This window comes from Coregonus clupeaformis, chromosome 24 (genome assembly GCF_020615455.1).
Source record: "Coregonus clupeaformis isolate EN_2021a chromosome 24, ASM2061545v1, whole genome shotgun sequence".
Classification (NCBI taxonomy): Eukaryota; Metazoa; Chordata; class Actinopteri; order Salmoniformes; family Salmonidae; genus Coregonus; species Coregonus clupeaformis.
The window spans coordinates 19,002,659-19,287,354 of record NC_059215.1 but is presented as its reverse complement, the minus strand read 5'-3'; the positions used below and the strand labels follow the sequence as shown (position 1 = coordinate 19,287,354).

General features: G+C 43.2%; 9 protein-coding genes and 1 pseudogene across 12 annotated transcripts; 5 read left to right on the top strand and 5 right to left on the bottom strand.

Moving 5' to 3' along the window:
- Positions 1-14,525: 14,525 nt before the first annotated feature.
- LOC121537960 (F-actin-monooxygenase mical1) lies at positions 14,526-62,775 on the top strand. Of its 3 annotated transcripts, none has more exons than XM_041845638.2 (26): positions 14,526-14,628; positions 15,046-15,116; positions 36,018-36,328; positions 36,594-36,801; positions 37,060-37,167; positions 37,353-37,448; positions 37,677-37,832; positions 38,645-38,745; positions 40,198-40,455; positions 44,555-44,670; positions 44,982-45,108; positions 45,808-45,895; positions 47,981-48,128; positions 48,405-48,601; positions 49,823-49,923; positions 50,342-50,395; positions 50,698-50,932; positions 52,201-52,271; positions 52,507-53,167; positions 54,829-55,038; positions 55,165-55,268; positions 55,479-55,592; positions 55,951-56,044; positions 60,712-60,805; positions 61,143-61,213; positions 62,410-62,775. In XM_041845638.2, exons 3-26 carry the CDS (start codon positions 36,071-36,073, stop codon positions 62,616-62,618), a joined length of 3,879 nt encoding a protein of 1,292 aa, XP_041701572.2. In that variant the 5' UTR covers positions 14,526-14,628; positions 15,046-15,116; positions 36,018-36,070; the 3' UTR covers positions 62,619-62,775. The 3 variants fall into 3 exon arrangements, with proteins under 3 accessions (XP_041701572.2, XP_041701570.2, XP_041701571.2); XM_041845636.2 differs by having other exon boundaries at positions 54,823-55,038; XM_041845637.2 differs by having other exon boundaries at positions 15,026-15,116; positions 54,823-55,038.
- Positions 62,776-85,373: 22,598 nt separating this feature from the next.
- LOC121537414 lies at positions 85,374-98,169 on the top strand (annotated as a pseudogene).
- A 16,521-nt stretch (positions 98,170-114,690) lies between these two features.
- LOC121537413 (G0/G1 switch protein 2) lies at positions 114,691-115,689 on the top strand. Its single transcript, XM_041845050.1, has 2 exons — positions 114,691-114,756; positions 114,995-115,689. Exon 2 carries the CDS (start codon positions 115,010-115,012, stop codon positions 115,346-115,348), a length of 339 nt encoding a protein of 112 aa, XP_041700984.1. The 5' UTR covers positions 114,691-114,756; positions 114,995-115,009; the 3' UTR covers positions 115,349-115,689.
- A 1,673-nt stretch (positions 115,690-117,362) lies between these two features.
- On the top strand, positions 117,363-125,201 carry LOC121537959 (transcription initiation factor TFIID subunit 8). Its single transcript, XM_041845635.1, has 8 exons — positions 117,363-117,570; positions 117,873-118,032; positions 118,220-118,318; positions 118,419-118,481; positions 123,118-123,242; positions 123,334-123,481; positions 123,671-123,813; positions 124,578-125,201. Exons 1-8 carry the CDS (start codon positions 117,523-117,525, stop codon positions 124,716-124,718), a joined length of 927 nt encoding a protein of 308 aa, XP_041701569.1. The 5' UTR covers positions 117,363-117,522; the 3' UTR covers positions 124,719-125,201.
- A 5,298-nt stretch (positions 125,202-130,499) lies between these two features.
- Positions 130,500-139,768, bottom strand: LOC121537958 (V-type proton ATPase subunit S1). The gene is made up of 10 exons (XM_041845633.2): positions 139,487-139,768; positions 139,075-139,201; positions 136,682-136,756; positions 136,286-136,479; positions 136,127-136,164; positions 133,445-133,530; positions 133,008-133,252; positions 132,357-132,410; positions 131,913-132,144; positions 130,500-131,702 (listed from the first exon to the last, which is right to left on the bottom strand). The coding sequence occupies exons 1-10, from the start codon at positions 139,609-139,611 to the stop codon at positions 131,487-131,489; spliced, it is 1,392 nt and encodes a 463-aa protein (XP_041701567.1). The 5' UTR covers positions 139,612-139,768; the 3' UTR covers positions 130,500-131,486.
- Positions 139,769-141,223: 1,455 nt separating this feature from the next.
- Positions 141,224-152,026, top strand: LOC121537957 (rab GDP dissociation inhibitor alpha). Its single transcript, XM_041845632.2, has 11 exons — positions 141,224-141,519; positions 142,384-142,491; positions 142,732-142,831; positions 143,172-143,306; positions 143,468-143,666; positions 143,860-143,991; positions 144,220-144,319; positions 144,657-144,828; positions 145,155-145,299; positions 148,634-148,688; positions 148,808-152,026. The coding sequence occupies exons 1-11, from the start codon at positions 141,475-141,477 to the stop codon at positions 148,958-148,960; spliced, it is 1,344 nt and encodes a 447-aa protein (XP_041701566.2). The 5' UTR covers positions 141,224-141,474; the 3' UTR covers positions 148,961-152,026.
- Positions 151,767-183,363, bottom strand: LOC121537954 (inter-alpha-trypsin inhibitor heavy chain H6-like). Its single transcript, XM_041845628.1, has 18 exons — positions 182,581-183,363; positions 178,913-178,948; positions 170,244-170,398; positions 168,128-168,238; positions 166,967-167,214; positions 164,585-164,754; positions 164,337-164,453; positions 163,754-163,925; positions 162,970-163,439; positions 161,561-162,821; positions 157,560-157,592; positions 157,084-157,101; positions 156,859-156,900; positions 155,139-155,162; positions 154,940-154,990; positions 154,573-154,686; positions 153,360-153,764; positions 151,767-153,200 (listed from the first exon to the last, which is right to left on the bottom strand). Exons 1-18 carry the CDS (start codon positions 182,701-182,703, stop codon positions 152,941-152,943), a joined length of 3,810 nt encoding a protein of 1,269 aa, XP_041701562.1. The 5' UTR covers positions 182,704-183,363; the 3' UTR covers positions 151,767-152,940.
- A 260-nt stretch (positions 183,364-183,623) lies between these two features.
- On the bottom strand, positions 183,624-198,397 carry LOC121537955 (6-phosphofructo-2-kinase/fructose-2,6-bisphosphatase). Of its 2 annotated transcripts, XM_045207085.1 has the most exons (15): positions 198,142-198,394; positions 196,816-196,941; positions 196,580-196,676; positions 196,212-196,278; positions 192,468-192,542; positions 192,233-192,289; positions 191,996-192,117; positions 191,480-191,687; positions 189,351-189,497; positions 188,487-188,591; positions 186,743-186,872; positions 186,523-186,585; positions 186,370-186,434; positions 186,196-186,262; positions 183,624-184,130 (listed from the first exon to the last, which is right to left on the bottom strand). In XM_045207085.1, the coding sequence occupies exons 1-14, from the start codon at positions 198,281-198,283 to the stop codon at positions 186,203-186,205; spliced, it is 1,464 nt and encodes a 487-aa protein (XP_045063020.1). In that variant the 5' UTR covers positions 198,284-198,394; the 3' UTR covers positions 183,624-184,130; positions 186,196-186,202. The 2 variants fall into 2 exon arrangements, with proteins under 2 accessions (XP_045063020.1, XP_041701565.1); XM_041845631.2 differs by lacking the exons at positions 183,624-184,130; positions 186,196-186,262; positions 186,370-186,434; positions 186,523-186,585 and having other exon boundaries at positions 186,781-186,872; positions 188,492-188,591; positions 198,142-198,397.
- Positions 198,398-222,282: 23,885 nt separating this feature from the next.
- si:dkey-78k11.9 (P2Y purinoceptor 1) lies at positions 222,283-223,731 on the bottom strand. Its single transcript, XM_041845049.1, has one exon. The coding sequence runs from the start codon at positions 223,552-223,554 to the stop codon at positions 222,568-222,570; it is 987 nt and encodes a 328-aa protein (XP_041700983.1). The 5' UTR covers positions 223,555-223,731; the 3' UTR covers positions 222,283-222,567.
- A 505-nt stretch (positions 223,732-224,236) lies between these two features.
- LOC121537411 (CCN family member 2-like) lies at positions 224,237-243,195 on the bottom strand. The gene is made up of 5 exons (XM_041845048.1): positions 243,030-243,195; positions 241,031-241,247; positions 239,592-239,837; positions 236,952-237,175; positions 224,237-225,940 (listed from the first exon to the last, which is right to left on the bottom strand). Exons 1-5 carry the CDS (start codon positions 243,099-243,101, stop codon positions 225,623-225,625), a joined length of 1,077 nt encoding a protein of 358 aa, XP_041700982.1. The 5' UTR covers positions 243,102-243,195; the 3' UTR covers positions 224,237-225,622.
- Positions 243,196-284,696: the final 41,501 nt, after the last annotated feature.

The window sequence follows — 284,696 nt, the reverse complement described above, 5'->3', positions numbered from 1 at the left end:
TGCTGCTGAAAAGTGGGCCAAAGTGCCAGTAGAAAGGTGCAGCAAGCTCATTGATGGCTACAAGATGCGTTTGTCTGCAGTTAGTGGCTTGCGAAAGTATTCACCCCCCTTCACATTTTTCCTATTTTGTTGCCTTACAACCTGGAATTCAAATTGATTTTTTGTGGGTTTCTATCATTTGATTTAACAACATGCCTACCACTTTGAAGATGCAAAATATTTTTCTTGTGAAACAAACAAGAAATAAGACAACAAAACAGAACTTGAGCATGCATAACTATTCACCCCCCCAAAGTCAATACTTTGTAGAGCCACGTTTTGCAGCAATTACAGCAGCAAGTCTCTTGGGGTATGTCTCTATAAGCTTGGCACATCTAGCCATTGGGATTTTTTCCCATTCTTCAAGGCAAAACTGCTCCAGCTCCTTCAAGTTGGATGGGTTCCGCTGGTGTACAGCAATCTTTAAATCATACCACAGATTCTCAATTGGATTGAGGTCTGGGCTTTGACTAGGCCATTCCAAGACATTTAAATGTTTCCACTTAAACCACTCAAATGTTGCTTTAGCAGTATGCTTAGGGTCATTGTCCTGCTGGAAGGTGAACATCTGTCCCAGTCTCAAATCTCTGGAAGACTGAAACAGGTTTCCCTCAAGAATTTCCCTGTATTTAGCGCCATCCATCATTCCTTCAATTCTGACCAGTTTCCCAGTCCCTGCCGATGAAATACATCCCCACAGCATGATGCCGCCACGACCATGCTTCACTGTGGGGATTGTGTTCTCGGGGTGATGAGAGGTGTTGGGTTTGCGCCAGACATAGCGTTTTCCTTGATGGCCAAAAAGCTCAATTTTAGTCTCATCTGACCAGAGTACCTTCTTCCATATGTTTGGGGAGTCTCCCACATGCCTTTTGGCGAACACCAAACGGGTTTGCTTATTTTTTTCTTTAAGCAATTGCTTTTTTCTGGCCACTCTTCTGTAAAGCCCAGCTCTGTGGAGTGTACGGGTTAAAGTGGTCCTATGGACAGATACTCCAATCTCCACTGTGGAGCTTTGCAGCTCCTTCAGGGTTATCTTTGGTCTCTTTGTTGCCTCTCTGATTAATACCCTCCTTGCCAGGTCCGTGAGTTTTGGTGGGCGGCCCTCTCTTGGCAGGTTTGTTGTGGTGCCATATTCTTTCCATTTTTTAATAATGGATTTAATGGTGCTCACTGGGATGTTCAAAGTTTCTGATATTTTTTTATAACCCAACCCTGATCTGTACGTCTCCACAACTTTGTCCCTGACCTGTTTGGAGAGCTCCTTGGTCTTCATGGTGCCGCTTGCTTGGTGTTTCCCCTTGCTTAGTGTGGTGTTGCAGACTCTGGGGCCTTTCAGAACAGGTGTATATATATACTGAGATCATGTGACAGATCATGTGACACTTAGATTGCACACAGGTGGACTTCATTTAACTAATTATGTGACTTCTGAAGGTAATTGGTTGCACCAGATCTTATTTAGGGGCTTCATAGCAAAGGGGGTGAATACATACGCATGCACCACTTCTCCGTTATTTAAAAAAAAAAAATCACTTCACCAATTTGGACTATTTTGAGTATGCCCATGTTACGGATACAGGTATCCTGTATGTGTATTTGTGTTTTTCCTCTCCTTCTGCCCTAATCACAGGTGTTCTTTGTGTTCCTGATTGGAGTCGTTAGTGTGTCCCACCTGTCAGTCATCAGTTCATCAGCTGATTGCTGAGGTGGACCAATCAGTGGCCAGTTCTCCTGATTGCACCACCTGTTTCTGGTTTTCATTACCCAATCACATCACACATCCTCTTGTTTGAAAAGCCAGTCAGTTGTGTTTTCTGACAGAGACTATTTTTGTGAGTGAGGATGGATACCGTGGTGTTGTGGGAAATTATTCTCTTATATTTTAGATGTGCTGTTAGCTTAATAAGAAAGCATTAATTATTAAACATAAAAGGTTTGTACTGTACTGATATAAATTGGCCAACATAACAAGCTGTGATTAATGTGAGGAGCTGTTAGGGAGTAGGGTGAGATAAGGCTTGTGACTCACACTGCCTCTTTGTTGAACTGTCCAAGGACATATGTACAAAGAGTACAGTTAGAGTGGGAAAGTACAGGAAAACTGTGTCTATGGGTGCTGACTCTCTGGACAAGTTGCAAAACAACTGATGCCTGGCAACAGTGAAGCGCCAAGGGTCTGGGACCAGCCTGTGCGCCAACGATAGGCTGAGTAAGTCTAAACCACGCTCAGTCTCTACTCTGATAGGCCAGCAGGGAGCAGGAACTATCTCTGTCAGAGTATTTAAAGAAGAACTTATAACAATGGACCAGTTCTCTGAGTGCCCTGCGTGGTATTTCAGTGGACCCGTAAATACGAACATCATATTTACCATTGAAGTGTTTTGCATTAATTAAAATACTAGTTTATTTTAGAAGATGTGTATTGACCTCTTTTTGTTCCAATACCAGATGATAACAGTGTCTTTTTTTTGTGTACTCACTCATTTGCTATTTACTCCATATGGTAACTATGTTTGTTTGTTCCTGGGAAAAGGTGATTTTTAGCAAGTCGCCCTTGGGCATACACTACCCGTAGGAAAACTTTGTCTAAAAACACTAGTTAGACCTGACCGGACCACCCACTGTATTTTTGTGTAGTTAGTAGTAAGCTTAGCGGTTCTTGAGGCAGGCAAGATCAATTTAGGTTTTTTTTACATTATTGTTTCATTCCTTGGGTCCTGCTTAGCCCCTTTTCCCCAAACCTTTACCGTGTGTTTTATAATAAACATTTTTGTGTTTGACGGTAACTTTTTGGTTGTCAGCATATTTTGTTCTCACTGTTCGTTGGCAATATTCTAATTAGCATGAGTTATGTTACGGTTCTCTTTTCCATCCACCCTAGACTTTTAAAGCCACGGGGTTCGTAACATAACGTGGGGGCTCGTCTGGGATCTCTCAATGATACCCATGCCACTCATGCAAATTGGTTTAGTGTCTGGTTCACTGTTGAGCTTGGCAGCTGTGACTAGCTTGTCAGTGTTGCCAACTTAGTGACTTTGTCGCTACATTTAGCGAGTATTCAGACCCCTCTAGAGACACATTTTCAAAAAAGTGACTAGTGACAAATGTAGCGATTTTTTCTGGTGTTATTGGAGACTGAAAGAACGTATCATTCTTACTCTTCTCAACGAGCAGCGGGTACTGCCGTGGGGGCCCCACCCCCGTCCCAAAGCACTCACAGGCGGCCCAGTCCTCGAGTAGCTTTTTACTAACTTTTTGTCTCTCCCACAACGTTATTCCTCTCCTACATCGTCCATCACAATTACATGCACATGGCAAATTATGCAAATTAGGTGATGTCATTTAGCGACTTCTAGCGACTTTTAGGACAGCCAATAGCTACTTTCCTTACTGAGGAGTTGGCAACACTGTAGCTTGTTTCGTGTGCAGTATTCGTCGGCTCGTGTTGCTAGCTTAAGATGGCTACTTTTGATTTGGATGCCTTTTTGGATAACCCTACGTTGGAGGTTTTTGATAATTGCTGTAGAGTGGATCTACAGGCTGTTAGAAATTGCGTAATTCAAATCTGGTATTGGAATAATAGAAAACATAATCAAGAGATATTCAATCCAAGCTAAATGTATTATATGCTAAATGTATGTATGATAAGTATGATGGTTCGTATACGGGCTCACTGAAATACCACGTTATGTGAAACAATTCATATCAGTACAGTACAAACCTTTTATGCTTTAATCATTAATGCATTCCTTCTAAGCTATTCATCCCTCCAGTTATTAGAAAATAGATCCCCACAAGGGTTTGGCTGACCACTTTCCTATACCCATAGCGAGGGTTTTAGTGAAAGAGGAAGTTAGGAAAGTGGTGTTAGAGGTATTATTGAACGAACGAGTGCTTGAGTTACCGCCGCCTGAGCCTGCTGCTCCAGTAGGGAATGTGGCTGCTGCTCCTATAAGCCCGTTGGTGTCTGAGGATGAGGGCGAGGCTAAGGCTCCAGCCACATTGCCCCGTTTTGACCCACTCTCCCCACTGTCAGACAGTGATGCCAGGATGGATGTCCGCTTGAGACGGCTCCAAATGGAGGCGTCAGAGAGGGCACAAATTAGGCGAGAAAAGTTGGAGATGCATAAGATGGAACTGGAAACGCATAGACTTGATCAAGAACTGGAGATGCGTAAGATGGAACTGGAGGCAGAGACAGCGAGGTTAGTCTGCTCATGCTATGCCTGCTAGAGAGCTGTCCTCACCAGCTGTGTCTTCTGCTACTTTTGACATTAGTAGACAGCGCACCTTAGTACCTGTGTTTAGGGAGTCAGAGGTTGACTCCTATTTTAGTGTTTTTGAGCGTATAGTGGTAGCATTGAAATGGCCCGAAGAGGTATGGTGCCTATTACCTCAGTGTAAATTAACAGGTAAAGCCCAAGAGGTTCTGTCAGCGCTACCTCTTGAAGACAGCTTGAATTATGACGTGGTCAAAGCTACTGTTCTTCGTGCCTATGAGCTTGTTCCTGAGGCATATTGACAGAGATTTAGGTCTCATAAAAAAAGTATTCTACTCAGACTTATGTGGCGTTTGCTAGAGACAAAGGAAATCTGTTTGACAAATGGCACACTGCTAGTAAGGTAACTGATTTTAACTCTCTATGGGAGTTAATCTTGTTAGAAGAGTTTAAAAATTGCTTACCCGAATGCATTGTAGTTTACCTAGACGAACAGAAAGTATCCTCACTGTCGGAAGCGTCTGTACTGGCAGACGAGTTTGTGTTGACGCACAAGAGCGTGTTTTCGGCTCGTACGGAGAGCAGGGCCGCGGAGTTGCTAACTCTTAGCCGTAGTCGACCAGCAGTACATCCAGCACGCCCGAAAGATGTGCGTCACTGTTTCTATTGTCATAAGGTGGGACAAATGGTTAATGATTGCTTTCTGCTAAAACACAAACGGGATGGTTCTGCAAGCCAGGCCGCCAACGAGTGTTGGGCTGATTCGTACGGTTGTAAGGCCGGAATCAAAACAGATGCCTTATAGTAAATGTAGTTTGAAAGTCCCAGTCCAGATCGCAGTTATGAACCGTTCATTTTTGAGGGGTTTGTTTCCATATCAGATGACGAAGTGTCTCAACGTCCGGTTAGAATCCTTAGAGATACTGGTGCGGGCGGCGCAGTCGTTCATACTATCTGATGTGTTGCCCTTGTTCGATAATACATATTGTGGTTCCAGTGTGTTAGTACAGGGAATTGAAATGGGATTTGTGCCATTGCACTTTGTGAACGTACACTCTGAGTTAGTCAGTGGATTGTTCAGAGTTGGAGTACGTCCTATGTTGCCAGCAAAAGGTGTGACATTTATAATGGGCAACGATATTGCCGGAGGAAAGGTTATACCCGTATTGGAGGTATTTGATGAAAGTTACCAGTCTCTCTCCGAGGAGCTGGCACAGAGTTATCCACATGTGTTCCCCGCTTGTGCTGTCACACGTGCTCAAGCACAACAAGTGGGTGACGTGATAGATTTGTAGAGGACGATTCTATTCAGAGAGTGTGAGCCAGAGGATAGCTTGTGTGCTACCTCTGGTAAGGTCTGACCAACAGCCCAGGGAAGGGAAGAAGTATGTGGAACTTGTTGCTTACAGTCACCAGTCACTCATGAGCAGCTGATTGCTAACCAAAAGGTTGACATTAGCCTGGCTAAATGTTTCTCTAGTGTTGTCTCAGAGGAGGAGCTAAAGAAGAAAAACATGGCATACTTCTTTGATGGTAATCTCCTCATGCGTAAATGGACATCCCATGGTGAGGCTGGCGGAGATTGGAATGCTGTTTACAAAATAGTGATACGGACTCCCGATAGAAAACGCCAATCTCGTGTGTGCCACATTAACATGTTGAAGACATACCACACCAGACCCATCACCCAGATAGACAGTCCAGAGAAACTGGCCGAGACGGCTGTCTCTATTGCTGCTGCGGCTGTAGTGGGAGGTCATGTTAATGATGTGGACAGAGATGGTTTGGAGTTGCGCAATACTCAGCAGCAGTGTGCTAGATTGCCCATTTCAGAGATGCTGCTGTCTCTCCCGTCAAGCCTGATTCATTTAACGGACGGACAGACAGACAGATGATATTGTGAGGCTATTACACAGCTTTCCATGTCTTTTTAATGATGTTCCTACACGCACAAACGTGTTAGAACATGACATTAAAAAGAATTCCAGGATGGCGTAGCAGTGCGGTCGTGTATTCTGTTGTGTCCTCGTGTAAATAACCTGTTTTTTTGTTGTCTTTTTTCGTATTTCTTTATCTCACTTTACATCCTTTAACTAAATATACTTTCCTGCAACCCGCCTCACCCAATGTGGAACAGATTCTATTATTTCTTTATACCTTTAATCAAGAACCTACGGCTGAAACTAGCCAGCTAGCCAGCTAACTAGCTACTTGCTATTAGCCACCTTTAGTGGTCTTCAACGCTGTCCGTGGCCTGCACTACCTACCAGCCAGCTCTAGCCTGGACAATTATTGGCCAGTCTGCACAGCGTGCTATCGACCCAGAGCATATCAGATTTTCTGCTGGAATCACTGAATCGCTGGACCTTAACACCGGATCATCGCAACTAGCTAGCTGCAACCGAATGGCTGTTGTTGGCTAATCACCACTGTCCCGACGCACCAGTTAACCTTGAGCTAGCCTCGAGCCAGGCCCATCTCCCGGCTATCTACCTCTCTGTCAACCGGACGGGACCTCCTAGTGTCGACACGGAGCCCCGCCGATCCATCACGACTGGTCTGCCGACGTAGTCATCTGATGTGGTTTCAACAGGTTTCCCGTTGCTATGACCACGAAGATCCATCTGCTAGCCCCGGCCCGCTAGCACGCGCAATCAACAGCCGTGCCTCCTGCTCGCCTGTGCTGTAGCAGCCTACGAACTGCTCCTGGACTCACCTATTGCTGTTCACTGGACCTTATGATCACTCAGCTACACAGCTGATGCCTGCTGGACTGTTCCTTTACACGGTACCCCATTCTGTTTAGCCTCAGCCCAAACTTTTGTCGCCATTACCAGTTGTTGTCTTAGCCCTCTCGAATAACACCTGTGATTGCGTTATGCCTCTCTCCCATGTCAATATGCCTAGCCTATTGCTGTTTGGGTTAGTTCTTATTGTACTATTTCACTGTAGAGCCCCCAGTCCCACTCAACCTGCCTCAGATAGCTCCTTTGTCCCACCCCCCATACACGTGGAGACCGGCTCAATCGGTGCCTCCAGTGATGCTATCTCTTTCATCGTTACCCAATGCTTAGGTGTACCTCCACTGTACTCATATCCTTCCATATCCTTGTCTGTACATAATGCCCTGAATCTATTCTACAATGCCCGGAAATCTGCCCCTTTTATTCTCTGTACCCAACGCACTAGAAAACCAGTTCTTAAAGCCTTTAGCAGTATCCTTATTATATTCCTCCGGTGATGTAGAGGTTAACCCAGGCCCAGTATTACATTTACATTTTAGTCATTTAGTAGACGCTCTTATCCAGAGCGACTTACAGTTAGATACCCTCAATCTCACACAAATTATCAAGGAACCTACCAGGTACAACCCTAAATCCGTAAACATGGGCACCCTCATAGATAGAATCCTGACTAATTTATCTGGCCTCCAACTGCTCTTAAACTCTAGTAAAACTAAATGCATGCTCTTCAATCGAACGCTGCTTGCACCCGCCCGCCCGACTAGAATCACTACTCTCGGCGGGTCTGACTTAGAATATGTGGACAACTACAAATACCTAGGTGTCTGGTTAGACCGTAAACTCTCCTTCCAGACTCACATTAAGCATCTCCAATCCAAAGTTAAATCTAGAATCGGCTTCCTATTTCGCAACAAAGCCTCCTTCACTCATGCTGCTAAACATGCCCTCGTAAAACTGACTATCCTACCGATCCTTGACTTTGGCGATGTCATTTACAAAATAGCCTCCAACACTCTACTCAGCAAATTGGATGTAGTCTATCACAGTGCCATCCGTTTAGTCACCAAAGCCCCATATACTACCCACCATTGTGACCTGTTCGCTCTCGTTGGCTGGCCCTCACTACATATTCGTCGCCAAACCCACTGGCTCCAGGTCATCTATAAATCACTTCTAGGCAAATCCCTGCCTTATCTTAGCTCATTGGTCACCATAGCAACACCCACCCGTATTATGCATTCCAGCAGGTACAGTATATCTCACTAGTCATCCCCAAAGCCAACACCTCCTTTGGCCGCCATTCCTTCCAGTTCTCTGCTGCAAATGACTGGAACGAACTGCAAAAATCTCTGAAGCTGGAGACTCTTATCTCCCTCACTAACTTTAAGCATCAGTTGTCAGAGCAGCTTACCGATCACTGCACCTCTACACAGCCCATCTGTAATTAGCCCACCCAATTACCTCATCCCCATATTGTTATTTACATTGTTATTTATTTTGCTCATTTGCACCCCAGTATCTCTATTTGCACATCATCTTCTGCACATCTACAGTGAGGGAAAAAAGTATTTGATCCCCTGCTGATTTTGTACGTTTGCCCACTGACAAAGAAATGATCAGTCTATAATTTTAATGGTAGGTTTATTTGAACAGTGAGAGACAGAATAACAACAAAAATATCCAGGAAAATGCATGTCAAACATGTTATAAATTTATTTGCATTTTAATGAGGGAAATAAGTATTTGACCCCCTCTCAATCAGAAAGATTTCTGGCTCCCAGGTGTCTTTTATACTGGTAACGAGCTGAGATTAGGAGCACACTCTTAAAGGGAGTGCTCCTAATCTCAGCTTGTTACCTGTATAAAAGACACCTGTCCACAGAAGCAATCAATCAATCAGATTCCAAACTCTCCACCATGGCCAAGACCAAGATTGTAGACCTACACAAGGCTGGAATGGGCTACAAGACCATCGCCAAGCAGCTTGGTGAGACGGTGACAACAGTTGTTGCGATTATTCGCAAATGGAAGAAACACAAAGAACTGTCAATCTCCCTCGGCCTGGGGCTCCATGCAAGATCTCACCTCGTGGAGTTGCAATGATCATGAGAATGGTGAGGAATCAGCCCAGAACTACACGGGAGGATCTTGTCAATGATCTCAAGGCAGCTGGGACCATAGTCACCAATAAAACAATTGGTAACACACTACGCCGTGAAGGACTGAAATCCTGCAGCGCCCGCAAGGTCCCCCTGCTCAAGAAAGCACATATACAGGCCCGTCTGAAGTTTGCCAATGAACATCTGAATGATTCAGAGGAGAACTGGGTGAAACTGTTGTGGTCAGATGAGACCAAAATCGAGCTCTTTGGCATCAACTCAACTCGCCGTGTTTGGAGGAGGAGGAATGCTGCCTATGACCCCAAGAACACCATCCCCACCGTCAAACATGGAGGTGGAAACATTATGCTTTGGGGGTGTTTTTCTGCTAAGGGGACAGGACAACTTCACCGCATCAAAGGGACGATGGACGGGGCCATGTACCGTCAAATATTGGGTGAGAACCTCCTTCCCTCAGCCAGGGCATTGAAAATGGGTCGTGGATGGGATTTCCAGCATGACAATGACCCAAAACACACGGCCAAGGCAACAAAGGAGTGGCTCAAGAAGACACATTAAGGTCCTGGAGTGGCCTAGCTAGTCTCCAGACCTTAATCCCATAGAAAATCTGTGGAGGGAGCTGAAGGTCGAGTTGCCAAACGTCAGCCTCGAAACCTTAATGACTTGGAGAAGATCTGAAAGAGGAGTGGAACAAAATCCCTCCTGAGATGTGTGCAAACCTGGTGGCCAACTACAAGAAACGTCTGACCTCTGTGATTGCCAACAAGGGTTTTGCCACCAAGTACTAAATCATGTTTTGCAGAGGGGTCAAATACTTATTTCCCTCATTAAAATGCAAATCAATTGATAACATTTTTGACATGCGTTTGTCTGGATGTTTTTATTGTTATTCTGTCTCTCACTGTTCAAATAAACCTACCATTACAATTATAGACTGATCATGTCTTTGACAGTGGGCAAACGTACAAAATCAGCAGGGGATCAAATACTTTTTTTCCCTCACTTTCACTCCAGTGTTAATAATAAATTGTAATTATTTTGCACTATGGCCTATTTATTGCCTTACCTCCATAACTTACTTCATTTGCACACACTGTATATAGATTTTCTACTGTGTTATTGACTGTACGTTTTCTTTATTCCATATGTAACTGTGTTGTTTTTATCGCACTGCTTTGCTTTATCTTGGCCAGGTCGCAGTTGTAAATGAGAACTTGTTCTCAACTGGCTTACCTGCTTAAATAAAAATAAATAAAACAAATAAATGTTGGAAACGCTGCACCTATCAAGCAACATGCTTATCGTGTCAACGTCTCTAAAAGAAAGATAATGAGGGATGAGGTCGGTTATTTGCTGGAGAATAACCTGGCTATGCCAAGTTTAAGTCCTTGGAGTTCTCCGTGCATTCTGGTTCCCAAACCTGATGGGACATCCAGGTTATGTACGGACTATCGAAAGGTAAATTCTGTCACAGTGCCCGACTCGTTCATGTTACCCAGACTGGATGACTGTATTGACACTGTGGGTGCTGCTACTTATGTAACCAAACTAGATCTTCTAAAAGGTTAACCTCACGTGCCTCCGACATCTCTGCCTTTGTGACCCCAGACCACTTCCTACAATATGCTGTCATGGCATTTGGTATGCGGAACGCACCAGCCACTTTCCAACGCCTGGTTAACGCAGTATTGGCTGGAGTTCCTAACTGTAGTGCCTACCTTGATGATCTGGTAATTTATTCAACTGAGTGGTCAGATCATATTAACACTCTAAGGGTAGTGTGTGAATGGCTAGCAGCCGCTTCTCTAACCCTGAACTTAGCAAAGTGCGAGTTTGGAAAGGCCACTGTTAATTATCTCGGCAAACAGGTCGGCCATTGTCAGGTGCACCCTGTTGATGCCAAGGTCTCGGCTATAACTGCATTTCCAGCACCTACCACCAGAAGAGGGCTACGCCGCTTTTTAGGGATGGTTAGTTACTACCGTAGTTTCTGTAAAAATGTCTCTGCGGTAGTTGCTCCATTAACGGATTTGCTCAGTCCGGCGAGAAAATGTGTATGGTCTGCTGATTGTCACACTGCTTTCAACACTGCTAAAGCACTCTTATGTAGTACCCCTGTTCTTGCTGCTCCAGATTTTGAACGGCCGTTTAAACATGAGGAAGATGCTAGTGCCAGAGGTGCTGGTGCTGTTCTACTGCAGCCGGACCAGAGTGGAGTGGACCATCCTGTCTGTTATTTTTCGCGGAAATTTAACAAATGTCAAACTAACTATTCAACAATTGAACAAGAAGCTCTAGCTTTGTTGATGGCTCTGCAGTACTTCGAAGTCTATGTTGGTTCCAGTGCACTACCGGTGATAGTGTATACTGACCATAACCCCTTGGTTTTTCTCCACCGTACGTACAACCAGAACCAACGCCTTATGCGTTGGGCACTTGTAGTGCAACATTATAATTTGGAGATCCACCATAAAAAGGGTTCGGATAATGTGATGGCAGATGCTTTGTCTCGTGTTTAGAGATACAGGATTTATTTTTTATCCCGTGAGGATGTTTTTGCTCTTTGAATTTGTTTTGTGTGTTGTGATAGTACTAGAGTCGCTCTTTTAAGGGTGGGAGTGTTACGGTGTATTTGTGTTTTTCCTCTCAGGTGTTCTTTGTGTTCCTGATTGGAGGTCGTTGGTGTCCCCCCTGTCAGTCATCAGTTCATCTGCTGATTGCTGAGGTGGACAAATCAGTGGCCACTTCTCCTGATTGCACCACCTGTTTCTGGATTTCATTACCCAATCACATCACACATCCCCTTGTTTTAAAAGCCAGTCAGTTGTGTTTTCTGACAGAGACTCCTTGTTTGTGAGTATGGATACTGTGGTGTGTTGTTTTTTTGTGTACGCACTTATTTGCTGTTTAATCCATATGGTAACTATGTTGTTTGTTCCTGGGAAAAGGGGATTTTTATCAAGTCGCCCTTGGGCATACACTACCCGTAGGAAAACTTTGTCTAAAAACACTAGTTAGACCTGACCGGACCACCCACTGTATTTTTGTGTAGTAAGCTTAGCGGTTCTTGACGCAGGCAAGATCAGTTTAGGGGTTTTTGACATGATTGTTTCATTCCTTGGGTCCTGCTTAGCCCCTTTTCCCCAAACCTTTACCGTGTGTTTTTTATAATAAACATTTTTGTGTTTGACGGTAAGTTTTTGGTTGTCGGCGTATTTTTGTTCTCACTGTTCGTTGGCAATATTCTAATTAGCATGAGTTATGTTACGGGTCTCTTTTCCATCCACCCTAGACTTTTAAAGCCACGGGGTTCGTAACAGTCCATTGCATGAAATCTAAATAAAAATAAATTTAAAGTACAGGTTGTAACGCAACAAAATAGGAAAAACGCCAAGGGGGATGAATACTTCTGCAAGACACTGTATCTTGGCCAAAGGCTGTGCAACCAAGTACTAGCTATGGGTGACAATTTTGTCCATGCCATTTGTCTTTTATTTTCTAATTAAATTGGTTCTTCAATGTTGAGTTAGTGGTTACTAAACGTTCTGTTTATGTATTTCAACTTATTTGAGAATAAATAGCGAATTATTTAAGAGCAGTGCAAGGGTGCCACTATATTTGCCACAACTGTACATTTACATGTCAATGTCTCCTATTACTATGTACATTGATGGGAGGCTGGTTTGCGAACTGTTCCTCTGTTATTGTTACAATTAATGTTAGTGTTTTTATAGAAGACAGCTGATTTATATGTAACTGTGGATAGAAGACGTGCATCATAAATACAACTTTTTTTTATTTAGGTAAGACCAACTTCTGGAGACTGCCAAGATTTCATAAACCACTAAACGCATACACTGTTTTCTTCAGACATTATTAATCTTCTATAAGACTGCAATTATTAATTTGACTTGTTATTTTCTGTCCTGTGAACATATGGAGCAGCAGATTGACTTGTCTGTTGTCTTAATCCTAATGTAATCCCTATTGTTCATATTGAAAAACCAATGTCATGTCTCCTTTGGGTCTTTCTCCTCAGCCTATGCAGTTTTTGGATCTGTGATATTCCTATGTAAAATCTTTTTTACTGCATTCAGTTGACATTTTTTGAATTTCAGGCAATGTTTTTGCTGTTGTCTAAATACTACTGTATATTGTTTAAAATTCAAATGACAGTTGAAATAAAATTTGTAAATTGCCGACTAATCTGTCACTTTGTGATTTGTTGAAAACGCAGTAAATTATGTTTCTTATGTTGACTGTACTTCATCAAAATTGGTTGAGCAACCAGACAGTGAGTCAGTTGATGCTTTCCAATTTCCAGTAAATGGTGTCTAGCTACACATATAGAGAGAAATAGTAATGGCGTCTTTTTGTAGGCACTAACTCCGCCATGGTTCGTTGGACAAAGCCTATGGGGAACATTTATGTTTTTTTTGGATAGACTCCGAAAATAAGGTCTGTGGTAAACACAAGCTTGGGAGATCTTACACGTTTTGTTCTATGAGATCATGTTAATTAGCTATCTGCACTTTTTGTGAATTTTAAAGCATTTATGTAATAGAAAAAACAAAGCACATAAAAGGCTTCATAATTCCTTAAGGTCGTGTTAACCAACTGATATTATCTCATAGAACAAAACATATGATCTCCTAAGCATGTGTTAACCTCAGACCTTATTTTCGGCATTTATCCCAAAACCCTATTTTCCGCATAGGAATGGCTGAACCAGAGGTAACTCATTTCCAGTTTTTAGGACTACAAGCTGGCGAGCTCTATTCTCCTGATCCGTAACAGACCTGATGCCAAATTGAACTTCAGGCCTACAACTGGAGCCCATTAGGCTTTCGTATCATTCTGAAGTGATGGCATCCTTTCAGTGAGTTTATACAGGGTGGAGGTAAAGGTGCAGTGACTCACTGTCATTTTATCCAAAAGCATCCTGGAGTTCAACGGACTTTGAGCTAGATTGGTCTAATTGCAAATCTTTGAGATACTAAACGGATATCATTTTTAGAGGTGTTGTAAACATACCATTCCTGATGTCATTTTTAGAGGTGTTGTAAACATTTTAAACAAATATGTCAAATACATATTTTATGTTATTGAGTAGCCTAGGCTAGATATTATATTAGGCTACTGTAGTCCTGTTTGTCACATCTTCATTCAATATACGATATGATAGAGAACATGATAGAGAACAACATAAAAACATTGACATGAACATTTTAGTGTTATATTACTTTAAGTGAAGTGATATCCTGACATTGCATAATTGGCAGAAACTCAAGGAAGAGTTATCCTAATGCCTGGTGAGCGCGCGTACAGCGCAAGTGAGCAAATAAACGATTTCGGTTTTTCACTTCCTGATTTGAATGGAATAACCAATGAACGGACGATACACTGACCGATTTCTTTCGGGAATTCGCTTTCACTTAACAAAGACAGACCGAACAGTTCTAACTTCATGATTACGCTCTATTTATAACTTTACTCGACAAGGTAATGTATGAATTTATTTTGTAAATGTTGTCAACATGTTATGTTGTTGCCTTGTTGTGCTGATGCATTTTATTCGGAAATTTACTGACTGAATTCAGGGATAGACACAACCGAGTCCAGTAATATTCCAGATACTAGGCTACTTTGAAATATAAATCAGAATGTTCTGTTGGCAAGGATTGGCACACACCATATTATTCAGCAACACCTTTTCCTGTTATTTTCATTTATTATTGTATGAAGCAACCTTGGTAGTGTTTTTTTCTCGCTACCTCCCTCCCTCACTCTACCTCCCCACTTTCCCCTCCCTCCCTTCCTCCCTCTCTCTTTTGCTTTCTCTCTTTATATTGTGGCTACTGTTCCACTGTCCCTGCCCCTTTACTGGTCCCAACTTTAGGCTGCTCTGTCATGTTACAGAGGCATCCAGCATCCTGACAATATACACAGCATTGGCAGACCCTTTGTTCTCAGCCAACGCATGTGATAGGGTAAGTCAACAAACATTTTCCACTGTTGTTCTCCTCAGAAGTATTGAAATAACTTGTTGATCATTGCTCAAGCACTTCATAAGGAAAGGTTCTTCCTCACTCTTCATGTTTTTTTTCTTCTCTTGGCTATGTCCATATTTGTTATGCCAAGATTCTCTATGTTTACATTTTAGTTGACGCTCTTATCCAGAGCGATTTACAGTTAGTGAGTGCATACATTTTCATACTGGACCCCCGTGGGAATCGAACCCACAACCCTGGTGTTGCAAACGCCATGCTCTACCAACTGAGCTACACGGGACCAACATATGTTCTCTGTGAGTGTAGCATTCTTAACCACATCACCACAAGAATTAAGAACAGGTAAGACCTGTCTACTTCTTATCTTCCACCACAGTAGCCAACGCTGCTCTTTCGACAGTATGAGCAAGTATACTACTGTTGTCTCTCTTAAATTATATACTCAGGATATTGAGTATGAAGAAGAATGAAACAGCTTTATCAAATCAAAACCAAGTCAAATTGTATTGGTCGCATACACACACTGTATCTAGCAGATGTTATTGCGGGTGTAGCAAAATACTTGTGTCCCTAGTGCCAACAGTGCAGTAATGTCTGTTAGAAGTCTGCTGCATGACCAATAAGAAGTACCAAAATATGACATCCAAAATTAGGCTGAGCAAACAGTCATAGGAGTGTGACGGACACATGACTGAGAGAAGATGAGATGACGATGAAAAGCTGGGGACAGTAGGATGGTAGGACATTCAAGTTGCACACCACCATAACTGGCTATGAGACTATTGCAGCTCTGTGGGTGTAACATTTACTGACAATTTTGATACCTTCTGGAAACAAAGCTCGTATTATAAGGAGGATGGGATCCACCCAAATCATTTGGGTTCCTGGATCCTTTCACAGCATTATAAGGCTGCGTTGAGACAATGACTTGTCAATGACCCAAGTCCAGCTCATTTAATCCCTACCATTGTGTCATTGAGTTGTCATAATGCTTCATCAAATGTACATTATCCTAGGGGCGTTGGGAGACACAATGTAAATAACCTAATTTATGTCCCTCTTACCTCCCGGAATGCCTCTGCTGATCCTACAGCTATTGTATGCAGTAATCAAATGCCTGTGAACCAGAGTAGAACCAGAGTAAAACTGTTAGCACTGAGGTGGTGTGCCCTAGTAGGAAGTCCACTGTGTGCAGCTCACCCTGCACTAATAAAAACAACACAAGTATGTCTTAACTATGCTAAGCTTACAGTAAAGCAAGAAAAATAATCAAGCATCCCAGAAAAGTGTTAAAAATAGCCCACGTTAACATATGTAGCTTAAGAAACAAGGTTCATGAAATCAATAATTTGCTAGTAACAGATGACATTCATATTCTGACAATCTCTGAAACTCACTTAGATAATACCTTTGATGATACAGTGGTAGCAATACAAGGTTATGACATTTACAGAAAATACAGAATTGCCAACGGGGTGGTGTTGCGGTCTATATTCAGAACCACATTCCTGTAAAGCTTAGAGAGGATCTCATGTTAAATACTGTTGAAGTAATATGGCTACAGGTTCAACTACCTCACCTAAAGCTCATTCTGGCGGGAAACTGCTACAGACCACCAAGTGCTAACAGTCAGTATCTGGATAACATGTGAAATGCTTGATAATATATGTGAAATCAATAGAGAGGTATACTTTCTGGGTGATTTAAATATTGACTGGCTTTCATCAGGCTGCCCACTCAAGAGAAAGCTTCAAACTGTAACTAGTGCCTGCAACCTGGTTCAGATTATCAATCAACCTACCAGGGTAGTTACGAACAGTACAGGAATGAAATCATCAACATGTATTGATCATATATTTACTAATGCTGCAGAAATTTGTTTGAAAGCAGTATCCAAATCCATCGGATTTAGTGATCACAAAATAGTAGCCATATCTAGGAAAACCAAAGTTCCAGAGGCTGGGCCTAATATTGTGTATAAGAGGTCATATAAGAAGTTTTGTAGTGATTCCTATGTTGTTGATGTGAAGAATATTTGTTGGTCCGTGGTGTGTAATGACGAGCAACCAGACGCTGCACTTGACACATTTTATGAAATTGCTTATCCCAGTTACTAATAAGAATGCACCCATGAAGAAAATGACTGTAAAACTGTTAATTTCCCGTGGATTGATGAGGAATTGAAAAATGGTATGGTTGAGAGGGATGAGGCAAAAGAGATGGCAGATAGGTCTGGCTGTACAACCGATTGGCAAACATACTGCAAATTGAGAAATCATGTGACCAAATGGAATAAAAAGAAGAAGAAACTACACTATGAAACAAAGACAAATGGACATAAGGAATGATAGTAAAAAGCTTTGGAGCACCTTAAATGAAATTTTGGGCAAAAAGGCAAACTCCGCTCCATAATTAATTGAATCAGATGGCTCATTCATCACAAATCCCACTGATATTGCTAACTACTTTAATGATCTCTTCATTGGCAAGATTAGCAAACTTAGGCATGACATGCCAGCAACAAACGCTGACACAACATCCAAGTATATCTGACCAAATTATGAAATACAAGCATTGTAATAGTTTTCCGTAAAGTAAGTGTTTAAGAGGTGAAAAAAGCCACCGGGGTCTGACAACTTGGATGGAAAATTACTGAGGATAGTAGCGGATGATATTGCCACTCTATTTGCCATATCTTCAATTAAACCCTACTAGAAAGTGTGTGCCCTCAGCCATGGAGGGAAGCAAAAGTTATTCCCCTACCTAAGAATAGTGAAAGCCCCCTTAACTGGCTCAAATAGCCGACCAATCAGCCTGTTACCAACCCTTAGTAAACTTTTGGAAAAAATTGTGTTTGCTATTTTACAGTAAACAAATTGACAACAGACTTTCAGCATGCTTATAGGAAGGACATTCAACAAGCACAACACTTACACAAATGACTGATGATTGGCTGAGAGAAATTGATGATAAAAAGATTGGGGGGGCTGTTTTGTTAGACTTCAGTGTGGCTTTTGACATTTTCGATCATAGTCTGTTGCTGGAAAAACGTTTGTGTTATGGCTTTACACCCCCTGCTATATAGTGGATAAAGAGTTACCTGTCTAACAGAAAACAGGGTGTTCCTCTCCAACAAAATCCAGGTAGAATCAGGAATTCTCAAGGGCAGCTGCCTAGGCCCCTTACTTTTTTTCAGTCTTTACTAACGACATGCCACTGGCTTTGAGTAAAGCCAGTGAGTCTATGTATGCGGATGACTCAACACAATACAAGTCAGCTACCACAGCGACTGAAATGACAGCAACACTTAATAAAGAGCTGCAGTTCGTTTCAGAATGGGTGGAAAGGAATAAGTTAGTCCTAAATATAAAAAAAACCTACAAGCATTGTATTTGGGACAAATCATTCACTAAACCCTAAACCTCAACTAAATCTTGTAATGAATAATGTGGAAATTGAGCAAGTTGATGAGACTCCATTTCTTGGTGTAACGCTGGATTGTAAACTGTCATGGTCAAAACATATTGATACAACAGTAGCTAGGATGGGGAGAAGTCTGTCTATAATAAAGCGCTGCTCTGCATTCTTAACAGTGCTATCAACAAGGTAGGTCCTACAGGCCCTAGTTTTGTCGCACCTGGACTGCTGTTCAGTCGTGTGGTCAGGTGCCACAAAGACGGACTTAGGAAAATTGTAATTGGCTCAGAACAGGGCAGCACAGCGATTGACATGCATATTATTAATGTTAGCTTTCTGTGTACATCCAAGGGCCCCCTGGCTCAAAGTGGAGGAGAGATTGACTTCATCACTATTTGTGAGAGGTATTGACATGTTGAATGCACCGAGTTGTCTGTTTGAACTACTGGCACACAGCTCGGACACCCATGCATACCCCACAAGACATGCCACCAGAGGTCTCTTCACAGTCCCCAAGTCAAGAACAGACTATGGGAGGCGCACAGTACTACATAGAGCCATGACTACTTGGAACTCTATTCCACGTCAAGTAACTCATGCCAGCAGCAAAATTAGATTTAAAAAACAGATAAAAATACACCTTATGGAACAGCGGGGACTGTGAAGCAACACAAACATAGCCACATGCATACAAACACACAATAACATACGCACTATACACACATGTATACGTGGATTTTGTGTTATAGATGTGTGGTAGTAGAGTAGAGGCCTGAGGGCACACACTTAATATGTTGTGAAATCTGTTATGAATGTATTGTAATGTTTTTAAAATGTATAGCTGCCTTAATTTTGCTGGACCCCAGGAAGAGTAGCTGCTGCCTTGGAAGCAGCTAATGGGGATCCATAATAAATACAAATTTACCGTTACTGTATTTGACACACTTTTTTTATTTGTTTCCCTAAGTAGGTCTATTGAGAGAGGGACTTTAACCTTGACTTTTGTGCCCACATGCAAGCTGGTATTTTCTTTGATAAGGAAGGATTAATCATTGTCTGAACACGAACACTTGCATTTGTAGCTTCTCTGGTAGTACCAGCTGTATGGCATGTACAGTGAGGGAAAAAAGTATTTGATCCCCTGCTGGTTTTGTACGTTTGCCCACTGACAAAGAAATGATCAGTCTATAATTTTAATGGTAGGTTTATTTGAACAGTGAGAGACAGAATAACAACAAAAAAGTCCAGAAAAACGCATGTCAAAAATGTTATAAATTGATTTACATTTTAATTAGGGAAATAAATATTTGACCCCTCTCAATCAGAAAGATTTCTGGCTCCCAGGTGTCTTTTATACAGGTAAAGAGCTGAGATTAGGAGCACACTCTTAAAGGGAGTGCTCCTAATCTCAGTTTGTTACCTGTATAAAAGACACCTGTCCACAGAAGCAAGCAATCAATCAATCAGATTCCAAACTCTCCACCATGGCCAAGACCAAAGAGCTCTCCAAGGAGGTCAGGGACAAGATTGTAGACCTACACAAGGCTGGAATGGGCTACAAGACCATCGCCAAGCAGCTTGGTGAGAAGGTGACAATGATGTGTATTTTTTATGGATTATCAGATGAAATTGAGTTAATCATGAACATATAGTTAACATTATTTGTGGCTAACTGAATTGGGCCGTTTGTTTTTGTCTCTCTCTTCAAACACAGTGAAGGGAGCGGCACCAGGGTTGAATAGAGTTTGGGCTAGACCTTTGTCTCCTTGGTATCTTCTTGATTTATTACAGCTTGAGGGGGTGAGGTTTGTGTGATTTAGGGCCTGTCATGTTTAAGCTAAACATGAGTGTGTGTGCAAGACAGGGGAGCGGGTGACTGGTTGGAGTAATAGTTCAGCCGTCCTCAGGGACAAAGGAAGTGGGCGGAGCAATAAAAGAGCGGGAAAACTGAAGAGGACTATATAAGATGGAGGGAGACCTTAAGAATGGGTGAAACAAGGATGTTCACTATGGGCATATCTATTTATTGTGGCCATCGAGATGTTAGCTATTAAAATCAGATCCAATAATAATATCAGAGGATAAGAAATACAGGGCTTAAAAACAAAGGTGTCATTGTACGCTGATGATTCATGTTTTCTTTTAAATCCACAACTAGAATCCCTCCACAGCCTCATAGAGGATGTAGATACATTTTCTAACCTCTCTGGATTACAACCAAATTATGACAAATGTACTATATTACGTATTGGATCACTAAAAAATAAAAAATTTATATTACCATGTAGTTTACCAATAAAATGGTCTGATGGTGATGTGGATATACTCGGAATACATATCCCAAAGGAAATAAATGATCTCACTTCAATAAATTTTAATAGAAAGTTAGCAAAAATAGATAAGATCTTACTACCATGGAAAGGAAAATACCTGTCAATTTGTGGAAAAATCACCCTGATTAACTCTTTAGTATTATCCCAGTCTTGCCTACGCCTAGCGAACAGTCTTTTAAATTATATGAGAAAAAAATATTCAATTTTATTTGGAACGGCAAGCCAGACAAAATTAAAAGAGCATATTTATATAATGAATATGAATTCGGAGGACAGAAATTATTAAATATTAAAGCATTAGACCTATCACTAAAAGCTTCAGTCATACAAAAGTTATACTTAAATCCGAACTGGTTCTCAAGCAAATTAGTAAGATTGTCTCACCCAATGTTCAAGAAAGGCCTTTTCCCCTTTATTCAGATTACAACCTCTCACTTTCAGTTATTTGAAAAGGAAATCATCTCCCAAATGTCACTATTTCTAAAACAAGCCATAGAAAGTTGGTTGCAATTTCAATTTAATCCTCCAGAAACGACAGAACAAATAATGCAACAAATATTGTGGTTAAATTCAAATATACTAATTGACAAAAAACCTTTATTTTTTGACAGAATGTTTAAAAAAGGTATGATCTTCGTAAATGATATCATCGGTAGGACTGGTGGAGTTATGTCGCACATGCAGCTAACAAAAACATATGGAAATGTCTGCTCTACCCAAAATTACAACCAAATAATTGCAGCCTTACCGCAAAAATGGAAGAGGAAAGTGGAAGGGGGAGAAAGTAAGGAACTTGTCTGTCGGCCTTGCATTAAAGAACATAATTGGTTAAGGAAAACTGTGATAAATAAAAAAGTATATCAGTTTCACTTAAGGACCAAAGGATTGACAGCCGTCCCATATAGATTGCAAAATAGTTGGGAAGAGATCTTTGACGTACCGATCCCATGGCATAGTGTTTATGAACTGACACGCAAAACGACACCGGATTCAAAAATTAGAATCTTTCAATTTAAATTATGATATAAAATTCTTGCTACCAATAGAATGTTATTTATATGGGGGATACAATCTTCCCAGCTCTGCAGGTTTTGCTGTGAAGAGACAGAATCATTAGATCATTTGTTTTGGTTCTGTCCATTTGTAGCTTGTTTTTTGGACACAGGTCCAGGAATGGCTAAAGGATTGCAATATTTACCTGGAACTAACCTTGCAGATAGCATTACTGGGTGATCTGAAAAGTCATAGTCAATCAATCAATAATATAATAATACTTTTAGCAAAAATGTTTATTTTTAATTCACAATCTGTAGAAGCAATGAGAATAGAGAGGTTCAGAATTTTTGTGAAACATCACAGTACGGTTGAAATATATATGACAAATAGAAATCCTATATGGATGGTGTTAAGAGATAGATGGGAGGTATTGAATAGAGTTGAAGGATGGGACTAATAACAAATAACAACAAATAATAACAAAGATAGCTAATAATGTAAGCATACTGTGTCCATAATAAGTATATAGGTTGTATGTTGGGAGCTTTTGGGAAGGAGCACAGTTAGAAAGATATGGCATATAGAAGCAAACCGGATGGACACCATGAAAATGATCGGAGAGGTTGAGAGTAGAAGAAGTTCAGGAGCAAAAAAAAATATATATATATATATATATATACAGTGGGGAGAACAAGTATTTGATACACTGCCGATTTTGCAGGTTTTCCTACTTGCAAAGCATGTAGAGGTCTGTCATTTTTATCATAGGTACACTTCAACTGTGAGAGACGGAATCTAAAACAAAAATCAAGAAAATGACATTGTATGATTTTTAAGTAATTCATTTGCATTTTATTGCATGACATAAGTATTTGATCACCTACCAACCAGTAAGAATTCCGGCTCTCACAGACCTGTTAGTTTTTCTTTAAGAAGCCCTCCTGTTCTCCACTCATTACCTGTATTAACTGCACCTGTTTGAACTCATTACCTGTATAAAAGACACCTGTCCACACACTCAATCAAACAGACTCCAACCTCTCCACAATGGCCAAGACCAGAGAGCTGTGTAAGGACATCAGGGATACATTTGTAGACCTGCACAAGGCTGGGATGGGCTACAGGACAATAGGCAAGCAGCTTGGTGAGAAGGCAACAACTGTTGGTGCAATTATTAGAAAATGGAAGAAGTTCAAGATGACGGTCAATCACCCTCGGTCTGGGGCTCCATGCAAGATCTCACCTCGTGGGGCATCAATGATCATGAGGAAGGTGAGGGATCAGCCCAGAACTACACGGCAGGACCTGGTCAATGACCTGAAGAGAGCTGGGACCACAGTCTAAAAGAAAACCATTAGTAACACACTACGCCGTCATGGATTAAAATCCTGCAGCACACGCAAGGTCCCCCTGCTCAAGCCAGCGCATGTCCAGGCCCGTCTGAAGTTTGCCAATGACCATCTGGATGATCCAGAGGAGGAATGGGAGAAGGTCATGTGGTCTGATGAGACAAAAATAGAGCTTTTTGGTCTAAACTCCACTCGCCGTGTTTGGAGGAAGAAGAAGGATGAGTACAACCCCAAGAACACCATCCCAACCGTGAAGCATGGAGGTGGAAACATCATTCTTTGGGGATGCTTTTCTGCAAAGGGGACAGGACGACTGCACCGTATTGAGGGGAAGATGGATGGGGCTATGTATCGCGAGATCTTGGCCAACAACCTCCTTCCCTCAGTAAGAGCATTGAAGATGGGTCGTGGCTGGGTCTTCCAGCATGACAACGACCCAAAACGCATAGCCATGGCAACTAAGGAGTGGCTCCGTAAGAAGCATCTCAAGGTCCTGGAGTGGCCTAGCCAGTGTCCAGACCTGAACCCAATAGAACATCTTTGGAGGGAGCTGAAAGTCCGTATTGCCCAGCGACAGCCCCGAAACCTGAAGGATCTGGAGAAGGTCTGTATGGAGGAGTGGGCCAAAATCCCTGCTGCAGTGTGTGCAAACCTGGTCAAGACCTACAGGAAACATATGATCTCTGTAGTTGCAAACAAAGGTTTCTGTTCCAAATATTAAGTTCTGCTTTTCTGATGTATCAAATACTTATGTCATGCAATAAAATGCAAATTAATTACTTAAAAATCATACAATGTGATTTTCTGGATTTTTGTTTTAGATTCCGTCTCTCACAGTTGAAGTGTACCTATGATAAAAATTACAGACCTCGACATGCTTTGTAAGTAGGAAAACCTGCAAAATCGGCAGTGTATCATATACTTGTTCTCCCCACTGTATATAATATAATTATTGTAAAATTAACTCTGTCCATAAGGTGTAGATAGTAAGTATAGACCGGAAGTAGAGGCCTGGGCATTGTTGTTCACTAATTTACTCCAAGTAGGGAAAGGATGGTGGGGTTGAAAAGTAATAAAGGGGAGTATATATATAAAAAATAATTGGAAGTGGGATTGGAAGTGATGCAGACAATTACATTGATAGAAGATACAATCTATCTGCAATATTAAGCTGATCCATTCCCCCAAAAAAAAAAAAAAAATGGGTGCCCCTCTACAGACGGGTATCGGCTTTGTTGAAAACTTTAATAAAGTCATTTCTTGATGCAACAAAAACTGTGTCAGACCTTATTTGTAATAAAGTATAGTGGTTATTTTCCACAACAACAACAGTTGGTGCGATTATTCGCAAATGGAAGAAACACAAAATAACTGTCAATCTCCCTCGGCCTGGGACTCAATGCAAGATCTCACCTCGTGGAGTTGCAATGATCATGAGAACGGTGAGGAATCAGCCCAGAACTACACAGGAGGATCTTGTCAATGATCTCAAGGCAGCTGGGACCATAGTCACCAAGAAAACAATTGGTAACACACTATGCCGTGAAGGACTGAAATCCTGCAGCGCCCGCAAGGTCCCCCTGCTCAAGAAAGCGCATATACAGGCCCGTCTGAAGTTTGCCAATGAACATCTGAATGATTCAGAGGAGAACTGGGTGAAAGTGTTGTGGTCAGATGAGACCAAAATGGAGCTCTTTGGCATCAACTCAACTCGCCGTGTTTGGAGGAGGAGGAATGCTGCCTATGACCCCAAGAACACCATCCCCACGTCAAACATGGAGGTGGAAACATTATGTTTTGGGGGTGTTTTTCTGCTAAGGGGACAGGACAACTTCACCGCATCAAAGGGACGATGGACGGGGCCATGTACCGTCAAATATTGGGTGAGAACTTCCTTCCCTCAGCCAGGGCATTGAAAATGGGTTGTGGATGGGTATTCCAGCATGACAATGATCCAAAACACACGGCCAAGGCAACAAAGGAGTGGCTCAAGAAGAAGCACATTAAGGTCCTGGAGTGGCCTAGCCAGTCTCCAGACCTTAATCCCATAGAAAATCTGTGGAGGGAGCTGAAGGTTCGAGTTGCCAAACGTCAGCCTCAACCTTAATGACTTGGAGAAGATCTGCAAAGAGGAGTGGGACAAAATCCCTCCTGAGATGTGTGCAAACCTGGTGGCCAACTACAAGAAACGTCTGACCTCTGTGATTGCCAACAAGGGTTTTGCCACCAAGTACTAAGTCATGTTTTGCAGAAGGGTCAAATACTTATTTCCCTCATTAAAATGCAAATCAATTTATAACATTTTTGACATGCGTTTTTCTGGATTTTTTTGTTGTTATTCTGTCTCTCACTGTTCAAATAAACCTACCATAAAAATTATAGACTGATCATGTCTTTGTCAGAGGGCAAACGTACAAAATCAGCAGGGGATCAAATACTTTTTTCCCTCACTGTACAAGTCACTACTGTTTTAATGGATGACTCATCGAAGAGCTTTGTGGTTATGAATTGAATGATGACTGGGTAATGATGTTGGTCATGATTTTGATCGTGTTTAGTCATCTCCAGTGAAGCAAGTTCCTGAGTAATTTGATAGATGGCATTTCTTTCTGTGTGACTCTTGGTAACAAAATTGAAGATGTGGATCTGACAGCTATAGGGTTGCAACTGTACATTCTGCACAGTCATTGCAGTGGAACTATTCTGCCCTACAAAGGCAAAATGCAGTAACTACGTAATTATTTTTACTGCAAAATCTGACTTCAAAGTCTTCTGTCTCGACAGACCGCAATTTCTGAATCTCCATTATATACTCTGATCAATTGGCTTGTTCTCAAATTAAATCAAATCAAATTTTATTTTCCACATGCGCCGAATACAACAGGTGAAATGCTTACTTACAAGCTCTTAACCAACAATGCATTTTTTAAAGATATATATATTTTTTAAGTGTTAAGTAAAATAAATAAAAGCAAATAACTAAAGAGCAGCAGTAAAATAAAATAACAGTACGGAGACTATATACAGGGGGGTACCGGTGCAGAATCAATGTGCGGGGGCACCGGCTAGTCGAGGTAATTGAGGTAATATGTACATGTGGGTAGAGTTAAAGTGACTATGCATAAATAATAGACAGAGTTGCAGCAGCGTAAAAGAGGGGGGTGGGGGTGGGGGGGCAGTGCAAATAGTCCGGGTAGCAATGATTAGCTGTTCAGGAGTCGTATGGCTTGGGGGTAGAAGCTGTTGAGAAGCCTTTTGGACCTAGACTTGGCGCTCCGGTACCGCTTGCCGTGCGGTAGCAGAGAGAACAGTCTATGACTAGGGTGGCTGGAGTCTTTGACAATTTTGAGGGCCTTCCTCTGACACCGGCTGGTATAGAGGTCCTGGATGGCAGGAAGCTTGGCCCCAGTGATGTACTGGGCCGTACGCACTACCCTCTGTAGTGCCTTGCGGTCGGAGGCCGAGCAGTTGCCATACCAGGCGGTGATGCAACCAGTCAGGATGCTCTCGATGGTGCAGCTGTATAACCTTTTGAGGATCTGAGGACCCATGCCAAATCTTTTCAGTCTCCTGAGGGGGAATAGGCTTTGTCGTGCCCTCTTCACAACTGTCTTGGTGTGTTTGGACCATGATAGTTAGTTGGTGATGTGGACACCAAGGAACTTGAAGCTCTCAACCTGTTCCACTACAGCCTCGTCGATGAGAATGGGGGCGTGCTCAGTCCTCTTTTTTTTCCTGTAGTCCACAATCATCTCCTTTGTCTTGGTCACGTTGAGGGAGAGGTTGTTGTTCTTGTGTCAGGAAACTAAATATCACATTAATCAGATAATATACCTGGCCATTACAACCAATCAAATATTTCTGACCAAATTCATAGTTACTGCATTTTGCCTTTTGTAGGGCAGTTAATTCACACCATGTTAGATCAATGGATAACATCAAGCTGTCAACTAGCTTTTCTTTAGGTTTCAAACATGACATACAGCTACACAGCCAGACCAGTTACACATAGGTTGGAGTGGGACTGCTGTAGGATATATTGGCCAGTCAATCGTGAGTCATCTAAGCTGTGAACAGCAGTAATGATTTGATGGTGTAAGATGAGGCAGGGTTGAGGACAGGCCATGGTAGTAAGATTTAGCTTCATCAGCTCCATGACAGCACAACTATATGAGGGCCAAAGAGAAGTCAGGAAAGACATGGTTGCCCTGTTTCTAGGAGCTCCTAGCCAACTTTGCAGTATATTTTGTTGTCATTTCCTACATTATTTGCTCAGACCATTTCTTGCGTTATTACCTACAGCCGAAAATAACTTTGGGATATTAGATCGGCGGTCACTAGCATTTCTACCAGAAATTAGACTTCCCTGAATTGGTGTTTGAACTCCCCGAGGAAGTTCCATTCATCCCGGGGGCTGCACTAAAACGCTGATTCTGGAGAAGAGGAAGGAGGAGTGGGCTCCTAGTAAGACTCGGGAGGCGTGCATACAATCCACCTCTTCCGAGTATATTACTCTCTAACGTTCAGTACACAAGCTCAAGGAGAGAATCTCCTTCCAAAGAGACATCAGGGACTGTAACACTCTGTTTTACTGAATCATCCCCGTCCATTCAGCCAGTGGGGTTCTCCGTCCATTGTGCGGACAGGAAGAAAGAACTCTCCTGGAAAAAGAAAGGTGGAGGTGCATGTTTTATAATTAACTACTCATGTTGTGATTGTGGTAACGTACAGGATCTCAAATCCTTTTGTTCTCCCGATCTGGAATACCTCACCATCAAATGCAGACCGCTTTACCTCCCGAGATAATTTTCTTCGGTCATCGTCACTGCCGTGTATATTCCCGGGGTCTGCAGGGGTGTGTACTATGCCACTGCTTATAATTATAAGTTAAGTATAACTATAAGAAATGTAAGATGTGTCAAATAAATTATATCCAGCTCAGGGCTCCAGCTATGCATTTGGTTTGCTAGCTAAGTGGCTAGATGTCAAGATCATGCTTCTTGGTTACAGCAGAGACATTCAATCCCCTCCTGGAACAAGGTAACTGTTGCCTAAATTGTTTTGTGCGCCCCCCCCAAAACAAAAAAAAAAAAAAACTTCTGGTAATACCGTATACGGTACAGAAATGGTATGACATGACAGTATAAAATAAATCTGGATGCCGCCCAACCCTAAACTACACTGGACTTTGTGCAAACTGGAAACCGCATATCCTGAGGCTGCATTTATTGTAGCTGGGGACTTTAATAAAGTAAATCTGAGAAAAATGCTACCGAAATTCTAGCAACACATCTCCTGTACTCCTCGCACATTGAACACTCATTGCTACTCCCCCTTCCGGGGCGGCTAAAAGGCCCACCCCTCCCTTCGGCAAATCAGATCACGCCTCCATTTTGCTCCTCCCCTCCTAAAGGCAGAAACCTAAACAGGAAGTACCTGTGGCATGGACTGTTCAACGTTGGTCTGACCAATCGGAATCTACACTTCAAGATTGTTTTGATCACGAGGACTGGGAAATGTTCCAGGTTGGCATTGAAAATAGTATCGATGTACACTATATATACAAAAGTATGTGGACACCCCTTCATATTAGTGGATTTGGCTATTTCAGCCACACCAGTTGCTGACAGGTGTATAAAATCGAGAAGCCGCACACAAGCCTAAGATCACCATGCGCAATGCCAAGCGTCAGCTGGAGTGGTGTAAAGCTCACCGCCATTGGACTGTGGAGCAGTGGAAACACGTCCTCTGGAGTGATGAAACACACTTCACCATCTGACAGTCCGACGGACGAATCTGGGTTTGGCGAATGCCAGCAGAACTCTACCTGCCCGAATGCATAGTGCCAGCTGGAAAGTTTGGTGGAGGATGAATAATGGTCTGGGGATGTTTTTAATGGTTCGGGCTAGGCCCCTTAGTTCCAGTGAAGGGACATCTTAAAGCTTGACTGGTACTGTATATTACAAACACAGTGCATGTCAGAGCAAAAACCATGCCATGAGGTCGAAGGAATTGTCTGTAGAGCTCCAAGAAAGGATTGTGTCGAGGCACAGATCTGGGGAAGGGTACCAAAACATTTCTGCAGCATTGAAGGTCCCCAAGAACACAGTGGCCTCAATCGTTCTTAAATGGAAGAAGTTTGGAACCACCAAGACTCTTTCTAGAGCTGGTCGCCCAGTCAAACTGAGCAATCGGGGGAGAAGGGCCTTGGTCTGGGAGGTGACCAAGAACCTGATGGTCACTCTGACAGAGCTCCAGAGATCCTCTGTGGAGATGGGAGAACCTTCCAGAAGGACAACCATCTCTGCAGTACTCCACCAATCAGGCCTTTATGGTAGAGCGGCCAGACGGAAACCACACCTCTGTAAAAGTCACATGACAGCCCGCTTGGAGTTTGCCAAAAGGCACCTAAAGACTCTCAGACCATGAGAAACAAGATTCTCTGGTCTGATGAAGCCAAGATTGAACTCTTTGGCCTGATTGCTAAGCGTCACATTATTTTTTTAAAATCTTTATTTTAACAGGGAAAAACAGACTGAGACCTGGATCTCTTTTACGGCTGTGCCCTGTGTAAACATGTTGACGTACAGTTTTAGACATACAGACAAGAACATTTCAAACATACAAAACATAAAACACAATTCAACAGAAACAATCACAAGACAACATCATATTGATCCTCCATAACATTTTAAAAATGGGTAAGGAACACCAGAGTGTCTAACTTAAGTTGGATCTGCAGTTTGTTCCATAAATAAGGTGCAAAGGAACTGAAGGCAGTCCTACCCAACTCTGTGGAGACCACAGAAGTCTCTAATGTAATCCACATCTGTGATCTGGTTTTAAAATTAGTATATCTAGTGGAAATTAATGATGATATATATGGAGGTAGTTTTAAAAGAAGTGCTTTATAAATAAACAAGAGAGCATGTTGCTCTCGCCTCACAGATAGAGAGGCCCAACCCACATGTTGATATAGGATACAGTGATGAGTTTTGTAACTATCACCCGTGATAAACCTGAGTGCACAATGGTAAATAGCATCCAGTGGTTTTAATGTGTTTGCCGATGCATGCATATAGATAATATCACCATAATCTAGAACGGACATAAAAGTAGCCTGCACAATTTGTTTTCTATTTACGGAGGACAGACAAGCCCTGTTTCTGTAAAGGAACCCTATCTTGAATTTGAGCTTTTTTCCCAATTCAGTAACATGTTTTTTAAAAGAAAGCCTATCATCTAACCATACCCCTAACTATTTATATGCAGAGACCTGTTTGATTTGAGTACCATCCAAGCTAGTGATTACAAAAGTGTTTCTAATTGAGAGTTTAGACCTAGAAAAAAACATGACATTTGTTTTCTTAGCGTTTTAAAACAAGTTTAAGCTGTAAAAGAGACCCCTGTAGTATCCTAAAATCAGACTCCAACTGCATTAAAGCTTGGTCCGCTGTTGGAGCAATAGAGTACATCACTGTGTCATCTGCATATAAATGGAATTTACAATATCTGACATCATCACCAATGTTGTTTATATAAAGTGAGAACAATAGTGGGTCAATTATTGAACCCTGAGGGACCCCTTTAAGTAACTGTAAGGGGTCAGACTTGACTCTGTCGACCATGACGGCCTGAGTTCTAACTTTAAAATAGTCATAAAACCATCGACAGGCATCAGTGCCCAGTCCTATAGATGACAGCTTACTCAAAAGGATAGCATGGTCTACAGTGTCAAAAGCTTTTGACAAATCTACAAACGACGCAGCACAGTGCTTTCTATCATCTAAGGCATTTGCAATATAATTTACAACAAGCATAGTGGCCGATGTGGTACTGTGTTTAGATCTAAAACCAGATTGATTGGGGCTAAAAAATACTGTTAACAGAAAGAAAAGATTGTAACTGTTTGTTGACTATAGATTCTAGGATCTTTGCCAGACAAGGGAGCCTAGAGATGGGTCGATAGTTATCCAAATCACTACCGTCACCTCCCTTATGTAATGGCAGAACAAAAGCTGCTTTCCACACCTTAGGGATATTTCCTGTGCTTAATGTTAGATTAAAAATGTGTGTCACTGGACCAGCAATGATAGGTGCAGCACACTTAAGTAAGTATGGGTCTAAATTGTCAGCGCCTAAGGATTTCTTAGTATCAATGGCACACAGGGCAGCTAGAACCTCTGCTTCAGTTATTTTCTGGAAACTAAAAACAGGGTTACCATTTTTCAGAGTAACAGTTGAAAAGCAAGACGAAAAATCAACTAACTGGCCAGTACCACAATGGCCACTTTTCTTTTCAAATAAAAAACCAGCAGAGATGAAATGCTTATTAAAAGCATCACAAATATCTTTTTTTTTCACTTAGAATACAGGAGTCTGAGATAATTTGCTTTGGAAGAGAAACAGCAGAATTCCCCCGTTTCAGTGAATTAACGGTTTTCCAGAATCTGTCATAGCATTAAGGAAGTAATTTGATTTTGCCTTTTTGACAGCTGCAGTACATTTATTTCTCAATTTCCTAAAAAACAGCCAATCAGCTGGAGTACCTGTTTTCCTCTCCAAGGCCCAGGCCCGATTCTTTTGCAGAAAAATACCTGACAATTCAGGAGAGAACCAAGAACTGGTTCGGTTTCTTACTCTGTGCTTCTTAAGCGGGGCATGTTTATCAGACATAGAGGTAACAATAGAAGAGAAAAAAGCAAGGGCTAAAACCGGGTCCAGAAAGCAGCAAGTGGATAAAAGCTCAGAGTGATATAAGTCAAGGATAAAAGCTTGCTGTGAGAAATGTTTATAATTTCTCTTAGAGATTATACAGGGATCAGAGTGTTTCAGCCTGGTATCTCTAATACAAGCAATAGAGCAGTGGTCACTGATATCATTTGAAAAAAACAAATATCTGGAGGAAACCAGGCACCATCCCTACGGTGAAGCATGGTGGTGGCAGCATCATGCTGTGGGGATGTTTTTCAGCGGCAGGGACTGGGAGACTAGTCAGGATCGAGGGAAAGATGAACGGATCAAAGTACAGAGAGATCCTTGATGAAAACCTGCTCCAGAGCGCTCAGGACCTCAGACTGGCGCAAAGGTTCACCTTCCAACAGGACAACAACCCTAAGCACACAGCCAAGACAACGCAGGAGTGGCTTCGGGACAAGTCTCTGAATGTCCTTGAGTGGCCCAGCCAGAGCCTGGACTTGAATCCGATTGAACATCTCTGGAGAGACTTGAAAATAGCTGTGCAGCGATGCTCCCCAACCAACTTGACAGAGCTTGAGAGGATCTGCAGAGAAGAATGGGAGAACTCCCCAAATACAGGTGTGCCAAGCTGGTAGCGTCATACCCAAGAAGACTCAAGGCTGTAATCGCTGCCAAAGGTGCTTCAACAAAGTACTGAGTAAAGGGTCTGAATACTTATGTAAATGTGATATTTCATTATTATTATTTTTTATACATTTGCAAAAATGTCTTAACCTGTTTTTGCTTCGTCATTATGGGGTATTGTGTGTAGATTGAATCAGGAAAAACAGAACAATTTAATCCATTTTAGAATAAGGCCGTAACGTTACAAAATGCAGAAAAAGTCAAATGGGCTGAATACTTTCCGAATGCACTGTATATTCCAGACTCTGACTGCTCATTCTGATATTTCTTTCTTTAGATTTTTGGGATTTGTGTTTATTGTTTTGTATTACTGCACTGTTGAAGATAGAAAGATAAGCATTTCGCTGCACCTGCAACATCTGCAAATATGTGTATGCGACCAATACAGTTTGATTTGAAAAAGGCTAAAGTACAGAGTTACTGTACTGAGAGGATGAGGATTTTCCACACATAGGCACAGTAGAGTAGAGCCTGTGATATTACCTATTCTGTACTTCCACAGAATAAACATGGACTCTCCGTCCATTGTATGAGGAGCTCTTGGTTTATGTTTGGTTATACTGTACAGAAGCCTATATTTCTCTCACAAGCACATATCTTTTTACAGCTCTCTGTGGTTTTAAAAAGCCCCTCACCCACTCTGACCAATAGGGTTTGTCTATCTGTCTCAGGTGTCTAGGAGATGATGCTGATTGTCTTGTCACAACCAGGAAGTTATAGTATGTGTAAATGTTATCTCATCGACATGTTAATGTTTTTCCAGTATGTTGTTTTTCAAGTATGTGATACTAAGAGCTTTTCAGATCTCTTGACATCACCCTGCCCAGAGCACATGTTGACTAAGTGATTTAATTCTAACCAGTTGTTTAAGTAGAGCGTATAGCTTCTGTATAATGTGTCTGGCCAGTGAGGCTGAGTTTATCACACATCTGATCAGGGTGATGTGGCTAACCACTTTTGTCTCTGTTCCCTCTGGCAGAGACACTGGACCACAGATACAGTGCCTTGCAAAAGTATTCATCCCCCTAGGCATTTTTCCTATTTTGTTGCATTACAACCTGTAATTTAAATTGATTTTTATTTGGATTTCATGTAATGGACATACACAAAATAGTCCAAATTGGTGAAGTGAAATGAAAAAAATAACTTGTTTAGAAGAATTCAAAAAAATTAATAACAGAAAAGTGGTGCGTGCATATGTATTCTCCCCCTTTGCTATGAAGCCCCTAAAATAAGATCTGGTGCAACCAATTACCTTCAGAAGTCACATAATTAGTTAGATTGCACACAGGTGGACTTTTATTTAAGTGTCACATGATCTCAGTGTATATACACCTGTTCTGAAAGGCCCCAGAGTCTGCAACACCACACTAAGCAAGGGGCACCACCAAGCAAGCGGCACCATGAAGACCAAGGAGCTCTCCAAACAGGTCAGGGACAAATTTGTGGAGAAGTACATATCAGGGTTGGGTTATAAAAAAATATCAGAAACTTTGAACATCCCAGTGAGCACCATTAAATCCATTATTAAAAAATGGAAAGAATATGGCACCATAACAAACCTGCCAAGAGAGGGCCGCCCACCAAAACTCACGGACCAAGCAAGGAGGGTATTAATCAGAGAGGCAACAAAGAGACCAAAGATAACCCTGAAGGAGCTGCAAAGCTCCACAGCGGAGATTGGAGAATCTATCCATAGGACCACTTTAACCCGTAAACTCCACAGAGCTGGGCTTTACAGAAGAGTGGCCAGAAAAAAAGCAATTGCTTAAAGAAAAAAATAAGCAAACATGTTTGGTGTTCGCCAAAAGGCATGTGGGAGACTCCCCAACCATATGGAAGAAGGTACTCTGGTCAGATGAGACTAAAATTGAGCTTTTTGGCCATCAAGGAAAACGCTATGTTTGGCGCAAACCCAACACCTATCATCACCCCGAGAACACAATCCCCACAGTGAAGCATGGTGGTGGCAGCATCAAGCTGTGGGGATGTTTTTCATCAGCAGGGACTGGGAAACTGGTCAGAATTGAAGGAATGATGGATGGCGCTAAATACAGGGAAATTCTTGAGGGAAACCTGTTTGTCTTCCAGAGATTTGAGACTGGGACGGCGGTTCACCTTCCAGCAGGACAATGACCCTAAGCATACTGCTAAAGCAACACTTGAGTGGTTTAAGTGGAAACATTTAAATGTCTTGGATGGCCTAGTCAAAGCCCAGACCTCAATCCAATTGAGAATCTGTGGTATGACTTAAAGATTGCTGTACACCAGCGGAACCCATCCAACTTGAAGGAGCTGGAGCAGTTTTACCTTGAAGAATGGGAAAAAATCCCAGTGGCTAGATGTGCCAAGCTTATATACCCCAAGAGACTTGCAGCTGTAATTGCTGCAAAAGGTGGCTCTACAAAGTATTGACTTTGGGGGGGTGAATAGTTATGCACGCTCAAGTGTTCTGTTTTTTTGTCTTATTTCTTGTTTGTTTCACAATAAAAAATATTTTGCATCTTCAAAGTGGTAGGCATGTTGTGTAAATCAAATCATTCAAACCCCCAAAAAATCCATTTTAATTCCAGGTTGTAAGGCAACAAAATAGGAAAAATGCCAAGGGGGTTGAATACTTTCGCAAGCCACTGTACAGGAAGTGTTTATTTTAGAGTAGTATCCTCACAATTGAGAGCGAACACTTGGCCTTAGGCTGATTGGCATATGTCCTCCATTGTACTGTCTATCTGTCCTCAAAGTGAATGTTGTGTTTTGTTCGTCCAGTGAAGAGGTCATGCATAACATCTACAGTTTCTACTTGTGAGGTTCAATCCTGAGCAAACATGTTTTATGCAACAACAACAAAAAAAGATTGGGTTCATGTTATATGGATAAAGGGACACATTTGACTTCAAATGTCTTAGTTGTGTGTAATATATATCGTCACTAAGGTCAAACACCCGTCATGGTATCATTCAACAACATTAGGGAGCTGTCATAAAGACAGAACACATGGTTGGGGAAGTTAGCGATGACGTGGACTCAGGTGACTTTGAAAACATCTAATTTCAGTGTTGTATTTTCAGACAGAGGGAATTCTCACCAGTCGTTGTGTCTGTTAGTCAGACCTCAGGACCACCTCCATAAATAACTCCAAACCCCAACGGCAATATTGCATCACTTTGTTAGCTAATCTTTGATTATATTAAGTGCTATAGCTGAGCTCAGTTATTTTTGGCAAGTTTTTCCAATTGTGATTGTTTTTTTTTGCCCAACTCTATCCCCTATTTTCAGAGGACAACTTTATTACTATAATGAATATATTTTTTTATCATATATTTGTATTCCCAGAAAATGGAAGATGAAACATTATATATATTGTAGGTTTCTCATGGTGTTGGTATTTGTTTTCTCCACAGTAAACTCCAGAGATTCTGAGCCAAGGCACCGGTACGCCACACCATCCACTACCATGGCGAACCAGGGCCCTACCAACCCGTCCCATGCCTTGTTTGACCAGTTCGTCCAAGCCCAGACCTGTAAGGAGGTGCAGCGTACCTTCTCAGAGCTCTGCCACCACATACAGGTGGACCCCAGTGACTACCAGAGCTTCTACACCAAGCTCAAGGAGAGGCTCAACTACTGGAAGGCGAAGGCCCTCTGGGTCAAGCTGGACAAGCGGGCCCAACACCAAGACTACCAGCAAGGCGAAGTCTGTGCCAAAAACAAGGTGTGTATTTATTTATTCTCATTTAAGAGAAGAAGAGGAATACTCAAGAAGTTCTCTGAAGTAAAATACATTTGTACAAAGATGGTGGCTATGTAGCGTGGTTAAGGTTTCTACATCAGTGTTGTGTATCTACAGTGGCAGAGTACTGTCTGCTTTTAATATTATCAAGGTGCATTCAGCAACTGCAGAGCTTATTCTCTCTTTCCTCATTTCTTCCTTCCTCTTTTTTATTTCTCTTCTCTCTCTTTCCCCTCTCTCTCCTCAGTGCCTGGTGCTGGGTGCAGGGCCGTGCGGGCTGAGGACAGCCATAGAGCTGGCTCTGCTGGGGGCTCAGGTGGTGGTACTGGAGAAGAGAGACTCTTTCTCCCGGAATAACGTGCTGCACCTGTGGCCCTACACCATCTACGACCTGCGTGGGCTGGCTGCCAAGAAGTTCTACGGCAAATTTTGCACGGGGGCTCTGGATCACATCAGTATGTCCACCACTGCCATACTAGATCAACCTGATTTCCTGGTGTAATAATACCAATCATATTTATTTATTTATTACGCATGACTAAATCAAACCTGTCTCTTATCAGTTTGCTATGATGCTATTAAGGTTATTGAACATAGTGTATGAGTATGTGTCTGTATTATCAGGCATCAGTCAACTGTTTAAATTTAAGAGGATCGTTTTAATTCCCTGTGTGACAATATCATACATATTTGTACGTGTCTGTATCCTTCAGGTATCCGTCAGCTCCAGCTGATACTGCTAAAGGTGTCTCTTCTCCTGGGGGTGGAGGTTCACACAGGGGTGGAATTCAAAGGCTTTGTGGAGCCCTCAGGTGCCACAGGTACATCTAGACCCTCCCCCCGTTCCCTCCGTGTATTAGAGGAATAAAATACTAAATATTTACGTGGCAGTAAAAGCTTGTAGGGCAGTTGAAATAATTTGTCTGAAGTGTCCAGTATGAGTGGAAATAGACCTTAACTCTGCTCTTCATGTGGCTCTCCCTCTGTTGTTGTCTGTCTCCATCAGGCTGGATGGCCAAGATGTTTCCTGACAATCACCCTGCTGGGAAGTTCCAGTTTGATGTCTTCATATCTGCAGGAGGAGGAAGCTTCGTCCCGAATGGTGAGGAGAGAGGACACACTCACACTGTCATCCTACTGAACAGACTGTACACATTGTAGACCAGTATATTATCATATGACTTCATCCCTGATGGTGAGGAGAGAGGACACACTCTGCTGTAGCTCCTATACAATGGATTTATTCAACTGAAACACTCAATTATATGCACCTGAATTCAGGCTGCATGCGCTTCTCCTCAATATGCACGTCTTTATCCCCACTCCCCAGGCTTCAGGAGGAAGGAGCTGCGAGGGAAGCTGGCCATCGGCATCACGTGTAACTTCATCAACCGTCACACAGCAGCCGAGGGCCAGGTGGAAGAGATCAGCGGTGTGGCCCGCATCTACAACCAGAAGTTCTTCCAGGACCTGCTCACAGAGACAGGTAGGATTCTATTCTATTCTACGACCTGAGTTTGGGTCTACTGAGCGCCAACATTTACATTTACATTTAAGTCATTTAGCAGACGCTCTTATCCAGAGCGACTTACAAATTGGTGCATTCACCTTAGGATAGCCAGTGGGACAAACACCCTTTTTTTCTTTGTCTTTTTTTTTATGGGGGGGGTGGGGAAGGGGGGGGGGGTAGAAGGATTACTGTTATACTATTCCAGGTATTCCTTAAAGAGGTAGGGTTTCAAGTGTCTCCGGAAGGTGGTCATTGACTCCGCTGTCCTGGCGTCAGAGCAGTGAATAGCTTTGACTGGGCTGAGCGGGAACTGTGCTTCCGTAGAGGTAGGGGGCTAGCAGGCCAGAGGTGGATGAACGTAGTGCCCTCATTTGGGTGTAGGGTCTGATCAGAGCCTGAAGGTAAGGAGGTGCCGTTCCCTTCACAGCTCCGTAGGCAAGCACCATTGGTTTGTAGTAGAGTACTTCTACTGGTGGTTCCTGTGTAATGATGCTATTATCTTTGATGCACCCTGTCTTCTGTGCTCCGGTGCTGTTTCACTTGTCCTGTCATTGTCTTGTAACTAGTTTATTTCACTCATTCATTCCCTCTTTATCCCCCTTCTCTTGGTCGCTCTCTCTCTGTGTCTCTCTCTCTGTGTCTCTCTCTCTGTGTCTCTCTCTCTCTCTCTCTCTCTCTCTCTCTCTCTCTCTCTCTCTCTCTCTCTCTCTCTGTGTGTGTGTGTGTCTCCCTCTCTCTCTCTGTGTTTCTCTCTCACTCTTTGTGTCTCTCTCTCTCTCTCCCTCCAGGTATTGATCTGGAGAACATAGTCTACTATAAAGACGACACCCACTACTTTGTCATGACTGCCAAGAAGAAGAGCCTGTTAAAGATGGGGGTCATTAAACAGGTGAGGAAAACACATCCATTACTACCAGCAGCAGCAGGTCCATACTAGGCCTCTAGAGGTCAGATAGCTAGCAACAATGACAAGAAGCTGCCATGTGTGGAATCGTAGGTGGCTCGTTTCAGCTCGTATCTTGTTATTGATACCGTGTCTTGTTTTGAGGTGTTTTGACTGATGTCACGTCGATGCTAATATGGCTAAAATTAGCTAGCTAGCTAACCAACAACTGTTATGATGTATTTGAGAGACAAGAAGTACTCATTGTGCAAATGTATTTATCCATCTCTGGCTCCTCTGACCTCTGACATCTGCATCCCAATATAGTCCTCCCCACAGGCTGGGGGGCTTTCCTGCTCTAAGGGAATAGACGCTAATAAACCCTTTTAATGGAATTGATGTCTGTATAGCACTGGGCCTCCCCAGCCATGCTACTGTATACCTGTTCACTCACTCTTCTCACACTACAAGTCTGGAGGGACTAAGCTAGATAATCTTGTTTTGTCTTCAATGATTAGAACTCACACTGACTGTAAAAAAAAATAAAAATAAAATGCTTTCCTCTGTGTCCTCTTATAGTTCAGTTGCCAACATGGGAGATGTTCTGCTCAATAACTGTTTAGTAATCATTCTATATACAGTATTTGTGCATGATTATGGGGGTTGTTTTTTTTGTAGTTCTTGTCACTGTTCCATTTTGTTTAAAGAGGCTGACTCACTGTGTGTGCTTTATGTGGAGCATATAATGCTTGGCTAGGAGGATTGTACCCAATGTTTTCACATAAAGCAGCATCTAGATTCTAGTCAGTGATGGACATCTCTCAGATGTATGCCACCACCACCCCAGTGCTTGAATTAGGCCTATCTGCTTCCGTTGTACAGAGTACCAGCTCCTTCAATTTTCTTCTGCTTGAGTATGGCTAATAAGAACACCAGTACTGTAAACATTTAAATGAGTACCAGCCCCTAAGGCAGTGGTCTAAGGCACTGCATCGCAGTGCTAGCTGTGCCACTAGAGATCCTGGTTCGAATCCAGGCTCTGCTGTAGCCGGCCGCAACCGGGAGACCAATGGGGCGGCGCACAATTGGCCCAGCGTCGTCCAGGGTAGGGGAGGGAATGGCCGGCAGGGAGGTAGCTCAGTTGGTAGAGCATGGCGTTTGCAACGCCAGGGTTGTGGGTTCGATTCCCACGGGGGGCCAGTATGAAAATAAAAAAAGAATAATGTATGCACTAACTGTAAGTCGCTCTGGATAAGAGCGTCTGCTAAATGACGTAAATGTAAATGTTATTCATTCCACTTCAAGCACTGACCACCCCCAATGTGTCCCCCATAGAGATGCATTAATTTAAAATGTTTGTTCTATTTAATGATATGTTGTTCCCTCTGTGACCATCATAGATATAAGTGTTTTATATCTCTATGGTGACCACCTACAATATGTTCCCTCTGTCTCCAGGACTTTAGCGATGCCGACAAGCTCCTGGCCCAGGTCAACGTGGACCAGGAGGCCTTGTTCCGTTACGCCTACGACGCTGCCCAGTTCTCCACGGGCCACTGCCTGCCCGACATGCAGTTTGCCCAGAACCACGCGGGCCAGCCTGATGTGGCCATGTTCGACTTCACCTGTATGCACCGAGCTGAGAACGCCTCGCTGGTCAGGGAGAGAAAGGGAAAGAAACTACTCATGGGCCTGGTGGGAGACTGCCTGGTAGAGGTGAGAGGTCCTGCCAGTGTGCTGGATGTCTAGATTCACTCATGCGTAAACATGCTCCTGCACAGACGTGTGTGCGTGTGTGCGGTGTGTGTGTGTGTGTGTGTGTGTGTGTGTGTGTGTGTGTGTACATACACTGAGTGTACAAAACATTCAGAACACCTGCTCGTTTCATGGCATAGACTGACCAGGTGAGTCCAGGTGAAAGCTACAGTGGGGGAAAAAAGTATTTAGTCAGCCACCAATTGTGCAAGTTCTCCCACTTAAAAAGATGAGAGAGGCCTGTAATTTTCATCATAGGTACACGTCAACTATGACAGACAAATTTTTCTCCAGAAAATCACATTGTAGGATTTTTAATGAATTTATTTGCAAATTGTGGTGGAAAATAAGTATTTGGTCACCTACAAACAAGCAAGATTTTACAGACCTGTAACTTCTTCTTTAAGAGGCTCGTCTGTCCTCCACTCGTTACCTGTATTAATGTTACCTGTTTGAACTTGTTATCAGTATAAAAGACACCTGTCCACAACCTCAAACAGTCACACTCCAAACTCCACTATGGCCAAGACCAAAGAGCTGTCAAAGGACACCAGAAACAAAATTGTAGACCTGCACCAGGCTGGGAAGACTGAATCTGCAATAGGTAAGCAGCTTGGTTTGAAGAAATCAACTGTGGGAGCAATTATTAGGAAATGGAAGACATACAAGACCACTGATAATCTCCCTCGATCTGGGGCTCCACGCAAGATCTCACCCCGTGGGGTCAAAATGATCACAAGAACGGTGAGCAAAAATCCCAGAACCACACGGGGGGACCTAGTGAATGACCTGCAGAGAGCTGGGACCAAAGTAACAAAGCCTACCATCAGTAACACACTACGCCGCCAGGGACTCAAATCCTGCAGTGCAAGACGTGTCCCCCTGCTTAAGCCAGTACATGTCCAGGCCCGTCTGAAGTTTGCTAGAGTGCATTTGGATGATCCAGAAGAGGATTGGGAGAATGTCATATGGTCAGATGAAACCAAAATAGAACTTTTTGGTAAAAACTCAACTCGTCGTGTTTGGAGGACAAAGAATGCTGAGTTGCATCCAAAGAACACCATACCTACTGTGAAGTAGGGGGGTGGAAACATCATGCTTTGGGGCTGTTTTTCTGCAAAGGGATCAGGACGACTGATCCGTGTAAAGGAAAGAATGAATGGGGCCATGTATCGTGAGATTTTGAGTGAAAACCTCCTTCCATCAGCAAGGGCATTGAAGATGAAACGTGGCTGGGTCTTTCAGCATGACAATGATCCCAAACACACCGCCCGGGCAACGAAGGAGTGGCTTCGTAAGAAGCATTTCAAGGTCCTGGAGTGGCCTAGCCAGTCTCCAGATCTCAACCCCATAGAAAATCTTTGGAGGGAGTTGAAAGTCCGTGTTGCCCAGCGACAGCCCCAAAACATCACTGCTCTAGAGGAGATCTGCATGGAGGAATGGGCCAAAATACCAGCAACAGTGTGTGAAAACCTTGTGAAGACTTACAGAAAACGTTTGACCTGTGTCATTGCCAACAAAGGGTATATAACAAAGTATTGAGAAACTTTTGTTATTGACCAAATACTTATTTTCCACCATAATTTGCAAATAAATTCATTAAAAATCCTACAATGTGATTTTCTGGATTTCTTTTTCTCATTTTGTCTGTCATAGTTGACGTGTACCTATGATGAAAATTACAGGCCTCTCTCATCTTTTTAAGTGGGAGAACTTGCACAATTGGTGGCTGACTAAGTCCTTTTTTCCCCACTGTATGTTATCTTGATGTCACTTGTTAAATCCACTTCAGTGTAGATGAAGGGGAGGAGACTGGTTAAAGAAGGACTTTTAAGCCTTGAGACACGGATTGTGTATGTGTGCCATTCAGAGGGTGAATGGGCAAGACAAAATATTTAATTGCCTTTGAACGGGGTATGGTAGTAGGTGCTAGGTGCACCGGTTTGAGTGTGTCAAGAACTACAACACTCCTGGGTTTTTCACGCTCAACAATTTCCTGGGTGCATCAAGAATGGTCCACCACCCAAAGGACATCCAGCCAACATGACACAACTGTGGAAGGCATTGGATTCAACATGGGCCAGCATCCCTGTGCAATGCATTTGACACCTTGTAGAGTCCATGCTCCAACGAATTGAGGCTGTTCTGAGGGCAAAAGGGGGTGCAACTCAATATTAGGAAGGTGTTCCTAATGTTTTGTACACTCAGTGTGTATACAGTATGTGTATGTATATAAACAGTGCATTCGGAAAGTATTCAGACCTCTTGACTTTTTCCACATTTTGTTACGTTACAGCTTTATTCTAAAATTGATTAAATAAGTAAAAACTCATCAACCTACACACAATACCCCATAATGACAAAGCAAAAACAGTTTTTTAGAAACATTTGCTAATTTATATTTAAAAACAGATACCTTATTTACATAAGTATTTAGACCCAATGCTGTGAGACTCGAAATTGAACTCCGGTGCATCCTGTTTCCGTTGATCATCCTTGATGTTTCTACAACTTGATTGGAGTCCACCTGTGGTAAATTCAATTGATTGGACATGATTTGGAAATGCATACACCTGTCTATAAAAGGTCCCACAGTTGATAGTGCATATCAGAGCAAAAACCGAGCCATGAGGTCGAAGGAATTGTCCGTAGAGCTCAGAGACAGGATTGTGTCGTAGGCACAGATCTGGGGAAGGGTACCAAAAAATGTCTGCAGCATTGAAGGTCCCCAAGAACAAAGTGGCCTCCATCATTCTTAAATGGAAGAAGTTTGGAACCACCAAGACTCTAGAAAGAGCTGGCCGCCCAGTCAAACTGAGCAATCGGGGGAGAAGGGCCTTCGTCAGGGAGGTGACCAAGAACCCAATGGTCACTCTGACAGAGCTCCAGAGTTCCTCTGTGGAGATGGGAGAACCTTCCAGAAGGACAACCATCTCTGCAGCACTCCACCAATCAGGCCTTTATGGTAGAGCGGCCAAACGGAAACCACACCTCCGTAAAAGTCACATGACAGCCTGCTTGGAGTTTGCCAAAAGGCACCTAAAGGATTCTCAGACCATGAGAAACAAGATTCTCTGGTCTGACGAAACCAAGATTGAACTCTTTGGCCTGAATGCCAAGCATCACGTCTGGAGGAAACCAGGCACTGCTCATCACCTGGCCAATACCATCCCTATGGTGAAGCATGGTGGTAGTAGCATCATGCTGTGGGGATGTTTTTTAGCAGCAGGGACTGGGAGACTAGTCAGGGTCGAGGAAAAGATGAACGGATCAAAGTACAGAGAGATCCTTGATGAAAACCTGCTCCAGAGCGCTCAGGACCTCAGACTGGGGCGACGGTTCACCTTCCAACAGGACTACGACCCTAAGCACACATCCAAGACAACACAGGAGTGGCTTAGGGACAAGTCGCTGAATGTCCTTGAATGGCCCAGCCAGAGCCCGGACTTGAACCCGATCGAACATCTCTGGAGATACCTGAAAATAGCTGTGCAGCAACGCTCCCCATCCAACCTGACAGAGCTTGAGAGTATCTGCAGAGAAGAATGGGAGAAACTCCCCAAATACAGGTGTGCCAAGCTTGTAGCGTCATACACAAGAAGACTTGAGGCTGTAATCGCTGCCAAAGGTGCTTCAACAAAGTACTGAGTTAAAGGGTCTGAATACTTATGTAAATGTCATATTTTTGTATTGTTTTTTTATACGTTTGCAAAAATTTCTAAAAACCTGTTTTTGCTTTGTCATTATGGGGTATTGTGTATAGATTGATGAGGGGAAAAAACTATTCAATCCATTTTAGAATAGGTGGAATACAATAGGTCCAATACAAAATGTGGAAAAAGTCAAGGGGTCTGAATACTTTCCGAATGCACTGTATATATTATACACACAGAGCTCTGTTAAGAAATGAGGCATTCAATCAGCTTAATGCATCAGCTTGTGGGTGTTAAATCAGCACAGAGAATCATACCTTTATTTCCTTACTTTTAAATCTGATAAGTTGCCATGTCAATACACAGGAAAATTAAGAATTCTAAAGGATGTGTGTGTGTGTCCACAGCCGTTCTGGCCTCTGGGAACAGGTATTGCCCGTGGGTTCCTAGCTGCCTTCGACACAGCGTGGATGGTTAGGAGCTGGGGCAAGGAAAGACCCCACCTGGAAGTCCTTGCTGAACGGTAAATAAGCTTTTTCTATATGATCAATAACACCACCTTTAAAAGCATGTGACCATCCCTCTTCGCTGTATAGAAGGGATGACCCTGGCTGGGCTTCTCAGAGAGAACTCTTCAACTGGTAATGCCGCTCTAGTCTTGTAACTGTATATCTTTGAACATCCATTACTTCACAAGCAACTGCTTGTAAAAATCTTACTGTACATACCCATCAGAATCTTCTGTTCCTTAGTCGGAGCGTCTTCTTCAGGTCCATAGTGAGTTTCTGAGGTAGAGCTATCTCTTAAAATATGTCTTTCCCTCTGACTGAATAGAGAGAGTATCTACCAGCTCCTGTCCCAGACCACGCCAGAGAACATCAGTAAGAACTATAGCGCCTTCAGCATAGACCCGGCTACACGCTACCAGCACGTCAACCTCAACTCCGTCAAGGCCAACCAGGTCAGAAACAGAAATATCATCCATTCTAGTCCTTCTATTTCTATAGTCAGCGCCGACACAAACCTATACTCATGCCTGATTCACATTATTGGGCTGACCAGAACTGCACAGTGCTGGCTTGGATATTTTCTTTTTTCAGCACGGTTCCAGCAACTATAGGGGATGCGTAACCAGGTCAGCTCAGTAATGTTCGGGTTGGTACGATAGTGGGAAAGGGTGTGACTGCTTCTCTGTATCAACGCTAGCAAAGTGAACTGTATATTGTTCTGTGTAACATTGTAAACAAGTTTTGAATTGAATCAGTGCTGCTCTGCCATTTTGCCTGATATTTCCTATAGTATACATGCATAGTCAGGAAACCGCTGTGTGTGTGTGTATATCGTGGTGAGCCGGCTGGGAAAGGGTATTGATCTGAAAGGCTTTAGAGAGTTTTCACAAACTACAAGATCAATTACACTGCATTAAACCAAACCCCAGCTTCTGCCTTTATGATCCCTGCTGTGTTCTTAGCCTGGTCCCAGGTCTGTTTGTGTTGTATAGCCAACTCATATGCTTGTTGCTTGACAATGACCATAGGAGTTGGCAAGACAGCACAAACGTATGTGTTACCAGGCTACTATGTTCTGGCTTTAGTGTGAAGTTGATCTCAACTGTTGTGTCCTATTGTTTATTGTGATTCCCTCTCTTTGCATTACGAAGGTGAAACACCTCTATGACGTGGAAGAACACCTTATTTCTGGCAGACCCACCAAGAAGGACAAAGGCAAGTGGTCTCACTTGCGACAAGGTCAGTCTGGCTTCACTTTACTAGAGCAATAATGCATGAGGGGCAGGGGTGTGATTCATTTAGGTTTTGGCACGGCTGTGCTGTGCTGAGATCATGGGCACGAAGAGACTACAACCCATTAAATACATGTAAAATAATAATGTTTCCTGATCTTTCTTATATATCTCAGATAGATATAGGTCAGACACTTCAGAACAAACTGCCCTTAGTCCCCCCCCAAAAAAATCTATCTGTTGTTCTATGTAGTGAATCTGTTATTCAATGCGTTTGTATGGGCTAATAGCAGTAAGGCCACAAAAAAAAAAAAAAACGTATTTGATGCTTCAAGGGGTCTTAAAATTCAAAATCAATCTTGGTATGACCTTCTTAAAACAATTCCATATACAGTGGGGAGAACAAGTATTTGATACACTGATTTTGCAGGTTTTCCTACTTACAAAGCATGTACAGGTCTGTAATTTTTATCATAGGTACACTTCAACTGTGAGAGACGGAATCTAAAACAAAAATCCAGAAAATCCCATTGTATGATTTTTAAGTAATTAATTAGCATTTTATTGCATGACATAAGTATTTGATCACCTACCAACCAGTAAGAATTCCGGCTCTCACAGACCTGTTTGTTTTTCTTTAAGAAGCCCTCCTGTTCTCCACTCATTACCTGTATTAACTGCACCTGTTTGAACTCGTTACCTGTATAAAAGACACCTGTCCACACACTCAATCAAACAGACTCCAACCTCTCCACAATGGCCAAGACCAGAGAGCTGTGTAAGGACATCAGGGATAAAATTGTAGACCTGCACAAGGCTGGGATGGGCTACAGGATAAAAGGCAAGCAGCTTGGTGAGAAGGCAACAACTGTTGGCGCAATTATTAGAAAATGGAAGAAGTTCAAGATGACGGTCAATCACCCTCGGTCTGGGGCTCCATGCAAGATCTCACCTCGTGGGGCATCAATGATCATGAGGAAGGTGAGGGATCAGCCCAGAACTACACGGCAGGACCTGGTCAATGACCTGAAGAGAGCTGGGAACACAGTCTCAAAGAAAACCATTAGTAACACACTATGCCGTCATGGATTAAAATCCTGCAGCGCACGCAAGGTCCCCCTGCTCAAGCCAGCGCATGTCCATGCCCGTCTGAAGTTTGCCAATGACCATCTGGATGATCCAGAGGAGGAATGGAAGAAGGTCATGTGGTCTGATGAGACAAAAATAGAGCTTTTTGGTCTAAACTCCACTCGCTGTGTTTGGAGGAAGAAGAAGGATGAGTACAACCCCAAGAACACCATCCCAACCGTGAAGCATGGAGGTGGAAACATCATTCTTTGGGGATGCTTTTCTGCAAAGGGGACAGGACGACTGCACAGTATTGAGGGGAGGATGGGTGGGGCCATGTATCACGAGATCTTGGCCAACAACCTCCTTCCCTCAGTAAGAGCATTGAAGATGGGTCGTGGCTGGGTCTTCCAGCATGACAACGACCCGAAACACACAGCCAGGGCAACTAAGGAGTGGCTCCGTAAGAAGCATCTCTAGGTCCTGGAGTGGCCTAGCCAGTCTCCAGACCTGAACCCAATAGAACATCTTTGGAGGGAGCTGAAAGTCCGTATTGCCCAGCGACAGCCCAGAAACCTGAAGGATCTGGAGAAGGTCTGTATGGAGGAGTGGGCCAAAATCCCTGCTGCAGTGTGTGCAAACCTGGTCAAGACCTACAGGAAACATATGATCTCTGTAATTACAAACAAAGGTTTCTGTACCAAATATTAAGTTCTGTTTTTCTGATGTATCAAATACTTATGTCATGCAATAAAATGCAAATTAATTACTTAAAAATTATACAATGTGATTTTCTGGATTCCATCTTTCACAGTTGATGTGTACCTATGATAAAAATTACAGACCTCTACATGCTTTGTAAGTAGGAAAACCTGCAAAATCGGCAGTGTCTCAAATACTTGTTCTCCCCACTGTAGCTTAGGAGAATGTATTAATCAAAGCATTATTTCAACGCCTGCCTTGATGCAATGTCGCTATGTTTCATCGTCCTAATGCAGTGTTCATATGTGTGTTCATGGCCCAGATTCGATTGGAGCGTTTGAGGTGCTTTTGAAGTGGTGCCAGCAGCACACTGCAGGGTACGACAGGGTGAAGGTGAAAGATCTGAACCAGTCCTGGAGGTCTGGCCTGGCCCTGTGTGCCCTCATCCACACATTCAGACCCCATGTCATGTGAGTCTCTTGGCTTTACAAGGGGGGCAAGTCAACATATCCACCACCAATGTAGCAAATGCACAAGTAGTACTACAGAAGGAAAAACTTACCCATAAGCCTACAGTCAAATTTCATTGATCTGAGGTGCTTTTCCTGTTCAAGTTATTCATGGTACTAACTGTCCAATAAGAAAACAAACTTCTGTGTTCTGTTACAAATAGTTTTGCTATAGTGTGCCCTACTGAACATGCCCGTGGCCAACATAGTAACTATCCCTCACCTCTCCCTCCACAGTGACATGTCCTCTCTGGAGGAGTCTAATGCGGTCTACAATAACCAGCTGGCCTTCAACTTCCTGGAGAGAGAGCTGGGCATCCCTCCCATAATGTCAGCCAGTGACATGTCTTCCAAGGGACAGATAGACAAGCTCTCCATGGTGCACTACCTCACACAGATCCATGATGCCTTCAACGAAAGGACTCCTACTAAAGGTATGCATTAGGGCAATGATTGTCATACGTAATTATCACCATGATTGTTTGTTTGATTACTTGTAGCCTTGACTCCAGCTATCTGGAACAAGAATGTTGTGTTGGTCTATTTTCACGAGACTACATGATGTATATTTATATAATTTTCTGTTACTGTGACATTGTTATCTTGTCATTGAGCATAGTTATATTCATTACATAAAGATGTTTTGGCCATATTTCTAGTAGGCATTTCTTAAAACGCTGGACCAAGATTAACCGTATCAATAGCCTATTATTAGTGAAAGGAATTGAATCTGGCCCCAAGTCGGTTGTTTAGACAGTACACAGCTTATGTAACCCCGTTTGTACAAAGGCTCAGGTGTTTTTCCCTCTGAAATGTGTTTGATGTTGATAAAAGGGAGAGGGCTGTCATTGTCCCTTTAAAAGCATTACCCAGCATACCTCTGGTTAGAGTAGCTGGGGCTGAGCTCATAACCAGCCCTGATTGGCTGCCGGGGTTATGCCGCTCTCCTGCACTCAGTGGGTAAGCCAGGCAGCAGCCAAAGCAAACAGCATCAGCCTCTGAGGAAATGGCTTATCAGGCTTGGGTGGGACTAGCCTCACCTAAAAGAGATCTAGCTACTATTCCTGCTGTGAGGAGTACAGATTTTCCTGGGCTGTTTTTGCTGCCAAAGGTATTTCTGGTAAATACTAGCAGAGTGTGTAGGAGGGATATTTTCAGTGGGATCCATCATTTGGAAGCAGGCTTGGAGAGCGGTTGTGACATGCTCCGCTTGGCTTTGTCTTGTCTCTGTGATGCTGTAGGTAGCGTGCCACTCTGTAAGGGGATCGGCTGGCTGGCTGACACACAGATGAGCATGCAGGAGGGACCTGGCCTGTCTGTCACGGGGGCGCTTGCTGTAACCTTATCTGAGCGCCAGAGGGAGAGTGGGGAGTGAAGTCTCATGGCACAGAGTTCTCTTAGGGGGATTGACAAGTTGAATTAAATTACATCTCCTACAAAGCCTGGTTTTCAACAGCAGTGTAGAGAAGCTCTGTGTGTACTATAAGATGACTGACAGCATTTTTACATAAGAGAGATTGGTAATTAAAAGGCAGAACACCCTGTTTATATACAAGAAGCTGTGTTAGTTTGGTGGCTGTGAAACATGTTTGTTGTTCCGCCAGAACAGAGCAGGAGGATACTAAAGCGTGTGTGTTTGTCTCTCTCTGCTGCAGAACCTCAGAGCCTTCCCCTGAAGCCGTCTAAAACCCTGTCTTTTCGGTCTGCTGTGTTCTTCCTCAACAACCTCAAGCACAACTCTCTGCAGCGACGCAAGGTAAGGCTCAGGCAAGCAGCTGCATGTTGTCACTGAAACCACTGTAGTTGGCAGTTTAGTGTTTATTTAATATCAGGGATTGAGTGGATAAGAACATTTGTGCAAAAGCAATTGTCTGTTGGGTTAAAAGGGGAGTAGGCCAACCTCAAGTTCATATGGACGTCATTATTTTTCATGCAACTCCCTGCAGAGCCGCTAGGTGAGCTAAGACAAGCAGCTGCATGTTGTCATACTGCATGAGGTTTACAATTTATTTTGGCCTTTGTTGGCCTTTTCCAAAATCAACTGTAATGGCAAAGATACTTTTCAAACATGCAAGATATTATCTAAAGCATTGTTCATTTTGAGGTAATCCGTTATTCAGTTACATAATTGAATCCATAAACGTGGTCACATGACTGTTTTGTCTTTTACACAGGAGAGACTGGCAACCAAGAAAGAAAAAAAAGGGATGATGGGAGAGGAAGAAGATGTGAGTAGTTCAGGACTACTCCAACTGCTATACTATAACATGTTTCTGTGCTTTGTTATTGAACTACTAATATCACTGGCTGTTGTTCCTCTATTTGATTACTACTGGGATACAGCACCCAGAGACATGTACAGAGTGAAGACCTTTGTAAGAGTTGTTGAGCCCACCAGATTTGTCATTTCGTATTGTCTTTATTTGGCCTTCAGGACTACTCCCTAATGTTAAACCATAAGCACATGTTTTTATGCTATGTTATTGAACTACTGTAGAAATATTACTGTTGCTCTCAATCCCCCCCACAGCCTGTAGCTCCTCTCTCAGCCCCTGAGGTGACCCCTGACCCTGTGAACCCTGACCCTGAGCTGAGCCTGACGTCAGGCATCAGCAGCAATGAGGAGTGTTACTTCTGTGGCCAGCGGGTCTATGTTCTGGAGAGGATCAGTACTGAGGGAAAGTTCTTCCACCGTAGCTGCTTCACCTGCCATCAGTGCGGCACCACCCTTAGACTGGGCGGGTATACCTTCAGCCAGCACACTGGTGAGTAGTGAGCACCGCTTGAACCACAGCCTATACTCGGGTACTATTTTTCAGGGCAATAGGCTAGTGGGCAATCTGCAATTTATTACTAAGATCCCAATGAGCCTTTTTAATATATATATATATTTTTTTTACAAGATTCTATAATTGAACATAATGTTACTGTACAATAGAACAATATAACATATTGTTACTGTACAATAGTACAATAGAACATCATGTTACTTTACAATAGAACATCATGTTACTGTTAACTAGAACAATAGAACATATTGTTACTGTACAATATAACGTCATGTTACTTTACCATAGAACAATAGAACATCATGTTACTGTACAATAGAACATCATGTTACTGTACAATAGAACATGTTACTGTACAATAGAACATCATATTACTGTACAATAGAACATCATATTACTGTACAATAGAACATCATGTTACTGTACAATAGAACATCGTGTTACTGTACAATAGAACATCATATTACTGTACAATAGAACATTGTGTTACTGTACAATAGAACATCGTGTTACTGTACAATAGAACATCATATTACTGTACAATAGAACATCGTGTTACTGTACAATAGAACATCATATTACTGTACAATAGAACATCATGTTACTGTACAATAGAACATCATGTTACTGTACAATAGAACATCATATTACTGTACAATAGAACATCGTATTACTGTACAATAGAACATCATATTACTGTACAATAGAACATCATATTACTGTACAATAGAACATCATATTACTGTACAATAGAACATGTTAATGTACAATATAACATTGTGTTACTGTACAATAGAACAATAGAACATCATGTTACTGTACAATAGATCATGTTACTGTATAGTAGAACATGTTACTGTACAATATAACATCATGTTACTGTACAATAGAATAGTCATTATTTACTCAAGCATGGAAAATATTCTGTGTGAAATGTTTTGTAAAATTGTATCCGTATCAAATTACTCCCTCTTTTATCAATACAGAAACAGAATATAGCTATGTCTAGTCCAAAAGCTGCCGTACCTGTAGTAAGTTAAAACTTACATTTCCGGATGATAAATACAGCACAGTTAACTTGATTTATGCACCATATGAAAAATTCATGGAAGATACCCTTTTACATGTTTTATGGTTCATGTGAAAAGGGGAACAGGAGAAAAGGTTGTCAAATAGGGTCTCTCTCTAACGTGCCAGATCCAGACTCTCTGAAAGCTGTTGTTTACCTTCTCATGTGCCCTCAGGGAAGTTCTACTGTGAGCTGCACTCTGAACAGCTAGAGATGGAGAACGGGAAACAATGCCCATCCCTTCAGGTGTGTTTCTGTTCTAAGTTTGAGCAGATGGTAAATTAAACTGTTCTGTTGCATACCATGTTGCCAGCTTGTGGCTTACCTGTCTATGTCTGTACAATAAGCACAGCTAGTGGGTATAAGTAGTACATTGGTGTTGAGTCACAAGACTGGTTCATTTCACAGGGCATGTTTAATCACATGATACAATGCCTATGCTACAGTGCTTCTTCAATTCGTTCAAATTTTTTCCTTCCAGGAAACCATAGAAGATCACAATGAGAAGAAGAGAGGTGTGAATGGGATCTCCAGTGAAGGGCACTCCCCTTGTCCCTCTGAAGATGATGATGAAGAGTACTCTCTAGACTTGGGTCCTCCTAAACCAATGGATCCTCAGGGTCAGGAACACCCCAGCAGCAAACAATCTAATCCTGTAGAGGAGCCCAATGTCCCACCAAATCCACCCATAGACGTTTTCCCGACAAAAGGGTTTAAGGCCTGTGAGGTGGAGGAAGAGGAGGAGGGGAAGGAGAGGGTCGAGGATCCCCCCTCATACCCCCTGACCCCTGTCCCAAAACCTCGCCTCTCTTGCTTGGACATCCCCAGCCCTCAGGCCTCCCCTCCTGTACCCAAACCACGCACCATCCTCCCCACCCCAAAAAGGGACATGTCACCGGCCCATGTAGAGGAGAAGGGGTCCCTCAGAGCAGCAGGAGAGAAAGGGACCCCCAAGGCAGCCACAGCCCCTGACTCTGGGGCGAAGCAGTCCCTGCGGAAGCTGCAGCTCACCGATGAGGAGAAGAACCAGCTAGTCAACCTGAGCTTCAGCCTGGACTCTGACTTGGAGACACCAGAGACACCTGGTTCTTCCTCTTGCTCCTCAGCCACAGCAGGGGGTCCCAGCCCACCCAAACCTCCAGGTATTCCTCTTCTCTTTTATGATTGCTTTTGTTTGTTTTGATCTCTTCTACTGTGTTTTAACTGTAAAATTGTTGCAATTTTAAACGGGAATGATTGAATATACAGTGCATTCGGAAAGTGTTCAGACCCCTTCACTTATTACACATGTTGTTATGTTACAGCCTTATTCTAAAATGGATTAAATTGTTTTTTTCATCAATCTACACACAATGCCCTGTAATGACAAATCAAAACCTAGGTTTTTAGAAATGTTAGCAAATTTATTAAAAGAAAAAAACGGAAATATGACATTTACATAAGTATTCAGACCGTTTACTCAGTACTTTGTTGAAGCACCTTTGGCAGCGATTACAGCCTCACGTTTTCTTGGGTATGACGCTACAAGCTTGGCACACCTGTATTTGGAGTTTCTCCCATTCTTCTCTGCAGATCCTCTCAAGCTCTGTTGGGTTGGATGGGGAGCGTCGCTGCACAGCTATTTTCAGGTCTCTCCAGAGATGTTCGATCGGGTTCAAGTACGGGCTCTGGCTGGGCCACTCAAGGACATTCAGCGACTTGTCCCGAAGCCACTCCTGTGTTGTCTTGGCTGTGTGCTTAGGGTCGTAGTCCTGTTGGAAGGTGAACCTTCGCCCCAGTCTGAGGTCCTAAGCGCTCTGGAGCAGGTTTTCATCAAGGATCTCGCTGTACTTTGCTCCGTTCATCTTTCCCTCGACCCTGACTAGTCTCCCAGTCCCTGCTGCTAAAAAACATCCCCACAGCATGATGCTACTACCACCATGCTTCACCGTAGGGATGGTATTGGCCAGGTGATGAGCAGTGCCTGGTTTCCTCCAGACGTGACGCTTGGCATTCAGGCCAAAGAGTTCAATCTTGGTTTCGTCAGACCAGAGAATCTTGTTTCTCATGGTCTGAGAATCCTTTAGGTGCCTTTTGGCAAACTCCAAGCAGGCTGTCATTTGCCTTTTACAGAGGAGTGGCTTCCGTCTGGCCACTCTACCATAAAGACCTTATTGGTGGAGTGCTGCAGAGATGGTTGTCCTTCTGGAAGCGCCTCCCATCTCCACAGAGGAACTCTGAAGCTCTGTCAGTGACCATCGGGTTGGTTCTTGGTTTCGCCGGGTGGCCAGCTCTAGGAAGAGTCTTGGTGGTTCCAAACTTCTTCCATTTAAGAATGGAGGCCACTGTGTTCTTGGGGACCTTCAATGCTGCAGAAATGTTTTGTACCCTTCCCCAGATCCGTGCCTCGACATAATTCTGTCTCGGAGCTCTATGGACAATTCCTTCGACCTCATGGCTTGGTTTTTGCTCTGACATGCACTGTCAACTGTGGGACCTTATATAGACAGGTGTGTGCCTTTCCAAATCATGTCCAATCAATTGAATTTACCACAGGTTGACTCCAATCAAGTTGTAGAAACATCTCAAGGAGGATCAATGGAAACAGGATGCACCTGAGCACAATTTCAAAGATTGATGAGGAAAAACATTTATTTAATAAATTTTAGAATAAGGCTGTAACGTAACAAAAGGTGGAAAAGTGAAGGGGTCTGAATACTTTCCGAATGCACGAAGCTTCCTTTTGAGGGATGATAAAAAATTATGTTCAAAATGACCACAGTCGGTAGCTTGAGAGTTAAATCGAGTTTGATTTGAGGTGCAGATTGCCAGGAGGAGGGCTACTGGAGTGGGGGCCCGAGGGTGGCTGGACGCATCCGGGATCACAGGAACCGCCGTTGCTTTAGGAAGAAAGAGGAGCCTGCGGAGGGCCAGGGTCAACACCGCAGGGTCCGCTCCAAGTTCTCCCCCTGGAACCTCTCCTCCCCTCGGCCGAGGAGGGACTACGGCTTCAGCGTCCTCAACAGCCACCCAGGTAAAGCTCCCGGTAAAGACTGTGGTGTTACCTGATCTAGACCCCCAAAGAGCAACCAGCAGTTGTTCATACGCATGTTCTTCATATCTGTCCTGAATGAATTATTTTATTTCTCTAACTTCACAGAAGTACACTATGGCCACAGTGTATCCGAAGAAGATGGTGCTGAAGATGATGAAGATGAGTTGGATATGTTTGGAGTAGATGGCATGGATTTATATGATGATAAGGTAAGGACTGGGACTTGTTTAGCTGGCATTTTTATTCCATATATGGAATTTCATATATTTATTATTATTATTATTATTATTATTACTATTATTATTATTATTATTATTATTATTATTATTAGCTACACACACACACACACACATACACATACACATACACACACACAGACACACACACACACACACACACCCTTACTCTGCTGTCTCTAGTTCCAGACCGTCCCTTCAGACCCTGTGGAGGCTGAAAAGCTAGAGCTGCTGAAGATGAGGACTTTGGAGCGTCGGGCCAAGACGTGTGAGATACAGCGCTTCCACAAAGCCCAGGTCAGTTCACAGTTCACCAAGTTATCTGATCTGCTTTGGAATAGTTAAAGGGATACTGCGCGATTCAGGCAATGAAGCCGTTTTTCTACTTACCCAGAGTCATGAACTCTTGGTGGATACAATTTTTATGTCTCTGCGTGCAGACATTACGCTAACTCTAGTTAGTATTGGCTCGCGAAACTACCTCTAACTTCCTTCATACTGCACGCAGAGACATATAAATGGTATCCACGAGTTCATCTGACTCTGGGTAAGTAAACATTTTTCCCAGACTCTCGCAGTATCCCTTTAACACTGGATGCAGTATTGACGATTGCTGCTTATCCAATGTTACCCATCTTTTGCTTGTACTCTCCAGTCTATCCAGAGGCGACTGGAGGAGATCGAGGTGACGTATAAAGAGCTGGAGGATAAAGGTGTGGTGCTGGAGCAGGTACTCAGAGGAGAGGAAGGTGGGAACTCCGACAGATCATTTGCTCTAGCTAACACAATGACCACTAACAATAACTAGGAAAATGTTGACCTTAGCTTGCCCTGAACAAGAGATTTGACTTTTCATATTTGATCCTTTGATGTTCTGATGGAGGTAATTATACCGAAACATTGGTATTAGGCTGACTTTAGTAAGCCAGCAATGTACAGCTGGACTTTTTAGTCTTTCGCCCTTTACCAATCACATACAGTGCCTTCGGAAAGTATTCAGACCCCTTGACTTTTTCCACATTTTGTTTTACGTTACAGCCTGAATTTAAAATGGATAAAATTTAGATGTTGTGTCACTGGCCTACACACAATACCCCATAATGTCAAAGTGGAATTATGTTTACAAATTAATTAAAAATGAAACGCTGAAATGTCTTGAGTCAATAAGTATTAAACCCCTTTGTTATGGCAAACCTAAATAAGTTCAGGAGTAAAAATGTGCTTAACAAGTCACATAAGTTGCATGGACTCACTCTGTGTGCAATAATAGTGTTTAACATGATTTGTGAATGACTACCTCATCTCTGTACCCCACACATACAATTATCTGTAAGGTCCCTCTGTCGAGCAGTGAATTTCAAACACAGATTCAACCACAAAGACCAGAGAGGTTTTCCAATGCCTCGCAAAGAAGGGCACCTATTGGTAGGTGGGTACAAAATATGTTTAAAAAAATAACAGCATTACCCTTTGAACATGGTAAAGTGACAGTGCATTCGGAAAGTATTCAGACCCCTCGACATTTAACATTTTGTTACGTTACAGCTTTAATCTAAAATTGAATAAATATCAATCTACACACAATACCCCATAATGACCAAGCAAAAACAGTTTTGCAAATTTATTAAAAACACTTACATTAGTATTCAGACCTCTTACTCAGTACTTTGTTGAAGCGCCGTTGGCAGCGATTACAGCCTAGAGTTTTCTTGGGTATGATGCTACAAGCTTGGCACACCTGTATTTGGGGAGTTTCTCCCATTCTTCTCTGCAGATCCTCTCAAGCTCTGTCAGGTTGGATGGGGAGCGTCGCTGCACAGCTATTTTCAGGTCTCTCCAAAGATGTTAGATTGGGTTCAAGTCCGGGTTCTGGCTGGGCCACTCAAGGACATTCAGAGACTTGTCCCGAAACCACTCCTGTGTTGTCTTGGCTGTGTGCTTAGGGTCGTTGTCCTGTTGGAAGGTGAACCTTCGCCCCAGTCTGAGGTCCTGAGCGCTCTGGAGCAGGTTTTCATCAAGGATCTCTCTGTACTTTTCTCCGTTCATCTTTCCCTCGATCCTGACTAGTCTCCCTGCCGCTGAAAAACATCCCACAGCATGATGCTGCCACCACCGTGCTTCACCGGAGGGATAGTGCCAGGTGTCCTCCAGACGTGAGCCTTGGCTTTCAGGCCAAAGAGTTCAATCTTGGTTTCATCAGACCAGAGAATCTTGTTTCTCATGGTCTGAGAGTCCTTTAGGTGCCTTTTGGCAAACTCCAAGCAGGCTGTCATGTGCCTTTTACTGAGGAGTGGCTTCCATCGGGCCACTCTACCATAACGACCTGATTGGTGGAGTGCTGCAGAGATGGTTGTCCTTCTGGAAGCTCCTCCCATCTCCACAGAGGAACTCTGGAGCTCTGTCAGTGACCATCGGATTCTTGTTCACCTCCCTGACCAAGGCCCTTCTCCCCCGATTGCTCAGTTTGGCCGGGCGGCCAGATCTAGGAAGAGTCTTGGTGGTTCCAAACTTCTTCCATTTAAGAATGATGGAGGCCACTGTGTTCTTGGGGACCTTCAATGCTGCAGAAATGTTTTGGTACCCTTCCCCAGATCTGTGCCTCGAGACAATCCAGTCACGGAGCTCTACAGACAATTCCTTCGGCCTCATGGCTTGGTCTTTGCTCTGACATGCACTGTCAACTGTGGGGACTTATATAGACAGGTGTGTGCCTTTCCAAATCATGTCCAATCGATTGAATTTACCACAGGTGGACTCCATTCAAGTTGTAGAAACACCTCAAGGATGATCAATAGAAACAGGATGCACCTGAGCTTAATTTGGAGTCTCATAGTAAAGGGTCTGAATACTTATGTAAATGTGAGTCATTTCAGGAAACTAGGCTTATGTCGCGCGTCACTACTTCAAAGGAGTGCCATTTTTTATCAAAATACGTTTTTTGGCAGAAATGCCTTTTTGAACATGTGAACTTTCATTTGCCTTAATAATAAACTTGTATGCTATCTGTAAATACGAATACAATTGTTAAATTATGAGCCTAGTTGGTTTAGCCACGGAAAAAGACAGCAACCTTCCCGCTAGCCATGATTGGCTGAGATAATGAGTGGGCTGGACATGCCGAGAAATTAGTTTGGATTGATCTGCCATGTAGCACGCTTCTGTCTATAATATGAGCTGGTCAGTATGTGTAGGTAATCCTTTCTAACGTGCCTTTTCTGAAAGATATCACATAGTAGAACTGTATAAGTGTTGCTCTCCACTTTCTGGAGGACAGAGTTTTTTGAAATCAGTTGAGTATGATAGCTAAGGAGATGGAGAAAATTCAGGCGTTTAATTACACATATGCAGACTGAGTCGAAAAGAGAACACACAGAATGCTGTTGTATAAAACACCTGTCTCCGGATTATTTCTTCAAACTAAGGGCAACTATGGCATCCGTGACAGAGTGGGATAAGCGTCCATCCCTGTATACGGGTAAGAGAGTCTAGCTAGCTACATTTTCAGATATTACACGTTTCTAATTTTGTCAGAAAGTCATTTTCATTTTAAGTTAAAGTGAACTGTTCGCTAGCTAGCTAACGTTAGCTGGCTGGCTAACTAGCTAACATTACGTGTATGATCTGTGTAGTAATATTCTTTGTATCTCAGAACCATTTGCATTGCTAGTTATAGCGTAATGTTAGCTAGCTACCATTGAACCTGGTTGGTTAGCTACCTGCAGATTCAGGCAGGGTAGTAAGGTTATGAGTTGGGATTATGGTTCATTGTTTAGCTAGCTAGCTACATGTGTAAAAGACTCCACTATGCAAGTAACTATTTCAATAGAATGTTTATGATGTCACTGCGACAGCTGTCGATATATACGTAGCTAGTAAATTCGCTCTGGCTATCTACTCCGATTTCAGAGCACTCTCGTCTGAGGTTACACGTTTATCAACTTTCAAAGCAGAATTACTTTCCCATTGTTCCTGAATTGTAGTGTATGATATACCATTTTCTAGCTCTGAGTCTCTACTTTTATCCAATGTAAAAAACACAATTTCAAATTTTGCTACATAAGACCGAATCGAGCAGATCGGTCATAAATAAGTTATTTCAGCATTGTATTTTTATAAATGTGCACGATTTTCTAAAAACGTGTTTTTGCTTTGTCATTATGGGGTATTGTGTGTAGATTGATGAGGATTTCTTTTAAAAAATCAATTTTAGAGTAAGGCTGTAACATAACAAAATGTGGAAAAACGGAAGGGGTCTGAATACTTTCCAAATGCACTGTATTAATTACACTTTGGATGGTGTATCAATACACCCAGTCACTACAAAGATACAGGCGTCCTTCCTAACTCAGTTGACGGAGAGGAAGGAAACCACTCAGGGATTTCACCATGAGGCCAATGGTGTCTTTAAAACAGTTACAGAGTTTAATGGCTGTGATAGGTGAAAACTGTGGATGGATCAATAACATTTTAGTTACTCCATAATACTAACCTTAGTGACAGAGTGAAAAGAAGGAAGCCTGTACAGAATAAACATATTCCAAAACATGCATCCTGTTTGCAATAAGGCACTAAAGTAAAACTGCAAAAAATGTGGCAAAGAAATGAACTTTATGTCCTGAATACAAAGTGTTGTTTAGGGCAAATCCAACACATCACTGAATACCACTCTTCATATTTTCAAGCATGGTGGTGGCTGCATCATGTTATGGGTATACTTTTAATCGGCAAAGACTAGGGAGGTTTTTAGGATAAAAAGAAACAGAATAGAGCTAAGCAAAGGCAAAATCCTAGAGGAAAACCAGCTTCAGTCTGCTTTCCAACAGACACTGGGAGAGAAATTCACCTTTCAGCAGGACAATAACATAAAACACAAGACCAAATATACACAGGAGTTGCTTAGCAAGACGACATTGAACGTTCCAGAGTGGCCTAGTTACAGTTTGACTTAAATCAACTTGAACATGGCTGTCTAGCAATGATCAACAACCAACTTGACAGAGCTTTAATAATTTTTTTAAGAATAATGTACAACTATTGTACAATCCAGGTGTGCAAAGCTCTTAGAGACTTACCCAGAAAGACTCACAGCTGTAATTGCTGCCAAAGGTGATTCTAACAGGTATTGGCTCAGGGGTGTGAATACTTATGTAAATTAGATATTTCATTTTCAATACATTAGCAGAAATGTCTAAACATGTTTTTTCACTGTCATTATGGGGTATTGTGTGTGTAGATGTGTATAAATAAATAAATAATAACATTTAATCCATTTTTGATTCAGGCTGTAACACAACAAATGTGTGGAATAAGTCAAGGGGTAGGAATACTTTCTGAAGGCACTGTAATCCCCTTCCTTATTTTCACCAACGAATGGTGGAAAATACTTTTGACATTCACCCTCTGTTTCCTCCCCCAGGCAGCTGTGGTTCTCCTGAGATGATCGACCAGTGGGTCCATCTGGTCCACCAAAAGAACGCTCTGGTCTCTGAGGAGTCAGACCTTATGGTGGCGTGAGTATATAGCCCCGTTTTTATTTTATTGAAATTTTTATTCATCACATTTCAATACTTATTGAGTAAAGCTTTGTTTTCTGTGTAGCGCATAAGTTCCCAAGCCAGTGGGGACACAGCAGCAGACGTCCCTCTCTCCACACTGTCACTATTGTATGATCTGACCCTTATTCAACAGTTACTTCCTTGTTTTGTTGCCTCATGAGCTTTTGTCAGTGTGGGGGTTTGCTCACAGTTTACTATAAGGCTCCATTGACTGAAAACAGCCAGAAGCAGTCTTCTAGGTTGAGTCCCCCTGTTCTTATCAAGCTGGTGTTTCCTTCTCTTGGCCGCTCAGGTCTCGACAGCTAGAGCTGGAGGACAAACAGAGCACGCTAGAGATGGAGCTCAGACAATACGAGCTGGATGGTAAGTTACCCTACACAAACAGTTTCTTGTCTATATGATGTTCACTGTATTTCAATGTGAGACAAAGACCGAAACGTTGCATTTGTGTCACTAACCACGTTTCCATCCACAGTTTTTATGCGAGTAAAGTCATACAATATTTTTTAAAAATCATGACAGCTGTGATGGAAACAGGAAGTTTCGGTACAACTTTATAAATGCAGACAGATCATTTGTTGGTTTGACATGGTGTGATCTTTTTGTGTAAAATAAATTATGTGAAAAATGGCAGTGTAAACACCTTTATGCGCAAATATTTATATAATATCCATTATATCGAAGTAAACTTGGAGTCACACGATGACATGGTGTGTGGTCCTCCCACTATGACTCTGAAAACCATGCAGTTTAAATTAGGCTATAGATTAAATAAGTTATGATGAACTTCACAGGGTGGTGAAAGTGCACGGTATGAGCTTGATGCTTCTTTCCAATAAATGTTGAGGGTCTTATTCTGGTGACATGATGATCGATGCTTGACTGCCGTTTCGACAAATAAAAACATTCTCTCTCTTATCCATTATCTCATCATGTAGACTAGCCTACCCACAGAGCAGTGGAGGCTGGTGGGACAGGCTCATTGTAATGGCTGGAATGGAATCAAATGGCACGGAGTCAAACGTGGTTTCCATATGTTTGATGTGTTTGATACCATTCCATTAATTCCATTCCAGCCATTACAATGAGCCCGTCCTCCTATAGCTCCTCCCACCAGCTTCCACTGCCGCAGAGCCTACCCTCACTGTCTGTAAGCTGTTGGCTAGAGCGCATGTGCCATGACCAGAGTAGTATTTGCTATTTAACGCACTGGTAGAGTTGAAAATGTGATAGAAACACATTGAACATTTCGATTTTTATCCGGTACATGAAAACTTATGTGAAAAAGTACATTTTGTGTGCACTACATCATCACACACTGTGTTTTATTCCTAACAAGTCCGTTTTGTTGGAAACACACCACTGGTGGGAATATTTTCTTTATGTGGATTTGAGAATATTTGCATGAAAGTCTGTCGCCAATTGGATGGAAACCTAGCTACTGATAGTATTGTTGAGAGATCACTTATTGGGAGCAGCAAATAGTGTGCGGATAGACTTCTTTCTGTTCAGCTCCTGTTCAAAGTTTGTCATTTTCATTGTGTCCGTGTCCACCCCAGACTCTGAGAAGACGGCGGAGCAGCAGGCAGAAGAGGACCGTGTGCTGCAGGATATGCTGGAGGTGGTGGACATGAGGAACTCTCTGGTGGCCTTCCTGGACGAGAAGAGACTCAAAGAGATGGAGAGTGATGAGCAGCAGGCCACCTCGCTGCTAGAGGTCAAGAGATACCCTACAGCCACAGCAGGGGCACAGGTGTACTGGGCGTGAGGGCGACTTGGGACGTAATATACACCGGCTGTACAAAACTTTAGGAACACCTCAGAACAAACTCAATTTGTCGGTGCATGGACACTACAAGGTGTCGAAAGCGTTCCACAGGGATGCTGGCCCAAGTTGACTCCAATGCTTTCCACAGTTGTGTCAAGTTGGCTGGATATCCTTTGGGTGGTGGACCTTTCTTGATACACACGGGAAACTGTTGAGCGTGAAAAACCGGTGCGTCTGGCACCTTCTACCATACCCCGTTCAAAGGCACTTAAATATTTTGTCTTGCCCATTCACCCTCTGAATGGCACACATACACAATCTTTAACCGGTCTCCTCCCCTTCATCTACACTGATTTGAAGTGGATTTAACAAGTGACATCAATAAGGGATCATAGCTTTCACCTGGTCAGTCTGTCATGGAAAGAGCAGGTGTTCCTAATGTTTTGTACACTCAGTGTATATGCACACACACACATACAAACAGTAACACACATACACGTACAGGTACACCCACTGCCACAAACACACACACACACATAAAAACATGTGCAGTTACATACACACTTAAATATATTAAGAGAGACTTGCTGCTTACAGACACACACACATATTCTTGCATTTGCAAAGCCAAAGATGTATTTCTCCACAAGTGTTGTGCTCAGTGTTGAGCCACAGTGTACTGACCGAATCCAGAGGCAACGACACAGACCCTGGCCTGGAGAACTGGCTGTCCTTCCTGGCCTGTCCCCACGGGCAGTCCATCCGCAGTCAAGGCAGTCCTGCTCCAGCAACCGCCCTAGGACAGAGGGACCACCACAGCCAGCTGAACTCACACCAACCTCACTGAGGACCTGCTGACAATACAAAGCTAAGGACCCAAAGTCGCAGGTTCTTAACACAGGGTGGACTATGGAGATATTATATTCTGTGGGTTGGACAGTATTGTTTAAATGGATTCATGCTCATTTATTTGTGCAACCCTGAATGAGCGAGTTCTGCTAAGCACAAAGGTAATGAGCTTATTGCAATTCTACTTTTGTATATTAGATGCAGTATAATACAACAAAATTAGTAGTTTGAGATTGGTCCATAAAAATTAGTTTATAAAATATATATTAAAGGGTCAGTGCCGTTAACGTGATTTTCCAGTTTTCTTAATGATATTTCCACACTGAGGTCAAAATAACACTCTGAAATTGTGAAAATTATAATGCCCTTTTTGTGTAAGAGCTGTTTGAAAAAAATTGCTGGAATTTCAGCCTGTTCAGGGAAGGGGAGGTGGACTTTTTGGCTCAGATCATGACATCACAATCTGATCAGATTATTCTGACCAATGACCTGTCATCTTATATTTGCGTATGTATCCTCCTACTTTGAAGGGGTAAGAGGGGTAGGCCATAGAATGAGGAATTCTAATATAATTTAATAGGATCTCTATGGTGTAGGTTCTCTCGTGTCTAGACCAGGGCTCTAACTTGATTCAGTTTATCAACCAGCTATATTAGAATCGGGTGTGCTAGATTAGGGTTGGAGCGAAAACCTACAGGATGGTAGCTCTCCAGGAACAGGGTTGGAGAGCCCTGGTCTAGATGATGCTATCTACCAATCAGGGCTGTGTATGTAAATACATTAACATTTGTATAAACACGATCAGACTGAGCATTTCAGTGGAAAAGGAGGCTCAGGGAAATAAATGATAAAAAATATAATTGTAATGAAATAAAAACACTGATTTTATTAGACGTACAGTGATGATTTAAAAAAATAACACTAAGACTGCATGGGGGCTTTAAATGGATGAGATTAATATTGCTATTACTTATTATTATTTTTTATTATTTTTAATTTTGTTAGCACTTTTCAGTGACTCACGTGGATTGCTTTGCATGTTACATTGATAGTTAATGTTATTCTCAGGGGTTAACGGGGCTCTCTAGGAATCAGTGTTGGATATGTCACAAAATGACCTTTTTATATATTGATCACTTCATGGATATGTGTGGTACTAAGACTAAATTCTGGTAGTTTTCCACTAATTGGTCTTTTGACCAATCACATCCGATCTTTCACATCAGATCGTTTTCAGAGCTGATCTGATTGGTCAAAAGATCAGAATTTGGCTGCCTGTCTAAACGCAGCCTATGATGGTGTATGGGTGAAATGCATTCGGAAGTATTTTTTGTTGTTGTTGACTATAGCCATTAGCCATCATTTGTCATTTGCAAATCTCTGTAAATAAATATGTTAACAGTATGGCCAAGTTTAATATAGGGAAAACTGTTGTGCGTGAGACCCAGCCTTAGGCCTATGTATCTTCCAGTTCAAGGCTGCCATATTGTGCTGCCAGGACAGTACTTTGCAGAATATCAAATAAAGAATGCACTTTCAGCTCCTTTTACTAAGGGCTCTATTTAATCTGTATTGCTGAAGCGGTACAGATTGCGCAGTAGAAATGTAAAGGTAATTTCCGATTGAGCGGACATATGCAGCGTTTACTGCGAATGCAGTCTCCGCTAACGCAGGAAACTTGCCTTTAAATTTCAATCATGCTGCAATGCTGAACTTCCGTGATACATATTGAATAGACAAGAACCCTTACAGTGTATTCGGAAAGTATTCAGACCCCTTTACTTTTTCCACATTTTGTTACATTACAGCCTTATTCTAAAATGGATTGGGGCCTCTTGAGTGGTGCAGCGGTCTAAGGCACTGCATCGCAGTGCTTGTGGCGTCACTACAGACCCGGGTTCGATCCCAGGCTGTGTCACAGCCGGCCGTGACCGGGAGACCAATGAGGCGGCGCACAATTGGCCCAGCATCGTCCGGGTTAGGGGAGGGTTTGGCCGGCCGGGATGTCCCTGTCCCATCGCGCTCTAGCGACTCCTTGTGGCGGGCCGGGCGCCTGCAAACTGACTTCGGTCGCCAGTTGTACAGTGTTTCCTCCGACACATTGGTGCAGCTGGCTTCCGGGTTAAGCGAGCAGTGCGGCTTGGCAGGGTCGTGTTTTGGAGGATGCATGGCTCTCGACCTTCGCCTCTCCCAAGTCCATACGGGAGTTGCAGTGATGGGACAAGACTGTAACTACCAATTGGATATCACGGAAAAGGGGTAAAAAGTAACAAACAAAAACATTTGATTACATAGTTTTTTTCCCTCAATCTACATGTAATACCCTATGATGACAAAGCAAAAACAGGTTTTTAGAAATTTTTGCAAATGTATTAAAAATAAAATACGGAAATATTACATTTACATAAGTATCCAGAACCTTTACTCAGTACTTTGTTGAAGCACCTTTGTCAGCAATTACAGCCTTGACTGTTCTTAGGTATGATGCTACAAGCTTGGCACACCTGTATTTGGGAAATTTCTCCCATTCTTCTCTGCAGATACTCTCAAGCTCTGTCAGGTTGTATGGGGAGTGTCACGGCACAGCTATTTTCAGGTCTCTCCAGAGATGTTCGATCGGGTTCAAGTCCGGGCTCTGGCTGGGCCACTCAAGGACATTCAGAGACTTGTCCCGAAGCCACTCCTGCGTTGTCTTGGCTGTGTGGTTAGGGTCACTGTCCTGTTGGAAGGAGAACCTTCGCCCCAGTCTGAGGTTCTGAGCGCTCTGGAGCAGGTTTTCATCAAGGATCTCTCTGTACTTTTCTCTGTTCATCTTTCCCTCAATCCTGACTAGTCTCCAGTCCCTGCCGCTGAAAAACATCCCCACAGCATGATGCTGCCACCACCATGCTTCACCGTAGGGATGGTGCCAGGTTTCCTCCAGACGTGACGCTTGGCATTCAGGCCAAAGAGTTCAATCTTGGTTTCATCAGAACAGAGAATCTTGTTTCTCATGGTCTGAGAGTCTTTAGGTGCCTTTTGTCAAACTCCAAGCGGGCTGTCATGTGCCTTTTACTGAGGAGTGGCTTCCGTCTGGACACCACAATGGCCTGATTGGTGGAGTGCTGCATAGATGGTTGTCCTTCTGGAAGGTTCTCCCATCTCCACAGAGGAACTCTGGAACTCTGTCAGTGATTATCGTGTTCTTGGTCACCTCCCTGACCAAGGCCCTTCTCCCCTGATTGCTCAGTTTGGCCGGGCGGCCAGCTCTAGGAAGAGTCTTGGTGGTTCCAAACTTCTTCCATTTAAGAATGATGGAGGCCACTGTGTACTTGGGGACCTTCAAAGCTGCAGAAATGTTTTGTACCCTTCTTCAGATCTGTGCCTCGACACAATCCTGTCTCGGAGCTCTACGGACAATTCCTTCGACCTCATGGCTTGGTTTTTGCTCTGACATGCACTGTCAACTGTGGGACCTTATATAGACAGGTGTGTGCCTTTCCAAATCAAATCTTATTTGTCACATGCGCCGAATACAACAGGTGTAGACCTTAGTGAAATGCTTACTTACAAGCCCTTAACCAACAATGCAGTTTTAAGAAAAATAAGTGTTAAGTAAAAAATAGAAAAGTAAAAAATAAAAAGAGCAGCAGTAAATAACAGTAGCAAGGCTATATACAGTGGGTACCGGTACAGAGTCAATGTGCAGGGGCACAGGTTAGTCGAGGTAATTTAGGTAATATATACATGTAGGTAATCATGTCCAATTAATTGAATTTACCACAGGTGGACTCCAATCAAGTTGTAGAAACATCTCAAGGATGATCAATGGAAACCGGATGCACTTGAGCTCAATTTCAAGTCTCATAGCAAAGGGTCTGAATACCTATGTAAATAAGGTATTTTTGTCATACGTTTTTTATAATTTTTCTAACATTTCTAAAAACCTGTTTTCGCTTTGTCATTATGGGGTATTGTGTGTAGATAGATGAGGGGGGGGGGGAATAGGCTGTAACTTAACAAAATGTTGGAAAAGGGAAGGGGTCTGAATACTTTCCGAATGCACTGTAGTCATTAGATCATCATACAGTGGGGAAAAAAAGTATTTAGTCAGCCACCAATTGTGCAAGTTCTCCACTTAAAAAGATGAGAGAGGCCTGTAATTTTCATCATAGGTACACGTCAACTATGACAGACAAATTGAGAGAAAAAAACTCTGAAAATCACATTGTAGGATTTTTAATGAATTTATTTGCAAATTATGGTGGAAAATAAGTATTTGGTCACCTACAAACAAGCAAGATTTCTGGCTCTCACAGACCTGTAACTTCTTCTTTAAGAGGCTCCTCTGTCCTCCACTCGTTACCGGTATTAATGGCACCTGTTTGAACTTGTTATCAGTATAAAAGACACCTGTCCACAACCTCAAACAGTCACACTCCAAACTCCACTATGGCCAAGACCAAAGAGCTGTCAAAGGACACCAGAAAAAAAAATGTAGACCTGCACCAGGCTGGGAAGACTGAATCTGCAATAGGTAAGCAGCTTGGTTTGAAGAAATCAACTGTGGGAGCAATTATTAGGAAATGGAAGACATACAAGACCACTGATAATCTCCCTTGATCTGTGGCTCCACGCAAGATCTCACCCCGTGGGGTCAAAATGATCACAAGAACGGTGAGCAAAAATCCCAGAACCACACGGGGGGACATAGTGAATGACCTGCAGAGAGCTGGGACCAAAGTAACAAAGCCTACCATCAGTAACACACTACGCCGCCAGGGACTCAAATCCTGCAGTGCCAGACATGTCCCCCTGCTTAAGCCAGTACATGTCCAGGCCCGTCTGAAGTTTGCTAGAGTGCATTTGGATGATCCAGAAGAGGATTGGGAGAATGTCATATGGTCAGATGAAACCAAAATAGAACTTTTTGGTAAAAACTCAACTCGTCGTGTTTGGACGACAAAGAATGCTGAGTTGCATCCAAAGAACACCATACCTACTGTGAAGCATGGGGGTGGAAACATCATGCTTTGGGGCTGTTTTTCTGCAAAGGGACCAGGACGACTGATCCGTGTAAAGGAAAGAATGAATGGGGCCATGTATCGTGAGATTTTGAGTGAAAACCTCCTTCCATCAGCAAGGGCATTGAAGATGAAACGTGGCTGGGTCTTTCAGCATGACAATGATCCCAAACACACCGCCTGGGCAACGAAGGAGTGGCTTCGTAAGAAGCATTTCAAGGTCCTGGAGTGGCCTAGCCAGTCTCCAGATCTCAACCCCATAGAAAATCTTTGGAGGGAGTTGAAAGTCCGTGTTGCCCAGCGACAGCCCCAAAACATCACTGCTCTAGAGGAGATCTGCATGGAGGAATGGGCCAAAATACCAGCAACAGTGTGTGAAAACCTTGTGAAGACTTACAGAAAACGTTTGACCTGTGTCATTGCCAACAAAGGGTATATAACAAAGTATTGAGAAACTTTTGTTATTGACCAAATACTTATTTTCCACCATAATTTGCAAATAAATTCATTAAAAATCCTACAATGTGATTTTCTGGATTTATTTTTCTCATTTTGTCTGTCATAGTTGACGTGTACCTATGATGAAAATTACAGGCCTCTCTCATCTTTTTAAGTGGGAGAACTTGCACAATTGGTGGCTGACTAAATACTTTTTTCCCCCACTGTACGTACAGTATTGGAGTTGTTTGCTTTATAAGACCTGTGTTGACTGTTTTTACATCATGTTTCCATGTTGTTTTGATGCTGGTCCTAATGATTACCACTAGAGAGCATACCTACCTTGTTTGACAGAGTTTGTAGAGACGTGACTTCACAAATTGCCCATGAACTCCTATAAATTCAGCGAGTGTTGGATGTAGTCTACAGTTTATTCTGATGGCACTGGCATTGAATTGACTTTCAAGACATATCTAGTATAAAGAAGTATTGTATTTTGTTTCACAGCAAATTGAACTTGCTCAGTGATGCCTGCTAGCAGTGCAAAACAACTATATCCAGCCTTGGACTGTGTATAAAAACCTGAATATAATACTGGAAGTAATAAAATACATACTATTTTATTAATTAAATCAGTGATGTGTTCTTCACAGGTGTTTGCAATTGTATTTGCTGAAGCACTGTTATGTGATGTCCAATGCACCATTCTGCAACTAGGCAGCAGTTGCTCAATACCTGCAGGTGGAGGTCTTCCAGGTCATCCAGTAGATATCGATTGGCTTTGATCCTGTAAATCAGGATGGCCCAGCATCTCTATGTGGTCAACAGCGTGCAGCTCACTGTCATTAGATCTAAGTGCAGATGTGCTATTAGCAGGCCGCTGTTATTAAGCCTATAGCTGCTTTTACCGCATCCATGGCATGAGGGTTGGCACATGAGGTTATGCCACCTACTGAAGAGGTTATGTCACCTACTGAAGGAGCTGGTGCTCTGAGGTGCAGAGGTGAGCTCAAAGTGGACCAACTCACTCAGCCACACAACACGAACAACCTGCAGAGAAATTGGCCTCTTGTTGAAGTGTTATGCAAATGTCTCCACTCTCTGCTACCAAACGTAATGAACCGACTTGCAGCCTTAATGAGTTAGATGTTCAATTATTGTATGATCATGTGCCAGATTCACTAAGGCTGCGTTTACACAGGCAGCTCAATTCTGATCTTTTCTCCAATTATTGGCTAAATGTTGATCTGATTGATCAAAAGACAAATTAGTGGAAAAATATCAAAATTGGGTTGCCTGTGTAAACGCAGCCTAATTGATGCCAAACAAAGCCCCATTTGCAGGCCCAACAAAGAGGGCAGGTGAAGCATTATACTGCAAATGTTTCTTTATTATTCAAACCTTTTATTGCTAATTGTCTCTCCTTGCAAAAGCATGTACATTTACCGAGGTGAATAGCCTACCTGTCCCTATTTTTTTAAATCTCATGCAGGTTTTATGAGTATAAATATGAACCCTCATCCTCCGTATTTATTATTCAGCAAATGGAGAAGAGGTAATGAGATTAATTTGATGTTAAGAATAGACTACCTGCCTCTGAACACTACTTTGGATGTTTTGCCATTGGTTATAATTAGATATGTGCGCATTTATGTATATGCATTTTGTATGGCACTCATTTCTTAGGTGTTTTACATAATGTTATCAAGCTTTCATGATTTTGCACATTCATGCGTAACTGAATCAGGGTTGCATGTTGTGTGCATGAATTAAGCATGCTACACCATCATCATGCTGCACTGTGGCGTCATCATATAGCAACTCAACTTTTATCAAGGGAGTTATTATCTTTCGATTTCAGGTGAATTGTTTCGCTCAAAAGGTTTTGACTACCATCATGATATACGCAATCGCACAACACTCCTAATGCCAATTGTCCTTATTTCTTGTGCCTAAGACGCCTCCCTAGCATACCGCCAGTTATATAAGATATTGACATTGGGCCTACAGGTCATCCTGAGTTTATGAGTAATCCTGCTTTACCATTGACATGGGTCGGTTGGCTCACCATTGTTGTCAGATTGAGTTGTTGATTGGAACAATGCAACTACTAGAGTGCTATGTAACATGTTAATACAATGTAGTTACTGAGGAATTACATTTTTACTACACAGGTACGGCCACTACTTTATGTTTGAAGAAAAGCCTTGTGTTGATTTCTGTGGGGATGTAGATTGTGAATGACATCACTAGGGCAATCATATCAGGGAGAGGGGTTAGATTATAGAGAACCTTGTAACCTCTGTTGTTTTATAGGGTTAGAATCTGGATTATGAAGGGAAGATCATTATAAGAGGAGTTCGATGACCTCATTGACACGTCTCACCAATCCCAGTGTACCCATTTATCTTCTTATTCCTGAGGAGTCAACATAACGCATACCCGTTCAAACCGTTTGGGGGCGTTTTCACTATTCTAGAATTATAGGTCGTGTTTTCTCTATTCTAGAATGATAGGTCAAGTGTTTTTTTCAATTCAAGAATTATACACTACATGACCAAAAGTATGTGGACACCTGCTCGTCGAACATCTCCTTCCAAGATCATGGGCATTAATATGGAGTTGGTCTCCCCTTTGCTGCTATAACAGCCTCCACTCTTCTGGGAAGGCTTTCCACTAGATGTTGGAACATTGTGGCGGGGACTTGCTTCCATTCAGCCACAAGAGCATTAGTGAGGTCAGGCACTGATGTTGGGCGATTAGGTCTGGCTCGCAGTCGGCGTTACAGTTCATCCCAAAGGTGTTCGATGGGGTTGAGGTCAGGGCTCTGTGCAGGCCAGTCAAGTTCTTCCACACCGATCTCGACAAACAATTTCTGATGGACCTCGCTTTGTGCACGGGGTTATTGTCATGCTGAAACAGGAAAGGGCCTTCCCCAAATCGTTGCCACAAAAATGGAAGCACAGAATCGTTTAGAATGTAATTGTATGCTGTAGCGTTAAGATTTGCCTTCACTGGAACTAAGGGGCCTAGCCCGAACCATGAAAAACAGCCCCAGACTATTATTCCTCCTCTACCAAACTTTACAGTTGGCACTATGCATTGGGGCAGGTAGCATTCTCCTGGCATTCGCCAAACCCAGATTAGTCCGTCGGACAGCCAGATGGTGAGGTGTGATTCATCACTCCAGAGAACGCGTTTCTACTGCTCCAGAGTCCAATGGCGGCGAGCTTTACACCACTCCAGCCGACGCTTGGCATTGCGCATTGTGATCTTAGGCTTGTATGCAGCTGCTCAGCCATGGAAACCCATTTCATAAAGCTCCCGACGAACAGTTCTTGTGCTGACGTTGCTTCTAGAGGCAGTTTGGAACTCGGTAGTGAGTGGTGCAACCGAGGACAGACGATTTTAACGCGCTTCAGCACTCGTCAGTCCCATTGTGTGAGCTTGTGTGGCCTACCACTTAGCGGCTGAGCCGTTGTTGCTCCTAGAAGTTTCCACTTCACAATAACAGCACTTACAGTTGACCGGGGCAGCTCTAGCAGGGCAGAAATTTGACGAACTGACTTGTTGGAAGGGTGGCATCCTATGACGATGCCATGTTGAAAGTCACTGAGCACTTCAGTAAGGCCATTCTATTGCCAATGTTTGTCTATGGAGATTGCATGGCTATGTTCTCGATTTTATACACCTGTCAGCAATGGGTATGGCTGAAATAGCTAGGGGTAAAGTGACTGCATAGTCAATAAACCTGACATCCTGGATACTACTCTTATTCTTCCTGTCATAACTATGCACTCTTCCCATTGATTTCACAGTTATAAAATTGACTTAATGTAGTCTATGTACAGTCTAACATTTCATTATCAAGATCAGACAGTGTCTGTGTTTCAGTAACACAGACACTGTCATGCATTTCAAACAGCTAATTTTGCTGAAAGTATTCAAGATGACAATTGTTCTTATCGTTCTAGGAACCCTTGATTACAGTGCTTGCATACAACACTTCCGATATACATTTCATGGCCAAAGCTACAAAGGGTCATCCAAATTATTAACCTTGGGCTCTAAGTCTGAATGGGTGAGTATGGCAAGCTGGGCAAGTGCGAATGATGCCATCTTGGAAATCTGGGCAAGGGAGGATGCAAAACATACCCAAAAAATTATGATATTTTCACAATATGAGGTCGAAATAACACTCTGAAAATGCCTGTAATTTCAGCCTGTTGAGGTGGGATGGAGTTCTTGGCCCAGATCATGACGTCCCAATCTATTCTGATTATAATAGACCAATGACTTTTCATCTGGGTAAAGGGTTGGGCTTTAGACAATTCTATCAGCCAATCAGCACGGTGTATGTAAATATCTTCACATTTGTTTCCTAATACCCACACGATAAGACTGAGCATTTGAATGGCCAAAAGAGGCTCAGGGAAATAAATTACAAAAAATATATGTTGGAGTTATTTTCATTAAATAAACACACACAATGATTTTATTAGGCATACAGTGATGATTTAAAAATACAATTAAGAGACTGCATGGGGGCTTTAAGCATCGTTTGCCAGTACACAAGTGATGGTCATTTTTGAGTTAGTGTTATTAGGCACAGATGAGCTCTAGAATGGACCTTTGGTTTGATTGTCAATGAGGTTGTGCAACAGATTTATTTTAGGGTGGACTGCTTTGCCAGGTCTTGGGTAACTTGGCATGGCTTGAGTGTGAGTTCAGTACAGGATAATACTGTACCCTCATCATCGTTATCATGCAACAGCTCTTCAGTACTCATCTCTGCAACCAAGGTTAAACCTCTATTCAACCAAGTATCCATATTACTTAGATAACATGTTGCTGCTATACCTGTGTAATAACACTAATTACCATAGTAACAACGTTGTACACTTATTACACAGGTATAAGGGCTACTTAATGTAAAGTTCTGCTTTCCAGGTTTTGAAAAGTGCATGCCATACATGCTCTGCCAAATGTAATGGTATGTTCACATAGCATTGCTATTTTTCATTCTTGGTGATGTTTGATATTGGAGCTACTGCATCAGAATCGTCCATGATGTCCTCAAGGTTGAAGATAACGAGTTTCTTTAACCTAGGATGTCCTATGCTCCCAACAGTCCCCCAATGACAATCATCTCCTGGTGAAATGAAATGTTTCAATGATCATGTCCATGATAACAACATAATAATATAATAATAATATGCCATTTAGCAGACGCTTTTATCCAAAGCGACTTACAGTCATGCGTGCATACATTTTTGTGTATGGGTGGTCCCGGGGATCGAACCCACTACCTTGGCGTTACAAGCGCCGTGCTCTACCAGCTGAGCTACAGAGGACCACATGAACTAAACCTGTAAACCAGCAAATGAAAGCTCTCCAACACGAGCGAAGTGGATGTTCTGTATTTACTTGCAGCTGTCAGTTAATGCTCTCTTGCTTTTGTAAACCAATATACTGACAGATTAGATGACAAGCTCAGGTGCACATGGATTACAAGTCTGTTTAATATGTTAACCCTAAACGCGCCAACAGGGGTACATTTAGACTCCAAGGGGTCAAAAATGTTTTTTATCCTTCTGAAATTGTAGGACTTTGTCAAGCAACTAGTTACCGAATTTTTAATTTTTTTTGTATACTAGTGGTGCGCGGCTAAACTGAAAATGTGGGCTCAATAGTAAACTTTGTGATAAATGCACCAAATCTGGCACAGAGGTAGATGTATGCAACAACCTAGGCAATAGTTACAGGGGAGAATAATGAGCCAATTGGAAGCTGGGGATGATTAGGTGGTCATGATGGTATGAGGGCCAGATTGGGAATTTAGCCAGGACACTGGGGTTAACACAACCTACTCTTACGATAAGTGCCATGGGATCTTTAGTGATACCCGTTTACCGTCTCATCAGAAAGACGGCACCCTACACAGGGCAATGTCCCCAATCACTGCCCTGGGGCATTGGGATATTTTTTGGGGACCAGAGGAAAGAGTGCCTCCTACTGGCCCACCAACACCACTTCCAGCAGCATCTGGTCTCCAATCAATGGACCAACCCTGCTTAGCTTCAGAGGCAAGCCAGCGGTGGGATGCAGGTGGTATGCTGCTGGCAAATACATATTTAGCTACCAATGTCTCTATACCAAGTTGAGAGTCTCATCTTTCAGATGCAATTGGAACTGAGTTGATAGCCCATAGCATTCCAAAGTGTCTCTTTGCAATCATTACAAATTTGGGGTAAAAAATTACCCCCGTTGTTGAACAGGATCATTAAAGAACCAATGGTTAATGTGTTATAATCATTGCATAGAAATGTAATTGTATTGTAAGGTCTGATCTCATTATTACTGAAACAAGATACAAGTGGAAAATATAAAGATCCAGTCCATTTACAAAATTGGAGGCCCCTTACACTTCAGTGTTGTGATGCAAAAATCCTAGCAAAATGTATAGCGCATAGAATTAAAAAGGTATTGTCGGATATTATTCATTCTAATCAGACAGGTTTTTTACATGGAAGATACATTGGAGATAATATAAGGCAAGTATTGGAAACACTATGGAAAATATGGGAAACCAGGCCTGCTATTCATAGCAGACTTCGAAAAGGCATTTGATAAAGTTCGACTGGGGTTTATATATAAATGCCTGGAGCATTTCAATTTTGGAGAATCTCTTATAAAATGGGTCAAAATCATGTATAGTAACCCTAGGTGTAAAATAGTAAATAATGGCTATTTCTCAGAAAGTTTAAAACTGTCGAGGAGTGAAACAAGGTTGTCCACTATCGGCATATCTATTTATTGTGGCCATCGAGATGTTAGCTATTAAAATCAGATCCAATAATAATATCAGAGGATTAGAAATACAGGGCTTAAAAACAAAGGTGTCATTGTACGCTGATGATTCATGTTTTATTTTAAATCCACAACTAGAATCCCTCCACAGCCTCATAGATGATCTAGATACATTTTCTAACCTCTGGATTACAACCAAATTATGACAAATGTACTATATTACGTATTGGAACACTAAAAAATACAATTTTTACATTACCATGTAGTTTACCAATAAAATGGTCTGATGGTGATGTGGATATACTCGGAATACATATCCCAAAGGAAATAAATGATCTCACTTCAATAAATTTTAATAGAAAGTTAGCAAAAATAGATAAGATCTTACTACCATGGAAAGGAAAATACCTGTCAATTTGTGAAAAAATCACCCTGATTAACTCTTTAGTATTATCCCAGTTTACCTATTTGCTTATGGTCTTGCCTACGCCTAGCGAACAGTTTTTTAAATTATATGAGAAAAATATTCAATTTTATTTGGAACGGCAAGCCAGACAAAATTAAAAGGGCATATTTATATAATGAATATGAATTTGGAGGACAGAAATTATTAAATATTAAAGCATTAGACCTATCACTAAAAGCTTCAGTCATACAAAAGTTATACTTAAATCCGAACTGGTTCTCAAGCAAATTAGTAAGATTGTCTCACCCAATGTTCAAGAAAGGCCTTTTTCCATTTATTCAGATTACAACCTCTCACTTTCAGTTATTTGAAAAGGAAATAATCTCCCAAATATCACTATTTCTAAAACAAGCCATAGAAAGTTGGTTGCAATTTCAATTTAATCCTCCAGAAACGACAGAACAAATAATGCAACAAATATTGTGGTTAAATTCAAATATACTAATTGACAAAAAAACTTTATTTTTTGACAGAATGTTTAAAAAAGGTATAATCTTCGTAAATGATATCATCGGTAGGACTGGTGGAGTTATGTCGCACATGCAGCTAACAAAAACATATGGAAATGTCTGCTCTACCCAAAATTACAACCAAATAATTGCAGCCTTACCGCAAAAGTGGAAGAGGAAAGTGGAAGGGGGAGGAACTTGTCTGTCGGCCTTGCATTAAAGAACATAATTGGTTAAGGAAAACTGTGATAAATAAAAAAGTATATCAGTTTCACTTAAGGACCAAAGGATTGACAGCCGTCCCATATAGATTGCAAAATAGATGGGAAGAGATCTTTGACGTACCGATCCCATGGCATAGTGTTTATGAACTGACACGCAAAACGACACAGGATTCAAAAATTAGAATCTTTCTATTTAAATTATTATATAAAATTCTTGCTACCAATAGAATGTTATTTATATGGGGGATACAATCTTCCCAGCTCTACAGATTTTGCTGTGAAGAGACAGAATCATTGTTTTGGTTCTGTCCATTTGTAGCTTGTTTTTGGACACAGGTCCAGGAATGGCTAAAGGATTGCAATATTTACCTGGAGCTAACCTTGCAGATAGCATTACTGGGTGATCGGAAAAGTCATAGTCAATCAATCAATAATATAATAATACTTTTAGCAAAAATGTTTATTTTTAATTCACAATCTGTAGAAGCAATGAGAATAGAAAGGTTCAGAACTTTTGTAAAACATCACAGTACGGTTGAAATATATATGGCAAATAGAAATTCTATATGGATGGTGTTAAGAGATAGATGGGAGGTATTGAATAGAGTTGAAGGATGGGACTAATAACAAATAACAACAAATAATAACAAAGATAGCTAATAATGTAAGCATACTGTGTCCATAATAAGTATATAGGTTGTATGTTGGGAGCTTTTGGGAAAGAGCACAGTTAGAAAGATATGGCATATAGAAGCAAACCGGATGGACATCATGAAAATGATTGGAGAGGTTGAGAGTAGAAGAAGTTCAGGAGCAAAAAAAAATATATATATATATATAATAGAATTATTGTAAAATTAACTCTGTCCATAAGGTGTAGATAGTAAGTATAGACCGGAAGTAGAGGCCTGGGCATTGTTGTTCACTAATTTACTCCAAGTAGGGAAAGGATGGTGGGGTTGAAAAGTAATAAAGGGGAGTATATATACAGTGGGGAGAACAAGTATTTGATACACTGCCAATTTTGCAGGTTTTCCTACTTACAAAGCATGTAGAGGTTTGTAATTTTTATCATAGGTACACTTCAAATGTGAGAGACGGAATCTAAAACAAAAATCCAGAAAATCACATTGTATGATTTTTAAGTAATTAATTTGCATTTTGTTGCATGACATAAGTATTTGATCACCTACCAAACAGTAAGAATTCCGGCTCTCACAGACCTGTTAGTTTTTCTTTAAGAAGCCCTCCTGTTCTCCACTCATTACCTGTATTAACTGCACCTGTTTGAACTCGTTACTTGTATAAAAGACACCTGTCCACACACTCAATCAAACAGACTCCAACCTCTCCACAATAGCCAAGACCAGAGAGCTGTGTAAGGACATCAGGGATAAAATTGTAGACCTGCACAAGGCTGGGATGGGCTACAGGACAATAGGCAAGCAGCTTGGTGAGAAGGCAACAACTGTTGGCGCAATTATTAGAAAATGGAAGAAGTTCAAGATGACGGTCAATCACCCTCGGTCTGGGGCTCCATGCAAGATCTCACCTTGTGGGGCATCAATGATCATGAGGAAGGTGAGGGATCCGCCCAGAACTACACGGCAGGACCTGGTCAATGACCTGAAGAGAGCTGGGACCACAGTCTCAAAGAAAACCATTAGTAACACACTACGCCGTCATGGATTCAAATCCTGCAGCGTACGCAAGGTCCCCCTGCTCAAGCCAGCGCATGTCCAGGCCCGTCTGAAGTTTGCCAATGACCATCTGGATGATCCAGAGGAGGAATGGGAGAAGGTAATGTGATCTGATGAGACAAAAATATAGCTTTTTGGTCTAAACTCCACTCGCCGTGTTTGGAGGAAGAAGAAGGATGAGTACAACCCCAAGAACACCATCCCAACCGTGAAGCATGGAGGTGGAAACATCATTCTTTGGGGATGCTTTTCTGCAAAGGGGACAGGACGACTGCACCGTATTGAGGGGAGGATGGATGGGGCCATGTATCGCGAGATCTTGGCCAACAACCTCCTTCCCTCAGTAAGAGCATTGAAGATGGGTCGTGGCTGGGTCTTCCAGCATGACAACGACCCGAAACACACAGCCAGGGCAACTAAGGAGTGGCTCCGTAAGAAGCATCTCAAGGTCCTGGAGTGGCCTAGCCAGTCTCCAGACCTGAACCCAATAGAAAATCTTTGGAGGGAGCTGAAAGTCCGTATTGCCCAGCGACAGCCCCGAAACCTGAAGGTCTGTATGGAGGAGTGGGCCAAAATCCCTGCTGCAGTGTGTGCAAACCTGGTCAAGACCTACAGGAAATGTATGATCTCTGTAATTGCAAACAAAGGTTTCTGTACCAGATATTAAGTTCTGCTTTTCTGATGTATCAAATACTTATGTCATGCAATAACATGCAAATTAATTACTTACAAATAATACAATGTGATTTTCTGGATTTTTGTTTTAGATTCTGTCTCTCACAGTTGAAGTGTACCTATGATAAAAATTACAGACCTCTACATGCTTTGTAAGTAGGAAAACCTGCAAAATCGGCAGTGTATCAAATACTTGTTCTCCCCACTGTATATAAAAAAAACATGGGGGTTTGGAAGTGATGCAGACAATTACATTGATAGAAGATACAATCTATCTGCAATATTAAGCTGATCCATTCCCCCGGGATGCATTGTATGCATTGTTTTCCTTACAGGACTAATTGTTGTTGTGTTTGACATTGCTTCTCCTTTGTCATTGCATAGTGCTATGACCGGTTATCAAATTATCAGTACCTGATAAGCCTATGAGAGATGAATGTACAGTATAAGCTTGTGAAGGGTCAATGGCATGTATAAGACTAATGTCCTTCACATCTGCAATATGCTGTTATAATCCAGTGTGGTCATTAACAATTTGCATCCTGTTTCTTGCGAGTGCTTGCATTGTGATGTTGTGTGAGCACATAGGCTATGGCTAGCTGTAAAGCTTGTTATATCATTTATATTTATCAAATAATAATTACTGATATTCGATGTCTGACAGTAATATTGTTTGCCAAATCAACATGCATTGAGAGCATGCATAAACCCATTGCAATTAGGCTATGCAGTGCCATTTTCAGTATTCTGCATGTGTATGAACAGTATACAGTCGTGGTCAAAAGTTTTGAGAATTACACAAATATTAATTTTCACAAAGTCTGATGCCTCTGTTTTTATGATGGCAATTTGCATGTACTCCAGAATGTTATGAAGAGTGATCAGATTAATTGAAAAGTCCCTCTTTGCCATGAAAATGAACTTAATCCCCCAAAAACATTTCCACTGCATTTCAGCCCTGCCACAAAAGGACCAGCTGACATCATGTCAGTGATTCTCTCATTAACACAGGTGAGAGTGTTGACGAGGACAAGGCTGGAGATCACTCTGTCATGCTGATTGAGTTAGAATAACAGACTGGAAGCTTTAAAAGGAGGGTGGTGCTTGAAATCATTGTTCTTCCTCTGTTAACCATGGTTACCTGCAAGGAAACACGTGCCGTCATCATTGCTTTGCACAAAAAGGACTTCACAGGCATGGATATTGCTGATTGTAAGATTGCACCTAAATCAACCATTTATCGGATCATCAAGAATTTCAAGGAGAGAGGTTCAATTGTTGTGAAGAAGGCTTCAGGGCGCCCAAGAAAGTCCAGCAAGCGCCAGGACCGTCTGCTAAAGTTGATTCAGCTGCGGGATCGGGGCACCACCAGTGCAGAGCTTGCTCAGGAATGGCAGCAGGCAGGTGTGAGTGCATCTGCACACACAGTGAGGCGAAGACTTTTGGAGGTTGGCCTGGTGTCAATAAGGGCAGCGAGGAAACCACTTCTCTCCAGGAAAAACATCAGGGACAGACTGATATTCTGCAAAAGGTACAGGGATTGGACAGCTGAGGACTTGGGTAAAGTCATTTTCTCTGATGAATCCCCTTTCCGATTGTTTGGGGCATCCGGAAAAAAGCTTGTCCGGAGAAGACAAGGTGAGCGCTACCATCAGTCCTGTGTCATGCCAACAGTAAAGCATCCTGAGACCATTCATGTGTGGGGTTGCTTCTCAGCCAATTTTGCCTAAGAACACAGCCATGAATAAAGAATGGTACCAACACATCCTCCGAGAGCAACTTCTCCCAACCATCCAAGAACAGTTTGGTGACGAACAATGCCTTTTCCAGCATGATTGAGAACCTTGCCATAATGCAAAAGTGATAACTAAGTGGCTCGGGGAACAAAACAAATTTTGGGTCCATGGCCAGGAAACTCCCCAGACCTTAATCCCATTGAGAACTTGTGGTCGATCCTCAAGAGGCTTGTGGACAAACAAAAACCCACAAATTCTGACAAACTCCAAGCATTGATTATGCAAGAATGGGCTGCTATCAGTCAGGATGTGGCCCAGAAGTTAATTGACAGCATGCCAGGGTGGATTGCAGAGGTCTTGAAAAAGAAGGGTCAACACTGCAAATATTGACTCTTTGCATAAACTTAATGTAATTGTCAATAAAAGCCTTTGACACTTATGGAATGCTTGTAATTATACTTCAGTATACCATAGTAACATCTGACAAAAATATCTAAAAACACTGAAGCAGCAGACTTTGTGAAGACCAATGCTTGTGTCATTCTCAAAATGTTTGACCATGACTGTAGATGAATGCATCAACAGTAAAATACTAAACATGCATTAGGTCAACATTTGCATGATAACACCTTGATGAAAAGTAATACATCCTAACACAGTCCTATTGCAATGAATAGGTTACTGCACATGTTGGTCTGGTAATAAAAATGTATAGATCTAAAGATACAATCTGTAATTTTAACAGCATGGCCCTGCCACTTTGTTTGGTAAACTGATGGATGAAAAAGTAACCAATTTGACAAAAATGATCCCAGTATTTGTTGTTCAACACCAACACGACGTTCGAGAGACAGGACATAGTGTTGACTATAGTCTGCACTGCTCTCTCAATAAATGAACGACTGTGAGATCTCGGCCCCTCCCCCATTGACCGGGGATTTAACCGCGGGACATAATCTCCGACCTGAAAAATATAGTTGTTTCCGTGGCTGCCGACACAGTAATCTGTCCAGTCCTCAACGAGTTTTTAGCAGGAGAGTCAAAGAAGAGCTACCTACATCACCTACAGTAGCCTCACTGGCAAGTCAAAGAGAAATCCGCGCCGCCCGGGTAAACTTCTTCTAGGGTATAGATAGGCCTATCTCATTCATGAAAGTCAGTGCTTCTCGGTCTGAATTGAATGATTGCAGCCACGTCCTATGATATAGTTGCTTCTTTTAATCTTAAAATTTTAATTTCAGCATGCAACTTTTTTGCCTAATTTCTAGGCTATTCTGCGCGTGGATGACGTTCAGATTCTGAAAAAAGTCCATAGCCCTACAATTTAAGTCAAATAATGCAGCTTATCTGTAAGTATATTTTTGAGATTGTTTTACAATCAGAATCGTGTAAAATAACATACTTTCTAACGGGCTTATTCGAGTGATTGCGCAGGGGATGCTACAGCCAATTTGCTCCCTCCGGCGGCTTAGAGCGTATAGCCATAGAAAAAAAAAACACAGGATGTGCGAAGTTCCAGCGAATTTCGGTCTATAAATACACAAGAACGCTCTGTCCTCTCGCTTTTTCCTTCGGCGTTTTCTACTAGTAATGTCCTTGCATTGGCGGGAGCGCCTGCATCCGTAAAGGGAATACCACATGTGGCTTGAGTTGTTATAAACCTGTAGGTAAGGTAGACCAGCTTTAACACACCTAACAATCTGAAATTGTCTTTAAAGTTTAAACTAGCCGGAAGTGATGATCAATAGATTTACAACATCAATTAGATATTTTTTCTTCTTCTGAATTATGGATAGCAACACTTGAACACTATCTCTGTATTTATTTTCCTCTGGGGAAAATAGTATATTCTATTCAGTTGTGTCTATCCTACGATGTGGCGTTATTCTAGCATTTTAGGCTACTGAACACTCTGCTCTGCACCTGGATGATCTGGATATGCACATTAATCTGGATTACTGAATATGCACATTAATTAATTCAGAAGAAGAAAATTGTCAAAGACTCCAGCCACCCTAGTCATAGACTGTTCTCTCTGCTACCGCACGGCAAGCGGTACCGGAGTGCCAAGTCTAGGTCCAAAAGACTTCTCAACAGCTTCTACCCCCAAGCCATAAGACTCCTGAACAGCTAATCATGGCTACCCGGACTATTTGCACTGCCCCCCCACCCCATCCTTTTTACGCTGCTGCTACTCTGTTAATTATTTATGCATAGTCACTTTAACTCTACCCACATGTACATATTACTTCAACTACCTCAACTAGCCGGTGCCCCCGCACATTGACTCTGCACCGGTACCCCCCTGTATATATAGCCTCCCTACTGTTATTTAATTTTACCTCTGCTCTTTTTTTCTCAACACTTTTTTTGTTGTTGTTTTATTTTTACTTTTTTTGTTAAAAATAAATGCACTGTTGGTTAAGGGCTGTAAGTAAGCATTTCACTGTAATGTCTGCACATTTGATTTGATTTGATTTGATTTAATCTGGATTACTGAATATGCACATTCATCTGGATGTACTGGATATGCACATTCATCTGGATGTACTGGATATGCACATTCATCTGGATGTACTGGATATGCACATGAATCTGGATTACTGAATATGCACATTAATCTGGATTACTGAATATGCACATTCATCTGGATGTACTGAATATGCACATTAATCTGGTTGTACTGGATATGCACATTAATCTGGATGTGATCTGGATATACTGAATATGATCCACTGCTGACTTGCATGTTCTGCTGCTTGTGGTGTAGATTGACAACAGAATGACAGCACATTGACGTGGGTAGAGCGAGATATACACTATAATATCAGGGAGATAAGTAAATAGCCATGACAGGTTGCTGTGGAAGAGAGACTGAGCGGGACCAGACAGGTACAGAGATTTTTCTCTTATAATAGCTGGTAGGTAGCCTAGTTTGCTGGGGAAGAATGTGATTCAATGTTTTACTGTAGTTATACAATCATTTGACTATAATAGTTTATTTGGATAAAAGTGCCTGCTAAATGACATATTCATTGTCAGATAGAACTGACAGTGATTCATTGTGTTTTTCCTTTTCTATGAAACGTTTTTTGACTGTTTGGATATCCATGATGAAGCCTAAGATGATGCATAGGAGGATGAGAGGCAGTGATGCTTAACTGCTTCAACCTTTCAAGATTTTTCCCTTGGCATTCCTAGGTGAAACTAGACAAACAATCTTGGTTGTTTTGTTACCATCTTCTGGATGTGGATTTTCTTTGGCCTAACAGCTACGCTTTATTTCCCAATGGCTGTTTTACATGAAAAAATGTGGATTGTTAATTCTGTCAAGAACACCAGACATGTTCCATCAATTCTTTAATCCTGTCCTTGGCTTGGTTGGCCTCTTACACTGTGACTGTTCCTGGCAAGGTCAGGGTCTACATATCAGGAGTCAGTCATCTCTTATATAAGGGAAACGAGGCAAAGCTAGACAGGGTAACTTGGCTCCCCCATCTATAAACTAGGCCTACTGTAGTTCTAATCTTTCCCAAACAGTTTTGGTTGATCAGCCAAGTTACCTAATTCAGAACAGCACAAAACTATATTGCAGCAAAGCGCTGTAGATATAGCATCTAAGGCTGGTTCTGGTTTGTTTTTGCAAAGTCTGAATCGTGGACAAGTTTAGCTCAGAGTAATAGAGAATAATGAATGCTCAATGCATTACCATTGTCTATGTCCTTCCATCTCTCAATCAGCTAACTAATGATTGATCAGCCCTGTTGGACATACAGTTCTGTCAGACTGTCTGGCATTAGGGTGTGCTGTACACGGGCCAATGGAATACAGATCTGTTTTACCTGTTAGCTGCAGACAGGCTTAGAGCAAAAGTGACCTCATCGGTCTGTCTGTCTGTCTGCCAGACAAAGTCAGTTGTCTAGTCCGTGTCCACCAGGCGCCATACTGTGAGCAATGTGCTGATGTGATGACAATACTGGTGACTGATCTTCATGCCTGCTTTCTCATGACTCTGGGATTTCATTTAATAATCCAAGAGGGGGCCTCCCGAGTGGCGCAGCGGTCTAAGGCACTGCATCGCAGTGCTTGAGGCGTCACTACAGACCCGGGTTCGATCCCAGGCTGTGTCACAGCCAGCCGTGACCGGGAGACCCATGAGGCGGGCACAATTGGCCCAGCGTTGTTAGGGTTTGGCCGGCCGGGATTTCCTTGTCCCATCGCGCTCTTGCGACTCCTTGTGGTGGGTCGGGTGCCTGCAAGCTGACTGCGGTCGCCAGCTGGACAGTGTTTCCTCCGACACATTGGTGCGGCTGGCTTCCGGGTTAAGCGAGCAGTGCGGCTTGGTAGGGTTGTGTTTCGGAGGACACATGGCTCTCGACCTTCGCTTCTCCCGATTCCGTAGGGGAGTTGCAGCGATGGGACTGTAACTACCAATTGGGTAGAAGTACAAAACAAATATATACAGTATATTTATCCAAGAGGACATTGTGAGAGTGTATGGGTGTAGATGCAGAGAGGATTATTATTGGTTTTCGCAATAGGCAACATAATAATCGTCTCTGAAAACTGGTGTTTAATAACATTCCTCTCTTTTCTTCCCATTGTTACAGAAATCGCTATTAAAGAATCAGACATGGGTCGTAAAGAAGCCGACTTTGACTGGAAGAAGACCACTGACAACATCCAGGAGGTGTTTGACTTCATGGAGGTGCTTGGATCGTAAGTACAGCTCACACCTGACCCACCTACCATAGGACCATAGGACCCCCCACCTACCATATGACCATTTTCACTACCTCATTAGAACATGCATCTCAGGAAAAAGAGTGCAAAGACACTTTGCAAAGACATCACTAGTTGAACATCTGGAAAGGGTCTGCTGAAAGCCCTTTGACCCCCATCCACTGGCTGAGGTGGTGGAGGGATTATGCAGTAGGTTTGATTGGATTGCCAGGAAACCTACTTTACTGGTGTCTTAGCAACACGTCCCTCTGGCAGCACTGAGGGTATCAGTCCTAGACCTCCCGATGGCGTCAGGTGATTATTAAAATGGCTAAAAACCGTCCTCAATGGAGCTATCTTTAGCTGGAGATTCATTGAGATTTTGATTTCTTTGGTACAATCTTGGCAAAGAGTGAGAATCCCACAAGATTCCACAGGAACTTTTCAAATCGTTTTTTCCAGATGTTTTTGATGGTGTTGTTGAAAATGTGAATTATTGTAACTAAGTAATTTGAGTAAGCACAACTATGCAGTTTCAAAATATTTAGATTTAGATAGTAAATAGTCATGCAACACAAACTACAGTGCCCTCAGAAAGTATTCACACCCCTTTACTTTTTCCACATTTTGTTGATACAGCCTGAATTTAAAATTGACTACTTTTAGATTTTCTGTCACTGGTCTACACACAATACCCCATAATGTCAAAGTGGAATTTTGTTTGTAGAACATTTTATAAATTAATACAACATTAAAAGTTGAAATGTCTTGATAAGTATTCAACCCCTTTGTTATGGCAAGCCTAAATAAGTTCAGGAGTAAAAATGTGCTTAACAAATCGCATAATAAGTTGCATGGACTCATTCCGTGTTCAATAATAGTGGTTAACATGATTTTTCAATGATTACCCCATCTCTGTACCCCACACATACAATTATCTGTAAGGTCCCTCAGTTGACTAGTGAATTTCAAGCACAGATTCAACCACAAAGACCAGGGAGGTTTTTCAATGCCTCGCAAAGATGGGCACCGATTGGTAGATGTGTAAACATTTTTAAAGCAGATGCTGAATATCCAAAATATGCATCCTGTTTTCAACACGGCAATTAGGTAAAACTGCAAAACATGTGGCAAAGAAATCAACTTTTTGTCCTGAATACAAAGTGTTGTTTGGAGCAAATCCAACACAACACATCACTGAATACCACTCTTCATATTTTCAAGCATGGTGGTGGCTGCATCATGTTATGGGCAGTGGTGGAAAAAGTACCCAATTGTCATACTTGAGTAAAAATAAAGATACCTTAATAGAAAATGACTCAAGTAAAAGTGAAAGTCACCCAGTAAAATACTACTTGAGTAAAAGTCTACAAGTATTTGGTTTTAAATATACTTAAGTATCAATAGTAAATGTAATTGCTAAAATATACTTAAGTATCAAAAGTGAAAGTATAAATCATTTTCCTTATATTAAGCAAACCACACGGCACCATTTTCTTGTTTTTTAAATGTTATTTACGGATAGCCAGAGGCACACTCCAACACTCAGACATCATTTACAAATGAAGCATGTGTGTTCAGTGAGTCTCTTGATAAGTGTGTGAATTGGACCATTTTCCTGTCCTGCTAAGCATTCAAAATGTAACGAGTACTTTTGGGTGTCTGGGAAAATGTATGGAGTAAAAAGTACGTTATTTCTTTAGAAATGTAGTGACGTAAAAGTTGTCAAAAATATAAATAGTAAAGTACCGATACCCCCCAAAAACTACATAAGTAGTACTTTAAAGTATTTTTACTAAAGTACTTTACACCACTGGTCATGGGTATGCTTGTCATCGGCAAGGACTAGGGAGTTTTTCAGGATAAAAAAGAAACGGAATGGAGCTAAGCACAGGCAAAATCCTAGAGGAAAACCTGTTTGTCTGCTTTCCAACAGACAGAGAATTCACTTTTCAGCAGGACAATAACCTAAAATACAAGGCCAGATCTACACTGGAGTTGCTTACCAAGACAACATTGAACGTTTCTGAGTGGCCTAGTTACAGTTTTGACTTAAATTGACTTGGAAATGGCTGTCTAGCAATGATCAACAATCAAGTTGACAGAGCTTGAAGAATTTAAAAAAGAATAATGGGCAAATATTGTACAATCCAGGTGTGCAAAGCTCTTAGAGCCTTACCCAGAAAGACTCACAGCTGTAATCGCTGCCAATAGTGCTTCTACAAAGTATTGACTCGGGTGGGAATACCTATGTAAATTAGATATTTCTGTATTTCTTTTTCAATACATTTGCAAACATTTCTAAAAACATGTTTTCACTTTGTCATTATGGAGTGTTGTGTGTAGATGAGTATATATATTTTTTTAATCATCAATTTTGAATTCAGGCTGTAACACAACAAAATGTGGAATAAGTCAAGGGGTATTATGAGTACTTTCTGAAGGCACTGTATGTGCATTGATTCTGCACAATTCAAACTAGCCTAATTTTAGTGGGTCAGCCAGCGTGAGTAATCCAAGGGGTCAATCAACTGTTCTTGACTGAGCAGTCCGGTTTTACTGAGGTTGTCGCGTTGAGATGCTTCGGGAACCCTGGTGGTGGATGATGGATCTGGGGTCAGAGGTAAATAAAGGTGTGTAGGCTACTGCTCCCTTGGGGTGCTGACGTCACTGGACCGTGGGAACCGAGACTTGCCTGGACCAAGGACTGGACAGGCAACCAAGAGAGGAAGCCATGTGGACAGACACAATTTGTGGGAACAGATGTCTTGGAGAAGATTGTTGCTTGACTAAGACCTCTTTAGTCTACAACCTCTTTAGTGATATTTGGAATCCACCTGTCATGGAATCTCGGTGTTAAACCCAGAAATAAATGGCAGCATGAATGAAGACACTTTTACATATTGCTGCATGATAAGTTATATAGATGTACAGTTGAAGTCGGAAGTTTACATACACTTAGGTTGGAGTCATTAAAACTCGTTTTTCAACCACTCCACAAATTTCTTGTTAACAAACTATAGTTTTGGCAAGTCAGTTAGGACATCTACTTTGTGCATGACACAAGTAATTTTTCAAATAATTGTTTACAGACAGATTCTTTCACTTATAATTCAATGTATCACAATTCCAGTGGGTCAGATGTTTACATACACTAAGTTGACTGTGCCTTTAAACAGCTTGGAAAATTCCAGAAAATGATGTCATGGCTTTAGAAAGTTCTGATAGGCTAATTGTCATAATTTGAGTCAATTGGAGGTGTGCCTGTGGATGTATTTCAAGGCCTACCTTCAAACTCAGTGCTCATAGGAAAATGAAAAGAAATCAGCTAAGACCTCAGAAAGAAAATTGTAGACCTCCACAAGTCTGGTTCATCCTTGGGAGCAATTTCCAAACACCTGAAGGTACCACATTCATCTGTACAAACAATAGTATGCAAGTATAAACACCATGGGACCACGCAGCCGTCATACCGCTCGGGAAGGAGACGCGTTCTGTCTCCAAGAGATGAACATACTTTGGTGCGAAAAGTGCAAATCAATCACAGAACAACAGCAAAGGACATTGTGAAGTTGCTGGAGGAAACAGGTACAAAAGTATCTATATCCACAGTAAAATGAGTCCTATACCGACATAACCTGAAAGGCCGCTCAGCAAGGAAGAAGCCACTGCTCCAAAACCGCCATAAAAAGCCAGACTACGGTTTGCAACTGCAAAGATCTTACTTTTTGTAGAAATGTCCTCTGGTCTGATGAAACAAAAATAGAACTGTTTGGCCATAATGACCATCGTTATGTTTGGAGGAAAAAGGGTGTTGCTTGCAAGCCGAAGAACATCCCAGCCGTGAAGCACAGGGGTGGCAGCATCATGCTGTGGGGGTGCTTTGCTGCAGGAGGGACTGGTGTACTTCACAAAATAGATGAGGAAGGAAAATTATGTGGATATATTGAAGCAACATCTCAAGACATCAGTCAGGAAGTTAAAGCTTGGTCGCAAATGGGTCTTCCAAATGGACAATGACCCCAAGCATACTTCCAAAGTTGTGGCAAAATGGCTTAAGGACAACAAAGTGAAGGTATTGGAGTGGCAATCACAAAGCCCTGACCTCAATCCTATTGAAAATGTGTGGGCAGAACTGAAAAAGCGTGTGCGAGCAAGGAGGCCTACAAACCTGACTCAGTTACACCAGCTCTGTCAGGAGGAATGGGCCAAAATTCACCCAACTTATTGTGGGAAGCTCGTGGAAGGCTACCCGAAACGTTTGACCCAAGTTAAACAATTTAAAGGCAATGCTACCAAAAACTAATTGAGTTTATGTAAATTTCTGACCCACTGGGAATGTGATGAAAGAAATAAAAGCTGAAATAAATCATTCTCTCTACTATTATTCTGACATTTCACATTCTTAAAATAAAGTGGTGATCCTAACTGACCTAAGACAGGGAATTTTTACTAGGATTAAATGTCAGGAATTGTGAAAAACTGATTTTAAATGTATTTGGCTAAGGTGTATGTAAACTTCCGACTTCAACTGTATCTTGTTCTCACCAGAGCCCTACTTCAGTGTGTGACCCACAGAACCTTTGAAATGTGATTCTGATTCACATCACATTGGGAGAAGATATTGTAAAACAGAAACGCACTATTATTTAAGTTAAGTATAATAGAGTAAAATAGTCAAAGTATAAAAATAGCTTTTTTCAGAATTATACATCTAAAATGCAGGTGCTGTGGAAGTTCAACTAAATGTATTTTAAGAATACTTATTTTCCCTGGGCAATGATAGCTTGCTTGTTCAGGATGGGTCAGCTTGGCACTGCTGGTGTCAGGGCTAAGGGCAGACTGACAGTGATATTTGCTCTCTCAGATTGGAACAAGGATCAATTAGCAGAAAGAACAGCTAAACAGATGGCGAAAGCTTGGTCAGGTGCTCTATAGATGTGATTATACTGTAATGTACAGTGAAACACTTGCATGTACAGCAATACCACGTTTTATCAAATTTTCTCTCTTTAGGCCTAATTTATATAATTAGCATACACACTATGTTTGACGATAAATATATCAGCATAACAAATGAGTGTAGTCCCTACTGTACTTCCTTCCTATGTTCTATCACAAGGATCTATCTAGGGGAATTAGGGAGGTCCATTGGATTAGGCTTTATAAAGCTAAACCCACATGGGACCATCAACAAAAACACAATCTAGTTTCCTGGCAACGTGATATACAGTACGTAGGCGTTCAGACTGTCGTTACACACCTGCTCTCTGGTGTAGATATCATCCCTGTCATGATCTTACCCTTATCATGGTTGGAAATATTAACTTTATTTCAGCTGTTAATGGTATATTTTGTCTAGATTTATTTCAACAGTTAATGGTATATTTTGTCTAGATTTATTTCAGCAGTTAATGGTGTATTTTGTCTCACTTTTGTGTTTTCAAACTGTACATGAGGAGAGTGTCTGACAACAAGCTTACTAATAGCTGCCTTGCATGCCAATGGATTGCCACGGATGCTGTTTGATTGATAATACCCCTTGAAGGTCATAATGAGAATCATGGGATTCTCTAGGAGAAGATGCAGTGTAGTTTTTGGAAAACATAAAGACGCCAGCATGTCTGACTTCCGTCCTGGGGCCTACCTCTGTGCACTACTGAGTTTAATGGGACAATGTGAGATGATGTCATAATAACTCTGTCTGCCTTCATGCAGTGACACTCGTTAGGACTTGTATTTACTATTTTTAGTCTGCCGCAGTTGAAGCAATGTTTGCTAATTATCTTTCTAATCAGGTTAGGTAATGTAACCTAAACCTTGCAGTGCTCTAATCTAGCACGTGTTCCTTAGACTGGCTTCAGTGCCGTAACTCAACAGAAAGGGGGCAGCACTTTTGTGGTACAGTATTTACTGTCAGTCAGCCCCTCTCTCAAGGCTGTGTATGACCCTATGACCTGGTCGCTGCTTGGGGTGGAGGTCTATCCGTGCTGGCTGCACATGCTCAGTCCATCTACACCTAGAGCCAGCCTGCCTGCCTGTCACAGTTTCCGTTGTGTAAGGGATAAACATGCTAATCCAGCAGGCAGGTCAGCTATTCCCAGACGATGCTGAAGATAGCTGGGAAACTGTACAGAACATAACATTGACTGAGCCCTTAAGCCACTCTACCCCATCTAAGACCTTAATAGGACCTTTTTCACAGTCTTAACTTCTGTTTTCTTGATATCACGCACCTCTCTCTAGTGTAATATCAAAGGGTGCATGTCCTGTAGGCCACCTGATACAGATGTAGTATCTTCATTTGATCACCCTGTTGCAGGATATTTGTAGTGTATTTTAGGTTTAGAAAGGCTTCTGAACTTTGTAATTTCCACTTTGAAATTTCAAACCTACAAAAATGTCCATTAATCATAATCCACATAATAATTTACATTTCCTTTTGCTGCAGGACTATTTTCCTGCTGTAGCAAACTGGCTCAAATTAACATCCTACACCTGTACCTGAAGCGCAATAGAAACCATCAACAGTGTATTGCAAACATTTATAACCTACTGCAGGTCCATAAGAACTGTAACCTACACCAAAGTAAAAATAATTCATTTGTAAGAAATTACAGAAAATTAGAGAAAAAAAGGAATGTCAGAAAATTACATCTCATTTCACATATCACCTCAGTTTCATGACATCAATCAACTCCCATGAGAGCTTGACCCACAGTGGCCTTGACAGAGTGTATTCCTAATGGGGAAAGAGGCTGAGTTTTTCTCAGCAAGAGACCTGATTATGTTTTCTCCGGTTCTGTGTAGTAATTGCACCATTATAATAGTTGAACTAACCCTTTGGCTATGTGTCTGTGTGTTCTCCCAGGGGAGCGTTCTCCGAGGTGTTCATGGTGAAGGAGAAGATGACAGGCAAGCTGTTTGCCTTAAAGTGTGTGAAGAAGAAGAAGCAGAAGAGTATTCAGAATCTGGAGAATGAGATTGCCGTGTTGAGAAAGTAAGAGTTGCAAACTTTGTTAATTGTATTATTTCAGTCTCCATTTCAATTGAATGAATCATGACTTCAACTACTGTATGTTTCACTGTATTTTCATCTCACATGCTAAACATGATATTCTCTCTCCCAGGATCAAACATGAAAACGTTGTTGGTTTGGAGGATTTCTATGAAAGTCGCTCTCATTTCTACCTTGTCATGCAGCTGTAAGTTCCATACCTTTTACCTTATATTACAGTAGAAGGGAGAAAATATCATGTTAATTATGTCCTGTAAAAACCCTTGAGTAGCCTACGCACACTCCACTCCACAAATAATAGTTCTTGCCACTTTTAATGACAGCCACAATGTTCTGCCTGTCAGAGTTAGTGCTCAGACTGCAACTTAGCACTCAAGTCACATGCAGAAGCATAATGCTGAATGTTCCCAACGTTGAGCCTGAACATAAGCAGAAGCTCATGGATAGAGTTTAGAGTTAGGCTGACTTGACTTAAACCCCTTTACTTTTTTTAATTTAACCTTTATTTAACCAGGTAAGCCAGTTGAGAACAAGTTCTCTTTTACAACGGCGACCTGGCCAAGATAAAGCAAAGCAGTGCGATAAAAACAACAACAACACAGAGTTACATATGGAATAAACAAAACGTACAGTCAATAACACAATAGAAAATCTATATACAGTGTGTGCAAATGTAGTAAGTTATGGAGGTAAGGCAATAAATAGGCCATAGTGCAAAATAATTACAATTTAGTATTAACACTGGAGTGATAGATGTGCAGAAGATGATGTGCAAATAGAGATACTGGGGTGCAAATGAGCAAAATAAATAACAATATGGGGATGAGGTAGTTGGGTGGGCTAATTACAGATGGGCTGTGTACAGGTGCAGTGATCGGTAAGCTGCTCTGACAACTAATGCTTAAAGTTAGTGAGGGAGATAAGAGTCTCCAGCTTCAGAGATTTTTGCAGTTCGTTCCAGTCATTGGCAGCAGAGAACTGGAAGGAATGGCGGCCAAAGGAGGTGTTGGCTTTGGGGATGACCAGTGAGATATACCTGCTGGAGCGCAGATTACGGGTGGGTACTGCTATGGTGACCAATGAGCTAAGATAAGGTGGGGATTTGCCTAACAGTGATTTATAGTTGGCCTGGAGCCAGTGGGTTTGGCGACGAATATGTAGTGAGGGCCAGCCAACGAGAGCGTACAGGTCACAATGGTGGGTAGTATATTGGGCTTTGGTGACAAAACGGATGGCACTGTGATAGACTACATCCAATTTGCTGAGTAGAGTGTTGGAGGCTATTTTGTAAATGACATTGCCGAAGTCAAGGATCGGTAGCATAGTCAAGTTTTACGAGAGCATGTTTGGCAGCATGAGTGAATGAGGCTTTGTTGCGAAATAGGAAGCCGATTCTAGATTTAACTTTGGATTGGAGATGCTTAATGTGAGTCTGGAAGGAGAGTTTACGGTCTAACCAGACACCTAGGTATTTGTAGTTGTCCACATATTCTAAGTCAGACCCGCCGAGAGTAGTGATTCTAGTCGGGCGGGCGAGTGCAAGCAGCGTTCGATTGAAGAGCATGCATTTAGTTTTACTAGCGTTTAAGACCAGTTGGAGGCTACGGAAGGAGTGTTGTATGGCATTGAAGCTCGTTTGGAGGTTTGTTAACACAATGAAGGGCCAGATGTATACAAAATGGTGTCGTCTGCGTAGAGGTGGATCTGAGAGTCAACAGCAGCAAGAGTGACATCATTGATATACACAGAGAATAGAGTCAGCCTGAGAATTGAACCCTGTGGCACCCCCATAGAGACAGCCAGAGGTCCAGACAACAGGCCCTCCGATTTGACACATTGAATTCTATCTGAGAAGTAGTTGGTGAACCAGGCAAGGCAGTCATTTGAGAAACCAAGGCTATTTAGTCTGCCAATAAGAATGCTGTGATTGACAGAGTTGAAAGCCTTGGCCAGGTCGATGAAGACTGCTGCACAGTACTGTCTTTTATCGATCACAGTTATAATATCGTTTAGGACCTTGAGCGTGGCTGAGGTGCACCCATGACCAGCTCGGAAACCAGATTGCATAGCGGAGAAGGTACGGTGGGATTTGAATTGGTCGGTTTTCATGAGGGGCATATGACTGTGCTTACACAGGCAGCCAAATTCTGATCATTTTCCCACTAATTGGTCTTTTGACCAATCAAATCAGCTCTGAAAAAGATCTGATGTGAAAAGATCGGATGTGATTGGTCAAAAGACCAATTAGTGGAAAAAAGATCAGAATTGGGCTGCCTGTGTAAATGCAGCCTTGGTCATCCAAAAATGTTAGGCTGAGTAATGCTTCCGATGCTTAGCTCATGGTTGGAGTTTAAGATTAGGTTGAGCCAGCTTTTAAGGGCTAATTGTTAATGGTTGTTGTTGTTGTTCTCCCGGTAGCGTTGCTGGGGGTGAGCTGTTTGACCGTATCCTGGACCGGGGGATGTACTCAGAGAAGGATGCTAGCAGGGTCATCCAACAGGTGCTCCAGGCCGTACAATACCTCCATCAGAATGGCATCGTGCACCGCGACCTCAAGCCGGAGAACCTGCTGTATTACAGTCAGGATGAGAACTCCAAGATCATGATCAGTGACTTTGGCCTGTCCAAGATGGAGGATAACGGTGTCATGTCCACAGCCTGCGGCACTCCAGGATATGTGGGTAAGGAAGGAGACATTTTTGGCCTTACAGATAATTAACTGTGTGTATGGGGGAGAAACTCTGTCAGAGGAAACACATTATAAAACCTTGGGGAGACAAGAAGAACATTCCAAAACCTACATAGTTAACCTAGACCTATCATCTATCTGTCAAACACCGATTATATAACACTAGTTGATTTAAATGAACTGAACTTGGAGAATTGTTCTTACTTACTCTGTTTCCCAACCTCCAGCCCCTGAAGTCTTGGCCCAGAAACCCTACAGCAAGGCAGTGGACTGCTGGTCTATTGGAGTCATCACCTATATCCTGTGAGTACTGCTATCATTGATGACCTTAGGATATGTATAGGCTACTGTAGTGAATAGTTGATTGCATGTAAAGACTATGTATGTCACCTGGTCTTTGCAGGCAAGAGTGCATTTGTTGTTCTCCAAGCTTGTTCATCTAATCAAGGGTTATCTTTAGAATGATGACTTGTTAGGATTATCAAAGGCATAGTCACGCTGACTCATTAGTGCCACTGGGCCATTCCCTCAACATGTCCTGTTGTAGTGGTCGGGTTAGAGCTCCACCTTGTGGACATTTACCTCTGACACACACACACACACACACAGTCTATCATTTCGTAATGGCACACATTTACACAGCATTATTATTTGGTTTCTCTAGGCTCTGTGGATATCCCCCTTTCTATGAGGACACTGAGACACGACTGTTCTCTAAGATCATGAAGTCACAGTACGAGTTTGACTCTCCCTTTTGGGATGACATCTCTGAATCAGCCAAAGATTTTATCCGCAACATGATGCAGAAGAACCCTAAGATGCGCTTCACTACAGAGCAGGCTCTCAGGCATCCCTGGTGAGTGCCATGATCAACAACATCAATTGCCTACTGTTTAGTCTGTAACATCTACAACAACATGCACTCTGTGGTGTTCAGTGTGAGGTGTATTCAGGCTAGCCTGGAAACAGTTTCTGTTACTATGACAGAAATGCCCGACTGAATTAGTGAAGTGAAACAATGGTGAAATATAGAGTGATTTAGTCTGGATTTCCAGGCTAAAACCAATAGGAGATTACAATGTTATTTTCTGTTGTCTCTCCTTCAGGATCATTGGAAAGACGGCACGGAGCCATGATATCTACCACTCAGTCAGTGAACAGATCCAGAAGAACTTTGCCTAGACCAAGTGGAAGGTGAGCCATCTTTCCATCTTGCTCAGTCAGAGGGTTCTGTCTCTCTCCCACATCTAAGACATAATCACAGTGTGTTGTTTACTTTCCTGTTTAAGGGCCATGAAATACTGTTAACATCTGTGTGTTAATCAACATTCCTGATTACTCATAATCAAGTCAATATCAAGACAACTAGGAAAAACATTTGACCAAATGAAAATGCCTCACTTAACTCATGATGATGGTTATCACTGTGGCATCTCATACAGTAGTTTCCTCTTAGATCTTAGCATGTTCCTCATCATCTCCTGTCTGTGTGCTGTTACAGCAAGCCTTTAACGCCACCGTGGCCATCAACCACATGAAGAAGCAGCAGCTGGCTCACTCTGACCTGGTGGTGAAGGCGCAGACCCTCAACATGCCCACCATCCAGGTCATCGACGTCTCCCCCCCTAAGTCCCACAACCCCCTGGATCCTGAGAGGCTGGAACCCAACGGGAACCACATGACCTTACCGATCACCTCCAGAGACGTGAAGAGCCCCCTGCCCCGTAAGATCAGCCAAAGCGAGCCGGCACACGCCCATACCCTTGCAGAGATGGGCAAACACGCCTACCACTCTGAGCCTGCGAACCTTAATACGTAAGCACTAACCCTAACCCTGACTCCCATATTTACATAAAAAGATGGCTAGCCTCCATTCACTGTGCCTGAATGACCATTGAACAGTGTGGGGAATATCCCAGATTTGCCTGTGTGACTATGTGATCTCTAATGGATGACTTTGCCTCTCCTTGTTTTAGGTACAGGGCGACGGCCAACCGCAATGGCCAGGCTCTTCAGACTGGAGTGTGCTCCGTCATGTGAAGGGTCTATGGACGGAGCTTGCGTGGAAAATTAGGTAGATATTTAACTACTACACATTAGATTCTATGTTACAGTGCTATACAGTGATTATTATTTGACCCTGCTGGTCATCTATGAACGTTTGAACATCTTGTAGAACGAGCTGGCCTTAATGGCCATGTACTGTTATAATCTCCACCCGGCACAGCCAGAAGAGGACTGGCCACGCCTCAGAGCCTGGTTCCTCTCTAGGTTTCTTCCTAGGTTCCAGCCCTTTTAGGGAGTTTTTCCTAGCCACCGTGCTTCTACATCTGCATTGCTTGCTTTTGGGGGTTTTAGGCTGGGGTTCTGTATAAGCACTTTGTGACAACTGTTGATACAAAAAGGGCTTTATAAAATAAATGTTGATTGAATGTAATAAGGCATGTTACAGTACAGGGCATCTTCCTTATTAGATATGGATAATGTACATGATAACCTATTAGATATAGATAATCTCAACTCAAGGTGTTGTTCCATTGGACTAAACGTGCGTCTCTCTCCTCTGCAGGTCAGTCAGCTGACTTGGTCATGGCTGCTTTCTTTGTGTGGGCCAGCCCAGGCACTGTGACTGGCAAGTGGATTCTCAGGACGGTCAAGGGTGGCCAGTGAGATCCAGAATCCAAAGAATTCTGAACAGTGCCTAGAAACTTCACTGAACACACACATTCTGTACAGCGCCAGAAGTACACACACATACAGTTAAAGTCGGAAGTTTACATACACCTTAGCCAAATACATTTAAACTCTGTTTTTCACAATTCCTGACATTTAATCCTAGTAAAAACTCCCTGTTTTAGGCCAGTTAGGATCACCACCTTATTTTAAGAATGTGAAATGTCCGAATAATAGTAGAGAGAATTATTTCTTTCAGCTTTTATTTCTTTCATCACATTCCCAGTGGGTTAGAAGTTTACATACACTCAATTAGTATTTGGTAGCATTGCGTTTAAATTGTTTAACTTGGGTCAAACGTTTTGGGTAGCCTTCCACAAGCTTCCCACAATAAGTTGGGTGAATTTTGGCCCATTCCTCCTGACAGAGCTGGTGTAACTGAGTCAGGTTTGTAGGCCTCCTTGCTCGTACACACTTTTTCAGTTCTGCCCACAAATGTTCTATAGGATTGAGGTCAGGGCTTTGTGATGGCCATTCCAATACCTTTACTTTGTTGTCCTTAAGCCATTTTGCCACAACTTTGGAAGTATGCTTGGGGTCATTGTCCATTTGGAAGACCCATTTGTGACCAAGCTTTAACTTCCTGACTGATGTCTTGAGATGTTGCTTCAATATATCCACAAATTTTCCTTCCTCATGATGCCATCTATTTTGTGAAGTGCACCAGTCCCTCCTGCAGCAAAGCACCCCCACAGCATGATGCTGCCACCCCCGTGCTTCACGGTTGGGATGGTGTTCTTCGGCTTGCAAGCAACCCCCTTTTTGCTCCTAACATAACGATGGTCATTATGGCCAAACAGTTATATTTTTGTTTCATCAGACCAGAGGACATTTCTCCAAAAAGTATGATCTTTGTCCCCATGTGCAGTTGCAAACCGTAGTCAGGCTTTTTTATGGCGGTTTTGGAGCAGTGGCTTCTTCCTTGCTGAGCGGCCTTTCATGTTATGTAGATATAGGACTCGTTTTACTGTGGATATAGATAATTTTGTACCTGTTTCCTCCAGCATCTTCACAAGGTCCTTTGCTGTTGTTCTGGGATTTATTTGCACTTTTCGCACCAAAGTACATTCATCTCTAGGAGACAGAACGCGTCTCCTTCCTGAGCAGTATGACGGCTGCGTGGTCCCATGGTGTTTATACTTGCGTACTATTGTTTGTACAGATGAACGTGGTATCTTCAGGCGTTTGGAAATTGCTCCCAAGGATGAACCAGACTTGTGGAGGTCAACCTTTTTTTTCTGAGGTCTTAGCTGATTTCTTTTGATTTTCCCATGATGTCAAGCAAAGTTTGAAGGTAGGCCTTGAAATACATCCACAGATACACCTCCAATTGACTCAAATGATGTCAATTAGCCTATCAGAAGCTTCTAAAGCCATGACATCATTTTCCTGAATTTTCCAAGCTGTTTAAAGGCACAGTCAACTTAGTGTATGTAAACTTCTGACCCACTGGAATTGTGTTAATCTGTTTGTAAACAATTGTTGGAAAGATTACTTGTGTCATGCACAAAGTAGATGTCCTAACCGACTTGCCAAAACTATAGTTTGTTAACAAGACATTTGTGGAGTGGTTGAAAAACAAGTTTTAATGACTCCAACCTAAGTGTATGTAAACTTCCGACTTCAACTGTACATGTATAGTCACAAGGTATTCTATGATGTCCAGCATCCCAAGGAGGAGGGGCAATAAGCTCACTAGGGACTGGGGGTTGTATGTATTATACCAAGGAGAAACAATTCTTCACATAAGAATTAGTGTTATAACCCCTGAAGAAGGAGGATGTCAGGGATGGTTTGTTTGCGTCATGATGATGCGATGTGGTGCCATGTTGTTTAAAGACAGGTAAAGACAGGTAAAGAAGAACTAGGACTTCTGTACATGAATAAAGCGAAGCTAGTTCAGACAGGAAACCTGAGTGTTTGTATTAGCTGATGTTGCACCAATTGGATTAATCACTCTACCTTAATATGGCGGTCTTATTAGTTGGCCACGTTCTCCACACACATTCTCTGATGGCTTCCGCTCGCAAGCTAGTGCTGTTTTCTGTTATCCCACCACCACCACAGCCTCCACCTGTTTGGCTCTGTATTTGGTTCAGTCAGGGGGATTGGTAGCTATACCTCACTCACTGCATGGAGGTTATCATGATGGTAATGATTTAGCTTTGCTATTAGCTGACAACGTCATTGGCTGACAACGTCACAAAAATGATACACGCACATCGATGAGGCAGAAGGCTGTGTGTTGTTATGATTCTGAATAGTCAGATAGCTAGCAACAGTGACAAGAAGCTGCCATGTGGGGAATCGTAGGTGGCTCGTTTCAGTTGTCTTGTTTCAGTTGCCTTGTCTTGTTTTGACTGATGTCACGTCTATGCTAATATGGCTACAATTCGCTAGCTAGCTAACCAACAACTGTAACGACGTGTTTGAGAGACAACAAGTGCTCATTGTGCAAATGTATTTATGTTTTCAATAAACATTGTAGACAAAATATACACTGAACACAAATATAAACACAACATGCAACATTTTCAAAGATTTTACTGAGTTACAGTTAATTCAGTATAAGGAAATCAGTCAATTGAAATAAATTCATTAGGCCCTAGTCTATGGATTTCACATGACTGGGATTAAAGATATACAGTGCATTCGGAAAGTATTCAGACCTTCTAAAATGTATTAAATTAAACATTTTCCTTATCAATCTACACACAATACCCCATAATGACAAAGTAAAAACAGGTTTTTAGGAATGTTTGCAAATGTATTAAAAATAAAAAACAGATTTACCTTATTTACATAAGTATCCTTTACTATGAGACTCCAAATTTAGCTCAGGTGCATCCTGTTTCCATTGATCATCCTTGAGATGTTTCTACACTTGATTGGAGTCCACCTGTGGTAAATTCAATTGATTGGACATGATTTGGAAAGGCACACACCTGTCTACATAAAGGTCCCACAGTTGACAGTGCATGTCAGAGCAAAACCCAAGCCATGAGGTCGAAGGAATTGTCCGTAGAGCTGCGAGACAGGATTGTGTTGAGGCACAGATCTGGGGAAGTCTGCAGCATTGAAGGTCTCCAAGAAGTGGCCTCCATCATTCTTAAATGGAAGAAGTTTCGAACCACCAAGACTCTTCCTAGAGCTGGCCAACCAGCCAGGGAGGTGACCAAGAACACGATGGTCAATCTGACAGAGCTCCAGAGTTCCTCTGTGGAGATGGGATAACATCCAGAAGGACAACCATCTCTGCAGCACTCCACCAATCAGGCCTTTATGGTAGAGTGGCCAGACAGAAGCCACTCCTCAGTAAAAGGCACATGACAGCCCGCTTAGAGTTTGCCAAAAGGCACCTAAAGGACTCTTACACCATGAGAAACAAGATTCTTTGGTCTGATGAAACCAAGATTAAACTATTTGGCCTGAATGCCAAGCGTCATTTCTGGAGGAAACCTAGCACCATCCCTACGGTGAAGCATGGTGGTGGCAGCATCATGCTGTGGGGATGTTTTTCAGCGGCAGGGACTGGGAGACTAGTCAGGATCGAGGGAAAGATGAACGGAGCAAAGTACAGAGAGATCCTTGATGAAAACCTGCTCCAGAGCGCTCAGGACCTCAGACTGGGGCGAAGGTTCTCCTTCCAACAAGACAACGACCCTAAGCACACAGCCAACACAACGCAGAAGTGGCTTCGGGTCAAGTCTCTGAATGTCCTTGAGTGGCCCAGCCAGAGCCCGGACTTGAACCCGATCGAACATCTCTGGAGAGACCTGAAAATAGCTGTGCTGTGACGCTCCCTATCCAACCTGACAGAGCTTGAGAGTATCTGCAGAGAAGAATGGGAGAAACTCCCCAAATACAGTGTGCCAAGCTTGTAGCGTCATACCCAAGAAGACTCAAGGCTATAATCGCTGCTTCAACAAAGTACTGAGTAAAGGGTCTGAATACTTATGTAAATGTGATATTTCAGTTGTTGTTTTTTTGCAAAAATTTCTAAATATCTGTTTTTGCTTTGTCATTATGAGGGGAAAAAAACAATTTAATCAATTTTAGAATAAAATCTTTCCGAATGCACTGGTATCTGTTGGTCACCCACACAACGCCGTAAACGTGGTCTACGATGGTGAGGCCGGTTGGACGTACTGCCAAATTCTCTAAAACGACGTTGGAAGCGGCTTATGGTAGAGAAATTAACATTCAATTCTATGGCAACAGCTCTGGTGGACATTCATGCAGTCAGCATGCCAATTGTACGCTCCCTCAAAACATGAGACATCTGTGGCATTGTGAAATGGATTATTTTAGCCAAGGAGAAATTATCACTGCCAGGGATGTAAACAAATTTGTGCAAGACATTTTAGAGAAATAAGCTTTTTGTGCGTATGGAAAATGTCTGGGATATTTTATTTCAGTTCATGAAACATGGGACCAACACTTTACATGTTGCGTTTATATTTTTGTTCAGTATAGTTTACATGTTGTCAACAATCTACGCCAACTCTGTCTGTTTTGCCCCTTAGTTGCGCATTCATCGATTTTGTGCTAAGCAACCAACCCGTCTATGGCAGTGAGCTACCATGAAGCTGCAGAGCCAACCGCCAACACCTAATGTATTGTCATTTACTTTCTAATAAATGGTTAAACAAATACGTGCCGTTTTCTGTCTGAACTATTAGACAGTCTTAGGTAGTTGTGCTGTTCCATGGTGTGAAAAAATTGTCTAAATAGTAGCCGATTTTGATGTGGATTGTATAAAGAAGCAGGATTTTAGCACTAATGGGGGAAATTGATGGGGAACATTGAGTCTGATGATGGTAAAATTAATTAATGTTTAAGCTCTTTGGGTTTCTCAAAATTCTCTTGTTCTCTGTCAGTCCCTTATGTTTTCATTGTCAGGCTTTATTTTTCTAATACACAACTGCTGTAACTCAGTGAGATAAATATATATACAGTGGGGAGAACAAGTATTTGATACACTGCCGATTTTGCAGGTTTTCCTACTTACAAAGCATGTAGAGGTCTGTAATTTTTATCATAGGTACACTTCAACTGTGAGAGAAGGAATCATAAGTATTTGATACATCAGAAAAGCAGAACTTAATATTTGGTACAGAAACCTTTGTTTGCAATTACAGCGATCATACGTTTCCTGTAGGTCTTGACCAGGTTTTCACACACTGCAGCAGGGATTTTGGCCCACTCCTCCATACAGACCTTCTCCAGATCCTTCAGGTTTCGGGGCTGTCGCTGGGCAATACGGACTTTCAGCTCCCTCCAAAGATGTTCTATTGGGTTCAGGTCTGGAGACTGGCTAGGCCACTCCAGGACCTTGAGATGCTTCTTACGGAGCCACTCCATAGTTGCCCTGGCTGTGTGTTTCGGGTCGTTGTCATGCTGGAAGACCCAGCCACGACCCATCTTCAATGCTCTTACTGAGGGAAGGAGGTTGTTGGCCAAGATCTCGCGATACATGGCCCCATCCATCCTTCCCTCAATACGGTGCAGTCGTCCTGTCCCCTTTGCAGAAAAGCATCCCCAAAGAATGATGTTTCCACCTCCATGCTTCACGGTTGGGATGGTGTTCTTGGGGTTGTACTCATCCTTCTTCTTCCTCCAAACATGGCGAGTGGAGTTTAGACCAAAAAGCTATATTTTTGTCTCATCAGACCACATGACTTTCTCCCATTCCTCCTCTGGATCATCCAGATGATCATTGGCAAACTTCAGATGGGCCTGGACATGCGCTGGCTTGAGCAGGGGGACCTTGCGTGCGCTGCAGGATTTTAATCCATGACGGCGTAGTGTGTTACTAATGGTTTTCTTTGAGACTGTGGTCCCAGCTCTCTTCAGGTCATTGACCAGGTCCTGCCGTGTAGTTCTGGGCTGATCCCTCACCTTCCTCATGATCATTGATGCCCCACGAGGTGAGATCTTGCATGGAGCCCCAGACCGAGGTTGATTGACCGTCATCTTGAACTTCTTCCATTTTCTAATAATTGCGCCAAAAGTTGTTGCCTTCTCACCAAGCTGCTTGCCTATTGTCTTGTAGCCCATCCCAGCCTTGTGCAGGTCTACAATTTTATCCCTGATGTCCTTACACAGCTCTCTGGTCTTGGCCATTGTGGAGAGGTTGGAGTCTGTTTGATTGAGTGTGTGGACAGGGGTCTTTTATACAGGTAACGAGTTCAAACAGGTGCAGTTAATACAGGTAATGAGTGGAGAACAGGAGGGCTTCTTAAAGAAAAACTAACAGGTCTGTGAGAGCCGGAATTCTTACTGGTTGGTAGGTGATCAAATACTTATGTCATGCAATAAAATGCAAATTAATTATTTAAAAATCATACAATGTGATTTTCTGGATTTTTGTTTTAGATTCCATCTCTCACAGTTGAAGTGTACCTATGATAAAAAATTATAGACCTCTACATGCTTTGTAAGTAGGAAAACCTGCAAAATCTGCAGTGTATCAAATACTTGTTCTCCCCACTGTATATATGGTATACTGAAGTATAATTTCAATCATTCCATAAGTGTCAAAGGCTTTAATTGACAATTACATTACGTTTATGCAGAGTCAATATTTGCAGTGTTGACCCTTCTTTTTCAAGACCTCTGCAATCCGCCCTGGCATGCTGTCAATTAACTTATGGGCCACATCCTGACTGATGGCAGCCCATTATTGCATAAACAATGCTTGGAGTTTGTCAGAATTTGTGGGTTTTTGTTTGTCCACCCGCCTCTTGAGGATTGACCACAAGGTCTCAATGGGATTAAGGTCTGGGGAGTTTCCTGGCCATGGACCCAAAATGTCAATGTTTTGTTCACCGAGCCACTTAGTTATCACTTTTGCCTTATGGCAAGGTGCTCCATCATGCTGGAAAAGGCATTCGTCGTCACCAAACTGTTCTTGGATGGTTGGGAGAAGTTGCTCTCGTGGATGTGTTGATACCATTCTTTATTCATGGCTGTGTTCTTAGGCAAAATTGTGAGTGAGCCCACTCCCTTGGCTGAGAAGCAACCCCACACATGAATGGTCTCAGGATGCTTTACTGTTGACACAGGACTGATGGTAGCGCTCACCTTGTCTTCTCTGGACAAGGTGTTTTCCGGATGCCCCAAACAATTGGAAAGGGGATTCATCAGAGAAAATGACTTTACCCTAGTCCTCAGCAGTCCAATCCCTGTACCTTTTGCAGAATATCAGTCTGTCCCTGATGTTTTTCCTGGAGAGAAGTGTCTTATTTTGCTGCCCTTCTTGACACCAGGCCATCCTCCAAAAGTATTCGCCTCACTGTGCGTGCAGATGCACTCACACCTGCCTGCTGCCATTCCTGAGCAAGCTCTGCACTGGTGGTGCCCCGATCCTGCAGCTGAATCAACTTTAGGAGACGGTCCTGGCGCTTGCTGGACTTTCTTGGGCGCCCTGAACCTCTCTCCTTGAAGTGCTTCATGATCCGATAAATGGTTGATTTAGGTACAATCTTACTAGCAGCAATATCCTTGCTTGTGAAGCTCTTTTTGTGCAAAGCAATGATGATGGCACGTGTTTCCTTGCAGGTAACCATGGTTAACAGAGGAAGAACAATGATTTCAAGCACCACCCTCCTTTTAAAGCTTCCAGTCTGTTATTCTAACTCAATCAGCATGACAGAGTGATCTCCAGCCTTGTCCTCGTCAACACTCTCACCTGTGTTAACGAGAGAATCACTGACATGATGGCAGCTGGTCCTTTTGTGGCAGGGCTGAAATGCAGTGGAAATGTTTTTTGGGGATTAAGTTCATTTTCATGGCAAAGAGGGACTTTGCAATTAATTGCAATTCATCTGATCACTCTTCATGACATTCTGGAGTATATGCAAATTGCCATCATCAAAACTGAGGCAGCAGACTTTGTGAAAATTAGTATTTGTGTCATTCTCAAAACTTTTGACCACGACTGTATGTGCTCACTGACAAATCATTGCCAGTGTAAATACCATTAATGTACTGTTATTGACTTGCCAAATCACATTAATGAAGGGTGAGATTGTATATATAATTGTAAATATAATTTATCATTGTGCTGAAGAGATTACGATAATAGCAATATTATTCTGATTTTATTACTGTATTGATTATATTATTCCTCCTTTAAAACAAGGTAGTTAGTTGCTTCTGTCCCAAGCTCAGTGGAGCTTGCTGTTGGTGTTTTCTAAATATTCTATATGTCCATTGTTAATTATTTTTTTCTCTGTAGCTTTATCATCAACAAATGTAATGTGTATACACAAACAATCCTACGTCATTGCTTTTGCTTGTTTATCTTCTGTCCCTCTAATAAAAGCAGAAAGTTCTCTCCACTTGGTCATTTGACCCAATTCAGACAGTGACCTAGATCAGGGTTTCCCAAACTCGGTCCTGTTGTGAATATATACAGTTGAAGTCGGAAGTTTACATACACTTAGGTTGGAGTCATTAAAACTAGTTTTTCAAGAACTCCACAAATTTCTTTTTAACAAACTATAGTTTTGGCAAGTCGGTTAGGACATCTACTTTGTGCATGACACAAGCAATTCTTTCAACAATTGTTTACAGACAGATTATTTCACTTATAATTAACTGTATGACAATTCCAGTGGGTCAGATGTTGATTGTGCCTTTAAACAGCTTGGAAAATTCCAGAAAATGATGTCATGGCTTTGGAAGCTTCTGATAAGCTAATTGACATAATTTGAGTCAATTGGAGGTGTACCTGTGGATGTATTTCAAGGCCTACCTTCAAACTCAGAGCCTCTTTGCTTGACATCATGGGAAAATGAAAAGAAATCAGCCAAGACCTCAGAAAAAAATGTGTAGACCTCCACAAGTCTGGTTCATCCTTGGGAGCAATTTCCAAATGCCTGAAGGTACCACATTCGTCTGTACAAACAATAGTACGCAAGTATAAACACCATGGGACCACGCAGCCGTCATACTGCTCAGGAAGGAGACGCGTTCTGTCTCCTAGAGATGAACGTACTTTGGTGCGAAAAGTGCAAATCAATCCCAGAACAACAGCAAAGGACCTTGTGAAGATGCTGGAGGAAACAGGTACAAAAGTATCTATATCCACAGTAAAACGAGTCCTATACCGACATAACCTGAAAGGCCGCTCAGCAAGGAAGAAGCCACTGCTCCAAAACCGCCATAAAAAAGCCAGACTACGGTTTGCAATTGCACATGGGGACAAAGATCGTACTTTTTGGAGAAATGTCCTCTGGTCTGATGAAACAAAAATAGAACTGTTTGGCCATAATGACCATCGTTATGTTTGGAGGAAAAAGGTGGTCGCTTGCAAGCTGAAGAACACCATCCCAACCGTGAAGCACGGGGCAGCATCATGCTGTGGGTGTGCTTTTCTTCAGGAGGGACTGTTGCACTTCATTTTCTTCAGGAGGGACTGTTGCACTTCACAAAATAGATGGCATCATGAGGAAGGAGTGAGTAGTCATGCTGTACTTCGCTCCGCAGGTAATATGACACACATTACATTACAATGGAACGATTTGATTAGTATAATGTTAGCTAGCTACATAGTTGTCTTTGTATCAAAGATAAAGTTGTAGTATAGAGAAACTATCGAGGTTAGCTAGCCAGCTACATTCGTTCGCAGCGACGCCGTTTTTCAAACAAAGTCAACACCGCAGCCATTGCTAGCTAGCCAACACTACCAGCTAGCAGTACTGTAGCATCTAAATACAATATCATTTTAGTCAATGAGAATTTTGCAACGTAAAGCTTCACTTTCTGAACATTCGAGATGTGTATTACTAGCTGTTTGGGGTTTTAGGCTGGGTTTCTGTACAGCACTTCGAGATATTAGCTGATGTAAGAAGGGCTATATAAAATAAAATTGATTGATTGATTGTAGTCCTCTTGTGTAGCTAGCATGACTGACTTTGTGCTAGCTAGCCAACGTTTAATTATTTCTGCGATATGAAAGGAACTTGACACGGACACGAATGATCTGTTTAGTGTGTTTTTTTTTTTTTTTGGGGGGGATGGATCAGCTTAATATTGCAGATAGATTGTATCTTCTATCAATGTAATTGTCTGCATCACTTCCAATCCCCCATGTTTTTTAAATTTTTTATATATATATATTCCCCTTTATTACTTTTCAACCCCACCATCCTTTCCCTACTTGGAGTAAATTAGTGAACAACAACGCCCAGGCCTCTACTTCCGGTCTATACTTACTACCTACACCTTATGGACAGAGTTAATTTTACAATAATTCTATATCTATATATATATATATATATATATTTATTTATTTTTTTGCTCCTGAACTTCTTCTACTCTCAACCTCTCCGATCATTTTCATGATGTCCATCTGTTTAGTGTGTTGGTTGTTTGTTGTAACCAAGTATTGGTGCTAAACCGTGTGTTATTGGATGCTAGCATGCTAGTTAGCTATGGCGTCATAGGATACGGTGCCCTGGGCGGTTTTCACGGAAGAATACTGTACCAAGTTAGCTAGCTGAATAAACTAAGTTAGAGTCTATTCCTAGAAAACATTGAACCGCTGTTGTTTACAACAATTATAATTTCTAAAGTGGAAGTTGGGAGAGTTACATTTGAGTGTTTCAGTGAAAGGTAAGTGAGCGAGGCCCGCTCTCTTGCTTCCCCAGATGTTTAGTTAATTTTATTCCGATTTCTTTTGCATTAATGTAGCCTTTTCTGTAGCCTGTCAACTATGTGTCTGTCTATCCCTGTTCTCTCCTCTCTGCACAGGCCATACAAACGCTTCACACCGCGTGGCTGCTGCCACTCTAATCTAGTGGTCCCTGCGCGCACGACCCACGTGGAGTTCCAGGTCTCCGGCAGCCTCTGGAATTGCCGTTCTGCGGCCAACAAGGCAGAGTTAATCTCAGCATATGCTACCCTCCAGTCCCTTGACTTCTTGGCGCTGACGGAAACATGGATTACCACAGAAAACACTGCTACTCCTACTGCTCTTTCTTCGTCTGATCATGTATTCTCGCATACCCCGAGAGCATCTGGTCAGCGCGGCGGTGGCACAGGAATCCTCATCTCTCCCAAGTGGACATTCTCTCATCTCCCTGCGGACCTGTCATCTTTTCACTCCCTCCTCTCTACATTTTCTTCCTCTGTTTCTGCTGCTAAAGCCACTTTCTACCACTCTAAATGTCAAGCCTCTGCCTCTAACCCTAGGAAGCTCTTTGCCACCTTCTCCTCCCTGCTGAATCCTCCTCCTCCTACACTCCCTCCTCCCTCTCTGTGGATGACTTCGTCAACCATTTTGAAAAGAAGGTTGACGACATCCGATCCTCATTTATTAAGTGAAATGACACCGTTGGTCCTGCTCACACTGCCGTACCCTATGCTTTGACTTCTTTCTCCCCTCTCTCTCCAATCTTGCGACTTGTGATGGCCGGCCGCCCAACAACCTGCCCGCTTGACCCTATCCCCTCCTCTCTTCTCCAGACCATTTCCGGAGACCTTCTCCCTTACCTCACCTCACTCATCAACTCATCCTTGACCGCTGGCTATGTCCCTTCCGTCTTCAAGAGAGTGAGAGTTGCACCCCTCCTCAAAAAACCTACACTCGATCCCTCCGATGTCAACAACTACACACCAGTATCCCTTCTTTCTTTTCTCTCCAAAACTCTTGAGCGTGCCGTCTCTAGCCAACTCTCCTGCCATCTCTCTCAGAATGACCTTCTTGATCCAAACCAGTCAGGTTTCAAGACTGGTCATTCAACTGAGACTGCTCTTCTCTGTGTCACGGAGGCTCTCCGCACTGCTAAAGCTAACTCTCTCTCCTCTGCTCTTATCCTTCTAGACCTATCTGCTGCCTTTGATACTGTGAACCATCAGATCCTCCTCTCCACCGAGTTGGGCATCTCCGGCGCTGCTCACTCTTGGATTGCGTCCTACCTGACAGGTCGCTCCTACCAGGTGGTGTGGCGAGAATCTGTCTCCGCACCACGTGCTCTCACCACTGGTGTCCCCCAGGGCTCAGTTCTAGGCCCTCTCCTATTCTCTCTATACACCAAGTCACTTGGCTCTGTCATATCCTCACATGGTCTCTCCTATCATTGCTACGCAGATGACACACAATTAATTTTCTCCTTTCCCCCTTCTGATAACCAGGTGGTGAATCGCATCTCTGCATGTCTGGAAGACATATCAGTGTGGATGTCGGATCACCACCTCAAGCTGAACCTCGGCAAGACGGAGCTGCTCTTCCTCCCGGGGAAGGACTGCCCGCTCCATGATCTCGCATTCACGGTTGACAAATCCATTGTGTCCTCCTCGGGAGGAAGAGCAGCTCCGTCTTGCCGAGGTTCAGCTTGAGGTGGTGATCCGACATCCACACTGATATGTCTGCCAGACGAGTGCAAAGAACCTTGGCGTGACCCTGGATAACACCCTGTTGTTCTCCGCTAACATCAAAGCGGTGACCCGATCCTGTAGGTTCATGCTCTACAACATTCGCAGAGTACGACCCTACCTTACACAGAAAGCGGCACAGGTCCTAATCCAGGCACTTGTCATCTCCCGTCTGGATTACTGCAACTCGCTGTTGGCTGTGCACCCTGCCTGTGCCATTAAACCCCTACAAGTTATCCAGAACGCTGCAGCCCATCTGGTGTTCAACCTTCCCAAGTTCTCTCATGTCACCCCGCTCTGCACACTCCACTGGCTTCCAGTTGAAGCTCGCATCTACTACAAAATCATGGCACTTGCCTACGGAGCTGTAAGGGGAACGGCACCTCCTTACCTTCAGGCTCTGATCAGACCCTACACCCAAATGAGGGCACTACGTTCATCCACCTCTGGCCTGCTAGCCCCCCTACCTCTACGGAAGCACAGTTCCCGCTCAGCCCAGTCAAAGTTATTCGCTGCTCTGGCACCCCAATGGTGGAACAAGCTCCCCCATGACGCCAGGACAGCGGAGTCACTGACCACCTTCTGGAGACACTTGAAACCCTACCTCTTTAAGGAATACCTGGAATAGTATAACAGTAATCATTCTACCCCTCCCTCCTCCCCCCCACCCCCCATTTAAAAAAAAGGGTGGTTGTCCCACTGGCTATCCTAAGTTGAATGCACCAATTTGTAAGTCGCTCTGGATAAGAGCTTCTGCTAAATGACCTAAACGTAAATGAAGGAAAATTATGTGGATATATTGAAGCAACATATCAAGACATCAGTCAGGAAGTTAAAGCTTGGTCGCAAATGGGTCTTCCAAATGGACAATGACCCCAAGCATATTTCCAAAGTTGTGGCAAAATGGCTTAAGGACAACAAAGTCAAGGTATTTGAGTGGCCATCACAAAGCCCTGACCTCAATCCTATAGAACATTTGTGGGCAGATCTGAAAAAGCAAGGAGGCCTACAAATCTGACTCAGTTACACCAGCTCTGTCAGGAGGAATGGGCCAAAATTCACCCAATTTATTGTGGGAAGCTTGTGGAAGGCTACCCGAAACGTTTGACCCAAGTTAAACAATTTAAAGGCAATGCTACCAAAAACTAATTGAGTGTATGTAAACTTCTGACCCACTGGGAATGTGATGAAAGAAATAAAAGCTGAAATAAATCATTCTCTCTAGTATTATTCTGACATTTCACATTCTTCAAATAAAGTGGTGATCCTAACTGACCTAAGACATGGACTTTTTCCATTTTAGTCATTTAGCAGACGCTCTTATCCAGAGCAACTTAGTTAGTGAATGCATACATGTATTTTAAAAAAAAATATATATATATATTTTTTTTTTCATACTGGCCCCCCGTGGGAAACGAACCCACATCCCTGCCGGCCAAACCCTCCCCTACCTTGGACGACGCTGGACCAATTGTGCGCCGCCCATGGGTCTCCCGGTCGCGGCCGGCTGCGACAGAGCCTGGACTCGAACCAGGATCTCTAGTGGCACAGCTAGCACTGCGATGCAGTGCCTTAGACCACTGCGCCATTCTGGAGTTTTTACTAGGATTAAATGTCAGGAATTGTGAAAAACTGAGTTTAAATGTATTTGGCAAAGGTGTATGTAAACTTCCGACTTCAACTGTATATATATAGATATACAGTGCCGTGAAAAAGTATTTGCCCCTTTTCTGAATGTTATCAGACCTTCAACCAAAAGCTAATATTAGATAAAGGGAACCATCAGCAATACAGGCCTCTTTTTTTTAAATCTGAAAACACATATATGAAAGATGTTATTTTTCCCTCTTATACAGTCCACCAAATCCCCCTCTTCAAAAATACTGCTTTAAAGCAGCTAGCTAATCCAATGTTATTAAAACTGCTAGCTAATCAAATGTTATTAAATCAGCTAGCTAATCCAATGTTATTAAAACTGCTAGCTAATCAAATGTTATTAAATCAGCTAGCTAATCCAATGTTGGTGTACTTCTGTCCTTTCCTCTCATGTGGTATGGATGAAAAGGTCCCCACATGAGTGCTACGTGCAGTGTGTGATCCCTCTTTCCAACCCCTCCACCCCACCTCCCTCCCCTCCCAACCACAAGATAGTTGACTTGGAGCACAGCTAGCCGAGACAGACTGCCTATTCAGGCAAAAGAGCGTGGCACAGAACCCAGAAATATGGGGCAACGGTCCCAAAACAGTCTCCCAGTTTCCTCACAGTCACAAACACGCCAGTCCAGAGCCACAGCTTACTAAAACAGAGAGTCTATGTAGAGTCTGTGTAGCTCTCCTCTTACACGTAATGGTTTTCCTGACAGCGTAATTGCAGCCACATTACGCAACATCACTTCTAGGGAGTTTACCATGGCCAAGAACCAGTGAGAGGGGAAAGGTTGGATCTACTTTGCACATGGCATGAGAATAAATTACGTGAGTGGGAATCACAGGATTCCAGATAGTAATGTGTGACAATGCAATTTTACAGTGGACTTTATACCTTTGGTCTGACTAGCAGTCACATTTTGAAGAATGTTAGTGGGTCTGGAGTGTGAAAAAGCCTTTTTAACAGTCACCCAGTTCTGACAATATGATACGTTTTTATTATCGCCATCGGTGCCATTTCAGTATTGCTGAAATGACAACACATGGCCCTCTGTGACGAGTGATAGGGAACAGACTATTTCACAACAGAACCAGACGACTGTCTTCCACCTCTTGTCCTGCTTTTGGAAATCATGTCAAAGGGCATGGTTCTTCACACACATCCAACGTAACCTCATCAATTTATCATCAATGTCAATATATACACCCATTTGTTGTGGACACCCATCGGCTAAGGCACTGACACTGGAGGTCTCAGAGGCATTGGGACTTCCCCAAAGCTATCTGTATTATTTTATCTGATTAGGAATGAACCTAACACTGCAGCCGGGGCATTCCAACCAATAAAGGGGTGTTCACAGAGATAATTTGATTGATCTTTATGGGGGTGGTACTCTTCACATGAAATAATTCTCAATGGATACAAGTCAACCTCTCCTGATGGTGTTTAATGTACAAGACACTGGACACAAACCTACCAACCACACATGATGGTCAATGTTCAGCAACCAGACACTGGACACAAACCCATCAACCAAATGCACATGATGGTCAATGTTAAGCAACATGCGTAGTGTTAGTCTAAGCTCTCTCTATTCTTCATTGTGGAGTTGTCAATTCCCGAATACAAAAGAATAGTAGGCAATACAAGTTTCACTCTTATGATGAACTATTTGCCTAGTTCAACTTCAAAGAATTGCAGGTAGATGAGACCCACAAAAGTGGGTCAGGTTTTCACCTTTGACATAATTTAACTTTCTTTTTTTGATGACACGTCAGCAAATATTGGACTGCATTGTAGAACTACCATGCCACACTCATAGCACTGTTTAAAAGCAGTAGGATCAATGGGTTTCTGTAGTGGTATTACGTAGCATCATACACTGTCAAGCCGACACTCACTCAATAGTGGCTGAGTGATAACTGCTTTTCACGTGATAAGACTGCAGTAATACAGTAGCCTATTCAGCACTCCTACACTTAATAAAGATGCAGTCCGGGATCTTAAGCACTTACACATTCGTAACATATTGTACGAATTGGAATTCGTGACATATCATACGAATTGCAGGACGTAAAATATCATATTTTGCAGGACATAGCATATCATACGAAATGGATGACGTAGTACACAATTGTGCACAATGTTCGGGGACCAGTTTTGGCTCGTGAGCACTACTTTCAAAACTACTAGCTGAAATTATACAAAACCTCTGGAGCATCACTTTAACTTGTCCAACCACACCATTGCATCTCTGTTGCATGACCCAAACACATGTAACTCACGTGATATTACTTGCACAATATATTTTGGCAAGATGGGGGTTTCGATGACCTTGCCTTTGTACCCAATCTTGGCTGTTTCCTGGACAAATGCCCATTGCACCAGACATTGAAGACATTGCCTCAAAGCAGTTGCCTCCACCACTGCATTTGCTCTAAACACTCTGTCATGAATATTCATAATTTCACACTATGTGGGAGTTGACATGGATCTCATTGTGTATAAAACCCAGCACCTCTCATTGCATCTTTGCGTGTGGATGCTTGACTAAGACGAAATCTAAAGAAATAATTTAACAGGTCCCTACACACGTAAGTACATTTAAATATTTTCTGCTCTTCTGTGCACTCTTCATTCAATCTTATTTAGAATTATACAGTGGAATCTACATTGTCCGAATATTTGAGATATTTTCACTGATATTACTTAATGCATTATGATGATCATAAAATGTACGCACAGTGGTCAGTACTAATTATTTTTTTGTTTTTTTATTTGCAGAGCGATTGAATAGCCTATTAATTATTACATGTTATTTTCCCTCCATAGACTCAACTTAAGACAATGGAGACCATAAACGAGATAATTCCATTCGCTAAAGAGATCCTGAGCCAGAGGCCCAGTCGGGGCATGATGAAGGTGTACTTGCTGGGTTCTACCCTGGCATTGTTTGGAGTGGTCGGTGGACTGGTGGAAACGGTATGCATGCCATTTTGTGAACAGGAACCATTAGACGAGGAAATTATCAAGCTGATCACAGAGGAGAAGAAGAGGCAAATGCTGGAGCCAGAGATAACCACTGACGAGCCTGATGTTGTGGATGAGTTGCAAACGGAGATTGACGCTAAGAAGCCACTGGAAGGTCGTCAGAGGAGGGCATCTATCAGGTCACATGCCTGTTGAAGATGCACTGCAACTCCTTCTCATGTTGATTGAACACTAATGAAACCAACACTTAGAACACAAAATGTGGTGAAATAAGCTAAATCACCCTGGCAATCAAAAGGGATTGCACTTGATGATTTTATCATGATAATTTGGCCATGTTTAGGGACCCCTTGACTTATTAGCAATGAGAAGAGAAGAGACGGAATGGATGGATGGATGGATGGATGGATGGATGGATAGATGGACCGATGCAACAACAGGCTACAGTTATGACTGGCTGCTGGGCAGCAGAAGCTCTGTGACTGACTGAGAATTTGTATTTTCTTTTGGCGACCTAATAAACCTATTTTATGTTACCACTGGGTCATGATGTGGTTCATGTCAAACAGTGTTGTGAGTAGCCTAAAGTAGCCTGCCCAATGATGTATATACACCCTAGATGACTGACGGGGCTCTGTTTTAAGGCCACTGCGCAGCTAAAGAAATGCATTTATAAATGTCTACTTTCGTTTTTGCCAAGTATATTCTATTACAGACACCTTAATGCATACTTTTAAATTATATTATATGAACTGAACATAAATAAATAAATATATAAAAACATTTTCCTTAAGGTTGATTTTTTAGAGCGTACTAATGTTACTGTTCCCCCTACAGTAAATAAATACATAAAAACATGTAATTATGTAATTCTGTCCTTGAAACATTTAATTGAAATACTGTAGAATTCCATTCATTCCACACCTCATTCTGAGGTGTACCAATAAAGCGGCCAGTGGCTTCAAAGCCTCTCATTGGCCAATACATAGCATCAGCAATCCAAGGTTTATATACTCTAGGTTTCAGAGAGGACACACATTTTGAAAAGGGACAGGAACGCTGAAATGCTAATTAATTGGTGTACATAAAGAGGACAAAAGTTCCATACAGTATTCAAAGACTTGAAGTTGAGGTCAGATTTAACCAATGATCAGTGGTGGAAAAAGTACACAATTGTCATACTTGAGTAAAAATAAAGATACCTTAATAGGAAATTATTCAAGTAAAAGTGAAAGTCACCCAGTAAAATACTACTTCAATAAAAGTCTAAAAGTATTTGGTTTTAAATATACTTAAGTATCAAAAGTAAATGTAATTGCTCAAATATAATTAAGTATCAAAAGTAAAAGTATTAATCATTTAAAAATCCTTAATATTAAGCAAACCAGGCGCCACCATTTTATTTACGGATAGCCAGGGGCACATTCCAACACTCAGACATAATTTACAAACAAAGCATGTGTGTTTAGTGAGTCGGTCAGATCATAGGCAGTAGGGATGACAAGGGATGTTCTCTTGATAAGTGTGTGAATTTGACAATTTTCCTGTCCTGCTAAGCATTCAAAATGTAATGAGTACTTTTGGGTGTCATTGAAAATGTATGGAGTAAAAAGTATATTATTTTCTTTAAGAATGTAGTGAAGTAAAAGTAAAAGTAGTCAAAAATATCAATAGTAAAGTACAGATAGCCTAAAAAGCTACTTAAGTAGTGCTTTAAAGTATTTTTACTTAAGTACTTTACACCACTGCCAATGATGTAGGTTAATCCAATTTGTAAGTCGCTCTGGATAAGAGCGTCTGCTAAATGACGTAAATGTAAATGTAATAGATATAATTGGGTTTAACTCACATTCACTTGCCAAGACATAAGACTCCTGAACAGCTAATTTATGCACAGTCACTTTAACTCTACCCACATGTACATATTACTTCAACCACCTCAACTAGCCGCACCGATACCCCCCTGTATATATAGCCTCCCTACTGTTATTTTATTTTACTTCTGCTCTTTTTTTCTCAACACTTTTTAGTTGTTTTATTTTACTTTTTTTATTAAAAATAAATGCACTGTTGGTTAAGGGCTGTAAGTTAGCATTTCACTGTAATGTCTGCACCTGTTGTATTCGGCGCATGTGGCCAATACAATTTGATTTGATTTGATTCGATTTTTAGACAGTTCATGCAGTAGGTGGCAGCAAATCTATCTCATAAGCAGAAACTGCCTGTCCTGCGGGAAATGACGCCAGTGTTGTTTTTCTGGCTGTGCCTAGCTAGCTAACGCGTTAATCATAATTTATTAGTTAGTCAGAAAGGCGTAACTTTGTGAAATAACTAGCTAGTTGAGGGCAAATAAACACCATACCGTGCAGATGGCGGACCCTGCGGTGATGGCGGGTGGATTCAGTGCTGTAGTAGGGGTAAATAAAATATTTTGTCATAGCTATGTAAGGTTAGCTAACTAGCAAATTAAAATACGCTAGACATTTTTTTGTTTTGCCTCATCAAATGAAAGCCTTCCACTAGCTAACGTTACGTTTAAACGAATGTTGTAACTGTTAGCTACCTAAGGTGGTTGACTTGCTGTTCACAATCCTATGTCATGCGATTTGTAAACTGGTGTCGACGTCAAAAATGCTGACTAGACATATAGCTAGCAACTGTAGTTAGCTAACCCTGAGAGAAAGGGTTGTCTCACTCACCACATCTGTATGTTTTACAGCGTTCGGGCGGTGGTAAGGCGACGTCCAGCCCGGCAGAGAACTACCAACTTGCCCGGCGTCGCACCCTCCAAGTGGTGGTGAGCTCTCTGCTGACGGAGTGTGGGTTCGAAAGCGCAGAGAAGGCAGCCGTGGAATCACTCACTGAGATGATCCAGAGCTGTATGTAACCATTGTTTTGATGTTATTGAAAATGTCATTCATAAATGTTTTCAGTTTGGGATTAAACTAACAATAACCTTTGCTGGCTTGAATTAAACAACAAGCCGTGACTAGGCCTTTTAAGAAATCATCACAATTGTCTGTATTACTGACCACTAATTGGTGTCTATTCCCTATGCTTTTTCAGACATATCTGAAGTGGGACGTTGTGCCAAGGCCTACTGTGAACACACAGCCAGAATCACACCCACCCTCTCTGACACTGTGGTCACACTCATTGAAATGGGTGAGTTTAACCTCAGGAAAGATGCTAAAGAAATACAGCTTGAAAATGAAATCTCTATTTAATTTGCCTTCATTAACTTATGTTTCATGTATCACCACAGGTTTCAATGTGAACACTTTGCCAGTGTATGCCAAGAGATCACAGAGGATGGTTATAACTGCCCGTGAGTATGTCTTTACTGTTAGTGGGGGGGAGGGTCTACTGCAACACATTTCCCCCTGCCATAACCCCTCACATTGGTGCTACAAAAGAGAGAAGATGATGTGCAGGTTCGCGTAAAGAAATTGGTGCTGTTTTGGGATATTGATTAGCGATTGTCAAGGATGCACAGAAATTCCAAAATATGTGTGGAGTTTTTAATTAAGATTATTTGTTTGAAAAATGTGATATATAAGAGAGCTTCATAAGCTGTTTATTCGATTGTGGGGTTTGAATAGTGTGAGAAGACAACATATTTGGTGAGAATCACAACATAAGGTAGAAAATCAATTCTAGCTCTTAACACTAGAACCGCTGGGCTTCGATGAACCCCCCCAAAAAAATAAATTAAATAAAATACAAGCGGTGAAAACATCAGTAGCCTCAACATCATTATAAGTGCCAAGTGGCCTTGATAAATAGTGAAACTCGGCACAAAAGCAATAATGGCATTATAATGAATGTGTCGATATGACAGCAGTCAAAAAGAGTCAGTTATTGTCAGCTCGTGCTCATATTGTGTGCATTTCCACACAATGGCATCAATTGGATTTTATTTAGCTGTTATCCCTTGTCCTAACAGTTGACACAATTTTCATAACTTTCACTTGCTTGATACACTTTGACATACTTTTTTTTGTAATTAAGCAGAAGCTCTTATCCAGAGGGACTTACAGTAGTGAGTGCATACATTTTTGTACTGGTCCCCAGTGGGAATCAAACCCACAACCCTGGCGTTGCAAGCGCAATTGCTCTACCACCTGCGCTACACGTGACCTTTGTTTGGTTGTAGTGCGTAATAGTCTCAGTTTTTCTCTTTATTGTGTTCCCATAGTCTTGTCATAGTCTTGTCATTCTTCAGCAACGTTGTAACAACGGCTGTGCAGGTGCCTTATTTTGCGCAGAGGGAGGAAGGTCCCATCTCACTTTGTTCATGGTGCCAAACAGACTTGTTTTCTTTGCAAGCATATTGTTCGACAATGACAGTAAAGTTAATGTCCATGGTGACATTTCTCTCCTTGCCAACGTAAGGTCTCTGACACGCGCTCACCTGCTGCCCGATGTGGATATTTTCCCAGATATAGAAAACTGTTCAGCGTGTACAATTATGCACGCTCTCACTGTGTAGCCTACTCCAAGTAGGCCAGAGTAGACTGATAAGACTGCTTTGATTCGGTGGACTGATATAGGGTACATACCATTTTAAGATTATAATTAGAATGGATCAATACAATAGAATGGCCCGCCCTGTTCTTCATTCACAATTGGTGATGACATAATTCTGCATCGTTCGCATCCCCTCATTCATCAGCGCACCCATTCTCCCCCTCATACTTTACTTCATTTATTTACTCTGTTATATGTGAAATTAGTTTCAGTATAGTTTAGGTTCACTTTCGAGGCAATTATCGGGGTGATTATCAGCTGGGCACTGCACTTTCAACTGTCGGAAGAAGGAGTGGAGCAGGCCCCACTGTCGGGAGAAGGAGAGGCAACGGCCCAACAGTATGTTATATGGACTTGTCTAGTTAAATAAAGGTTAAATAAAATTAAAATATAGACTTATTTAGGAAAAGTCAAGGATGGAGCGGGGCAGAGTAAAAAGTAATAATATATATATACAGTTGAAGTCGGAAGTTTACATACACTTAGGTTGGAGTCATTAAAACTCATTTTTACTCCACAAAGTTCTATAGTCTTGGCAAGTCGGTTAAGACATCTACTTTGTGCATGACACAAGTAATTTTTCCAACAATTGTTTACAGACAGATTATTTCACTTATAATTCACTGTATCACAATTCCAGTGGGTCAGAAGTTTACATACACTAAGTTGACTGTGCCTTTAAACAGCTTGGAAAATTCCAGAAAATTATGTCATGGCTTTAGAAGCTTCTGATGATAGGCTAATTGAAATCATTAGAGTCAATTTGAGGTGTACCTGTGGATGTATTTCAAGGCCTACCTTCAAACTCAGTGCCTCTTTGCTTGACATCATGGGAAAATCAAAAAGAAATCAGCCAAGACCTCAGAATAAAAATGTGTAGACCTCCACAAGTCTGGTTCATCCTTGGGAGCAATTTCCAAACGCCTGAAGATACCACGTTCATCTGTACAAACAATAGTACGCAATTATAAACACCATGGGACCACGCAGCCGTCATACTGCTCAGGAAGGAGACGCGTTCTGTCTCCTAGAGATGAACGTACTTTGGTGCGAAAAGTGCAAATCAATCCCAGAACAACAGCAAAGGACCTTGTGAAGATGCTGGAGAAAACCGGTACAAAAGTATCTATATCCACAGTAAAACAAGTCCTATATCGACATAACCTGAAAGGCCGCGCAGCAAGGAAGAAGCCACTGCTCCAAAACCGCCATAAAAAAAAGCCAGACTACGGTTTGCAACTGCACATGGGGACAAAGATCGTACTTTTTGGAGAAATGTCCTCTGGTCTAATGAAACAAAAATAGAACTGTTTGGCCATAATGACCATCGTTGTTTGGAGGAAAAAGGGGGCTGCTTGCAAGCCGAAGAACACCATGCCAACCGTGAAGCACGGGGGTGGCAGCATCATGCTGTGGGGGTGCTTTGCTGCAGGAAGGACTGGTGCACTTCACAAAATAGATGGCATCATGAGGAAGGCAAATTATGTGGATATATTGAAGCAACATCTCAAGACATCAGTCAGGAAGTTAAAGCTTGGTCGCAAATGGGTCTTCCAAAAGGACAATGATCAACTCTAAATGATCGGCTATGAAAAGCCAACTGAGAGACCTGAGCCCTAGGACCATACGTCGGGACTACCGGCCGTGGTGACTCCTTGCTGTCCCCAGTCCGCCTGGCCTTGCTGCTATTCCAGTTTAAACTGTTCTGCCTGCGGTTATGGAACCCCTACCTGTCCCAGACCTGCTGTTTTAAACTCTAATGATCGGCTATGAAAAGCCAACTGAGATTTATTCCTGATTATTATTTGACCATGCTTGTCACTTATGAACATTTTTGAACATCTTGGCATGGTTCTGTTATAATCTCCACCCGGCACAGCCAGAAGAGGACTGGCCACCCCTCATAGCCTGGTTCCTCTCTAGGTTTCTTCCTAGGTTTTGCCTTTCTAGGGAGTTTTTCCTAGCCACCGTGCTTCTACACCTGCATTACTAGCTGTTTGGGGTTTTAGGCTGGGTTTCTGTACAGCACTTCGAGATATTAGCTGATGTAAGAAGGGCTATATAAAATAAAATTGATTGATTGATTGATTGATGACTGATGTCTTGAGATGTTGCTTTTTCCTCCAAACATAACGATGGTCATTATGGCCAAACAGTTATATTTTTATTTCATTAGACCAGAGGACATTTCTCCAAAAAAGTATGATCTTTGTCCCCATGTGCAGTTGCAAACTGTAGTCTGGCTTTTTTATGGCGGTTTTGGAGCAGTGGCTTCTTCCTTGCTGAGCGGCCTTTCAGGTTATGTCGATATAGGACTTGTTTTACTGTGGATATAGATACTTTTGTACCTGTTTCCTCCAGCATCTTCACAAGGTCCTTTGCTGTTGTTCTGGGATTGATTTGCACATTTTTCGCACCAAAGTACGTTCATCTCTAGGAGACAGAACGCGTCTCCTTCCTGAGTGGTATGACGGCTGCGTGGTCCCATGGTGTTTATACTTGCGTACTATTGTTTGTACAGATGAACGTGGTACCTTCAGGCATTTGGAAATTGCTCCCAAGGATGAACCAGACTTGTGGAGGTCTACAATTGTTTTTCTGAGGTCTTGGCTGATTTATTTTGATTTTCCCATGATGTCAAGCAAAGAGGCACTGAGTTTGAAGGTAAGCCTTGAAATACATCCACAGGTACACCTCCAATTGACTCAAATTATGTCAATTAGCCTATCAGAAGCTTCTAATGCCATGACATTTTCTGGAATTTTCCAAGCTGTTTAAAGGTACAGTCAACTTAGTGTATGTAAACTTCTGACCCACTGGAATTGTGATACAGTGAATTATAAGTGAAAGAATCTGTCTGTAAACAATTGTTGGAAAAATTACTTGTCATGCACAAAGTAGATGTCCTAACCGACTTGCCAAAAGTATAGTTTGTTAACAAGAAATTTGTGGAGTGGTTGAAAAACAAGTTTTAATGACTCCAACCTAAGTGTATATAAACTTCCGACTTCAACTGTATATCTAGGTGTCCGATAACACGTATTGATGAAATGGCTTGTCCTGCACTTTGTAAAAACCCAGAGTGCATTGACTGAATTTTGGAAAAAGATCTTGGTTCCTTTCTAAACATAGCAATGTGAATGCAAAAAGGACTCGGACCACAAAATGGGTGAATTGAACTGGCAAAAGAGTTGAGTCCTCATTCAAAGGCAATGGCAGTGTGAATACAAAGAGAACTGAGTTCTTTTGCTTTTTTTTAACCAAAAAGTTAACTTTAAAGAGGACTGAGATCTGTTATTTTTAAAGAAAACTATGTGAAAACACCCTTTGACTAGAATTGAGCACAAAACACAACACTATCGAGCAATAGTGACTGGTCCTAGAATGAAAGTGTGATGCCTAGTTGCCTACCTGACAATCTGTGTATTTTTCAGCTCCAGTAACGAATGCTCCTGTGATCCCGAAGGCCTTGATCGCTGGACAGAAACGCACTCATCCCTTCCACATCCCCAGCCACTTCCCTGAGTTCCCTGATCCTCACACCTACATCAAAACTCCAGTGAGTCAACCACACGTCTTACAGTAGTGAAAATATTTTTTAAAGATGAACAAGCTGAGTGAGTTTCCTCCCTGTTGTCTTTCTGTCACAGACGTTTCGGGAGCCTGTGTCAGATTACCAGGTGGTGCGAGAGAAGGCAGCCTCTCAGAGGAGAGACGTGGAGCGAGCTCTCACACGCTTCATGGCCAAGACCGGAGAAACACAGAGCCTTTTCAAGGATGACATCACTGCCTTTCCATGTGAGCGAGCGCTCGTTGTTGTGGTTCTCATTCTGTTAAATTTTTCCCTTCATTCTTTCACAATCTGTACGAAAATGCTTCTAATATGGAAGTTTTCAGTTCCCACTCATCTAATTTCTTACTACAGAGAGTGTGTGCCTGTGTTTGCATTGGTAATAATACTGATGCCTTTGTTATTGTGATTGCCAGTGATCGCAGCGCGGCCCAGCTCCATCCCGTACCTCAGTGCCCTGCTGCCCTCAGAACTGGAGCTGCAGACTCTGGAGGAGACAGACTCCTCTGAACAGGATGACCAGACCGACAGCGAGAACACGCCAGGCAACAACCTCAATGTGAGTCAGGGACATGGGCCAAGGGAAATATTTAACCCGAGTTATATTATCTGCAGTGCAATGTGGTTAGGCCTATACAGAATTAACCTTTCAACAGAAAAACCAAGGAACACCTGCTCTTTCCATGACATAGACTGACCAGGTGAAAGCTATGATCCCTTATTGATGTCACTTGTTGAATCCACTTCAATCAGTGTAGATGAAGGGGAGGAGACAGGTTAAATTATTATTTAAGCTGTGAGACAATTGAAACATGGATTGTGTATGTGTGCAATTCAGAGGGTGAATGGGCAAGATTTAAGTGCCTTTGAACAGGATATGGTAGTAGGTGCCAGCCGTACCGGTTTGTGTCAAGAACTGCAACGCTGCTGGGTTTTTCACGCTCAACAGTTTCCCGAGTGTATCAAGAATGGTCCACCACCCAAAGGACATCCAGCCAACTTGACACAACTGTGTGAAGCATTGGAGTCAACATGGACCATCATCCTTGATGAACACTTTTGACACCCCAACGAATTGAGGCTGTTCTGAGGGTAAAAGGTGTGGGGGGTGGGGGGTGCAACTCAATATTAGGAAGGTGTTCCTAATGTTTGGTATACACAGTGTATATTCAAATGTACCTGGTGTTGATTGCTACATCCTTATTGGGATGACACTGCTAGTATCCATCTCTAATATGGAGTCCAGGGCCAGGCTAGTTGTAAATTAGATATTTTTTAAATTACGTTTATTTTCCTCATCTATACCTTTTTATTCAAATTCAGGATGATCCTGGAGCTGATAAGGAGAATTCCATGCTGCCCCCTGGGGGTGTGGTTCCGTCAGTGAAGGCCAGTGAAGAAAACATGATTGACAACCCATACCTGAGGCCGGTCAAGAAACCCAAAGTGAGGAGGAAGAAGTGAGAGTTCACTACACTTAGCTACTAATTCTGACTTCTATCTGTCAGACACAATGAAGGGTCAATTGTAAGAAGCAATCAACGGTTCTGTGCCTCTGTGAGAAGTGGACCCACGTGGACATCTGGAGTGAGGGACTCTCACCTCAACTTTCTACGGGGCAAACACTGCTCATTATCAGATTCTTCACCAGTACATTCATGAGCAAACAAACATTTTACAATTCATATTTTTCAAATGTGTGGAGTGGTTCTGTCGTGAAAGAAAATATTTAACATTTCCAAATTATGAGTTCAGTCATTGGTAAATAATGAGTAGGAAATAAATGTTTTGATTTGTATTTTAACATGTAAACCTTTCATTTAACCAAATTACACATTAGCCAATCACCAAATACACATGAGGGCAGAAATCCGGCAACTTCATTGTCCACTTTGTATACATGGAGAGATTGGTGAATATCTATATTAAAGCTGATATATAAAAACACTTTATTTGTGCTTGTATCAGGTTGACCCCCAGCAGAGTCAGGAGTAGAACAACTGTAGATATGCCACACTAGTCCTTTGCTTGGCAAACTCTTTGTCACAAAGGAGCTATGTAAGACAAACATGCAATGGCATTAGATGTTATTGCTGAAGATACATTTACATGAATCTCTGTATTACTTTGTATTGTAATGCAGAGTAAAATAAACACACCTCTGTCCTCAAGGCTTTCCTCTCGAGTCGGGGCAGTCTACCTCCGTCTGGGAGCCGAAGTTCATAGGCCACAACACCTTACGACTCTCGAGTAGTATCATGAGCAAATGCCCCCAGGACTGAATCATAAAAACTGCTGTCAGTAGTCAATATATTTTAAGATTGATACATGCAATGCATTTATACAATAGATAATCAGTGTTTTCCTGTCATGGACTGTTTGGAGAGAGTGCCACTGCCAATAACCACACACACACCCTGTGTTGGAGTCGGCTGTAACAGGCTTGGTCCTGAACCTCTTTGTGGTGGAGTTGAAGGGGGTTCTGCCAAGAGGGTACACTTTACACCAGGTTCTGTCCTGCTGATACTTCTGAGGAGAATGAGTGATTATCTGGGTGTTAGGAAGAAAACACATTTACAGAGAAGGGTATTCAGAGACCTGAAAATGATAGGGATGTAGAGGTTACAATCTGCATGCCTATGAAAAGACAATGTTTCAAAGTGCTTTTAATGCAGATAAGTTGACTAATTTCTCACATCAATAGATCAACCTTTACGTTTTTCCAAAAACATGTTGGCTATCAAAATGTATCATGATCATAATTCTCCTACCTGAGCACAGTGCAGAAACCGTGCAGCAGTCCTTGCCGCAAGAGTGTATCCTTTTTCACTCTCAGGTCTCTTCTGTACATCATACAGAATGGTAGCAACCTGATGGGACGCCTTGTATTATTTTAACTGGCTGTTTGAGTAGCTTCAGCAAGCATTATGTATTACACAATGCTGAAAACAACCAAATTGGTTTATTTGAAATCAACAGTATAACAGGTATAGGGGATAGAGGGTGGTTGAAAGAACATGACAGTATAGGACAGAGAAACTCACAACATGATTGTCATAGCAGCCAGGGCCAGGTGTGGGGCTCCCTGAAGTGACAGGTCGTTGCCCAGCCGGTTAGGTGCACAGTGGATCGGAAATAGCTTCCGCTCTTGGCAGCTGCCAAAGGCGAAGCTCCGCAGGGGAGCTACACATTCAAAGATTAAATCGGACATTTTTATTGATGCAAATAGATAAAAACTGCGACATAAAAAAAGGCAATGTGGACAGATGCTAATAATTGTACCTTCATCCCGCGCCGCCATGTTTCCGTCTTCCTTTTGTTTACCTTTTAACAATGGTAACCTGGTGGATGGATGCACGTAAATTATGCAAATTGGCTGGGAACTTCAGGTTTACACGATTGGCTTCTCTGTTCTCCATGTTCAATGAATGAGAATTAACTTGTGTTTACTTTACTATTGCATTTTAATAATGTGACCATAATGCAATATACCTGGAGATAATGACAATCCCAGATGTTTTTTTTGGAGGCAATGTTTGGACAGTGTGACCCGTTTAAGCAGTGTGTGGGATGTTAAGGATAGTGTAAGAGGCCAATATTGTTAAAAAAAAAAATATATATATATACAGCTGCAGAAACAATTAAGAGACCACTGCAAAATTATCAGTTTCTCTGGTTTTACTATTTATATGTATGTGTTTGGGTAAAAATAACATTTTTGTTTTATTCTATAAACCACTGAAAACATTTATCCCAAATTCCAAATAAAAATATTGTCATTTAGAGCATTTATTTGCAGAAAATGACAACTGGTCAAAATAACAAAAAATATGTAGTGTTGTCAGACCTCGAATAATGCAAAGAACATAAGTTCATGTTAATTTTTAAACAACACAATACTAATGTTTTAACTTAGGAAGAGTTCAGAAATCAATATTTGGTGGAATAACCCTGATTTTCAATCACAGCTTTCATGCGTCTTGGCATGCTCTCCACCAGTCTTTCACATTGATGTTGGGTGACTTTATGCCACTCCTGGCGCAAAAATTCAAGCAGCTCGGCTTTGTTTGATGGCTTGTGACCATCCATCTTCCTCTTGATCAAATTCCAGAAGTTTTCAATGGGGTTCAGGTCTGGAGATTGGGCTGGCCATGGGTCTTGATCTGGTGGTCCTCCATCCACACCTTGATTGACCTGGCTGTGTGGCATGGCGCATTGTCCTGCTGGAAAAACCAATCCTCAGAGTTGGGGAACAATGTCAGAGCAAAAGGAAGCAAGTTTTTTTCCAGGACTACCTTGTACGTGGCTTGATTCATGCGTCCTTCACAAAGACAAATCTGCCCGATTCCAGCCTTGCTGAAGAACCCCCGGATCATCACCAATCCTCCACCAAATTTCACAGTGGGTGCGAGACACTGTGGCTTGTAGGCCTCTTCAGGTCTCCGTCTAACCATTAGACGACCAGGTGTTGGGCAAAGCTGAAAATTGGACTTTACTCCAGTCCTCTACAGTCCAATCCTTATGGTCTTTTGCAAACCTCAGCCTGACTCTTCTTTGTTTCTCATTGATGAAGGGCTTTTTTCTAGCTTTGCACGACTTCAGCCCTGTCCCTAGGAGCCTGTTTCGAACCATCCTCACCGTGCACTTCACCCCAGCTTCCGTTTGCCATTCTTTTTGTAGGTCACTTGATGTCATCCTACGGTTGTTGAGTGACATTCGAATGAGTTGGCGGTCATCCTGGTCAGTAGAGTCGTTTTTGCCCTCTGTCGGTCTGTAGCTTTGTTGTCTCCAATGTCTGCTGCTTGACCTTGTTCTTATGAACCGCCGTCTTTGAAATTTTAAGGATGGAAGCAACCTGACGCTCACTGTATCCCTCTGCCAGTAAAGCCAGAATTGAACCTTTCTTTTCCTCCCTCAAAACTTTCCTTTTCAACTCTTTTGGCATGGTCAATACTTATTTTTTGATTAATATTACTTTTTAGGTACTAATAGCACTGTTTTTGCCATCCAGCTGGTCCTATTGCAAGAGGACAGTGACACAGCACACAACTGTCTATATAAGGTCCCACAGTTGACAGTGCATGTCAGAGCTAAAACCAAGCCATGAGGTCGAAGGAATTGTCCGTAGAGCTCCGAGACAGGATTGTGTCGAGGCACAGATCTGGGGAAGGGTACAAAAAACGGTCTGCCGCATTGAAGGTCCCCAAGAACACAGTGGCCTCCATCATTCTTAAATGGAAGAAGTTTGTAACCACCAAGACTCTTCCTAGAGCTGGCCGCCCAGCCAAACTGAGCAATCGAGGGAGAAGGGCCTTGGTCAGGGAGGTGACCAAGAACCCGATGGTTCTCTGACAGCTCTCCAAAGTTCCTCTGTGGAGATGGGAGAACCTTCCAGAAGGACAACTATCTCTGCAGCACTCCACCAATCAGGCCTTTATGGTAGAACGCCACTCCTCAGTAAAAGGCACATGACAGCCCGCTTGGAGTTTGCCAAAAGGCACTTAAAGGACTCTGACCATGAGAAACAAGATTCTCTGGTCTGATGAAACCAAAATTGAACTCTTTGGCCTGAATGCCAAGCGTCACGTCTGGAGGAAACCTGGCACCATCCCTACGGTGAAGCATGGTGGTGGCAGAATCATGTTGTGGGGATGTTTTTCAGCGGCATGGACTGGGAGACTAGTCAACAAAACAAAGGAGATGATCGTGGACTTCAGGAAACAGCAGAGGGTGCACCCCCCTATACACATCGACGGGACCGCAGTTGAGAAACTTCAGGTTCCTTGGCGTACACATCACCGACAAACTGAAATGGTCCACCCACGCAGACTGTGTGGTGAAGAAGGCGCAACAGAGCCTCTTCAACCTCAGGAGGCTGAAGAAATTCGGCTTGGCACCTAAAACCCTCACAAACTTTTAAAGATGCACAATTGAGAGCATCCTGTCGGGCTGTATCACCACCTGGTACGTCAACTGCACCGCCCGCAACCGCAGGGCTCTCCAGAGGGTGGTGCGGTCTTCCGAATGCATTATCGGGGGCAAACTACCCGCCCTCAAAGACACATACAGCACCCGATGTCACAGGAAGGCCAAAAAGATCATCAAGGACATCAACCACCCGAGCCACTGCCTGTTCATCCCGCTATCATCCAGAAGGCGAGGTCAGTACAGGTGCATCAAAGCTGGGACCGAGAGAATGAAAAACAGCTTCTATCTCAAGGCCATCAGACTGTTTAATAGCCATCACTAGCACATTAGAGGCTGCTGCTGCCTATTGAAATCACTGGCCACTTTAAGAAATGGAACACTAGTCACTTAAATGTTTACGGTCACTTTAATAATGTTTACATATCTTGCACTACTCATCTCATATGTATATACTGCATTTTATTCTATAATATTCTACTGTATTTTAGTCAATGCGCTCTGTCATTGCTTGTCCATATATGTATATTTTCTTAAATTCCATTCCTTACTAGTTTTGTGTGTATTAGGTATATGTTGTGAAATTATTAGATATTACTGCACTGTCGGAGCTAGCAGCACAAGCATTTCGCTACACCCGCTATAACATCTGCTAAACACGCGTATGTGACAAATAACATTTGATTTAGTCAGGATAGAGGGAAAGATGAACGGAGCAAAGTACAGAGAGATCCTTGATGAAAACCTGCTCCAGGGCGCTCGGGACCTGACTGTGGCGAAGGTTCACCTTCCAACAGGACAACGCAGGAGTGGCTTTGGGTTCAAGTCTCTGAATGTCCTTGAGTGGCCCAGCCAGAGCCCAGACATGAACCCAATCGAACATCTATGGAGAGACCTGAAAATAGCTGCACAGCGACGCTCCACATCCAACCTGACAGAGTTTAAGAGGATCTGCAGAGAAGAATGGGAGAAACGCCCCAAATACAGGTGTGCCAAGGATGTAGCGTCATACCCAAGAGGACTTGAGGCTGTAATCAAAGGTGCTTCAACAAAGTAATGAGTTAGGGGTCTTAATATTTATTTGTAATACATTTGAAAACATTTCTAAAAAGCTGTCTTTGCTTTGTCATTATGGGATATTGTGTGTAGATGAGGGGGGAAACGATTGAATCCATTTTAGAATAAGGCTGTGAGGTAACAAATGTCAAGGGGTCTGAATACTTTCCTAATGCACTGTACATTAGTATTGTTAAGAGAGAGAATGGCAAAGCATTGGATTTGAGCGCTATTTTGTATGTGTCGAGGCATGAGGGTCACTGATAGTTTTGACATTTTAATTCAATTTCACAGATGTCAATAATGAAAAAATGCCAGCATTGTTGAGTAAAACAGTATTTTTGAACCAAAGCATAATATGCACAGCATTCTTTTCTCACATTTCGTCCCACTAAGCATTTCCAACAGCAATATTTAGCGTAGGCATTGTCAAATGCACAAGTCTGCACACATAAATTCAACTTCATATTTACAGGCAATTCTTGCATTGGTCTTTAAATTAAGCAGCTGAGAAACTTACAATGCAAGCAAAATAACCAATCAGTCCCACAACATGCTGCAATCATATTCATTACAGTCACTGAATTGGCACCAAAAGCTTCCCTCTGTCACAATCATCTGTATTATTTGTACAAACAAACCCCTTTGGCACATGCGTGGTCTGACTAGGTATCAAGGCCAAAGGGAAGCATTTACAGTACTTTATGCAGTTTCCTTTGGGCAAGTGCAAATTATGAGAAGTTATGGAATGTACCACCTTAGGTGGCAGGTTGCCTAGAGGTTAAGAGCGTTGCGCCAGTAACCGAAAGGTAGCTGGTTCAAATTCCCGAGCTGATTAGGTGAAAAATCTGTCGATGTGCCCTTGCACAAGGCACTTAACCCTAATTGCTCCTGTAAGTCGCTCTGGATAAGAGCATCTGTTAAATGACTTTCTGTTTGTGTAAGACAAAAAGGGTCACACACAGAATAAAGGCTAAGGGGATGGGAATGCTGAGCTGGTAATCAGAGAACGGGGGCGGTGGCTAAAGCAAGTAAGCAACTGACAACAGAATTTATTGAACAACTCAAGAGCAAATCAAAGTGGAGGGAACATAACTTCTATTATTATTATTATTATTATTATATTATTATTATTATTATTATTATTATTATTATTATTATTATAACTTAGGTGAGGTGCCATCTCCTATGGTCCAACATTGTCATATGAAAGACAGCATGACCAGTCTAGGGGGCATTGTCTCGTCTTCATTACTCCGACTGAGGCACTGAGATGGAGGGGCCTTTAGGGTCGTCAAAGCGGTCCATGGAGCGTAGCTGCATGATCATGTGCAGGCCATAGGTGAGGATCAACAGCATCAGCAGAGAGGTGATCAGGCCCATCCAGATCCCTGGTGTGAAGAAGCCAGCACAGTCACTGGCATAGGAGAAATCTGTTGTCCCGTTCAGTATGCTGAAGCCTTGGATCTAGATGGAAATGAGGGGAACAAGACGCTGGCAAAATTAGTAACAATGGATTGGAGCAGGGGCTCACTTGAAAAATATATGTGAATCTCAATGTGACTTCCCTGGTTAAATAAAGGATGCATAGAAAATAAAAATAAACACTCTAGAAGTTCAACCCTGTTTATTGAAAGGCTCTTTGCCTTTGCATGGCTGACATTCAAGCATTCATACCTGGAAGTCAGTGAAGAGCATTCTCCACTGGGTTGCATTCTGATTGCGGGGCACCAGAAGTGCATTGCGGAAGTTGTTGACATTCTGGCAGTGGAAAGAGTACTCTGCCGGGGCATAGATTCCGTGGCTGCCATTGTAGGTGGCTGTTAGGGTGTTGAATACCAACTCCACGGTGTCCAGGGTGAACCAGTTTCGTGCAGACACAGGGTAGCGCCGCTGGCTCATGGAGAAGCTGGAAATTATAAGACTCTAGTAACCTCACACTTGACATAAGATTGGGAAGGTCCAGGAATTAACTGTTCATGCATTGAAAAGATAGATACAGGTGGTGTATTTTCATAGGAACGGATGGTCTACACTTTGTTGGTATAATCTGCTATGATATTTGACTTGTATTTTATTAATACCAAAATCTATTTTAAAATGTTAACATTATCTACTTACATGAGACGGAAGGGATTGTAAGGTGAAACAGAACTCCCATAATCAAGGACAAGCCTGAGAAAGACAAGATAGGATTAATATCCAATTCCTCCGCCACAGAGCTCCGATTCCCTATTGTGGTCAACACACAACTGGGTAATTTGATAGTGCTAAAAGATGCAACACTTATAACACATAAGGCAACTAATCAATGTTACTATACTGCTACTATACTGTAGTATCAATGATGTTACTATACTGTAGTATCAATGATGTTACTATACTGTAGTATCAATGATGTTACTATACTGCTATTATAATGTAGTATCAATTATATTACTATACTGTAGTATCAATGATGTCATTATACTGTAGTATCAATGATGTCATTATACTGTAGTATCAATGATGTCATTATACTGTAGTATCAGTGGTGTCATTATACTGTAGTATCAGTGGTGTCATTATACTGTAGTATCAGTGGTGTGACTATACTGTAGTATCAATTATGTTACTATACTGCTACTATACTGTAGTATAAATGATGTCATTATACTGTGGTGTCAGTGATGTCATTATACTGTAGTATCAATGATGTTACTATACTGCTGCTATACTGTAATACATAGCAAAAAGTGTCATGTCATAGTAAAAAGAGAGTATCAGGCTCACTGCGAGTTGGTTTCATTACAGAAGGACCCAGACGTTCTCACAGAGCCACCAGGAGCAAAAGTCGATGGACCGAGGTCAATCCATTCCTGGTCACTAAAGCTGACGTTGAGATTCTGGGCCCAGAGCATGATGCAAGGGCCTCTGGTGGAATTGAACATCAGAGGAGGTTTGACTTCATCCACAACTGCCTGCAGCAAGGAACGGCTCATAGAAGACTGGCCAATCAGGGACGGCTCCTCAATCACCTAGGGAGCAAGGAGGAGAGAAGAACACAATCAAAATACAGCTACAACGTTATTGAGAAGATGAATAGAACATAACAAAAAGTACACCACGTCACTTTATTTCAAGTCAGGTGAGGGGACAGTAGAAACAACAATTCTGAAAACATGCTGAAACATGGTGTAGATTAGAAGCATATTTTTATGTTTTTTTACTCGTGAGGGCTTGAGTCCAGTGTAAATGGCGGTGTAGGGCACACTCTGGGCTTTCATGATGCTCAGAACCTTACCAATGACCTCATCTAGGGAGAGCGGAAAATGCATCACTCAGACATACTGCAGGACACATTGTTGAGTCACAGAAAGTTATTGAATACATACCATACCAGCCAAAAGTTTGGACACACCTACTCATTCCAGCGTTTTTCTTTATTTTTACTATTTTCCACATTGTAGAATAATAGTAAAGACCTCAAAACTACAAAATAGCACATATGGAATCATATAGTAACAAAGAAAGTGTTAAATCAAAATATATTTTATATTTGAGATTCTTCAAAGTAGCCACCCTTTGCCTTGATGACAGCTTTGCACACTCTTGGCATTCTCTTAACCAGCTTCATGAGGTAGTCACCTGGAATGCATTTCAATTAACAGGTGTGCCTTCTTAAAAGTTAATTTGTGGAATTTCTTTCCTTCTTAATGCGTTTAAAATCAAATCACATTTTATTTGCCACATGCGCCGAATACAACAGGTGTAGACCTTACAGTGAAATGCTTACTTACAAGCCCTTAACCAACAATGCAGTTAAGAAGAAAGTAAAAAATAGCAAATCATTAAAGAGCAGCAGTAAAATAAAATAACAGCAGGGAGGCTACATACAGGGGGTACCGGTACAGAGTCAATGTGCGGGGTCACCGGTTAGTCAAGGTAATTGAGGTAATATGTACATGTGGGTAGAGTTAAAGTGACTATGCATAAATAACAGAGTAGCAGCAGCGTAAAAGAGGGGGGTGGGGGGGGGGGGAGGACAATGTAAATAGTCTGAGTAGCCATGATTAGCTGTTCAGGAGTCTTATGGCTTGGGGGTAGAAGCTGTTAACAAGCCTTTTGGACCTACACTTGGCGCTCTGGTACCGCTTGCCATGTGGTAGCAGAGAGAACAGTCTATGACTAGGGTGGCTGGAGTCTTTGACAATGTTGAGGGCCTTCCTCTGACACCGCCTGGTATAGAGGTCCTGGATGGCAGGAAGCTTGGCCCCAGTGATGTACTGGGCCGTACGCACTACACTCTGTAGTGCCTTGCGGTCGGAGGCCGAGCAGTTGCCATAACAGGCGGTGATGCAACCAGTCAGGATGCTCTCGATGGTGCAGCTGTATAACTTTTTGAGGATCTGAGGACCCATGCCAAATCATTTCAGTCTCCTGAGGGGGAATAGGCTTTGTCGTGCCCTCTTCACAACTGTCTTGGTGTGTTTGGACCATGATCCCCAAAGCCAACACCTCCTTTGGCCGCCATTCCTTCCAGTTCTCTGCTGCCAATGACTGGAACGAACTGCAAAAATCTCTGAAGCTGGAGACTTATCTCCCTCACTGAATTTAAGTGTCAATTGTCATAGCAGCTTACCGATCAATGCACCTATACACAGCCATTCTGAAATATTATAGCAAGAACAGCTCAAATAAGCAAAGAGAAATGACAGTCCATCATTACTTTAAGTCATGAAGGTCAGTCAATCTGGAACATTTCAATAACTTTTTAAAATTTCTTCAAGTGCAGTTGCAAAAACCATCAAGCGCTATGATGAAACTGGCTCTCATGAGGACCGCCACAGGAAAGGAAGACCCAGAGTTACCTCTGCTGCAGAGGATAAGTTCAGTTGAGATACCAGCCTCAGAAATTGCAGCCCAAATAAATGCTTCAGAGTTCAAGTAACAGACACATCAACATCAACTGTTCAGAGGAGACTGCGTGAATCAGGCCTTCATGGTCGATTTGCTGCAAAGAAACCACTACTAAAGGACACCAATAAGAAGAAGAGACTTGCTTGGGCCAAGAAACATGAGCAATGGACATTAGACCAGTGGAAATCAGTCCTTTGTTCTGATGAGTCCAAATTTGAGATATTTGGTTGCAACCGCCATATCTTTGTGAGACGCAGAGTAGGTGAACAGATGATCTCCGCATGTGTGGTTCCCACCGTGAAGCATGGAGGAGGTGGTGTGATGGTGCTTTGCTGGTGACACTGTCTGTGATTTATTTAGAATTCAAGGCACACTTAACCAGCATGGCTACCACAGCATTCTGCAGCGATACGCCATCCCATCTGGTTTGCGCTTAGTGGGACTATCATTTGTTTTTCAACAGGACAATGACCCAAAACACACCTCCAGGCTGTGTAAGGGCTATTTGACCAACAAGGAGAGTGATGGAGTGCTGCATCAGATGACCTGGCCTCCACAATCACCGACCTCAACCCAATTGAGATGGTTTGGGATGAGTTGGACCGCAGAGTGAAGGAAAAGCAGCCAACAAGTGCTCAGCATATGTGGGAACTCCTTCAAAACTGTTGGAAAAGCATTCCTCATGAAGCTGGTTGAGAGAATGCCAAGAGTGTGCAAAGCTGTCATTAAGGCAAAGGGTGGCTACTTTGAAGAATCTCAAATCTGTCCAAACTTTTGACTGGTACTTTACATACCAATACATAAAATAACACGGTCTAAATTCACAAAGCGTCTCAAAGTAGGAGTGCTGATGTAGGATTAGATCCCCACTCACCACTCCTACGCTGAGACGATTTATGTATGTAAAGTACTTTTGACTGGTACTTTACATACCAATACATAAAATAACACGATTTTGAAAAGAACAACAAATGGCCAAAACTTAAATGTACCATTGTTACGCAGGACATCCTTACAGGACAGGTAAGCACTGGAACATAATTGAAGAACATTAGTATACAATACATGCTCAAGTTACTGTAGGATTGTGAACAAATCAATCAAAAAGTATTTCTACAGAACCCTGGAAACATTTGGTTTAATTGTACTACCCAGAAGAATAGGGCAGGTTGATAACCAGCAAAGTGTTTTCTGAGGCATTGAGGCGGAGATGCTCCAGTGTGTCTGGGTCTACGTTGAGTGGGGAGACACCCAGCTTCTCCTGTAGTAGGCCTGGGACCGCACTAGCACCTAGCCATGACAGGGCAGGCAGCACCAACGGTGAAGACGAAGACTGTAATGCAGACTGGTAGAGAAATGGAGTCAAAATGAGTTATAAACATCTGGGTCTAAATTCACAAAGCGTCTCAAAGTAGGAGTGCTGATGTAGGATTAGATCCCCACTGTCCATGCGATCTTATTCACCATTCCTACGCTGAGAGGATTTATGGCCCTGATCATATTTGTATCTCAATAACATGTCCCACCTCAAAAGACAGAATACTTACCTCCAGGTTGGGAAAGGCACTGTCTTGCTTGTTTCCAAAAACTCCTCCATACTTTGTGAAGTCATCTTTGCTCAACTATGTAGAAAATGCACATATCAACAACAATGTCAGTGTCATCTGCTTCAGAGTTTGAGATTAATTAAAAACAGTACAATATAACAAGCTAAAAATATTTTAAATCAAATCACATTTTATTTGTCACATGCGCCGAATAGACATTTTACATTTACATTTTAGTCATTTAGCAGACGCTCTTATCCAGAGCGACTTACAGTTAGTGAGTGCATAAATTTTCATACTGGCCCTTACAGTGAAATGCTTACTTACAAGCCCTTAACCAACAATGCCGTTTTAAGAAAGAATACAACAACAAAAAAATCACTAAATATGAAATTATACGAAATAAAAGTAACAAATAATTAAAGAGCAGCAGTAAAAATAACAGTAGCGAGGCTATATACAGGGGGTACCGGTACAATGTGCGGGGGCACCGGTTAGTCGAGGTAATTGAGGTAATATGTACATGTCGGTAGAGTTATTAAAGTGACTATGCATAGATAATAAACAGAGTAGCAGCAGCGTAAAAGAGGGGGGTTACATATGTAACCGGTGTGAAATGGCTAACTAGTTAGAGGTGCGCGCTAGTAGCGTTTCAAATCGGTGACGTCACTCGCTCCGAGACCTTGAAGTAGTTGTTTCCCTTGCCCTGCAAGGGCTGCGGTTTTTGTGGAGCGATGGGTAACGGTGCTTCGATGGTGACTTTAGTGCTTAGGCATTATGTATGTTACTGGTTGGGTATTATGTATGTTACTGGTTGGGCATTATGTATGTTACTGGTTGGGCATTATGTATGTTACTGGTTGGGCATTATGTATGTGACTGGTTGGGCATTATGTATGTGACTGGTTAGGCATTATGTATGTTACTGGTTAGGCATTATGTATGTTACTGGTTAGGCATTATGTATGTTACTGGTTAGGCATTATGTATGTTACTGGTTAGGCATTATGTATGTTACTGGTTAGGCATTATGTATGTTACTGGTTAGGCATTATGTATAGGCATTATGTATTTTCCAGTATGCACTCACTAACTGTAAGTTGCTCTGGATAAGAACGTCTGCTACATGACTAAAATGTAAATGTAAAATGTAGTCGATGTGCCCCGGTTCAAGCCCATGTTGGGGCGAGGAGAGGGACGGAAGCAACACTGTTACACATAGCTAGTCTCATTATTACTACATATCTGAAATTCTAGCCTGCAGAAAAAGGTAGGTATGAGAACAGGAAGAAGTAAAGAGGAAGTGGGGCTGAGGCGCATTGTCACACCAGAGTGGGAAACACCAGGACAGGACACCAGAGTGGGAAACACCAGGACAGGACACCAGGACAGGTCACCAGAGTGGGAAACACCAGGACAGGACACCAGAGTGGGAAACACCAGGACAGGACACCAGAGTGGGAAACACCAGGACAGGACACCAGAGTGGGAAACACCAGGACAGGACACCAGAGTGGGAAACACCAGGACAGGACACCAGAGTGGGAAACACCAGGACAGGACACCAGAGTGGGAAACACCAGGACAGGACACCAGAGTGGGAAACACCAGGACAGGACACCAGAGTGGGAAACACCAGGACAGGACACCAGAGTGGGAAACACCAGGACAGGACACCAGAGTGGGAAACACCAGGACAGGACACACCAGGACAGGACACCAGGACAGGACACCAGGACAGGACACCAGAGTGGGAAACACCAGGACAGGACACCAGGACAGGACACCAGAGTGGGAAACACCAGGACAGGACACCAGAGTGGGAAACACCAGGACAGGACACCAGAGTGGGAAACACCAGGACAGGACACCAGAGTGGGAAACACCAGGACAGGACACCAGAGTGGGAAACACCAGGACAGGACACCAGAGTGGGAAACACCAGGACAGGACACCAGAGTGGGAAACACCAGGACAGGACACCAGAGTGGGAAACACCAGGACAGGACACCAGGACAGGACACCAGAGTGGGAGACACCAGGACAGGACACCAGAGTGGGAAACACCAGGACAGGACACCAGAGTGGGAAACACCAGGACAGGACACCAGAGTGGGAAACACCAGGACAGGACACCAGAGTGGGAAACACCAGGACAGGACACCAGGACACCAGGACAGGACACCAGGACAGGGCATCACAAGTGGGTTACTGTACTGTAGCTGGCCAAGCTCTGCACTACTGGTCCCTAAAGCAAGAGTACAGCTTTGACATTACAGTATATAACTGGCATTGCATACTATGTGACCCAGCTTTAAATAGTCTTTGCCAAGTAGTAGACACTTCTACGTGGTACAACTGAATACAATTATATGATTAATCTCAGTCCTGACCTTGTCCTGTAGGAAGAGCAGCACGTTGTGTGGGGCAGACCCAAGAGCAGAGTTTAGGTAGGACATCAGCTGGACATTAGATATTATGTGACCAGCAGCGGGAGATGCCAGGGGTGGCAAGGTGTACCTGGAAAGATGAACAACATCATAATATTATCTCAACAGAATAACAGTACATCTAACTACCAAAGTTAGACTCAAATCAACAACTAACACGGCAATGATTAGCAATACCTAATAAAGACCCAATGATATCTGAAAGGGTACTAATGCCTTTAGCATTATAACGTTGTCTTATAAAAGTGAGTATAGCTATGCTAGCTAGCAATCCAGCTGGAATGGTTAGCTTAGCATGATAGATAAAGTTAGCACAGTGCTCAAAATCCCTTCGCTTTCAAACTAACATATTTACCCATCACTGGACCACATTACAAGTGGTACCTGACTGCTGCAACTTCCAGTCGATAACAGGGAAAATAAAAGAGCAATAAAGGCAATTTTAGTACGCATTTTACTTGACGACTCGGATCCTGCCATCGTCAGATTTCTTTTCCGTAAAGTCCAAGTCACGTGGGGTAAAACGATTTGATTAAATCAGCTGACTGTCATGTGCTTCAGTGGAACACTTCCTGCTCGTTGAATTCAACGAAGCCGGTACTCGACTGAACCACCAGTTGAAAAACGTTGTGATTATGGTCACCCAGAGGGCAGTTACCATATGGTTCTTACTATACCTCAGTGTGTAAGTGTAGCATATGTATCAGGCCACACCCCGCCAGGCCACACCCACCAAACGGGAGCAAACGTACCTCAGGCTGTTAAAAAAACTGCGCGCACTGCTTTGGCGAAACGTGTCGTTCAGTAAACCATCACGCAACGTAGCAAACGTTGACGCGAACGGAACGCACCCCGGCCCTGCCCAAGAGCAAAGACACTTACAAAGGCCACATCGATCTTACATAAACTATTTACTGGGAAATAGTAACCCAATTCAATGATAATCAAACTGTTTTTTTGGGGCCAAGCAGTAACACTAGTTGCAGTAGGCAAATAAGAAAATAGCCCAAAATAGCCCAATAAAGCCAGATTATTTTGCAAATGATTTATCACCACAATATTCGAGATTTCATAAAATTAGATAAAGATCTGTAAGATGATGTAATCATTAGGTTATGATTAGCCTTTGATTCCTAGCAACGAATGACTATTTATTGTAGGCCTGTCAAAACGTCTATCTGTGAACATCTGATAAAGTAATTGCAAGGATATTTATTTTAGGCCCCTCATTAGGCCTAATCTCAGAATATTGTTGCATAATATGGGACTTTCAAAGTAAACATGGCGCTTTGTTGTCCAAGAAACCTGCGGAGCTCTCCGTGGTCCTGAAACGAGGACCTGAGTTGCCAGTCAGAGCAGGTCACATTAATGCTGATATGAGTGACAGCTAGCGTGCGCATATTTCCGGACTTCGTTTTCGTTGCTGTCATTCATCGATATGGTCAATATGTAGGGGGCCCCTAGACCTATTTAAATATGGTGGTCTTATAGTATAAATAAGTAGGCAGTTGGACATGTTCATGTGTGTCTAATCTTGAGGAGGATTTAGCCTATAGGGCTAAAATGAATGTTTTTTTTATATGCCACCATAAATAGGCTACACAAAGTAGCCAACATAATGCCTCCATGAGCAAGATTAATATTATGTCATACTTTAGCCTACACAGCTGATGTTACTTTTAGCCTATAAACACGCCCAGTTGACTAGGCCCATTGAAGACATAGCTACCGGTAACTATTTTCAGTCTTCTATCAGTCTTCTGAGCTTTTTCATAACAGCAGTGTTGGCGGAGGAATACCACTGCATCCGCAATTGATGCAACTACCTCAATGAAAAGGACTGAAGGGGAAAAATAAATAAAAACGCACACATTAGAGTCTAATCAGACAATAGAAGATAATTGAAAAAGTAAAAAAAAGAGAAACAAATCTAGCCTTTTTATGAATAGCGTAAACATACAATAACATAACTGTTTAAACGTGAGGAGGGACGGTTTGAGGTTTCTCTGTTTCGTCAGTTATGAGACTAGGGGTGTAGCCTAGTGTGAGGAGCAGACGCAAGGGATGTGCACTACTTTCCGACGCGAATGTATCATTGCTGTTCCACAGCGTTCCACGGTCAGGGCCATCTTTGGTCGTTCTCGCTGGTGACAGTGTGTGGACCATATTCCAATTAGAAATGATAACTGATTATAAATGAATACATACTAACTTAAAACGGCATCTAACCAACATACATTTGCGATAAATTGCGTCCGTTCTTCCACTTGGTTTCTTTTTCTGCCAATTCCCTGAAATTCCACAAGGCAAAAGAGGGCGAGACAGGAGAGGCGGTTATACAATATGGATGAGGAATATGATGTGATCGTTTTGGGCACCGGACTCACGGTAAGTAGGCTAATCAATTTGATTTGCTTCATATTAAGGCTTGGCTTGGTGATGTAGCAAACTAAACTTTACATTTATGAAGTTTGCCAATGTTTCCTTATTCATCCAATAATGCAATTGATAGGAACATCTGCATCCCTGGCTGACTTTAGGAAAATTTGATGGTAAAAAGCCTATCTGCCCCAAAGCTGATACGATATCATTGAATAATGGATACAATTAGGCAACAATTTATTTGGATACATTTGTGTTGTCAATACATTGTTCATTCGTTGTGCAGCATCTTTAGGCGTAGCCCCAGAGTGAAGGTGTAGTGGCCTTCATTGAACAGCATTTGCGCAGGTCTGGGAATGGTTTAATATAAATAGAACCTCTCCCTAGTACTGTATAATGTTTCGTAGACTCGCCTCAGTCATCACACCCAGTTCCATATTCGAGGCAAATGTGTACAGAGTTTACAATAAGACAAAGCCGACATTTTACGAGTACGATGGACGATATACATGTCATAAAATAATCTTTTTTTAGTGCAGACAGTTAATGATTTAGCCTGGATATGAACAATATCCACTACACTCATTTAATTTGGGTTGGCAGATGCAAAGAGATAAAAATTGTATTTTCTTTATTTATACTACAATTGTTCGTTTTTTTATGAATAGGAATATTAGTATTATTTTATTATTAGTACAGTATTATTGTTATGCCTCAGATGGCGCTTGCGTACATCTTGTCCCTCCCTCTTACACCCCCCCCTCTCTCTCTCTCTACCTATCTCTCCCTCCTCATACACACACACACACACACACAATTGCTTTTTTAATACAAATGTTGATTCATATTTTGCCTTTCATTTTGTTTTAGGAATGCATCCTCTCTGGGATCATGTCTGTGAATGGAAAGAAAGTTCTGCACATGGACAGGAACCCCTACTATGGAGGTGAAAGCTCCTCTATCACCCCTCTGGAAGAGGTAAGGGCTGGGAACATTGTGGATCTAATGGTCATCATTTTGTGTGTCAATATCCACTCAAATATTCAATCATATTTCATATATTCCAGTGTTCCACCCAGTCCTCTATGGTTTAAATCAGATATTTTATTCTCCTGTATTTTCCTGTCACTTCTGCCCCAGGTTAATGGTTTTACATTTGTAAGAGTAGTAAGAGTCTTTATTGATGTTTTCACTCGTGCATATATTTCCCTTCCACAGCTGTACAAGCGGTTTGAGCTGCCTGACAGCCCTCCAGAGTCTATGGGTCGTGGAAGAGACTGGAATGTGGACCTCATCCCCAAATTTCTTATGGCCAATGGTCAGTTGTGGGATTATTTTATTTTTTGCACATGAGAGATACCATTAAAACCATTAGATGAATGAATATTCCTGTTACCAATCGATACATACAGAACCAACCAGTACACCAATAGCCTCAATCATAAATCATGTGGCTCAGTTACTCAACGTATTCATGTATGCAGACCATCACCACATAATGAGGATAAGTAGGAAGTAGAATTTACCCAAGAAAAAATGCAAATCGCCATCATGATACCAATAAAGCAAAATATGACATGGCTGTTGATGAAACATGGTGATACCTTGAAGTTATTAAATGAAGACCATCCTTTCTGTCTGTCAATCCAATAAAACAGGTCAGCTTGTGAAGATGCTGCTATACACAGAAGTGACACGATACCTGGACTTCAAAGTAGTGGAGGGTAGTTTTGTGTACAAGGGAGGAAAGATCTACAAGGTGCCCTCAACTGAGACTGAGGCGCTAGCTTCAAGTAAGTTTGAATATACAGTAAACTGTACTTTAGATCGTGTTGTGAGTTCGCTATATGTACCATCATGTTTGACATTTATTAACGTTTTCCTGCTATATATACAGTATAGTATCGTATATGAGGCAGAGCTTTCACATTTGTTTTTATCACGTGTCCTCCAGATCTTATGGGTATGTTTGAGAAGAGAAGGTTCCGAAAATTCCTAGTGTTTGTGGCCAACTTTGACGAGAACGACCCTAAGACCTTCGAGGGCGTCGACCCCAAAGTCACCACAATGAGAGATGTGTACAAGAAGTTTGACCTGGGTCAGGATGTCATCGACTTCACTGGCCACGCCCTGGCCCTCTACAGGACAGACGAGTAAGAGCACTTAGATCGATTACTAGTCACTAATTAGATTAGGCATTATTACCCCTATCAGGAAGTAAACTGAAATTCCAAGTTCATGCATTGAAAAGCATTGAGGAAATTTTAATTTTAGTGCACTTCCTGAATTGAAATGGAATTGACCCATACCCTGACTCCTATTGATCATGTGTCTCCCTTTCTCCAGCTACCTTGATGTGCCCTGTTTGGAGACCATAAATCGCATCAAGCTGTACAGTGAATCCCTGGCCCGATATGGGAAGAGCCCCTACCTGTACCCCCTCTATGGCCTAGGGGAGCTGCCTCAAGGATTCGCCAGGTCTGTGTGTTACATTTGTAATCCCTAAATCTCTATGTCCGTTCTTTAGTAAGACAAAGCTGTTCATGTTGAATTCTGATCTTAAGTCACTCAGGATAAGGATAAAATAGTCTGCTAAAGCTAACTGACTAAATTGTAAATGTTAAACGTCTTCAATAGTGTATTAGCCTATTATTAGCATATTTATAATAAAGTATCATTCATAGTCTCTCTCTCATACATTGTTAGGTTGAGTGCAATTTATGGAGGAACCTACATGCTCAACAAACCAGTGGAGGAGATAGTGATGGAGGATGGTCATGTGGTGGGAGTGAAGTCTGAGGGAGAGGTAAAATCACAATCTAATCAGTTCTATAAAATCACAATCTAATCTATCTATAAAATCACAACCTGAACTATCTATAAAATCACAATCTAATCAGTTCTATAAAATCACAATCTAATCTAATCAGTTCTATAAAATCACAATCTAATCTATCTATAAAATCACAATCTAATATGTCTATAAGATCCAATCTCTTTACCATATAGTAAAGTAGTCAAGACTATTGATAATGCACTGAAGAAAAGTGAACAATACCTGCACATATACAATTGGTAGAAGAGAGAAAATACAGTATGTTAGATTGACACTGTTGTCTTCTATGTTGTCCTTCCCTTGTCAGGTGGCTCGGTGCAAACAGCTGATCTGTGACCCCAGCTACATCCAGGACCGCGTGCGGAAGGCAGGCCAGGTGATCAGGGTCATTTGCATCCTCAGCCACCCCATCAAGGACACCAACGATGCCAACTCCTGTCAGATCATCATCCCTCAGAACCAGGTCAACCGCAAGTCAGGTGAGGGGTGGACCAAATTTGTTGACTAAGATGGGATGTTTCTGACTTCCTATTGTCATATGTTCTCTCTACCAGTAAGTTTACCTCACATAAATTATAAAAGCCGTGTTGTTGGAGAGTGAAAAAGTCTAGAAAAGTCAAATTGTAAAATCTCAATTGAATACATAATTAGGTACCAGAAAAGCAAAGTGACTGCCACAGAGCATATTTTATACTGAATAATATATGTCTTATACAGTATATACTGTATGTCTACGTCTACCTTTGAATTCATCAAGACCTTTTCCTTATCCCTGAACTGATCTAACTTGTGTTCTGTCCTCCAGACATCTACGTGTGTATGATCTCCTACGCCCACAATGTGGCGGCCCAGGGGAAGTACATCGCCATTGTCAGCACCACCGTGGAGACCAATGAGCCTGAGGCTGAGATAGAGCCTGCTCTGGAGCTGCTGGAGCCCATTGACCAGAAGTATGTCTCTACTCCCTCTTCCTCCTCTCTACTCCCTCTTCCTCCTCTCTACTACCTCTTCCTCCTCTCTACTCCCTCTTCCTCCTCTCTACTACCTCTTCCTTCTCTCTACTCCCTCTTCCTCCTCTCTACTCCCTCTTCCTCCTCTCTACTACCTCTTCCTCCTCTCTACTCCCTCTTCCTCCTCTCTACTCCCTCTTCCTCCTCTCTACTCCCTCTTCCTCCTCTCTACTCCCTCTTCCTCCTCTCTACTCCCTCTTCCTCCTCTCTACTCCCTCTTCCTCCTCTCTACTCCCTCTTCCTCCTCTCTACTACCTCTTCCTCCTCTCTACTCCCTCTTCCTCCTCTCTACTCCCTCTTCCTCCTCTCTACTCCCTCTTCCTCCTCTCTACTCCCTCTTCCTCTCTACTACCTCTTCCTCCTCTCTACTCCCTCTTCCTCCTCTCTACTACCTCTTCCTCCTCTCTACTCCCTCTTCCTCCTCTCTACTCCCTCTTCCTCCTCTCTACTCCCTCTTCCTCCTCTCTACTACCTCTTCCTCCTCTCTACTCCCTCTTCCTCCTCTCTACTATCTCTTCCTCCTCTCTACTACCTCTTCCTCCTCTCTACTCCCTCTTCCTCCTCTCTACTCCCTCTTCCTCTCTACTCCCTCTTCATCCTCTCTACTCCCTCTTCCTCCTCTCTACTACCTCTTCCTCCTCTCTACTCCCTCTTCCTCATCTCTACTACCTCTTCCTCCTCTCTACTCCCTCTTCCTCCTCTCTACTATCTCTTCCTCCTCTCTACTCCCTCTTCCTCCTCTCTACTCCCTCTTCCTCCTCTCTACTCCCTCTTCATTCTCTCTACTCCCTCTTCCTCCTCTCTACTCCCATTTCCTCCTCTCTACTCCCTCTTCCTTCTCTCTACTCCCTCTTCCTCCTCTCTACTCCCTCTTCCTCCTCTTTACTCCCTCTTCCTTCTCTCTACTCCCTCTTCCTCCTCTCTACTCCCTCTTCGTCCTCTCTACTCCCTCTTCCTCCTATCTACTACCTCTTCCTCCTCTCTACTCCCTCTTCCTCCTCTCTACTCCCTCTTCCTTCTCTCTCCCCTCCTCCTCTCTACTCCCTCTTCCTTCTCTCTACTCCCTCTTCCTCCTCTCTACTCCCTCTTCTTCCTCTCTACTCCCTCTTCCTCCTCTCTACTACCTCTTCCTTCTCTCTACTCCCTCTTCCTCCTCTCTACTCCCTCTTCCTTCTCTCTACTCCCTCTTCCTCCTCTCTACTCCCTCTTCCTCCTCTCTACTCCCTCTTCCTCCTCTCTACTCCCTCTTTTTCCTCTCTACTCCCTCTTCCTCCTCTCTACTCCCTCTTCCTCCTCTCTACTCCCTCTTCCTCCTCTCTATTCCCTCTTTTTCCTCTCTACTCCCTCTTCTTCCTCTCTACTTCCTCTTCCTCCTATCTACTCCCTCTTCTTCCTTACTACTCCATCTTCCTCCTCTCTACTCCCTATTCTTCCTCTCTACTTCCTCTTCCTTCTATCTACTCCCTCTTCTTCCTTTCTACTCCATCTTCCTCCTCTCTACTCCATCTTCCTCCTCTCTACTCCCTCTTCTTCCTCTCTACTCCCTCTTCCTCCTCTCTACTCCCTCTTCCTTCTCTCTACTCCCTCTTCCTCCTCTCTACTACCTCTTCTTCCTTTCTACTACCTCTTCCTCCTCTCTACTACCTCTTCTTCCTCTCTACTCCCTCTTCCTCCTCTCTACTCCCTCTTCTTCCTTTCTACTCCCTCTTCCTCCTCTCTACTCCCTCTTCCTCCTCTCTACTCCCTCTTCCTCCTCTCTACTACCTCTTCTTCCTCTCTACTACCTCTTCTCTGATTGTCTTGGTCCTCTGTAGCTCAATTGGTAGATCATATGGTGCTTGCAACACCAGGATAGTGGGTTCAATTCCCGGGACCACCCATACATAACATTTATGCATGCATGACTGTAAGTCGCTTTGGATAAAAGCGTCTGCTAAATGGCATATATTATATATATATATTATATATACACTACCGTTCAAAAGATTGGGGTCACTTAGAAATGTCCTTGTTTTCGAAAGAAAAGCATTTTTGTCCATTAAAATAACATAAAATTGATCAGAAATACAGTGTAGACATTGTTAATGTTGTAAATGTCTGTTGTAGCTGGAAACGGCTGCTTTTTAATGGAATATCTACATAGGCGTACAGAGGCCCATTATCAGCAACCATCAGTCCTGTTTTACAATGGCACGTTGTGTTTGCTAATCCAAGTTTATCATTTTAAAAGGCTAATTGATCATTAGAAAACCCTTTTGCAATTATGTTAGCACAGCTGAAAACTGTTGTGCTGATTAACGAAGCAATAAAACTGACCTTCTTGAGACTAGTTGAGTATTTGGAGCATCAGCAATTGTGGGTTCGATTACAGGCTCAAAATGGCCAGAAACAAATAACTTTCTTCTGAAACCCGTCAGTCTATTCTTGTTCTGAGAAATGAAGGCTATTCCATGCGAGAAATTGCCAAGAAACTGAAGATCTCGTACAACGATGTGTACTACTCCCTTCACAGAACAGCTTAAACTGGCTCTAACCAGAATAGAAAGAGGAGTGGGAGGCCCCGGTGCACAACTGAGCAAGCAAGATGACAAATACATTAGAGTGTCTAGTTTGAGAAACAGGCACCTCACAGGTCCTCAACTACTCATTCAAGGGTTTTTCTTAATTTTTTACTATTTTCTACATTGGCATCTTCATTAAATAGTACCCGCAAAACACCAGTCTCAACGTCAACCGTGAAGAGGCGACTCCGGGATGCTGACCTTCTAGGCAGAGTTGCAAAGAAAAAGCCATATCTTAGACTGGCCAATAAAAATAAAAGATGAAGATGGGCAGTCTGAGCTATGGCTTTTTCTTTGCAACTCTGCCTAGAAGGTCAGCATCCCGGAGTCGCCTCTTCACGGTTGACGTTGAGACTGGTGTTTTGCGGGTACTATTTAATGAAGATGGCAATGTAGAAAATAGTAAAAAAATAAAGAAAAACCCTTGAATGAGTAGGTGTGTCCAAACTTTTGACTGGTACTGTATATATATATATATATATTTATTTATTTACATTGACATTGACATTTTAGTCATTTAGCAGACACTCTTATCCAGAGCGACTTACATATTATATATTTATATATATTATATTATACTGTATATCTTGTGTTGTTTCATCACTGTCCAAAACTCAGCTCGTACGATGTGTGCTATCACAAATGAATGTAATTAATAGCAGTAAGGAGGCTTTTGTAAGTCAATGACTGACATCTTCCCTCTTTATCTGTAGGTTTGTGTCCCTCAGTGACCTCTATGAGCCCACAGATGATGGTACTGAGAGCCAGGTGAGTCAAACACATCTAGATATACCTTCTATATTGCTAAAACCTCACCTTTCTGAGACATGTTTTAGGACAAGGCAGTGGAGTGAAATTTTTTTTTTGTGATTTTATGTCTCGTTCAGATATTTGCCTCGTCAGCCTACGACGCCACCACTCACTTCGAGACCACCTGCAACGACATCAAGGACATCTACAAGCGTATGACCGGAAGCGACTTTGACTTTGAGAACATGAAACGCAAACAGAACGATGTGTTTGGGGAGGGTGAGCAATGAGGAGGGAGGGTCATCAGGGAGAGGGCGGGGCAGAGAAGGGAGTGAAGAGGGGGTTCATGGAAGAAAGCAGCACATATGGTTGAGGTGGTTGAGGGCAGGGTAAAGAGTACAAAGGGGTAAAGAGTTAGATCATTTACAGATTGTAGGGGCAGGGTACTGGGTAGGGTACTGTATATGGGAGATGGTGGGAGTGTTCAGGAGAGTTCTAGAAGGTTCTAGAGTAGACAGTGTGGTTCTGCCTTTCGGTTATTGTCCTCCTTTTTTCTCCCACCCTCTTCTGAGGTCTCCGTACTCAAACATATTTAAAACACACACACAGCACGCACACATTGTTCCAAGACTCACATTCCCTATCTCTATCTCTCACTGAAAGGCAGGGTTGATATGGTCTCTCATTCCATTTTAAACTACATGTCTAAACTATGATCATTAGAGGTAGACCTATTCATTGTCGTTGCAATTTCAAAAGTCTTTTCACTTTTCGACATGCATGCATACACAGTAGTATTGTACATAGAACATGATGACGCGGCAGCGTTCTGAAGGCTTGGCCATTCTCACACTGATCATTCCATTCTATCAACCCTGCTTTCACTGTGTTCTCTTCCTACTTACTGGTCTTTTACCTGTGTTACTTATTAAATAGACAACTGCTCTTTTTTCGGCAAATCTCTCTCTCGGTCAGACAAAATGTTTTAAAATGAAAAGTTATTATATCAATAGGCTGTTCTGTCAAACTGATAGTGCTCACTTTGCAGTGCTGTTGAGTTCTCTGTGCTAGCAGGCAAGCTAACCGGTGGCTAACTGTTCTGTTGTCCCTAAAACCACGTTTTATTTCTCTGTTTGTTGTGTGAAGTCAAAGTTATGATTTGAATGGTTTACGTTCTTTCTTTTTTTAATTGTTAAGGGTTTTATTTCTCAATATTTGTTGCACATTTTCACTTGCTGAAGTTATGAAGTTTACTGAATTTGAAATGGAAACATGGACTGTAATACTCTGAAGTGGACTTTATGAGGTCAAACTGAAAAGGGAATGTGTTGTGTAGAAGAGTGAGAGAGGACGGTTACAGTGAGGGTCTGTCTGGAGGCTAGGCATGTTGGTGAGGTTACATGAATACGTTTTTCATTAAATGAGAAAGTCTAAACAGGGTCCTTGGGACGTCCCCATTGAAGTTGAAATGGTTAAGGTAAGGGTTAAGCTTAGGGTTAGGTAAGGGTTGTGGTTATAGTTAGGTTTAGGGTAGGGATGTCCCAATGATCCCGTATAGCACTAACCAAGTTTTACTCAAAAGGTAAATCAGATCACTACATGTTGAGATACGATGAAGAAGGTGAGAAGACCTAATGTAGTTAGGGACTGTCGCAGACTTGAGATCAGGAAAGTATTGCTTTTGTGTGAAAGAAGGAAGACTGAACTCTCGGCTTGTAGTGAAAGGAAGCTCCAGATCATTGTTGTGGTCTAACTAACCCTTGTTGTGTATGTCACACAGAGAGACTAATTCCCTTTGGACTCCTGCTAGGCAACCTTACAGTAGCAAGTGGAGGGAAAAGCGGACACTCCCAAAATGTAAAACACTTAACAGAATGCACCATTACAAAAAGTCCTGAGGCCTCTATATGAAGTGCCTCCCCAGAGTATGAACCAATTGCTTTTACTTGGTTTTAGCCTTAATTTGGGGTCTTATCCAATATGTTTGGGTTCTTAAATAATTGGATCATTTCATTATATTTAAAAACAATGTTATCTGTAGATCATTCCTGTGCTTAGAGGGATATTAATGTCAGTTGGTTGACTTGATGCTGCAAATGTCTTGTGTCTTTCATGACTGCTAACTGTGAACATTGTATTTCCACTAACTACCACCCACATAGTCTACTATAACATAGAGATAGAATCTTAGAATTCTATTCATTCTATTTCTATGGTCTAGTAAATCCTATGGTTCTGTGGACTTGGCTGGGCCGTAATGTGAGTCTCCTCCATTGTAGCGACTCTTAACCTCCATTCTGTCAGACCCTTTGGTGTTAGCTGTGTTCTCTTCATCTATATGTTTCCAGGCATGACATTTTGTTTTGAGGTTTGGATCTGCAGCTTGGTCAGTTATTTACAGTACAGTACATATCAATTGTGGGCAGCAATGCTGAGATAGATGCCACAACCTTTCCCTTCAAATACGATTACAGTAACATGGAGGACCTTAGTGGGAATTATTGCGCATCCCTTCCTGTAGTCCCTCTATACCTATATCTCTAAACCCCTCAGTTATCACATATTTGGGGTGGCTTTATGTGTCTTATTAGTACAATGCTCTTATTTATTTGATTTCACTGACGTTATTGTGATGGAAGGTAATGCTGAATATGCTTCTCTGCTATTAGTTTGTTATATTATCATAACGTAACTGATCTCAAAGTGATGCATATATGCCGACTTCATTGTTTTAGCTTTGTTGTTATTTGCTGTGTCATGTATCATGTTTGACCTGATTTAGTGGTTATTATTACAGTTTTACATGGGTTAAACATGAACAGGTCTTATAACAGGTTGTGATGGAGGACGGTAGGACAATAGCAACAGCCTGGTCCTCAATCATAGGGTTCAATTAAGCTTTCAACCTTTTAGTCCAGTCATCTTTTAGACTAATTTCTACAGTTTCAGACTGTGCACAGTTTTAACATTGTGTGAATTTCATACTGGACTCATGTTAGCTTGGTGAATAGTATTGAGTTTACTCTGCAAGCGTACCTAGTTATATTTGGACATTTATCCCTTCCTCACCAGACACTGTCTTCTCTTTTTATTTTATTTTAACAAAAGCCTAAACTGTGGTTTACTGTATTCATTTAATTGTTTTGGCCTTTGACTAATATTATTGATGACATCCCTTGACGTTGAGGAAAACATAGGGAAGACTGAGTAGTAAACGACTTACAGTCCTTTGTTTGATCACTAGGATGTGAACAATGCTTAATAATGTCTTGTGTAACAAACAAATCAAATGAATTCAACTATGATCGAAATGATAGAAAAAAATTAAAAGCACATGGCAAACCTGAAAAGTCAAATCCAAAGTGTCTGAGTGTCAATGTGTTTTAACAGAAATAAATCATTTTCTGTGTAAAACTACCTACCCCAATAAGACCAAAACGAGTTCCATAGACAATCTTTTATAAGATTTAGTCATTTTAGGAATATACATACTTATACTTCACAACAAAAATACAACTCTGACACTGTTTATAAAATTCCACATTGCTCAAATCAAATGATCTATTAATATATTTGTTATAACATTGGAATTATAAAAGTACTTATGAAACATGATTTGTGTGAACGAGAGTTTGGAATTAGCTGTATGTGAAAATCAAGCAGCATTTGTCTGCAGAAGTATACAGAAAATGAAGATATCTTACTGTTGCATTGTTAACAGCAGAAGGAGAAGTCTGTCACTATTGTTGTTTCAGAAAGGACTGGTGCAATGACATCATCCCATCTCCTTTATTTATTAATGTCTGACACCTGTGTGAATTACCTCATCATTCTTTAGCATACTTACTGGACTCTCTGTCTCTCCCTCTGTCTCTCTGTCTCTCTTTGTCGCACTCTTTTCTCATTGTCTCTCATTGTATTTGTCTCTCTTGTTCTCTCTTTCTCTCACTCTCTTTTTCATAATCATGAATATGCATTCATGCACACTGCCACCGGTGCTCTCAGAAGAGAGAGTAATAACCCACTATGTGACATCGGTATGGAAGGCTAGCCAGCAGCACCCTAGTCCCAGTGCTGTTTGTCCTTACAGAGACACTGTAGTTTCCCATGGCCTGAGCTACCCAGCTTTGAGGTGGAGGGGATAGCTAGATGAGTGTCTCGGTTCCAATCTCCATACTAGCATACCACTTAATATAAAGCAATGAATTAGGCATGTATTGTATTCTAAGTAGTGTGCTAGGATGGACATTTGAAAAGAGCCAGTGAGTATTTACAGGTGATCCACCACATAGCTCTGGTAGGGATGCCTCAGCAGTCTCTCCACCTGCGCCTTGGGCACGACCCAACACCTGCCCAGATGACCTTTCCTCACGGTGTCCTTCAGGGTTTTGTCCTGTAGGGTGACGGGCATGTGTATCGCCCCCCACCTCAGCACCCCCCTGGACAGCACCCTCTCTTTACTGGGATGGGGCAGTGTGTCATGAGGGTCCTTTATCGGTGTGACACTCATGTCAGCATGCTGAAACTGGCCTGTTGGGACGAGAACAAGGAGGGCAATCAATCAATCACTAAATCAATACATATTTATATATTTTTCTAAAGCCCTTTATACAGCAGGGGCTTTAGGGTCAGGTGTAAAAAGACAAAGAAACCGGTTTAAAGTAATTGAAGAGTGAAAAGGGAATGTACCCAGTAGTCCTTGGGTTGAAGGAGAGAGGCCCTGTCCATCAGTGATGTAGAATCCGAGGTGTGCCATCTGCAGATAGCTGGGGTGTTTGTAGTGGTGGAAGAGAACCAGGAAACGAATGTCCTTAGTCAGCTCGATCCAACAGCTCTGATGGAAGTCATTTCTGATTTCCATGGAAACCATCACGCCCTGCCTTGTCACATATCCCTGCTGATTGGTGGGTAGGGTGTCCCGCCCCTCCCCCTCTACCACCACGGCATCCAATGAGAGGGTGATCACTATGGCGCCCAGCCCACCTGTCCCGCCCCTGGCAGCGGAGATGGTTATCTGGTCAAAGTAAGTACGGGAGCGGTCTTCAACGTCTTGTTTGGACGGAGCCCCCATCAAATGACCATCCACCATGATACCTTAGACGAGAGGAAGACAAGGGTTGGTATTGGTATTTTATTAGGATCCCCGTTAGCTGTTGCAAAAGCAGCATCTACTCTTCCTGGGGTCCACACAAAACATGAAACATGACATAATACAGAACATTAATAGACAAGAACAGCTCAAGGACAGAACTACATACATTTTTTTAAAGGCACACGTAGCCTACATATCAATACATACACACAACCTATCTAGGTCAAATAGGGGAGAGGCTTTGTGCCGTGAGGTGTTGCTTTATCTGTTTTTTTAACCAGGTTTGCTGTTCATTTGAGCAATATGAGATGGAACAGAGTTCCATGCAATAATGGCTCTATATAATACTGTACGCGTTCTTGAATTTGTTCTGGATTTGGGGACTGTGAAAAGACCCCTGGTGGCATGTCTGGTGGGGTGTGTGTGTCAGAGCTGTAAATTGACTATGCAAACAATTTGGGATTTTCAACTCATTAATGTTTCTTATAAAAAGAAGAAGTGATGCAGTCAGTCTCTCCTCAACTCTTAACCAAGAGAGACTGGCTTGCATAGTATTTATATCAGCCCTCTGATTACAATGAAGCGCAAGATGTGCCGCTCTCTTCTGTTAACTGTGTGTATGCATGCGTGCATGGCATGGCAGCATTTACAGGATGAATGTGTTCGTATTAATGAGTTCCCATTCTAATCTGTTCCTATACAATGCTAGAGTGCTTCTCAAATTATACGGCATATTGCTAAAATGGAATTACATGGCAGTAATATAAGATGACAGTTCTGCCCTTGTCTTGGTAGTCTGTGCTGACTAACCTCTCTCTGGGTCTTCCATCAGTCTCAGTACATCGTTGGCCCTGCCGTCCACCGTGAAACACAGATTCTGTTTCAGCTTAGGGAGCTGGACCACAAAGTGAGGGTCTCCATCAACTTCAGAATAAAACATGTTGGACGTGAAGAAAACAGAGGTGAGAAACCTTAACTTTCACAGTCATATGTTATGTCATGTCATGTTAAGTAATGTTATATCATGTTGTGTCATGTCATGTTATGTAATGTTATATCATGTTGTGTCATGTCATGTTATGTCATGTTATATCATGTTGTGTCATGTCATGTTATGTCATGTTATATCATGTTGTGTCATGTTATGTCATGTTATATCATGTTGTAGACCCCTTACCAGAAGAGGAGAAGACTCTGACAGAGCTCATTCTGGAGGGGGGGCCCGGCCCTGGAAGGACAATAGGTACAACTGAGACTATGTCGATCTCATCTGTCTGAAGCACTGAAACCAATGACAGGTCAGAGCCTGGCTACTGGCATCTCTGAAGTACATTCATCTTATGCTAGACTACATAGAAATACAATTAGATACTTACGAGGATTTGATGCTGATTCATCCCCTGAAAACATGTTAAACATCTGTATCAACTTAGAAACATACAAAGTATCCACATGGCCAACACAACTAAACAGTTATATATACAGTACCAGTCAATAGTTTGGAGACACCTAGGGTTTTTCTTTATTTTTACTATTTTCTACATTGTAGAATAATAGTGAAGACATCAAAACTACGAAATAACACATACGGAATCATGTAGTAACCCAAAAAGTATTAAACAAATCAAAATATATTTAATATTTGAGATTCTTCAAAGTAGCCACCCTTTGCCTTGATGACAGCTTTGCACATTCTTGGCATTCTCTCAACCAGCTTCATGAGGTAGTCACCTGGAATGCATTTCAATTAACAGGTGGGCCTTGTTAAAAGTTAATTTATGGAATTTCTTTCCTTCTTAATGCGTTTGAGCCAATCAGTTGTGTTGTGACAAGGTAGGGTTGGTATACAGAAGATAGCCCTATTTGGTAAAAGACGGTCCATATTATGGCAAGAACAGCTCAAATAAGCAAAGAGAAATGACAGTCCATCATTACTTTAAGACATGAAGGTCAGTCAATCCGGAACATTTCAAGAACTTTTAAAGTTTCTTCAAGTGCAGTCGCAAAATCCATCAAGCGCTATGATGAAACTGGCTCTCATGAGGACCGCCACAGGAAAGGAAGACCCAGAGTTACCTCTGCTGCAGAGGATAAGTTCATTAGAGTTACCAGCCTCAGAAATTGCAGCCCAAATAAATGCTTCACAGAGTTCAAGTAAGAGACACATCTCAACATCAACTGTTCAGAGGAGACTGTGTGAATCAGGCCTTCATGGTCGAATTGCTGCAAAGAAACCACTACTAAAGGACACCAATAAGATGAAGATACTTCCTTGGGCCAAGAAACATGAGCAATGGATATTAGACCGGTGGAAATATGTCCTTTGGTCTGATGAGTCCAAATTTGAGATTTTTGGTTCCAACCGCTGTGTCTTTGTGAGACGCAGAGTAGGTGAACGTATGATCTCTGCATGTGTGGTTCCAACCGTGGAGCATGGAGGAGGAGGTGTGATGGTGTGGGGGTGCTTTGCTGGTGACACTATCTGTGATTTATTTAAAATTCAAGGCACACTTAACCAGCATGGCTACCATAGCATTCTGCAGCGATACGCCATCCCATCTGGTTTGCGCTTAGTGGGACTATCATTTGTTTTTCAGAAGGACAATGACCCAAAACACCTACAGGCTGTGTAAGGGCTATTTGACCAAGAAGGAGATTGATGGAGTGCTGGCCTCCACAATCACCCGACCTCAACCCAATTGAGATGGTTTGAGATGAGTTGGATCGCAGAGTGAAGGAAAAGCAGCCAACAAGTGCTCAGCATATGTGGGAACTCCTTCAAGACTGTTGGAAAAGCATTCCTCATGAACCTGGTTGAGAGAATGCCAAGAGTGTGCAAAGCTGTCATCAAGGCAAAGGGTGGCTACTTTGAAGAATCTCAAATATAAAATATATTTTGATTTGTTTAACACTTTTCTGGTTACTACATGATTCCATATGTATTATTTAATAGTTTTGATGTCTTCACTATTATTCTACAATGTAGAAAATTATTATTCTACAATGTAGAAAATAGTAAAAATAAAGAAAAACCCTTGAATGAGTAGGTGTGCCCAAATGTTTTGACTCATACTGTATTTGTCAGCTATGACTTACAAGAGTCATAGTCGAGGTCATAGTCGTAGGTTGCATCATAATCTGAAAGATTTAATCAGATGGACATCATTAGACACCAGACAGACACAGACAGTTAAAACATACCCTCTGGGGGCTGTCATCATAATCTCTATGGAAGAAACAACAGCTTTTAAGATACAACAACATGAATGTTGTTACAATGAATCTGTTTTTCATGGCAGGGAAGTAAGAGAGATAACTCACCTTTAACCACCTCCATATCTAAGGAAGAGCATTGAGAAAACACAGATTAACACAGTTTAAAGGACCACTTCATCACTTTTTAACCTCATATCCACTATCTCTGTATTCAAATACAGCATGCATCCCTTCCAATAATTATATTCCATTATATGTTGTGCAACAAACAGAGGTAAAACTGAATGATAAAACTGAAGAAAAAAGGGTTCCAAAAGGATTCCGGCTGTCCCCAAAGGATAACCCTTTTTGGTTCCAGGTAGAACCCGTTTTTGGTTCCAGGTAAAACTCTTTTGGGTTCCATGTAGAACCCTCTGTGTAAAAGGTTTGACATGGAACTCAAAAGGGTTCTATCTGGAACCAAAAAGGTTCTACCTGGAACCAAAAAGGGTTCTTGAAAGGGTTCTCCTATGGGGACAGCCGAAGAACCCTTTTAGGTTCTAGATAGCACCTTTTTCTCTAAGAGTGTATGGTTGATTCACCTTTTCTATGGATCTGAATGGAATCGGAGACATCTGGTGGAAAGAAGTGGAACATGTCACAACAAAGAAAAGGCAGATTGATAGTACAGTGCCTGTGGTGCATTCGAATGAACATTTACATTTTAGTCATTTAGCAGACTCTCTTATCCAGAGCGACTTACAGTTAGTGCATTCATCTTAAGATAGCTAGGTGGGACAACCACATATCACAGGCATAGAAAGTACATTTTACCTCAATAACGTAGCAGTCAGTAGAGTCAGAGCTAGAAGGGGGGGTCAAGTGCAATTAATGGTTAAGTGTTCTTTTTTTATATTATATATATATATATATATATATATATATATATATATATATATATTAGGGGTGGGAGGGCCAGGAGACCTGAGGTGGCAGAACGGAGTGCTCGGGATGGGGTGTAGGGTTTGAGCATAGCCTGAAGGTAGGGAGGGGCAGTTCCTCTTGCTGTTCTGTATGTAAGCACCATGGTCTTGTAGTGGATGCAAGCTTCAACTGGAAGCCAGTGGAGTGTGCGGAGGAGCGGGGTGACATGAGAGAACTTGGGAAGGTTGAAAACTAGGAAGGCTGCTGTGTTCTGGATAAGTTGCAGGGGTTTGATGGCACAAGCGGGGAGCCCGGCCAACAGCGAGTTGCAGTAGTCCAGATGGGAGAGGACAAGTGCCTGGATTAGGACCTGCACCGCTTCCTGTGTGAGGTAGGGTCGTACTCTACGGATGTTGTAGAGCATGAACCTGCAGGTGCGGGTCACTGCGTTGATGTTTGCAGAGAACGACAGGGTGTTCTCCAGGGTCACGCCAAGGTTCTTTGCACTCTGGGAGGGTGACACTGTGGAGTTGTAAACCGTGATGGAGAGGTCTTTGAGTGGGCAGGCCTTACCCGGGAGGAAGAGCAGTTCCGTCTTGTCGAGGTTGAGCTTGAGGTGGTGGGCCAACATCCAAGTTGAGATATCTGCCAGTCACGCAGAGATGCGTGTTGCCACCTGGGTGTCAGAAGGGGGGAAGGAGAAAAGTAGTTGAGTGTCATCCACATAGCAATGATAGGAGAGACCATGTGAGGATATGACGGAGCCGAGTGACTTGGTGTATAGAGAGAAGAGGAGAGGGCCTAGGACCGAACCCTGGGGGACACCACTAATGAGAGTACGTAGTGCAAACACAGATCCTCTCCACGTCACCTGGTAGGAGCGGCCTGCCAGGTAGGATGCAATCCAAGAGTGTGCATAGCCTAAGACGCACAGCCCTGAGAGGGTGGAGAGGAGGATGTGATGGTTCACGGTGTCAAAGGCAGCGGATAGATCTAGGAGGATGAGAACAGAGGAGAGAGAGTCAGCTTTGGCAGTGCAGAGAGCCTCCGTGACACAGAGAAGAGCAGTCTCGGTTGAGTGACCCGTCTTGAAGCCTGACTGGTTAGGGTCAAGAAGATCATTCTGAGAGAGATAACGAGAAAGAAAAGAAACAGAAAGAAAAGAAACAAGGGATACAGGCCTATAGTTTTTGACATCAGATGAGTCGAGTGTTGGTTTCTTGAGGAGGGGAGCAACTCAATCATTTTTGAAGTCAGAGTGGACGCAGCCAGTGGTTAGGGATGAGTTGATTAGGGAAGTGAGGAATGGGAGAAGGTCTCCAGAGATGGTCTGGAGAAGGGAGGAGGGAATGGGGTCGAGCTGGCAGGTTGTCAGGCGGCCAGACCTCATTAGTCGCAGGATGTCATCTGGAGAGAGAGGGGAGAAAGAGGTCACGGTGTAGGGTAGTTCTGTGTGAGTGAGACCAGTGGACTCAATAGGCTGTGAATGAGTAGCGGATGTTGTCAACCTTTTTTTCAAAGCGGTTGACAAAGTTGTCCGCAGAGAGGGAGGAGGGGGTTGGGAGGGGGGAAGGGGGGGAGCGGTGGAGGATTAAGGAGGGAGGAGAAGGTGGGAAATAGTTTCCTAGGGTTAGAGGCAAAAGCTTGACATTTAGAGTGGTAGAAAGTGGCTTTAGCAGCGGAAACAGAGGAGGAGAAGGTAGAGAGGACGGAGTGAAAGGATGATAGCTCCTCCGGAAGTTTAGTTTTCCTCCATTTTCTCTCTGCTGCCTGCAGCCCTATTCTGTAAGCTCGCAATGAGTCACTCAGCTACGGAGCAGGAGGGGAGGGCCGAGCCAGCCTGGAGGAAAGGGGACAGTGCGAGTCATAGGATGCGGAAAGGGAGGAGAGTAGGGTCGAAGAGGCAGAATCAGGAGACAGAAGGGAGAAGGATTTAGCAGAAGGGAGAGATGATAGGATAGAAGAGGAGAGAGTAGTGGGAGAGAGAGAGCGAAGATTGCGAAGATTGCGAAGACGCATGACCATCTGAGTAGGGTTAGGGTTGGAGGAAAGGAAGAAAAGGAAACAAAGTAGTGACCAGAGACCTGGAGGGGGGTTGCAGTGAGATTAGTGGGCGAGCAGCCTCTAGTAAAGATGAGATCAAGTGTATTGCCTGTCTTGTGAGTTGGAGGGGATTGGGAAAGGGTGAGGTCAAAAGAGGCAAGGAGGGGAAAGAGAGAGTTGGAAAGAAATGAATCGAAGGCAGATGTCGGGAGGTTGAAGTCACCAAGTACGAAGAGCGGTGAGCCATCGTCAGGAAATTAGCTTATCAAAGTGTCAAGCTCATTGAGGAGCTCTCTAAGGGCACCTGGTGGGCGATAGATGACAATAATGTTAAGCTTGAGTGGACAAGTGACAGTGACAGCATGGAATTCAAATGAGGAGATGGACAGGTAAGAGAAGGAGAAAATAGAAAATCTCCACTTAAGAGAAATGAGTAGACCTGTGCCACCACCGCGACGACCAGATGCTCTCGGACTATGAGAGAAAACATAATCACGTAAAGAAAGAGCAGCTGGAGTAGCAGTGTTCTCTGGGGTGATCCATGTCTCCGTAAGGGCCAAATAGTCAAGAGACTGAAGGGCAGCATAGGCTGAGATGAACTCAGCGTTCTTGACCGCAGATCGGCAATTCCAAACACTGCCAGAGACCCGTTATTCATTTTACATTTACATTTTAGTCATTTAGCAGACGCTCTTATCCAGAGCGACTTACAGGAGCAATTAGGGTTAAGTGCCTTGCTTAAGGGCACATCGACAGATTTTTCACCTAGTCGGCTCGGGGATTAGAACCAGCGACCTTTCGGTTACTGGCACAACGCTCTTACCCACTAAGCTACCTGCCCCCCAGTTGTGTGCGCAGGGTACACTAAATTAGAAGGGTTTCAGCCAAGGGTGGGGAACGTCTGTAAAGCCTACAGGGAGAGGTACAAACTGGTATAGAAAACACAAACATAGTTGACAAAGCTACAAAAGAGCAAAATTAGATAATCTGTAAATAACAAGGTAAGATATTCAAGTGAGAGAGTAGGTGTAGAGAGTAGATGGCCCTAGCTAGCAAAAAGACAGTACTAGACCACAACAGATAAAGACAAAAATATATATACTCATCACTCCTGGAGATATCAGGAGTCCTCTAGCTATCTTCTAGCTATTGTACTATTTCTCTGATAGACAGGTACAAGATATGGACTGTAAGTTCAATACTTGATGTAAAGCAATTGATATGATATGCAATACTGGTATTCAGTAAAAATGTATCCTTAGACTATGACTATTCGCCTATACTTTGCATACTGCTATTTGGAGTTCCAAGTGAAATAGACATTAGAGAGTGGACTTATCTCCTGTGGACAGATGCACGTAACATAACTGATATCGTAGCAACTGTCAACAGACTGTGGGATGTGACGACTAACAAAAAACATTGTTCCAGTGAGCTGTTTTTGGACAAATCACGATTTTGCAGGTGCTCGCATCTTTCGAATTTCGGAAGTGGGAGGGGGGACATTTGGCCCATATTCTTGCACGGAACTTTGAGAGAGAGGGGGGAGGAACTACCGTTCTACTATATTTTCTAAGATCTGGCACGATTACGCAATATTTTAGTTCTGAGTTTCCGAGATTATTGGAAGACCTACCCAAGAGTCCTGCAGCCTCCCACAGTTTCGGTCCATCTGTGACACCTGGCATGGGGGCAAATGTGGCAGAGACAAAGGTGGCAATCTGGTCCACATCTGTGTCTGTGTCTGTGTTGGTGTCTGTGTCGGTGTCTGTGTTATTGCCCTGTGGAGCTGGAGTAGGGGAGACAGACTGAAGACTGTACAGGAGTGTGGTGACCTGAGGTTGGTGGGCATCAGCGGCAGACATGGTGGCGTTATCTGAGGAAGAGGAGGAGAGGGATATTCTAACTGGAGGGAGGACTGTTCTAACAGAGATGGGCAGCAGCGTAGTGGGTTTCCCAGGCTGTGGAGCAGGGGTTGGGTCGGCTCTGACTGAGGTGGTGGTGGTAGTGGAGGTGGTGGTGGTAGTGGAGGTGGTGGTTTTCACAGTTGTAGGGACTGTAGTCTTTACTGTGTTGGGTTGGGTGGTAGTGGTGGTGGTTGTAGGGACGGCCTTCACTGTGGTGGGTGGAGGGGTTGTGGTGGTGGTGGTGGTTTTCCCGGGTGCAGGAGCGGCAGCTGTTTTGAGCAAGTTGGGCAGGTGGTTATTGACTCTTCTGGCAGGAGGGGCAGGAGCAGTTTTAGGAGAGCTGGGAGGAGGGGTAGGGGTTTTCCCTGAGAGAGGGACAGGGACAGTTTTGACAGCACTGGGGCTGGGAGTGGTAGTCATAGTGGTTTTCTTGGGGGATGGTGGAGCCACTGTTTTCGCTGGGTTGGGTTTTGTTGGTGGGGTGGAGCCCTTTCTTGGTTGAGGTGGTTGGAGAGGTGGAGGCTTTGTGACAAGAGGGTCTGGTTTAGCTTTGATTGTCCTGGGCTTTTTCACAGGGATGGGGGAGACTATGTTGGTGGCAGGAGTGTGGGCTACTGTGGTTGTTGTAGTAGCTGTGGTGGTGGTGGTGGGTCGAACTGTCGTAGTTGACGCTGAGGTAGGAATTTCATCGGCATCAGGCTTGACTACAACGAGGGATGTAACAGGCGTGACAAAGTTGTACTTGAGGGAGAGGTTGGTGGCCTTCTCTCCCAACAGTTTCTGTATGGCCGGGTCAGTGCTGTTCAGTTTGGCCAGCAGCAGCTCTTTGATAGTGAAGTAAGCCCAGAGACGCCGTACAAAGCTGGAGATCCCGTCCATGCCCCCAGGGCAGCCCATAGAGAACACTGTCCCATTCCCCTCTCCTTTAGACACCAACACGTCATTCTCCAGCTTCACCTTCTGCTTGGAGCCACTGGCCGTCAGAAACACCTGAGAAGAAAATGAAAGAATAGAGAAGATAAGATAAATCTGTATTGGCCATTACAATATTAATAATTAAAGTGTACATTTCCTTTCATCTTATGGTATAAACAGTAGACAAACATAGATCAAGCAACATGATATAAACGATACAAACCTTCAGGTCCATGACCCCTGGCTTGACCTTCCCAGTGACCACCAGCTCGGAGCCCTGGAAGTAGTTAGGGAAGAGGGAGCGTGTGACGTCAAAGGCCTGGTCGTCCATATAGGTCAGCTGGATGTCTGACAGTAGTGGGCTGGCCACCTCATCGTAGAATCCCTTCAGCTGGAGTGCGGCGTCCGCATCCTCGTACACCATCCTCGCCACGCCGCGGTTGTCCAGTGCCAGGCGCCGTAGCAAAGGGAAGTCAGCGTCATCCCCGAAGGCCAGGCCGAACAGAGAGGCGGCGCCCAGGGCGCTCTTAGCGTTGCTCAGGATGAAGTCACTGGATGTCACGCCGATGGTAGCCTCGCCGTCCGTCAGGAAGATGACCAGAGGGACCCGGCGGGCGCCACCGGAGGAGGAGGAGGAGGAGGGAGGGTTGACCAGCTGGGCGGCTGAGAGGAGGGCCGCATTGATGTTGGTCCCTGGAGGAGACAGGGACAGATGGGAAGGAGGGGTGAGCAGAGAGGGAGGGGTGGAGGTGGAAGGAATAGAGGAGGCAGAAGAGGAGGCGGAAGAGGAGGCAGAAGAGGATGCAGAAGAGGATGCAGAAGAGGAGGCAGAAGAGGATGCAGAAGAGGATGCAGAAGAGGAGGCAGAAGAGGAGGCAGAAGAGGAGGCAGAAGAGTAGGCAGAAGATGGAATGAAATGAAGAAGAGAGAAATACCGACAGTGTTTTCATGGTCTTGTCAGGTTGCTGCAGATATATGTCAAGTACATCAGACTCAATTCCACTCACATCCTTCAGCGATGATCCTCTTGACAAAGTCCTTAGCGTCTCGTATGTTACTCCGCGTGGCCCTCACTGTGCGACCCTTCTTCCAGGTGTGGACCTTGTCTGAGAAAGTGATGATGTTGAAGTGGTCCCCCTCACGCAGGTCTCCCAGGATAGTGGACATCGCCTGCTTTGTCTGGTCCACACAAATGCAGAGAGAAGAGAAAGGATCATTTATTGACCTATATAATGTAGAGTCAATGTTGTCATTCTTGTCTAAATAAATTAGGTGTAGCTGGATGCAATATGAGAGAGGTACAGATGTAGGATCTTAATTTGATCACTCTTTTGTTACTGAGAATTTTCCTGCACAGCAGGAAATGCAGATGAGCTTCGTGATTTACATACATTCACAGAAAATCCACACTAACACACAGTTATATTAACAGTGTTGCACTTTTCATGTAGCCTACTTTTGGCCAGCTGACAGCCTAACCACTGATCAAGCAACATTATGGACTAAACGTTCCAATCCTGTTGCTGCATTATTTTGCTGTGACAATATAGGTCAAATTAAGATCCTACATCTGTAATACTTATACTGTACCTGTTTGATCTTGGTGCCAATCATGGAGCCACTGACATCAATGACAAAGATGACATCCTTGGGGACCACAGGAAGCCCCCGAGGTGCAAAGTAGTGGACAAAGTATCCATCAAACACCTGAGAGAGGCCAACAGAAGAGAATAATAACTCACTTGAATAGATTATTGTCTCACTAGATACTGTCGTTTGTACAGTATTTGTTGTGTAGGAGTTTAGTCCTAGACAGTGTGTAGTGCTTGTGTGTTGACCTGTATGTCCCCCATGAGGTCACTGAGTTCTACATCGTACTGGATGATGTAGTCAGCGTTGAGTCCCTTAGAAGAGGCACTGCTCTGCTGCTGCAGGCTGGGGCTGTAGTGCACACGGGCACATCGAGGGTTCTGCTGGACCTGGGTGGAGGCTGGAGCCTCCGACTCACCTGGATGGAAGAGGAGGGAGGCCAGAGAACACCCAGTCAGTTCACAGACAGTTAAATTGTCGCAACCCCTATTACTAGCCTGTTCAACCTCTCTTTCGTAACGTCTGAGATCCCCAGAGATTGGAAAGCTGCCGCGGTCATCCCCCTCTTCAAAGGGGGTGACACTCTAGATCCAAACTGTTACAGACCTATATCCATCCTGCCCTGCCTTTCGAAAGTATTTGAAAGCCAAGATAACAAACAGATCACCGACCATTTCGAATCCCACCGTAACTTCTCCGCTATGCAATCCGGTTTCCGAGCAGGTCATGGGTGCACTTCAGCCACGCTCAAGGTCCTAAACGATATTATAACCGCGATCGATAATAGACAGTACTGTGCAGCCGTCTTCATCGACCTGGCCAAGGCTTTCGACTCTGTCAACCACCGCATTCTTATTGGCAGACTAAATAGCCTTGGTTTCTCAAATGACTGCCTCACCTAGTTCACCAACTACTTCTCAGATAGAGTTCAATGTGTCAAATCGGAGGGCCTGTTGTCTGTACCCATGGCAGTCTCTATGGGGGTGCCACAGGGTTCAATTCTTGGGCCGACTCTTTTCTCCGTGTATATCAATGATGTCGCTCTTGCTGCTGGTGACTCTCAGATCCACCTCTACGCAGACGACACCATTTTGTATACATCTGGCCCTTCATTGGAGACTGTGTTAACAAACCTCCAAACGAGCTTCAATGCCATACAACACTCCTCCAGTAGCCTCCAACTGCTCTTAAACACTAGTAAAACTAAATGCATGCTCTTCAATCGAACGCTGCTGGCACCCGCCCACCCGACTAGAATCACTACTCTCGACGGGTCTGACCTAGAGTATGTGGACAACTACAAATACCTAGGTGTCTGGTTAGACTGTAAACTCTCCTTCCAGACTCACATTAAGAATCTCCAATCCAAAGTTAAATCTAGAATCGGCTTCCTATTTCGCAACAAAGCCTCCCTTCACTCATGCTGCCAAACATGCCCTCGTAAAACTGACTATCCTACCGATCCTTGACTTCGGCGATGTCATTTACAAAATAGCCTCCAACACTCTACTCAGCAAATTGGATGTAGTCTATCACAGTGCCATCCGTTTTGTCTCCAAAGCCCCATACACTACCCACCACTGTGACCTGTACGCTCTTGTTGGCTGGTCCTCACTACATGTTCGTCGTCAAACCCACTGGCTCCAGGCCAACTATAAATCACTGTTAGGCAAATCCCCACCTTATCTTAGCTCATTGGTCACCATAGCAGTACCCACCCGTAATCTGCGCTCCAGCAGGTATATCTCACTGGTCATCCCCAAAGCCAACACCTCCTTTGGCCGCCATTCCTTCCAGTTCTCTGCTGCCAATGACTCAAACGAATTGCAAAAATCTCTGAAGCTGGAGACTCTTATCTCCCTCACTAACTTTAAGCATCAGTTGTCAGAGCACCTTACCGATCACTGCACCTGTACACAGCCCATCTGAAATTAGCCCACCCAACTACCTCATCCCTATATTGTTATTTATTTTGCTCTTTTGCACCCCAGTATCTCTATTTGCACATCATCTCTTGCACATCTAGCATTCCAGTGTTAATACCAATTGTAATTATTTTGCACTATAGCCTATTTATTGCCTTACCTCCATAACTTGCTACATTTGCACACACTGTATATATATTTTCTGTTGTATTTTTTGACTTTATGTTTTTTTACCCCATATGTAACTCTGTGTTGTTGTTTTTATCGCACTGCTTTGCTTTATCTTGGCCAGGTCGCAGTTGTAAATAAGAACTTGTTCTCAACTGGCTTACCTGGTTAAATAAAATAAAACAATAACTACTCATTATTGTGATCCAGAATGATTCTTTTTGTAAGTTTAATTGTCACATACACCAGAAAGGTGCAGTGAAATGTGTTGTTTTACAGGGTCAGCCATAGTAGTACAGCACCCTTGGAGCAATTTAGAGTTAAGTGCCTTGCTCAAGATTTTTCACCTTGTCGGCTCAGGTATTCGAACCAGCAGCCTTTCGGTTATCGTCCCAATGCTCTAACCGCTAGGCTACCTGCCATTAGTGATTCTGCGCTTTGCCTTGCTCAAACTGATCCCCTAAACATGCTGATTGTATCACAACTAGTACTACTACTTTGACAGTTAACATTGATGGCTGTCTTTTCCTATGTTACCTGTGACAGTGTTGGAGAGCAGTCGGCTGGTCTTCAGCGGGAGGACCTTGATGAAACTGAGTCCTGTCCTCTCCGCTATACTGACGTCCAGGGTGAGGTTAGTGACCAGTCCTCCAGGCCTCAGACCCAGGGTCAGTTCATAGCGACCCAACCTGCGGGGCAGCAGCTCCTCGTAGGACAGCGAGAAGGACATCCGGGTCCCCGAGGGAACACTCACCGCCACGCGGAACTTCTCGATCTCCCTCTCCCTGAGATAGAAAAACCACAGCAGAGGAGAAACAACAGAGAGAGACAGTATTGGAGTGATGGCGTCTGTGGTCAACAGAGAGAGACAGTATTGGAGTGATGGCGTCCGTGGTCAACAGAGAGAGACAGTATTGGAGTGATGGCGTCCGTGGTCAACAGAGAGAGACAGTATTGGAGTGATGGCGTCCGTGGTCAACAGAGAGAGACAGTATTGGAGTGATGGCGTCCGTGGTCAACAGAGAGAGACAGTATTGGAGTGATGGCGTCCGTGGTCAACAGAGAGAGACAGTATTGGAGTGATGGCGTCTGTGGTCAACAGAGAGAGACAGTATTGGAGTGATGGCGTCTGTGGTCAACAGAGAGAGACAGTATTGGAGTGATGGCGTCCGTGGTCAACAGAGAGAGACAGTATTGGAGTGATGGCGTCCGTGGTCAACAGAGAGAGACAGTATTGGAGTGATGGCGTCCGTGGTCAACAGAGAGAGACAGTATTGGAGTGATGGCGTCCGTGGTCAACAGAGAGAGACAGTATTGGAGTGATGGCGTCCGTGGTCAACAGAGACAGACAGTATTGAAGTGACGGCGTCCGTGGTCAACAGAGACAGACAGTATTGGAGTGATGGCGTCTGTGGTCAACAGAGAGAGACAATATTGGAGTGATGCCGTCTGTGGTCTTTGGTGAAACTGAAAGAATGTCTGCGAGAGCCTTGAGGGGATGGAGTAGGATCTAGACTAAAGTGATGTAGAAAGATGTGAGTGTATGTGGTGGGTAGGTGATGGATGTCTGATTTGTACTGCAGAAAATCTAGAGAAAAATGGAAGTAGTTTGTTACGCTTTCACACACAAAGTAAATACATCTGAATAAAACACATATCAAAGAGTGAATGTGGTACCAAATACTTTTTCAGACTGACTTGGTGGCAACAAGTCCAGCTGTTTTTCCTTGTTTCTTGGCTGCGTCATATATCTTCCTGGCGGCGCTCCGTTCCTTCACCTGGGCGATGTACACTTTGCCATTGGAGGTGCTGTAAGATAAGAGGACAGAAATAACTGGGTAACTCACAATGGTCAGACTATGTTAACAAACATGCTTTGGTCTCATAGATGGAAAACGGGTAAAAGGTAGATAAAAAGGTTTATTGACAGTAAATAGACTTTCCTTTACCATAACTGTGCTTTCCTTTATGGTAACTATTATCAGTCATGCGTTACAAAGCAATAATATACTGTACTTCACAGCATTCGTGTGCAAAGGGTCTGAATACTTATGTAAATAAGGTATTTATGTTTTCTATTTGTAATACATTTGTAAACATTTATAAAAACCTGTTTTCACATTGTCATTATGGGGTATTGTGTGTAGAATAAGGCTGTAACGTAACAAAATTTTGAAAAAGTCAAGGGGTCTGAATACTTTCCGAAGGGTGGCATTTGGGACCCACACTTGATTACTGGAACGAGATCGAGTAACACTCGGATACCCCATCCATGGCCCTGGAGAATCTACACCCAACCATTTCCCAACCATTTCCCAATCAAACTGAACCAGAGCTCACACATAGACCTTAATCCCAACCATACAGTTCCTGTGCTAAAATAAGGTCAAGTCCTTTGAACAAATATATTAAAATAAAAACCAACAGGGACCAACCGCAAGTCTTGAAGCAAGTCTTGTTTCAGACACAGAGCAGAATGGAATGGTGTGTTTACCAGGGTGGAAAATATAGCGGTATGGATGTATGTGTGGCTGAGAGGGAGTGGGAACTGGGAACGGCTGCAATTGAGTGACCTACACACAGAACACAAGGCCCTCAGTCCCACGTTGAGAAACGCCACTGAACTAAAGAAATACAGTCGCACAGTTATTTTCCTACTGAGTTAGTTGGTGAAGAGCAGGCGGCCCTGTGTCGAGTGTGTGTCGTGTGTGTGTGTGTGTGAGTGAGTGAGTGAGTGACAGAAAAAGAGATGAGATTATATGCATGTAAAACGATCTATTTTCAAGAGTTTACGCCCCCCATTTTACTACATGTAAATAAGTCTGTGCATGGCATGTGTAGGCTGTGTGTCAGTATGTAGTTGTGTATGGGTTTTGTGCACGTGTACCTTGGCTCAGTGCCTTGGTAAACTTCGCAGGAGAGAGAGGGGGAAGAAAACGGTGCAACCTCCTGTCATTTTCTCTGTTAACTTTCCGACTTACATTTATAAAGCCGGGTATTCATCTGCTTTTAAGGTCCCTCCGACCCCTCCCCCTTCTGACCCGCTTCTGCTCCCAAACCCAACTACAGGCTACGGTTCCTCGTTGGGTCTGTAATGTTGACTTTTTTATATTGTTTATATTTCATATATTTTTTTTAAAGGAGAATGGGAGAGTGGTTTTCAGCCCTCTTAGTAATCAAATGATGTGTCTCCTCTCCACACCGGACATATTTCCTCTGAAGTTTTTATTTGGGGGAGTTTGTCCGGAACCACTGACCTGACTGGTATTCAGGATTAGTTTTGTTTATTTAATACCTTCATTTACCCTGCTATTAACAATATTTCCCTCTATTACATTTTTTATGTACTAATTTAATGTTAGAATCTCTGAGGTGAGTCCTACTGTCTCCAGCATGTGAATGATCCCCTTTATGGCTGAAAATAAATGTCATTTTGATCCTGAAGGATATTAGCCTGAGTGCCAGTCTGTTTGTGCTATAATGCCAACTCCTTGTCACTCATTGTCAAGCATAAGGAGTTGGCAAGGGAGCAGAAACAGACTGGGATCCAGGCAAGAAGGATATAATTCCAAGGGATATAACAGTTAATTTGATTACAGGCCTAGAGAGAGAGAGAGAGAGAGAGAGAGAGAGAGAGAGAGAGAGAGAGAGAGAGAGAGAGAGAGAGAGAGAGAGAGAGAGAGAGAGAGAGAGAGAGAGAGAGAGAGAGAGAGAGAGAGAGAGAGAGAGAGAGAGAGAGAGAGAGAGAGAGAGAGAGAGAGAGAGAGAGAGAGAGAGAGATAAAGTAAACTTGAAGCGTGTGATTCTGACTCACATGGTGAAGTTGGAGATGAATGCAGCAGAGGGCAGGTCCACCTCGAAAGCTGCCTCCTTGGTGACAGGTAGCTGGTTCCACACAGAGCTCTGGATTGTGGTGTGGGCATAGCGAGACACGACAGAACACCTCACATGGTAGTCTGTCACCTTCAGCTGTGAAAAACACAAGTACTACAAGTAACATATACATTTAATCTGATGAAATTTGTATATAGCTAACCTAGAACAAAACCAATAGCGAACTCATGAAGAGCTTTGGACTTCTTGGTGTAATGGCTGTTTGAATGACAGTTGAGAAGACCCAGGTTTGAGTCCTGGTCGGGCTCTTTTGGAATTGCAAATGCAAGTATTACTGGGCTTTTTACCCTGGCTTCAGTGGCTTGACAAATTTAGACAAATGATACAAAGCCACACTCTGCAAGATATCCCTCCCACTCCCTTGTTTACTTGGCTAATTCTGGGCCCTGCTGAGACCAATCTGGTCAGCTGGGCCACATTACTGCCAGTCGAGGACACAGACAGACAGACAGACCTGAGGTACTGAGAGACAGACAGACAGACCTGTTTCTCGTTACTCACTGGTATCAAAGACAGTGGACAAGCTTTCTGACACATCAGAGACCTATCGCTTTAGAGTGATAATGGATGATATACATTCTATCACTGGCAACATTCAAAGCGTCAAATAAAGTGTTGCCTCCATTGAGATACAGTGCTGTAGGGTTTTTCACTCTGTGTGGCACACAGGTTATAAATACAGATAGCAATAAGAGTGATAAGTAGATCTACACTCGCAGCATGATTTATTCCTAACCTAATACTAGCGTCTTTAATAATCATGTTGCTATCTAGATTTCCTCAATGATGTCATTAAAGGGCGGCTGCACTTCCTGATTTGGCCTTGTTTTAGATTTGGTTAATTAAGAAACTGAATTCAAATGTGAGTTGGTTTCGGGGTTTGGTTTGATGTGGGTGTCTATTGTTTGTGTTCGCAGGTGGGAAGAGTAAGCCAAATTATTTAGCCAATTAGCTTCAGCCGGCTGGTGTGTGACCGTGGCAAAGTTGTTTTGACTTTGGATAGCCTCTCTCCAGGGCTAGTTAGGGACCGTCAATAAACTACACAATGTAAATGGGACAATATTTTCATGTTGCACATCTTTCAGTTGTCTCATTAAATGCTTTCAATATTTGTATATGAATTTCTACAATTTATAGTTGGTTTGAGGTTTTTAAGTCATTGTTATTTGGAGCTATTAACCTTTTAAAATATTGTCCCATGTACAGTGTCTAATTTACTGATGGTCCCTCACTAGCCCCATAGGGATATTGATTGGGTGCTGCCAGCTGTGGGCAGGTGGAAATGATTTTTTTTTAAACAACCCACGGAAAATTGTTATGGTACCATTCATTCCGTGACATAAAATGTTTCCCTATCATCTCGCAAATCTCAGTTTTGGACGAAACTGACTTTATGACCAAAATTATCCTATTTACACTTTGTAGTCAATTTTGACAGTAGAATAAATGTTTCTGACTCATACCGGTACCACATAGGCAATTTTCAAAAAGAGAAGTTGTTTCCACGTAATTACGTTGAACCAACGTGAAATAGACGCTGAACTGCCATCTGTGCCCAGTGGGAGGGCTTAGATGAAAGGGCTTAATGTGAACTGTTCCTTTTAATGGCAGTAAAAAAATATAGGCATTATTCTACAGGCTCCTTATGGGCATGCGATTGGCAAGAATAATCTCTAGCACACACGGTGGATAATGTCACACGGAATAGTGATTTAGAAGCGGATAAATGTTCAGTGAATGCTATCCAACATTATCATAGCCCATTGTGATGTCACGAGAGGCTGTGTCCTGGAGGGACGTTACATCCCCCTGAGGTGGCTGCAAACCCAGACAGCTATGGCTCCATCTGCTGGTATGGTCGGGAACTCCACCCTTCTATGGCCAATCTTCCCACGCAGCTGAAACAAATGAGGAGCTGATGAGCTGAAGGTTTGGGAAGGGAAGAGACACAGTCTCCAACCTGGGCTCTCTGGAGGACAAGAGTGCTGCACGTCCACTTCCATGAGGAATATAAGGATTTGGAGATACTTACCTTTGGGAAATACTCACCTTTGGATATATGCACCTGTGGAAATACGTGAGAGACATTTGGAAGGACTTTTTGCTGGGTTGGCCACTAGCTGCAACGTGGACTACAGTAAGGCTGGGGAAAAGTTATCTGAGCGAGTGAGAATTATGATTTTGGATGTGGAAGAGACATCCCTGAACTGTTAACCCTTAAAGAGCCACAAGAGAACAGAATTTTGTTATATTTTCGTTAATTTCCCAAGACCTATAATAAAATCCTTGTTTTGTTTGAACCTTGTCTCCTTGCACTACTTGAGCAATCCCGCTGAAAGCTGTGTAGCCTCTCGTGACGTCACAGATGGTGGAGAATACGGGCACGCTCAAGCGTTAATAGTGCATGTCAGAGGAGGATACCGAAGGTTTGATCACCCAGTTTTCCAAGTTGGCCGTAGGCTCCCCGCCGACTGAAATGGAGGACATATTGAAAGCCCTTGTTGCTGGCCAGCAAGCCCAGATGCAAGCAAACGTGGCTCTCTTGGAGGAGCAAAAGAAAGCCAACCTTCTGAAGGCAGAGGAATTGCAGTTGCAGAGACAGAGGGTGGTCCAAAATACCCGCCCAATAAAGGCAAATGACTTTATATCTAAGATGAGAGCTACCGATGACATTGAGGCATACCTGCATGCATTTGAGGCCACGGCCACTAGGGAAGCCTGGCCCAAGCAACAGTGGGTTGGTCTGTTAGCCCCCTTTCTAACCGGGGAATCGCTGAATGCTGTCCGGGACCTGGGCCCTGACCAGGTTACTGACTATGATGCCCTGAAGTCTGAGATCCTCAGCAGATATGGACTCACAAAGTTTGGTATGGCCCAGCGCTTTCACAGCTGGACCTTCCAACCAGACCAACCTCCGCGGGCGCAGATGCATGAACTTGTCCGAATCGCAAGGAAATGGCTGGATCCGCAGAGGAATACAGCAGCGGCGGTGGTGGAGGCCGTTGTGGTGGATCGTTACCTCACGCGCCCCTGCCTTATGAGGCAAAACGGTTCATCAGTCAACAGGCCTTGACCACGGCTGATCTGACCGTGGAAGCTGTGGAAAAGTACCAGGCCACAGCGGAGATGCTGAATGCTTCCCGAAAAGACCCCAGGAGGGCGGCCCCACCACAAATGGGAAGAACCCGTCCAAAGGACCCCAAGGTCTCGAACCCAGCCACGTCAGGACTTATCCCGGCTCCATGGGGAGCCAGAAACCAGGCGGGTCCAAGAAGAGTACACCAGGAGGGGGAAACTCGACAGTGTTACCGGTGTGGGGAGATGGGACATATCTCCTGGCAGTGTGGGAAACCAGCCGATGAACCTATGCCCACTGCGGAGTCCTCCAGCTCAGCACCCACACACCGTTTTGCCTCGCTCTTGGGAGTCGTAGATGGCGGCCCAGATCGACCCCCCACCTGCCCGGTAACTGTGAATCACCATGATGTGGAGGCCTTACTGGATTCTGGTAGCCGGGCCACCCTGGTGCGTAAGGATTTGGTGGGCCCAACGTGTCTGACCCCGGGGAAAGTCCTCCCAGTTTCCTGTGTCCATGGGGACACCAGAGAATACCCCATTACTGAACTTACAATGACCAGCACACGGGGAACCATACACACGACGGCGGGGTGGTTGATTCCCTCCCCGTCCCTGTCCTAATTGGACGAGACTGCCCAGCCTTTTACCCACTCTGGAGAGAGTCTCAGGAGAGGATAACCCGAGTACCTCGGAAACGGAGAGGCAAGACTCATCCTGGGAAGGCTCCGGTGCAATCCTCCGAGTTACTCACTCCCGCCCGGGCTCTGATAGGGATGGCAGGTGCCCAGACCGACACAGAGACGGAGCTACAGAATCTGGACAAAGAACTGTCTGGTCTGAAGGGGACCGCTGAGAGGTATCGTTTGTTAAAGCAACAGTTAGACATGAAGACAGAAGAGTTAGATAGCCTCCAGGCTAAACTCCAACAGAGCTCCTTCCTAAGCAACAGGAGGAGCTGGAGAGGCTGCGCAGGACCATCGAGGAGTGTGAGGAGACCCTGCGCAGTAGTAAGGAGGTCCAGAAGAAGGCAGAGGAGAAGTACAAGGTGTTGGAGTACAAGATGAAGAATGCGGAGGCAGAGAGAGAGAAGGAACTGAAAGCTGCTCAACAGAAGCTAAACTCTGCTAAAACCAAGGCTGATGCGTTCAGTAAGAAACTCAAGGAGAGACAACAGGAGGCTGAGTCCCTGGTCCTAGAGTTGGAGGAGTTGAAGAGAGAGCAGTCTGGCAAGCACCACGGCAATGCGGACGCCCTCTCCCGGCGTGATGCCTTCTTCGCTGCCTTTACCCGACGAGGACGTCGGTCCCGAGGAGGGGGATGTGTGATGTCACGAGAGGCTGTGTCCTGGAGGGACGTTACATCCCCCTGAGGTGGCTGCAAACCCAGACAGCTATGGCTCCATCTGCTGGTATGGTCGGGAACTCCACCCCTCTATGGCCAATCTTCCCACGCAGCTGAAACAAATGAGGAGCTGATGAGCTGAAGGTTTGGGAAGGGAAGAGACACAGTCTCCAACCTGGGCTCTCTGGAGGACAAGAGTGCTGCACGTCCACTTCCATGAGGAATATAAGGATTTGGAGATACTTACCTTTGGGAAATACTCACCTTTGGATATATGCACCTGTGGAAATACGTGAGAGACATTTGGAAGGACTTTTTTGCTGGGTTGGCCACTAGCTGCAACGTGGACTACAGTAAGGCTGGGGAAAAGTTATCTGAGCGAGTGAGAATTATGATTTTGGATGTGGAAGAGACATCCCTGAACTGTTAACCCTTAAAGAGCCACAAGAGAACAGAATTTTGTTATATTTTCGTTAATTTCCCAAGACCTATAATAAAATCCTTGTTTTGTTTGAACCTTGTCTCCTTGCACTACTTGAGCAATCCCGCTGAAAGCTGTGTAGCCTCTCGTGACGTCACACCATCTACAGAGAAAGTTGTTGCATAATTATCAAGTGTGCAAGAGCTGTACAAGTAAGATATCTACAGGGCCGGCTCTAGCGTTTTGGGGGCCCTAAGCAAGATTTGGTTGGGGGCAAAACATTTTAGTGGCCCCCCTCTTGGCGGCGGAGAGAACATTTTGCAGTTTTAAAGTTAATGTCCTGCAATTCTACATAATTTTGCATAGGGCATTGAGAAAATGTGGCAGTTTTAAAGCAACATTTCCGCAATTCTGCAAATGTTTCCATGGGGAAGAGAGAACATTTTGCAGTTTTAAAGCAACATTCCAAGCGATTCTCCTCATTTTGCCATGTGGTTGAGAGAAAAAAACTCTGTTTTAAAGCTTATTTAATGCAGTTCTAAACATTTTGCTATGGGTTGGAGAGAAAATGTTGCAGTGTGTGTGCAACGTTTCAGATTGATCCAGTGAAGCATTGCAATACTGGACAATTTTGTATCAAGTCTGCCCAAATGTGCTGAATTGGTCAATTGATACATTTTAAGTACATACCTATAGAGAACATACAAAAATGATATGGTAATACAAAATGTAAGTTTACACACTCCCAGGAATGTCATACATGATGGATCATTAGCTTATACACTAACTTTCACACATCTAGATGGCCAGGAGGGGTGGGTGTGGAGCCAGAGACAGCAGGGGTTCAAACTGTAGAACCCAGTTCCTACATTTGAATATAAAAATTGATTTTATCAAACAGAACTATGCTACATTTTATCTCTGGGACCCTTAGGATGACAAATCAGAGCAAGATTACTGAATGTAAGTACATTATTTACCTTCAGAGGTGAATGTATCGAACCAGTTTCCGTGATAAAGTTTTTTGTTGTTGTGCACTCTTCTCAAACAATATCATGGTATTTCTTCACTGTAATAGCTACTGTAAATTGGACAGTGCAGTTAGATTAACAATAATTTAAGCTTGCTGCCCATATAAGACATGTCTATGTCCTGGAAAGTTTGCTGTTACTTATAACAGTCATGCTAATCACATTAGCGCACGTTAGCTCAACCTTCCCGTATACGGGACACCGATCCCATAGAGGTTAAGAAGCCTTTTGGACCTAGACTTGGCGCTCCGGTACCGCTTGCCATGCGGTAGCAGAGAGAACAGTCTATGACTAGGGTGGCTGGAGACTTTGACAATTTTTAGGGCCTTCCTCTGACACCGCCTGGTATAGAGGTCCTGGATGGCAGGAAGCTTGGCCCCAGTGATGTACTGGGCCGTACGCACTACCCTCTGTAGTGACTTGCGGTCGCAGGCTGAGCAGTTGCCACACCAGGCGATGAAGCAACCAGTCAGGATGCCCTCGATGGTGCAGCTGTATAACTTTTTGAGGATCTGAGGACCCATGCCAAATCTTTTCAGTCTCCTGAAGGGGGAATAGGCTTTGTCGTGCCCTCTTCACAACTGTCTTGGTGTGTTTGGACCATGATAGTTTGTTGGTGATGTGGACACCAAGGAACTTGAAGCTCTCAACCTGTTCCACTACCGCCCCGTCGATGAGAATGGGGGCGTGCTCAGTCCTCTTTTTTTTCCTGTAGTCCACAATCATCTCCTTTGTCTTGATCGCGTTGAGGGTGAGGTTGTTATCCTGGCACCACACGGCCAGGTCTCTGACCTCCTCCCTATAGGCTATCTCATCGTTGTCGGTGATCAGGCCTACCACTGTTGTGTCGTCGGCAAACTTAATGATGGTGTTGGAGTCGTGGCAGATGTGTTGTTACCTACCCTTACCACCTGGGGGCGGCCCGTCAGGAAGTCCAGGATCCAGTTGCAGAGGGAGGTGTTTAGTCCCAGGGTCCTTAGCTTAGTGATGAGCTTTGAGAGCACTATGGGGTTGAACGCTGAGCTGTAGTCAATGAATAACATTCTCACGTAGGAGTTCCTCTTGTCCAGGTGGGAAAGGGCAGTGTGGAGTGCAATAGAGATTGCATCATCTGTGGATCTGTTGGGGCGGTATGCAAATTGGAGTAGGTCTAGGGTTTCTGGGATAATGGTGTTGATGTGAGCCATGACCAGCCTTTCAAAGCACTTCATGGCTACAGACTTGAGTGCTACGGGTCGGTAGTCATTCAGGCAGGTTATCTTAGTGTTCTTGGGCACAGGGCCTATGGTGGTCTGCTTGAAACATGTTGGTATTACAGACTCAGTCAGGGACATGTTGAAAATGTCAGTGAAGACACTTGCCAGTTGGTCAGCGCATGCTCGGAGTACACGTCCTGGTCATCCGTCTGGCCCTGCGGCCTTGTGAACGTTGACCTGCTTAAAAGTCTTACTCACATCGGCTACGGAGAGCGTGATCACATAGTCATCTGGAACAGCTGATGCTCTCATGCATGTTGCTTGCCTCGAAGCAAGCAACATGTGTTGCTTGCCTCGAAGCGAGCATAGAAGTGATTTAGCTCGTCTGGTAGGCTCGTGTCACTGGGCAGCTTGCGGCTGTGCTTCCCTTTGTAGTCTGTAATAGTTTGCAAGCCCTGCCACATTCGAAGAGCGTCGGAGCTGGTGTAATACGATTCAATCTTAGTCCTGTATTGCCTCTTCGGAGGGCTTGCGGGTAAAAGTCTAAAAGTATTTGGTTTTAAATGTACTTAAGTATCAAAAGTAAATGGAATTGCTCAAATATACTTAAGTATCAAAAGTCAAAGTAAAAGTATAAATCATTTCAAATTCCTTATATTACGCAAACCAGATGGAACAATAAAATTTTTTTTTTTTTGGTATTTACAGATAGCCAGGGGCACACTCCAACACTCAGACATAATTTACAAATGAAGCACTTGTGTTAAGTGAGTCCGCCTGATCAGAGGCAGTAGGGATGACCAGGGATGTTCTCTTGATAAGTGCGTGAATTGGACCATTTTCCTGTCAAAATGTAACGAGTACTTTTGGGTGTCAAGGAAAATGTATGGATTAAAAAGTACATTATTTTCTTTATGAATGTAGTGAAGTAAAAGTAAAAGTTGGCAAAAATAGAAATAGTAAAGTAAAGTACAGATACCCCAAAAATTGACTTAAGTAGTACTTTAAAGTATTTTTTACGTAAGTACTTTACACCACTGGCTAATTGAGTGACTGTCAGCAGGGACATAGCTACTTTTTTTGGGGGGGGGTACTCAGTCGGGGTCTCAAGTTGATACTCAACTTACTGATGAGAATTTGAATAGTAGAATACACAAGGTGCAATTTCAAACCTTGGTTGTGCATCAGCAGTTTTCCTCTTGTTATGTCACTCACTGACAGTCACTCAATTACCTGATGTTAGTAAAAAAAAAAAAGATTGGTCAATTAGTCTAGTTAGTCTAGCCAGCTACAGTAAACGTATAGTAATCATGGCCGAATTACCGACCTGGCAGGCAGGGCACGTGCCCAGGGGCCCTGACCTCCAGGAGGCCACATTGATTTTGTTAGTCACGCGGGGCCCTAAGCCTCCACTTATGACGCTAGCCAGGTATCCCTGATTTGAATGTTCTGTTTTGGTTATGACACATTCCACTGGGACTGGGTCATGAACAACAGGCTGTTCCATGTAGCTCATACTCACCACAGATTTAGCTGGTTTGCTCTGGCGTCTCACTCTCTGGAGAGAATATAACACAGAGAAAGTTAATAAAAGTGTAATGAATCCTAACTATGGGATTGAGCGCAGCAGTACCGAACATTTATACACACCAGAGCCCTGACAGTAACAGATTGCTGGAGTCCTGTAGTTTGGAAAAATGTAATCAAAACAAGCTGATGCCTTCTGAACATTGTGCAAAGCTTTAAAATCTTAATAGACTCATAAAAGCTTGCTTAGTAGTGATTTAAGAACACATATTTGCCCTAAAGCCATCATTATTCCATAATGTATAAAAAAATGTATCTCTGTATGGGAAAGAAGATTATTTAAAATGTAAGTTAGTACATGTAGGTCCTTATCTACTATAATAAGTTGTATTAAAGAGGAGAACTTGACTTGGAAAAGTGACACAATTCTACCAAGTACTGTAGTTATCTTACAAAATCCCCTCCTTTTAAATTAATCTCCAGAATCTGTTGGGTCAATATTTCTGTGTCAAAATAGGATGAATCAAAGCTATTCATGAATGAAGGGGGAACTTTAAATAAATGCTTTCACTGTACACAGAGGGGCAGTGAGGTGCACACTGCACAGGTTCGGATTCAAATGTTAATTTTGATTACAAATCATTGCTGTGTCAATACTTTACCACATATCCAAGATATACAATACAAACAAATAAATACCTTTAAAGAGAGGAAAACATTTTAATTTGCAGGCCGGGGTTCATTCTTCAGTGACGTTTTGAATATAATTTTTTGGGTGAAATAGAAACATTATTTTAAATGGATGTAAATGTAGGCTATTCATAATTGTATTCACATCTGCCATATATAGTGCCTTCAGAAAGTATTCATACCCCTTGACTTTTTCCAGATTGTGCTGTGTTACAGCCTGAATTTAAAATGGATTTAATTGAGATTTTGTGCCACTGGCCTACACACAATACCCCATAATGTCAAAGTGGAATTAATTTACATGATCACATTTTTTTTATTTACCTGCTCGTTGAACATCTCATTCCAAAATCATGGGCATTAGTATGGAGTTGGTCCCCCCTTTGCTGCTATAACAGCCTCCACTCTACTGGGAAGGCTTTCCACCAGATGTTGGAGCATTGCTGCGGGGAATTGCTTCCATTCAGCCACAAGCACATTAGTGAAGTCGGGCACTGATGTTGGGCGATTAGGCCTGGCTCGCAGTTGGAGTTCCAATTCATCGCAAAGGTGTTCGATGGGGTTGAGGTCAGGGCTCTGTGCAGGCCAGTCAAGTTCTTCCACACCAAACTCGACAATCAATTTCTGTATGGACCTTGCTTTGTGCACGGGGGCATTGTCATGCTGAAAAAGGAAAGGGCCTTCCCAAAACTGTTGCCACAAAGACCATTATTCCTCCTCCACCAAACTTTACAGTTGGCACTATGCATTGGGGCAGGTAGCGTTCTCCTGGCATTCGCCAAACCCCGATTTGTCCGTCGGACTGCCAGATGGTGAAGCATAATTCATCACTCCAGAGAACACGTTTCCACTGCTTCAGAGTCCAATGGGGGAGAGCTTTACACCACTCCAGCCGACGCTTGGTATTGCGCATGGTGGTCTTAGGCTTGTGTGTGGCTGCTTGGCCATGGAAACACATTTCATGAAGCTCCTGACAAACAGTTTTTGTGCTGACATTGCTTCCAGAGGCAGTTGGAACTCGGTAGTGAGCGTTGCAACCGAGGAGAGACGATTTTTACGCGCTACGCACTTCAGCACTCGGCAGTCCCATTCTGTGAGCTTGTGTGGCCTAGACGTTTCCACTTCACAATAAAAGCACTTACAGTTGACCGGGGCAGCTCTAGCAGGGCAGAAATTTGACAAACTGACTTGTTGGAAAGGTGGCATCCTATGACGGTGCCTCCATGAAAGTCACTGAGCTCTTCAGTAAGGCATTCTACTGCCAATGTTTGTCTATGGAGATTGAATAGCTGTGTGCTCAATTGTATACACCTGTCAGCAACGGGTGTGGCTGAAATAGCCAAATTCACTAATTTGAAGGGTTGTCCACATACTTTTGTATATATGGTGTATGTTTTTCTAAATTAAAGAGCTCAAATGTCTTGAGTTAATAAGTATTCAACCCCTTTGTTATGGCAAGCCGAAATAAGTTCAGGAGTAAAAATTTGCTTAACAAGTCACGCAATAAATTGCATGGACTCACTCTGTTTGCAATAAAAGTGTTTAACATGATTTTTGAATGACTACCTCATCTCTGTACCCCAGTGAATTTCAAACACAGCTTCAACCACAAAGACCAGGGAGGTTTTCCAATGACTCGCAAAGAAGGGCACATATTGGTAGATGGGTAAAAAAAAGCAGACATTGAATATTCCTTTCAGTATGGCGAAGTTATTTATTACACATTGTCACTACAAAGATACATACATCCTTCCTAACTCAGTTGCTGGAGAGGAAGGAGTTTCACCATGAGGCCAATGGTGACTTTAAAACAGTTACAGAGTATAATGGCTGTGATAGGAGAAAACTGAGGATGGATCAACAACATTGTAGTTCCTCCATAATACTAACCTAAATGACAGAGTGAAAAGAAGGAAGCCTGTACATAATAAAATATTCCAAAACATGCATCCTGTTTTCAACAAGGCACTAAAGTAAAACTGCAAAACATTTGGCAAAGAAATGAACTTGTCCTGAATACAAATCATTATGTTTGGGGGCAAATCCAACACAACACATCACTGAAGCGGAATAGAGCTAAGCACAGGCAAAATCCTAGAGGAAAACATGCTTCAGTCTGCTTTCCAACAGACACTGGGAGACAAATTCACCTTTAAGCAGGACAATAACCTAAAACACAAGGCCAAATATACACTGGAGTTGCTTACCAAAATGACATTGAATGTTCCTGAGTGGTCTAGTTACAGTTTGACTTAAATCAGCTTGAAAATCTATGGCAAGACATGAAAATGGCTGTCTAGCAATGATCAACAACCAACTTGATAGAGCTTGAAGAATTTTAAAAAGAATAATGTGCAAATATTGTACATTCCAGGTGTGCAAAGCTCTTAGAGACTTACCCAGAAAGACTCACAGTTGTAATCGCTGCCAAAGGTGATTCTAACATGTATTGATTCAGGGGTGTGAATACTTATGTAAATTAGATATTTCTGTATTTCATTTTCAATACATTTGCAAAAAATTCTAAAAACATGTTTTCACTTTGTCATTGTGGGGTATTGTGTGTAGATGTGTTAGAAAAAAAACTATATTTAATCTATTTTGAATTTTACATTTTACATTTTAGTCATTTAGCAGACGCTCTTATCCAGAGCGACTTACGGTTAGTGAGTGCATACATTTTTCATAATTTAGGCTGTAACACAACAAAATGTGGAATAGGTTAAGGGTATGAATACTTTCTGAAGGCACTGTATACCAAAGTAATGTGCAGTAGGCTACCATTTAAAGTTTCCCACTCACTTGAGTGCAAAAATTACATATTGAGTGCAAAAAGGAATGTGGCATAGTATGAGGAGGAAAAAGACGAGCTTGGATAAATTATGATTTTCGAGGCTGTCTTGACTGAGTAGCATGTTTTTCAAAATGTTCCTATATTAGTCCAGTCCCATAGGAAGATAAAATCATTCTCACCTGTAAAAGTATGTATTTTGCTCCCTGGGGTGCTCCATGTTCCTCTGAAAATCCCCCCTGGACTGAGATGATGATGAAAAAGAAAATACAACAGATTTTTAAATCCACTTTCCCCATGGTCATATACTTTTGTCTCCGAGATGAAAAACGTTCTGTTGCCAGTGGTCTCACTTTGCCAGTCAGTGAGAGAAATCCAGTGAGTATACGCAGGACGCGGTGGGAGGACAAACCTCACATGTTACACAAGTTAGTTTTGCAAGGGGCAGTCGACTCGTTCCTCTCCCTCCACCTTATTTTAATCGTTTTGAAACTTAGGAAAGAATTACAGAAAATAAGTTGTAGAAGTATAATTTATAACTGACAGATAATCAGATGAAAAGTTAAGAAAATCAGTGGGCGCAAAGTTGCAAGAGTTGAGTCCCTGTGAGTTCAGTAGGGTATCCCTCCTTGAGTGTACATAACTGGAAATTTCGCGCACTGTTGCCATCAGGAGCATGAGAAGAAATGACGAATTATTAACCCATGAATGTCGACAATTTGACAGAAAAACATCCCAAACTCTCTGCTCTTCCCCCTTTCTCAATTCCAAAATGGGACCATATAAGGACTCTATCCCACCCTGACATACAAATACATAGGCTACAACATAGGTATACAAATGTAGAACAAGTATCTTTCTTTTTTATAAATTATATTCTGTCATCTAGTCTCTTTCATGAATAGTCAGGCTGAATTGTGACCCTAATAAAAGTTTGAATTATCTGTAAAACAGATCTCTAAAATTGGTGAGGCAATTTCACAAACCTAGTTCCAGTTATTCAGTACAATAAACTCTTTGTCTTAACAAATAGTTTGTCACAAATGTATTTATTGTCAACAAGTTGACTTGAAAATATATAATCAGTACAGTTATGCACATCTAGCCAAGCCAAGGGACTCTGTAGCAAAGTTTATTTGCAACCAACATTGTGTTTGTTTGGGAGCTGTCAATGGTGTTGACACCTAGTTACACATGTATCATCAAGAAACACAGAATGACTACAAACAGAATATTTGTTTATTAATCTACCAGTTCACTAGAATGGATGACATTTTTTTCTTTGTTAGAATTGTCTGAGAAAACGTTTGATTGACCTCAACATGTTAGGCCACTTTCACACAATTCTATGCCAAACCACCTCTGACACCGCCTGTCCAACTGCACTTCACCATGAGACTCCAGGGTCAGACAGAGCAGACTGAGGCACATTTCTTGGACATTATAGGTCAGTCAACAACACTCATACAGTACTGGGCTTTAGCCGTCCCATGTTGCCATTAGGAGGCAGAAAGTCAATTTCCCCCCTCACTGTTTCTGTAGGCAGTGCGGTTTGTCATTTTTGATCTTGTATTCATCCAGTGTTCTTCCTTATCTTTTTTCCCTTTGACACTTGCTTTTGACAAGGTTTAGTATGAAAAGGTACAAAGACATAAATGATCGAAAAATAAAGTTAAAACTTGAAAATATAATATTGCTGGTTCAGTATGGTCCTAGAGTCCATATCCTCTAAATCAGGGGTCCCCAAACTTTTTTCCTGTGAGGGCCACATAACTTTTCCCTTCTCTGATGGGGGGCGGTGTCAGTTTGTAACAGAAAAAGTGTGACGATCGTAGGGGGAGCTTAAAAATTTATTGTTTTTCAGAAAGCCACACATAACCAAATAACCCTTTCCAGGTTCTTTACAGAAAAAAAGTCAGGAAACAAATAATAACACTATTAATGAAATAAATAATAACTAAATAACCCTCTCTGAGTTCTTCACAGAAAAAACAGGAAATAAATAACACTATTTATGAAATAAATAATAACTAAATAACTCTCTGGGTTCTTCATAGAAAAAAAAGCCATGGAACATTAACTTTCTGTTGTGCCATGCACAATCTTAACAGATAAAAGTTCAGCTCAGTTGTCAGAGCAGAATCTCTCTGACACATATGAGCAGTCTCTTAAAGTTCTTGTGTTCCTTCCTTATAATCCTTTTGTAGGTTCCAGTAGGCTTGTAGACACCGCTGTTTGCAGCTCTCTCTCATCAACTTCCCTGTGAAAACCACAAAGGAAGCAGGTTGAGAAACTGAACTAAGTGATACAGCACCTACACAGCACAATACATTTCACTACCAGTATGGTTGTAAAGATGGATTTTATCCCAGTAGATTTTATTATGATTATATTTGTTTATGCTCAGAATGACTCATTCAAGTCAGAAAAGTGAGCTTACCTATGTATGTTCATCAGTGTGAACTGTGGGCCTGCATCTGGCTGGTGAGAAGTTGAATATCAGGTTCCATTCTAGTTACAGCCAGTCTCAAGCACTGATGCAAATGTTCATCTGTCAATCTTGATCTCATCGGAGTTTTCAGCAGTTTTCATGCGAGAAAAGGTTTTCTCGCAGATATACGTGCTGCCAAAAAAACTGTGGACATTTTCATTGCGTGTTTTTGATGTTTGGATATGTGTCGTTTTGGGAGGGCGGCATAGAAGTCAATGAGACTGTTGGGCTTGAATGCGTCTTTCAGAACATCACAGTTCTGTAACTCAGCCAACTCAAACTGATATGAAGGCTGGGCTTCATCAATGCCGGCAACAAAGGGGTTCTGAAAAAGACGGATTTCTTTTTGCATGAACATGTAGTTCACTGAATCGCACACCGAACTCCGCCTTCAGCATTTCCAGTGCTTCCACGCACTTTTCAGCTGGGAACGGGACCGCTGGGTTCTCTGTCGACAGGTTTTGGGTAGCAGGAAGATGGACGAAGTTGCGCTTTTCACTTGTTCCAAAAGCAGCGCTAATTTCACCTCAAATGCTTTTATGTGTGAATACATGTCGCAAATGAGTTTCCCCTCGCCTTGTAGCTGCAAGTTAAGGCTGTTAAGTATTTCTGTCACGTCTGTTAAAAATGCGAGGTGCCATTTCCATTCTGGGTCGATCAGCTCTGGGACCGTTTTGTCCTTTAAATGAAGAAATGCGTTAATTTCGGGTAGCAGCTCGTAAAACGCCTCAAAACTCTGCCCCGGCTCAGCCATCGGACCTCTGTGTAGTACAGCACATCTCCGTGCGTAGACTCCAGTTCAGACAGGAATTCTTGGAACTGCCTGTGTTTAAGTCCATTTGCTCTGATGAAGTTTATGCACGACACCACAACCTTCATTACAGAATCCCACGTCAACACTTTGCAGCACAGTGCTTGTCTGCTCGTATTTGGCCTTGCAAGCTATCGTACTTGTCTTTGTGGCCAGGGATTCATAGTGTCGGGCGAAGATTGTATTCTTTGAATACCGCCACCGTCTCTTGACAGATGAGACAAACAGCCTTTTCTTTGCATTGAACAAAAAAATAATCGTTTGTCCACTGCAGGTTAAATACCCTGCATTCTGAATCAATTTTTCTCTTACCTAACCTTTTCGCCATTATTCCGTTCTCTCTTTGACAGGGGCCGGGCCTAGGATTTTTTTTTTCTGGAGGCCAAATAGGAAAAAAATCCGATAGCGTCTCTGGTATTGTTCAGAGGGCCGGGCCAAATGTGCTGACGGGCCGTATCCGGCCCGCGGGCCGTAGTTTGGTGACCACTGCTCTAAATCATATTCAAAAGTGGTCAGGAATAGTCTTCAGCGCCTCTTCTGGGTCTCTGGTTACGTCCACATTCTACAACAACAACAACACAAATGGAGTCACACCGTTGGATTTGTGGAATCTCTTATAAGATTTTCATATTGTGCTTGGAATAAATTGATATATTTTGTAAAGCTTACCCCAGGTCTCTCTCTGTGCGTGTTGACTGCCTCAATGTTTAGGCAAATATGCTCCACTCTACACCCTGTACCAGGAGAAAGAGATATGAGTGAAATTGTTGGATAAAATTACAGCATATGAATTTGTTAAAGTCCATTTTGACAACAACTTACCATAGGCCACCGGTGTAAGTTTGAACACCGTATGAAGAGGGCATTTTAGGTATGGCAACTCATCTGTGGGAAAACAAAGTTGTACATGTCTCTAGTCCAGCGCGCATGCGAGATTTGGTTCTGGGTGACGAGATAATCTTGGATATGACCAACATCATTACCACAAGACAATGCCAAATAAATCCATATCTTGTTGGACTGTTATCCTACTGTAAAGTACCTGCGGTTTTGTCTAGTAAGTAGGCAAGCAGGCAACGCATGACGGCTTGGTGACACACGACCAGCACATTCTCCTGTCTCTCCAGCTCCATGATGACTGGCTCCAGACGGTGGACCAGGTCTTCATATGACTGTGGTAGAGAGAGGAAAAGGAATCGTACCAGGAAATGTACCTTTTTCACACTATTTCACGAACCTGAACCACACCATGCTTTCTATTTTCTTTCCTTCCTTACCAGCTCGGCTTGGTTCGTGCTGGAAAGGTTTGAATACCTGAGCCGACAAGGTGAAAAATCTGTTGATGTGCCCTTGAGCAAGGCACTTAACCCTAAATTGCTCCAGGGCTGACGTACTGCTATGGCTGACCCACACATGGTCCTCTGTAGCTCAATTGGTAGAGCATGGCGCTTGTAACGCCAGGGTAGTGGGTTCGATCCCCGGGACCACCCATACATAAAAATGTATGCGCACATGACTGTAAGTCGCTTTGGATAAAAGCGTCTGCTAAATGGCATGTTATTATTATTATTATTATTATTTCACTACGCCTATCCGGTGTATGTGACAATAAAAAACATAATTTTTAATTATCTTTCCCAGTCACTCAGATCCACCTCTACTAGGGTAGCTATGTGTTGTACTAAGATGGCTAGGTGTTGTATTAAGATGGCTAGGTGTTGTACTAAGATGGCTAGGTGTTGTACTAAGATGGCTAGGTGTTTTACTAGGATGGCTAGGTGTTGTACTAAGATGGCTAGGCGTTGTACTAATATGCTAAAGTAGGTGTTGTACTAAGATGGATAGGCGTTGTACTAAGATGGCTAGGTGTTGTACTAAGATCGCTAGGTGTTGTACTAAGATGGCTAGACGTTGTACTAAGATGGCTAAAGTAGGTGTTGTACTAAGATCGCTAGGTGTTGTACTAAAATGGCTAGGCGTTGTACTAAGATGGCTAAAGTAGGTGTTGTACTAAGATCGCTAGGTGTTGTACTAAGATGGCTAAAGAAGGTGTTGCACTAAGATCACTAGGTGTTGTACAAAGATGGCTAGGCGTTGTACTAAGATGGCTAAAGTAGGTGTTGTACTAAGATGGCTAGGTGTTGTACTAAGATAGCTAGGCGTTGTACTAAGATGGCTAGGTGTTGTACTAAGATGGCTAGACGTTGTACTAAGATGGCTAGGTGTTGTACTAAGATGGCTAGGCGTTGTACTAAGATGACTAAAGTAGGTGTTGTACTAAGATCGCTAGGTGTTGTACTAAAATGGCTAGGCGTTGTACTAAGATGGCTAAAGTAGGTGTTGTACTAAGATCGCTAGGTGTTGTACTAAGATGGCTAGGTGTTGTACTAAGATGGCTAGGTGTTGTACTAAGATGGCTAGACGTTGTACTAAGATGGCTAGGTGTTGTACTAAGATGGCTAGGCATTGTACTAAGATGGCTAAGTGTTGTACTAAGATCGCTAGGTGTTGTACTAAGATGGCTAGGTGTTGTACTAGGATGGCTAAAGTAGGCGTTGTACTAAGATGGCTAGGTGTTGTACTAAAATGGCTAGGTGTTGTACTAAGATTGCTAGGTGTTGTACTAAGATGGTAAGGTGTTGTACTTGGATGGCTAAAGTAGGTGTTGTACTAAGATCGCTAGGTGTTGTACTAAGATCAGCACAGTTTGTCTGAGTAATGTACAGTGTATGTATATTTTGTGTGTATTTGGTAAGCAGTGTGTGGTGAATTAAGACAGGTCCTACCTCACCCTTGGGGTAACGGTACCGGTACTTGTCCTGGTCTCTCAGTGCAAACTCTTCTGGGTGGTTCTCCTGGATATCCTCGTATGTCAACTCCTCACACACACCCTGATGAGGAACGGACGGTGCAGGGAAGATGTCAGTGAGTGGTACAGGCATGCACAATGATGAGTAAACTATCCCGAGACCGGAAGACTTGCATTAGCTCTTCGGGGCAATGCATTGACTTTAGCTCAGTAGGCTGCTACTTACAGTAGGCTACTACTTTACCCCAGTTGGTCACGCATTCACTGTAAACTGTATACATGCGTTACACACTCACATAAAATGTATGCTTAAACTCAACAGTAAACAGTGATTAAATGCATCAATCTTGTTTAACTCAGCAGTAAATAGTGATTAAATGCATCAATCTCGTTTAAACTCAGCAGTAAACAGTGACTTACTGCATCAATCTTGTTTAAACTCAACAGTAAACAGTGACTTACTGCATCAATCTCGTTTGAACTCAGCAGTAAACAGTGATTAAATGCATCAATCTCATTTCAACTCAACAGTAAACAGTGATTAAATGGATCAATCTCGTTTAAACACAACAGTAAACAGTGACTTACTGCATCAATCTCGTTTAAACTCAACAGTAAACAGTGATTAAATGCATACATTTTGTTTAAACTCAGCAGTAAACAGTGACTTACTGCATCGATCTCATTTAAATTCAGCAGTAAAACAGTGACTTACTGCATCAATCTCTTTTAAATTCAGCAGTAAACAGTGACTTACTGCGTCAATCTAATTTAAACTCAGCAGTAAACAGTGATTTACTGCATCAATCTCATTTAAACTCAGCAGTAAACAGTGACTTACTGCATCAATCTCATTGAGAGCCTTCCACTGTTCGTATGGGATCCCCAGATGCTCTGCAGTCTGGATGGTCCTCTTCATATGGCTGGTCCACACCTTCAGATCCTTTATATGCTGGCCCTTGATGAAGCCCCCCAGGGCAGTGGCATACTACAGGGACAGACCATGTTCACAGGGAGTGTGTGTGGGGGGGGTGATTGTTTACACAATAATTTACTATAGAAGAATGCTTTGTTGTCCATTTTCTTTGCGGATAATTAAATGTGATCTTTTTGCTTTCAACCCAACCCCTTGAGACACATATACAGTGGGGAGAACAAGTATTTGATACACAGCCGATTTTGCAGGTTTTCCTACTTACAAAGCATGTAGAGGTCTGTAATTTTTTATCATAGATACACTTCAACTGTGAGAGACGGAATCTAAAACAAAAATCCAGAAAATCACATTGTATGATTTTTAAGTAATTATTTTGCATTTTATTGCATGACATAAGTATTTGATACATCAGAAGAGCAGAACTTAATATTTGGTACAGAAACCTTTGTTTGCAATTACAGAGATCATACGTTTCCTGTAGGTCTTGACCAGGTTTGCACACACTGCAGCAGGGATTTTGGCCCACTCCTCCATACAGACCTTCTCCAGATCCTTCAGGTTTCGGGGCTGTCGCTGGGCAATACGGACTTTCAGCTTCCTCCAAATTTTCTATTGGGTTCAGGTCTGGAGACTGGCTAGGCCACTCCAGGACCTTGACATGCTTCTTACGGAGCCACTCCTTAGTTGCCCTGGCTGTGTGTTTCGGGTCGTTGTCATGCTGGAAGACCCAGCCACGACCCATCTTCAAAGCTCTTACTGAAGGAAGGAGGTTGTTGGCCAAGATCTCGCGATACATGGCCCCATCCATCCTCCCCTCAATACGGTGCAGTCGTCCTGTCCCCTTTGCAGAAAAGCATCCCCAAAGAATGATGTTTCCACCTCCATGCTTCACGGTTGGGATGGTGTTCTTGGGGTTGTACTCATCCTTCTTCTTCCTCCAAACACGGCGAGTGGAGTTTAGACCAAAAAGCTATATTTTTGTCTCATCAGACTACATGACCTTCTCCCATTCCTCCTCTGGATCATCCAGATGGTCATTGGCAAACTTCAGACGGGCCTGGACATGCGCTGGCTTGAGCAGGGGGACCTTGCGTGCGCTGCAGGATTTTAATCCATGACGGCGTAGTGTGTTACTAATGGTTTTCTTGGAGACTGTGGTCCCAGCTCTCTTCAGGTCATTGTCCAGGTCCTGCCGTGTAGTTCTGGGCTGATCCCTCACCTTCCTCATGATCATTGATGCCCCACGAGGTGAGATCTTGCATGGAGCACCAGACCGAGGGTGATTGACCGTCATCTTGAACTTCTTCTATTTTCTAATAATTGCGCCAACAGTTGTTGCCTTCTCACCAAGTTGCTTGCCTATTGTCCTGTAGCCCATCCCAGCCTTGTGCAGGTCTACAATTTTATCCCTGATATCCTTACACAGCTCTCTGGTCTTGGCCATTGTGGAGAGGTTGGAGTCTGTTTGATTGAGTGTGTGGACAGGTGTCTTTTATACAGGTAACGAGTTCAAACAGGTGCAGTTAATACAGGTAATGAGTGGAGAACAGGAGGGCTTCTTAAAGAAAAACTAACAGGTCTGTGAGAGCCGGAATTCTTACTGGTTGGTAGGTGATCAAATACTTATGTCATGCAATAAAATGCAAATTAATTACTTAAAAATCATACATTGTGATTTTCTGGATTTTGTTTTAGATTCCGTCTCTCACAGTTGAAGTGTACCTATGATTAAAATTACAGACCTCTACATGCTTTGTAAGTAGGAAAACCTGCAAAATCGGCAGTGTATCAAATACTTGTTCTCCCCACTGTACTGTATGTCACATGCACCAAGCTTTATGTTTTTTTTCTTGTCTACATAAGGCACGGCCCAATACATTAAGTAATTGGGTGGGACAATAGCATTATATCTGGATTAAAACAACGATGTAATATTAGTCTCTGGTGACAGGCTAAACATGAGAATGTTAGCTGATTAGGTTCTGGGAGCCGAGATTCATGTCATTAACACAGAGGCTGTGTGGCCTACTGACCTTGTGACCCCTGGGAGAGAGTCCTGAGTCTCCCCCAATGCGACCCAGCAGGTTCAGCTCGCTCTCCCCGTGGCGGCTCAAGTAGATAGAGCGCGGCGTGACATGGATGTTCATGAGATAGTAGACGATCCGGCTCTGGATGTGGTCCTGCACACGGTTCACCAGGTACCTAGAGCCCACATTGAAGATCTTGATGTAAGACAGGTGCCTTTGTATGAGAAATATAGAGAGACACATAGGGAGACAATTATTATTTAAGACAGGTGCAGACACAATAACATGTAGGGGAAATACAGGAAAACAGAAGCAGAGATGGATTTTTTGTTAATCACAGGTATTGGATAACCAAGTATTGTTTTCAGTTTCGTTTTTAGTCTTTCTCTCATTTGGGGAGAGAAGCTGTTGGCATAAAGCCTGATCCCAGATTCTTTTTTTGACAATGACTATACAGGAGTTGGCAAGACGGCACAAACAGTTCTGGGACCTGGCTAGTCGGCACAGTCTGTTGAACTCTACCTGTCTTTCTCATCGTCTAAAGGCACATAGGTTTGCTTGTAGCACTCGATACGTTTCAGGAAGTCTGCCTGCGCCTCATCCTTGTCACAGTTCACATAGTCTGGGCTGCTCACCTTCACTTCCTGGGACAAAGGTCAGTGTCACAGTGTAGAGTTTAACATCTTGTAGAGTTTGGCATCTTAGAAACAGACAGCCCTTCGGTATTTGAGAGTAAGGTTTGAGAGTAGACTTTCTCACCGTGATATTCTGTGCAATGATGTCTGGATCATCACAAATGGACTCCACGAAGAATACCTGTAAGGAAAATTCAGTTGTGCTCATTATTTCAAAGGGGTTTTGTCCAGTTCAAATGGAGCTTTAATGCATATCACCATTCTAATTTGTATTTAGCTGATACAGTGGTAGTAAAGTGTTTATTCATTATGTATAGTAGCAGTTACAGGACTGTCAGTCGGCCTGCACCTGAACCTGCCTTGTAGCCTTTTTCCTTGGAAAAGCTCACAATGGATATCCTCCTCTCCCGTGTTGTGTTGGTGGCATCAAACACCTGGAGGGAAGAGGAGAGTAATTTGAGAGAAAATATATTTTAATCTACTGTACAGATGTAGGATCTTAATTGTATCACTATTTTGTTGCTGAGCATTTTCCTGTGTATTTGAGTTTTAAAAAGTATTCTATAGTTTGTCATTTCCACTTTAGAATTTCAGACTTGATTTGCCCTAACGAAAAATGTATCAACCCCTACAAAAATGTCCATGAATTATAATCCACATAGAAATTCAAATTACCTGTTGCTGCAGGATTATTTTCCTGCTGTAGCAAACTGGCTCAAATTAAGATCCTACATCTGTACATTCCAGTCAATGTAGCAGAACATTGTGGACTTCTGATGCTAGGAGCAGCTGTGGGCACAGTGCAATGTTCCCTCAAAAGATTTTCGGCACTGAGCAAATTTCAGGTCTGCTGAGCACAAAAACTTGAACTTTGTGAAAATTCTGTGCAACTTCCAGCGCGAGTTTACTGTGAACACTGAGGCTGTACCCGCTTTAAGTTACAGTTTTAACAGGGCCAAGTAGGCTACTGTGGCTATTTGATCATAATGTAGGCCTACCAGAGTGGCCTACCATCAAAAACAATGGAGAAAATTCATCCCATTACATTTTAACATGGAAATAGCTGTTCAATCATTCAGCCTACAGTAGCAGCCAATGTGTGGTGTTCAATGTAGGCCTACATTCCATGAGACTTTTGAAAAAAAACATAAAATACCATTATTACAGAGAATCAGGCAAATTATGCTACCCTCTGCCTATTGGCTACTTAGCTTCTTCAAGCCTGTCTCAAAATACAACACTGCCCCTTTAAGACAAAAAAAAGCTCTTTACCTGACTCACTTTTATTGTAGAAGGCAATCACTCCCCTATTGCTGACTACAAATTATCTATAACTGGGCTAATAACTCACTAACTAGCAAAGGATATGAACAACATGTGCACACGTTGCTACATGCTGCTCTCGCTTTGATCTCCAAACAAGTGTATCTACTCATGACCCCTCATGCTGTAAACACAGTCCAGTTCAAAGTAAACTGCACAGGACCATATATGGCAATGGTCTATTTGCATATAGGCCTACTGCAGCTCTGATTGTTTATGCCGCACCTGTCTGTGTAGAGTACGGGCTGAGTACTGCGTGTCAATGCGATAGAATCCTACTCCGATGCGTTCTGCCTACAACAAAATCTCTTGCATAGTTTGTTTTGTTTTGGTATGTTGCATTGAAAGTGGCTAATATTGCGTTGATTCGATCACAATTGCTACAGTAAAGGGAAATGTTAATAGTGTTATCAGGGAAAATTCTAGAACAGTGGTCACCAACCTTTTCTGAGTCAAGATCACTTTCATTTTTAACATGACTTAAAAAAACGTAAGCCTATGCAACATTAACCTATTAAAAACAGTACTGTAGCAATGAGGTTCGTGCAGTAAGCTATAGGCCCAATACATTACTGTATCACCGCATATATTATCACTGTATTGTTGTTGTGGAAATAGGAAGAACACACATTTTATGGCTTATAAAAGTGTTGAATACAAAGTGTTGACGTTGCTGAGTAAGAACTTAAACATGAACTAACTTCTAAAAACAGCAGCTCTTTGTTGTATTCGTTGACAGTCTCTCTCTAGTCATGGTAAGGGTAGGTGGTAAGGATAGTAAGGGTAGGTAACAACACATCTTCCACACTGATCCTCAACAGGGGGACCCCTCAGGGGTGCGTGCTCAGTCCCCTCCTCTACTCCCTGTTCACCGATGACTGCATGGCCAGGCACGACTCCAACACCATCATTAAGTTTGCCGACGACACAACAGTGGTAGGCCTGATCACCGACAACGATGAGACAGCCTATAGGGAGGAGGTCAGATATCTGGCCTTGTGGTGCCAGGATAACAACCTCTCCCTCAACATGATCAAGACAAAGGAGATGATTGTGGACTACAGGAAAAAGAGGTCCGAGCACGCCCCCATTCTCATCGACGGGGCTGTAGTGTAGCAGGTTGAGAGCTTCAAGTTCCTTGGTGTCCACATCCCCAACAACCTATCACGGTCCAAACAGACCAAGACAGTCGTGAAGAGGGCACGACAAAGCCTATTCCCGCTCAGGAGACTGAAAAGATTTGGCATGGGTCCTCAGATCCTCAAAAAGTGCTACAGCTGCACCATCGAGAGCATCCTGACTGGTTGCATCAATGGCAACTGCTCGGCCTCCGACCGTAAGGCACTACAGAGGGTAGTGCGTACGGCCCAGTACATCACTGGGGCCAAGCTTCCTGCCATCCAGGACCTCTATACCAGGAGGTGTCAGAGGAAGGCCCTAAAAATGGTAAAAGAAGCCTTTTGGACCAAGTCTAGGTCCAAAAGGCTTCTTAACAGCTTCTATCCCCCAAGCCATAAGACTCCTGAACATCTAATCAAATTTCTACACCCCCCCCCCCCCCACACACACACACTCTTTTACGCAGCTGCTACTCTCTGTTTATTATCTATGCACTCTGTACCGGTACCCCCTGTATATAGCCTCGCTACTGTTATTTTACTATCTATTTTTTACTTAACACTTTTTCTTAAAACTGCATTGTTGGTTAAGGGCTTGTAAGTAAGCATTTCACTGTAAGGTCTACTACACCTGTTGTATTCGGCGCATGTGACAAGTAAGATTTGATTTGATTTGATTGTTTTTATTTTAAACATTTTGAAATCTCACAGGATCAATTTTGCTGTAGCTTTCTTTTATGCCTGCTACGTTACTGCAGACACGTAATCTGAGCCATCCAATTGGCCAGCGGTAGGCCTATAGTGCACTTGATTTGCTCTCCGGGCCCGCCAGAAAGCAGAGTTTGTACCTTCAGACACATGAAACGGTTCAAAATGGCAACTGTTCGCCTACTTGGCGCGCAGGGCAACTGAATCGGGTGCACCTACCACCAACAGCCTGAGACTACTAAAACAAAATAAAAACACAAGGCTTTATCATTGGGTTTTTACCTAAATGTTTGGCAATCAACTAGGAATGCCTTGGAGATTGACCAGTCAATCGCGATCGACCGGTTGGTGACCACCGCTCTAGAAAGTTGAGTGAAGTTCAATCTCGTGCTTCTCTCGGTGGGCTGATATTTCTTCTGCATGGCAGCCTCGAGGTAGCTGAGGAGCAGTCCCGGGGGAGCTGAGCACCCGCCGTTTAGAGGGAACATTGGCACAGTGTATATTACTTTAACCTTAATTTAATCTGTAAATCCCATAGCGCAAGGTTTCCCAAACTCGGTCCTGGGCCCCCCCCCCCCCCTGCGTGCACATTTTGTTTTTTGCCCAAGCACTACACAGCTGATTAAAATAACCAACTCGTCATCAAGCTTTGATTATTTGAATCAGCTGTGTAGTGCTAGGGCAAAAAACAAAACGTGCACCGAGAGGTGGGGGGCCCAGGACCGAGTTCGGGAAACTCTGCAATAAAGGTCAAAAGCTCTTTTTACCCATGGGGACCTAGAAGTGTCCAGTATATCATGTACAGTGTGTCTGTACAGTATGTCTGTACAGTATGTCTGAAGTTCAATGCCCTGTCCACCCTGAGTATGTCTCAGTCATGTGTAAGAGGTGTGGTGTGTTTGCCCTATTGACAGTCAGCTCAGAGGAGCAGTTTTAAATAGTCCTCTTACTCACGGCTACTTGTCCATGTTCCTTCGAGAAGTAGATAACTACATCTTTAAGGGCATTTGTAGCGCAGGCCCTGAGAAAGAAAATACAATGAGAAATCATAGGATTAACAAACCACAGAAAGATCAATCACACAGCACAAAAGGACATAGCAATTCAATCGTTACATAATACTATACACAAACCGCCACAGTCCTAGTCTGCGTCCGAAATGTCACCCTATTTCCTATATAGTGCACTGCTACTTTGACCATGCCCAGAAAGTAGTGGAAAAGTAGAGCGTTATAGGGAAAAGGGTGCCATTTCAGACACAGACCTGCCCATAGCTTCATCACATAGATAGAGCAACCCCTCAAACCTGAGGAATCTCTTACCTGCGTATCTGCATGGCCTCCTCATTGTCCGGTCTGAAGAATTCAAAGCTCTTGTAGCTCTGGACTGCTTCCCTGCGATACTGGCCCAAGTTGAAGACTAGACGATAGGTGATTGATGATAGAAGATAGAGGATAGATAAGGGAAAGACAATCAACTCCAGTCCTCATTGACGTGTATAAGTACTCAAGCACACCTCAGGTCATTTAACTCAGATAGTGTGTGGGTGTGAACTGACCCTTTGTTGGAACCCCTATCCAGTTGAGGTAGCGGGAGAGCTTCTTGGATATGTATGTCTTCCCCCTGGCAGGCAGTCCAACCATCACAATAAGAGTGGGGGAGTTGGTGAGCTGGGGCACGGAGGCTGGGGATAAACAAGATAGACCTTAGGAATCTACTGTACATGCCTGGTAGGTAAATAGAATGGTTTTCTGTGAAAACTTTTAACAAGGCACAAATCAATGGTGAGAGTAAACACTTACACACACAGTGAGTGTGTGTGTGCGTGCATGTGTGTACCAAGTACCGAGGTAATCCTCACCATCTCCTCAAGAGAGAGGACACCAGGGGACAGAGATATCAAATATCTGTTAACCAGAGCACACCTATCAGATGAGTCATCTCCCAACGGGCAAGGATTGGTTGAGTCCTCATTGTTACCATGTTATGTCTTACTTACCTCGTCAACAGGATCGCCAGAGGTAATGTGTTCTGCATAATAATCCTAGAGTAATTAGCCAAATCCTATAAGAGTGTAAGACTACTTCAGAATATACCCTGAGAACCACAGAGTATCCCATGCAGCCAGTCACATCGGTGACAACACCACCCTGGGACAAGTGTGGCATTGCAGACAGTACCAGCATACAGTATCTCTTGTTCAGCATGAGATTTCATCATATAAATAAAGTCATGCTCAAACTGTATATATATCCACACAATGCATCAGATATAATTTCACATGTCAGGAAGCAACTCCACTTAACTGAGACTTTAGAAGAGCGTTAGAGTACAGTAGGTTGTAGGAGGGAGGATATAGGAGAACCAGGACGTATTGAAGGATATAGAAAGTGGTATTCTGTATGAATGGTGACTGACTGCAGCGTCAGTATACAGTATCCATACCATACAGGTCACAGGACAATGTTAGATTAGGAAAGCAGAGAACAGGACTGGCCTACTTCTTCCACTGAGAGACAGCTGCCTGTCTGCCTGCCATGAGTGTGATTAACCTTATTCTTGCACATGGGGCATGGGGGAGGAGAGAGGGAAGCCATTGAACAGATCTAAGATTTATGCTAGGAAACAATCAATCATAGTCTTACATAGCAACAAGAACAAAACTTGAACACCCATCCACCTGTTGTTGAAGATAACTTTCCCGTGGCTTATACTAATGAATGAAGTAGGAAGTTGAGAGGAAAGAAGAGACAGAGAAGACAGACAGGAGAAGAGAAGGAGAGAGCGACAAAGAGAGAGAGAGAGAGAGAAACAGACAGAAACAGGAAGAAAAAGAGAATGTGAGAAAGAAAGAGCTAGACAGAAATTGGTTCTTCACACTTACAGCCTCTCCGGCGACTTAGCTTGCAGCCTCCCATCCCCAGCCAAGGCACCCATATCTTGAGCAGAGGAGTCTGCGTGAGCTCATTCTTCTCCTGTTCTGTGGTCATGTCGGCACTCGGCAGAGCCCAGACAGACAGAGTCATGCAACACAGCACAGTCCCCCTGGCCCTGTTCAGCGGAGCGAGTGTGTGCGAGGGAGACAAGAGGAGCAACACAGCCTCTTGCTTCAGTGAACTCTGGCGGGGTCACCTGACTGTTGCCAAGGAGCAGGAGGCAGAGGGGAGGCTGGAAGGGGAGGACCTCTAGGTGTGCGTCCCAAATGGCACCCGATTCCCTATATAATGCAATACTTTTGACCAGGGCCTATAGTGCTCTGGTCAAAAGTAGTGCACTATATAGGGAATTGGGTGCCATTTGGGACACATATGAGCTCTTTGATGCATGCTGTTTCACTGCTACTCAGCAGTTAGTGAGGAAAATGGTCAGAGGCCAACTACTTTAGAGGGAACTAACATCTCCTGGGATATCAGCCGGTAGGGAGGTGGAATCACACAGTTACACAAGTCTGTGTTGTGGTGGTGACATGGTACTAAAGCATTAAATGTATCAGTCCTTTTGAAGATCAAGCTCATCAAAGAGTAACAGTTTACCATAGTTAACTGTTATGATGAACTGAACAAAACAATATATGTTGTGAAGATATAGTACAGTCGTGGTCAAAAGTTTTGAGAATGACACAAATACAAATTTTCACAAAGTCTGCTGCCTCAGTTTTGATGATGGCAATTTGCATATACTTCAGAATGCCATGGAGAGTGATCAGATTAATTGCAATTAATTGCAAAGTCCCTCTATGCCATGAAAATGAACTTAATCCCCAAAAAACATTTCCACTGCATTTCAGCCCTGCCACAAAAGGACCAGCTGCCATCATGTCAGTGATTCTCTCGTTAACACAGGTGAGAGTGTTGACGAGGACAAGGCTGGAGATCACTCTGTCATGCTGATTGAGTTAGAATAACAGACTGGAAGCTTTAAAATGAGGGTTGTGCTTGAAATCATTGTTCTTCCTCTGTTAACCATGACTGGGATAAAGTCCCCTTTACGATTATTTGGGGCATCCGGAAAACACCTTGTCCGGGGAAGACAAGGTGAGCGCTACCATCAGTCCTGTGTCATGCCAACAGTAAAGCATCCTGAGACCATTCATGTGTGGGGTTGCTTCTCAGCCAAGGGAGTGGGCTCACTCACAATTTTGCCTAAGAACACAGCATGAATAAAGAATGGTACCAACACATCCTCCGAGAGCAACTTCTCCCAACCATCCAAGAACAGTTTGGTGACGACCAATGCCTTTTCCAGCATGATGGAGCACTTTGCCATAAGGCAAAAGTGATAACTAAGTGGCTCTGGGAACAAAACATCAACATTTTGGGTCCATGGCCAGGAATCTCCCCAGAGGCGGGTGGACAACCAAAAACCCACAGATTCTGACAAACTCCAAGCATTGATTATGCAAGAATGGGCTGCCATCAGTCAGGATGTGGCCCAGAAGTTAATTGACAGCATGCCAGGGCAGATTGCAGAGGTCTTGAAAAATAAGGGTCAACACTGCAAATATTGTCTCTTTGTATAAACTTAATGTAATTGTCAATAAAAGCCTTTGACACTTATGGAATGCTTGTAATTATACTTCAGTATACCATAGTAACATCTGACAAAAATATCTCATAACACTGAAGCAGCGAACTTTGTGAAGACCAATACTTGTGTCATTCTCAAAACCTTTGACCACGACTGTACATATACAGTGGGGAAAAAAAGTATTTAGTCAGCCACCAATTGTGCAAGTTCTCCCACTTAAAAAGATGAGAGAGGCCTGTAATTTTCATCATAGGTACACGTCAAATATGACAGACAAATTGAGAAATACAATTCCAGAAAATCACATTGTAGGATTTTTAATGAATTTATTTGCAAATTATGGTGGAAAATAAGTATTTGGTCACCTACAAACAAGCAAGATTTCTGGCTCTCACAGACCTGTAACTTCTTCTTTAAGAGGCTCCTCTGTCCTCCACTCGTTACCTGTATTAATGGCACCTGTTTGAACTTGTTATCAGTATAAAAGACACCTGTCCACAACCTCAAACAGTCACACTCCAAACTCCACTATGGCCAAGACCAAAGAGCTGTCAAAGGACACCAGAAACAAAATTGTAGACCTGCACCAGGCTGGGAAGACTGAATCTGCAATAGGTAAGCAGCTTGGTTTGAAGAAATCAACTGTGGGAGCAATTATTAGGAAATGGAAGACATACAAGACCACTGATAATCTCCCTCGATCTGGGGCTCCACGCAAGATCTCACCCCGTGGGGTCAAAATGATCACAAGAACGGTGAGCAAAAATCCCAGAACCACACGGGGGACCTAGTGAATGACCTGCAGAGAGCTGGGACCAAAGTAACAAAGCCTACCATCAGTAACACACTACGCCGCCAGGGACTCAAATCCTGCAGTGCAAGATGTGTCCCCTGCTTAAGCCAGTACATGTCCAGGCCCGTCTGAAGTTTGCTAGAGTGCATTTGGATGATCCAGAAGAGGATTGGGAGAATGTCATATGGTCAGATGAAACCAAAATAGAACTTTTTGGTAAAAACTCAACTCATCGTGTTTGGAGGACAAAGAATGCTGAGTTGCATCCAAAGAACACCATACCTACTGTGAAGCATGGGGGTAGAAACATCATGCTTTGGGGCTGTTTTTCTGCAAAGTGACCAGGACGACTGATCCGTGTAAAGGAAAGAATGAATGGGGCCATGTATCGTGAGATTTTGAGTGAAAACCTCCTTCCATCAGCAAGGGCATTGAAGATGAAACGTGGATGGGTCTTTCAACATGACAATGCTCCCAAACACACCGCCCGGGCAACGAAGGAGTGGCTTCGTATGAAGCATTTCAAGGTCCTGGAGTGGCCTAGCCAGTCTCCAGATCTCAACCCCATAGAAAATCTTTGGAGGGAGTTGAAAGTCCGTGTTGCCCAGCGACAGCCCCAAAACATCACTGCTCTAGAGGAGATCTGCATGGAGGAATGGGCCAAAATACCAGCAACAGTGTGTGAAAACCTTGTGAAGACTTACAGAAAACGTTTGACCTGTGTCATTGCCAACAAAGGGTATATAAGAAAGTATTGAGAAACTTTTGTTATTGACCAAATACTTATTTTCCACCATTATTTGAAAATAAATTCATTAAAAATCCTACAATGTGATTTTCTGGAGAAAAAAATTCTCATTTTGTCTGTCATAGTTGACGTGTACCTATGATGAAAATGACAGGCCTCTCTCATCTTTTTAAGTGGGAGAACTTGCACAATTGGTGGCTGACTAAATACTTTTTTTCCCCACTGTATGTCGCTTGATATGTAGTTGGCGACAGTGTGGTGTTGCTCAATTGTACCACAAGGTGGCAGTTGGAAGTCAGAGTTCACAGTTCCCTTTTGAAATGTTAAAAAGGGAAAGATCAACTGGCTCTGTGTTACAGACACCCTCACTTGTCTGTAGCCTGTAGGTAGCAAATAAACGGACAAAACAGCTGCTTCCTATGTTTTCTGCTGTCTTTCCACTCTGGTGCAATTATTCTCCTTCAGACAATATCTGACTTTGTTGACAGTGGTTCAAGAGGTTACCAAGGTAATGAGGCACTAACCTGATTAAAGAATTAGACAACTGACAACCTATGAGACATGGACAGTCCCTGATCTGATCTCATTACAACTTAATGCAGTGGAGTATTAAAGGGAAGAGGCGTCATGGGTTAGATAATGTCATAAATAGATCATGTAGCCTCCCAGCAGGCGAGCAAAACTGGTTGAAATGACGTCCTTACTACACCATTACAACCTGGTTGCAAACTAGTTGAATTGACGTCATTTCAACCAGCTTTTCCCGCTGGGCATTGTTACCCACTCAATTCTTATTAATGTTATACCCATATATTCTTAGAAAAAAGGGTGCTATCTAGAACCTAAAAGGCTTCTTTGGCTGTCCCCATAGGAGAACCCTTTGAAGAACGCTTTTTGGTTCCAAGTAGAGCCCTTCGGGGTTCTACATGAACCCAAAATAGTTCTACCTGGAACCAAAAAGGGTTCTCCTATGGGGATAGCCAAAGAGCCCTTTTGGAACCCTTTTTTCTAAGAGTGTAGGCCTACCGTTTAGTATCAGGTTTTACATACAGTGGCAACATTGTTTAGACATTTCCACTGTGGGGTTTGCTGTAATAATGTTTTACTTAGACATGCAGTAACTTACCAAGGCTGAAATGGGCATTGGAACAGGATACTTTTGAATAAAACGTTGTGGTCAAATTCTAACAGAAACAGACAGACAGTTAGTTTGGCAATTAGTCTGACAATGTCTTGGCCTCTGCTTTTACTGCAACAGAAAATGTCATTCCCATAACACAGCTGGACATTCTGTATCTAAGTGTCAGACCTCATACCAACTGTTAACCTACCTAACCGACCATATTCTGGGCAAATCGTACCGTAGGCCTATTGTGAGTTGGCATATGTTAAAAAGGTTAAATAGCAAACATGATATTCTGCAGTACAGACAATGTTTATGCCTTTCAGCAACAGTAATGACCACAGTGTCTAGATCTGTTTTTGTTAGTAGAGCCCAGGAGAGGAGAGAGAGGAACATGCTATCCCTGCTGGCTGAGCGTTTGGCCTGGCAGGAATTTAGCATGGCCTCCCTGCTCCCAATAGAATGACAGGGATAGATAGCACTGTAGCTGCTGAGCAATGAGCTATGATTGGGCAGCTGCTGTAAACCACTGCTAAGTGTGTTCCTGAAAACACACTGTACTTAAAGGTCCAATGCAGCTATTTGTATCTTAATATCAAATCCTTTTTAGGTAACAATATAGTCCCTTACTGTGATTGTTTTCAATTAAAATGGTCAAAAAGAAACAAAAACAGTAGCCGTCTTTTCAAACAGTTCTTGCACTAAAAGTGCATTACCATAATTTTCACCATTTCACAATATTATTACAACCTCATAGTGTGGAAATACAGTGCCTTCGGAAAGTATTCAGACCCCTTGACATTTTGTTTTGTTACAGCCTTATTCTAAAATGGATTAAATAAATAAAACATCCTCAGCAATCTACATACAATACCCCATAATGACAAAGACAAAACGATATTTTAGAAATTTTTGCAAATTTATTAAATATAAAAACAGAAATACCTTATTTACATAAGTATTCAGACCCTTTGCTATGAGACTCGGAATTGAGCTCAGGTGCATCCTGTTTCCATTGATCATCCTTGAGATGTTTCTACAACTTCATTGGAGTCCACCTGTGGTAAATTCAATTGATTGGACATGATTTGGAAAGGCACACACCTGTCTATATAAGGTCACACAGTTGACAGTGCATGTCAGAGCAAAAACCAAGCCATGAGGTCGAAGGAATTGTCCGTCGAGCTCAGAGACAGTATTGTGTTGAGGCACAGATCTGGGGAAGGGTACCAAAACATTTCTGCAGCATTGAAGGTCCCCAAGAACACAATGGCCACCATCATTCTTAAATGGAAGAAGTTTGGAACCACCAAGACTCTTCCTAGAGCTGGCCGCTCAGCCAAACTGAGCAGAAGGGCCTTGGTCAGGGAGGTGACCAAGAACCTGATGGTCACCCTGACAGAGCTCTATACTTCCTCTGTGGAGATGGGAGAACCTTCCAGAAGGACAACCATCTCTGCAGCACTACACCAATCAGGCATTTATGGTAGAGTGACTGGACGGAAGCCACTCCTCAGTAAAAGGCACATGACAGCCCGCTTGGAGTTTGCCAAAAGGCACCTAAAGGACTCTCAGACCATGAGAAACAAGATTCTCTGGTCTGATGAAACCAGGATTGAACTCTTTGGCCTGAATGCCAAACGTCACTTCTGGAGGAAACCTGGCACCATCCCTACGGTGAAGCATGGTGGTGGCAGCATTATGCTGTGGGGATGTTTTTCAGCGGCAGGGACTGGGGGACTAGTCAGGATCGAGGCAAAGATGAACGGAGCAAAGTACAGAGAGATCCTTGATGAAAACCTGCTCCAGAGCGCTCAGGTCCTCAGACTGGGGCTAAGGTTCACCTTCCAACAGGACAACGACCCTAAGCACACAGCCAAGACAACTCAGGATGGGCTTCGGGACAAGTCTCTGAATGTCCTTGAGTTGGCCAGCCAGAGCCTGGACTTGAACCCGATCGAACATCTCTGGAGAGACCTGAAAATAGCTGTGCATCAACTCTCCCCATCCAACCTGACAGAGCTTGAGAGGATCTGCAGAGAAGAATGGGAGAAACTCCCCAAATACAGGTGTGCCAAGCTTGTAGCGTCATACCCAAGAAGACTCAAGGCTGTAATCGCTGCCAAAGGTGCTTCAACAAAGTACTGAGTAAAGGGTCTGAATACTTATGTAAATGTGATAATTCTGTTTTTTATTTTTAATAAATTAGCAAAAATATCTAAAATCCAATTTTTACTTTGTCATTATGGGGTATTGCGTACAGATTGATTGAAAAAACAACATTTAATCCATTTTAGAATAAGGCTGTAACCTAACAAAATGTGGAAAAAGTCAAGGGGTCAGAATACTTTCCGAAGGCACTGTATATATAAAACACAGGAAAATCACTTTTTTCACTGCACTTTAAGGTGGTTGAGGTTACATTCCATATGAAGATGGCATGAGATATTAAGATGGCAAGAGGGTTCATTACATTTTCGAGTTGGTTTATCCTTGAGCAAGACTCCTTAAGAAGACAGACCGTCCCGTTCCATAACCTGATCTGATCAGGTTCCATATGAAGGGTCCTGGTTGGGTAAATATCCCAATACGGTTGACTAACTTCATTCATTTATTCACATATAGGCTGCTAGCAGAAAACTGAACCCCATCCTAATTTGATCACTCTTTTGTTGCTAAGAATTTTTTATCAATCAAATCAAATCGTTGTGTACAGAGATTTGCAGATGTTATCGCAGGTGCTGCGAAGTGCTTGTGTTTCTAACTCCAACAGCGCAGTAATAATACCTAGCAATACAAAACAATATGCACATAACCAAATGAGTTAAAATAAATAAATAAAAAATATCAGAACGAGCAATGTCAGAGTCCGGAATATAAATAATAATAATAATAATAATATATATCACTTGATTTACACAACATGCCTACCACATTAATTGGATTGAGGTCTGGGCTTTGACTAGGACATTCCAAGACATTTCCCCTTAAACCACTCAAGTGTTGCTTTAGCAGTATGCTTAGGGTCATTGTCCTGCTGGAAGGTGAACCTCCATCCCAGTCTCAAATCTCTGGAAGACTGAAACAGGTTTCCCTCAAGAATTTCCCTGTATTTAGCGCCATCCATCATTCCTTCAATTCTGACCAATTACCCAGTCCCTGCCGATGAAAAACATCCCCGCAGCATGATGCTGCCACCATGCTTCACTGTGGGGATGGTGTTCTCGGGGTGATGAGAGGTGATGAGAGGTGTTGGGTTTGCACCAGGCATAGCGTTTTCCTTGATGGCCAAAAAGCTCAATTTTAGTCTCATCTGACCAGAATACCTTCTTCCATATGTTTGGGGAGTCTCCCACATGGCTTTTGGCGAACACTAAACGTGTTTGCTTATTTTTTCATTTAGGCAATGGCTTTTTTCTGGCCACTCTTCCGTAAAGCCCAGCTCTGTGGAGTGTACGGCTTAAAGTGGTCCTATGGACAGATACTCCAATCTCCGCTGTGGAGCTTTGCAGCTCCTTCAGGGTTATCTTTGGTCTCTTTGTTGCTTCTCTGATTTATGCCCTCCTTGCCTGGTCCATTAATTTTGGTGGGTGGCCCTCTCTTGTCAGGTTTGTTGTGGTGCCATATTCTTTCAATTTTTTAAATAATGGATTTAATGGTGCACCGTGGGATGTTCAAAGTTTCTGATATTTTTTTATAACCCAACCCTGATCTGTACTTCTCCACAACATTGTCTCTGACCTGTTTGGAGAGCTCATGGTGTCGGTTGCTTGGTGGTGCCCCTTGCTTAGTGGTGTTGCAGACTCTGGGGCCTTTCAGAACAGGTGTATATATACTGAGATCATGTGACACTTAGATTGCACACAAGTGGACTTTATTTAATTAATTATGTGACTTCTGAAGGTAATTGGTTGCACCAGATCTTATTTAGGGACTTCATAGCAAAGGGGGTGAATACGTACGCACGCACCACTTTTCCGTTATTTATTTTTTAGAATTTTTTGAAACAAGTTATTTCTTTCATTTCACTTCACCAATTTGGACTATTTTGTGTATATCAATTACATGAAATTCAAATAAAAATCCATTTAAATTACAGGTTGTAATACAACAAAATAGGAAAAACGCCAAGGGGGATGAATACTTTGGCAAGGCACTGTATATGTATATATATATATAAGTATGTAGACACCCCTTCAAATTAGTGGATTTGGCTATTTCAGCCACACCCGTTGCTGACAGGTGTGTAGAATCGAGCACACAGCCATGCAATCTCCATAGACAAACATTGGGAGTAGAATGGCTTTACTGAAGGGCTCAGTGACTTTCAACATGGCACCTTCATAGGAAGCCACCTTTCCAACATGTCAGTTCGTCAAATTTCTGCCCTGCTAGAGCTGCCCCGGTCAACTGTAAGTGCTGTTATTGTGAAGTGGAAACTTCTAGGAGCAACAACGGCTCAGCCGCGAAGTGGTAGGCCACACAAGCTCACAGAACGGGACCGACAAGTGCTGAAGCGCGTAGCGCTTAAAAATTGTCTGTCCTCGGATGCAACACTCACTACCGATTTCCAAACTGCCTCTGGAAGCAATGTCAGCACAATAACTGTTCGTCGGGAGCTTCATGAAATGGTTTTCCATGGCCGAGCAGCCGCACACAAGCCTAAGATCACCATGTGCAATGCCAAGCGTCGGCTGGAGTGGTGTAAAGCTCGCCGCCATTGGACTCTGGAGCAGTGGAAACACGTTCTCTCAAGTGATGTATCACGCTTCACCATCTGGCAGTCCGACAGATGAGTCTGGGTTTGGCGGCTGCCAGGAGATCTCTACCTGCCCGAATGCATTGGTGGAGGAGGAATAATGGTATGGGGCTGTTTTTCATGCTTCTGGCTAAGCCCCTTAGTTCCAGTGAAGTGAAATCTTAACGCTACAGCATACAATGACATTCTTGACGATTCTGTGCTTCCAACTTTGTGGCAACAGTTTGGGGAAGGTCCTTTCTTGTTTCTGCAGATAATGCCCCCGTGCACAAAGCGAGGTCCATACAGAAATGGTTTGTCGAGATCGGTGTGGAAGAACTTGACTGGACTGCACAGAGCCCTGACCTCAACCCCATTTAATTCATTTGGGATGAATTGGATCGCCCGACCTCACTAATGCTCTTGTCGCTGAATGGAAGCAAGTCCCAGCAGCAAGGACTCCAACATCTAGTGGAAGCCTTCCCAGAAGAGTGGAGGCTGTTATAGCAGCAAAGGGGGGACCAACTCCATATAAATGCCCATGATTTTAGAATGAGGTGTCCACATATCTTTGGTAATGTGTAATGTAATGTGTGTGTATATATATATATATATATACTCAGTGTACAAAACATTAAGAACACTTTCCTAATATTGAGTTGCAACCCCCCGCCCCTCAATTCGTCGGGGCATGGGCTCTACAAGGTGTCAAATGCATTCCACAGTTGTGTCAAGTTGCCTGGATGTCCTTTCGGTGGTGGACTATTCTTGATACACACATGAAACTGTTTAGCGTGAAAAACCCAGTGGCGTTGCAGTTCTTGACACAAACCGGTGCGCCTGGCACCTACTACCATATTCCGTTCAATGGCACTTACATATTTTGTCTTGCCCATTCACCCTCTGAATGGCACACATACAGAATCCATGTCTCAATGCTTAAAAATCCTTATTTTATCTGTCTCCTCCCCTTCATCTACACTGATTGAAGTGGATTTAACAAGTGACATCAATAAGGGATCATAGTTTTCACCTGGATTCACCTTGTCAGTCTATGTCATTAAAAGAGCAGGTGTTCATAATGTTTTATACACTCCTTGTGTAATGGTGTGTATGGACAGTATATGATTAGAAAAGGTGTGTACAGCAGTAGTTATATAGGATGAGTCTTGACTAGAATACAGTATACAAATATGAAGTGGATAAAACAGTATGTAAACAGTTCCTCCGTATTCAAGTTTTAAAAAGGCTTTTTTTCTGATACAAAAAATGTATCAACCCCTACAAACAATGTCCATTATTTATAATCCACATAATAATTCACATTTCCTGTTGCTGCAGGATTATTTTCCTGCTGTAGCAAACTGGCTCAAATTAAGATCCTACATCTGTAGCATTCATTCAGTGATAGGCTACTACTATATTGGACCATGCTAATCATGCTGTAACAGAGCACAAAGATGATAACACTACTGTATAAGGAAATAGAAGGACACAACAGAAGATACCAGAGTGACAGACAGACCTTCCCAAGACCTTTCCCATTTCGTCTGTGTGTCTATTCTTTCTAAATCAAGCCAGAGAAACCCAGAGAAGACGTTGAAACCCAGAGAAGACGTTGTCCGGTCTTTAGCACTGTCTGCTGTACTGTCTGAATCACAGAGTGCAACACCAATCCACCAAGTCTATTTTGCTCGCATGTATTTCTGTGCTGCTGCACTCAGCACCCTGAACAACATGTGCTCGTAACAACATGTGCATAGACAGAACTGAACCAGCATAGTAAAGTTGGACTTTACTATACCATCTTAGAGCTTCCTACTCCTCTCTCTCAAGAGAGATAGTGCATGTTTATCAATGAATGCTCTCACCTGCGCTGTCACAGCGGCGCCTCATTATGTATTCCATATGGGGCAGTTCCATCCCTTCCAATATTCCACCTCTCAGCTTGTCTGAGAGCAGGGTGCACGGTCTGAAGAAGACTTACTAATGCCTATGGGTCTGCTGTCAGATGCTCTTATTAATGTAACCAAAGCCCTCGGCCAAAGCATTCTCTCCCCCCTCACCACCTCCTCCCTCTTTCTACGACACATGGACATATGCTGAGATTGTCCTTTAATGTTTGCCAGGTCTTGGGTTCACCATTCACAACGTACACACACACACATACACACACACACACACATGCACACACACACAGCCAGGAGAGTGAGCTAATAACAGGAGCAAAGGTCACAGAGGGGATTTTAACCTTTACAACTCTGTGGCTTCACTTATCATTCAGACCTGGGTTTGAATAGCATTTAAAATCTTTCAAATACTATTAGCTTTAGCTTTAGCCTGCCTGTAGTGCCAGGTGGGCTGGTTTTACACTTCTGTGAATCTTCTATTGGTTCCATTGCACCAGCTAAGCTATTTGAAGTAATATCAAATAGTATTTGAACCCAGGTCAGCCACTTATCATGCACACGTGTGTCAAAGAGGGTTAATACACAGCAATTACTACAGGAGAACGTAAAGGACATGTAGGCCATGTCTTGAACTCTTGTTATTGTGTTCCATATACTACAGTTTCTCTGACAAGATGGCGCTGACAGACACGGTCGCCCTCTTTCTAGCTCCTAGCCAACTTTGCAGTAGTTTGTCTATTACTGCACTGTTGGAGCTAGAAACACAAGCATTTCGCTGCACCTGCGATAACATCTGCAAATCTGTGTACGTGACCAATACATTCTGATTTGATTTGAAAGGTTGTGTAACGTTAAAAGTTTTGACAAAGTTCGAGGTAAGGATTTGTTTAATGACTGGAGCTTAGTATGTGCTTGCAGAACAATGGTAGTCTACAGACATGGTCAAATGTTTTGAGAATGACACAAAAACTGATTTTCACAAAGTCTGCTGCCTCAGTTTTGATGATGGATATTTGCATATACTCCATAATGTCATGAAGAGTGATCAGATTAATTGCAATTAATTGCAAAGTCCCTCTTTGCCATGAAAATGAACTTAATCCCCCAAAAACATTTCCACTGCATTTCAGCCCTGCCACAAAAGGACCAGCTGCCATCATGTCAGTGATTCTCTCGTTAACACAGGTGAGAGTGTTGATGAGGACAAGGCTGGAGATCACTCTGTCATAATGATTGAGTTAGAATAAAAGACTGGAAGCTTTAAAAGGAGGGTGGTGCTTGAAATCATTGTTCTTCCTCTGTTAACCATGGCTACTGCAAGGAAACACGTGCCGTCATCATTGCTTTGCACAAAAAGGGCTTCACAGGCAAGGATATTGCGGCTAGTAAGATTGCACCTAAATCAACCATTTATCGGATCATCAAGAACTTCAAGGAGAGAGGTTAAATTGTTGTGAAGAAGGCGTCAGGGCGCCCAAGAAAGTCCAGCAAGCGCCAGGACCAACTCCTGATTCAACTGCGGGATCGGGGCACCACCAGTGCAGAGCTTGCACAGGAATGGCAGCAGGCAGGTGTGAGTGCATCTGCACGCACAGTGAGGCGAAGACTTTTGGAGGATGTCCTGGTGTCAAGAAGGTCAGCAAAGAAGACACTTCTCTCCAGGAAAAACATCAGAGACAGACTGATATTCTGCAAAAGGTACAGGGATTGGACTGCTGTGGACTGGGGTAAAGTCATTTTCTCTGATGAATCCCCTTTCCGATTGTTTGGGGCATCTGGAAAACACCTTGTCCGGAGAAGACAAGGTGAGCGCTACCATCAGTCCTGTGTCATGCCAACAGTAAAGCATCCTGAGACCATTCATGTGTGCGGTTGCTTCTCAGCCAAGGGAGCGGGCTCACTCACAATTTTGCCTAAGAACACAGCCATGAATAAAGAATGGTACCAACACATCCACGAGAGCAACTTCTCCCAACCATCCAAGAACAGTTTGGTGACGACCAATGCCTTTTCCAGCATGATGGAGCACCTTGCCATAAGGCAAAAGTGATAACTAAGTGGCTCGGGGAACAAAACATCGAAATGTTGGGTCCATGGCCAGGAAACTCCCCAGACCTTAATCCCATTGAGAACTTGTGGTCGATCCTCAAGAGGCGGGTGGACAAACAAAAACCCACAAATTCTGACAAACTCCAAGCATTGATTATGCAAGAATGGGCTGCCATCAGTCAGGATGTGGCCCAGAAGTTAATTGACAGCATGCCAGGGCGGATTACAGAGGTCTTGATAAAGAACGGTCAACACTGCAAATATTGACTCTTTGCTTAAACTTAATGTAATTGTCAATAAAAGCCTTTGACACTTATGGAATGCTTGTAATTATACTTCAGTATACCATAGTAACATCTGACAAAAATATCTCATAACACTGAAGCAGCGAACTTTGTGAAGACCAATACTTGTATAATTCTCAAAACTTTTGACCACGACTGTATATAGGTTATTCTTTATCAGTGCAGCAATCATAAAACCTACAAAACACATTAATATTTTCTGTCCAACCAATACTGACTGTGTTATGCAGCAGACAACAAAAATGTGTCATATAATTCCTTATACAGCATGTTACCGCATCACCTCAAAATTCACAGCCTACCATTAGCTGTATGTGTAACTTCTGCTACAGAGGCATGGTATTTCTGCAGTCAGTAGCATACCCAAGCAACATTCTTGATGTGAGGCCCCAAAATAATCCAGTGAAATCTTGGGATGTCTCGATATACAGTGGCAATGTAAAAATCAATGTATGGTGGTTTAATTTGGCAGCAAAACAAAACATCTAGCCATGCCTTATTTTATAACCAAGCCCCAAATGATCTGCTCCTATTGTAAATAGTTTAGTAAGGTACCATCTCATGTTACCCTTTTGGATTATAAAGGGGCCTTTTCCTTCACTAAACTTTTCCACTTAGTTTGTCAGGATCAACACATTTACCACTATCCCTATCTCCCACACAGCCAAGTGTGGCCTTTCATTATTAGATTTCATTTGGCACGGGTTGAAAGCGAACAAAAGGTATTCTTTATTCTTTATTTGGATCCCCATTAGCAGATGCCTCGGCGACCGCTAGACTTCTTGGTGTCAAAAGGGTGATGTGTACGCGGCAAGTGAAGTCAGACACAGGACACAGAGAATCAGGATGACTACTTCACTGAATGCAAACGCACAAACAAAAGTCTCCAAAACACTGGAGGGGAAAAACACCCTGTGCGTAATGAGGCGAAATAGCTATGCCGAACATCAACGAGACAATACACAATAACACACAAAGGCCAAACGTAAAACAAGGGAACTTATATGCTACACAATCAACACTAATGAGCAACAGGTGTATAAACTAGACAACACAAGACAAACTCCGAAAACATAGATCGGCAGTAGCTAGTACTCCGGGGACGACGAACGCCGAAGCCTGCCCGAGCAAGGAGGAGGAGTAGCCTCGGCAGAATCCATGACACTTGGGGTCCGCAATATATATAAACTGAGAAGAGACCCTGGGTTTGGAAAACTTGAAGTCTGACGATTAGAGTAAAACATTTTCAAAAAGACATCCATCCAAGAAAGCAGAGGGAGAGAATGACTGATGGGCTGCTCTGTGCTCTCTGACTGTGCGGTTTATTAACGAGGACACAGAAAAGTACAATAGTACAGTATCCTGTATGTTTAGGGGCATCTGTAGATTACATTTTCACTTTCAGTGAATTTACTAATTCACTCTGAGATAGGCTCGGACATAGGATAGCTGTCTGCTTGAGAGAATGCACAGAGACAGAGGTGTTCTAGTATTTATGCTACAGGCCTTAACACTATTGATGGTTTCCATTTATAAAACAAACAGATCCAACTAGTTAAATGGTTGATACTCAATTGATAATTTACCTCACTTCACAGTAATTGAACTCACTCCACAGTATGTAGTTTTGTTCTTGTAATATTTTACCACTATTTTTGCTTGAGGTCATGACATTGATTTATCACATTTTCTGAGAAAATATTTTGTACAGTGACATTTGAAAAGCATTGGTGCCCATAGTTTTTGCCCTCAATCATTTTTTATCCTTTTTATGAAGCTTTTCGTGTTCCGTATCTGATCTTGCACTTCTCTTTCTAATCTAGGAGGCCTTTGTTGAAACTAAAACAGATTGTGCTATACAATACTACCGTGCATCATTAGAGATCGTTTGGGACCACATCCTGCAGCGTAAAGAGGTTGTTTTCCTGTCTGCTGCTGAATGACTGCTAAGGACTAGAGCGTGTTCTTTACTGAATGCTCTTACTGAGGAACACAAGGCTCTTCTTGGCAGAACAACTATGTCACATCAAATTACAGAACATTTCCTTTTTTATCTGAGGATTGACTGGCCCTTCTAAGCAAAATGTGAACTGAAGTGATAAGGAACTATGGTGTGTGAAGTACTGCACATTCTTAGTTTATGGATTCAAATGTATTCCCATGTACCAGTTCGGATTTAAATGTACCTATTGTAGTGACAGTGGGCCTGTCATTACTGTTAAGTAATGCAGTGTATTTTAGATATAGGGAAAGCAATTGAAGAAACCTGAAGGTTGATATAATGGGATTTCCAAAGTGTCTGGTATTTTATGTAGAGAACCTTTCTAATATGTAAAAAAAATATGTTATTATTACATTCACCTTTTGAATCAAGTTTTTATTGGGTTATTGTAATTAAGTCCTACCGTTGCCATGTGTTTGAACTAATGTTAGCAATTTTGTGATACAGTATAAATTGTAACATTTGATTCCATGCAATCAAGAATGAGATATATTTTTCATGAAATAAAAATATGTTCAAATGATGTAGTCAACCAGCAAAAGTATTCTTTAACTTTACATTTTCACTTTAGAATATATATACAGTATCCCTTTTAAACCTTGTGTTCAGATATGCGGCCGATCACCACATTATGATAACATTCTATTTTTAAAGCAGTTTCACACCTATAGTATAATCTCTGCTGGCAGGTAGTCGGTTTCCTGTTCCTCTGCACATGCATTATGCTTTTACTGTAGTGGGAATCAGGGTCACACAGTGCTTCTTGGTAGTCTTAAACAAATCTACTTTGAAACGAAAGTATACACCTCACACACATGGTTATGGGCTTAAAAAAAGAAGACACCTATATCATGTCAGATATAGAGTTTAAATGTATTCCGTTTTGAGTTTCCATCCCAATATTACACTTTATATACATCACAGAAGACTGAAATATAACAAAACTGTTTGACAAAGAAACATCGGATTTTCGGCAGGTTTTTTAACTAATGTTTATTAATTATCAAATTATGAAAAATATGTATAACATTCCACCCATGAGGCCACTAGGTCATTTGACTGCAGGAAAGGACAGTGAGCCATCATATTCATGCATAAAAAAACAAATTATGAAAGAAAAGCATTGCAAGTTTGAATTTTGTAAAGTTAGTGTGGGAGAAGTGGAAAAATTATTGTTATCGATCAATAATGACAAACCTCCTGGCATTGACAACTTAGATGGAAAGCTACTGAGGATGGTAGCTGACTCTATAGCCACTCCTATCTGTCATATCTTTCATCTGAGCCTAGAGGAAAGTCTTTGTCCTCAGGCCTGGAGAGAAGCCAAAGTAATTCTGCTACCCAAGAATGGTAAAGCGGCCTTTACTAACAGTAGACCTATAAGCTTACTGCCAGCTCTTAGCAAACTGTTGGAAAAAATTGTTTGACCAAATACAATGCTATTTCTCTGTAAACAAATTAACAACAGACTTTCAACATGCTTATAGTGAAGGGCACTCAACATGTACTGCACTGACACAAATGACTGATGATTGGTAGAAAGAAATTGATAATAAGAAGATTGTGGTAGCTGTACTGTTAGATTTCAGTGCAGACTTTGATATTATTGACCATAACCTGTTGTTGAAAAAACGTATGTGTTATGGCTTTTCAACCTCTGCTATATCGTGGATTCAGAGCTATCTATCTAATATAACTCAAATCGTTTTCTTTAATGGAAGCTTCTCTAATGTCAAACATGTACCGCAGGGCAGCTCTCTAGGCCCTCTACTCTTTTATATTTTTACCAATGACCTGCCACTGGCATTAAACAAAGCATGTGTGTCCATGTATGCTGATGATTCAACCATATACGCATCAGCAACCACAGCTAATGAAGTCACCGAAACCCTTAACAAAGAGTTGCAGTCTGTTTTGGAATGGGTGGCCACTAATAAACTGGTCCTGAACATCAATAAAACTAAGAGCATTGTATTTGGTACAAATCATTCCTTAAGTTCTAGACCTCAGCTGAATCTGGTGATGAATGGTGTGGCTGTTGAACAAGTTGAGGAGACTAAATTACTTGGCGTTACCTTAGATTGTAAACTATCATGGTCAAAACATATAGATTCAATGGTTGTAAAGATGAGGAGAGGTCTGTCCGTAATAAAGAGATGCTCTGCTTTTTTGACACCACACTCCAAAAAGCAAGTTCTGCAGGCTCTAGTTTTGTCTAATCTTGATTGTTGTCCGGTCGTGTGGTGCTGCAAGGAAAGACCTAGTTAAGCTACAGCTGGCCTAAAGCAGAGTGGCACATCTTGCTCTTCATTGTAATCAGAGGGCTGATATAAATATTATGCATGCCAGTCTCTCTTGGCTAAGAGTTGAGGAGAGACTGACTGCATCACTTCTTCTTTTTATAAGAAACATTAATGTGTTGATCCTAATAAAATACCAAATAGCAAATACAGGTGCACCTTGTGCTGGGGACAATAAAATGCCACTCTAAAATGTGCAGTTTTTTTTTTTAGGGGACGTGCAACTGGCATGCTGACTGCAGGAATGTCCACCAGAGCTGTTGTCAGATAATTTAATGTTCATTTCTCTACCATAAGCCACCTCCAAAGTTGTTTTAGAGAATTTGGCAGTACATCCAACCGGCCTCACAACCGCAGACCACATGTCACCACGCCAGACCAGGACCTCCACATCCGGCTTCTTCACCTGCGGGATTGTCTGAGACCAGTCCCCCAGAGAGCTGAGGAAACTGTGGGTTTGCACAACCGAAGAATTTCTGCACAAACTGTCAGAAACCGTCTCAGGGAAGCTCATCTGCATGCTCGTCGTTCTCACCAGGGACCTGACTGCAGTTTGGCACTGTAACCAACTTCAGTGGGCAATTGCTCACCTTCGATGGCCACTCGTGCGCTGGAGAAGTGTGCTCTTCATGGATGAACCCCGGTTTGAACTGTACCGGGCAGATGGCAAACAGCATGTACGGCGTCGTGTGGGCGAGTGGTTTGAGGATGTCAACGTTGTGAACAGAGTACCCCATGGTGGCAGTGGGGTTATAGTATGGCAGGCATAAGCTACGGACAACGAACACTATTGCATTTTATCGATGGCAATTTGAATGCACAGAGATACCGTGATGAGATCCTGAGGCCCATTGTCATGCCATTAATCCGCAGCCATCACTTAATGTTTCAGCATGAAGGGTCACAAGGACCTGTACACAATTCCTGTAAGCTGAAAATGTCCCAGTTCTCCCATGGCCTGCATACTCACCAGACAATGTCACCCATTGAGAATGTTTGGGTTGCTCTGGATCGACGTGTACGACAGCATGTTCCAGTTCCCGCTACTTCGCACAGCCATTGAAGAGGAGTGGGACAACATTCCACAGGCCACAATCAACAGCCTGATCAAGTCCATACGAAGATGTGTCGCGCTGCATGAGGCAAATGGTGGTCACACCAGATATTGACTGGTTTTCTGATCCAAGCCCCTACCTTTTTAAAAAAGGTATTGGTGACCAACCGATGCATATCTGTATTCCCAGTCATGTCAAATCCATAGATTAAGTTTAAATGTACTTATTTCCTTATATGAACTGTAACTCAGTAAAATCTTTGAAGTTGTTGCATGTTGCATTCATATTTTTGTTCAGTGTAGTTTTGTAGGCCAAACCGTTCGGACGCAGACCGATTTTCGGGATGTCTCATGGTCTGACAAACACCACTGTAGCAGTATGAAAATGTATGCACTCACTAACTGTAAGTCGCTCTGGATAAGAACGTCTGCTAAATGACTAAAATGTAAAAATGTAGCTCGGCCACCTTCCACCGCAGCTGCAGAAGGCCGACATAGGCGGATGCTGGGGATTGAGACGCAGCCCATGCAATGATACAGTATCTCTAGTTTAAACTGATGGATTGCGATTGGGATTTTTAAAATGATATTACTTAGATTGATGCACGGTTGCGTCAATAGACTCTTAAGGATATTTTGGAGAGGACGGGCTCATAGTAATGGCTGGAACGGAATCAATGGAATGGTATCGAACACGTGTTTGATGCCATTCCATCCTTCCCTCAGCAGCATCCTGTCATTTACAATACATTTACATCTATTAGATACAGTGAGGGAAAAAAGTATTTGATCCCCTGCTGATTTTGTATGTTTGCCCACTGACAAAGAAATGATCAGTCTATAATTTTAATGGTAGGTTTATTTGAACAGTGAGAGACAGAATAACAGCAAAAAAAATCAAGAAAAACGCATGTCAAAAATGTTATAAATTGATTTGCATTTTAATTAGGGAAATAAGTATTTGACCCCCTCTCAATCAGAAAGATTTCTGGCTCCCAGGTGTCTTTTATACAGGTAACGAGCTGAGATTAGAAGCATACTCTTAAAGGGAGTTCTCCTAATCTCAGCTTGTTACCTGTATAAAAGACACCTGGCACAATCTTGGGTGAGAACTTCCTTCCCTCAGCCAGGGCATTGAAAATGGGTATTCCAGCATGACAATGACCCAAAACACACGGCCAAGGCAACAAAGGAGTGGCTCAAGAAGAAGCACATTAAGGTCCTGGAGTGGCCTAGCCAGTCTCCAGACCTTAATCCCATAGAAAATCTGTGGAGGGAGCTGAAGGTTCGAGTTGCCAAACATCAGCCTCGAAACCTTAATGACTTGGAGAAGATCTGCAAAGAGGAGTGGAACAAAATCCCTCCTGAGATGTGTGCAAACCTGGTGGCCAACTACAAGAAATGTCTGACCTCTGTGATTGCCAACAAGGGTTTTGCCACCAAGTACTAAGTCATGTTTTGCAGAGGGGTCAAATACTTATTTCCCTCATTAAAATGCAAATCAATTCATAACATTTTTGACATGGGTTTTTCTGGATTTTTTGTTTTGTTATTCTGTCTCTCACTGTTCAAATAAACCTACCATTAAAATTATAGACTGATCATTTCTTTGTCAGTGGGCAAACGTACAAAATCAGCAGGGGATCAAATACTTTTTTCCCTCACTGTACAATGAATAACCAGAAACGTCAATTAATGAATATTACCATACATGGAAAACAATGTTAATTTGTATTTATTTAACCTTTATTTAACCTCTTAAGGACTGGACCCTTTTTTTCAATTTTCGCCTAAAATGACATACCCAAATCTAACTGCCTGTAGCTTAGGACCTGAAGCAAGGATATGCATATTCTTGATACCATTTGAAAGGAAACACTTTGAAGTTTGTGGAAATGTGAAATTAATGTAGGATAATATAACACATTAGATCTGGTAAAACATAATACAAACAAAAAAACATGTTTTGTTCCATCATCTTTGAAATGCAAGAGAAAGGCCACAATATAATATTGCAGTGTAGGCGCAGTGTGTGTGCAAAGTTTCAGATTGATCCAGTGAAGCATTGCAATTCTGGACTATTTTGTATCAAGTCTGCCAAATGTGCCGAATTGGTCAATTGATACATTTTAAAGTACATAACTATAGAGAACATACAAAAATGATATGGTAATACAAAATGTAAGTTTACACACTTCCTGGAATGTCATACATGATGGATCATTAGCTTATACACTAACTTTCACACATCTAGATGGCCGGGCGGGGTGGGTGTGGAGCCAGAGACAGCAAGGGTTCAAACTGTCAAACCCAGTTCCTACATTTGAATATAGATATTGATTTTATCAAACAAAACTATGCTACATTTTATCTCTGGGACCCTCAGGATGACAAATCAGAACAAAATTACTGAATGTAAGTACATTACCTTCAGAGGTGAATGTATCAAACCAGTTGCCGTGATACGTTTTTTGTTGTTGTGCACTCTCCTCAAACAATAGAATGGTATTTTTTCACTGTAATAGCTACTGTAAATTGGACAGTGCAGTTAGATTAACAAGAATTTAAGCTTTCTGCCCATATAAGACATGTCTATGTCCTGGAAAGTTTGCTGTTACTTACAACAGTCATGCTAATCACATTAGCGCACGTTAGCTCAACCGTCCCGTAGAGGTTAACCAAGAAGGCAGCAGCAATCATTACAACATTACAACATATTAAAACATTAGCACAACAACAACACAATCCAGTCTACAGGAAACATTTACACTCCTGAACAGAGTCTTGCATCAGAGTTTTAAACTCATTTAGGGGAACTAAGGAATCTAGGTGTAGCATAGGTTGTAGACTATTCCATGCCTCTGGTCCACAATAGGAGAAGGCAGTCTTGCCTAACACCTTGTAGACCGGGTCTGGTAACTGATAGTGGTGAGCAGGCTACAGATGTAGAGAGGGAGTTTATCCAGAATGGTTTTGTAAATGAACACATTTACATTACATTTTACATTTAAGTCATTTAGCAGACACTCTTATCCAGAGCGACTTACATGAGCAATTAGGGTTAAGTGCCTTGCTCAAGGGCACATCGACAGATTTTTCATCTAGTCGGCTCGGGGATTAGAACCAGCGACCTTTCGGTTACTGGCACAACGCTCTTAACCACTAAGCTACCTGCCGCCCTGTACCACACGTACCAATGTAGCTGTCTGCGCATATAAAGCTAGGTCCAACCCTCCATTTGGTACAAAGGGCAATGGTGGGTGAGTGACTGATCCTTTGTAACAAAGCATAAGGATGCATAATAAACAGAGTCCAGTCTCTTCAACACAGAAGAGGCTGCATGCATATACAGTGCATTCAGAAAGTATTCACACCCCTTGACCTTTTCCACGTTTTGTTGTCTTACAGCCTGAATCTAAAATGGATACAAATTTAGATTTTTTTGTCATTGGTCTACACACAATACCACATAATGTCAAAGTGGAATTATGTTTGTAGGCATTTTTTCAAATTAATAAAAAATGAAAAGCTGAAATGTCTTGAGTCAATAAGTATTCATCCCTTTTGTTATGACAAGCCTAAATAAGTTCAGGAGGAAACATTTGATTAACAAGTCACATAATAAGTTGCATGGATTCACTCTGTGTACAATAATAGTGGTTAACATGGTTTTTGAATGACTACTTCATCTCTGTACCCAACACATACAATTATCTATAAGGTCCCTCAGTCGAGCATTGAATTTCACACAAAGATTCAACCACAAAGACAAGGGAGGTTTTCCAATGCCTCGCAAAGAAGGGCACCTATTGGTAGATGGGTAAAAAAATAGCAAACAATTAATATCCCTTTGAGCATGGTGAAGTTATTAATTACACTTTGGATGGTGTATCAATACACCCTGTCACTACAAAGATACTGTACAGGCGTCCTTCCTAATTCAGTTGCCGGAGAGGAAAGAAACCGCTCAGGGATTTCACCATAAGGCCAATGGTGACTTTAAACAGTTATAGAGTTTAATGGCTGTGATAAGATAAAACTGAGGATGGATCAACAACATTGTAGTTACTCCACAATACTAACCTAATTGACAGAGTGAAAAGAAGGAAGCCTGTACAGAATAAAAAACATTCCAAAACATGCATCCTGTTTGCAACATGGTACTAAAGTAAAACTACAAGAAATGTGGCAAAGAAATTAACTTTTTGTCCTGAATACAAAGTGTTATGTTTGGAGCAAATCTAATACAACACATTACTGAGTACCACGCTCCATATTTTCAAGCATGGTGGTGGCTGCATCATGTTATGGGTATGATTGTAATAGTTAAGGAGTCGGGAATTTTTCAGGATAAAAAAAGAAACAGAATGGAGCTAAACACAAGCAAAATCCTGGAGGAATGCCTGGTTCAGTCTGCTTTCCAACAGACACTGGGAGATGAATTCACCATTCAGCAGGACAATAACCTAAAACACAAGGCCAAATCTATGCTGGAGTTGCTTAACAAGAAGACAGTGAAAGTTCCTGAGTTGCCAAGTTACATTTTTGACTTAAATCTACTTGAAAATCTATGGCAAGACCTGAAAATGGTTGTCTAGTAATGATCAACAACCAATTTGACAGCGCTTGAAGAATTTTGAAAAGAATAATGGCCAAATGTTGCACAATCAAGGTGTGTAAAGCTCTTAGAGACTTACTCAGAAAGACTCACAGCTGTAATCGCTATACAAAGGTGCTTCTACAAAGTATTGACTCAGGGGTGTGAATACTTACGTAAATTAGACATTTCTGTATATCATTTTCAATAGATTTGCAAAAATGTCTAAAAACATGTTTTCACTTTGTCATTATGGGGTATTGTGTGTAGATGAGTGTGAAAAAATAGTTAATTTTAGCCTCGAACAGGAAGCAAGTCTTATTACGAAAATATAAACCCAATTTCAGTTTTAGCTTCCTCACAAGATTGTCCATTATGAACTTTAAAGGGCAGATTGTTGTCCAACGACATATCTAGCAGAGGAGGTTGGTAGGAGTAGCTATAGGATGGCTCATTGTAATGGCTGGAATGGAATTAATGGAACGGGGTTAAACGTGGTTTCCATATGCTTTATGTGTTTTATACTCTTCCATTTATTCCATTACAATGAGCCTGTCCACCTATAGCTCCTCCCACCAGACTCATTTGATACCTAGGTATTTGTAGGATGACACTTTTTCAATGGATGTGCCTCCAGATGTGAAAATGCTAACCTTCTCTGGCTGAGAGTGAACTCTGGTAAAGGTCATGAATTTAGTTTTTTTCTGCATTCAAGACCAGTTTGAGACCATACAGAGAGGTCTGCAGTGACTGACAGGCAGTCTGGAGCTCTTCAATAGCCTGAACCAGAGAAGGAGCATTTGAATAGATGACCGTATCATCTGCATACAGATGCAACTTGGCTGGTTGCATCCCATTTCCCTAGTCATTAGTAAAAGTTGAGATCAACACAGGAGCTAAAATGCAACCCTGACATTTAGCTGATATAGAATATACTTTCCATATCATCATATTTACAGTACAGCTTGGAGAAGTTACACAGTAAACACACAAGAGACCTATAGAAAGCCATAAACCATCATTTGAACTTCCCCATTTAATCAATGAACAGTAATAAACATAGCAGACATAGATTAATGAGTGGGAGAGAAATGCAGATTGACTATCAAGCACACAAAACAAAGCTACTCTGTCTAGTATTGCAATGAGAATGCTGTGCTGAACTCACAATGGTGCTGAAGCTTGTCCCTGGATGCGATGGTTGAATATCTGAGGGACAGACTGGCGAGCTCGTTGCCAAAGCCAGGTGATCTGCATAAGAAGATCCTCATTACCCTGGAGGTAGACCAACGGGTTGATGGCACTGTTTAGACATACAAGGGCTCGGCTGACTTGGTGAGCAATGTAGATGCCAGTGAACCAATCCTGACACATGCGTTCTCGTTTCAAAATCCTAGTTTTCAGGTTTAGATTCCTGAATACGTGATACGGTATGTAGCAAACAGAGAAGAGTAAAGTCACAAGGAACACCAGTTTTAAGCATCTCCGTTTCATCACTTGGTCGATGTTGGTTTTGGTGGAGAGAACCACAGCCACGTGTCCATAGCAACCCAATATGATGAGCAGAGGGATGCAGAATCCAGACACTGTCCACGCAATACTGTAGTCCAGGTAATCCTTGGTAAAGAAGTCAGAGGTGGTGTCAAAGCATGCTTCTGTCTCTGAAGAAGAGTTGGACAATGTTTTGTCAAAGTACACATCAGGAAGACTCTGAATGCAGACTAAAACCCAAACTACAGCAGTGATAACTACAGAGTGGCCACCAGTTATCCTACCCATCACTCTCAGTGGGTGGACAATGCTCAGGTACCTGTATACACTAATACATGTGAGGAAACCAATACTTCCATACAAGTTCAAATTGAAGCAGAATCGTGTCATCTTGCAGAAGACTTGTCCGAAGTTCCAGTGACTGTCTGCTGAGTAGTATGCAAACAGAAATGGAAGTGTAAGCAAATACAGAATATCTGCCACTCCAAGGTTCAGAACAAAAACATTGATATTTCCGAATTTCTTCCAGTTCGCAAACAAGGATTTTAGTCCCAAACAGTTAGCAACAAGACCAATTATGAATACTGACATATACACTGCAGGTAAGAATGTGTGTGTAAATTCCATGTTAACTTGTCCGCAGGACGAGTTAGTCTTCATTTTCTCTCCCCCAAAGAAATGTATCTTATAAGGGTGAGAATAACCTGTATAAAGGTTGAATGAAAAAAAGTATTTACTTCAAGATGAATGAAGAAGTCAGTCGCTCAGTTTTTTTTCTCAGAGCTCCACATTGAGATTGCGAAAGATAGAGGAATGTGTTCTCTCACAATGTTTTGTGTGAAAGTGTTATTTGCTCTATGACAAACTGTACCACTGACTCTCTATACAGAATCATTCTGAGATGATCAGTAGGGACTCAGTTCCTGACTACAAACAGGAAACCAGACATGTCTACACACACACACACGCACACACACGCACACACACACACACACACACACACACACACACACACACACACACACACACACACACACACAGTGAATTAATATAGATGATGTCGATTAAGGCAGCCTCCCCCAACTCTCTGATTCAGAGGGGTTGGGTTAAATGCGGAAGACACATTTCAGTTGAATGCATTCAGTTGTACAACTGACTAGGTATTCCCCTTTCCCTTTCACTTTATAGGTAGTTTTACCTCTCACCTTATTTCGTTCAGTTGTGTAACGGTGGTTTGAAACAAGATGCTTTTTGAGGAAAGGCTAGAACAGAACTTTATGATCAAGATCAACATTCAGTAATTTTACAACAAAATAAATTACATAAATTTAGAACCAGTCAGTTTCCTATTCAGTTTCATATCACACAACTCTTTGCACTGATACTGTGAGTCCAATAGAAGCCACTAGATGAAAATGAAGTTACATGGCTTTCTGAATTTGGGACGCTATGGTGTGTGTTTGTTGAAATTCTATATCAGCACACAAATTACTAATCAATCATAAGGAGTTTTATGGGAAAGTTACAGCAGAAATTACAACAACAACATCTCAATATAGTAATATAATTCATGAATAATATGCAATGTACAAATGAGCTCAAGCTTTACACAAAAAGGCATTGTGAATGGAAAACTGTTTGGACAAAGTATAAAATCAGCGATACAATTGTATGTTTCAAAAAGCATAAGAATGGTTTATATTTACAGCAACATAGAAAATAAGTGCAATTACATCTGACTAAGAACACAAAATAGACACATTTATAAACAAACAAACAAACTAACTAATATAGCAGATGGCATTTGCATGTCAAGATACAATCTCTATCAACTCAAAGATTGGTGTCATTCTGTAAAAGAAATTCACGAAAATGTAAGTAACAACACTTATTCACTCAACTAAGTCAGGTCACGAGGCCAGGAGAAACACTGGGACCTAAGATGAGTCAAGAAAGGCAACAAATGACTCTGGTCAGGTGTCATCTAGTCTAGTCATATCATACTACAGTTGGTCAATCAGTAAACAAGACGTGTTGTGTTACAGTATTCACTTCAATATGCTAAACAGTAGCTCTTTCAGTCTGTTTCTGCTCTCTTGCCAACTCCTTGTGGAAACATCATGCCACATTTTTGGCTTGACAATGACCATGTAGTAGAGAAAAACACAAACTGACCTGGGATCAGCCTAGCTAACTAGGGTTTATTGACCTATTCTATTCCTCATGAGGTCACCCTATGAGAGGTGATCAAATGGAATAGAGTAGAGGTCTTAGTGCAGACTGAGCTTGTCAAGTCATGTCAGGGCTTTATCCCCCCAACTCAGTCCCAGTTAATTACCTAGAAGACCATTTCACTTCCCCTATCTATCCTATGAAGTATAGGCTACACCTGCTGGATCCAGCCGTGATAGAGAGAGGCTCTGTTCCAATATCCATACATGTATACCACTTAGAAGCAATGTAATTGGCATGTATTCAGAAATGTATTTGGCAAGTAGTGTACTAGTATGGACAATGGGACAGTCCTGTGTATACAGGTCTCAGTATGGAAGTGTCAGTGCATGGAGGGGGGTGGGATAGGGCTCTAGATCTCTAACATAACTTACATTAAGTAGTAAAGTGGAGATCTCCTGGGGAAAAGCCCTATGCGGAAAAGATTGAGGTGGAGAGCCACGGTGGACACACTTGGTTCTCAAGGGGGTCTAGAGGATTGAATCAAAAGTCAAGTCTAGCCCCACATGGCAGGGATCCTGTATGAGCGTGAAGGGCCTGAGTAGGGTACATCTGCATAGGGGCCTGAAGCTGAGTAGGGGCAGTTGTAGTGACAGACACAGGACTGGATCATCATGACTGCCCGGTGTAGGACCCTGCCTGTGGGGCACCGGAATGCCACTGTGGCCGTGCTGGTCCGGTAGGGGGTGCAGCAGCGGGCATCGGTGCATTGGCCGCAGTACCGGGGCCGGTAGACTCGTTTGCTGTAGCAGCCCTGGTGCACCAGTCTCACTGGCACCACCGACCTGTAGCTCGGCTCGCAGCGCCGGCCCCACTGGAAAAACACATACAGATCACCAATGTTAACCTACTAGATGAGCTCATGGCTGCTGAGAATAGAGGTTCATTTATGTTTTATTAAATTAGGAATGAACTCAAATGCACTTATTGAAGAAAATATATAACACCATAATACATACTTTTTTTGTACAATGTTGTACACATAGCACATGCTTTTCCAACACAAGCATACGCCAGACCAGACAGAACGGCCATTTAATAAAGGACTGCACACTTTACATTAGAGTCGAGGTGACAATAACATTTTAAAACATATGAGGCCTACGCATGGCATGGGTCCTGTTGACCTTATATAATATCCCTGTTGCAATAACCTAATATCCCTGTTGAAATAACCTAATACCCCTGATGACATAACCTAATATCCCTGTTGCCATAACCTAACATCCCTGCTGACATAATATAATAGGCCTGTTGACAAAACCTAATATCCCTGTAGACAAAGCCTATGTGACACTCTGGCTCCATGGACTTTGATATTTGAGCCAGGGTTGTTATTTTCATTTAGGGTGTATTTCTATGTTGGATCTAGTTGTTCATTTCTATGTTTGGTTTTGTTGTTGATTAGTCATATGACTCCCAATCGGAGGTAACGAGTGTCAGCTGTCGGCTCGTTATCTCTGATTGGGAGCCATATTTAAACTGTGTGGTTTCACCTGGGTTTTGTGGGTTTTTGTTCCAAGTTCAGTCGGTGTACTGAGGACGTTACGGTTCTTGTTTTGTTTTGTCGTTTATTCTACAATAAAGTCATGTTTCTTGGACACGCTGCGCCTTGGTCATACTTGGACGACATAGACGACCGTGACAGAAAAACCCACCTTAAAAGGACCAAGCAGCGCGTCCAGGAGCAAAGGGTCTGGACATGGGAGGAGCTGTTGGACGGAAAAGGGTCCTGGACTTGGGAGGAGATCCTGGATGGGATGGATCGCCGTCCATGGAGCGAAACGGTGGAGAGGCGACGGCGAGAGGAGCAACGGCGTCAGAAGGGCCATCGTCGGAAGGACGAGAGGCAACCCCAAAAAAGTTTTTTTGGGGGGCACATGGCTTTGGGCGGCTGGGCAGCAGGAGGCTGCCACAGGGCTGACGGAGGCAGAGAAGGGGCGAATTCAAAGGGCAACCAGGTTACGGGGGTCACTGGCCAAAGTAGGGAAAGGAGATGTAGAGGCACGGCGAGGGGTACTGGGGTGTATTACCAGTCCGGTCCGGCCCGTTCCAGTTCCCGGGGTAGAGCCAGTGGTGTGTGCCTCCAGTACGGTCCGGCCTGTTACGACCCCTCGCACCAAGTGTACGGTGCGCGTCTCCAGCCCGGCAAGGCCTGTTCCTGTTCCTCGCACCAAGGATACGGTGCGCGTCGCCAGCCCAGCCCGGCCTGTTCCTGCTCCACGCACCAGGGATACGGTGCGCTTCGCCAGCCCGGCCCGGCCTGTTCCGGCCACTCGCACCAGGGATACGGTGCGCGTCGCCAGCCCAGCCCGGCCTGTTCCTGCTCCACGCACCAGGGATACGGTGCGCTTCGCCAGCCCGGCCCGGCCTGTTCCGGCCACCCGCACCAGGGATACGGTGCGTCCCCAGGGCCAAGCATGCCCTGTTGCTGCTCTCCGCACTAGGCCTTATGTGCGTCCCCAGGGTCCAGCATGCCCTGTTGCTGCTCTCCGCACTAGGCCTTATGTGCGTCCCCAGGGTCCAGCATGCCCTGTTGCTTCTCCCCGCACTAGCCCTGAGATGCGTGTCCTCAGCCCGGTACCTCCAGTTCCGGCACCACGCACCAGGCCTACGATGCGCCTCAGACGGCCAGAGTCTGCCGTCTGCCCAACGGGGTCTGAACTGTCCGTCTGCCCAACGGGGCCTGAACTGTCCATCTGCCCAACGCCGTCTGAACTGCCCGTCTGCCCAACGCCGTCTGAACTGTCCGTCTGCCAAGCGCCGCAGGAACTGCCCGTCTGTACTGAGCCTGCAAAGCCGCCCGTCTGCCATGAGCCTTCAGAGCCGTCCGCCAGACCGGAGCCGCTAGAGCTCTCCGCCAGACAGGAGCAGCCAGAGCCTTCCGCCAGACAGGATCAGCCAGAGCCTTCCGCCAGACAGGAGCAGCCAGAGCCTTCCGCCAGACAGGATCAGCCAGAGCCTTCCGCCAGACAGGATCAGCCAGAGCCTTCCGCCAGACAGGATCAGCCAGAGCCTTCCGCCAGACAGGATCAGCCAGAGCCTTCCGCCAGACAGGATCAGCCAGAGCCTTCCGCCAGACGGGATCAGCCAGAGCCTTCCGCCAGACGGGATCAGCCAGAGCCTTCCGCCAGACAGGATCAGCCAGAGCCTTCCGCCAGACAGGATCAGCCAGAGCCTTCCGCCAGACGGGATCAGCCAGAGCCTTCCGCCAGCCAGGATCCGCCAGAGCCGTCCAGCCAGGATCCGCCAGAGCCGTCCAGCCAGGATCCGCCAGAGCCAGCCAGCCAGGATCCGCCAGAGCCAGCTAGTCAGGTACTGTCCCTTAGTCCAGGGCTGCCCCTTAGTCCGGTGCTGCCCCTTAGTCCGGTGCTGCCCCTTAGTCCGGTGCCGGCCCTTAATCCAGTGGGGTTTAGTTGGGGGGTGGTCATGTGGAGGGGGCTACGGAAGCGGATAGTGACTAAGGTGGGGTGGGGACCACGACCTGGGCCAGAGCCGCCACCATGGACAGACGCCCACCCAGACCCTCCCCTAGACTGTATGCTGGTGCGCCCGGAGTTCGCACCTTTAGGGGGGGGTACTGTGACACTCTGGCTCCATGGACTTTGATATTTGAGCCAGGGTTGTTATTTTCATTTAGGGTGTATTTCTATGTTGGATCTAGTTGTTCATTTCTATGTTTGGTTTTGTTGTTGATTAGTCATATGACTCCCAATCGGAGGTAACGAGTGTCAGCTGTCGGCTCGTTATCTCTGATTGGGAGCCATATTTAAACTGTGTGGTTTCACCTGGGTTTTGTGGGTTTTTGTTCCAAGTTCAGTCGGTGTACTGAGGACGTTACGGTTCTTGTTTTGTTTTGTCGTTTATTCTACAATAAAGTCATGTTTCTTGGACACGCTGCGCCTTGGTCATACTTGGACGACATAGACGACTGTGACAGCCTAATATCCCTGTTGAAATAATCTAATATCCCTGTTGAAATAACCTAGTATCCCTGTTGACATAACATAATATCACTGTTGACATAAACTATTATCCCTGTTGACATAATATAATATGCCTGTTGACATAACCTAATACCCCTGTTGACATAATCTAATATCCCTGTTGACATAACCTAATATCACTGTTGACATAACCTAATATCCCTGTTTACATAACCTAATATCCCTGTTGACATAACCTAATATCCCTGTTGACATAACCTAATATCCCTGTTGACATAAACTAATATCCATGTTGACATAATCTAATATCCCTGTTGACATAATCTAATATCCCTGTGGTCCTCTGTAGCTCAATTGGTAGAGCATGGCGCTTGTAACGCCAGGGTAGTGGGTTCGATCCTGTGACCACCCATACATAAAAATGTATGCACACATGACTGTAGGTTGCTTTGGATAAAAGCATCTGCTAAATGGCATATTATTATATTATTGTTGACATAGCCTAATATCCCTGTTGACATAACCTAATATCCCTGTTGACATAACCTAATGTCCCTGTTGACGTAACCTAATATCCCTGTTGACATAACCTAATATCCCTGTTGACATAACCTAATGTCCCTGTTGACGTAACCTAATATCCCTGTTGACATAACCTAATATCCCTGTTGACATAACCTAATATCCCTGTTGACATAACCTAATGTCCCTGTTGACATAATCTAATATCCCTGTTGACATAACCTAATATCACTGTTGACATAACCTAATATCCCTGTTTACATAACCTAATATCCCTGTTGACATAACCTAATATCCCTGTTGACATAACCTAATATCCCTGTTGACATAAACTAATATCCATGTTGACATAATCTAATATCCCTGTTGACATAATCTAATATCCCTGTGGTCCTCTGTAGCTCAATTGGTAGAGCATGGCGCTTGTAACGCCAGGGTAGTGGGTTCGATCCTGTGACCACCCATACATAAAAATGTATGCACACATGACTGTAGGTTGCTTTGGATAAAAGCATCTGCTAAATGGCATATTATTATATTATTGTTGACATAGCCTAATATCCCTGTTGACATAACCTAATATCCCTGTTGACATAACCTAATGTCCCTGTTGACGTAACCTAATATCCCTGTTGACATAACCTAATATCCCTGTTGACATAACCTAATATCCCTGTTGACATAACCTAATGTCCCTGTTGACATAACCTAATATCCCTGTTGACATAACCTAATATCCATGTTGACATAATCTAATATCCCTGTTGACATAACATATCATCCCTGTTGACAAAACTTAATATCCTGGTTGACATAACCTAATATCCTTATTGACATAACCTAAAATCCCTGTTGACATAACCTAATATCCCTGTTGACATAATCTAATATCTCTGTTGACATAACCTAATATCCCTGTTGAAATAACCTAATATCCCTTTTGACATAACCTAATATCCCTGTTGACATAACCTAATATCCCTGTTGACATAACCTAATGTGCCTGTTGACATAACCTAATATCCCTGTTGAAATAACCTAATGTCCCTGTTGACATAATCTAATATCCCTGTTGTCATAATCTAATATCCCTGTTGACATTATCTAATATCCGTGTTGACATAACCTAACATCCCTGTTGACATAACCTAATATACTAGTTGCCATAACCTAATATCCCTGTTGCCATAACCTAATATTCCTGTTAACATAACTTAATATCCTAGTTGACATAACCTACTGTCCCTGTTGAATAAACTAATATCCCTGTTGTCATAATTTAATATCCCTGTTGACGTAACCTAATATCCCTGTTGACATTACCTAATGTTTTGATGCATGTGATAGAAGGAGTCAGGCGCAGGAGAGTAATATGCATCCAAAAAGTTTATTCCGTCGATAAACAGTTGCCCAAGCATGCGACAACAAAACTCAGGCACAGGGGAAATATCTACACTGGTAAACAAACAAGGTAAGGGTAGCTCAACCGAGCTACACACAGCTCACAACAAACAATCACCCACACAGACAAGGAAGGTGTGTGTGAATAATTAGACAAGACAAGTGGAGTGATGATAAATGGATCGGCAGCAGCTAGTAAGCCGGTGACGACGAACGCCGAAACCTGCCCAAACAAGGAGGGGAGGCAGCCTCGGCGGAAGTCGTGACAGTACCCCATTGATGCAAGGCTCCATTAGCGCGCCGACCCCGGCCTCGGGGACAGCCAGGAGGACGCGGAGCAGGGCGAGCCGGATATCCCTCACCGGGACCCCGCACCGTTCCTCCGGACCGTACCCCTCCCACTCCACGAGGTACTGAAGGCCCCCCACCCAACACCTCGAATCCAGGATGGAACGGACCGAGTACGCCGGGGCCCCCTCGATGTCCAGAGGAGGTGGAGGGACCTCCCGCACTTCAGACTCCTGGAGCGGACCAGCTACCACCGGCCTGAGGAGAGACACATGAAACGAGGGTTTAATACGGTAATCAGGGGGAACTAATAACCTCTTTGTGACCTCGTTGACTCTCCTCAGAACTTTGAACAGCCCAACAAACCGCGGGCTCAGCTTCCGGCAGGGCAGGCGGAGGGGCAGATTCCGGGTCGAGAGCCAGACCCGATACCCCGGTACAAAGACGGGGGCCTCACTGCGGTGGCGGTCAGCGTTGGCCTTCTGAAGACCCATGGCGCGTTGGAGGTGAACGTGGGTAGCATCCCACGTCTCCTCCGCGCACCGAAACCAGTCATCCACCGCAGGAGCCTCTGTCTGGCTCTGGTGCCACGGTGCCAGAACCGGTTGATAACCTAGAACACATTGGAAAGGCGTTAGGTTAGTGGAGGAGTGGCGGAGAGAGTTCTGGGCACCGACCACTCCCCCAGCCGGTCCTGGCAGTAGGACCGCAGGAACCTACCTACATCCTGATTTACCCGTTCCACCTGCCCATTACTCTCGGGGTGGAACCCAGAGGTCAGGCTGACCGAGACCCCCAGACGTTCCATGAACGCCTTCCAGACCTTGGACGTGAACTGGGGACCCTGGTCAGACACTATATCCTCTGGTACCCCGTAGTGCCGGAAGACGTGAGTAAACAGGGCCTCCGCAGTCTGCAGAGCCGTGGGGAGACCGGGCAGAGGAAGGAGGCGGCAGGACTTGGAGAAGCGGTCCACAACGACCAGGATGGTGGTGTTACCTTGGGAGAGGGGAAGATCAGTTAGAAAATCAATGCTAAGGTGAGACCATGGTCGTTGTGGAACTGGTAACAGTTGTAGCTTACCCGCTGGGAGGTGCCTAGGTGCCTTACTCTGGGCGCACACCGAGCAGGAGGAGACGTACACCCTCACGTCCTTAGCCAAGGTAGGCCACCAGTATTTCCGCTCAGGCAGCGCACTGTACGGCTGATACCTGGGTGACCAGAGGAGAGTGACGTGTGTGCTCAGTAGATCAGACGATCACGGATAAGAGCATGCACGTACTGCAGCCCATCTGGACACTGAGGTGGAGAGGGATCCATGCGTAATGCCTGCTCTATATCCGCGTCCATCGCCCATACTACCGGCGCTACAATGCAGGAGGCAGGCAGTATGGGAGTGTTGTCTCTGGGCATCTCCTCTGAGTCATACAGCCAGGACAGCGCGTCTACCTTCACGTTCTTCGTACCCGGAATATATGACAGTGTAAACTCAAATAGGGCCCACCTGGCCTGGCGAGGATTCAGCCTCCTCGCTGGCCGGATGTACTCCAGGTTACGGTGGTCCATCCAGACGAGGAAAGGGTGTTTTCCCCCCTCGAGCCAATGCCTCCACACGGTCAAGGCTCGAACAACAGCCAACAGCTCCCGATCACCAACGCCGTAGTTCTGCTCCGCCGGGATGAGCTTCTTCTAAAAAAAGAACACACAGGGGCGGAGCTTGGGTGGCGTACCCGAGCGTTGAGACAGTTCAGCTCCTATCCCAACCTCGGACGCATCCACCTCCACTACGAACGGTAGTGATGAATCGGGGTGGGCCAGTACTGGGGCTGAGGTGAACAGACCCTGCAGTTTGCTAAAGGCCAGGTCAGCCTCAGCAGACCAGCGGAGCCGGGACGGCCCACCCTTCAACAGGGAGGTAATGGGAGCTGCGACCTTGCCAAAGCCCTTGATAAACCTCAGATAATAGTTGGCAAAGCCAAGGAAGCGCTGCACCTCCTTAACTGTGGTTGGAGTCGGCCAATTACGCACGGCTGAAATGCGATCTCCCTCCATCTCCACACCTGAGGTGGAAATGCGATATCCAAGGAAAGAGAAGGACTGCTGGAAAAACATACACTTCTCTGCTTTAGCATAAAGGTTATTTTTCAACAGTCGGGCCAGCACCTTGCGAACCAGGGACACATGCTCGGCTCGCGTAGCGGAATACACCAGGATGTCATCGATGTAGACCACTACACCGCGACCAAGCATGTCCCGAAACACCTCGTTCACAAAGGACTGGAAAACTGAGGGAGCATTCATCAAACCATAGGGCATCACCAGGTATTCATAATGCCCCGTGGTTGTGCTGAATGCTGTCTTCCACTCATCTCCCTCTCGGATACACACCAGGTTGAACGCACTCCTGAGATCTAATTTGGTGAAGAAGCGTGCCCCATGCATTGATTCAATCACTGAAGGAATGAGGGGGAGAGGATAACTACATCTTATTGTCTCCCTGTTCAGTGGTCGATAATCAATGCACGGGCGCAGACCTCCATCCTTCTTCTTCTCAAAGAAGAATCTCAAGGAGGCGGGTGAAGTGGAGGGACATATATACCCCTGGCGCAGGGACAAGGTGACATATGTTTCCATAGCCACCGTTTCAGCCTGTGACAGGGGGTATATATGACTCCTGGGAGGCACAGCGTCTACCCGGAGGTTTATCGCGCAATCCCCCGCCCGATGAGGTGGTAATTTAGTAGCCTGCGTTTTAGAGAACGCTTGCGCCAGATCTAGGTATTCAGGGGGAATTTGCACAGTGGAGGTACTGTCTGGACTTTCCACCGTGGTTGCACCAACGGAAACACCTAGACACCTACCCTGACACTCTCGCGACCACCCCGTGAGAACCCTCTGCGGCCATGAAAAGGTGGGGTTGTGGAGTGCTAGCCAAGGGATACCTAATACCACAGGCAAAGCAGGAGACTCAATAATGGAAAACGTCACCTGCTCACAATGATTCTCCTGGGTAATCATGGTGACTGGTGCAGTAACTTCCTTAACCAACTCGGACCCTAATGGTCAACTATCAAGTGCTCTGATGGGGCGTGGAATGGATAGGGGAATCAATGGAATGCCTATACGGTGTGCGAATGCCCTGTCCATAAAGTTCCCAGCTGCGCCTGAATCGACTAGCGCCTTACACTGGGGAACATCCATGTGCTCAGGAAAGGAGATTAGTATTTTACAGTGCGCAGCAGAGGGCTCTGAACGAGTGTGGGTGTTCGATACCTGGGGTGATGCGTGAGTGCCGTGCCTGCCGCCTCCAGGACCAAAATAACGTTGACTACGGCGTGTGGTGGATTGTCCCTTCGTGCCACCAGAGTGGCACTGTCGCTGTCCTCCTCCGCTCTCTCGGCTGGCGGCTCCACCCAGCTCCATCGGCTGGAGGTCCAAGTCTTCCGGGGTGAAAACGGGCAGACCCCTACCAGGACGTCCTCTGGCTGCCATCAGGTTGTCCAACCGAATGGCCATGTCCACCAGTTTATCGAAGGACAACATGGTGTCCCGGCAGGCTAGCTCCCGTCGGACGTCCTCCCGCAGATGGCACCAGAAATGGTCGATTAGGGCCCACTCGTTCCACCCGGATCCCGCTGCCAGCTTCCGAAACTCCAACGCGAAGTCCTGCGCGGTCCTCGTCCCCTGCCTCAGGTGGACCAGTCGCTCACCCGCCTCTCGACCCTCGGGCAGGTGGTCGAATACCGCCCGAAAGAGGCGAGCGAACTCCCTGTAGTCCTCCAACGCAGCGCCTCCTTCGTTCCACACCGCGTTGGCCCACTCCAGGGCTTTCCCACAGAGGTAGGAAACGAGGACGGACACCTTCTCCCGCTCAGATGATTCCGGCCTGATGCTGGCGAAGTAAAGCTCCAATTGGAGGAGGAATCCCTGGCACAGCGCCGCTGTCCCCTCAAACGCCCGTGGTCGGGATATCTGGATCACTCCTGGTGCTAGGGTGTAGGTGGCTGGATCCGGTTGGCCAGCTGGTCTCGACAGATCGGGTCTGTTCCTCTCCAGGCATTGGACGACCTGAAGAACCTGATCCATCGCTTCCCCCAAGCTGGCCAGCATCGTGGAGTGCTCCTGGACCTGTGCCATGACTCCAGGCATGCGCTCTTCTCCTGCTGACTCCATAGCAAGGTGGGTGGTTCTGTGATGCGTGTGATAGAAGGAGTCAGGCGCAGGAGAGTAAAACGCATCCAAAAAGTTTATTCCGTCAATAAACAGTTGCGCAAGCATGCGACAACAAAACTCAGGCACAGGGGAAATATCTACCCTGGCAAACAAACAAGGTAAGGGTAGCTCAACTGAGCTACACACAGCTCACAACAAACAATCACCCACACAGACAAGGAAGCAGAGGGAACACTAATACAATGACTAATTGGGGATAAGGACCAGGTGTGTTTGATTAAGTGGAGTGATGATAAATGGATCGGCAGCAGCTAGTAAGCTGGTGACGACGAACGCCGAAACCTGCCCGAACAAGGAGGGGAGGCAGCCTCGGCGGAAGTCATGACAATTGTCCCTGATGACATAACCTACTATCCCTGTTGACATAATCTAATATCCCTGTTCACATAATCTAATATCCCTGTTGACATAACCTAATGTCCCTGTTGATATAACTTAATATCCCGGTTGACATAACCTAATATCCCTGTTGACATAACCTAATATCCCTGTTGACATAACCTAATATCCCTGTGACATAACATACTATCCCCGTTGACATAACCTAATATCCCTGTTGATATAACCGCAAATCCCTTTTGACATAACCTAATATCCCTGTTGCCATAATCTAATATCCCTGTTGACATAACCTAATATCCTTGTTGACATAACCTAATATCCCTGTGACGTAACCTAATATCCCTTTTGACATAACCTAATATCCCTGTTGACATAACCTAATATCCCTGTTGACATAACCTAATATCCCTATTGACATAACTTAATATCCCGGTTGACATAACCTAATATCCCTGTTGATATAACCGAAAATCCCTTTTGACATAACCTAATATCCCTGTTGCCATAATCTAATATCCCTGTTGACATAACCTAATATCCTTGTTGACATAACCTAATATCCCTGTTGACATAACCTAATATCCCTGTTGACATAACCTAACATCCATGGTGACATAACCTAATTTCCCTGTTGAAATAATCTAATATCCCTGTTGACATAACTTAATATCCCTGTTGACATAACTTAATATCCCGGTTGACATAACCTAATATCCCTGTTGATATAACCTAATGTCCCTGTTGACATAACCTAACATCCCTGTTGCCATAACCTAATATCCCTGTTGACATAGCCTAATATCCCTGTTGACATAACCTAAAATCCCTGTTGACATAATTTAATATCCCTGTTGACATAACCTAATATCCCTGGTGACATAACTTAATGTCCCTGTTGACATAACCTAATATCCCTGGTGACATAACCTAATGTCCCTGTTGACATAACCTAATATCCCTGGTGACATAACCTAATATCCCTGTTGACATAACCTAATATCCCTGGTGACATAACCTAATATCCCTGTTGACATAGCCAAAGCCAGTTGGGGAGTGGGTTACGAGAGGTTCTATAGGCAGGTATGGGCTCACCATGGGGCTTCTGCGTGGCTGGAGTGCCTGACAGGGCCGGACCTTACAAAGACGGCTCTGCATCTCGAGCCGGCAGGCTGGGTTCTTGTTGGAGACCCGCGTGGAGACCCCAACGCCACAAGTCCGGGAGCAGACACTCCACTCTGTACTCTGGTCTATACAGTTGAAGGCTGGGTTCTGCTGAGGACCAGACAGGTCTGGCCACAACCTGTCTGATCTGGAGGCTGGAGAGAGGAGGCCAGAAGAGAATGAGACTGAATGGTGAATTTCCTGAAGAATATTTGATTGCTGTCTAAAAAAAAATAAGAAGAAATATGGGGAATAACAGCAGTGCGCTTCGAGAAGGCACACTAACAGGACAATGAGGAATTACTGACTTGTCACGACATCCAGCTGTTAACAATTCAATCAGAGCCAAACAAACTCATCTCGCCATCATGGTTGACAACTCCGTTGTGTCCTCCTCCCAGAGTGCAAAGAGCCTTGGCGCGACCCTGGACAACACCCTGTCGTTCTCCGCTAACATCAAGGCGGTGCAGGAGCCAAAAAAATAAATATATATATATATATATATATAATAGAATTATTGTAAAATTAACTCTGTCCATAAGGTGTAGATAGTAAGTATAGACCGGAAGTAGAGGCCTGGGCATTGTTGTTCACTAATTTACTCCAAGTAGGGAAAGGATGGCGGGGTTGAAAAGTAATAAAGGGGAGTATATATATAAAAAACATGGGGGATTGGAAGTGATGCAAACAATTACATTGATAGAAGATACAATCTATCTGTAATATTAAGCTGATCCATCCCAAAAAATAAAAAATAAAACATCAAGGCGGTGACCCGATCCTGTAGGTTCATGCTACAACATTTGCAGAGTACGACCATGCCTTACACAGGAAGCGGCACAGGTCCTAATCCAGGCACTTGTCATCTCCCGTCTGGATTACTGCAACTCGCTGTTGGCTGGGCTCCCTGCCTGTGCCATTAAACCCCTACAACTCATCCAGAACGCCGCAGCCCGTGTGGTGTTCGACCTTCCCAAGTTCTCTCACGTCACCCCGCTCCTCCGCACACTCCACTGGCTTCCAGTTGAAGCTCGCATCTGCTACAAGACCATGGTGCTTGCCTACGGAGCTGCAAGGGGAACGGCACCTCCGTACCTTCAGGCTCTGATCAGTCCCTACACCCAAACGAGGGCATTGCATTCATCCACTTCTGGCCTACTGGCTCCCCTACCTCTGTGGAAGCACAGTTCCCGCTCAGCCCAGTCAAAACTGTTCGCTGCTCTGGCACCCCAATGGTGGAACAAGGTCCCTCACGACGCCAGGACAGCGGAGTCACTCGCCACCTTCCGGAGACACTTGAAACCCCACCTCTTTAAGGAATACCTGGGATAGGATAAAGTAATCCTTCTACCCCCCCTTACCCCACCCCCCAAAAAATAAATAAAATAAAATAATTACAATTGTAAAGTGGTTGTCCCACTGGCTATCATAAGGTGAATGCACCAATTTGTAAGTCGCTCTGGATAAGAGCGTCTGCTAAATGACGAAAATGTAATGTAACATGTAATCTGACATGAATTCCCTGTTAATATATATTTTTTTTATCAGCGTGTTTCAGATGTCATAATGTCTCTTATTGACTCAAATGGCCTCAAATTGGACAGGAACTTTTTGTATTTTTATATCACAGAAAAGCAGTGTTATCAATGGAGATAGTATCTCCGGTCGGATCTGTGAGTCATAATAATCAGCTGTTTTTTTTGATCAGCTGTGTTTCTCTAACACAGTACGGAAAAAGGTCAAGGCTTTGAAATTCTAGAACACTCAGAACAAAATGTTCCATAGCTATTGATATAGCTTGATTAGGTGACAGCGTCAGAAATTATAGATGTTTTATTTTCTTAGTGGTTTTATTTTCCTAACCTACTATTTCAGACTCCTTGGGCTTCTTATGTTTCATTGTTGTGTAGCCTAGCCATGCGGCTTGTTATGAAACTAGGGATTTGTCCCAAATGGCACCCTATTCCCTATATAGAGCCCTATCGGTTTTGATCAAAAGTAGTGAACTATATAGGGAATAGGGTGCCATTTGGGACGCACACATAGGAAACATGGTCCACTGGAAGAGGGCTTATTATTTTAACAATAATGTGCATCTTCATCTGGCCAGACTTTTCCAATGAAATGCTGCGGTTATATTTGGACATTGTGTCTTTTCATTTGGCCAGACTCACCCCAATAAAATGCTAAAGATCCGTCAATAAAAGACGTCAGACTGTGAGTGTCAGTGACAGAGCTCAAATAAATGTGGGATGCTAAATATTGTCCTACAGCTTGATCAACAAAATAACATTTGTCATTGTGGTATCCAATTGTGTGTGAACAATTCCTTATATATGTGAAGTTGCTTGTCTAAAACCAGAAAATAACGTTTGGAATCCACAGTGTCCTTTAAAGATGGTCCAGTTTAAAGATGTAGCAGAAACCTGCGTCAGAACAGAGGATGACTAGCCTGGTCCCAGATCTGTTTGTACTGTATAGCCAATGACAACCACCATAGTAGTGGGCTATACAGCACAAACAGATCTGGGACCAGGCAAGTGTATGACTGTTATCCAAGCCTGATGTTACCTGTGATGGCATCCTGAATTATGGTATTGTCCATGTTCTCACACACCCACTCCTTGCAGCACTTCCCAGGCAGCTGTACCCGCTGGGGGTGTGGGCAGTCTGGGCTGGGCAGACGGACGTCCTCAGGGCACAGGGGCACGCAGGTCACCCCTCCCCCCAGGCAGCGGCACTGGGTGGCACAGGAGGGCTGGAACACCTGGCCATCCAGGTAGGAAACCCCATTCAGCTCACAGCCCAACTCCTGACCTGGATGGGTATGAACAGAACAGACCTGTGTTCAAATACTATTTGAAATCTATCAAATACTTTGAGCGTTTGCTCTAACCTGCCTGGAGTCCAGATGGGCTGGGTTTGCATTTTTGGGACTATTCTATTGCTCCATCAAGCCAGGCAAGCTCAATCAAGCACATATAAAGTATTTGAAATGATTTCAAATAGTATTTGAACCCCAGTATGATGTGGGAACAGGACAGAGAGATCCTCTTAGGCTCCTTACCCTGGACTGGCAGCCCCACCCTAACCCTAACCCATACCCTGGAACATGGCCCCTGCTCTGGTCTGGAGGAAATACAATTAGGAAAGGAAAACCTCAAACCTCAAACCGAGAGAGAGAGAGAGAGAGAGAGAGAGAGAGAGAGAGAGAGAGAGAGAGAGAGAGAGAGAGAGAGAGAGAGAGAGAGAGAGAGAGAGAGAGAGAGAGAGAGAGAGAGAGAGAGAGAGAGGAGAGAGAGAGAGACAGAGTTACAGAGCTTGTGTGAGAGCGAGGTAAGGACACAAGAGGCTCATGTCTACTGCCAAGCCTGTGGGTTGTTATGTGATGTTATGGGAGACCAGGCTGTGTCCCAAATGGCACCCTACTCCCTATTAAGTGCACTGCTCTGGTCAAAAGTAGTACACTATGTAGGGAAAAGGGTGCCATTTGGGACACAGTCCAGGCCTGGGGAGACTGAGGAGTCTGTTTTGCAATCCATGTGTGTTGTCTCTGCAATCTATCATTCTCAGTGGGCAGTCATCAGGGGAAGTGTGTCAACACCACCACTGAAAATAGAGGTTGAGATGTTTTGGAATACAGTCAAACTAAAGCCCCTCCGCTCTGCGGCTGGCTGGCTGGCTGAGTATAGGCCCTAAACAGAGTGTCTGTTTGGCCCTCTCATACATACAGACATTCAGATAGAGTGCAGCTTCAAACCCCCTCCCTTTATATGCTTATTGTCATGGGCAGAGGTTGGTTGTTTAGTGTTAGAAAATAGTTGTCTGTTTGTCCCACCCACACAGACACAGACTGCAAAGCCAAACCACACCTGGTCTATACTGTTTATCTGACTCTGAATCTTTCAGGCCTGGGTTTGGCTTGGGCAGAGTCTGCTGGTTTACTGTTAGGAAGGGTGGCACTGTTGTGTTTGCTTATGACTGAAAGTCAATAAACAATTGGCACTCACTGGAACACTCTCCAGGGTCGCTGGGGAAGCTGGCGCTGTAGTCACACTGCAGTCCTCGCTGGCTATCACACACGTACAGATCACTGCAGGCCTCCCCCTGCTGCCGGGCACACACCTGGCAGCACTGGCAGCCGTCCAGGACCAGAGGGACTCCAGCTGGGCACAGGGGCACGGGGCTGGGGCACTGGCATGGTCCCGGGCATAGCTGACACCACACCTAGAGTAACACAGGGGGCAAAGGTTAGAGCAGGCTGAGGTTAGAGCAAGAGAAGTAGGAGGTCAGTTGTTGTTGTTGTTGTTGTTGTCGTCGTCGTCATCATCATCATCATCATCATCATCATCTTCATCATTATTATTATTATCATAGTCTTCATTGTCGCCATCATCATAATCGTTATCAACATCAACATCATAGTTGAAAAATGCTGCAGTTATGTTCTGAAATAAAACATCCTTTCTTTGACCAACTGTAAGCATGTGTATTTGGTAGAAGTGCTTTGTCTGGGGAACACTATGTCCAACACTGTCTAGTCAAAATACTCCTGTTTTCAATTACATGCAGTTAATGGAGCCAACCCACAGCAGGCAGCCTTTGGACATACTGGCCTCAATTATTCACTGACGGAGCAATCTCATTCCTCCCCTGGACTCTTCAATTGTTTTAAACATAATTTGTCATCTCAAACGATTCTCTGTGGCAACTATACAATAGAACATCAAACATTCACAATATTCTTAATTCATCCATATTTACCAATATTGATCATTATTATTCATGATGATCAAAGTGTACAAAAATGCTCAAAAAATGTTTAGGCCATTCTAAATAACAAAATACACAAAAATAAAGTCATATGCATTGTACAATACTGGTACATCATGCAATGAATAGCTTCTTGTACAAATATTACAAATCGGCTATAGAATAAGTTACAAATATTACAACTTGGCTATAGAGTAAGTTACAAATTGGCTATAGAGTAAGTTACAAATATTACAAATCGGCTATAGAATAAGTTACAAATATTACAAATGGGCTCTAGAGTAAGTTACAAAAATTACAAATTGGCTATAAAGTTACAAATATTACAAATTGGCTATAGAGTAAGTTACAAATATTACAAATGTTCTATAGAGTAAGTTACAAATATTACAAATTGGCTCTAGAGTAAGTTACAAATATTACAAATTGGCTCTAGAGTAAGTTACAAATATTACAAATGTTCTATAGAGTAAGTTACAAATATTACAAATTGGCTCGAGAGTAAGTTACAAATATTACAAATTGGCTCTAGAGTAAGTTACAAATATTACAAATGTTCTATAGAGTAAGTTACAAATATTACAAATTGGCTCTAGAGTAAGTTACAAATATTACAAATTGGCTCTAGAGTAAGTTACAAATATTACAAATGTTCTATACAGTAAGTTACAAATATTACAAATGTTCTATACAGTAAGTTATATTATTATTATTAAGTTACAAATATTACAAATGATCTATAGAGTAAGTTACAAATATTACAAATTGGTTCGAGTAAGTTACAAATATTACAAATTGGCTCCAGAGTAAGTTACAAATATTACAAATTGGCTATAGAGTAAGTTACAAATATTACAAATTGGCTCTAGAGTAAGTTACAAATATTACAAATGTTCTATAGAGTAAGTTACAAATATTACAAATGTTCTATAGAGTAAGTTACAAATATTACAAATTGGCTCTAGAGTAAGTTACAAATAAAAACAACACTGACATAAAAACAAACAATCAGTTCTATCAAAACTATCAATTCTACAGATTTAGTTTAATCTTCAACCACAGCCACCTGGAAGCTTCTGATAGATCTTTCCATGGAACAAATGGAATCAGTCAATGGAATGCAGTCACATTGATCTCCACAGACAGTCCACATCCTGAGCAACAGGTGTAAGATACAGGTACAGTTCACCTCCAGATACACACAAAGAGAAAAGCAGAATAGCAGTATGGCCTCACCTGGAGTGCACCAATACAGAGCAGTAAACCCAAGGCTATCACAGTGTCACTGAGTTGTCTTGAAATTTCCATTGAAACGACCGTAGGTTGATTGGACTGCTCTGTTGTGTCTGTCTAACCTCTAAGTGATGAAGTTGATGGTAGTGGTGCTAGCTAGCTACCAGTGCTGCTTGCTGTTGGCTAACTACTCATTCCTCTGCATGGGTGACATTTATAAAGTCTCTGCTGTGATGTCACATAGCTGACAGCCGTGTAAACAGTCACTGGAGCGGGATCAGAAATGTTTCACATTCCTCCTACTCACTGTCATCCATTTACACTTCCAGCCCTTTTTCCCCTCCCTCCCGCTCAGTCTGCTGGTGTGCTGCTAAATTCACAGAGCTTAACACAAGTTGAGGGGAGAAAAATACATTATCCTTCTGGATGTCTACAGGATGTCAGACAGCCTCTAAAACTTATTTGAGGTATAAAGTTTACTGCAGGGGTACTCAAGTACTATTTAACAAGGTCCGGTCACACAAATTTCCTAGGTGGCAAAGGTATGGATGGAAATAGTCATTTATCGGCATAGTAACAAACCCCCACCTCGCAACCCATGTGAACATTTTGCAGTTTTAAAGCCAATTTCGCGAAATTCTACACATTTTGCATCGGACAGAGATCTTTTTTGCAATTCTACAAATGTTTCCATGTCTTATGTGTGTTTATCTGACCCGGACCGCAGTCTGCCAGTTGAGTACTGTATAGTAGACTACTATAAATTAGCACACCACATGCATTTTCATCTTCCTTCTGTTTTGAGATAGTGGTTTCGCTTTCCCTTTCAATTACGTATGTGTATATATATACAGTGGGGCAAAAAAGTATTTAGTCAGCCACCAATTGTGCAAGTTCTCCCACTTAAAAAGATGAGAGAGGCCTGTAATTTTCATCATAGGTACACGTCAACTATGACAGACAAATTGAGGAAAAAAAATCCAGAAAATCCCATTGTAGGATTTTTAATGAATTTATTTGCAAATTATGGTGGAAAATAAGTATTTGGTCACCTACAAACAAGCAAGATTTCTGGCTCTCACAGACCTGTAACTTCTTCTTTCAGAGGCTCCTCTGTCCTCCACTCGTTACCTGTATTAATGGCACCTGTTTGAACTTGTTATCAGTATAAAATACACCTGTCCACAACCTCAAACAGTCACACTCCAAACTTCACAATGGCCAAGACCAAAGAGCTGTCAAAGGACACCAAAAACAAAATTGTAGACCTGCACCAGGCTGGGAAGACTGAATCTGCAATAGGTAAGCAGCTTGGTTTGAAGAAATCAACTGTGGGAGCAATTATTAGGAAATGGAAGACATACAAGACCACTGATAATCTCCCTCGATCTGGGGCTCCACGCAAGATCTCACCCCGTGGGGTCAAAATGATCACAAGAATGGTGAGCAAAAATCCCAGAACCACACGGGGGGGACCTAGTGAATGACCTGCAGAGAGCTGGGACCAAAGTAACAAAGCCAACCATCAGTAACACACTACGCCGCCAGGGACTCAAATCCTGCAGTGCGAGACGTGTCCCCCTGCTTAAGCCAGTACATGTCCAGGCCCGTCTGAAGTGCATTCGGATGATCCAGAAGAGGATTGGGAGAATGTCATATGGTCAGATGAAACCAAAATATAACTTTTTGGTAAAAACTCAACTCGTCATGTTTGGAGGACAAAGAATGCTGAGTTGCATCCAAAGAACACCATACCTACTGTGAAGCATGGGGTTGGAAACATCATGCTTTGGGGCTGTTTTTCTGCAAAGGGACCAGGACGACTGATCCGTGTAAAGGAAAGAATGAATGGGGCCATGTATCGTGAGATTTTGAGTGAAAACCTCCTTCCATCAGCAAGGGCATTGAAGATGAAACGTGGCTGGGTCTTTCAGCATGACAATGATCCCAAACACACCGCCCGGGCAACGAAGGAGTGGCTTCGTAAGAAGCATTTCAAGGTCCTGGAGTGGCCTAGCCAGTCTCCAGATCTCAACCCCATAGAAAATCTTTGGAGGGAGTTGAAAGTCTGTGTTGCCCAGCGACAGCCCCAAAACATCACTGCTCTAGAGGAGATCTGCATGGAGGAATGGGCCAAAATACCAGCAACAGTGTGTGAAAACCTTGTGAAGACTTACAGAAAACGTTTGACCTGTGTCATTGCCAACAAAGGGTATATAACAAAGTATTGAGAAACTTTTGTTATTGACCAAATACTTATTTTCCACCATAATATGCCAATAAATTCATTAAAAATCCTACAACGTGATTTTCTGGATTTTTTTTTCTCATTTTGTCTGTCATAGTTGACGTGTACCTATGATGAAAATTACAGGCCTCTCTCATCTTTTTAAGTGGGAGAACTTGCACAATTGGTGGCTGACTAAATACTTTTTTTCCCCACTGTATATACACAGTACTAGTTAAAAGTTTGGACACACCTACTCATTCCAGGGTTTTTCATTATTTTTTACTATTTTCTACATTGTAGAATAATAGTGAAGACATCAAAACTATGAAATAACACATATGGAATCATATAGTAACCAAAAATGCGTTAAACAAATTTTTGAGGTTCTTCAAAGTAGCCACCCTTTGCCTTGATGAGAGCTTTGCACACTCTTGGCATTCTCTCAACCAGCTTCATGAGGTAGTCACCTGGAATGCATTTCAATTAACAGGTGTGCATTGTTAAAAGTTAATTTGTGGAATTTCTTTCCTTCTTAATGCGTTTGAGCCAATCAGTTGTGTTGTGACAAGGTAGGGGTGGTATACAGAAGATAACCCTATGTGGTAAAAGACCAAGTCCATATTATGGCAAGAACAGCTCAAATAAGCAAAGAGAAACGATAGTCCATCATTACTTTAAGACATGAAGGTCAGTCAATCCGGAAAATGTCAAGAACTTTTAAAGTTTCTTCAAGGGCAGTTGCAAAAACCATCAAACGCTATGATGAAACTGGCTCTCATGAGGACCGCCACAGGAAAGGAAGACCCAGAGTTACCTCTGCTGCAGAGGATAAGTTAATTAGAGTTACCAGCCTCAGAAATTGCAGCCCAAATAAATGCTTCACAGAGTTCAAGTAACAGGCACATCTCAGAGGTGACTGCATGAGTCAGGCCTTCATGGTCGAATTGCTGCAAAGAAACCACTACTATAGGACTCCAATAAGAAGAAGAGACTTGCTTGGGCCAAGAAACACAAGCAATGGACATTAGACCGGTGGAAATCTGTCCTTTGGTCTGATGAGTCCAAATTTGAGATTTTTGGTTCCAACCGCAGTGTCTTTGTGAGACGCAGAGTAGGTAAACGGATGATCTCCACATGTGTGGTTCCCACCGTGAAGCATGGAGGAGGAGGTGTGATGGTGTGGGGGTGCTTTGCAGGTGACACTGTCAGTGATTTTATTTAGAATTCAAGGCACACTTAACCAGCATGGCTACCACAGCATTCTGCAGCGATATGCCATCCCATCTGGTTTGCGCTTAGTGGGACTATCATTTGTTTTTCAACAGGACAATGACCCAAAACACACCTCCAGACTGTGTAAGGGCTATTTGACCAAGAAGGAGAGTGATGGAGTGCTGCATCAGATGACCTGGCCTCCACAATCACCTGACCTCAACCCAATTGAGATGGTTTGGGATGAGTTGGACCACAGAGTGAAGGAAAAGCAGCCAACAAGTGCTCAGCATATGTGGGAACTCCTTCAAGACTGTTGGAAAAGCATTCCTCATGAAGCTAGTTGAGAGAATGCCAAGAGTGTGCAAAGCAGTCATCAAGGCAAAGGGTGGCTACTTTGAATAATCTCAAATATAAAATATATTTTGATTTGTGGAACACTTTTTTGGTTACTACATGATTCCATATGTGCTATTTCATAGCTTTGATGTCTTCACTATTATTCTACAATGTAGAAAATAGTAAAAAATAAAGAAAACCCTGGAATGAGTAGGTGTGTCCAAACTTTTGACTGGTCCTGTATCTATGTATAAACAGCTGTTTATAGCGACAGTCAAGCTTAGAAAATAACATTAAAACAGGTAGTTTTCATTTCGAAACTTTAGATGCAACCGAAACTAATTCATTGATATCTAAGTCAGCTAACATAAGAACAAGCCTCTTATAATGCCAACCTCATCTGTCCTGTGGTTGCCATGGTGCTGGAGCAATATGTCTGACATGGGGCTGAACTTGAATGGCCATGACTAGTCCCATTGTGAAAGAGACAGAGAGGTTCCACTCCTGAGGAACCATGAGGAAACAAAGGCTGTGTCTGAAATGACACACTATTCACTACTTTTGACCGAACCAATAGTAGGGCCATAGTCGAAAGTAGTGCACTATATAGGGTGCTATTTGGGATGCAGATATTCTGTAGTGAAGAGTAGCACTGCCCAGCAACCACAGCAAAGCAGCAGAGAATGCTAACATCTAATCTAAATAAGAGGTTGCTACTATAAAGGTCACCGATTAAACATGGCAGTATGACTGGAGAGATAGAAATATCTTCTTGGGGTGGGTGAAGAATTCGGCAAAAATCTGGAACATTCACTTCATTTATTAATTAAATAGGCCTACCATAACCATTACATACCATTGAAACATTTTTGGTTAAGAAATTGATCTAATAAAGAACAATACATTGAGTATTACTTGGGCATGAGTATGCAGTTTGAATGCCTTGGTCCAACATGCCATTCTATCATGAGAATTCATGATAACAGTTCATATGGAGAAAGAAAGGAGGGGACTGGGGAGTGAAGGGGAAAGAAAAGAGAGATGGTTTGAAAATAGAATGAGACAGATGAAAGTATGCATGTCCAATACAGATGGGAGTCAGGTGGTTAGCCAGTTACAGCAGACCAAAAGTGAACTGCAGTTTGCTCTAAACTTTGTTTTCGACACCTTTTTATTTACTTTCATACTGTCCAAGAAATACAGGATTTGCAATGCCCCCAAGCTACAGTGGGGAGAACAAGTATTTGATACACTGCCGATTTTGCAGATTTTCCTACTTACAAAGCATGTAGAGGTCTGTCATTTTTATCATAGGTACACTTCAACTGTGAGAGACGGAATCTAAAACAAAAATCCAGAAAATCACATTGTATGATTTTTAAGTAATTAATTTGCATTTTATTGCATGACATAAGTATTTGATCACCTACCAACCAGTAAGAATTCCGGCTCTCACAGACCTGTTAGTTTTTCTTTAAGAAGCCCTCCTGTTCTCTACTCATTACCTGTATTAACTGCACCTGTTTGAACTCGTTACCTGTATAAAAGACACCTGTCCACACACTCAATCAAACAGACTCCAACCTCTCCACAATGGCCAAGACAAGAGAGCTGTGTAAGGACATCAGGGATAAAATTGTAGACCTACACAAGGTTGGGATGGGCTACAGGACAATAGGCAAGCAGCTTGGTGAGAAGGCTACAACTGTTGACGCAATTATTAGAAAATGGTAGAAGTTCAAGATGACGGTCAATCACCCTCGGTCTGGGGCTCCATGCAAGATCTCACTTCGTGGGGCATCAATGATCATGAGGAAGGTGAGGGATCAGCCCAGAACTACACGGCAGGACCTGGTCAACACACTACGCCATCATGGATTAAAATCCTGCAGCGCACGCAAGTCCCCCTGCTCAAGCCAGCGCATGTCCAGGCCCATCTGAAGTTTGCCAATGACCATCTGGATGATCCCGAGGAGGAATGGGAGAAGGTCATGTGGTCTGATGAGACAAAAATATAGCTTTTTGGTCTAAACTCCACTCGCCGTGTTTGGGGGAAGAAGAAGGATGAGTACAACCCCAAGAACACCATCCCAACCGTGAAGCATGGAGGTGGAAACATCATTCTTTGGGGATGCTTTTCTGCAAAGGGGACAGGACGACTGCACCGTATTGAGGGGAGGATGGATGGGGCCATGTATCGCGAGATCTTGGCTAACAACCTCCTTCCCTCAGTAAGAGCATTGAAGATGGGTCGTGGCTAGGTCTTCCAGCATGACAACGACTCGAAACACACAGCCAGGGCAACTAAGGAGTGGCTCCGTAAGAAGCATCTCAAGGTCCTGGAGTGGCCTAGCCAGTCTCCAGACCTGAACCCAATAGAAAATCTTTGGAGGGAGCTGAAAGTCTGTATTGCCCAGCGACAGCCCTGAAACCTGAAGGATCTGGAGAAGGTCTGTATGGAGGAGTGGGCCAAAATCCCTGCTGAAGTGTGTGCAAACCTGGTCAAGACCTACAGGAAACGTATAATCTCTGTAATTCCAAACAAAGGTTTCTGTACCAAATATTAAGTTCTGCTTTTCTGATGTATCAAATACTTATGTCATGCAATAAAATGCAAATTAATTACTTAAAAATCATACAATGTGATTCCGTCTCTCACAGTTGAAGTGTACCTATGATAAAAATGACAGACCTCTACATGCTTTGTAAGTAGGAAAACCTACAAAATCGGCAGTGTATCAAATACTTGTTCTCCCAACTGTAATGGGCAAGACAATAGCCCTGCTGTAACCCACAGTGCACACTGGACATTTGGAGGAGACATTGACAGCATCCCAAATGGCACCCTTTTCTCTATTTAGTGCATTACCTTCAACCAGAGCGCTATGGGCCCTGGTCAAAAGTAGTGCACTTCATAGGGAATAAGGTCTCATTTGGGACGCTGTCAATGTACATTGGACATTTGGAGGAGACCTTGCTTCAGTGCAGAAGACAACGGGCCTACAGTAACCTGAGGCAATATTGTTTTGTTATGCAATAGAGTATGCATACTTCATACCATGCTTGTTCAAACATACAGGTGGAGCAAGTTTTTCACGTTTGTTAGAAATATAAATATGTCATTATTTGTCCTACTGAAAGCATTAATTAAAGTAATGAGAAAAATACTTGCTTTATTTATTTTTAATCCAATCAAAGCAGCAAAACAATCAATAACAAACAGAGCATCAGATCATCAATGATATTTTGGAAGAAATCCAGTCTCTCTGAATTTCAATGTATATCTACAAATACCGAAGGATTGTGGAATCGAAGTAAGCCCTACAAACAATGTATCTTTCCAAAACCAACAGGGTTTGGTTGGAAAGCAAGAGGATAGTACAGTATTACTGTGACTGATGGTCGATGGCACAGTTGGAGAAGTCCCTTAGGGCTAAATACAATGACCCCATTCAGTTTGAGAGGGATACTGTTTTGCTATGTAATGGTATGTGCAGGAGCTCTATTTGATTCCATGTTGATTCAAACACACATGGACTGTAGGGCAAAGCCATGCAAATATTATGGGTCCTATAAATGTAGAAAAGAAAGCATTGATCAAAGTGTTGAGAACTAAAAAGAAATGGAGCCTACTGTACCAAATCTGTCACTATGGAGCAAGAATGGTTAAAATATATGTTAAAGGAAAAGGTCTATCCAACATCAATTAAAAATCTAAAAGTGGCTTCAAATTTCAATAATGGTCAAACATAACAACATTGTAACTTACAAAGTATACGTTTTGTCCTCATAATGAAAAAGAGTGTTTTGCGGAAGCCATAATTTAATCTATCAACTCACCTCTCATATTTCTCTCCTCAACGAACCAAGAGAGTTCAGGTCTGCCAGTTTTATGATTAGTGGGTTTGGGTCAGGGGCGTCATGCACCCCAAAAATCTGAGGGGGCACAAAGTATGTGAGGATGGCTGGGGGCGGGGTTCCGGAGGGGGGCAATCTAGAAACATAATCATTATGCTTAATTATATGTAAAAAATAAATAAATAAAAACATATGCATCTCTAAGCATACATCTTGAGCTGTCTGTATCCTCCTGACTGGTGATATTTTTTTAAAGAAACAAAATATCCTTCTCTGCGTCTCTGCTAAAATCTGGGTAAAAGATTGAAAGGAATGTGAGTCTTATTCAGTACATTTAGTTATTGTTTGCTTTTCTAAAGTCTATCAACCTTGCCAGCAGGCATGCCAGCTGAGATAGTTAGACAAGCTAGCTACTCTAACTTGATTGATAGCCTGAAATAGCCTGAAATGGCTTCTTGGAAGCTAGTTATGAGGTTGGGAGATTGGGAACCTATCTGGGCTAGCTAATGCCAACTTCATAAAATTGCTAAGTGGCTAGTAGTATAAACATAAATAATTACAGGACAAATCTGAGAGGGCGCATGGCCCTGTGCCCCCTATGGGCACGATGCTTCTGGTTTGGGTGGCACTCAGTTAGTGTGCTCTGAGTGATCTGAATGTGACTGAAAGTCAACAAGCTGTGGCAAGCAACAGTCACAAATAATACACACAACTTCTCCCCCTGGGGCAGTATCTGACACACACACACACACACACACACACACACACACACACACGGCGCCAAGTGCACCATGTAATTGGTGTCTGAGGTTTTGGCACAGAGATGTCTCTAAACCAACAGCGTTAGGCATCTGAGCAGTGCCATAAACAAAACTGTCAAGACTGCCAGATCTTATTGTATCTTCAATACGAGGAAGACACATCACCTCTGACAACTCAGGTGTGTGTGTGTGTGTGTGTGTGTGTGTGTGTGTGTGTGTGTGTGTGTGTGTGTGTGTGTGTGTGTGTGTGTGTGAGGTAATATGAGTGCAGAAATAGCTAGAGTGATCCAACTTCACAAGTTAGGTAAGTAAAATAAATGGTTTAGCTACAGTATATGTGTCCAAAATCCAAAGATAGATTGATGTTGTGATTTACATTGACTCATTATTCCAGTAAAGCTCATGGCAGAAACGATGCCCGACATCGCAGTCTTATTGCCAACTTCTGAACTCAAAGTAAAACTCACAGGCTGAATATTCCTGATAAATTGAAAATATGCCCTAGCTCTTCCACAATCCTCACTCTGTCTGTAAGAATAAAGCACAATGAATGATCTGAAATATGTTTTTCTCCTAAGGTTTACAGTAAATTCATCCAACTTCAACATTGAAACAATGTGTTCTTTTTAACTGAGAAGTATCAGCTCTGAAACATTACCAAATGACGAAGGCTACATCACTGTCGACTAAGACTGTGTACTATACAACGCATTCAGAAAGTATTCAGACCCTTGACTTTTTCCACATTTTGTTACGTTACAACCTTATTCGAAAATTGATTTAATTATTTTTCTCTCTCATCAATCTACACACAATACCCCATAATGACAAAGCGATGACATTTACATAAATATTCAGACCTTTTACTCAGTACTTTGTTGAAGCACCTTTGGCAGCGATTACAGCCTCGAGTCTTCTTGGGAATGACGCTACAAGCTTGGCACACCTCAAGGACATTCAGAGACTTGTCCCGAAGCCACTCCTGCGTTGTCTTGGCTGTGTGCTTAGGGTCGTTGTCCTGTTGGAAGGTGAACCTTCGCCCCAGTCTGAGGTCCTGAACGTTCTGGAGCAGGTTTTCATCAAGGATCTCTCTGTACTTTGCTCCATTCATCTTTCCCTCGATCATGACTAGTCTCCCAGTCCCTGCCGCTCAAAAACATCTCCACAGCATGATGCTGCCACCACCATGCTTCACCGTAGGGGTGGTGCCAGGTTTCCTCCAGACGTGACGCTTGGCATTCAGGCCAAAGAGTTCACTGTTGGTTCCAACAGACCAGAGAATCTTGTTTCTCATAGTCTGAGAGTCCTTTAGGTGCCTTTTGGCAAACTCCAAGTGGGCTGTCATGTGATTTTTACTGAGGAGTGGCTTCCGTCTGGCCACTTTACCATAAAGGCCTGATTGGTGGAAGGCTGCAGAGATGGTTGTCCTTCTGGAAGGTTCTCCCATCTCCACAGAGGAACTCTGGAGCTCTGTCAGAGTGACCATGGGGTTCTTGGTCCCCTCCCTGACCAAGACCCTTCACCCCTGATTGCTCAGTTTGCTCTAGGAAGAGTCTTGGTTGTTCCAAACTTCTTCCATTTAAGAATGATGGAGGCCACTGTGTTCTTGGGGATCTTCAATGCTGCAGAATTTTTTTTGTACCCTTCCCCAGATCTGTGCCTCAACACAATCCTGTCTCAGAGCTCTACGGACAATTCCTTCAACCTCATGGCTTGGTTTTTGCTCTGACATGCACTGTACCTTTACAAATCATGTCATTGAATTTACCACAGGTGGACTCCAATCAAGTTGTAGAAACATCTCAAGGATGATCAATGGAAACAGGATGCACATGAGCTGAATTTTCGAGTCTCATAGCAAGGGGTCTGAATACCTATGTAAAAATTTTTTTATACATTTGCAAACATTTCTAAAAACCTGTTTTCACTTCGTCATTATGGGGTACTGTGTGTAGATTGATGAGGGGAAAAAATTATGCTGTAACGTAACAAAATGTGGAAAAAGTCAAGGGGTCTGAATACTTTCCGAATGCACTGTACATGATTTCTACCATGCATTACATGAAGCCTCTCTTCATGTTCCACCAAGCTAAAAGGTGCACTAAATAGACACCAGCAGGAAATGTGGCGGTCAAAGACTGCACATGGTTTTCAACTGCATGGTTAGGAAACTTGCAAGAGGAGGATGAGGAGGTTGCAGGTGAATAGTTTGGATAAGGTCATGCTCACCAGCCAGACAGAGACACTATTTTAAGTTCTTGATGTACTGTACTATACAGGCGTGTCCATGGAAATTTGCGTGCTGACCTCTTGAAATCCGTAAGAAAATTCTACAGGTGCATATTTGGAACATCATGCTAAAGTACATTGTCTGAAATTGGGAGAGTACTGTCAGAAAACACAAATAAATACTTTTCAAGTAACTGATATATAAAAGCAAAAATGTTCTCAGTCCTTTCATGTGCAACAAGATGCTTTGTCTATCTTTAATCCCAGCTGTGGTCCAGATGTGCTTAGACAGTTCAACTATGTAGACACAGAGAGCTCTCCAACTCTCCAACATGGAGGGATAGTCTCCGGCAGCCAAGATGTTTTGCTATGGGAGGAAATGGCACCTAGATTCCAGGCATTCCAGGTGGATGTGTGAAAATCTCATAGGGCTGTCACGGACACTCCGGAACAACCAGACACTCCGATAAGGACAGTGTCCTGACCAGAAGGTCACCTGATATTTTGGCCCTGGTCAAAAGTAGTGCATTACATAGGGAATAGGATGCCATTTGGGACACATTTCCTGTCTGTCTGTCTGTCTGTCTGCTAAATAGGAAACTCCTGTAGACTACCGGGACACACCCACCCACCCACCTTGACAGCTGCAGTGACAGGATTATTAGCAGGAAGGTAGGAAGACAACACTGTCTGGCACTGTCTGAGTAGCAACATGGGTGAAAATATTTATTTCAGGCCTGTGAATGACAATCTGTGTAAACTATGAGTTTTCTGCTAATATTCTGTTAGCCATGGCAGTGTAAGGTTGACCTTGAGATTCGATGTGACTTGATTGATAAATTCATGGAATGTCAGTACGTGAAATGAAATTTGTTTTCCTATATAGACCAGATTTGTAATAGAATTCAACTTCAATCCTGTTCTGATAATCCTGCATTTCTTTCTTGAGTACCAGGATGGTGCAACCTCAACTTGGACCAAGTTATGTTACACGGTGCATACAGAAACAGGTTTGGTAGAACTTCAGTCTCTTACAAAATGGACAAACAACATGGACGACAACCCAGTGGCGAACCGTGACTAGGTGTTCAGAGGGACCAAAAATCTTCCAATGCGTTGTATCAAACTCAAAAATTTAAACATAGCATCACTTAATGCTCCCGTCATTAGGCTATATCTTATACATATCCATTCTAGTTCTATTGAAGGAGGAGCAATGCTTTCTGATGACATTATGAATTAATCGCTGCAACCTGGTCTCAGAGCATTTCGTATTATTCTGTACGTGATTCCGAGACACTCCATTTAGATTTCCATCATCCATTTCGTAAGTAGCTAAAAAGTAGTAAGTAGTTGAATAGTTGCTAATTAGCTAAAATTGTCCATGATGAGACTCGAACTCAGAACCTTTGGGTTAATGCCCCGTGTAGCTCAGTTGGTAAAGCATGGCGCTTGCAACGCCAGGGTTGTGGGTTCGTTTCCCACGGGGGGCCAGTATGAAAAAAAAAATTTATGCACTCACTAACTGTAAATCGCTCTGGATAAGAGCGACTGCTAAATGACTAAAATGTAAGTAACCATCTGTCTTATGTAGCTGTACCAGATGTAACATATCATACTAATTTGAAGGTCACGGATTTACATTTAATATGTTACGTCTAGTCTATGAGACCAGGCTGATCAAACAGGCTTGGCCAAGCTTCTGACTGCCGCACACACAGAGACAGAACCGGCATGGACCAAACATCTGTCACACAGCATAAAATAATGCCATCAGCGAAACAAAATAAACACTGTTAACATAACCTATGGTATCCTAATACCACTATCACATTATCACCAATAGCGACAACAACAGTGTCACATCAAAGGTGACAGGTTCATGGTGCTGACAGTAACAGTAACTCCATGGTGCTGAAGGGAGACAGTTTCGGTCAAACACATAGACAGGCGACAATAGTCACACACAGCATCAAATAATGTTAAAGAATAAGCAGCCCATTCACTCCAGTAGGCCCCATGAAATCAGAACAATACAAAAGCACAACCATTTCATTTCCGAAATTAACGAAACAGCTATTACTTCCTATTGCAAATATATTGTATCACGTTCATCACACTAAACGGTGATCCGAAGCTTAAATGCAACAATGTTTCACAGTCATTAGCTAACAGAAAGCGAGCTGCAACAAATAACAGTGCCACTAACCAGATGATGATCATTTGTAGACGAAGTTTGAAAGAAGTTTAAAAGTGAATCTTATAAAGGGCGATGCTAACAAATTAGCTACAACATCCACCTTGAAGTTGATAAGAGCTGCTGCTGCAGCCGCCATCGCCATTGTCACACTAATACATCACAAGCTAGCCAACTTTACTAGCGTTAGCATGGGGAAACTACTGCTCGCACCACTGATTATTTGCTGTTGCGCTTTCAGTAGTGACATGTCTAGGCCTTCATTTTTTTTTTTTACGGTCCCACCCATTGTAAGTATCTGCTCTAATACAGTTGAATGGCATAAGCCTTCTGTCCAGCTTCTGAAGGTCTAGCTAATGGCTGACTGAGTTAGCCAGATTTTTCTGCCCAGATAAGAAAAACATATATTCAGTACTGAAGTGATGAAATCAGAAGATCATTAAAATGATTGTAAAGATTAAATAGAAATTAAAACTAAGGCATCTGAAGCCCTAGAAGGCCCTCACTATTCCCCACTCCAGCATCCCAACAAGTCAAGTCAAGTTTACTCTTCTTTGCTCATTGAGTTCATTTGGTCAGCCAGGGTTTACAAAGGTAGCTGTTTATGGAACAAATAATTGCAGCAACAACATACTGTATAAATAGCCATGTGCAATGCATTCAGACACACCTAAAACAACAACACATCAATTTCTAGTCGCCTTTACTAAAAATAACTTGACAACAAATAAATATGGTACAAGGACTGACTTCATCTATGAGACCACTTCCTAACATGTCATGAGCCGTGTCAATATTTTTTGTTGAGATTGTGCGCTTTACTTCAGTGGTGGCTATATACTGTACTGCATACAGCATACTGAGCATGTCTAACACATGCAAATCACTGAGAGCCACTGAGAATTCAACTGAGATTTAGCCTTTTTTACAATGCTAACCACCTCTAAAATGAATGAATAATGTGTTGACAGATGTGAACACTAACAGTAGCGGGTTGCTGTAAAAATGTCTGATGACATCTTGTGTGTGGCACAATACACGTGGAATATTATGGGACTGTTTAAACCAACAACAGTACTGTGAGAGAAGCTCAGCTCAGAACATGTGTGATTGATCACACATCTTTTGTTTCTGAGGGCCCAGGCAGAAATAATCTGGCACTAAATACACCCAGCAAACCAAAATTGGTTCTGTGAAGGTTCCCAGAACATTCATTAGGTCGTGGCAAATGTTCTCATAACACTAAAACTGTCAATTTGTGGTGATGATTATAGAATGTTTGTATAAAACTTTGGGCTGATGTTGCAACAACGTTCCTAGAACACATTTAATCGGTTCTTTAAAGGTTCCCAGAATGTTTTATTAGCTTGTGGGAAAAGTCTGGTGGGAACATTGTGAGGAAATGTTCTGTTAAGCACAGCTATCCCATGGTGTTACGGAGGGGCCAGTCGTGTTTAGCAGAGGGTTAATTATCTGGCTCCAGTTCTGAAGATGGCAGGTTCAATCCCACATACTCTGTAACCATGTTTATTTAGAAAAAATAAGTGAAATTGAGGCTCAGATATACTCTACTAAAAGAGAGGATTTATAAATCCAGTCAAAAATGCAGAATTTAGACTAACTGTAAAAAATTAAACATTGTGTAAAAATGTACTGTTCACCTTTAAAAAACGCATCTTATATCATTCTTACTTTGAAACGCTTGATATGGTCCCCCTGGCTTATTTCTCATGATCTGAAAAGCAAAAGTGATCCTAGATCAACACTCATAGTCTTGGTTAACTTGTAAATATGGGCCCAGAAGTATGCAGCATATAAAGAGGATGGGTGAAGTGATGGTAAATAACCCAGTTACCAGTATTTTCCTGGGTTAGTTATGTCTAAGAATGCTAAAAAGGAAGCATGGAATTCCTGAGTGACTATACTGCCATGGCTGCATATTGAAAAAACACAATGCAAAGGAGCTTCTGTGGTGGCGCAGAGGATAAAAGCCCTGACTTGGGAACCAAACATTGCAGGTTCAAACCCTACATATGCAGATTGTTTCCATATGAAGTGTAAAGAACATATTATTATGTTTGTATGATTAAATGTCCTATAACTGAAATAGTGTATAATTCACTTTCTGTACACCAGTCCTCAAATGTGAATTGCCATAAAATCTGTATTTTATTGCTGAGAATGTTAGGTAAAGGTAAATATAACATTGTTGTATATTCTTGAAATGTTCTGAGGACCTCCAAGACAAGGTAAAATGTATATTGTGTGAACATCAATGGAATATTATGTTAAACCTAAAACAAATATGCTATGAACGTCATAAAAACAGATTTATTTCATTCTTATAACATTAAGGGAATGTCATGTGCACCCTAACTTAAACACTGTATGAATGTCATTAGAACTGAACATATTTTGTTTGTAATGTACCCATTTTGTTTGTAATGTACCCACACTGTTCCCACAACATAATTACATGTTCTGGGAACCTTTAAATAACTCAGAAAGGCTTAACTGTCAACATTCTTGCAACATCAAAGGAATGTTTTGGGAACATATCTCTTGTCATGTACCCATAATATTATCACAACCTAATGAAACATTCTGAAAACCTTTAAAGAACAGATGGAAATTGAATGTGTTCTGGGAATGTTCTTGTAACATCAAATTAATGTTGTTTGCACCCTTAAAGAAACATTGTAGAATCATCTGCACAACTGGACAGTTTTGGTGTTTTGGGAATATATATTTTGTGATGTCCCCACAATGTTCCCACCAGACTGTTCCCACAACCTAATGAAACATTCTGGGAAACTTTAAAGAACAAATTAAACGTGTTATTGGAACGTTTTTGCAACATCAGGCAAATGTTTTATACAAACATACACACTTTTGGGGAATGTTCTGTGGTGGTTGTTCCAGATGTTGTGCACAACATTTTAGTGTATGTTAGGAGAACATTCCAAGCATATTTCATCTAAATGGGCAATCATGGGCAAGTTGCAGCGGAGGGTGCAGAGCTGTTGGCCGGGGAAGGGGTAGCCAGGTGGAAAGCATGGCCAGCCGTAGCAAAATGCTTGTTGAAATTCTTGATTATTGTAGATTTATTGGTGGTGACAGTGTTTCCTAGCCTCAGTGCAGTGGGCAGCTGGGAGGAGGTGCTCTTATTCTCCATGGACTTTACAGTGTCCCAAAACTTTTTGGAGTTAGTGCTACAGGATGTACATTTCTGTTTGAAAAAGCTAGCCTTTGCTTTGTGGGGCTCTATTTTCTTATAACTAGATGTGATGCCTAGCTTAGAAAGAATGCATTAATGATTAAACATAATAGGTTTGTACTGTACTAATATAAATTGTTTAACATAACAAGCTGTGATTCATGTGAGGAGCTGTTAGGGAGTAGGGGGAGATAAGGCTTGTGTCTCACAGACACAAACACTGCCTCTTTGTTAAACCGCGCTCAAGGACGTGTACTGCAAAAGTGCCGACTCTCTGGACAAGTTGTGATGATAACAACTTATGCCTGGCAACAGTGAAGCGCCAAGGGGCTGGGACCAGCCTGTGCGCCAACGATAGGCTGAGTAAGTCTAAACCATGCTCAGTCTCTACTCTGATAGGCCAGCAGGGAGCGGGAACTATCTCTGTCAGAGTATTTAGGGAAGAACTTAGAACAATGGACCAGTTCTCTGTCTGCCCTGTGTGGTATTTCAGTGGACCCGTATATACGAACATCATATTTACCATTGAAGGTTTTGCATTAATTAAAATACTAGTCTATTATAGAAGACGTGTATTGAACTCTTTTTGTTCTGTCGTAGTAAATATAATTTGTTATAGGTTGGTCTGACTAAAATGTTGTGCAAGACCCATTTGTGTTAGGAGCTTGTTTTCAATAAATGCTGTTCCAGGTCAGAGAACAAAGGACAGAGGAGAACACCATATCTTGTCACCAGATGGCCTAGTCTTGCAGGAATGCGATAACAGGACAACACCCCCACCTCCGGCCATAAACCACCAGTTACTCCCCACGAGTTCCCTTGACACACACCAATATTTCATTTGCACGCACACTCATTCTCAACTCCTCACGAGTTCCCTGGACACACACAGACATTTCACTGTGCACGCACACTCAAACTCCACTCCCCTGTCTACTGGTCGGGTGCCAAGGGCAGAGGACTCTGCCGTGCACCAATGGGGCATCTGCTCTGGACAGAGCAGACCCGCCTCCTACGCCTCGGGAACCAATCAAGGGACTAGAAGAAGGACCCCTTCCTTTATGTTACATTGTATAAAGTAATGCTGTAAACTCTGTTTAAACATCCTTCTCAACTGTCTCCATCAGAGGCAATTGATTGGGTCCATGCATGTTAAACTAAACAGTACAAGATATCTCTGTGTTTAATAAACTGCCTTTTGCTTAAGCAAATTCCTCTCTGTCTAGCGTCGTTGGTTTGTACTTCCTCTCCTAATTATGTGTTCACCAACAGTTCCCAATACCAGATTTGAATTGACGCAACTTAACAGCTTTCCTAACTGATTGTGTATATTGGTTCCTGACTTCCCTGAAAAGTTGCATATCGCGGGGGCTGTTCGATGCTAATGCAATACGCCACAGGATGTTTTTGTGCTGGTCAAGGGCAGTCAAGTCTGGGGTGAACCAGGGGCTATATCTGTTCTTAATTCTACATTTTTTGAATGGGGCATGCTTATTTAAGATGGAGAGGAAAGCACTTTTAAAGAACAACCAGGCATCCTCTACTGACGGAATGAGGTCAATATCCATCCAGGATACCCGGGCCAGGTCAATAAGATAGGCCTGCTCGCTAAAGTGTTTTAGGGAGCGTTTGACAGTGATGAGGGGTGGTCGTTTGACCATGGACCCATTAAAGACGCAGGCAATGAGGCAGTGATCGCTGAGATCCTGGTTGAAGACAGCGGAGGTGTTTTTAGAGGGTAAATTAGTCAGGATGATATCTATGAGGTTGCCCATGTTTACGGATTTAGGGTTGTACCTGGTAGGTTCCTTGATCATTTGTGTGAGATTGAGGGCATCTAGTTTAGATTGTAGGACGGCCGGGGTGTTAAGCATATCCCAGTTTAGGTCACCAAGCAGTACGAACTCTGAGGATAGATGGGGGGCAATCAATTCACATATGGTGTCCAGGGCACAGCTGGGGGCTGAGGGGGGTCTGTAGCAAGCGGCAACAGTGAGAGACTTATTTCTGGAAAGGTGGATTTTTAGAAGTAGAAGCTCAAACTGTTTGGGCACAGACCTGGATAGTATGATAGTGCTCTGCAGGCTATCTCTACAGTAGATTGCAACTCCGCCCCCTTTGGCAGCAGTGTTGCCAACTTAGCGACTTTGTCGCTATATTTAGCGAGTATTCAGACCCCCCTAGCGATACATTTTCAAAAAAGCGACTAGCGACAAATCTAGCGACTTTTTCTGGTGTTATTGGAGACTCTGATGTATCGTTCTTACTCTTCTCAACGAGCAGCGGGTGCTGCCGTGGGCCCCACCCCCATCCCAAAGCACTCACAGACGGCCCAGTCCTCGTGCAGCAGTCCCTCCCAGCTGCAGTCAGAGCAGGAGATGTTCACCCCTCCATGTGCAGACTGCAAATGAATCACGCATGCGGGAAGACGTCGCTGGCTGATCCCGCCCTGGCTTACATTCAGGGCGGGATGTAAATGTAATTTTTTTTTTTTTTTAAACAAGAATCGACAGAAGAACGTTCATTTTTAGATCTAAACATATTTAGGGTGTTTTTTACTCACTTTTTGTCTCTCCCACAACGTTATTCCTCTCTCCTACAGCGTCCATCACAATTACATGCACATGGCCAATTATGCAAATTAGGTGACTTCTAGCGACTTTTAGGACAGCCAATAGCTACTTTACTTACTGAGGAGTTGGCAACACTGTTTGGCAGTTCTATCTAGACGGAAAATGTTGTAGTTGGGGATGGACATTTTCTGAATTTTTGGTGGCCTTCCTAAGCCAGGATTCAGACACTGCTAGAACATCAGGGTTGGCGGGTGTGCTAACGCAGTGAATAACTCAAACTTAGGGAGGAGGCTTCTGATGTTAACATGCAAGAAACCAAGGCTTGTACGGTTACAGAAGTCAACAAATGATAGCACCTGGGGAGTAGGAGTGATACTGGGGGCTACAGGGCCTGGGTTAACCTCTACATCACCAGAGGAACAGAGGAGGAATAGAATAAGGATACTGGTCTTCTAGTGCGTTGGGTACAGAGAATAAAAGGGGCAGAATTCCGGGCGTTGTAGAATAGATTCAGGGCATTCTGTACAGACAAGGATATGGATGGATATGAGTACAGTGGAGGTAAACCTAAGCGTTGGATAACAATGAAAGAGATAGCATCACTGGAGGCACTGATTGAGCCGGTCTCCGCGTGTATGGGGGGTGGGACAAAGGAGCTATCTGAGGCAGGTTGAGCAGGACTGGGTGCTCTACAGTGAAATAGTACAGTAAGATCTAACCGAAACAGCAATAGGCAAGGCATATTGACATGGGAGAGAGGCATAAAGCAATCACAGGTGTTATTCGAGAGAGCTAAGACAACAGCTGGTAATGGCGATGAAAGTTTGGGCTGAGGCTAAACAGATAAACAGGATGGGGTACCGTATAAAGGAACAGTCCAGCAGGCATCAGCTGTGTAGCTGAGTGATCATAAGGTCCAGTGAACAGTAATAGGTGAGTCCGGGAGCAGTTCGGTGGCTGCTACGGCACAGGCGAGCAGGAGGCACGGCTGTTGGTTGCGTGTGCTAGCGGGCCGGGGCTAGCAGATGGATCTTCGTGGTCGTCGCAACGGGAAGCCTGTTGAAACCACATCAGACGATTACGTCGGCAGACCAGTCGTGATGGATCGGCGGGGCTCCGTGTCAACACTAGGAGGTCCCGTCCGGTTGACAGAGAGGTAGATAGCCGGGAGATGGGCCTGGCTCGAGGCTAGCTTAAGGCTAACTGGTGCTTGCTACGGGACAGTGGTGATTAGCCAAACAACAACAACAGCCATTCGGTTGCAGCTAGCTAGTTGCGATGATCCGGTGTTAAGGTCCAGTGATTCGGTGATTCCGGCAGAAAATCCGATATGCTCTGGGTCGATAGCGCGCTGTGCAGACTATGCAGACTGGCCGGTAGGTAGTGCCTTACCCCTATAATGTCTGAAACAATTGATTTAAAGGGACAGTTCACTTCTTTGAAGTTTTAGCTTATGTTAGATTTTTTTAAAGTGGTTAAAAAGTGGTTAAAAATTGTAATTTGACAGCTAGTCTTTCAAAAAAAATTATATTTATTTTAAGACACATATTGATGCCATAAGCCAATGGTGCCACCTCAATGAACTTAGAAGGTGGGATAATGAAGATTTAAATGGTTTCACTGTTCAGATCCGTCTACACTTCTAAGGTATCCGGAGACAATGCGTGCCTGACTATCTCCGGAGGTGGTCAGGAAGATCTGATCACAATCAGATCACAATGTGTCTTTAATCATCTACACCTGTCTACAAATGTGGGCACAATCAGAATGTGGACAAGATCAGGACAAAGGATGCATGTTAGAACCAGGAATAAACTAGGATTGAGAGGGTAAGGGCCTCTTACTCTAATGCAGTTTTAATTCCAGTATTTCCTATATCTCTGTATTTTTCATGTCTGTCTGTTCAAATCTGTATCACTGTGAACAAGATGACCTCTAGTGGTCATGGAGGAATATTTCTACTGTATAAAGTAATCAGTGATAATAATACTAAATATAATTTTGTGTTGTCATTGTTAATATCATGTCAAATGGACACAACCTTTAGTTGAATGCATGACACAATACAAAATGCATTTATAAAACTATTGTGTGATCAATAAGAACATAACCTATGGGGATGTGGTTATGATAGTTTCATGTTATTTCATGTTTCTGTTTCAGTTTCAAGTTTTAATGTTACATGCAGTGAAATGCCAAAACCCAACAATGCACTAATAAATAACAATGTAATACTAGAAAAACAACACGAGAAATAAGAAGAAATATGAAGAAAACAATAAGTAAGTAAGCAACTATATACATGTTCAGTTCAATACTATATACATAGTCAGTTCAATACTATATACATGTTCAGTTCAATACTATATTTACAATGTGCAGGGATACTGGAGTGATGAGGGTAGATGTGTATAGGGGTAAGCATACTATATACATGTTCAGTTCCAATACTATATTAACAATGTGCAGGGATACTGGAGTGATGGGGATAGATATGTATAGGGGTAAGGTGACTAGGCATCAGGGTATAAGAAAAACAGAGTAGCAGCAGCTTGTACGTGAGTGGGTGTGCGTGTGTCGAGTCAGTATAAATGTATGTGCATGTTATGTGTGAGTGAGCAGATTATGGAGTGAGTGTGTGTGTGAGTGTGTGTGAGTGTGTGTGTGTGTGTGTGTGTGTGTGTGTGTGTGTGTGTGTGTGTGTGTGTGTGTGTGTGTGTGTGTGTGTGTGTGTGTGTGTGTGTGTGTGTGTGTGTGTGTGTGTGTGTGTGTGTGTGTGTGTGTGTGTGTGTGTGTGTGTAGGGCCCTGTGAGTGCGTAGAGGTCAATGGGGATAGAAGCCGTTCAAGAGCCTGTTGGTGCCAAACTTGATGCACCGGTACCGCTTGCCGTGCGGAAGCAGAGAGAATAGTCTATTGCTTGGGGGGTTAGAGTCTTTACCAATTTTCCGGGCCTTCCTACCACACCGCCTGATATAGAGGTCCTGGATGGCAGGGAACTCGGCCCCAGTACTGGGCTGTCTGCATCACCCTCTGTAGCGCCATGCGATCGAAGGCGGTGCTATTTCCATACCAGGCAGTAATGCAGCCAGTCAGCTGTAGAACCTTGTGTGGATTTGAGGGCCCATGCCAAACCTTTTCAACCTCCTGAGGGGGAAGAGGAGCTGTCGCACCTTCTTCACGACTGTGCACGTGTGTTTGGACCATTTTAAGTCCTTAGTGATTTGGACACCGAGGAACTTGAAGCTCTCGGCCTGCTCCACTGCGGCTCCGTCGATGTGGATGGGGGCGTGCTCGCCCCCCCCGTTTCCTATAGTCCATGATCAGCTCCTTTGGTCTTACTGACGTTGAGGGAGAGGTTGTTCTTCTGGCACCACACTGCCAGGTCACTGACCTCCTCCCTGTAGGCTGACTCATCGTCGCCGGTGATCAGGCCTACCACCGTCGTGTCGTCAGCGAACTTGATGAGGGTGTTGGAGTCGTGCATTGGCCACGCAGTCATGGTTGAACAGGGACTACAGGAGGGGACCAAGCACACACCCCTGTGAGGCCCCTTTGTTGAGGGTCAGCGTGGCGGAAGTGATGTTGCCTACCCTCACCACCTGGGATCGGCCCGTCAGGAAGTCCAGGATACAGTTGCAGAGGGAGGTGTTCAGACACAGTGTCCTAACCTTGGTGACGAGCTTGGAGGGGACAATGGTGTTGAACGCTGAGCTGTACTCAATGAACAGCATTCTTACATAGGTATTCCTCTTATCTAGGTGGGTGAAGGCAGTGCGGAGAGCAATTGAGATTGTGTCATCTATGGATCTGTTGGGGCGGTATGCAAATTAAGTGGGTCTAGGGTGTCTGGGATGGTGGAGTTAATGTGTGCCATAACCAGCCTCTCAAAACAATTAATGATTGCAGAAGTGAGTGCTACAGGGCGGTAGTCCAAAGACTCCCTACCAAATATGTTTAATACTGAAATAGGTCTTATTACATACATGGTATCAATAAAGTCCAGACCAGTACAGTAATTCCATAGTAGTTTACAGCCACTACCACACGCCTCAATCAATTTGAACACAAAACATAAGGGTAGAACAAAAAAATTATGTGATGTATACAACTCTTAAACCTGTACTGTGTCACGGTTTCGGCCGAGGCTGCTCCTCCTCCTGGTTCGGGCAGGCTTCGGCGGTCGTCGTCCCCGGAGTACTAGCTGCCACCGATCTATGTTTCATGTTCGTTTGGTTTTGTCTGGATGTTGTAGACCTGTGTCTTGTTAGTCCTCGTTAGTGTCCTATTTAGTTCTCGTTGTGTGTGCTTGTCGTTGTGTGTGATTGCGCTTCTGTTTCGTGTTTGGAGCTACATTTTCCCTCCAGTGTTTTGGAGAGGTTATTTTGCACATGTTAGTGCGCCGTTTGTTTTGTCGCCTGTGTGCGCCGTGTATTCGCCTTCGGGCTTATTGTGCTTCTGTCTTTGATATATATTGCACTAAAGCCTTTGGACTGAGCCTCTGCGTCCTGCGCATGATTCCTACACCACACCCACCTTCAGCACGCCTTGACATACTGTGAAGCCTAACATGATAATACAGGTAAAACATGTACTGTAGATATGAAGCCTAAAATGATAGCACAGGTTAAGCATAACATGATATGACAGGTTAAACATAATAATAATAATAATATGCCATTTAGCAGACACTTTTATCCAAAGTGACTTACAGTCATGTGCGCATACATTTTTATGTATGGGTGGTCCCGGGGATCGAACCCACTACCCTGGTGTTACAAGCACCATGCTCTACCAATTGAGCTATAGAGGACCTACATATATACATGTACTGTAGATATTAACCTTAACATGATCAGTTCATGTTCACAAAATGTGAAACAGTAGGCTATATCAATTATACTGAACAAAAATATAAACGCAACATGCAACAATTTCAACAATTTTACTGACTTACAGTTCATATAAGTAAATCAGTCAACTGAAATAAATTCATTAGGCCCTAATCTATGGATTTCAGATGGCTGGGAATACAGATTTGAATCTGTTGGTTACAGATACCTTAAAGAAAAGGTAGGGGAATGGATCAAAAAAACATTCAGTATCTGGTGTGACCACCATTTGCCTCATGCAGCGCGACACATCTCCTCGCATAGACTTAATCAGGCTGTTGATTGTGGCCTGTGGAATGTTTTCCCACTCCTCTTCAATGGCTGTGTGAAGTTGCTGGATATTGGCGGGAACTGGAACACACTGTCGTACATGTCGATGCAGAGCATCCCAAACATGCTCAATGGGTGACATGTCTGGTGAGTATGGAGGCCATGGAAGAACTGGGAAATGTTCAGCTTCAAGGGATTGTGTACAGATCCTTGCGACATGAGATGATGGCGGCGGATGAATGGCACGACAATGGGCCTCAGGATCTCGTATGGTATCTCTGTGCATTCAAATTGCCATCAATAAAATGAAATTGTGTTCATTGTCCGTAGCTTATGCCTGCCCATACCTTAACCCCACCGCCACCATGGGGCACACTGTTCACAATGTTGACATCAGCAAACTGCTCACCCATACAACACAATACAGTGGGGAAAAAAAGTATTTAGTCAGCCACCAATTGTGCAAGTTCTCCCACTTAAAAAGATGAGAGAGGCCTGTAATTTTCATCATAGGTACACGTCAACTATGACAGGCAAAATGAGAAAAAATAATCCAGAAAATCACATTGTAGCATTTTTAATGAATTTATTTGCAAATGATGGTGGAAAATAAGTATTTGGTCAATAACAAAAGTTTCTCAATACTTTGTTATATACCCTTTGTTGGCAATGACACAGGTCAAACGTTTTCTGTAAATCTTCACAAGGTTTTCACACACTGTTTCTGGTATTTTGGCCCATTCCTCCATGCAGATCTCCTCTAGAGCAGTGATGTTTTGAGGCTGTCGCTGGGCAACACAGACTTTCAACTCCCTCCAAAGATTTTCTATGGGGTTGAGATCTGGAGACTGGCTAGGCCACTCCAGGACCTTGAAATGCTTCTTACGAAGCCACTCCTTCGTTGCCCGGGCGGTGTGTTTGGGATCATTGTCATGCTGAAAGACTCAGCCACATTTCATCTTCAATGCCCTTGCTGATGGAAGGAGGTTTTCACTCAAAATCTCACGATACATGGCCCCATTCATTCTTTCCTTTACACGGATCAGTCGTCCTGGTCCCTTTGCAGAAAAACAGCCCCAAAGCATGATGTTTCCACCCCCATGCTTCACAGTAGGTATGGTGTTCTTTGGATGCAACTCAGCATTCTTTGTCCTCCAAACATGACGAGTTGAGTTTTTACCAAAAAGTTATATTTTGGTTTCATCTGACCATATGACATTCTCCCAATCCTCTTCTGGATCATCCAAATGCACTTCAGACGGGCCTGGACATGTACTGGCTTAAGCAGGGGGACACGTCTTGCACTGCAGGATTTGAGTCCCTGGCGGCGTAGTGTGTTACTGATGGTAGGCTTTGTTACTTTGGTCCCAGCTCTCTGCAGGTCATTCACTAGGTCCCCCCGTGTGGTTCTGGGATTTTTGCTCACCGTTCTTGTGATCATTTTGACCCCAAGGGGTGAGATCTTGCGTGGAGCCCCAGATCGAGGGAGATTATCAGTGGTCTTGTATGTCTTCCATTTCCTAATAATTGCTCCCACAGTTGATTTCTTCAAACCAAGCTGCTTACCTATTGCAGATTCAGTCTTCCCAGCCTGGTGCAGGTCTACAATTTTGTTTCTGGTGTCCTTTGACAGCTCTTTGGTCTTGGCCATAGTGGAGTTTGGAGTGTGACTGTTTGAGGTTGTGGACAGGTGTCTTTTATACTGATAACAAGTTCAAACAGGTGCCATTAATACAGGTAACGAGTGGAGGACAGAGGAGCCTCTTAAAGAAGAAGTTACAGGTCTGTGAGAGCCAGAAATCTTGCTTGTTTGTAGGTGACCAAATACTTATTTTCCACCATAATTTGCAAATAAATTCATTAAAAATCCTACGATGTGATTTTCTGGATTTTTTCCCCTCAATTTGTCTGTCATAGTTGACGTGTACCTATGATGAAAATTACAGGCATCTCTCATCTTTTTAAGTGGGAGAACTTGCACAATTGGTGGCTGACTAAATACTTTTTTTCCCCACTGTACACGTGGTCTGCGGTTGTGAGGCCGGTTGGACGTACTGCCAAATTCTCTAAAATGACATTGGAGGCAGCTTACGGTAGAGAAATTAACATTCAATTATCTGGCAACAGCTCTGGTGAACAGTCCTGCAGTCAGCATGCCAATTGCACACTCCCTCAAAACTTCAGACATCAGTTGCATTGTGTTGTGTGACAAAACTGCACATTTTAGAGTGGCCTTTTATTGTCCCCAGCACAAGGTGCACCTGTGTAATGATCATGCTGTTTAATCAGCTTCTTGATATGCCACACCTTTCAGGTAGATTGATTATGTTGGCAAAGGAGAAATGCTCACTAACAGGGATGTAAACAAATTTGTGCACAAACGTTTTTGAGAAATAAGCTTTTTTTTCCGTATGGAACATTTCTTGAATCTTTTATTTCAGCTCCTGAAACATGGGACCAACACTTTACATGCGTTTATATTTTTTGTTCAGTGTAGTTAGGAATTCCACAGTAACAGTAAAATGTATGTCAAACAAAAAACAATGATTGCAATGATTAGTGCAGGTGCAAAGTTTGGTAACAGAATGACTGCACAAACCGCAACAAACATCATTCTGTTATCAAACTTTGCATCTGCACTGTTCTTCAAGTAAATGTGTTTTTTGCAACATTTTCAGTGGAAATCGTTAAAAGTAGTCCTCGTGCATAGAGTTGTATGGTTTGTTTAACTTTGCAATCATTGGTTTTTGTTTGACCTACATTGTAAAGTGAAAAATCTGAGTCTCAGTGTCACTCTGCTACTGTGGAATTGCCCGAATACTATAGTAGATTACAATGATAAAATACAACTAAAGGTTATCGAAATAGTGAGGCTCATCAATACTCTACTACTACTTTTTAGTCCTACCAGGAACTCTTTACCTTTGCATAGATAAGAATGACTGAACTTTTAACCTAATAAATGAGTGAACCCCTGTTCACGATCAAGAGAAATGTTAAAGAGATTCTCCGGTACTTTTGTATACTTTTTAGCAAGAAGTTCTGAAAGTAGCACTAACGAGACAAAAGTGGTCACAGAAAAATCCATACTACGTCACAAATACAGTGCATTCGGAAAGTATTCAGACCCCTTGACTTTTTCCACTTTTTGTTACGTTACAGCCTTATTCTAAAATTGATTAAATTGTTTTTTCCCTCATCAATCTACACCCAATATCCCATAATGACAAAGCAAAAACAGGTTTTAGAAATGTTTGCAAATGTATAAAATAAATAAATATCACATTTACATAAGTATTCAGACCCTTTATTCAGTACTTTGTTGAAGCACCTTTGGCAGCGATTACAGCCTAGAGTCTTCTTGGGTATGACGCTACAAGCTTGGCACACTTGTATTTGGGGAGTTTCTCCCATTCTTCTCTGCAGATCCTCTCAAGCTCTGTCAGGTTGGATGGGGAGCGTCCAGAGATGTTCGATCTGGTTCAAATCCGGGCTCTGGCTGGGCCACTCAAGGATATTCAGAGACATGTCCCGAAGCGACTCATGCATTGTCTTGGCTGTGTACTTAGGGTCGTTGTCATGTTGGAAGGTGAACCATCACCCCAGACTGAGATCCTGAGGGCTCTGGAGCAGGTTTTCATCAAGGATCTCTCTGTACTTTGCTTTGTTTATCTTTCCTTCGATCCTGACTAGTCTCCCAGTCCCTGCCGCTGAAAAACATCCCCACAGCATGATGCTGCCACCCCCATGCTTCACCGTAGAGATAGTGCCAGGTTTCCTCTTGACGTGATGCTTGGCATTCAGGCCAAAGAGTTCAATCTTGGTTTAACCTCTTAAGGTTCTGACCCTTTTTTTCCATTTTCGCCTAAAATGACATACCCAAATCTAACTGCCTGTAGCTCCTGAAGCAAGGATATGCTTATTCTTGATACCATTTGAAAGGTAACACTTTGAAGTTTGTGGAAATGTGAAATTAATGTAGGAGAATATAACACATTAGATCAGGTAAAAGATAATACAAACAAAAAAAAACATGCATTTTCTATTATTTTTTTTGTTCCATCATCTTTGAAATGCAAGAGAAAGGCCACAATATAATATTGCAGTTTAGGTGCAATTTAGATTTTGGCCAATAGATGGCAGCAGTGTGTGTGCAAAGTTTCAGATTGATCCAGTGAAGCATTGCAATACTTGACTATTTTCTATCAAGTCTGCCCAAATGTGCCGAATTGGTCAATTGATACATTTTCAAGTACATAACTATAGAGAACATACAAAAATGATATGGTCATACAAAATGTAAGTTTACACACTCACAGGAATGTCATACATGATGGATAACTTTCACACATCTAGATGGCCGGGCGGGGTGAGTGTGGAGCCAGAGACAGCAGGGGTTCAAACTGTAGAACCCAGTTCCTACATTTGAATATAAAAATTGATTTTATCAAACAAAATTATGCTACAATTTATCTCTGGGACCCTTAGGATGACAAATCAGAGCAAGATTACTGAATGTAAGTATATTATTTACCTTCAGAGGTGAATGTATCAAACTAGTTGCCGTGATTAGTTTTTTGTTGTTGTGCACTCTCCTCAAACAATAGCATGGTCTTTTTTCACTGTAATAGCTACTGTAAATTGGAAGTTGCAGTTAGATTAACAAGAATTTAAGCTTTCTGCCCATATAAGACATGTCTATGTCCTGGCAAGTTTGCTGTTACTTACAACAGTCATGCTAATCACATTAGCGCACGTTAGCTCAACCGTCCCGTTTACGGGACACCGATCTGACCAGAGAATCTTGTTTCTCATGGTCTGAATCCTTTAGGTGCCTTTTGGCAAACTCCAAGTGGGCTGTCATGTGCCTTTTACTGAGGAGTGGCTTCCATCTGGCCACTCTACCATAAAGGCCTGATTGGTGGAGTGCTGCAGAGAGGGTTGTCCTTCTGGAAGGTTCTCCCATCTCCACAGAGGAACTCTTGAGCTCTGTCAGAGTGACCATCGGGTTCTTGGTCACCTCCCTGACCAAGACCCTTCTCCCCCGATTGCTCAGTTTGGCCGGGCGTCAAGCTCTAAGAAGAGTCTTGGTGGTTCCAAACATCTTCCATTTAAGAATGATGGAGGCCACTGTGTTCTTGGGGACCTTCAATGCTGCAGAAATGTTTTGGTACCCTTCCCTAGGTCTTTGCCTCGACACAATTCTGTCTTGGAGCTCTACGGACAATTCCTTCGACCTCATGGCTTGGTTTTCGCTCTGACATGCAATGTCAACTGTGGGACCTTTTATAGTGTGCCTTTCCAAATAATGTCCAATCATCTGAATTTATCACTGGTGGACTCCAATCAAGTTGTTGGACTCCAATCAAGTTGTAGAAACATCTCAAGGATGATCAACGGAAACAGGATGCACTTGAGCTCAATTTCAAGTCTCATAGGAAAGGGTCTGAATACTTATGTTTTTTATTTTTAATAAATGTGCAAAAATGTCTAAAAACCTGTTTTCGCTTTGTCTTTATGGGGTATTGTGTGTAGATTGATGAAGGGAAAAAATAATTTAATCAATTTTAGAATAAGGCTGTAACGTAACAAAATGTGGAAAAAGTCAAAGGGTCTGAACACTTTCCGAATGCACAGTATGTGCACCACGTCATTGCTCTCTCTCTCTCTCTAACTCAGCTGTCACTGAAAAGGTGAGGGGCTGAAGCTCATTGGCTAGAACTCAAATTGCTAGGAGGCTGGGCCACGTTGGGGAAAATGTAGGGAAAATGGTGCAGCACAGCTTTCAAAATTGGGAATTCATGGCTAATGAGGTAAGACAGTAATTCTGCTCATAGATTTTTGCATGTGTAAACTACACTGTAAAAAAACGTAGTTGTTGTAACTAATTATTATTAAGTAACTGGTCTCACAGTCTTTTTTCTGTTACCTGAACTATAAAATATTGTTGGCCCAAACTTAGCTCCAACTTGAAAAAACCCAGTCAATTTATAATGACAAGTTTAACATATCATTACCTGGGATTTGAACTCACAACCTCTTGGTTCATGGCATTCAGATCTTCCTGCTATGCCGCCATGTCTTTTTTTTTGCAGTGTACACATTGACACATCAAGCCAAAAGCGGGAGGTTTAAAAAATACTCAGTAGTCGCCAAAGTTCCGGAGCATGTCTTTAACTGCATGATTTATGGCAATTTAAATATTTTTTGGACAACCTTTCTTAACTACATTAACATAACTTGCTAAACTAATGCTTGAATCTTGGAGGCCCCGAAGGCAGTAAGGTAATATGTGGCGGAAGAATGTACAACCAGTACATCTAATACCGAAGTAGAAAAAACAGGTTTGATGCAGATTTAAAGTCATAGGCAGCCTAGTTTCTTAAATGTGTGTGTTGCCACATGTACACTACAGTCATCGGTTTCTAATTGGACATAGAACCCTAATAAACGAAGGCAGCTTTCAGATAACAAACACATGGTGGTGCTACATCCTAATAGTGTTGAGATTTCAAGAGCAACGTGGGGTACCCTAACACCACAAATGTTATTGATCTTTATAGCTTTCTTATTTGCAATGACAAAGAACAGACCTCATACAAAAAAATAAAAATAAGTTGTACAGATCAATCATTTAAAAAGAAATGGCAAGTGTGCATATTGTCTGTGTGGCAATGACACCTGATGTCACTATTCTGTTTGAAATATCTGTTTGTTGATTTTGACTGTAGTGCGTAGCTAATTTTGTTAATTGTTGAGTGTTCCCTAATAGTACAAAAACAACAAAAACTGCAAAAAGCCAGAGATAGAAAGGGGAAGCTGTCAAGACCAAGAGCCTCAGATGAAGAAGCACAGGACTTGATGAACATCAAGTGGTGGTGGCAGATTGCCTAGCAGTTAGTGTTGGGCCAGTGATTGAAAGGTTGGCAGTTTGAATCCCCAAGCTGACAAGGTGACTAATCTGTTGATGTGCACTTGAGCAAGGCACTGAACCCAAATTGCTCCAGGGTTGCTGTTGATAATGGCAGACCCTGGCTGTGACCCCACTCTCAGGGGGAGTTGGCATATGCAACAAAAAAAACATTTCCAATTCACACGTGTATTAGTACATGTGTGAAATAGGACAAATATAAATACCCATCTAGTTGTTATTATTTTCTCAGTCAGTTGATCAAGGGTTAAGACAGACAACCACAGAACCTTTTACAATAAGCACATCAAGCTGACCTTGAAATTAAAAGGGAAACACTTTTAATAGTGGTCCCAACGCCAGCAGGTCCCATAAGCTCCTGTAAGAGGAACCTGACACCTGAGTGAGTCCCATTGTCACGTCTCCTCCCGTTGCTCCCCTCCGGTGCTCTGATTCGCCGGTCTACTGAGCCACCGGTCTGAGCGCTCCACCTCGGCAACACCGGAATGGAAACCCAACGCACCCTAATCACCTCCAGCGCACCTGCACCTCATCATCTCATCACCACCCCTATATAGCCCTGGACTGTTCAGTGTTGTGTTGTGTGTGATTGTTAGTGTCATGTCCTTGCGCTTTGCTGTTCTCTTGCTCAGTGTTAAGTAAACCTTTACATTGTTGATTCCTGCGTCTGCGTCCTGCCTCTTCATATCCTCAGTACTCGTCACAGAATCACACACCAATCACGAAGATGGATGCAGCAGGTACTCCTCCTGGAGTTTCCCAGCGCCTCGACCAGCATCAGCAGCAGATTGCCCAGCTGAAAGCCGCCATGCAGGAAGTGCTCCAAACGCTGCATAAAATGACCATCGTCACCGTGGGGCATCTCAATCGGACCAAGATAGGATAGCTCTGGTGATTTTCGCTACTGAAGGGAAAGGCGCTGGATTGGGCCACGGCAGTCTGGGAAGGAGGTGAGGCCGCGGCGCTTCCCTACTCCACCTTCCTCGCTCGGTTCAGGGCGGTGTTTCATCATCCCACGGAGGGAAAGGACGGGGGTGAGCGTCTCCTCCGGCTACAACAGGGAGAGGAGGCCGCGTTTGAGTACGCCCTGAGCTTTCGCACGATGGTGGCGTCTTCCGGCTGGAATGAGCGTGCTCTGCGCACGGCCTTCAGGAGAGGCTTACGGGAGGACATCACGACGGAACTCGCATGTCGGGACGAAGAGATTGACCTTGATACCCTCATCGCCACGTCCATTCATCTTGACAACATGTTGAGAGACCGACAGCATTCCCAACACCACCCAGAGCCTTGACGCTCACCCCATTTGATCTATGGAAGACGCCCTGCCTCCGAATCCTCACCCATGGAGGTGGGCAGCACCTCCTACCCCACCACGGACCACAGATCTCCTGGCGGCTCCCTATTTAGGTGATATGACTCCAGTCGCCGCTCCGTGAGTGTTCCGTAATCACCTGTCACCAAACCATTGTTCTTAGTTCCCCTAACGGTGAATGGTTCTTCCTTCTCTTCGCTTTCCACGGCAATGATAGATTCTGGATCAGCGGGGAACCTTATCAATAGGGAGCTGGTCTCTGAATGGGGGTTGCCCACCGTACCACTGTCTTCTCCGCTACACGTCACCTCGCTGGACAATAAACCACATGGATCAGGCACCATTACGCACGTCACTCTCCCCATCACCATTCCCACACTAGCGGAGCACCACAAGGAGCTGTCCTTCCACATTGTGACGTCACCCCTTCACCGGATCGTTTTGGGATTGCCCTGGCTCAGACTACACAACCCCACCATCAATTGGATCACCAAGTGGATCACAGCCTGGTCCCCCTCATACCGGAGGACCTGCCTGCCGGTAGTTTGTTGTTCCACGTCAGTGGAGAGTCCGGAGTCCGCCCTCCAGCCCAACATTCCACATGAGTACGCAGATCTCTCCGGTGTCTTCTCTGCCTCCAAGGCTAAGTGTCTCCCTCCTCACAGGCCCTGGGACTGCACCATTGACCTGCTGGAGGGACAACACCCCCCGAAGAGTTGCATTTACTCCCTCTCCATAGCGGAGACTGAGGCCATGGAGAAGTATGTGGCGGAGACCCTGAAACAGGGGTTCATCAGACGCGCTACCTCTCCTGCCTCCACCAGCTTCTTCTTCGTGGCCAAAAAAGACGGAGGACTGAGGCCTTGCATTGACTACCGGGGGCTGAACGCAGTCACCACCAAGTACCGGTACCCCCTCCCTCTGGTTCCGTCGGCCATCGAGCAGCTGCGAGGGGCCCGGTACTTTACCAGGTTGGACCTGAGGAGTGCCTACAACCTGATCCGAATCTGGGAAGGAGACGAGTGGAAGACGGCATTCAGCACTACCTCAGGCCACTATGAATACTGCATCATGCCCTACGGCCTCGCCAACGCACCTTCCGTGTTCCAGTCCTTCGTCAATGACGTGTTCCGAGACATGCTGAGTAGACAGGTGGTGGTGTACATCGACGATATCCTGATCTACTCGGCTACGTTTGAGGAGCATATCAGGGACGTCCGAGCGGTCCTACATCGCCTCCAGGAACACAGCTTGTTGGTGAAGGGGGAGAAATGCGAATTCCACCAACAGGCCATCTCCTTCCTGGTATACAGGATTAGTCCTCAGAGGGTGTTCATGGAAAGAGCGAAGACGGACGCCGTCAGGTCATGGCCAGTCCCCACCACCATCAAGGGCCTACAGAGCTCCCTGGGCTTCGCAAATTTCTACCGTCGTTTCATCAGGTCCTTCAGCTCCATAGCCGCCCCACTCACCTCTCCTTAAGGGTGTGCCTCAGAAGCTGGCCTGGAACCATGAGGTTGACTCTGCCTTCAAGAGGCTGAAGGAGAGGTTCACCACAGCGCCCCTCCTAAAACACCCAGATCCATCTCGTCCTTTCATCCTAGAGGTGGATGCACTGAGGGTGTGGGGTCCTCTCCCAGCTGCAAGGTAAGCCAGAGGAAATGTATCCCTCTGCCTTTTTCTCGAAAAAGCTTACCCCCGCAGAGAGGAACTATGGAGTTGGAGACAGGGAGCTGTTGGCGGTGGTCCTCGCTCTGGAGGAATGGAGACACTGGCTGGAGGACGCAGCCCATCCATTCCGGATTCTCACTGACCACCTGAATTTGGAGCACATACGGGCAGTGACACGGATGAACTCTCAAGCCAGGTGAGCCCAATTTCTTACTCACTTTCAGTTTATTCTGCCCTACCGCCCAGGATCCCAGAATGTGAAGGCCGACGCACTCTCCAGGATGCACCATACCGGAAAAAGGAAGGATCTGGGGGGTCCTATCCTGCCTCTGTCTCTCATCGTGGCACCTGTCATTTGGGATATGGACGAAGACATCCGCCTGGCGGCTCAGGAGGACCCAGCGCCTGCCAACGCCCCTCCGGGGCACGTGTATGTACCCACCAGGGCCGTGACCGCCTGCTGATATGGTCGCACGCCACCCTTACGGCAGGGCACTCCGGTACTACATTCTCTCTCACAAAAATACTGGTGGCCCACCTTGTCTCCCGCTATATCAACTCCTGTTCCATATGTGCCCAAACGAAGACACCGCAGAACGCCCCGGCAGGCAAACTATTTCCTCTCCAAGTGCCTCAGCGACCTTGGTCACACCTGTCCATAGACTTTGTCACCGACCTGCCACGTTCTGACGGCTTCACCACAGTCCTGGTGGTCGTAGATTGGTTCTCCAAATCATGCCGTTTTTTGCGACTAACTGGTCTTCCTTCTGCTCTCCAGGTCCTATTCCAACAGGTCTTCCGGCATTATGGACTTCCGGAGGACATCGCCTCGGACCTTGGCCCGCAATTCACCTCCCGAGTGTGGAAGGCTTTCCTGGAGAAGATCGGGGCCACGGCCAGCCTCACTTCCGGGTATAGGACTCAGTCGAATGGGCAGGTGGAGCGCATGAACCAGGAGCAGGGGAGATTTCTTCGTTGCCACTGTCAGGACCGGCAGGGTGAGTGGACAAGGTTTCTTCCCTGGGCAGAATATGCCCAGAAACCTCGTTCACTCCTCCACGGGGCTCACTCCCTTCCAGTGTGTCCTGGGGTACCAGCCGGCCCTGGCCCCTTGGAAACCCAGCCAGACAGATGAGCCCGCTGTCGACGAGTGGTTCCGCAGGGCTGGACAGGTCTGGGATGCCGTCCATGTCCATCTCCAGAGGGCCACCGCAGTGAGGCCCCCGTATTCAAGCCTGGGGATCGTGTCTGGCTGTCCACTAAAAACCTCCCTCTCCGCCTGCCCTGCAAGAAACTGAGCCCCCGGTTTGTGGGGCCGTTTAAGGTCCTCCGGCAGATAAATGAGGTATTGTACTGGCTGCTCCTTCCCCCTCACTACCGTGTCTCACCCACTTTTCATGTGTCCCTCCTCAGGCCGGTGGTTCCTGGTCCTCTGGTGGATGCCGTCCCCCAGGGTACGCCCCTGCCCCTGGACATTGACGGGAGTCCGGCGTATGCGGTGAGGGACCTGCTGGACTCCAGGTTCCGTGGGGGATGGCTCCGTCACCTGCTGGACTGGGAAGGGTATGGTCATGAGGAGAAGAGCTGGGTTCCGGCTAGGGACGTTCTGGACCCCAACCTAATTCGGGACATCCACTGTCGCCGCCCTGACCGGCCCGCTCCTCGTCCTCGGGGTCATCCTCCTGGCTGGCGATGTCCTGCGGTGGGAGCCGCGCGTCCGGGGGGGGGGAGGGGGGTACTGTCACGTCTCCTCCCGTTGCTCCCCTCCGGCACTCTGATTCGCCAGTCTACTGAGCCACCGGTCTGAGCGCACCACCTCGGCAACACCGAATGGAAACCCAACGCACCCTAATCACCTCCAGTGCACCTGCACCTCATCACCACCCCATATAGCCCTGGACTGTTCAGTGTTGTGTTGTGTGTGTGTGATTGTTAGTGTCATGTCGTGTACTCGCTCGTTGTTGTTCTCTTGCTCAGTGTTAAGTAAACCTTTACATTGTTGATGTCTGCGTCCTGCCTCTTCGTATCCTCAGTACTCGTCACACCCATAGACGTTAGTATAAATCCCCCCGCACAGTCCCCGCAGCCGGACAACTTTCTCATGGCTTCTGGAGGGAAATACTGTTGGAATGCTCAACCGGTGTCGCTCATTCAGCCGACAGAAACCTTCAACCGGTTTTCCCCATTATGTAGCGAGTCGGAGTCTGAGTCTGAGTCTTCTCTAGTCTCTACTCCTCCCGTTACGGGGTCTGAGACGCCGAAGGCTCCCACCATTAGCTCTGACAAATTGAAAACCCTAGTCATTGGCGACTCCATTACCCGCAGTATTAGACTTAAAACGAATCACCCAGCGATCATACACTGTTTACCAGGGGGCAGGGCTACCGACGTTAAGGCTAATCTAAAGATGGTGCTGGCTAAAGCTAAAACTGGCGAGTGTAGAGAGTATAGAGATATTGTTATCCACGTCGGCACCAACGATGTTAGGATGAAACAGTCAGAGGTCACCAAGTGCAACATAGCTTCAGCTTGTAAATCAGCTAGAAAGATGTGTCGGCATCGAGTAATTGTCTCTGGCCCCCTCCCAGTTAGGGGAAGTGACGAGCTCTACAGCAGAGTCTCAGCACTTAATCGCTGGTTGAAAACTGTTTTCTGCCCCTCCCAAAAGATAACATTTGTGGATAATTGGCCCTCTTTCTGGGACTCACCCACAAACAGGACCAAGCCTGACCTGCTGAGGAGTGACGGACTCCATCCTAGCTGGAGGGGTGCTCTCCTCTTATCTACCAACATAGATAGGGCTCTAACTCCTCTAGCCCCACAGTGAAATAGGGTGCAGGCCAGGCAGCAGGCTGTTAGCCAACCTGCCAGCTTAGTGGAGTCTGCCAATAGCACAGTCAGTGTAGTCAGCTCAGCCATACCCATTGAGACTGTGTCTGTGCCTCGACCTAGGTTGGGCAAAACTAAACATGGCGGTGTTCACCCTAGCAATCTTATTAGGATAAAGACCTCCTCCATTCCTGCCATTATTGAAAGAGATCGTGATACCTCACATCTCAAAATAGGGTTACTTAATGTTAGATCCCTCACTTCAAAGGCAGTCATAGTCAATGAACTAATCACTGATCATAATCTCGATGTGATTGGCCTGACTGAAACATGGCTTAAGCCTGATGAATTTGCTGTGTTAAATGAGGCCTCACCTCCTGGTTACACTAGTGACCATATTCCCGTGCATCCCGCAAAGGCGGAGGTGTTGCTAACATTTACGATAGCAAATTTCAATTTACAAAAAAAAAATGGCGTTTTCATCTTTTGAGCTTCTAGTCATGAAATCTATGCAGCCTACTCAATCACTTTTTATAGCTACTGTTTACAGGCCTCCTGGGCCATATACAGCGTTCCTCTCTGAGTTTCCTGAATTCCTATCAGACCTTGTAGTCATAGCAGATCATATTCTAATTTTTGGTGATTTTAATATTCACATGGAGAAGTCCACAGACCCACTCCAAAAGTCTTTCGGAGCCATTATCGACTCAGTGGGTTTTGTCCAACATGTCTCTGGACCTACTCACTGCCACAGTCATACTCTGGACCTAGTTTTGTCCCATGGAATAAATGTTGTAGATCTTAATGTTTTTCCACAAAATCCTGGACTATCGGACCACCATTTTATTACATTTGCAATCGCAACAAATAATCTGCTCAGACCCCAACCAAGGAGCATCAAAAGTCGTGCTATAAATTCTCAAACAACACAAAAATTCATTGATGCCCTTCCAGACTCCTTCTGCCTACCCAAGGACGTCAGAGGACAAAAATCAGTTAACCACTTAACTGAGGAACTCAATTTAACCTTGCGCAATACCCTAGATGCAGTTGCACCCCTAAAAACGAAAAACATTTGTCATAAGAAACTAGCTCCCTGGTATACAGAAAATACCCGAGCTTTGAAGCAAGCTTCCAGGAAATTGGAACGGAAATGGCGCCACACCAAACTGGAAGTCTTCCGACTAGCTTGGAAAGACAGTACCGTGCAGTACCGAAGAGCCCTCACTGCTGCTCGATCATCCTACTTTTCCAACTTAATTGAGGAAAATAAGAACAATCCAAAATTTCTTTTTGATACTGTTGCAAAGCTAACTAAAAGCAGCATTCCCCAAGAGAGGATGGCTTTCACTTCAGCAGTGATAAATTCATGAACTTCTTTGAGGAAAAGATCATGACCATTAGAAAGCAAATTACAGACTCCTCTTTGAATCTGCGTATTCCTCCAGGGCTTAGCTGTCCTGGATCTGCACAGACTCTGCGAGGGCCTGGGATCGGGAGAGACACTTAAGTGTTTTAGTACTATATCTCTTGACACAATGATGAAAATAATCATGGCCTCTAAACCTTCAAGCTGCATACTGGATCCTATTCCTACTAAACTGCTGAAGGAGCTGCTTCCTGTGCTTGGCCCTCCTATGTTGAACATAATAAACAGCTCTCTATCCACCGGATGTGTACCAAACTCACTAAAAGTGGCAGTGATAAAGCCTCTCTTGAAAAAGCCAAACCTTGACCCGGAAAATATAAAAAACTATCGGCCTATATCGAATCTTCCATTCCTCTCAAAAATTTTAGAAAAAGCTGTTGCGCAGCAACTCACTGCCTTTCTGAAGACAAACAATGTATACGAAATGCTTCAGTCTGGTTTTAGACCCCATCATAGCACTGAGACTGCACTTGTGAAGGTGGTAAATGACCTTTTAATGGCGTCAGACCGAGGCTCTGCATCTGTCCTCGTGCTACTAGACCTTAGTGCTGCCTTTGACACCATCGATCACCACATTCTTTTGGAGAGACTGGAAACCCAAATTGGTCTACACGGACAAGTTCTGGCCTGGTTTAGATCCTACCTGTCGGAAAGATATCAGTTTGTCTCTGTGAATGGTCTGTCCTCCGACAAATCAACTGTACATTTCGGTGTTCCTCAAGGTTCCGTTTTAGGACCACTATTGTTTTCACTATATATTTTACCTCTTGGGGATGTTATTCGAAAACATAATGTTAACTTTCACTGCTATGCGGATGACACACAGCTGTACATTTCAATGAAACATGGTGAAGCCCCCAAAATTGCCCTCGCTAGAAGCCTGTGTTTCAGACATAAGGAAGTGGATGGCTGAAAACTTTTTACTTTTAAACTCGGACAAAACAGAGATGCTTGTTCTAGGTCCCAAGAAACAAAGAGATCTTCTGTTAAATCTGACAATTCATCTAGATGGTTGTAAAGTCGTCTCAAATAAAACTGTGAAGGACCTCGGTGTTACTCTTGACCCTGATCTCTCTTTTGACGAACATATCAAGACTGTTTCAAGGACAGCTTTTTTCCATCTACGTAACATTGCAAAAATCAGAAATTTTCTGTCCAAAATTGATGCAGAAAAATTAATCCATGCATTTGTTACTTCTAGGTTAGACTACTGCAATGCTCTATTTTCCGGCTACCCGGATAAAGCACTAAATAAACTTCAGTTAGTGCTAAATACGGCTGCTAGAATCCTGACTAGAACCAAGAAATTTGATCATATTACTCCAGTGCTAGCTTCCCCTACACTGGCTTCCTGTTAAGGCAAGGGCTGATTTCAAGGTTTTACTGTTAACCTATAAAGCGTTACATGGGCTTGCTCCTACCTATCTTTCCGAGTTGGTCCTGCCGTACATACCAATATGTACGCTACGGTCACAAGACGCAGGCCTCCTAATTGTCCCTAGAATTTCTAAGCAAACAGCGGGAGGCAGGGCTTTCTCCTATAGATCTCCATTTTTATGGAACAGTCTGCCTACCCATGTGAGAGACGCAGACTCGGTCTCAACCTTTAAGTCTTTACTGAAGACTTATCTCTTCAGTAGGTCATATGATTGAGTGTAGTCTGGCCCAGGAGTGTGAAGGTGAACGGAAAGGCTGGAGCAACGAACAGCCCTTGCTGTCTCTGCCGGGCCGGTTCCCCTCTCCACTGGGGTTCTCTGCCTCTAACCCTGTTGCAGGGGCTGAGTCACTGGCTTGCTGGTGCTCTTTCATGCCGTCCCTGGGAGGGGTGCGTCACTTGAGTGGGTTGAGTTACTGACGTGATCTTCCTGTCTCGTTGGCGCCCCCCCTTGGTTTGTGCTGTGGTGGAGACCTCTGTGGGCTATACTCGGCCTTGTCTCAGGATTGTAAGTTGGTGGTTGGGGATATCCCTCTAGTGGTGCGGGGGCTGTGCTTTGGCGGAGTGGGTGGGGTTATATCCTTCCTGTTTGGCCCTGTCCGGGGTTTCTTCGGATGGGGCCACAGTGTCTCCGGACCGCTCCTGTCTCAGCCTCCAGTATTTATGCTGCAGTAGTTTATGTGTCGGGGGGCTGGGGTTAGTTGGTTATACCTGGAGTACTTCTCCTGTCTTATCCAGTGTCCTGTGTGAATTTAAGTATGCTCTCTCTAATTCTCTCGTTCTCTCTTTCTCTCTGAGAACCTGAGCCCTAGGACCATACGTCAGGACTACCGGGCATGATGACACCTTGCTGTCCCCAGTCCGCCTGGCCTTGCTGCTATTCCAGTTTCAACTGTTCTGCCTGCGGCTACGAAACCCCTACCTGTCCCAGACCTGCTGTTTTCAACTCTTTAATGATCGGCTATGAAAAGCCAACTGAGAGACCTGAGCCCTAGGACCATACGTCGGGACTACCGGCCGTGGTGACTCCTTGCTGTCCCCAGTCCGCCTGGCCTTGCTGCTATTCCAGTTTCAACTGTTCTGCCTGCGGTTATGGAACCCCTACCTGTCCCAGACCTGCTGTTTTCAACTCTTAATGATCGGCTATGAAAAGCCAACTGAGATTTATTCCTGATTATTATTTGACCATGCTTGTCACTTATGAACATTTTTGAACATCTTGGCATGGTTCTGTTATAATCTCCACCCGGCACAGCCAGAAGAGGACTGGCCACCCCTCATAGCCTGGTTCCTCTCTAGGTTTCTTCCTAGGCTTTCGCCTTTCTAGGGAGTTTTTCCTAGCCACCGTGCTTCTACACCTGCATTACTAGCTGTTTGGGGTTTTAGGCTGGGTTTCTGTACAGCACTTCGAGATATTAGCTGATGTAAGAAGGGCTATATAAAATAAAATTGATTGATTGATTGATAGACGTCCCCATATCCTTTTCATCATGTGGTACCACCACCAATTAGGCTACTAGTTTAATCAATTTGATGAACCATTTAATTATTTATCGTCATTATTAGCCTGTATGTTGGACTTGTTTCCTTATCAGATGTATACATGGTTGGGAAGGTTACTTTCTAAATGTAATCCTAATTTTAAATGTAATAGCTACCTGTCCAAAATTGTAATCAGTAACGCAACTTTTGGATGACTCAAACTCAATAACATCATCTGATTACTTTCAGTCACTTTTGGATTATTTTCCCCTTAAAGGCCCAGTTGAGTCAAAAAATGTGATTTTCCTGTGTTTTATATACACTGTATTTCCACACTATGAGGTTGGAATAATATTGTGAAAATTATGATAATGCTCTTTTAGTGTAAGAGCTGTTTCAAAAGACCACCTGAAATTTCAGCCTGTTTTGGTGGGAAGGAGTTTTGGCCTTCCTGGTGACATCACCAGGTGGTAAATTCGTTAATAGACCAATATGAAAGCGTTTCAAACCACTCTGCCAATAACAGCTAGTTTTCAGTTTTCCCCTCCCCTCTCAGACCACTCCCAGACAGTCCTAGCGAAATTCTTGCTTGAGAAATTGCTCTTTGCTAAGAAGCTATTTTTGTTTCTTTTTGAACATTTTAATTGAAAACAATCACAGGTAATTGTTACCCAAAAATGATATGATATTGAGATGAAAACGGCTGCATTGGACCTTTAAAAGGAATTAAAAGAAGACAAAAAGTATCCATCAAAAGCATTTGGTGTGTCATCATGGTGGTCTCTGACTTCTGGTTTCAAAA

Excerpts from the sequence above, each read along its gene's own strand:
- si:dkey-78k11.9 (XM_041845049.1), bottom strand. The coding sequence starts at position 223,554 with ATGAAGACTAACTCGTCCTGCGGACAAGTTAACATGGAATTTACACAC.
- LOC121537413 (XM_041845050.1), top strand. The coding sequence starts at position 115,010 with ATGGAGACCATAAACGAGATAATTCCATTCGCTAAAGAGATCCTGAGC.
- LOC121537959 (XM_041845635.1), top strand. The coding sequence starts at position 117,523 with ATGGCGGACCCTGCGGTGATGGCGGGTGGATTCAGTGCTGTAGTAGGG. Across the intron at positions 118,033-118,219 it reads CACTGAGATGATCCAGAGCT|ACATATCTGAAGTGGGACGT; the intron begins GTATGTAACCAT and ends ATGCTTTTTCAG. Across the intron at positions 123,243-123,333 it reads ACACCTACATCAAAACTCCA|ACGTTTCGGGAGCCTGTGTC; the intron begins GTGAGTCAACCA and ends TTTCTGTCACAG.
- LOC121537955 (XM_045207085.1), bottom strand. The coding sequence starts at position 198,283 with ATGACTCTGTCTGTCTGGGCTCTGCCGAGTGCCGACATGACCACAGAA. Across the intron at positions 188,592-189,350 it reads CTCTCAATGAGATTGATGCA|GGTGTGTGTGAGGAGTTGAC; the intron begins GTAAGTCACTGT and ends GTTCCTCATCAG. Across the intron at positions 186,263-186,369 it reads CGCACAGAGAGAGACCTGGG|AATGTGGACGTAACCAGAGA; the intron begins GTAAGCTTTACA and ends TTGTTGTTGTAG.
- LOC121537411 (XM_041845048.1), bottom strand. The coding sequence starts at position 243,101 with ATGGAAATTTCAAGACAACTCAGTGACACTGTGATAGCCTTGGGTTTA. Across the intron at positions 239,838-241,030 it reads CGACCCTGGAGAGTGTTCCA|GTCAGGAGTTGGGCTGTGAG; the intron begins GTGAGTGCCAAT and ends ATACCCATCCAG. Across the intron at positions 237,176-239,591 it reads AATTCAGGATGCCATCACAG|CCTCCAGATCAGACAGGTTG; the intron begins GTAACATCAGGC and ends TCCTCTCTCCAG.
- LOC121537958 (XM_041845633.2), bottom strand. The coding sequence starts at position 139,611 with ATGGCAGGATCCGAGTCGTCAAGTAAAATGCGTACTAAAATTGCCTTT. Across the intron at positions 132,411-133,007 it reads TGTAATGAAACCAACTCGCA|GCTTGTCCTTGATTATGGGA; the intron begins GTGAGCCTGATA and ends TGTCTTTCTCAG. Across the intron at positions 132,145-132,356 it reads TACAATCCCTTCCGTCTCAT|CTTCTCCATGAGCCAGCGGC; the intron begins GTAAGTAGATAA and ends TATAATTTCCAG.
- LOC121537960 (XM_041845636.2), top strand. The coding sequence starts at position 36,071 with ATGGCGAACCAGGGCCCTACCAACCCGTCCCATGCCTTGTTTGACCAG. Across the intron at positions 48,602-49,822 it reads CGAAAGGACTCCTACTAAAG|AACCTCAGAGCCTTCCCCTG; the intron begins GTATGCATTAGG and ends TCTCTGCTGCAG. Across the intron at positions 60,806-61,142 it reads GAGTCAGACCTTATGGTGGC|GTCTCGACAGCTAGAGCTGG; the intron begins GTGAGTATATAG and ends TTGGCCGCTCAG.
- LOC121537954 (XM_041845628.1), bottom strand. The coding sequence starts at position 182,703 with ATGACCATGGGGAAAGTGGATTTAAAAATCTGTTGTATTTTCTTTTTC. Across the intron at positions 170,399-178,912 it reads GCAAACCAGCTAAATCTGTG|CTGAAGGTGACAGACTACCA; the intron begins GTGAGTATGAGC and ends TGTTTTTCACAG. Across the intron at positions 154,687-154,939 it reads CAGAGTCTTCTCCTCTTCTG|TTGATGGAGACCCTCACTTT; the intron begins GTAAGGGGTCTA and ends TTTATTCTGAAG.
- LOC121537957 (XM_041845632.2), top strand. The coding sequence starts at position 141,475 with ATGGATGAGGAATATGATGTGATCGTTTTGGGCACCGGACTCACG. Across the intron at positions 143,667-143,859 it reads GCCCTCTACAGGACAGACGA|CTACCTTGATGTGCCCTGTT; the intron begins GTAAGAGCACTT and ends CCCTTTCTCCAG. Across the intron at positions 148,689-148,807 it reads ATGATGGTACTGAGAGCCAG|ATATTTGCCTCGTCAGCCTA; the intron begins GTGAGTCAAACA and ends TGTCTCGTTCAG.